Source organism: Pocillopora verrucosa, chromosome 8, assembly GCF_036669915.1.
Source record: "Pocillopora verrucosa isolate sample1 chromosome 8, ASM3666991v2, whole genome shotgun sequence".
In the NCBI taxonomy this organism is placed as follows: Eukaryota; Metazoa; Cnidaria; class Anthozoa; order Scleractinia; family Pocilloporidae; genus Pocillopora; species Pocillopora verrucosa.
The window spans coordinates 20,823,123-21,108,453 of record NC_089319.1 but is presented as its reverse complement, the minus strand read 5'-3'; the positions used below and the strand labels follow the sequence as shown (position 1 = coordinate 21,108,453).

Below are 285,331 nucleotides of genomic sequence, written 5' to 3'. Positions count from 1 at the left end.
ATGTTCTTGAGCTCTCTTCTCGAGCCTATCATCATTTTCTTCAGGCAGCTTAGCCGCGGGGTTATTACGATCATCCTGTTCGTCTTTCGCTTCTTTCATCTCCTTATGTCCTCCTCTTAGCTGAGATCCTTCACTCTCCAAAAATTTGAGGAGAAGCCATGCCACGATAACCCCGCTTATGGCACCGCATACTAAACAAATAAGAAGCTTTTTGAGGGACATTTTATCAAGTTCGTCAGATACCAAACTCAAGACTTTCACTACAATTCATCCAGTACCGGACTGAAAAGAAACTGTGTTGATGTAGTGAAGTCAATAAGACCGACAGCCAATAAAAACCGTCGAGTTGCTGTATTGATGTCATTAAGAAAACGGAGGCCAATGGCATTTGGCGAAAATACACCACATTCCATTGTTTTATGTACTTCTATTGATATTTTAGAGCCAAAGGAAGACAAAGGGAATTAATAAAGGAATTAATTAATAAATTGACCAAGGAATCATTGAAGAAGAACGCGCATAACTTGGAGCACACCAGTTCCAAGTTGTGCGCTCCATTTGGGACACTCCATTTCCAAGTTGTGCGCACAACTTGGAACAAGAGTGTTCCAGGTTTTTCTAAATTGGTCACGGTAAAGAGTTTCTAAAGTTAACTCGTCCCGTAGTCTTAATGTATTACCGACTTTGAAGCCATTGTATTTTTCTGCTGTAAGTTGATAATGTTAAATTTCTTCTCGAGCGTCAACCTTTAAACTCCCTGCAGTGATTAAAATGTTACTTCGAGGAAACCACATCACCATCTGTTGTATTAAGAGGGGATTCCCTTGTTGCATGTCATTAGAATAATTGTCTCTTGCTTTAAATGTCACGCTATTCTTGGCTTTGTCTTGAGTTTCCTTTCCAACTATCTGAATGTCTTTGATATACCCGCTTTAGATGTTCTATTTTGGTAAAGTGACCGAGATCGTCAGGATCAGAATTATATTTGAAGAATTCATTAGAAAATCATAGGAGTCCGTCACCATTTTCCCTTCCCTAAAACGTTAATTTATTTCGCCTGGTCAAGGAAAACGTACCGAGCGCGAGGAACATCATTCACTTTGCCTGATCAAGCAAACCAAATCAAACACGAACAATTAACGAGGCAAACAACGGAGGAGCAGAGCTTTCAGCCGCCATAAAAGTCGCACCAGCAACATCAGAGCCCATATGAAGCTTGTTGGTGATCTGTTCCAGCGAGGGAACGAAGTTATCGTCGCATATTGAGGCCAATGCTCCAAACATATAAATGGCCAGAAGAAAATGAATTACAACACCTCTTTGCTTCCGTCGCTGATACTGGGTCATATAATCGTTTGGAAAGTCATCCATGGAGGGTTTGACGCAATTTTGTGATGACGCCGAGGTTGTTTCTAATTGCACTCTTCGAGTTGTTTTGGTTGCATCAAATTCGACCGAGCGGAACCACGGTGATTTGAATTGATTTCTTCCGTTGTAAACGATGTTATTGACTTATAAAGTAGACGTGGGTACATGAAGCAAGCGAAAAGAACTAGAATTGCAAATCGAGTTAAGACTTTATTTCCTCGCTTCATTTCCTCGCTTCATTTCGACGCGTAAATCGCGTGTAGAGCGAACTGAAAATTTTACAAGTTTACTGATCGATGTTAGTGTGCAGTAACGTTCAACCAGTAAGAGGTGTAAAATTTAACAGGGTGGGAGTACAGATTGTCAGTCTCCAACCATACCATAATTTTTGTCACGCAGCTGTTATAGAGAAAGTTCGTTTTCGTTACTTACGTCACTTGCCGAATCTTTTACGTAAAATAAAAATCTGTGATTATCGTAAAGGATACAATGATTTAATGTATCCTACAATAATTATGCTCTATGAAACGAATACTACACATTAATTAATTTCGCAAATTTCGCTTGATAAAAAAAATTGCAAAAATAAGCTGACGTGAATGACAAGTGTCAAATGAAAATATGATTACTCGAAATTCTTGTTGAGGCTGTGTTTCATGCATTCCACAAAAGTGGAAATTGAACAATTCTCATTATTTTTCTAATTCCAATGATTTTCGCAATTTATTTTCTTTTGTTTTCTCGTGAACAGGAAAGTAATAAGTCACTTGCGGGTTTTCCTTGTGCAGGTCGGATTCCGTCCGTCCTTTATCCTGCTTTCCCTGCAAACCTTCCCTATTTGTCATTTCTCAACCACAATCTAAATCAATGATAAGACCCCCCTACCCCCTCCCCTCAAAGGTTCATGGAATCAAGTAACAAGGTCAAAATAGATAAAACTGAAGTAATAGGAGGTTGAAAAGGTCAGTGTGTTAACAACTTTTGTCGCCGATGGTAGGTTAATAGCACTCAATTTTCCATTTATTCACAAAAATTATTTATTAATTTTCCCATAACCGACAAATTTTGTTTTCATTTAACGCTTTTCTGGTAGGGAAAGGTTCATCTCCTAGGTTTTCAAGGAAAGCGAGACCTATTGTTAATGATATTATAATGTCAAAATATCTCCATTTCATTTTGTACTCTGTATTACATTGAGTACTTTATAATTATGTCATTACCTATACGGGTTTTTCCAACATGCATGTCTTGATAAAAGCACTGTTATAACTAAACGCACAATCCTGTCAAGTGTAGAGTTCTATCTTAACTTGACCTCAATATTAGATACCTATGGGCAAGATTTATCTTCGAAGTTGATTCGATACGAGTCGATTCGATACATGGGCTGCGTAGGGTACGTGACTGCTCTTACTAAAGTTATGTCGAAACGACTGTAAACCTACAGAAGACTTGATGTTTTCTATTCTTCATTCTTCAGTTTTAAGTAAACGGCATCTTACAAGGTTGATTCGAAGACTCCTTAAATCTTCCATGCACAATAATTAACAGAATTGTGCTAGTCCATAATGCTATGAGCACAGAAGTTGTAAGTGATATTAAAGTATGTCTTTTCCATCTTCTTTGCCAAACAGCCATAACAGCCATGTTCTGATAGTGAGTCTCGATCGCGAGGGATACGCTGGTGAAAAACCACTCAATCACCAACTGAAGACAAGTTGTTAGAGTAAAAGGCTCTAACACTTCTAATAAGGAGGTGTTTTGAAGGAAATTGAACTTATACAAATACAAACAGCCGTTGACGGAAACTATAGCAGTTGATTCAAACAGCATGCTCATAATAGTTATATCAGCCATTAGCCTCTCACCACGAGGAGTGCGAAAACTTCCCCAGGGAGCGGCTGTTCTTTTCCAAATCGAGTGGCAAATATGATCAATAAAGACCATTGCGCTTCTTTCGATTACTTCCACAATCCCGTGAATTATCCCTAGAATCGCGATGTATTGTAAACTGCCGAGATCCGCTTGTAAAACACGAAACATTATCGCCGAAGAGCCGAACAACGGCGCCAGTAAGACATATAAATATCCCGGATGAATGTAATCCCGGTGAAGCCGCTGAACACAAATTCGTGAGGTAACCTTTAGAACGACTCCAATTAGAGGCGCAAAGAGAGCGATTAATAGTTTGCCATTCATGGTTTGTTTATTAAAAGTTGGGTAGATGATCTCGGCCACCGGAATTGCAAGGATGACAAGGGATACAAGAACAACTGCCACTTGAAAGAAAAACGTAATCCTCTGCCTTGTTGATTGTCGTGATAGAAAATGATTCGTTACAAGATGTATTTGCCAAGAAAAACTTACAAAACTGAGAAAGAACAGTGGAAGCTTTTGTATCGTAGAAAGTTTAGAATGGGACATTCCGAGGGCTTGAAGAAACACGCGGTAAAGTGCATCCAATAGAAATCCACAGCAGCTCGCTGAAATAAGTTTTTTTCTTATTCCCTTGATCTGATAAGGTCGAAAGAGAAATAGGACCACCAAAAAAAAACTATTATATATGATGCTACAACACATTGTATCTGATATTGATCTTAGCCATTGAACTTTCACAGGAATGGATTTCTTTGGGTAAAATTCGCAGTTGTTTACAGTTTTGTACAGTAGAAATGAAATCAATATGTATAGTGAACCTATGACGGTAGCAGTTAGAAGTGAGATCGAGGCTCCAAAGTACATTGATTTCCAAGCAGTGTGGAGAGCGGATGGTCTTAATCGCTTCCACGCCATTGCTCTATCTTCATCATCTTGTGAATTGTTTTCGTGTGATTCTTCATCGTCGTCTGATGAGCATGCGTTTATGACTCTTACCTTAGGCCTGCAGGCCATAAAATAATCCAAGCTAGTTGCTTCTCTCTCGCTGTATTCCTGATAAATAACCTCCTCAACAGGTTGATAGTTCCATTCCAAACCAGTCCCCTGTAGAGGATCGTAACCAAAAGCCATTGATTCAGGTTCTTCTGGGTAGTAATGCTCTGTCACGCCTCTTGTAAAACTGAATACGATATGGCCAAACACCTCTATCAGCGTACTGCTACTCATGGTGTCTTTTGTAAACGTCAATTGTCTTAGTTTGGTCCCTGAAGCGAAGGATTTTATTGCTCTCCGCTTTTGTATTTGATGTTAACTTGCTCAGACGATATTTGATTGTTGTTGTTTCCTGTCAGTTAAGTGGCTCAAGGAACTCAGTGTTAGACATACATTCGTGTTTTTTACCTTTTAAATGACACTTTCCTCGCCTCATCTCTTCCTACATTCTTGACTCAAGACCAAACCGTGTGAACGGTCCGGCTGCTAGGGCAGCAGTACGTAAGCTAAAGTAAGTCTCTCCCAGGTTATCTTGACAAACAGCTGTTTGCTTGACTAATTTAGGGAAAGTCCCGTTGTTTATATGGAATGATTATTAGTTGTCGTGAACTTTATTACCGACAGGAAAGGAAGTTGATGTCGACGTTTCGAAACTTAACAGAGGACATAACTTCCACGATCTGATTAATTAACTCTCCCCTATAGCTGCCACACACTTACTTGTAAACTAGTGACGAGAATTTGGTGTTGGATCAAGATAACAACTACTGATACGTTTGTGTTTCTTATTACTTGTTTGTTGGATAATGTATGGATATTATAGGGAGAAGTAAGATGTTAATCACTTTTGAGAGTTAAAGGGTTAAACTGTAAATAAGAGACTTGATAACCTTTTTTTGTATCAAATGCAAACGTGGCCGATAGAAGTTATCTGATATCGTCCATCAAGGGACTCTGAGTAGTTTCTAACGAAGCTGCACTGAGTTTGTTTATTTTTATGGGCTGTCCGACGGCATGTTTGGTAACTAGGTTAAGGCTTAACCTAGTTACCAAACATGCTGCTAGAAAGTGATGATGAATCAATGTACCCTCGTCCATTGGAGTAATTATTAACACGTTGTGGCAAAAAACTAGTACGTTTATGATTCGTTCCCGAAATTCTCGCTGTTCATGTTGACCATATTGGCAACTTTATTTTTGATAATATTGATAATTTCAGAGTAACGAAAGTAATTGGTAATATTTTTGAAAATTAATTCATTTGCTGCATTTTACCTGTTTTGAGTTACTCTCGAAACTTTATACTTAACGTTTCCGGTCTCGGTCATATCAGCCGGTTGGCGACTCAAAATCAACTTCATTTGTTTTGAAGCGAGGCCCACCGACAACTGCCCCCAGGCCTTGCTCTGAACATGTGGTTTCGTAACTCAGGTGGTTGTGGCGCCCAATTAGTGTCTAAAGGAAGAGGTTCGAATCTCGTCGAGGCCTGAACTTTTTCAAGATTCTTTTCTGCAATTTCTTTCAATTACAGCTTACCGATGAGGATCATTTCCTTACATAAATTTCAACCGAAGGTAAAAAAAATTGCTATTTCATTTGATTGCGACTCCATTTGATTTTTTTGAGGAAGTTTTCAAAGATAAATTGAAACTATGATTCGTCACCTAAGGAAACTGTGGTGCTGCGTCGGTGAGAGAGTATGACAGATAATTTAGGGTTAACAACTGAGTTGAAAACGTAAATTGGCCACCGTAAAGAGGTTAAAAGCTGACATTTTGATCTTAGTCCTTCGTCAGAGCGATTGGCGAAGGGCCGACGCTCGAAACGTCAGCCTTTACACTATTTACGGTGGCCAATTTATGTTTTCAACTCAGTTGTTAACACCAAATTATCTGTTATTCGTAACATTGTGTTCATTTATAACGACATACATATTTGTTCGAGGTCATAGTCAGCGTCAGAGCAATTGCGTACCTACCCCTCCCTTAACCCGACATTAATCCTTGCTTGTTATCAGTTGACTGTTGTTGAGTTAGGGGAGGGGTAGGTGCGTAGTTGCTCAGATACTGACATTGTTCCCCGGTGTCTTTCACGAGAACTTTGCACCATTTATCTTTTCATTGTTTTTAGGGGCGCTTTATTTACAATTTTTATTTGATTTACGTGTTGTAAAAGCTCGCAAAAAACAATTTTTCTTTTCACCATCAAAGCTGTAACTTTCAGTAATTTTTTAAGCTGTACAATTTGAGGAATAAGACATTTCTTTACTTTTCCTTTTACTCTTTGGTTTTCATATCACATGCAATGTTTGTTGTGTGATCAGCAATACAGGGTTGTTAGTATTGTTTGATATCAGCAAGACAACACCATCAGAAGTATGCTTATGTATAATTTTAGGGAGTTTCGATTCTAAACACGAAACCTTTTCCAGGGGGAGAAGGTAATTTCAAGAAGATTTCGCATGGGGAAAGTGCGGCATCCTTCTCAAAACCGCCTTACCTTCCCTCCACAGACATGACCCTAAAAATCCAGAGCGTAGTCATGCCGGACACTCGACCCGACTTCTTGGTCTAGAACTCAGCTGTAACATCGACAGCGACGAATTTAAGTCACAGGATAACAAGTATAATGGCTGCTTTTAATTAGTGAGATGCGAACGTGTACCAATTTCAGAAGCAATGATTTCACAGCGGGTTGCATAATCAGTCACAATTTCTGTTCCTACATAATTTCTGCTCCTTTCTCTCCACACACCAATCAAGACACCGAGTTCAGGTGAAATGGAAAACCAAACCCAATTTTAGACCCAAACTGGTAAAACCGATACCCTGTTTGACAAATGAATTCTGTTAACAACCACACCTTAAAGAACTGTGCATGCCACCACTTAGCTAGAAGAACCTCAAGTCTTGGAGTGACGTTACTTACAAAAATAATTTTAAACCGCTGCAGGATGCCTTTTGGCTGACTAAAAGGCGTGCCAGTCATCATCACGGTTTCACAGACCGAACTCAAGATTTTATTTGCCCTCTTTCGTTATTTATTTTCACAAATGAAGCTTATTTCACTACCTGTCCGAAAGCATGCAGACGAGAATGAATAGAAAACTGACGAAAAACAAAACAAAATGCATCTACAAAGTATCCTATTTTGAGGAAGCAAAGGTGGTAATCATATGCCAACTTAACTAAACGGCATTTTACAAGTCTTATTTGACGAATCTTCAGCAAAGCGCTGATGGACAATCACTAAAAGGTTTGTACTGGTCCAATTTGCTACAGACACTGACGTAATAATCGCCAGAACTATATGTCTTTTCCATCTTCTTCGCCATATGGCCATGATAGGCATATTCTGATAGCGTGTAGCGATCATAATCGATAGGGTGATAAAGAAACACTCGATCACCAGTGGAACAGAAGTGAAAATGGCAAAATACTTGAGTAAATTTACAAAGGTTTCGTTTTGTAAGTATATCATTTGATACAAGTATAAAACGCCGTTTACAGACACTATAGCAATTGATTCATACAACATGCTCATGATAGCGATATCAGCCATTAGTCTCTCACGGCGAGGAGTGCGAAAACTTCCCCAAGGAGTTGATTCTCTTTTCAGAATCGCATGGCACAGATGATCAATTGCAACCATGGTGCTTCGTTCTATGACCTCTGCAGCGCCGTGAATAATCCCAATAATAGCGATGGACTTTAAGTTATCTAGTTCCGCTTGTAAAATGCGGAACATAACCGCCGAAGCGCAATACAACGGCGCCAGTAAGACATACGAATATCCCGGATGAGTAATGTTGCATAAGCGCTGAACAAAAATTCGTGAGATGACTTCGAGTACGACTCCAATGAGAGGAGCAAATAGAGCGATTAGTAATTTCCCTTCATTGTCTTGTTTAATGTAAGCTGGATAAATCAACGATGCCACTGGAATGGCTAGAAACAAACAAAAATAAGCAGGTACTATCAGTTGAAGGAACAAAATCAGCTGTCCTTTCTTCGTTGTAGGGCGGAAATGTTTAGTCAATAAATATGCCTGGACGCAATCGTTCGTGACGAACAAAATATTTATAGGAATCTTCTGCACTGAAGATAGATTGAAATGGGATATATTCAGGACTTAAAGACCCAAGCGATAAAGTGAATCCAAGAAGTACGTCACACAACAGACTAAAAATAGTTTTCTTTTCACTCCTTTTAACTGATACGGACGGAAAAGAAATAGCAAATACACCAAGAACCAAATGTAAAGGAAGGCACAGGCAATGATATCCGAGATCGATCTCATCCACTGTATTCTTATTGGAATAGACTCCTTTGGGTAGAATTGGCAGTTGTTTACAGTCTCGTAACATATGTACGATGTCAGTATGAACGCTGAACCTACAAAGGTAGCCGTTAAAAATGAAATCAGAGAGCCAATGTACATTGATTGACAACCTGAGAGGAGAACGGATGGTCTGAGTCGCTTCCAAGCCATTGCTTCATCTCCCTCTATTTGACTGTCTGGTACTTCTGGGTGCTCTACGGAAGAGGCGTCGATAAGCCTCGCACGGACATCGCTGGAAGGTAGATAGTCCTGAGCCGTGGCCTTTCTGTAGCTGTATTGTTGATAAATGACCTCGTCGACAGGATGGTGAAACCACTCGCGTCCATTGTTCAGTAAAGGATCAAAAACCCGCGCCGTTATCTCAGGTTCCTCTGGGTTGTAATACTCTGTTACACCTCGTGTAAAACTGTACACGATATGGCCAAAAGCCTCAGCTATGAGTGTAACGCTAGACATTTGAGATATGCTCAAAAAGGAGGTTTAAAATCCTTGTACTGCGATGGGTGACTGTTATATTGATATTAATATAAATTTGGAAACTGAAATATTATTCCAAGTTATATATCAGTTCCAGTTTCGTTAATCATGCATAGCGCTGTTATTTTAGTATTTATCATCGGGTTCCAGACGATCTGCTGTGGTATCAGGTTTGATACTGCTTTACGTCAGAAGGAAGTTACTGCGTATTAGGAGGATATTTATCCACAATTTTACGATACGTGAAGACCAGTTCAGAGTAAAGATCTCAAACATGTATGTTGTGCTTGGATGTTTGAGGGTTTTTAGGTTCGAAACCTTGCAGGAGGGTCATATTTTTTCTTTGTTCCACGCTCTTAATAAATGAATAACAGTCATTTACATGTTTCCACATCATTCAAATCAAACACCGGATGCCTTTCAGCTGACTATAAGGGCGTGTAGTCATTCTAAATCCTTTTACATGTTCCCACATTATCGCCATGTTTAGTCAGGTCGTTTCGGTCCGTTGTATTTCAAGGTTAATTTCCCTTTATCCACTGATAGTTGATAATCAAATTAGTGTTTCACTTGACCACCAATGGAGCCTAACAACTTGTTCTTCGTTATTATCTTGTTTGGTTTGACTCAGAACCTTGCTCTGACTCGAATGGATTCGAAACCGTAATATCCACAAAGAACGCAACAGGTTACGAAAGGAAAGGGACACCTAATTTAAGAGTAATAAAATTCCACCTTTCTGATTATTGTCTGTCGAACACTTTGAACAGCGCCATGAGCAGCAGGACACTGAATGAGGTCTTTGATCATAATATGTTCAGTTTTACGCGAGGCGCGACAGAGAATAACAACCCAAAATGAACTACATTTACGGCGTAGTCTTTTGGCTTCGATCCTCTACAAAGTACGGGTCGCGAATGGATCTAACAACCTTTTGATGAAAGTTATTTATCAAGAATGTAGCGTTACAAAAGTCAAAGTAGTGAGATAACCCAAAACGAACAGACGATAGCCCTAGACGAACAGTTATCCAAATTTGCTATGAAGACAACGGTACCATGAAACTTAGCTTACGCCCGTTAGATATTATCGAGGACCATGGCTGGAAGAACTGTGCCTCCTCCACAAGGAAGACCATGAACCAGAAGATACAAACGCAGGAATTCACTGAGGAAAAAAAGGTAATGAAAAAAACCAACAAAAGAAAAAAAAATGATAATTTCAATGTCGTATTTCAATTTATGTCATTTCATTTTATTTGGTTAGCAATTATTATTCAACTAGACCCTGTGAGCAGGGTAACTGGGATACCTGGATGGAACTGAATCCTTGACATCAAGGGTAGTGATACTAGGGGTGTTGGACTAATATACTGAAATAGTGAGCTCAAGTCTGGCCAAGGGCATACACCTATTTCAAAAAAGATTGTCACCAGGCGATAGGTGAGAAGTCATTCCAAGACGGAAAGGAATCATGGGTATACAACTCAGTAAATAGTTCTCGCTGAGTGTTGTACATTTGTTTTTTTTAACTGCATGGATCACAGTTTTTCTGTATAGTATTCTGTTACAAACAGAGCAAATATGATATGAACCTTCCCTAATCTTACTTTGAAAAGCTATGATCCTATGATCTAAATCATGTTGAACTGAGAAGTTTGAATTATGGTGACTGGACAGCTACGATGAGGTTCATAAAATGATAAATTAGCAATAATTCTCTTAATTAAAATAAGGAGAATTGTGTCAACACTTTACTCGAGAATTGATGGAGGCTGACATTGCAGCCCACAAGTCATTAAAAACTCTTGACACTAGTGTGTTCGGTTTCCTGTCTTTGCAATTTCTTTCTTTGTGTTTCTGGTCGAATACTGATGGTGTTTAGTAATGAGATCGTTAACTTCTGTTGCTCAAAGTTATCATAATTTTTCTGGTGCCTTGTGTCCATTTTGTAAAACATAATAACGGTATAACCATTGAAAATTTCTTATACTGCAGTTTTCCACTGAGGAGTCGAATATCCTCAGTTACTTTCGCGTGCGACACTTTTTATACTGCGTGGGTAGCTTGATAAATGATGGTTTCCCATCTTTCCTCAACGGAAGCTACAATCATTTTAGAGAGCAACTTCACGTAACTTATAAGTTTTACCTTTCATCTGCGCGCGTGCGTTTACAAAAGAAAATAGACCAAATTCCGAGAATACTGATATGGCCACCAAAGCTTATTTTTTACGTTATACAGTATAGCCGCCGTGAGTGATCTGTAAGTCAATTCTCGGAAACTTAACGCTGAAGTATCAAAGAGTATTTTTTCGTTTCAGAAACGACGATCTTTGTTGAAATCGAAATTTCTTGATACCTGCTGTCAAGCATCCTCCAAAATAGCTCAGCCGTGAAAAATTACTACAGGAAACGCACGTCCACGCAAGCAACAGGATGTCATTAAAGACGACCTATTCCGTTTATCCAACTAACCGAACCTACTAAGGGGGGGGGGCATTGGGATTTTCGGCAAGGTGGGGGAGGGGAGGGTATGGCTACACGTAGGGCAGGTTTTTTTATCAACGCCACCTCGAAGTTGGTGACCAAGTTGATTCAACATTCCAATTGAATCTACAAATTTCAGCTCTTAGTTCGTAAATGGAAATGTTAGATTAGGGATTTTCGATGAAACTTTCCTGAGCTATAGCTTTTTGCGACTGCAAAATTGCAATCCTATAAGGGACTTTTGTGCGAATTCCTTTAATTTAACTAGGCTCCATTACCAGCTGCTGGGTCCGCAGAGACCACGCTAGAGGTCCTGGGGAGAGCAACTGTTAATTTAAGCAGATACTAGAAGATACGAATGCCAAGTCCATGGCCTTTATAAATCCTGTAATGAAATTAGTGTAGTTTACTCTGTATGTTTCACTTGTCACCACTGTATCGGATCGATCAGGGTTTTAATAACTGGGATGTGAAAATGTCTCGGTTTTGACAGTTTTGCGTGCGGTTTTCGGTTTTGATCGCATTTTTTTTCGGTTTTTCGGTATTGGATGATTTTTTCTACGGTTGTGCGGTTTCTAATAGGCCCCAAAGCCCCCCTCTACTAACGGTTCAGCTCACCATCTTTAGTTCGAATTTTCTCCTTCGATTCTGTACCGCACAAGTGAGATTTGACGTCATTTACAGACTGGGGAATCCCCGAAACTTTTCACAAAATAATTTGCATAAGGAAATGTCAATTTTGAGTCACGCAATCTTTTGTTCACCGTTCGTTCTCAATCCTTAAGGGAATAGTTATGGTCATTTTCAGGTGACGCATCTTTGGGCAATCTCGCTAAAATCTTCAAAGTAACGACCGCTCCTATTTATTCCTCAAAATTGCCAAGGATCAGTCTTTTGGCCACAGATAAAGTTGTTCAGACTAAAACTAATAAGGACATCAGACCTACAAGTTTGTATATTAATTCAAAGCGACATGAACCGTAACTTTAAGTTCAAAATTCGTTTAAACGAAAGGAAATCAACTGTAAAACAAACCAAAAAAAATGAGATACAAAAAAAAAACTCCTAATAAAACAAATAATTTACAAGCATATACTCGCGACTGATACTTCATGTTCTATGTAAGTTAAACGTTACTGGTCATGATATAAACAATTCATTCTCACGACCACAAGTAATCAACGTAACCTAATACATTCGAGTTAAATCACAAATTAGTATAACAGTTTTTAACTTTATTTTCGTACATTAAAACAGCCTGTAGAAATGCCAGGAAATTTGATCTCAGCGCTCCCGGTATCTGTCGAATAAAGCAAAAAATATAAAATGACAAATTCTGTTCTTAATTCATAATTCATTATACGGCCGAATGTCGGAAAGCTCCGTGCTATGCAAGAGAAACTGGAGGGCTTAAACGGAAATGACGTCATGACGTGTAATGTTTCGACAAGCGAGAATTTTAGATTTTGAAGGTTCCTTCATTTTGCTCCCTAAGCATATAATTTTATGTAACGTCATAGTCTCAAAATTAGACAGAAATTCAACCAATTAACCTCTATGTGTAACTTCTCCCTAAAATATCCAAACATTATGCAGCAAACAGTTAATGAGAATACTTAAACTTATTAGATAAAGTTTGTTATCTTGATCTGACACCAAATTCTCAAAACCAAATTACAAGGAAATGTCCAGCAGCCTGAGGGGAGAATTAACAATCAGATTTTGTGAGTTCGGGGTGAAAGGAAATTCATAACCAAAACGAAATTATAATTTACTATCCAAACCACGCTTTTTGATTCTAAAATTATCATTTCTAAATCATTAAGTACCTGTGTGCACTTTCCACATCACTCAATATTTACTTGACGGCCTAAATGTTTAGAAACTAATTTTTCAGAGATAAATCTGTACTCACATTTGATCTAAAACTTCTCTTCGTGTTCTTGAGGCATCTTCGCGCATCTCTCGTCATTTTCTACGGGCTGCTTCTCAGGCGGGTTATTAAATCCACTCAGTCGTCTTCTTCCTCTCTCTGTTACTCTTTCTTTACTCTTCCACAGCTTCAAGTACAGGATTGTCACAATCCCACCAAGAAATGCACCAAAGAGTGCACTACATAAAAGTTCTTCCATCTCTGACAGGGTTATCGAATGAACCTCGAAAATGATTGAAGATTTTATCTACAGCGGCTCCACACACGCGCGTCGTTAACAGCCCAAGCAACTGGTAGACACCTCTGTGTTTGGATCAATATCAGTACCTGAGTTACTGCCCACCTACCCCTCCCCTAACCCAACAATAGTCAATTGATTGCAAGTAAGGGTTAATGTTGGGTTAGGGGAGGGGTAGATAAGGGAACTTTATCACGCTGAAATAGATGACAGGATTTTTCTGAGTTATTTGAATGTAGATCGTATGTGTACGAATCTACTTCCGTCTGCCCACGCAATCTTTTGTTTTATCTCTAAACTTAATCTCCTGTCATTATTGACATTCCATCCCATATGTATATACAAATAATAATTGATTATTGTACAGTTACGTGCATTAGATTTGATAAATTGGACGGTTCTAATCACGACATCTATTGTTAATGATATTATAATGTCAAAATATCTCCATTTCATTTTGTACTCTGTATTACATTGAATACTTTATAATTATGTCATTACCTATACGGGTTTTTCCAACATGCATGTCTTAATAAAAGCACTGTTATAACAAAACACATAATCCTGTCAAGTGCATAGTTCTATCTTAAACATTAAAATTCGAGACTTATGGGCAAGATTTATCTTTAAAGTTGATTCGATACAAGTCGATTTGATACATCAACAAAGTCGATTCGATTCATTGGCTGCGTAGGTTACATGACTACTCTCACTAAAGTTATATCGAAACGACTGTAAACCTACAGAAGACTTTGTGTTTTCTATGCTTCATTCTTCAGTTCTAAGTAAACGGCATCTTACAAGGTTGATTCGAAGACTCTTGAAATCTACCACGCACAATAATTAACAGAAGTGTGCTAGTCCATAATGCTATGAGCACTAAAGTTGTAAGTGCTACTGAAGTATGTCTTTTCCATCTTCTTCGCCAAACAGCCATAACAGCCATGTTCTGATAGTGAGTCTCGATCGCGAGGGATACGCTGGTGAAAAACCACTCAATCACCAACTGAAGACAAGTTGTTAGAGCAAAAGGCTCCAACACCTCTAATAAGGAGGTGTTTTGAAGGAAATTGAACTTATACAAATACAAGCAGCCGTTAACGGAAACTATAGCAGTTGATTCAAACAGCATGCTCATAATAGCAATATCAGCATTAGCCTCTCACGGCGAGGAGTGCGAAAACTTCCCCAAGGAGCGGCTGTTCTTTTCCAAATCGAGTGGCAAATATGATCAATAAAGACCATTGCGCTTCTTTCGATTACTTCCACAGTCCCGTGAGTTATCCCTAGAATCGCGATGGATTGTAAACTGCCGAGATCTGCTTGTAAAACGCGAAACATGATCGCCGAAGAGCCGAACAACGGCGCCAGTAAGACATATAAATATCCCGGATGAATGATATCCCGGTGAAGCCGCTGAACACAAATTCGAGAGGTAACCTTTAGAACGACTCCAATTAGAGGCGCAAAGAGAGCGATTAATAGTTTTCCATTCTTGCTTTGTTTATTAAAAGTTGGGTAGATGATCTCGGCCACCGGAATTGCAAGAATGATAATAGATACAGGAACAATTGCCACTTGAAAGAAAATCGTAATCCTCTGCCTTGTTGATTGTCGTGAAACGAGAAAAAAATGATTCGTTACGAGATGTATTTGCCAAGATATAATTACAACACCAAGAAAGTACGGTGGAAGCTTTTGTATCGTAGAAAGTTTAGAATGGGACATTCCGAGGGCTTGAAGAGACACGCGGTAAAGTGCATCCAATAGAAATCCACCGCAGCTCAATGAAATAAGTTTTTTTCTTATTCCCTTGATCTGATAAGGTCGAAAGAGAAATAGGACTACCAAAAATAAATTATTATACATGATGCTACAACACGTTACATCTGATATTGATCTTAACCATTGAACTTTCACAGGAATGGATTTCTTTGGGTAAAATTCGCAGTTGTTTACAGTTTTGTACAGTAGAAATGAAATCAATATGTATAGTGAACCTATGACGGTAGCAGTTAGAAGTGAGATCGAGGCTCCAAAGTACATTGATTTCCAAGCAGTGTGGAGAGCGGATGGTCTTAATCGCTTCCACGCCATTGCTCTATCTTCATCATCTTGTGAGTTGTTTTCGTGTGTTTCTTCATCGTCGTCTGATGAGAATGCGTTTATGACTCTTACCTTAGGACTGCAAGCCATTAAATAGTCCAAGCTAGTTGCTTCTCTCTCGCTGTATTCCTGATAAGTAACCTCCTCAACAGGTTGATAGTTCCATTCTAAACCAGTCTTCTGTAGAGGATCGTAGCCAAAAGCCATTAATCCAGGTTCTTCCGGGTTGTAATGCTCTGTCACGCCTCGTGTAAAACTGAATACGATATGGCCAAACACCTCTATCAGCGTATTGCTTCTCATGGTGCCTTGTCTAAACGTCAAATGTCTTAGTTTGGTGTCTGAAGCGAAGGATTTTATTGCTCTCCGCTTTTGTATTTGATGTTAACTTGCTCAGACGATATTTTATTGTTGTTGTTTTCTGTCAGTTAAGTGGCTCAAGGAAAGGCCAGTGACTCAGTGTTAAACATATATTCGTGTTTTTTACCTTTTAAATGACACTTTCCTCGCCTCATCTCCTCTTACTTTCTTGACTCAAGACCAAACCGTGTGAACGGTCCGGCTGCTTGGGCAGCAGCACGTAAGCTTAAGGAATTCTCTCCCAGGTTATCCTGACAAACAACTGTTAAAGTTATTTTTCAAAGGCGTCGAACAACTAGTTAGACTAATTTAGGGAAAGTCTCGTTGCTTTTATGAAATGATTATTAGTTGTCGTGAATTTTATAATTGAGAAGAAAGGAAGTTGATGTCGATGTTTCGAGACTTTGTAGCGGCACGTTTCGAAACTATACAGGGGACATAACTCTCAAGATCTGATTAACTAATTCTTCCTTTAGCTGCTATACATTTACTCGTAAATTATTGACGATCGCGAGAATTTGGTGTCAGATCAAGATAACAACTAACCCGAACTTTTTTAGGATTCTTTTCAGCAATTTCTTTAATTGCATCTTACCGATGAGGATCTTTTCCTCACATAAATTTCAACCAAAGGTGAAAAAAATTGGTTATTTTATTTGATTGCGACTCCATTTAATCTTTTTGAGGAAGTTTTCAAGGATGAATTGAAACTGGGATTCGTCACCTTATGTTCGTTGATAACAAGATACATATTTGTTCAAGGTCATAGCTAGAGTCCGAGCAACTGCGTACCTACCCCTCCCTTAACCCGATACTAATCCTTAGTTGCTATCAGTTGACTGCTGTTGGGTTAGGGGAGGGGTAGGTGCGCAAACGGTCAGATACTGACATTGTTTTCTGGTGTCTTTCACAAGAACTTTGCACCATTTATCTTTTCTATGTTTTCAGAGACGCTTTATTTGCAATTCTGTGCTATAGGCGACTTCTCAAGTGAGACATGGCGTCTTTATGGTAGGGGAATCCCCGAAACTTTTCACAAAATAATTTGCATAAGGAACTGTCAATTTGGAAGTCACGCAATCGTTTGCTCACCTTTCGTTCTCAATCGTAAAAGGGAACAGTTCAGGTAATTTTCAAGTGACGCATCTTTCGGTATTCTTCCCAAAATCTTCGGAGTAGAACTTCTGATAAATAACTCTCTGAAAACAAAGACCGCTCCTTTTCATTCCTCAAAATTGCCAAGCATCAGTCTTTCAGCTACAGGTAAAGTTGTTCAGACCGTGAAAATTAATACAAGACATACAGGTTTGTTTATTTATTTAAAGCGACACGAACTGTAAATTTAAGTTCACAATTCGTTTAAACGAAAGGAAGTCAATTGTAAATCAAACAAAAAAATTACAATGAAAATAAAGAAAAACTCCTAATAAAACAAACAATTCACAATCATATACGCGCGACTGATACTTCAAGTTCTATGTAAGTTAAACGTTACTGATAATGATAAAAACGATTCATTCATGCGACTACAAGAAATCAATCATAACCTGTGACATACGTGTTAAATCACACATTTACAGTTTTTACGCTGCTCTTTCTCGTACATTAAAACAGCATGTAGAAATGCCAGGAAATTTGATCTCAGCGCTCCCGGTTTCTGTCGAATAAAACAAAAAATATAAAATTACCAATTCTATTATAATTTGTTATTCATTACACTGCCGAATGTATTCCGAATTAATCTTTCAAGCACAAGCAGAAGCCTAGACGGAAATGACATCTATGCGGTTCAGAGCTACGGCAAGCGAAATTTCAGATTTTAAATTTTCCTTTCGGCTATTTTCGCTCTTTAAGCTTAAATTTGATGCGACGTTTCCATTCGACAGAATTTTAACCTATTAACCTATAAAATATCAGAAGCGATTGAAATGTAACTTCTCACTGTAATGTCCATACATTATCCAGCAAACAGGTAATGAGAAAACTTTAACTTATCAGATAGAGTTTGTGATCTCATCATCTTAATTATTTACAGGCTGGAAGTGCACTCTACTCAGTCACAAATAAATTGTAATCAGCGTTAGAGGGGTTCGGGGGTCATCAAAAATTTTAGCAATTTTAATAATTCGTCTAAAATGATCACTTTCATGTACCTGTAAGCACTTTCCACATCACCCAATATTTATTTGGCATCCTACAGTTTTAGAAACTAATTTTTCAGAGACAAATTTATACTCACATTTGATTTAAAACCTCTCTTCGTGTTCTTGAGGCATCTTGGCGGGTCTCTCGTCATTTTCTACAGGCTGCTTCTCAGGCGGGTTATTACATCCACTCGGTCGTCTTCTTCCTTTCTCTGTTACTCTTTCTTCAGTCTTCCACAGCTTCAAGAACAGGATTGTCACAATTACACCAAGAAATGCACCAAATAGTGCACTACATAAAAATTCTTCCATCTCTAGGGTTATTACATGGACCTTGAGAATGTTTGAAGATTATACTGTGACGTTTGCGTTCAAAGCGTAGGACGACCCCTATTTGGGGCGCGTGATGAATTACTTAATTATGTTTGGCTTACTTTTAAATTTAGCCAAACTTATGTAAACGATAAGTTCACGTTACGTTTCGCTTCAATTTCAGGCGTGAATTTGCATAACTTTCATGGACGAAATCTCTATGAATTTCAAAGATCCAAACCATTTTCTAAACTACATCTGCTTTATCTTTATCCACTTAGCAAACAAAGCTTTCCAAATTACGGTCAAAACACCAGACGTGGTTCGATTCGAATTGCTCGATCTATCCTAGATTCTCCGACCGCATCGAAACAGGTACACAGCATCCATCTAAGAATCCTAGTGGAACGTGACGTAAAATAAGTCACGCGTTACTAGGTGCTTATACATATGCACGAAACCGGTTCGAAGAATTACACTCTTTGTCAGGGTTGAAGTCGTCGATTAAAACCGGAATTCTTAATGAATTACACACTTTGTCCGTGTTGAGGTCGTAATAAGTAATTTGTTTCCAGTCGGATTTATATCTACTGTAGGATTTTACACCACTAGCTAACGGCGTAATTTCATTTAGTAATTCCATTTAGTCTCTATTTACATGCAGTAAGACTTTACGCCTGGCCCAGTAACTGACGGCGTAATTTCTTCAGTCGCGAAACCCGTTGTTTTCTTGAGACTACCAATCTCACTAAGAGATTACGATCTCAAATAAATTTCTTGAAAAAAAAAAAAAAAACGCAACAGAAGAGATTATCGAAAGCAGTCAATAATATTGGTGAAAAGATTTCTGCTTCTTACGGGTAAGCGCTGCTCTTTCAAGGAATAGCATATTGTGCTGCTACGATATAAAGCTTCCGGCTAGGTGTAGGGAAGGGGAGCTTAATCATGACGAAGTAAGATTCACACAATTATTTAAGGTTTCTCTCGTTTGATACTTGACGTATGGGGACTCAAACAGCGCCAATAACCATTGCAAATCTAGTAAGAAAAATGTGCCAGTCTTCAAATGTGGCAACGAAACGACCGAATTGGGTTCAAGAGACCGTATGCGACGTTATCATGTTAATCCGGTGAGGAACTAGCGTGATAAATGTGTTGAACTTATCCCTGTATTGAGTGGTCACCCATGGGAAATGGCGGGATGAACGTTTAATCGAGGATAACATTCTCCCTCTAGGAAGATGAAAAGAACCATCAAAAATAGCTCAATGCAAAGTAGAGAATTATTGATCCGTTTGAATTGGATCCAGCGCTGGAACGGGGATTCCCCTCTCTGATGTAATTGCATAATAATCTCTCGGTTTAAAAATAACCCAATGACCGGTTCTGTTTACAGTTTGTTCCCGAATTTTTCTTGACTTCCCGATTATGTCCCATTTAGATGTCTTATTCTTTGTAATGCAGCCAACAACTTCAATATCAGAATTATAAGCGAATAATTCACAAAATAATTGTGCGGAAGCTGTTAAATTTGTCTTTTTCCTAGGACAGAGCGATTATCTATTCCGCAAACAAATCACGCGCGAATAATACGATATTCTTTAAAGTTTACTCTGATTGACAACAGAACTTTAAGCGAGACTTAAGATACAAAAAGATTGAAAAAGCGGACCTTGAATGTAACTTTTCTTTTACACAAAATATTTCATGTGTTGATAGCCTATGAAAAAGGGTTGTCTACTCACAAATAAATAACTGTCACCGAAGAAGTTTGTTACTTTATGGACAAGTCATACCTCACAGTAAATCATAAAAAAACTATCAGCAGAGTGCTCCAAAAGCTTCAACAAAAACTTATGACTTGGGGCTAGGAAGTTGTTATGCATAGAGATATCAGCTCTAACAATTCTTCGCTCAATAAGTTCCCACACAGTAATGCATAGAGATATCAGCTCTTAGTAAAAATTCTTCGCTCAATAAGTTCCCACACAGTAAATGCTAGCTACGGTATACGTTCTTCTTTGGCAGCTCTTTATATCTGTTAAATTAAAGAAAAAATTGCATCACTAGGGTTTCAGTATCTTCCTCAGTTATGTGTAACTGGCCACCGATTCTTCGGACGCTGTCGTGTAACGCTACCCCGAAATCACAACACGTGACTTAAAGCCACGTTACGGTGACGTAACGAAAAGCAGTCTGCTGTTTTACTTTGTGAAAATGCTAATTATATAACGATTGATGGCGTTTATCAGAGGATAATGGGAGCATTTCAACTAAAATAATAGTTTGAACACCGACCTTAATAACGCATCTCCTCGTGTTCTTCTGCCCTCTTGTCAAGTCTTTCATCATTTTCTTGCGGCAACTTATCCGCAGGGTTGTTAAGATCATTGGGTTCGTCTTTCACTTCTCCGATCTCCTCTCGCGCCCCTTTCGGTCCACACCCCTTACCTCCCAAAAATTTGAAGACAAGCCATGCGGTGATAATGCCACTTATGGTGCCGCATACTACACTCCAAAGAACTTTGTTAGGGGACATTTCGTCAAGTTCGTCGGAAACCAAATCTATTTACCACGTCTCGCTTAACACTACACCCGCTAACTCGAAATCTACTGCCAAATTCGCCACCGTTTCCATAGCGTTTGAACATTTTATGACGTCATGCTATGCCATGCACGAATGGGCCTCAGCGTACCGGACTCCAAAATCCGTCCGAAGGAGGTCATCTCGGGTAGATTTCCGATTACGAAATCCGAGCTCCGCCGATGTTGTGCTCGTGATAAAGGCCCTATTTAGCATTTTTGACCCGCATAATAGAGTGGATACGAACATGTACTTCGTTTTTACTCATGTCTCTGTATTAGCGTTAAGATCTTTGCATTTTTTTTTTTTGTTGCTAACCTATATTACAGACTCCACGAAATCTGTCAAAAGGAGGATATTAAAACACCAGAGGTCATCTCGGGTAGATTTCTGATGGGCCTTCATCACGAAGACAACATCGGGCGAGCTCGGATTTTCGTAATCGGAAATCTACCCGAGATGACCTCTTTCTGACGAATTTTGGAGTCCGGTACGCTGAGGCCCATTCGTGCATGGCATAGCATAGTCGGCGCTTGAGTTGACATTCTTGATGTGAGTTTCGGCTGTTTGGCAGGCTGGCGTAGCTAGCTTAGCAAATTTTTTAAAAAAAATTAAATATTTATGTAGTATGATGACGGTTACGGCACCTGCCTTCGGAGAAAAAATAAAAAAATGGCATGCTACGTAAAGGCCTGTCTCGATTGCACTCGGCAAATTTTGAGTAGCTTTTGGCGTTTAAAGCAACTTTTTGCGATTCTTGTAAAGGCCTTAAAAAGTTTGGTATTTCTGAGCAATTTTTGCACAGAATATAGGTTTAGAGCACATGTTAAACATAAAAGAGTCAACGATATCCATTTATGCAAATTTTTTGTTTATCAACCTTCTTAACGCATATCCAGTTATTTGAACGTTTCGTTCGGTAAGACGCCAAATGAACCATGCGTGATAAATATGCTTAACTTAAAATATGATAGTAATACGACCAAATGCATGAGTGGAGACTCGGAGACAAAGCCAGAGTAGGTGCTTTTTAGGTCAAGTTTCGTAGAAAAGCAAAACACGGTAAACCCTTGATGACTCGTACAGTAAAAGATAAAGCATAATACAAAACACGCCTCACAGAAATGGTGATTGACGGATTTCAGTCAAACCTTTATTTAGCGGTCACCCACGGGAATTGGCGGAATGAACGCCAATAGGTTGACTGCTTAAAACAGAATCCACAGATTTGGGCTAATATGAAGAAACGTTGAAAAACGTCATTTTATATCACAACTGTCAACTAGATGTTCAAAGACTCGCACAGAAATACTACGAACATTGATTTCAAGATATGAATATGAATTGAATTTTACTTGAAAGATTATACTTAGCTTTATTGGAGTTCTCCCGCTTTCAGGCGCCGTTTTCATGGTCTCGGGTGCCCGAGACAACCTTCACCCCTGAGTTCCGTTCACTACTAGTGGGACACGATACAAACAGGCCATTGGTACTCACTTAAAGGTGACTCAGTAAAGACCGCTTAATAGAAAATGATAGTAACTAAGGGGTAGAAATTTCGGGACTTTGAAAACCGACCGCTAAATATTGGGTGATCGCTTAATACGGTGCCGTATTACGATTTCGGAATAATGCCACCTGACAAAACAGGAAAGAAAAGAAAAGAAAAGAAAAGAAATACTTTTTATCATTAAATAATCCACAGCCGCGGTGATTATGAATGTATATGTAGCCTCAGAAGTCGAGAAAGGTTAAGGACGATTGATTGTACAGGGAGAAAAAAAACCTCTTGATAAACAACAAAGGTTAATGAAGGATTCGACCGCAGAAAGCGATAAAACTCGAACGGAAATTGATGGTTAATAAGATTTAGTTCTGCTCCATACCCTTTTTCTGCTTTTGTCATGAAAGTAGTGTTCTTCTTCTGATAAATATCTCACTGAAAACAACGACCGCTACTTTTCATTCCTCAAAATTGCTGCGGAACGGTCTTTAGGCAACGAGTAGAGTTGCTTAGACTAATACGATTAATACAAGTCAAACAAGTCCGTTTATTATGGAATATGCAAAGTTGTACCTACTCCATGGTGAATTGTTAAGACGAAAATGGCGTCATTGCGGTTATTCGAGATTCTAAATTTCCTCTCGGCTGTTAACCTTTAAACTTTATGAAATGATTAAAATGTTACTTCTCCCTTTAATATCCACACATTATCCAGCAGATAGGTGATGGGAATACTTAAACTCGTCAGTTAGAAGTTGTAACCTTGATCTAACACCAAATTCTCGTAACTAATTTACAAGGAAATGCGTAGCAGACTATAGATGTTCTCGTTGCTTTCTTGTTCTCGGACCGGTGAGCAAAAAGTATATGGGAAGAAAAATTATTCTTTTCGCAGCGAGGTCATGAACCACATCGCCATTTGTTGTGCCAAGAGGGGATTCCTCTGTTGGATGTCGTTAGAATGATTGTCTCTTGGTTTAAATGTCACGCTATTCTTGGCTGTGTTTTCAGTTTCCTTTGCAACTGTCTGAATGTCTTTGACGGGCTCGCTTTAGATGTTCTATTTTGGTAAAGTGACCGAGATCGTCGGGATCAGAATTGTACGAGTACAACTCATTAAAAAAATCGTAGGAGTTCGTCACTTTTTTCTTTCCCTAAAACGTCGTTTTATTTCGCCTGGCCAAGGACACGTACCAAGCACGAGGAATATTATTCACTTTCCCCGATCAAGCAAACCAAATCAAGCACAAACAACTTTATTCACTTAGCTTAGTCTACGAAACAAATCACGCGCGAACAATGAAAAGTAATTCAATGTTTACGATCACTCAACTTGAACTAAAACTGAAGGTATAAAAATCTCCAAGAAAGGTGGCATCAAAGTAAGTTTTCCACTAAACAATAAAATATCAATAGCATGAAAATAGCATCGATCAAGTTGTTTGGCTTTCGATTGTTAACACTTTTGACATGATTTAGTGTACCATTTACTAAACGGTCAATTAAAAATTCCAAAACCTACAGAAAAAAAGTTTAACATATTACAAATAATTTGTATCACACATATACAGTTCTCAGTTCTAAATGTCTTAGGTTCCCACAGCAAATGCCAGCTACAGCATACATTCTTTCTCGATAGTTCTTTGTATCTGTTGACTGAAATAAATAAATAAAGGAATAAGCACGGGAATCCAAACGACCGGAAACGGCCTGACCCTTCTTGTAACGTCATGGATATGTTGACAATTTTATTAAATGCCGTCAACAACGAAAAAAATACGCCTGGTCAGGTGTTTTAAGCCAGACATGATATGCAAATTTAATGGCGCCTAAAGCAGAAACAAAACACTTGAATGTTATTAAACTAAAAAGCGCGAAATGTTCACGTTTCCATCTATAGGTTTGACATTTGAAATAAAATAATGCAATAAAAACTTACCTTATCAGAGCCTTTCTTCATGTTCTTGAGCTCTCTTCTCGGGCCTATCATCATTTTCTTCAGGCAACTTAGCCGCGGGATTATTACGATCGTCCCGTTCGTCTTTCACTTCTTTCATCTCCTTATGTCCTCCTCTTAGCTGAGATCCTTCACTCTCCAAAAATTTAAGGAAAAGCCATGCCACGATAACTCCGCTTATGGCACCGCATACTAAACTAATAAGAAGCTCCTTTGGGGACATTTTATCAAGTTCGTCGGATACCGATGCAAGTCGATTTAAACTCAAGACTTTCACTACAATTTATCCAGTACCAGACTGAAAAGAACCTGTGTTGCTCTAGTGAAGTCAACAAGACCGACAGCCAATAAAAACCGTCGATTTGTTGTATTAACGTCAGTAAGAAAACGAAACCAATGATATTGTGCGCACAACTTGGAACAAGAGTGTTCGAAGTAGTTCTTAATTAGTCACGGTAAAGAGTTTCTAAAGCTAGCTCGTCCTATATTCTTAATGTATTACCAACTTTGAAGCCAGTTTATTTTTCTGCTGGAAGTTGATAATGTTAGAGCTATGCTGCAATTTTAGAGCATACAGGTCTTAACTCAGATATTGATTTGATTCTCGTTCTATGAGTTATTTTGTTATTGTCTTCATCCTTTTCCTTTGAGAATAATATTCTCTCTCCTTATGTGATCGGTTAATATGCGTCGTTAATATGCTCTTCCAAAGTAGCGGTTTAGTTTTGCTCTCGGCGATAATACCATTTTTTCTATTTTTGACATGAAGATATTGGCAAAAGCCTCCGCCGTTGTATCTCGCTTCATTCCTCAAAATTAGTGCGGATCGGTCTTTTGACTACGAGTAGAGTTGCTTAGACCAAGATTAATACAAGTCAAACAGGTCTGTTAATTATAGTGACACGAACTGTAGCTTTTAGTTCAAAATGCATTTCAACGAAAGGAAGTCAATTGTAAATCAAACAATAAAAAAAAATTACAATGAGATTCTGGCGAGTATTACACTCCCTGCTGCAGGATGTGCAAAGTTGTGCTTATTTAGCAAAATGTCAAGACGAAAATGGCGTCATTACGGTTATTCGAGATTCTAAATTTCTCCTTGGGTGTCAACCTTTAAACTCTCTGCAGTGATTAAAATGTTACTTCCAGGAAACCACATCGCCATCTGTTGTACTAAGAGGGGATTCCCCCGTTGCATGTCGTTTGAATAATTGTCTATTGCTTTAAATGTCACGCTATTCTTGGGTTTGTCTTGAGTTTCCTTTACAACTATGTGAATGTCTTTTATATACCCGCTTTAGATGTTCTATTTTGGTAAAGTGACCGAGATCGTCAGGATCAGAATTATATTTGTAGAATTCATCAAAAAATCATAGGAGTCCGTCACCATTTTCCTTTCCCTAAAACGTTAATTTATTTCGCTTGGTCAAGGAAAATGTACCGAGCGTGAGGAATATCATTCACTTTGCCTGATCAAGCAAACCAAATCAAACACGAATAATTAACAAGGCAAACAACTGAGGGGCAGAGCTTCCAGCCGCCATAAAAGTCGCACCAGCAGAGCCCATGTGAAGCTTGTTCGTGATCTGTTCCAGCGAGGGAACGAAGTTATCGTCGCATATTGAGGCCAATGCTCCAAACGTATAAATGGCCAAAAGAAAATGAATTACAACACCTCTGCTTCGGTTGCATCAAATTCGACCGAGCGGAACCACGGTGATTTGAATTGATTTCTTCCGTTGTAAACGATGTTATTGACTTATAAAGTAGACGTGGGTACATGAAGTAAGCGAAAAGAACTAGAATTGCAAATCGAGTTAAGACTTTATTTCCTCGCTTCATTTCGACGCGTAAATCGCGTGTAGAGCGAACTGAAAATTTTACAAGTTTACTGATCGATGTTAGTGCCCAGTAACGTTCAACCAGTAAGAGGTGTAAAATTTAACAGGGTGGGGGTACGGATTGTCAGTCTCCAACCATACCATAATTTTTGTCACGCAGCTGTTATAGAGAAAGTTCGTTTTCGTTACTTACGTCACTTGCCGAATCTTTTACGTAAAATAAAACTCTGTGATTATCGTAAAGGATACAATGATTTAATGTATCCTACAATAATTATGCTCTATGAAACGAATACTACACATTAATTAATTTCGCAAATTTCGCTTGATAAAAAAAATTGCAAAAATAAGCTGACGTGAATGACAAGTGTCGTATGAAAATAGAATTACGTGAAATTCTTGGTTAGGCTGTGTTTCATGCATTCCACAAAAGTGGAAATTGAACAATTCACATTTTTTTTCTAATTCCAATGATTTTCTCAATCTATTTTCTTTTGTTTTCTCGTTAACAGGAAAGTAATAAGTCATTTGCGGGTTTTCCTTGTGCAGGTCGGATTCCGTCCGTCCTTTATCCTGCTTTCCCTGCAAACCTTTCCTATTTGTCATTTCTCAACCACTCTCTAAATCAATGATAAGACCCCCCATACCCCTCCCCCCAAAGGTTCATGGAATCAAGTAACAAGGGCAAAATAGATAAAACTGAAGTAATAGGAGGTTGAAAAGGTCAATTTGTCAACAACTTTTGTCGCCGATGGTAGGTTAATAGCACTCAATTTTCCATTTATTCACAAAAATTATTTATTAATTTTCCCATAACCGACAAATTTTGTTTTCATTGAACGCTTTTCTGGGAGGGAAAGGTTCATCTCCGAGGTTATCAAGGAAAGCGAGACCTATTGTTAATGATATTATAATGTCAAAATATCTCCATTTCATTTTGTATTCTGTATTACATTGAGTACTTTATAATTATGTCATTACCTATACGGGTTTTTCCAACATGCATGTCTTGATAAAAGCACTGTTATAACTAAACGCACAATCCTGTCAAGTGTAGAGTTCTATCTTAACTTGACCTCAATATTAGATACCTATAGGCAAGATTTATCTTCGAAGTTGATTCGATACGAGTCGATTCGATACATGGGCTGCGTAGGGTACGTGACTGCTCTTACTAAAGTTATATCGAAACGACTGTAAACCTACAGAAGACTTGGTGTTTTCTATGCTTCATTCTTCAGTTCTAAGTAAACGGCATCTTACAAGGTTGCTTCGAAGACTCTTGAAATCTACCACGCACAATAATTAACAGAAGTGTGCTAGTCCATAATGCTATGAGCACTAAAGTTGTAAGTGCTACTGAAGTATGTCTTTTCCATCTTCTTCGCCAAACAGCCATAACAGCCATGTTCTGATAGTGAGTCTCGATCGCGAGGGATACGCTGGTGAAAAACCACTCAATCACCAACTGAAGACAAGTTGTTAGAGCAAAAGGCTCCAACACCTCTAATAAGGAGGTGTTTTGAAGGAAATTGAACTTATACAATTACAAGCAGCCGTTAACGGAAACTATAGCAGTTGATTCAAACAGCATGCTCATAATAGCAATATCAGCCATTAGCCTCTCACGGCGAGGAGTGCGAAAACTTCCCCAAGGAGCGGCTGTTCTTTTCCAAATCGAGTGGCAAATATGATCAATAAAGACCATTGCGCTTCTTTCGATTACTTCCACAGTCCCGTGAGTTATCCCTAGAATCGCGATGGATTGTAAACTGCCGAGATCTGCTTGTAAAACGCGAAACATGATCGCCGAAGAGCCGAACAACGGCGCCAGTAAGACATATAAATATCCCGGATGAATGATATCCCGGTGAAGCCGCTGAACACAAATTCGAGAGGTAACCTTTAGAACGACTCCAATTAGAGGCGCAAAGAGAGCGATTAATAGTTTTCCATTCTTGGTTTGTTTATTAAAAGTTGGGTAGATGATCTCGGCCACCGGAATTGCAAGAATGATAATAGATACAGGAACAATTGCCACTTGAAAGAAAATCGTAATCCTCTGCCTTGTTGATTGTCGTGAAACGAGAAAAAAATGATTCGTTACGAGATGTATTTGCCAAGATATAATTACAACACCAAGAAAGTACGGTGGAAGCTTTTGTATCGTAGAAAGTTTAGAATGGGACATTCCGAGGGCTTGAAGAAACACGCGGTAAAGTGCATCCAATAGAAATCCACAGCAGCTCGCTGAAATAAGTTTTTTTCTTATTCCATTGATCTGATAAGGTCGAAAGAGAAATAGGACTACCAAAAATAAATTATTATACATGATGCTACAACATGTTACATCTGATATTGATCTTAACCATTGAACTTTCACAGGAATGGATTTCTTTGGGTAAAATTCGCAGTTGTTTACAGTTTTGTACAGTAGAAATGAAATCAATATGTACAGTGAACCTATGACGGTAGCAGTTAGAAGTGAGATCGAGGCTCCAAAGTACATTGATTTCCAAGCAGTGTGGAGAGCAGATGGTCTTAATCGCTTCCACGCCATTGCTCTATCTTCGTCATCTTGTGAGTTGTTTTCGTGTGTTTCCTCATCGTCGTCTGATGAGCATGCGTTTATGACTCTTACCTTAGGACTGCAAGCCATTAAATAGTCCAAGCTAGTTGCTTCTCTCTCGCTGTATTCCTGATAAGTAACCTCCTCAACAGGTTGATAGTTCCATTCTAAGCCAGTCTTCTGTAGAGGATCGTAGCCAAAAGCCATTAATCCAGGTTCTTCCGGGTTGTAATGCTCTGTCACGCCTCGTGTAAAACTGAATACGATATGGCCAAACACCTCTATCAGCGTATTGCTTCTCATGGTGCCTTGTCTAAACGTCAAATGTCTTAGTTTGGTGTCTGAAGCGAAGGATTTTATTGCTCTCCGCTTTTGTATTTGATGTTAACTTGCTCAGACGATATTTTATTGTTGTTGTTTTCTGTCAGTTAAGTGGCTCAAGGAAAGGCCAGTGACTCAGTGTTAAACATACATTCGTGTTTTTTACCTTTTAAATGACACTTTCCTCGCCTTATCTCCTCTTACATTCTTGACTCAAGACCAAACCGTGTGAACGGTCCGGCTGCTTGGGCAGCAGCACGTAAGCTTAAGGAATTCTCTCCCAGGTTATCTTGACAAACAACTGTTAAAGTTATTTTTCAAAGGCGTCGAACAACTAGTTAGACTAATTTAGGGAAAGTCTCGTTGCTTTTATGAAATGATTATTAGTTGTCGTGAATTTTATAATTGAGAAGAAAGGAAGTTGATGTCGATGTTTCGAGACTTTGTAGCGGCACGTTTCGAAACTATACAGGGGACATAACTCTCAAGATCTGATTAACTAATTCTCCCTTTAGCTGCTATACATTTACTTGTAAATTATTGACGATCGCGAGGATTTGGTGTCAGATCAAGATAACAACTAACCCGAACTTTTTTAGGATTCTTTTCAGCAATTTCTTTAATTGCATCTTACCGATGAGGATCATTTCCTCACATAAATTTCAACCAAAGATAAAAAAAATTGGTTATTTTATTTGATTGCGACTACATTTAATCTTTTTTAGGAAGTTTTCAAGGATGAATTGAAACTGGGATTCGTCACCTTATGTTCGTTGATAACAAGATACATATTTGTTCAAGGTCATAGCTAGAGTCCGAGCAACTGCGTACCTACCCCTCCCTTAACCCGATACTAATCCTTACTTGCTATCAGTTGACTGCTGTTGGGTTAGGGGAGGGGTAGGTGCGCAAACGGTCAGATACTGACATTGTTCTCTGGTGTCTTTCACAAGAACTTTGCACCATTTATCTTTTCAATGTTTTCAGAGACGCTTTATTTGCGTTATTTCAGTTGATTTGTGTGTGCTCGAAGAAAAAAATTTCTCTTTTCAGAATCAAGGCTGTAACTTTCAGTAATTTTTTTTAAGCTGCAAAATTTGAGGAATAAGACATTTTCCTTTTACTCTTTGGTTTTCATTTCACATGCAATGTTTGTCGTGTGATCAGCAACACTGGGTTGTTGGTATTGTTTGATATCAGCAAGACAATACCATCAGGAGTATGCTTATGTATAATTTTAGGGAGTTTCAATTCGTTTAAAACCAAATGACAGGTTCTAAACACGAAACTTTTTCCAAGGGGAGAAGGCAATTTCAAGAAGATTTCATCCACAATTTTACGATACGTGAAGACCAATTAAGAGTAAAGACCTCAAACATGTACGTTGCGCTTGGTTGGTTGAGGATATGGAGATTCGAAACCCCGTTTCACGCTCCTAATAAATGAATAACATTCATTTATATGTTCCCACATTATTCAAATCAAACACCGGATGTCTTTCAGCTGACTATAAGGGCGTGACAGTCATTTTAATTCCTTTTGCATGTTCCCACATTATCGCCATGTGTAGTCAGGTCGTTTCGGCTCGTTGTATTTCAAAGTTAATTTCCCTTTATCCGCTGATAACAGCCATTATTCACCACTTTGAAGGTTTATTTGGATCCAACATAATGACCAGCTCCCAGTTAATCTCTCTTTACCCACTTCTAGTTGATAATCAAATAGTGTGTCACTTGAGTTTCGAAACCTCGAAGGAGGGTCATATTCTTTCTTTGTTCCATGGTCTTAATAAATGGATAAAATCCATTTACAATGGCTGGAAACATATGAAAATCATTTTTCTGCTCTGCGGTTGAAGAAACAAATATAGGATCGATCCTTGCAGTTATGAACACTACTGAAGTAGCAGTAACTGCGAGGATCGATTCTATATTCGTTTCTTCAACCGCAGTGCGCACAAATGAATTTCATATGTTTATAGCCATTATTCGCCACTTCGAAGGTTTATTTGGATCCAACATAGTGACCAGCTCCCAGTTAATCTCTCTTTATTCATTTACAGTTAATAATCAAATTAGTGTTTCACTTGACCACCAACGCAGCATAACTTGTTCTTCATTATTATCTTGTTTGGTTTAACTCATAACCTTGCTCTACTTTGAATGGGTTCGAAACCGTAAAATCCACAAAGAACACAAAAGGTTACTAAAGGAAAGGCTCACCTAATTTAAGAGAAATAGAATTCCGCCTTTCTGATCATTGTCTGTCAAACACTTTGAACAGCGCCATGAGTAGCAGTACACTGACTGAGGTCTTTGGTCATAATGTGTTCAGTTTTACGCGAGGCGCGACAGAGCATAACAACCCAGAATAAACTACATTTACGGAAACCATCATCCAAAACATGGCACCTTTCTTTTCATGTTTACTGAATACTTTGCTACTCAGTGCCACGCAGCTCCAGGGTATCTTTCTTTTAGTCGTTTTTATAAACTCATTTATCCATTTATCTTTTATCTATCTAGTTTTCTTTTCTCAGAATAAAAATCTGATTATCACAGAGTTTGTTTTGAGTAATCAGGACGAAAAAACAAACATTTACAGCATTTTAACCGGTTTCGAGATTTAAACTTTGTAAAATCTTGCGGTTTCTCAAAATTTTCTGGAAATGCTGGGTGGTTGGAATACGGCAATGATCCAAACCGTACAATTTCGATGACTTCATTGTCTCTCTTCGATCATTTTCAAAGCTTTCAAGTGAAACACTAATTTGATTATTAACTGTAAATGAATAAAGAGAGATTAACTGGGAGCTGGTCACTATGTTGAGGAAAGGAAGGAAAGAAAGGAAAGTTAAAGGAAAGGCTCACCTAATTTAAGAGAAATAGAATTCCGCCTTTCTGATCATTGTCTGTCAAACACTTTGAACAGCGCCATGAGTAGCAGTACACTGACTGAGGTCTTTGGTCATAATGTGTTCAGTTTTACGCGAGGCGCGACAGAGCATAACAACCCAGAATAAACTACATTTACGGAAACCATCATCCAAAACATGGCACCTTTCTTTTCATGTTTACTGAATACTTTGCTACTCAGTGCCACGCAGCTCCAGGGTATCTTTCTTTTAGTCGTTTTTATAAACTCATTTATCCATTTATCTTTTATCTATCTAGTTTTCTTTTCTCAGAATAAAAATCTGATTATCACAGAGTTTGTTTTGAGTAATCAGGACGAAAAAACAAACATTTACAGCATTTTAACCGGTTTCGAGATTTAAACTTTGTAAAATCTTGCGGTTTCTCAAAATTTTCTGGAAATGCTGGGTGGTTGGAATACGGCAATGATCCAAACCGTACAATTTCGATGACTTCATTGTCTCTCTTCGATCATTTTCAAAGCTTTCAACCGTCATTTCACCTTCACCATGGAATGATCATGCCTTGTGAAGCAAACTTTATCGAAATATTTACATCAATATTTGATGTAAATAAAAATTATATTTTAACTTGTAGCTGTGCTGTCTCACCTGTCAATCGGGTCCATTTTCTCCAGTAAAAGCAACAGCCTTTCACCAACAAACTGTTTCACGTGTAACTCAAGACAGAGAAGCTGAACGTCATGATGAAGACCAACAAGTTCACGAAGCTCCTGTACGAAAGAAGAAGAGAAACAAAACGACTATGTAGTTTTTTTAACTGCAGCTTTAGCAATAGATCTTGATGATTAATTTTGGTGATATTTCAGAGCATTTGGTACTGATGTGCAAACTGAGGACCCACACACATTCACATACAGGATGACAGGAAAAAGAACAACAACTTGGCAAAAGATCTAATAAATCAGGCTATTTATAACATTAATGGGGTAGGTTTCTAAAGAGACTGTGGTGTTGCGTCGGTGGGAGAGTATAACAGGGTGATTTTGTTTTATCAACTGAGTTGATAACGTGAAATTGGCCATCGTAAGGAGTTCAGAGCTGACGTTCGAGCGTTATCCCTCGTCAGCTTTAAAACTCGTAGCGGTGGCCAATTCACGTTATCAACGCAGTTATTAAAACCAAATACCCTATCAATGAAATAACTGAGAAACTACGAGCGCCCTGATTGGTCAAATAACCTGTCGCTTGGACCCATAGAAAATTGAAATATATTGTGTTTTGTTTTAAGTTTATTATAAATACAATATATCCCACTTTCTATCGGTTTACCGGACGGGTGTAAATCACTCGCCTCACAAGAACGCGCTTCGTTCGTTTTTTACCTTAACAGAAGAGTAGGTGAAGTCCATTGTGTCAATCATTTTACACAGGACGAATGCTCTTATTTCAGTGTCTTTAAGCAAAACCTAAAGCATCCCTAAAGGTTGACTTAAGCTTTAGGCGTCTTTAATTCTAAACCGAAATATCCAAAAGCTAACCGCTACCTTTCATGAATCTTTAACATAAGGGGAACTTTAATAACGTAAATCTTTTAGCATCCTTTAAGTGGTCTCTTTCTTGGCACAAAAGAGGGTTTTTAATTAATATACATTTAATTTACCTTTGAGCAACTTTACGTCTTAATCAGTTTTACCTTTTATTTGCGCGCGTGCGTTTACAAAGGAAAATAGATAAATTTCCGAGAATACTGAATTAGCCATCAAAGTTTATTTGTTCAGGTAAATTAAACAATATAGCCGCCGTGATGTCAAAGAGTAAACACTGTGTTAGTTACATCATCTACTTCCCAAAAACTGGGGAACGTTCTATGCTTTGTTTTTAGTCGCTTGCAGTTTTATCACTAAGCGCAAAGTATTTGTGGAACCCAATCGGTAAGTAAATTTTCTGCGAATTGAAGCCAGAGATGAAAAAAAATTGAGAATAGCTCAGGTATGCACTTTTTTATGTTTGAAATTTTTTGATCAGGGCCGGTGAAAACTAAGACAAGAAAGTCATGCTCTCGCTTCGAAATAAAATGACAATCAACTTGATTTCGGCACGGCTTTCTGAATCTATTAATTTGATTCAGTCTTGAACGACTTCATTCGTTTAAAAAAAATTAAATTAAACAAAAACGAAAAAAAAACAAAACAAAACAGGAAGGAAGTCTTACTCCTAAGTCTAACCGTTTCGTTGGTGACTAGCTTGAGTTAATTTCATTCTTTCACGGATAAATAGGAACTCATCGTAAACAACTCCATCGTTGGGTCGCTTGGTTTCTACATTTTTTCGCTATAACTTCTGATAATTCCGTTCAAAATGTATTTCAACTCTAAGAAGGTGGTGCTCAAAAGAATATTCAGTAAACAAGGGGAAAAACGACGACGATTTCCAAATTATCCTTTGCAAAATTATGAAGAAAATCGAATAGTGCTGAAATCTAGTAGCACGAAAGGAAATGACAGCGACACAAATCATAGAAAAAAAGCTATTTCGTGGGCTTCAAAATTTAATAGATGATCAGCAGACTCGAGACTAAACTGAAATGGACTAATTTTAAAGTTTAATCGCCCATGTGGATTCATTCATATCAACAACTTACTTGCCGTATCTATAACTATCCTCTGTTTGCGCTTGTTATATAACTCTCAAAAAAGATAATTTCGTTGTCCTTAGAGTGGTCTATAAAACCGAAAATTCAAAGGTGATGGTGATCTTTAAAAAGCCGAAGTGATGATTCTCGTTGCAACGACTGCTACATCTTTCAACACAACGCGACGGCGTTCTCGACCCAGTTTCTTATCCTCTTGCTAAACCACTCTAATGTCTTTTTAATCCAAAGGGTAATTTAGTGTTAACAACTGAGTTGAAAACGTAAATTGGCCACAGTAAAGGGTAAAAAAAGCTGACATTTCGAGCGTTAGCCCTACTAACGGTCCAGCTCACCATCGAGTTCTCTGCAGCTTCGTGTCAGAGCATTCGATGGTTAAATTCGACGGTAGAGGGTTTGATATTTGTGGGGGTGAGACACGGAGTCTTTCTTTGTATCACGCTCGTGACAAAACGAGTATTTACTTTATTTCACTTCGAAACAGTTTAAGTTAGTGAAGTGAATGCGCCACCTAATAATTTTAAATGCTGTAACTACAGTTCAGAATACTCTGAGCCTCCAGGCAACCATACTTTAATTCTCAGTTCTTTGCAAAAAATCCGCTTTCCGGCATTAAAGAGAAGAAGCGAGCAGAGTGTAAGTACAGTATAAGCGACGAACAATTTCGTAATAAGCTTTATTTCTGTCGGTAATATCAAAAAGCTCGTTATCGTGTGTGAACAAGCAAGTTACTAATTAAAAAAAAGAATTCATCTCCTGAATGACATTTTCCTAACTCCTTTTAGCAATCCCATTCCTGTCATTAACACGTTTATAACACGTACACGGGATTAATTTCACACCAAGTCTAGGTTTTACTCTAGTTCAAATTTCCTCTTTTGATTCTGAGCTATAGGCGACTTCTCAAGTGAGACATGACGTCTTTCTGGTAGGGGAATCCCCGAAACTTTTCACAAAATAATTTGCATAAGGAACTGTCAATTTGGAAGTCACGCAATCGTTTGCTCACCTTTCGTTCTCAATCGTAAAAGGGAACAGTTCAGGTCATTTTCAAGTGACGCATCTTTCGGTATTCTTCCCAAAAGGCGTGAGTGGCCCAGTGATCAGAGCGCTGGACTCTGGGTCGGACGGCCCGGGTTCGAGTCCTGGATGGGGCACTACGTTGTGGCCTTAAGCAAGTCGCTTCACTCACCTTGCTTCGTCTTCTCGGATAAGACGTTAAGCCGGAGGTCCCGTCTCCTGCAGGGTTTGGGGTAGGAGACGTTAATTTCCCACGCACGAGATTACTGTGTGATGGTTGGGTTGGGTGGGTTTGTAACTTGTAAGGCGCATCTGATTATTCATATAGATATTTTCGCCGAATAAATTAAGGATGATGAAAATCTTAATAATTCGTCTAAAATGATCACTTTCATGTACCTGTAAGCACTTTCCACATCACCCAATATTTATTTGGCATCCTACAGTTTTAGAAACAAATTTTTCAGTGACAAATTTATACTCACATTTGATCTAAAACCTCTCTTCGTGTTCTTGAGGCATCTTCGCGGGTCTCTCGTCATTTTCTACAGGCTGCTTCTCAGGCGGGTTATTAAATCCACTCAGTCGTCTTCTTCCTCTCTCTGTCACTCTTTCGTTATTCTTCCACAGCTTCAAGTACAGGATTGTCACAATTACACCAAGAAATGCACCAAAGAGTGCACTACATAAAATTTCTTCCATCTCTGACAGGGTTATCGAATGAACCTCGAAAACGATTGAAGATTTTATCTACGGCGGCTCCACACACGCGCCTCACCGGCAGTGTAAACAACTAGTAACTTAACAATCTGAACGTCTCAACGTCTCAACGTCTCAACGTCTCAACGTCTCAACGTCTTAACATGATTTCTCGGTATGCAGCTGACGTCATACATTTATGCAAATTAAGCGTCCGCCATGTTGGTGCTCATCTCAGGTGTGAAATTTCAAGCAAATATATCGCCATCTCTACCGTGCCCTCTTTCAAATACTTTGTTTTATGGGTATTTCCGGTGAAAAAATCCAGAATCACAAGAGAATATTCTCCTTAGGATATCTGTGCTTTTGAACTAAGCGGAGGGCTTAGAAAGCCACGTTCGAGCGATATTTTAAGAAAATTTATGTGGTTGGTGTCGATCCAGTAACCATTCGAAGCGAGCACTGAATTCAACTCAGAATGTCTGTCCCTGATAGAAGTCTCGGACCTTCTTTCTAATTTAGTTCTGGAGACAAGTTATTGTGCAAATGAGCAATTGAAAGCATTCAAAAGTCTTGAGGCGTACAACCAAATGGTGTCTGGCTTGGTAACATCGGTCCAAGGAGCAGAGATTGTGAACAAGATTGTAGTTGTGGCGAAGGTGAGGCATTCGCAACGGATGAACGATCCTCTTGCAGACATTTGGATTGTCGCAAAAAGTGAGACACAAATGTACGTCAAGAAAAAGGAACGAATATAGTATGAGAGACATACAAAAAGTTCTTCAATCATAACGCACCGATCCCAACGAACTACCTCACGGAAATGCTCGGCTTAAACCTTAAAGAAAATTCGTTTTAATTCATTGAGGAGAGCTTCCTCCAAAAACGTAGAACTACTTTGGGTATGAAAATAGCAGTGTTATTTGCCAATATTTTCATGGCGGAAACTGAAAAGAGATTAATCCAACAAAGCGAAACCAAACCAAAAGGATGAAAACGTTACATTAATGACGTTTTCTCCCTTCGGGATTGCGACAGAAAAGAGGTAAATCGGTTCATTAAGCGGGCTAACTATTTCCACCCTACTATAAAATTTACGACTGAAATATCAGAGAATCAACCAAATCACGTTTCTCGATACCGCGGTGTTCAAAGGGGAAAGATTCGCAAAAAATTCCATCTGGGACATCAAAACTCATTAGAGGCAGACCGAGACTTTCCAAATGACGCACTTCGCCTCGTGTCAACTTTGCCTCTTGACAATCGGCCTATAAACATACGCAAAAGCCGAAAGGTCACGAACGTTTATTGCCTTTCGTCACAACGTACCACCCGGAAGTTAAAAATTTCAAACAAATATTGATGGAAAAATGGAGTCTGATACACAATCAGCCCTTGCTGAAAACAGATTTTACAAAACCTCCGATCGTTTTTGATAAAAAGGGAAAATCTCTTTAAGACATGCTTGTGAGAGCAAAAAATATAATTTGAAGGTAGTAATGCGACGCGACCACGAAAGCCACATGGGGAGTCCGTGCTAGTCTATCTTTACTTTTATTCTCACATCGTGTCGCTGCGACTTATCGCTTGTATCTACTTTCTTCTCTTCTCTGTTGGCAATTCTTCTTCGAAGGAAGACTTACTTTTAATAACTGATGGTATTCGATAAAATCCAATCCCTTTGTCCCGATCACTTCTGCTTCCACAGCCCAAAACTACACAAAGAACAATTTCTACTTTCTCACTCACACCTTACTACAAGCGCATTTGTAACTATTTGTTTGGGCACCAACATGGCGGATAGCAACCGTCGTCAAGGCAAAAGTCACGTGGGTGAAAACCAAGAAAGATTACAAGTTAGGGTTAATGTTGGGTTAGGGGAGGGGTAGGTAAGGGAACTTAATCGTGCTAAAAGAGGAAACCGAATTTTTCCAAAGTCATATGGCGGAGTTATGTAGCCTCATGTAACGAATCACGGCAAAAAAACATGCGTTCACTGTTTATTTTCCGAAATGGCGAATGACTGAGAAATTCAACATTAAACTGACGTTTTCCGATACCTGAAAACGTGCGGCAAATTCACTGCTCACCCTCAGTAAAACTCAGGAAAAACACGAAGTTCATCGCAAGTTATCCAGCACCAGGAAAATACCAATGGATAGCCTGTTCTCCTGAAAGTTTTTCTACAGTTTTTTGGCCACAGATAAAGTTGTTTAGACAAAAACTAATGAAGACATCAGACCTACAAGTTTGTTTATTAATTCAAAGCGACACGAACTGTAACTTTAAGTTCAAAATTCGTTTAAACGAAAGGAAATCAATTGTAAATCAAACCAAAAAAAAATGAGATACAAAAAAAACTTCTAATAAAACAAATAATTAACAAGCATATACTCGCGACTGATGCTTCATGTTCTATGTAAGTTAAACGTTACTGGTCATGATATAAACGATTCATTCTCACGACCACAAGAAATCAACGTAACCTAATACATTCGAGTTAAATCACCAATTAATACAACAGTTTATAACTTTATTTTCGTACATTAAAACAGCCTGAAGAAATGCCAGGAAATTTGATCTCAGCGCTCCCGGCATCTGTCGAATAAAGCAAAAAATATAAAATGACAAATTCTGTTCTTAATTCATACTTCATTTCACAGCCGGATGTCTAAAAACTGCGTGTTACGCAAGAGAAAGCTAGGACCGAAATGAGACCGCCGGTCGCCGGAAATGGACACCATTTCAAAAAATATGAAGATTTCTCGGATGTTTTGCTTTCTAAGCACATCATACGTCTCAAAATTAGACAGAAATTCAACCAATTAACCTCTATATGTAACTTCTCCCCAAAATATCCAAACATTATGCAGCAAACAGTTAATGAGAATACTTAAACTTATTAGATTAAGTTTGTTATCTTGATCTGCCACCAAATTCTCAAAACTAATTTACAAGGAAATGTCCAGCAGTCTGAGGGGAGAATTAACAATCAGATTTTGTGAGTTCGGGGTAAAAGGATATTCATAACCAAAACGAAATTATAGTATAATATAATAATATAATTTTCCAAGCCAAACCACGCTTTTTGATTCTAAAATTATCATTTCTAAATCATTAAGTAACTGTGTGCACTTTCCACATCACTCAATATTTACTTGGCGGCCTAAATGTTTAGAAACTAATTTTTCAGAGATAAATCTGTACTCACATTTGATCTAAAACCTCTCTTCGTGTTCTTGAGGCATCTTCGCGGGTCTCTCGTCATTTTCTACAGGCTGCTTCTCAGGCGGGTTATTACATCCACTCAGTCGTCTTCTTCCTCTCTCTTTCACTCTTTCTTTATTCTTCCACAGCTTCAAGTACAGGATTGTCACAATTACACCAAGAAATGCACCAAAGAGTGCACCATATAAAAATTTTTTCATCTCTGGCACGGTTATCGAATGAACCTCGAAAATGTTTGAAGATTTTATCTACTGCGGCTTTTAAACACACAAGCATCGTCAAACAACCCTCTAGTTTCCACCACATCCGCACAAGTTCAAAGGTCGACCAGACGAAAGAACTTTATTTTGTTCTTAAAATAGCATTCTTCTCATGTCACTCAAGCCAACACTCTTGAAGCTTATCAATTAGCACATGCTAATTTCCGTGTTTTGTTATCATAAATGACATAAAAGGGACCAGGGTAATATTTAGCATGATACCTATTTGTTTTCTTTTATTTACATGATAGAATACAGGTAGAAATTTTTTCATCTCTGACAGGGTTATCGAATTATCGTGACAGGGTTATCGAATTATCGTTATCGAATTAACCTCATTAACCTAATTAATGGAGTGTTAAGCTGTGTATGTGGCCCGAGATAGCAGCACTCACTGCGATTGGCTGGCGCGCTTAAAATTGCATAACCGGCCTGCTACATAACTGGGTGTAATTCGATCAAGAGGTGACAAACGAATTTACATCTTATTACAGTGTGTCTATTTTGTGCGCGTGACTCGTGCAAAGAGCAGATATCAATGTTGATATATGTTGATATGGTGTTGACAGCAGAAATAATGCAATTGGTTGGAAAAGTAAAAGGGCAATGAAACGGTAGCTCTGCTCAGCTAATGGAGTGATAAGCTGTGTGTGTGGCCCGAGATAGCAGCACTCACTGCGATTGGCTGGCGCGCTTAAAATTGCATAACCGGCCTGCTACATAACTGGGTGTAATTCGATCAAGAGGTGACAAACGAATTTACATCTTATTACAGTGTGTCTATTTTGTGCGCGTGACTCGTGCAAAGAGCAGATATCAATCAAAGTGCATGCAAGGACGCTTTTATCAAATCATTTACGACCAAGTTCAAAGCGGGCATAATTTTGAGCCGTGATGTCCATGTATCCATATCCAGCCAACTCGCCTGCCACAAACAACAACATGATCACGCCGATGTACGGAAATCAAGGCTACGAATTTTATCGGCCCACCGCGTCTCATTACTCGTCCGTTCATTTTCCTGTTTATCCCGCACACGGACAATATCAAGCGAGGCAAGATCGCCTCTATCCTCCTATTCCACGCACTCAACATGTGCCGCATCAAAGACACGAGATGGTAAAGCCGCCATACTCTTACATCGCGCTTATTGCTATGGCAATTCAGAGTGCACCAGAGAAGAAAATAACACTTAGTGGAATATATCAATTTATCATGGACAGATTTCCGTATTATAGAGAGAATAAACAAGGCTGGCAAAACTCTTCTTTTAACCTCGAAAATGTTTGAAGATTTTATCTACTGCGACTTTTAAACACACAAGCCTCGTCAAACAAACCCCTCTCTATGCTCGTTCATGACGTCACTTTTTCTCCAATAGGCCAGCCTTCGTCGCAACACATCCGGCACCAGTTCAAAGGACCAGACGAAAGAACTTTATTTTGTTCTTAAAATAGCGGTCTTCTCATGTCACTCACGCCAACACTCTTGAAGCTTATCAATTAGCACATGCTAATTTCCGTGTTTTGTTATCATAAATGACATAAAAGGGACCAGGGTAATATTTAGCATGATACCTATTTGTTTTCTTTTATTTACATGATAGAATACAAATAACTGACGTTTTAAATCCTCAGGATTGGCTTTGAATGCTTTTACCTCGCATATTAAGTTGTTTTGGTACGTAACAACGTACTCAAACCGAAAACGCCAAATCCGTTGTTTTCTTGAGACAACCAAGCGCGCTAAAAGATTACGATAAAGTTCTTGACAAAAAAAAAACGCAACAGAAGAGGTCCTATCGAGAACAGTTAGATCAGAGACTTCAAATATTATTAAAAAGATTTCTGCTCCTTACATTCTGGACAACGATGACAGATATAAAAATAATATGTAGCCATGAAATGGCAAGAGAGGCTGTAGCTTTGACAGTAAATGACACCCCATTACAAAGTTAATTTGATTTAATCCGAGTAAGTGCTGCTCTCTCAAGGAATAGCTTGTTGTGCTGCCTCGATATAAAGCCTCCAGCCAGGTGTAGAGCAAGGGGAGCTTGATCATGGTGAACTAGGAGTCACACAATTATTTAAGGTTTCTCTCGTGCAATACTCGACGTATGAGGACTCAAACCGTATATAACCATAGAAAATACTTTTGATCATTAAATCATCCACAGCCGCGGTGATTATGAATGTCTATGTAGCCTCAGACGTCGAGAAAGATTAAGGACGATTGATTATACAGGGAGAAAAAAAACCTCTTGATATACAACAAAGGTTAATGAAGGATTCGATGGAAATTGATGATTAATAAGATTTAGTTCTGCTATAGGTGATAATACCCTTTTTCTGCTTTTGTCATGAAAATAGTGGCAAAAGTTAAGCCTCGGCCGTTGTAGTGTTCTTCTTCTGATAAACATCTCACTGAGAACAACGACCCAAATCATATTTCCAATAAATTCATCACACAGTCGCTAAAAGAATCGGCTATGACATTAAAGACCGATGTACCCCACATGTTACGGGTATTCACTTCTGTCCAATGCAGTATTTCCAGATGGCTCCCTATTGTCCCATTTCGGGACAAACCTAACCAAACAAAAAACACCAGCGCACACTTAACCCAATTTGCGGTAACTACTCTCGCAAATTCTAGTCTGGAATGATTGCGCTTAGTTCGAAATAACACGCATGGTTTTACGCTTTGTGAAGTGCCCCGTTACAAGCAATTAGTACACTTCCCTTGTGGCGTGTCGCTCTTGCGCCAATGATTTCTGGCTACGCGTATCATAAGCTGAACAATTGCTACTTGTTGATATGGTGTTGACAGCAGAAATAATGCAATTGGGTGGAAAAGTAAAAGGGCAATGAAACGGTAGCTCTGCTCAGCTAATGGAGTGATAAGCTGTGTGTGTGGCCCGAGATAGCAGCACTCACTGCGATTGGCTGGCGCGCTTAAAATTGCATAACCGGCCTGCTACATAACTGGGTGTAATTCGATCAAGAGGTGACAAACGAATTTACATCTTATTACAGTGTGTCTATTTTGTGCGCGTGACTCGTGCAAAGAGCAGATATCAATCAAAGTGCATGCAAGGACGCTTTTATCAAATCATTTACGACCAAGTTCAAAGCGGGCATAGTTTTTGAGCCGTGATGTCCATGTATCCATATCCAGCCAACTCGCCTGCCACAAACAACAACATGATCACGCCGATGTACGGAAATCAAGGCTACGAATTTTATCGGCCCACCGCGTCTCATTACTCGTCCGTTCATTTCCCTGTTTATCCCGCACACGGACAATATCAAGCGAGGCAAGATCGCCTCTATCCTCCTATTCCACGCACTCAACATGTGCCGCATCAAAGACACGAGATGGTAAAGCCGCCATACTCTTACATCGCGCTTATTGCTATGGCAATTCAGAGTGCACCAGAGAAGAAAATAACACTTAGTGGAATATATCAATTTATCATGGACAGATTTCCGTATTATAGAGAGAATAAACAAGGCTGGCAAAACTCAATCCGACACAATCTTTCTTTAAACGAGTGCTTCGTCAAAGTGCCAAGGGATGATAAGAAACCGGGCAAAGGAAGTTTCTGGAGTTTGGATCCCGAGAGTTTGAACATGTTCGAGAATGGAAGCTACCTGCGAAGACGAAAACGCTTCAGAAAGAAGGATAAAACAACGTCAGAAAGCAGCAACAACACCGAGAATCAAGACAAAAAGGAGCATAGCACTTCCGCCGACACAAAGACAACAAGCTCTGAAAACTCAACAACAACTTCCGCTGCGCAAGAAAAGGCTAAAGAGCATGAGACGCTAACAAGTAGTACACAGATAGCTCGGGCAGAATCCTTAGAGTCTACCGCAAAATCAGAGAGTAAAGTAACGCCCGCCACAAAGGCCAGCCCACCATCCTGTAAGCGTGAGTGCATCCAGTACCGGACTGAAAAGAACCTGTGTTGCTGTAGTAAAGTCAATAACACCGACAGCCAATAAAAACCGTTGATTTGTTGTAATGACGTCAGTAAGGAAACAGAAGTCAATGCTATTTGGCAAAACCACATTCCATTGTTTTATGTACTTGTTTTGATATTTTAGAGACAAAGGAAGACAAAGGAAATTAATAAAGGAATAAATTAATAAATCAACCAAGAAATTATTAGAGAAGAACGCGCACAACTGGGAGCACTCCAGTTCCAAGTTGTACGCTCAACTTGGAACACTCCAGTTCCAAGTTGTGCGCATAACTTGGAACAAAAGTGTCCCAAGTTGCTCTAAATTGGTCACGGTAAAGAGTTTCTAAAGCTAACTCGTCCTATATTCTTAATGTATAACCAACTTTGAAGCTATAGTATTTTTCTGCTGTAAGTTAATAATGTCAGAGCTATGCTGCAATTTTAGAACATACAGGTCTTAACTCCGATATTGATTTGATTCTCGTTCCATGAGTCATTTTGTTGTTGTCTTCATCCTTTTCCTTTGAGAATAATATTCTCTCTCCTGTGATGTGATCGGTTACGCCTGTCTGTTAATAAGCGTCGTTAATATGCTCTTCCAAAGTAGCGGTTTAGTTTAGCTTTCGGCGATAATACCTTTTTTCTATTTTTGACATGAAGATATTGGTAAAAGCCTCAGCCGCTGTATCTCGCTTCATTCCTCAAAATTAGTGCGGATCAGTCTTTTGACTACGAGTAGAGTTGCTTAGACTAAGATTAACACAAGTCAAACAAGTCTGTTTATTATAGTGACACGTTTCAACAAAAGGAAGTCAATTGTAAATCAAACAATGAAAAAATTATAATGAGATTCTGGCAAGTATTACACTCCCTGCTGCAGGATGTGCAAAGTTGTGCTTCCTTAGTGAAATGTCAAGACGAAAATGGCGTCATTACGGTTATTCGAGATTCTAAATTTCTCCTTGAGTGTCAACCTTTAAACTCCCTGCAGTGATTAAAATGTTACTTCCAGGAAACCACATCGCCATCTGTTGTATCAAGAGGGGATTCCCCGTTGGATGTCGTTTGAATAATTGTCTATTGCTTTAAATGTCACGCTATTCTTGGCTTTGTCTTGAGTTTTCCTTTGCAACTATGTGGATGTCTTTTATAAGCCCGCTTTAGATGTTCTATTTTGGTAGACCGAGATCGTCAGGATCAGAATTACATTTGAAGAATTCATTAAAAAATCATAGGAGTCTGTCACCATTTTCCTTTCCCTAAAACGTTATTTTATTTCGCCTGGTCAAGGAAAATGTACCGAGCGTGAGGAATATCATTCACTTTGCCTGATCAAGCAAACCAAATCAAACACGAACAATTAACGAGGCAAACAACTGAGGGGCTCAGCTTCCAGCCGCCATGAAAGTCGCACCAGCAACATCAGAGCTCATGTGAAGCTTGTTCGTGATCTGTTCCAGGCAAGTGCTCCAAAAATATAAATGGCCGGTAGAAAATTAATTATAACACCTCCTTGCTTCTGTCGCTGATACTGGGTCATATTATCGTTTCGAAAGTCGTCTATGGAGGGTTTGACGCAATTTTGTGATGACGCCGAGGTTGTTTCTAATTGCACTCTTCGAGTTGTTTTGGTTGCATCAAATTCGATCGAGCGGAACCACGGGGATTTGAATTGATTTCTTCCGTTGTAAACGATGTTATTGACTTACAAGGTAGACTTGGGTACATGAAGGAAGGGAAAAGAACTAAAGACTTTTTTTCCCTCGGTTCATTTTGGACGCGTAAATCGAGTGCAGAGCGAACTGAAAATTTTACAAGTTTACTGATGTTAGTGCCCAGTAACGTTCAACTGTGAGAGATGTAAAATTTAACAGGGTGGGGGTACGGATTGTCAGTCTCCAACCATACCATAATTTTTGTCACGCAGCTGTTATAGAGAAAGTTCGTTTTCGTTACTTTCGTCACTTGCCGAATCTTTTACGTTACCTTTTTTACAATGATTTAATGTATCCTACAATAATCATGCTCTATGAAACGAATGTTACACATTAATTAATTTCGCAAATTTCGCTTGATAAAAAAAAATTGCAAAAATAAGCTGACGTGAATGACAAGTGTCATATGATAATATGATTACTCAAAATTCTTGGTTAGGCTGTGTTTCATGCATTCCACAAAAGTGTAAATTGAACAATTCTCATTATTTTTCTAATGATTTTCTCAATTTATTTTCTTTTGTTTTCTCGTGAAAAGGAAAGTAATAAGTCATTTGCGGGTTTTCCTTGTGCAGTTCGGATTCCGTCCGTCCATTATCCTGCTTTCCCTACAAAACTTTCCTATTTGTCATTTCTCAACCACTCTCTAAATCAATGATAAGCCCCCCCACCCCTCCCCCCAAAGGTTCATGGAATCAAGGAACAAGGGCAAAATAGATAAAACTGAAGTAATAGGAGGTTGAAAAGGTCAATGTGTTAACAACTTTTGTCGCCAATGGTAGGTTAATAGCACTCAATTTTCCATTTATTCACAAAAATTATTTATCAATTTTCCCATGATCGACAAATTTTGTTTTCACTTAACGCTTTTCTGGTAGGGAAAGGTTCATCTTCTAGGTTATCAAGGAAAGCGAGATCTATTGTTAATGATATTATAATGTAAAAATATCTCCATTTCATTTTGTATTCTGTATTACATTGAATACTTTATAATTATGTCATTACCTATACGGGTTTTTCCAACATGCATGTCTTGATAAAAGCACTGTTATAACTAAACGCACAATCCTGTCAAGTGTAGAGTTCTATCTTAACTTGACCTTAATATTAGATACCTATGGGCAAGATTTATCTTTGAAGTTGATTCGATGCGAGTCGATTCGATACATCGACAAAGTCGATTCCATATTGGGCTGCGTAGGTTACTGGACTGCTCTTACTGAAGTTATATCGAAACGATTGTAATCGTAAACCAAGAGAAGACTTGGTGCTTTGTATGCTTCATTCTTCAGTTCTAAGTAAACGGCATCTTACAAGGTTGATTCGAAGACTCGTTAAATCTTCCATGTACAATAATTAACAGAAGTGTGCTAGTCCATAATGCTATGAGCACTGAAGTTGTAAGTGCTACTGAAGTATGTCTTTTCCATCTTCTTCGCCAAACAGCCATGACAGCCATGTTCTGATGGTGAATCTCGATCGCGAGGGATACGCTGGTGAAAAACCACTCAATCACCAACTGAAGACAAGTTGTTAGAGCAAAAGGCTCCAACGCTTCTAATAGAGAGGTGTTTTGAAGGAAATTGAACTTATACAAACAGCCGTTGACGGAAACTATAGCAGTTGATTCAAACAGCATGCTCATAATAGTAATATCAGCCATTAGCCTCTCACGGCGAGGAGTGCGAAAACTTCCCCAAGGAGCGGCTGTTCTTTTCCAAATCGAGTGGCAAATATGATCAATGAAGACCATTGCGCTTCTTTCGATTACTTCCACAAACCCGTGAGTTATCCCTAGAATCGCGATGGATTGTAAACTGCCGAGATCTGCTTGTAAAACACGAAACATTATCGCCGAAGAGCCGACCAACGGTGCCAGTAAGACATATGAATATCCCGGATGAATGTAATCCCGGTGAAGCCGCTGAACACAAATTCGTGAGGTAACCTTTAGAACGACTCCAATTAGAGGCGCAAAGAGAGCGATTAATAGTTTGCCATTCATTGTTTGTTTATTAAAAGTTGGGTAGATGATCTCGGCCACCGGAATTGCAAGAATGATAATAGATACAGGAACAATTGCCACTTGAAAGAAAAACGTAATCCTCTGCCTTGTTGATTGTCGTGATAAAAAATGATTTGTTACAAGATGTATTTGCCAAGAAAAACTTAAAGCAACGAGAAAGTACAGTGGAAGCTTTTGTATCGTAGAAAGTTTAGAATGGGACATTCCGAGGGCTTGAAGAGACACGCGGTAAAGTGCATCCAATAGAAATCCACAGCAGCTCGCTAAAATAAGTTTTTTTCTTATTCCCTTGATCTGATAAGGTCGAAAGAGAAATAGGACTACCCCCAAAAAACTATTATACAAGATGTTACAACACATTATATCTGATACTGATCTTAACCATTGAACTTTCACAGGAATGGATTTCTTTGGGTAAAATTCGCAGTTGTTTACAGTTTTGTACAGTAGAAATGAAATCAATATGTATAGTGAACCTATGACAGTAGCAGTTAGAAGTGAGATCGAGGCTCCAAAGTACATTGATTTCCAAGCAGTGTGGAGAGCAGATGGTCTTAATCGCTTCCACGCCATTGCTTTATCTTCGTCATCTTGTGAGCTGTTTTCGTGTGTTTCTTCATTGTCGTCTGATGAGCATGCGTTTATGATTCTTACCTTAGGACTGCAGGCCATTAAATAGTCCAAGCTAGTTGCTTCTCTCTCGCTGTATTCCTGATAAGTAACCTCCTCAACAGGTTGATAGTTCCATTCCAAACCAGTCCCCTGTAGAGGATCGTAACCAAAAGCCATTGATTCAGGTTCTTCTGGGTTGTAATGCTCTGTCACGCCTCTTGTAAAACTGAATACGATCTGGCCAAACACCTCTATCAGCATATTGCTGCTCATGATGCCTTATGTAAACGTCAAATGTCTTAGGTTGTTGTCTGAAGCGAAGAATTTTATTGCTCTCCGCTTTTGTATTTGATGTTAACTTGCTCAGATGAGATTTGATTGTTGTTGTTTCCTGTCAGTTAAGTGGCTCAAGGAAAGGCCAGTGACTCAGTGTTAGACATACATTCGTGTTTTTTTACCTTTTAAATGACACTTTCCTCGCCTCATCTCTTCTTACATTCCTGACTCAAGACCAAACCGTGTGAACAGTCCGGCTGCTAGGGCAGCAGTACGTAAGCTAAAGTAAGTCTCTCCCAGGTTATCTTGACAAACAGTTGTTTGCTTGACTATTTTAGGGAAAGTCCTGTTGTTTGTATGGAATGATTATTAGTTGTCGTGAATTTTATTAATGACAGGAAAGGAAGTTGATGTCGATGTTTCGAAACCTAACAGAGGACATAACTTCCAAGATCTGATTAATTAACTCTCCCCTCTAGCTGCCACACATTTACTTGTAAACTAATGACGAGAATTTGGTGTTAGATCAAGATAACAACTACTGATACGTTTGTGTTTTCTTATCACTTGTTTGTTGGATAATGTATGGATATTATAGGGAGAAGTAAGATGTTAAACACTTTTGAGAGTTAAAGGGTTAAACTGTAAATAAGAGACTTGATAACCTTTTATTGTATCAAATGCAAACGTGGCCGATAGAAGTTATCTGATATCGTCCATCAAGGGACTCTGAGTAGTTTCTAACGAAGCTGCACTGAGTTTGTTTATTTTTATGGGCTGTCCGACAGCATGTTTGGTAACTAGGTTAAGGCTTAACCTAGTTACCAAACATGCTGCCAGGAAGTGATGATGAATCAATGTACCCTCGTCCATTGGAGTAATTATTAACACGTTGTGGCAAAAAACTAGTACGTTTATGATTCGTTCCCGAAATTCTCGCTGTTCATGTTGACCATATTGGCAACTTTATTTTTGATAATATTGATAATTTCAGGGTAACGAAAGTAATTGGTAATATTTTTGAAAATTAATTCATTTGCTGCATTTTACCTGTTTTGAGTTACTCTCGAAACTTTATACTTAATGTTTCCGGTCTCGGTCATATCAGCCGGTTGGCGACTCAAGATCAGCTTCATTTGTTTTGAAGCGAGGCCCACCGACAACTGCCCCCAGGCCTTGCTCTGAACATGTGGTTTCGTAACTCAGGTGGTTGTGGCGCCCAATTAGTGTCTAAAAGAAGAGGTTCGAATCTGGTCGAGGCCTGAACTTTTTCAAGATTCTTTTCTGCAATTTCTTTTAATTACAGCTTACCGATGAGGATCATTTCCTTACATTAATTTCAACCGAAGATAAAAAAAGTTGCTATTTCATTTGATTGCGACTCCATTTGATTTTTTTGAGGAAGTTTTCAAAGATAAATTGAAACTATGATTCGTCACCTAAGGAAACTGTGGTGCTGCGTCGGTGAGAGAGTATGACAGATAATTTAGGGTTAACAACTGAGTTGAAAACGTAAATTGGCCACCGTAAAGAGGTTAAAAGCTGACATTTTGATCTTAGTCCTTCGTCAGAGCGATTGGCGAAGGGCCGACGCTCGAAACGTCAGCCTTTACACTATTTACGGTGGCCAATTTATGTTTTCAACTCAGTTGTTAACACCAAATTATCTGTTATTCGTAACATTGTGTTAATTTATAACGACATACATATTTGTTCGAGGTCATAGCCAGAGTCAGAGCAATTGCGTACCTACCCCCCCCCCCCTTAACCCGACATTAACCCTTGCTTGTTATCAGTTGACTGTTGTTGAGTTAGGGAAGGGGTAGGTGCGTAGTTGCTCAGATACTGACATTGTTCCCCGGTGTCTTTCACGAGAACTTTGCACCATTTATCTTTTCATCGTTTTTAGGGGCGCTTTATTTACAATTTTTATTTGATTTACGTGTTGTAAAAGCTCGCAAAAAACAATTTTTCTTTTCATCATCAAGGCTGTAACTTTCAGTAATTTTTTAAGCTGTACAATTTGAGGAATAAGACATTTCTTTACTTTTCCTTTTACTCTTTGGTTTTCATTTCACATGCTATGTTTGTCGTGTGATCAGCAATACAGGGTTGTTAGTGTTGTTTGATATCAGCAAGACAACACCATTAGAAGTATGCTTATGTATAATTTTAAGGAGTTTCGATTCTAAACACGAAACCTTTTCCAGGGGGAGAAGGTAATTTCAAGAAGATTTGGCATGGGGAGAGTGCGGCATCCTTATCAAAACCGCCTTACCTTCCCTCCGCAGACATGACCCTAAAAATCCAGAGCGTAGTCATGCCGGACACTCGACCCGACTTCTTGGTCCAGAACTCAGCTGTAACATCGACAGCGACGAATTTAAGTCACAGGATAACAAGTATAATGGCTGCTTTTAATTAGTGAGATGCGAACGTGTACAAATTTCAGAAGCAATAATTTCACAGCGGGTTGCATAATCAGTCACAATTTCTGTTCCTGCATAATTTCTGCTCCTTTTTCTCCACGCACCATTCAAGACACCGAGTTCAGGTGAAATGGAAAACCAAACCCAATTTTAGATCCAAACTGGTAAAACCGATGCCCTGTTTGACAAATGAATTCTGTTAACAACCACACCTTAAAGAACTGTGCCTGCCACCATTTAGCTAGAAGAACCTCAAGTCTTGGCGTGACGTTACTTACAAAAATAATTTTAAACCGCTGCAGGATGCCTTTTGGCTGACTAAAAGGCGTGCCAGTCATCATCACGGTTTCACAGACCCAACTCAAGATTTTATTTGCCCTCTTTCGTTATTTATTTTCACAAATGAAGCTTATTTCACTACCTGTCCTAGAAGCATGCAGTCGAGAATAGAAAACTGACGAAAAACAAAACAAAATGCATCTACGAAGTATCCTATTTTGAGGAAGCAAAGGTGGTAATCATATGCCAACTTAACTAAACGGCATTTTACAAGGCTGATTTGGCGAGTCTTCAGCAAAGCGCTGATGGACAATCACCAAAAGGTTTGTACTGGTCCAATTTGCTACAGACACTGATGTAATAATTGCCAGAACTATAGGTCTTTTCCATCTTCTTCGCCATATGGCCATGATAGGCATATTCTGATAGCGTGTAGCGATCATAATCGATAGGGTGATAAAGAAACACTCGATCGCCAGTGGAACAGAAGTGAAAATGGCAAAATACTTGAGTAAATTTACAAAGGTTTCGTTTTGTATATCATTTGATACAAGTATAAAACGCCGTTTACAGACACTATAGCAATTGATTCATACAACATGCTCATGATGGCGATATCAGCCATTAGTCTCTCACGGCGAGGAGTGCGAAAACTTCCCCAAGGAGTTGATTCTCTTTTCAGAATCGCATGGCAGAGATGATCAATTGCAACCATGGTGCTTCGTTCTATCACCTCTGCAGCGCCGTGAATAATCCCAATAATAGCGATGGACTTTAAGCTATCTAGTTCCGCTTGTAAAATGCGGAACATAACCGCCGAAGCGCAATACAACGGCGCCAGTAAGACATACGAATATCCCGGATGGGTAATATTGCATAACCGCTGAACAAAAATTCGTGAGATGACTTTGAGAACGACTCCAATGAGAGGAGCAAATAGAGCAATTAGTAATTTCCCTTCATTGTCTTGTTTATTGTAAGCTGGATAAATCAACGATGCCACTGGAATGGCTAGAAACAAACAAAAATAAGCAGGTACTATCAGTTGAAGGAACAAAATCAGCTGTCCTTTCTTCGTTGTAGGGCGGAAATGTTTAGTCAATAAATATGCCTGGACGCAATTGTTCGTGACGAACAAAATATTTATAGGAGTCTTCTGCACTGAAGATAGATTAGAATAAGATATATTCAGGACTTGAAGACCCAAGCGATAAAGTGAATCCAAGCAGTACGTCACACAACAGACTAAAAATAGTTTTCTTTTCACTCCTTTTAACTGATACGGACAGAAAAGAAATAGCAAATACACCAAGAACCAAATGTAAAGGAAGGCACAGGCAATGATATCCGAGATCGATCTCATCCACTGTATTCTTATTGGAATAGACTCCTTTGGGTAGAATTGGCAGTTGTTTACAGTCTCGTAACATATGTACGATGTCAGTATGAACGCTGAACCTACAAAGGTAGACGTTAAAAATGAAATCAGAGAGCCAATGTACATTGATTGACAAGCTGAGAGGAGAACAGATGGTCTGAGTCGCTTCCAAGCCATTGCTTCATCTCCCTCTATTTGACTGTCTGGTACTTCTGGGTGCTCTACGGAAGAGGCGTCGATAAGCCTCGCACGGACATCGCTGGAAGGTAGATAGTCCTAAGCCGTGGCCTTTCTGTAGCTGTATTGTTGATAAATGACCTCGTCGACAGGATGGTGAAACCACTCGCGTCCATTCTTCAGTAAAGGATCAAAAACCCGTGCCGTTATCTCAGGTTCCTCTGGGTTGTAATACTCTGTTACACCTCGTGTAAAACTGTACACGATATGGCCAAAAGCCTCAGCTATGAGTGTAACGCTAGACATTTGAGATATGCTCAAAAAGGAGGTTTAAAATCCTTGTACTGCGATGGGTGACTGTTCTATTGACATTAGTATAAATTTGGAAACTGAAATATTCTTCCAAGTTATCTTTCAGTTCCAGTTTCGTTAATCATGCATATCGCCGTTATTATAGTATTTATCATCGGGTTCGAGACGATCTGCTGTTGTATCAGGTTTGATACTGCTTTACGTCAGAAGGAAGTTACTGCGTATTAGGCGGATATTTATCCACAATTTTACAATACGTGAAGACCAGTTCAGAATAAAGATCTCAAACATGTATGTTGTGCTTGGATGTTTGAGGGTTTTTAGGTTCGAAACCTTGCAGGAGGGTCATATTTTTTCTTTGTTCCACGCTCCTAATAAATGAATAACAGTCATTTACATGTTTCCACATTATTCAAATCAAACAATCGGATCTAACAACCTTTTGATGAAAGTTATTTATCAAGAATGTAGCGTTACAAAAGTCAAAGTAGTGAGATAACCCAAAACGAACAGACGATAGCCCTAGACGAACAGTTATCCGAATTTGCTAGGGAGACAACGGTACCATGAAACTTAGCTTACGCCTGTTAGATATTATCGAGGACCATGGCTGGAAAAACTTTGCCTCCTCCACAAAGAAGACCATGAACCAGAAGATACAAACGAAGGAATTCACTGAGGAAAAAAAGGGAATTAAAAAAAATTAACAAAAGGAAAAAAAAATGATAATTTCAATGTCGTATTTCAATGCATGTCATTTCATTTTATTTGGTTAACAATTATTATTCAACTAGACTCTGTGAGCAGGGTAACTGGGATACCTGGATGAAACTGGATCCTTGACATCAAGGGTAGTGATACTACGGGTGTTGGACTAGTATACTGAAATAGTGAGCTCAAGTCTGGCCAAGGGCATACACCTATTTCAAGGTATAAGTGAGAAGTCATTCCAAGACGGAAAGGAATCATGGGTATACAACTCAGTAAATAGTTCTTGCTGAGTGTTGTACATTTGTTTTTTTTAACTGCATGGATCACAGTTTTTCTGTATAGTATTCTGTTACAAACAGAGCAAATATGATATAAACCTTCCCTAATCTTACTTTTAAAAGCTTTGATCCAATGATCTAAATCATGTTGAACTGAGAAGCTTGAATTATGGTGGCTGGACAGCTACGATGAAAATTCATAAAATGATAAATTAGTAATTCTCTTAATTAAAATAAGGAGAATTGTGTCAACACTTTACTCGAGAATTGATGGAGGCTGACATCGCAGCCCACAAGTCATTAAAAACTCTTGACACTAGTGTGTTCGGTTTTCTGTCTTTGCAATTTCTTTCTTTGTGTTTCTGGTCGAATACTGATGGTGTTTAGTAATGAGATCGTTAACTTCTGTTGCTCAAAGTTATCATAATTTTTCTGGTGCCTTGGGTCCATTTTGTATTGAAAATTTCTTATACTACAGTTTTCCACTAAGGAGTCGAATATCCTCAGTTACTTTCGCGTGCGACACTTTTTATACTGCATGGGTAGCCTGATAAATGATGGTTTCCCATCTTTCCTCAACGGAAGCTACAATCATTTTAGAGAGCAACTTCACGTAACTTATAAGTTTTACCTTTCATCTGCACGCGTGCGTTTACAAAAGAAAATAGACCAAATTCCGAGAATACTGATATGGCCACCAAAGCTTATTTTTTACGTTATACAGTATAGTCGCCGTGATGTCAAAGAGAAACATTGCGTTAGTTGCATCATCTATTTCCCTTAAACTGGCGAATGTCATATGCTCGGCTCCTTGTCGCTTGGAGTTGTATCACTGAGCGCAAAGTACTTGTCGAACCCAATCTGTAAGTCAATGCTCGGAAACTTAACGCTGAAGTATCAAAGAGTATTTTTTCGTTTCAGAAACGACGATCTTTGTTGAAATCGAAATTTCTTGATACCTGCTGTCAAGCATCCTCCAAAATAGCTCAGCCGTGAAAAATTACTGCAGGAAACGCACGTCCACGCAAGCAACATGATGTCATTAAAGACGACCTTTGCCGTTTATCCAAAGGAACCTACTGAATTTTTCAAGAGCCATACGTCGGAGTTATGTAACTTAATGAAACGAATTGAATTGACTTCCGGTATTTCTGCCCACATAATCTTTTTTTTATCGTCTAAACTTTTTTCGTCTAAACTTAATCCCCTGGCAGCTGGCAAACAACTTAACATCAACAACAACTGGCAACAACTAAACATCATTTGTTCTCCCACCGACGCAGTGCCACAGTTTCTTTAGAATTTTACCCCCTTTAGATAATCACAGGAGTCCGTCACCTTTTTTTCTTTCCCTAAAACGCTAATTTATTTCTCCTGGTCAAGGAAAACGTGTCAAGCGCGAGGAATATTATTCACTTTGCCTGATCAAGTAAACCAAATCACGCACGAATAATGTTATTAACTTAGCTTTCAATTGGTCGCGGAAACAAATATTATTGAATATTGAAGATTATACTGTGACGTTTGCGTTCAAAACGTAGGAAGGCCCCTATTTGGGGCGCGTGATGAATTAGTTAATTATGTTTGGCTTACTTTTAAATTTAGCCAAACTTATGTAAACAATAAGTTCACATTACGTTTCGCTTCAATTTCAGGCGTGAATTTGCATAACTTTCATGGACGAAATCTCTATGAATTTCAAAGATCCAAACCATTTTCTAAACTACATCTGCTTTATCTTTATCCACTTAGCAAACAAAGCTTTCCAAATTACGGTCAAAACACCAAACGTGGTTCGATTCGAATTTCTCGATCTATCCTAGATTCTCCGACCGCATCGAAACAGGTACACAGCATCCATCTAAGAATCCTATTTCACACCACTAGCTGACGGCGTAATTTCTTCAGTCGTGTAAACACACTGCGTAATTTCATTTATTAAATCCATCCAGTCGCTATTTACATGCGGTAGGATTTTACGCTTGGCCCAGTAACTGACGGCGTAATTTCTTCAGTCGCGAAATCCGTTGTTTTCTTGAGACTACCAATCCCACTAAGAGATTACGATCTCAAATAAATTTCTTGAAAAAAAAAAAAAAAAAAAACGCAACAGAAGAGATTATCGAAAGCAGTCAGTAATATTGGTGAAAAGATTTCTGCTTCTTACGGGTAAGCGCTGCTCTTTCAAGGAATAGCATAATGTGCTGCTACGATATAAAGCTTCCGGCTAGGGGTAGGGAAGGGGAGCTTAATCATGACGAAGAAAGATTCACACAATTATTTAAGGTTTCTCTCGTTTGATACTTGACGTATGGGGACTCAAACTGCACCAATAACCACTGCAAATCTAGTAAGAAAAATGTGCCGGTCTTCAAATGTGGCAACGAAACGACCGAATTGGGTTCAAGAGACCGTATGCGACGTTATCATGTTAATCCGGTGAGGAACTAGCGTGATTAATGTGATGAACTTATCCCTGTATTGAGTGGTCACCCATGGGAAATGGCGGGATGAACGTTTAATCGAAGTTAACATTCTCCCTCTAGGAAGATGAAAAGAACCATCAAAAATAGCTCAATGCAAAGTAGAGAATTATTGATCCGTTTGAATTGGATCCAGCGCTGGAACGGGGATTTCCCTCTCTGATGTAATTGCATAATAATCTCTCGGTTTAAAAATAACCCAATGACCGGTTCTGTTTACAGTTTGTTCCCGAATTTTTCTTGACTTCTCGATGATGTCCCATTTAGATGTCTTATTCTTTGTAATGCAGCCAACAACTTCAATATCAGAATTATAAGCGAATAATTCACAAAATAATTGTGCGGAAGCTGTTAAATTTGTCTTTTTCCTAGGACAGAGCGATTATCTATTCCGCAAACAAATCACGCGCGAATAATACGATATTCTTTAAAGTTTACTCTGATTGACAACAGAACTTTGAGCGAGACTTAAGATACAAAAAGATTGAAAAAGCGGACCTTGAATGTAACTTTTCTTTTACACAAAATATTTCATGTGTTGATAGCCTATGAAAAAGGGTTGTCTACTCACAAATAAATAACTGTCACCGAAGAAGTTTGTTACTTTATGGACAAGTCATACCTCACAGTAAATCATAAAAAAAAACTATCAGCAGAGTGCTCCAAAAGCTTCAACAAAAACTTATGACTTGGGGCTAGGAAGTTGTTATGCATAGAGATATCAGCTCTAACAATTCTTCGCTCAATAAGTTCCCACACAGTAATGCATAGAGATATCAGCTCTTATGAAAAAAATTCTTCGCTCAATAAGTTCCCACACAGTAAATGTTAGCTACGGCATACGTTCTTCTTTGGCAGCTCTTTATATCTGTTGAATTAAAGAAAAAATTGCATCACTAGGGTTTCAGTATCTTCCTCAGTTATGTGTAACTGGCCACCGATTCTTCGGACGCTGTCGTGTAACGCTACCCCGAAATCACAACACGTGACTTAAAGCTTAAAGTCTGCCGTTTTACTTTGTGAAATGCTAATTATATAGAGATTGATGGCGTTTATCAGAGGATAATGGGAGCATTTCAACTAAAATAATAGTTTGAACACCGACCTTAATAACGCATCTCCTCGTGTTCTTCTGCCCTCTTGTCAAGTCTTTCATCATTTTCTTGCGGCAACTTATCCGCAGGGTTGTTAAGATCATTGGGTTCGTCTTTCACTTCTCCGATCTCCTCTCGCGCTCCTTTCGGTCCACATCCCTTACCTCCCAAAAATTTGAAGACAAGCCATGCGGTGATAATGCCACTTATGGTGCCGCATACTACACTCCAGAGAACTTTGTTAGGGGACATTTCGTCAAGTTCGTCGGAAACCAAATCTATTTACCACGTCTCGCTTAACACTTAAAGTCAGTGCCGCTCCACTACACCCGCTAACTCGAAAACTACTGCAAAATTCACTCCGTTTCCATAGCGTTTGAACATTTTATGACGTCATGCTATGCCATGCACGAATGGGTCTCAGCGTACCGGACTCCAAAATCCGTCAGAAGGAGGTCATCTCGGGTAGATTTTCGATTACGAAATCCGAGCTCCGCCGATGTTGTGCTCGTGATAAAGGCCCTATTTAGCATTTTTGACCCGCATAATAGAGTGGAAACGAACATGTACTTCGTTTTTACTCATGTCTTCGTATTAGCGTTAAGATATTTGCATTTTTTTCCGTTGCTTACCTATATTACAGACTCCAAAAAATTTTTGCGATGCCTCCTTTTCATGGATGGCCGATCACAACTACAACATAGTAACACCTCCACGAAATCTGTCAAAAGGAGGATATTAAAACACCAGAGGTCATCTCGGGTAGATTTCTGATGGGCCTTCATCACGAAGACAACATCGGGCGAACTCGGATTTTCGTAATCGGAAATCTACCCGAGATGACCTCTTTCTGACGAATTTTGGAGTCCGGTACGCTGAGGCCCATTCGTGCATGGCATAGCATAGTCGGCGCTTGAGTTGACATTCTTGATGTGTGCGAGTTTCGGCTGTTTGGCAGGCTGGCGTAGCTAGCTTAGTAAATTTTTTAAAAAAAATCAAATATTTATGTAGTATGATGACGGTTACGGCGCCTGCCTTCGGAGAAAAAATAAAAAAATGGCATGCTACGTAAAGGCCTGTCTCGATTGCACTCGGAAACTTTTGAGTAGCTTTTGGCGTTTAAAGCAACTTTTTGCGATTCTTGTAAAGGCCTTAAAAAGTTTGGTATTTCTGAGCAATTTTTGCACAGAATATAGGTTTAGAGCACATGTTAAACATAAAAGAGTCAACGATATCCATTTATGCAAATTTTTTGTTCATCAACCTTCTTAACGCATATCCTGTTATTTGTTATTATTAGTTATAATAGGTTGACTGCTTAAAACAGATTCCACAGATTTGGGCTAATATGAAGAAACGTTGAAAAACGTCATTTTATGTCTCAACTGTCAACTAGATGTTCAAAGACTCGCACAGAAATACTACGAACATTGATTTCAAGATATGAATATGAATTGAATTTTACTTGAAAGATTATACTTAGCTTATACTTGGAGTGCTCCCGCTTTCAGGCGCCGTTTTCATGGTCTCGGGTGCCCGAGACAACCTTCCCCCCTGAGTTCCGTTCACTACTAGTGGGACACGATACAAACAGGCCATTGGTACTCACTTAAAGGTGACTCAGTAAAGACCGCTTAATAGAAAATGATAGTAACTAAGGGGTAGAAATTTCGGGACTTTGAAAACCGACCGCTAAATATGGGGTGATCGCTTAATACGGTGCCGTATTACGGTTTCGGAATAATGCCACCTGACAAAACAGGAAAGAAAAGAAAAGAAAAGAAAAGAAAAGAAATACTTTTTATCATTAAATCATCCACAGCCGCGGTGATTATGAATGTATATGTAGCCTCAGAAGTCGAGAAAGGTTAAGGACGATTGATTGTACAGGGAGAAAAAAAACCTCTTGATAAACAACAAAGGTTAATGAAGGATTCGACCGCAGAAAGCGATAAAACTCGAACGGAAATTGATGGTTAATAAGATTTAGTTCTGCTCCAGGGGATTGATACCCTTTTTCTGCTTTTGTCATGAAAGTAGTGTTCTTCTTCTGATAAATATCTCACTGAAAACAACGACCGCTACTTTTCATTCCTCAAAATTGCTGCGGAACGGTCTTTAGGCTACGAGTAGAGTTGCTTAGACTAATACGATTAATACAAGTCAAACAAGTCCGTTTATTATGGAATGTGCAAAGTTGTACCTACTCCATGGTGAATTGTAAAGACGAAAATGGTGTCATTGCGGTTATTCGAGATTCTAAATTTCCTCTTGGCTGTTAACCTTTAAACTTTATGAAATGATTAAAATGTTACTTCTCCCTTTAATATCCACACATTATCCAGCAGATAGGTGATGGGAATACTTAAACTCGTCAGTTAGAAGTTGTAACCTTGATCTAACACCAAATTCTCGTAACTAATTTACAAGGAAATGCGTAGCAGACTATAGATGTTCTCGTTGCTTTCTTGTTCTCGGACCGGTGAGCAAAAAGTATATGGGAAGAAAAATTATTCTTTTCGCAGCGAGGTCATGAACCACATCGCCATTTGTTGTGCCAAGAGGGGATTCCTCTGTTGGATGTCGTTAGAATAATTGTCTCTTGTTTTTAAATGTCACGCTATTCTTGGCTGTGTTTTCAGTTTCCTTTGCAACTGTCTGAATGTCTTTGACGGGCTCGCTTTAGATGTTCTATTTTGGTAAAGTGACCGAGATCGTCAGGATCAGAATTGTACGAGTACAACTCATTAAAAAAATCGTAGGAGTTCGTCACTTTTTTCTTTCCCTAAAACGTCCTTTTATTTCGCCTGGCCAAGGAAACGTACCAAGCATGAGGAATATTATTCACTTTGCCTGATCAAGCAAACCAAATCAAGCACAAACAACTTTATTCACTTAGCTTAGTCTACGAAACAAATCACGCGCGAACAATGAAAAGTACTTCAATGTTTACGATCACTCAACTTGAACTAAAACTGAAAGTTTAAAAATCTCCAAGAAAGGTAGCATCAAATTAAGTAAACAATAAAATATCAATAGCATAAAAATAGCATCGATCAAGTTGTTTGGCTTTCGATTGTTAACACTTTTGACATGACTTAGTGTGCCATTTACTAAACGGTCAATTAAAAATTCCAAAACCTACAGAAAAAAAGTTTAACATATTACAAATAATTTGTATCACACATATACAGTTCTCAGTTCTAAATGTCTTAGGTTCCCACAGCAAATGCCAGCTACAGCATACATTCTTTCTTGATAGTTCTTTGTATCTGTTGACTGAAATAAATAAATAAATAAATAAATAAATAAATAAATAAATAAAGGAATAAGCACGGGAATCCAAACGACCGGAAATGGCCTGACCCTTCTTGCAACGTCATGGATATGTTGACAATTTTATTAAATGCCGTCAACAACGAAAAAAATACGCCTGGTCAGGTGTTTTAAGCCAGACATGATATGCAAATTTAATGGCGCCTAAAGCAGAAACAAAACACTAGAAAGTTATTAAACTAAAAAGCGCGAAATGTTCACGTTTCCATCTATAGGTTTGACATTTGAAATAAAATAATGCAATAAAAACTTACCTTATTAGAGCCTTTCTTCATGTTCTTGAGCTCTCTTCTCGGGCCTATCATCATTTTCTTCAGGCAACTTAGCCGCGGGGTTATTACGATCGTCCCGTTCGTCTTTCACTTCTTTCATCTCCTTATGTCCTCCTCTTAGCTGAGATCCTTCACTCTCCAAAAATTTAAGGAAAAGCCATGCCACGATAACTCCGCTTATGGCACCGCATACTAAACTAATAAGAAGCTCCTTTGGGGACATTTTATCAAGTTCGTCGGATACCGATGCAAGTCGATTTAAACTCAAGACTTTCACTACAATTTATCCAGTACCAGACTGAAAAGAACCTGTGTTGCTCTAGTGAAGTCAACAAGACCGACAGCCAATAAAAACCGCCGATTTGTCAGCAAGAAAACGAAACCAATGATATTTGGCGAAACCTCATTCCATTGTTTTATGTACTTGTTTTGATATTTTAGAGACAAAGGAAATTAATAAAGGAATAAATTAATAAATCAACCAAGGAATTATTAGAGAAGAACGCGCACAACTTGGAGCACTCCAGTTCCAAGTTGCGCGCACAACTTGGAGCACTCCAGTTCCAAGTTGTGCGCTCAACTTGGGACACTCCAGTTCCAAGTTGTGCGCACAACTTGGAACAAGAGTGTTCGAAGTTGTTCTTAATTGGTCACGGTAAAGAGTTTCTAAAGCTAGCTCGTCCTATATTCTTAATGTATTACCAACTTTGAAGCCAGTTTATTTTTCTGCTGGAAGTTGATAATGTTAGAGCTATGCTGCAATTTTAGAGCATACAGGTCTTAACTCAGATATTGATTTGATTCTCGTTCTATGAGTTATTTTGTTATTGTCTTCATCCTTTTCCTTTGAGAATAATATTCTCTCTCCTTATGTGATCGGTTACGCCTGTCCGTTAATATGCATCGTTGATATGCTCTTCCAAAGTAGCGGTTTAGTTTTGCTCTCGGCGATAATACCATTTTTTCTATTTTTGACATGAAGATATTGGCAAAAGCCTCCGCCGTTGTATCTCGCTTCATTCCTCAAAATTAGTGCGGATCGGTCTTTTGACTACGAGTAGAGTTGCTTAGACCAAGATTAATACAAGTCAAACAGGTCTGTTAATTATAGTGACACGAACTGTAGCTTTTAGTTCAAAATGCGTTTCAACGAAAGGAAGTCAATTGTAAATCAAACAATAAAAAAAAATTACAATGAGATTCTGGCAAGTATTACACTTCCTACTGCAGGATGTGCAAAGTTGTGCTTATTTAGCAAAATGTCAAGACGAAAATGGCGTCATTACGGTTATTCGAGATTCTAAATTTCTCCTTGGGTGTCAACCTTTTTAAAAACTCTCTGCAGTGATTAAAATGTTACTCTAGGAAACCACATCGCCATCTGTTGTATTAGGAGGGGATTCCCCCGTTGGATGTCGTTTGAATAATTGTCTATTGCTTTAAATGTCACGCTATTCTTGGCTTTGTCTCGAGTTTCCTTTACAACTATGTGAATGTCTTTTACATACCCGCTTTAGATGTTCTATTTTGGTAAAGTGACCGAGATCGTCAGGATCAGAATTATATTTGAAGAATTCATTAAAAAATCATAGGAGTCCGTCACCATTTTCCTTTCCCTAAAACGTTAATTTATTTCGCTTGGTCAAGGAAAATGTACCGAGCGTGAGGAATATCATTCACTTTGCCTGATCAAGCAAACCAAATCAAACACGAACAATTAACGAGGCAAACAACTGAGGGGCAGAGCTTCCAGCCGCCATAAAAGTCGCACCAGCAACATCAGAGCCCATGTGAAGCTTGTTCGTGATCTGTTCCAGCGAGGGAACGAAGTAATCGTCGCATACGTACTAGGGCCAGTGCTTCAAACTTATAAATGGCCAGTACAAAATTAATTACAACAACCCCTTGCTTCTGTCGCTGATACTGGGTCATATAATCGTCTGGAAAGTCGTCTAGGGAGGGTTTGACGCAATTTTGTGATGACGCCGAGGTTGTTTCTAATTGCACTCTTCGAGTTGTTTTGGTTGCATCAAATTCGACCGAGCGGGACCACGGTGATTTGAATTGATTTCTTCCGTTGTAAACGATGTTATTGACTTATAAAGTAGACTTGGGTACATGAAGCAAGCGAAAAGAACTAGAATTGCAAATCGATTTAAGACTTTATTTCCTCGCTTCATTTTGGACGCGTAAATCGAGTGCAGAGCGAACTGAAAATCTTACAAGTTTACTGATGTTAGTGCCCAGTAACGTTCAAACAGTAAGAGATGTAAAATTTAACAGGGTTGGAGTGCGGACTGTCAGTCTCCAGCCATACCATAATTTTTGTCACGCAGCTGTTATAGAGAAAGTTCGTTTTCGTCACTCACGTCACTTGCCGAATCTTTTACGTAAAATAAAACTCTGTGGTTATCGCAAAGGATACAATGATTTAATGTATCCAACAATAATTATGCTCTATGAAACGAATGTTACACATTAATTAATTCGCGAATTTCGCTTGATAAAAAAAATTGCAAAAATAAGCTGACGTGAATGACAAGTGTCATATGAAAATATGATTACTCGAAATTCTTGTTGAGGCTGTGTTTCATGCATTCCACAAAAGTGTAAATTAAACAATTCTCATTATTTTTCTAATTCCAATGATTTTCTCAGTTTATTTTCTTTCGTTTTCTCGTGAACAGGAAAGTAATAAGTCATTTGCGGGTTTTCCTTGTGCAGTTCGGATTCCGTTCGTCCTTTATCCTGCTTTCCCTGCAAACCTTTCCTATTTGTCATTTGTCAACCACTCTCTAAATCAATTATAAGACCCCACACCCCTCCCCCCAAAGGTTCATGGAATCAAGTAACTAGGGCAAAATAGATAAAACTGAAGTCATCAAGGAAAGCGAGACCTATTGTTAATGATATTATAATGCAAAAATATCTCCATTTCATTTTGTACTCTGTATTACATTGAATACTTTATAATTATGTCATTACCTATGCAAGTTTTTCCAACATGCATGTCTTGATAAAAGCAACATTATAACAAAACACACAATCCTGTCAAGCGTAGAGTTCTATCTTAAACCTTCAAATTAGATCGTGACCTATGAGCAAGATTTATATTTTAAAGTTTATTCGATACAAGTCGATTCGATACATCGACAAAGCCGATTCGATACATGGGCTGCTTAGGTTACGTGACTGCTCTTACTGAAGTTATATCGAAACGACTGTAAACCTATAGAAGACTTGGTGCTTTCTATGCTTCATTCTTCAGTTCTAAGTAAACGGCATCTTACAAGGTTGATTCGAAGACTCTTTAAATCTTCCATGCACAATAATTAACACAAGTGTGCTAGTCCATAATGCTATGAGCACTGAAGTTGTAATTGACATTAAAGTATGTCTTTTCCATCTTCTTTGCCAAACAGCCATAACAGCCATATTCTGATAGTGAGTCTCGATCTCGAGGGATACACTGGTGAAAAACCACTCAATCACCAGCTGAAGACAAGTTGTTAGAGCAAAAGGCTTCAACACTTCTAATAGAGAGGTGTTTTGAAGGAAATTGAAATTATACAAATACAAACAGCCGTTGACGGAAACTATAGCAGTTGATTCAAACAGCATGCTCATAATAGTTATATCAGCCATTAGCCTCTCACGACGAGGAGTGCGAAAACTTCCCCAAGGAGTTGTAAAAGCTCGCAATTTCTCTTCTCAGAATCAAGGCTGTAACTTTCAGTAATATTTTAAGCCGCAAAATTTGAGGAATGAGACATTTCTCTACTTTTCCTTTTACTCTTTTGTTTTCATTTCACATGCAATGTTTGTCGTGTGATCAGCTATACAGGGCTGTTTGTATTGTTTGATATCAGCAAGACAATACCACAGGAGTATGGTTATGTATAATTTTAGGGAGTTTCAATTCGTTTAAAACCAAATGACAGAGGTTCTAAACACGAAACCTATTCTTTGGGGAGAAGGTAACTTCAAGAAGATTTGGCATAGGGAGAGTGCGGCATCCTTTTCAAAACCGCCTTACCTTCCCTCCACAGACGTGATCCTAAAATCCAGAGCGTAATCATGCCGGACACTCCACTCGACTTCTTGGTTCAGAACTCAGCTGTAACATCGACAGCAACGAATCTTAAGCCACAGGATAACAAGTATAATGGCTGCTTTTAATTAGTGAGATGCGAACGTGTACAAATTTCAGAAGCAATAATTTCACAGCGGGTTGCATAATCAGTCACAATTTCTGTTCCTACATAATTTCTGCTCCTTTCTCTCCACACACCATTCAAGACACCGAGTTCAGGTGAAATTTTAGAACTAAACTGGTAAAATCGATACCCTGTTTGACAAAATAATTCTGTTAACAACCACACCTTAAAGAACTGTGCATGCCACCACTTAGCTAGAAGAACCTTAAATCTTGGAGTGACGTTACTTACAAAAATAATTTTAAACCGCTGCAGGGTGCCTTTTGGCTGACCAAAAGGCGTGCCAGTCAGTCATCAGCAAATAGAGCGATTAGTAATTTCCCTTCATTGTCTTGTTTATTGTAAGCTGGATAAATCAACGATGCCACTGGAATGGCTAGAAACAAACGAAAATAAGCAGGTACTATCAGTTGAAGGAACAAAATCAGCTGTCCTTTCTTCGTTGTAGGGCGGAAATGTTTAGTCAATAAATATGCCTGGACGCAATCGTTCGTCACCAATAAAATATTTATCGGAATCTTCTGCACTGAAGATAGATTGGAATGAGATATATTCAGGACTTGAAGACCCACGCGATAAAGTGAATCCAAGCAGTACGTCACACAACAAACTAAAAATAGTTTTCTTTTCACTCCTTTTAACTGATACGGACGGAAAAGAAATAGCAAATACACCAAGAACCAAATGTAAAGGAAGGCACAGGCAATGATATCCGAGATCGATCTCATCCACTGTATTCCTATTGGAATAGACTCCTTTGGGTAGAATTGGCAGTAGTTTACAGTCTCGTAACATATGTACGATGTCAGTATGAACACTGAACCTACAAAGGTAGCCGTTAAAAACGAAATCAAAGATCCAATGTAAATTGATTGACAAACTGAAAGGAGAACGGATGGTCTGAGTCGCTTCCAAGCCATTGCATCATCTTCCTCTGTTAGATTTTCTGGTACTTCTGGGTTCTCTACTGAAGAGGCGTCGATAAGCTTTGCACAAACATCGCTGGAAGGTAAATAGTCCTGAGCCGTGGCCTTTCTGTAGCTGTATTGTTGATAAATGACCTCGTCGACAGGATGGTGAAACCACTCGCGTCCATTGTTTAATAGAGGATCAAAAACCCGCGCCGTAATTTCAGGTTCCTCTGGGTTGCAATGCTCTGTTACACCGCGTGTAAAACTGTACACGATACGGCCAAAAGCCTCAGCTATGAGTGTAACGCTGGACATTTGAGATATGCTCAAAAGAGAGGTTTAAAATCCTTGTACTGCGAGGGTGACTGTAATGTTGACATTAGTATAACTTTGGAAACCGAAATATTCTTCAAAATTATCTTTCAGCTCGAATTTCGTTAATCATGTATAGCGCTGATAATATAATATTTATTATCGGGTTCGAAACGACTGGCTGTTGTATCAGCTTTGATACTGCTTTACGTCAGAAGGGAATTACTGCGCATTAGGCGGATATTCATCCACAATTTTTCGATACGTGAAGACCAATTCAGAATAAAGATCTCAAGCATGTACGTTATGCTTGGATGTTTGAGGGTAGTGAGATTCGAAACCCCGCAGAAGGGTCATTTTTTTTCTTTGTTCCACGCTCCTAATAAATGAATAACAGTCATTTACATGTTCCCACATTAAATAAAATCATCAAATCAAACACCGGATGCCTTTCAGCGGACTATAAGGGCTTTTGCATGTTCCCACATTATCGCCATGTTTAATCAGGTCGTTTCTGTTCGTTGTATTTCAAGGTTAATTTCCCTTTATCCACTTTTAGTTGATAATCAAATTAGTGTTTCACTTGACCACCAATGTAAGATAACAACTTGTTCTTCGTTATTATCTTGTTAAGTTTGACTCAGAACCTTTCTCTAGCTCGAATGGATTCGAAACCGTAACATCCTCAATGAACACTACAAGTTACGAAAGGAAAGGGACACCTAATTGATTTACGGCGAAGTCTTGGCTACGATCCTCTACAAAGTACAGGTCGCAAATGGATCTATCAAACTTTTGATATAAGTTATTTATCAAGAATATTTATCAAGAATATAGCGTCACAAAAGTCGCAGTAGTGAGATAACCCGATACGAACAGATGATAGCCCGAGAAGAACAGTTATCAGGATTTGCTATGGAGACAACGGTACCACGAAACTTAGCTTACGCCCGTTAGATATTATCGAGGACCATGGCTGGAAAAACTTTGCCTCCTCCACAAAGAAGACCACGAACCATGCGATACAAACGCAGGAATTCACTGAGGAAAAATAGGTAATGAAAAAAAAAAAAAAAATATGATTTCAATGTCGTATTTCAATGTATGTCATTTCATTTCATTTGGTTAACAATTATCATTCGACGAGCCTTTTTTTTTCACTGATGAAAGGTCGGGCCCAAAACTTTTGAAACCATCTTCCAAAACTTTTGAAACCATCTTCCAAAACATGGCACCTTTCTGTTCATGTTTACTAAACACTTTGCTAATTAGTGCCACGCAGCTCAAGGGTATCTTTCTTTAAGTCGTTTTCATGAATTCTTTTATTCATTCATATTTTATCTATCTAGTTTTCCTTTCTCAGAATAAAAATCTAATGATCACAGAGTTTGTTTTGAGTAATCAGGACGAAAAAGCAAACATTTACAGCATTTTAACTGGTTTCGAGATTTAAACTTTGCCTGCTGTAAAATCTTGCGGTTTCTCAAAATGTTCTGGAAAACGCTGGTTGGTTGGAATACGGTAATGATCCAAACCGCACAATTTCGATGATCTCGTTCTCTCTCTTCGATTATATATATTTTCAGAGCTTTCAACACTCATTTCATCTTAATTGTTAACTTTCAATGGAATGATCTTGCCTTGTGAAGCAAACTTTATCGAAATATTTACATCGATATTTTATGTAAATAAAAATGATATTTTAACTTGTAGCTTTGTTGTCTCACCTGTCAAATAGGTCCATTTTCTCCAGTAAAGGCAACAGCCTTTGACCAACAAACTGTTTCACGTGTAACTCAAGACAGAGAAGCTGAACGTCATGATGAAGACCAACAAGTTTACGAAGCTCCTGTTACGAAAGAAAAAGGGAAACAAAACGACTATGTAGTTCTTTTAACTGCAGCTTTAACACTGAAAAGTTCTTGATGTTTAATTTTGATGAGATTTCAGAGCATTTGAGGACCCACACACATTCACATACAGGATGACAAAAAAAAGAAGAACAATAACTCAACTAAAGATGCAATAAATCAGGCTATTTATAAAATAAAGGGGGTAAGTTTCCAACTCACGCTAACAACGCAGTTGATAAAACCAAATTACCCTATATATTAAACATCTGAGATGTTACGAGCGACCCGATTGGTCAAAAACCTGTCGTTTAGACCCATAGAAAATCAAAACATACTGCGTTTTGTTTTAAGTTTATTTTATAAATAAAATATACCCCACTTTCTATCGGTTTACTGGTGTAAATCACTCGCCTCCCGCTCGTGATTTACACACTTCTCTCTTGTTCTCCTAACAACCCGCGTGGCTTAAGACGCTGGTAACAGAGAGAACGTGCAGTCTCAGTATTGTTTAACCCTCGACTCCCTAACATCAGTATGAATATTCTCCATACTACTCCCTTGAAATTTCCTAAGGTTCTGACAAGTAGAATTTGTTGAACAATCAAGAGCTTCTTTAGTTGGTGATCATCTCCTTTATTCTCATGACTTTAATGTTTGATTCAGTGGTGATGTTGTAAGGAGAAGTTAGATGTTAGTCAGTCTTAGGGGTTAAAGGGTTAAATGGACAGCGGCAAAAATCATCCATCTATTGACTGACTAACGAGGATCTCAATGTACGAGATCCACATTTAAAACTCACTGCCTTGAATGCAATCCTTTCAGTTCACTTCTTAAGCATCTACCACGACCATTTTGAAACAACCTTTTTGATTTTGACAAGGACGTGCTTCGTTCGTTTTTTTACCTTAACAGAAGAATAGGTGAAGTCCATTGAGCCACACTGTTGGTCAAGCCCAGTGCATGATTTAGCGCTTGCGCAGTGGTGAATTTCTTTAGGTATCCAACGTGAAACAAGTACACACCCTTTGTTCCACTCTTCCGGGACAATCGAGGTTTCCCGCGGGCGGTCCCGATCAAACATACCACAGTTGCCGCAAGGACAGCATTCGTTTAGTTGCTCTTCAACTGAGAAATAATAATAATAATTTTTAAATCGTTTTAATTCCTTTCGATACTAAAATCTGAAACTCTGGTTCTGTGCCTCAGTCTGTTTCTGGTCGAATACTGATGGCGTTTAGTTATGAGACCGCAATCTTCTGTTGCTTAAAGTTATCATAGAATTTTCTGATGCCTTGCGTCTATTTTGCAAAACATAATAGTGTTATGACCATTGAAATTTTTTACACCACAGTTTCACCACTAAGGAGTCGAATATCCTCAGTTAGTCTCGCGTGCGACATTTACAAAAGAAAAATAGATTAAATTCCGAGAATACTGATATGGCCACCAAAGCTTATTTGTTTCAGTATACAATATAGCCGTCGTGATGTCAAAGAGGAACGTTCAATGCTCGGCTCCTAGTCTCTTGTAGTTGTATCACTGAGCGCAAAGTACATGTCGAACCCAATCGATAAGTCAATACTCGGAAACTTTATGCTTAAGTATCAGAGGGCATTTTTTCGTTTCAGAAACGACGGTCTTTGTTGAAATCGAAAATTACCACAGGAAACGCACGTCTAACAGAATATCATTAAAGACGACCTTTACCGTTTTATCCAAAGGAACCTACTAACGGTCCAGCTCATCATCGAGTTCTCTGCAGCTCCGTGTCAGAGCATTCGATGGTTAAATTCGACGGTACAGAGTTCGATTTTTCGTGGAGGTGAGACACGGAGTCTTTCTTTATATCACGCTCGTGACAAAACGAGTATTTACTTTATTTTACTTCAAAACAGTTTAAGTAAGTGAAGAGAATGCGCCACCTAATAATGTTAAAAATCTGTTACTACACTTCAGGATACTCTGAGCTTCCAGGCAACCATACTTTAATTCTTAGTTCTTTGCAAAAACCCGCTCACCAGCATTAAGGACAAGAAACGAGCAGAGTGTTAGTACAGGCATTCCGGTTTAAGCGACGAACAATTTCGTAGTAAGCTTTTTTTTTCTGCCGGTAATATCGAAAAGCTCCTTATCGTGTGTGAGCAAGCAAGTTACTACTAAAAAAAATAATTTATCTCCTGAAGGACATTTTTATTACTCCTCTCAGCAATTCCATTGCTGTCATTAACACGTAGATGACACGTATACGGGGTGAATTTTAAAACCAAGTCGCCGTTCTACTTTAGTTCAAATTTCCTCTTTTGGTTCTGTGCCGCTGGCGACTTTTCAAGTGAGACATGACGTCATTTACGGATAGGAGAATCCCCGAAACTTTTCACAAAATAATTTGCATAAGGAAATGTCAATTTACAAGTCACGCAATCGTTTGTTTACCGTTCGTTCTCAATCGTTAAGGGATCAGTAATGGTCGTTTTCAGGTGACGCATCTTTCGCTATTCTTGCCAAAAGCTTCAAAGTAGAACTTCTGATAAATAACCCATTGAAAACAACGAGCGCTCCTTTCCATTCCTCAAAATTGCTAAGGATCAGTCTTTTGACCACAGGTAAAGTTGTTCAGACTAAAATTAATACAAGACATACAAGTTTGTTAATTTATTTAAAGCGACACGAACTGTAACTTTAAGTTCACAATTCATTTAATCGAAAGGAAGTCAATTGTAAATCAAACTAAAAAAATTACAATGTGATACAAGAAAAACTCCTAATAAAACAAACAATTGACAATCATATACTCGCGGCTGATACTTCAAGTTCTATGTAAATTAAACGTTAACTGATTATGATATAAACGATTCATTCATGTAACCAAAAGGAATCAATCGCAACCTGTTACATATGAGTTAAATCACATAAAAACAGTTTATGGCTTCATTCCGGTACGTTAAAACAGCCCATAAAATTCCAGAAAATTTGATCACAGCGCTTCCAGTTTCTGTCGAATAAAACAAAAAATATAAAATTACCATTTCTATTCTTAATTCATTATTCATTACACTGCCAAAAGTCATAAAGTTGAGTTTTACAAACAAAAGCTTAGCGGAAATGACGTCATTACTTTGGCAAGCGAAATATAAATTTTAGGTTATTTGTAGTACAGAATTTGAACAGATGTGACGTCGTGTTTCGAAAACCTAGAAACCTAATTAAACCTAAAACTGAAAAATCTCAAAAGTGATTAAAATGTAACTTCTCGTTGTAATATTCATACATCAACCGGAAAACAGGTAATGAGAATACTTAAACTTGTTAGATAGAGTTTGTTATCTTGATCTGATACCAGACCATAAATAATTTATAAGACTAGGAACAATAATGTCGTTCGTTGATCTGCTGCCACGCATTCACCAGGAAACATCGGAAGGTGATCTGGTGCATAATGAAAAATTGTAAAACACACCTAAAGAAGTTCTAAAAATCGTATTTTTTGCAGAGAGAAGGGTATCTAAATAAAACTATGAAACACTGACGTGCAAAATCACAAACTAGCTAAAAATAAAACAAAAAATTCTTACGGCTCTTAAAGCATGTGATGGTGGCGTGTACTGATCAAAGGATAATGGAAGCATTTCATCCAAAATAACAATTTGAACACCAACCTTAATAATGCATTTCCTCGTGTTCTTCTGCCCTCTTGTGGAGTCTTTCATCATTTTCTTCAGGCAGCTTATCTGCAGGGTTGTCACGATCATACTGCTCGTCTCTCAATTCTCTGGTCTCCCCTCGCGCTCCTCTCGGTCCCGATCCCTTCTTTTCCAAAAATTTGAAGACAAGCCATGCGGCGATAATGCCACTTATGGTGCCGCATACTACACTCCAGACAACTTTGTTACGGGACATTTTATCAAGTTCGATGGAAACCAAATCTATTTACCACGTCTCGCCAACTCGTGAACTCACACTACGTCGCCTAAGTCGCTTCGCTTCAGCGCGCGCTCATGACAGGGAATGAAATGGGAAATTCGGTGACGTCACACGTCACACGCTAAACCCAATAAAGACTGTTTTCTTCTCCAAGCCCTTTATTGGTGGAAATGCCGTCTACAAATAAGCCTCCTATTGAGGATGAATTCCTGTGTTTAGCCATGGGGGCAAGCGCTTGAACAACTATAAACAATTGATGAAAATCGACGATCCAAAAATCAACCGAACAATCGAACAATCTATGGAAATCGATGATCTGAAAATTAATCAATCAATCGATACTATCGAAAAGCTTCTTACTATATGCAGTAAGTAACAAATAACAAGAAATTATTACCTGAAGAACATTTTCATAACTCCTTTTAGCAATTCCAATGCTGTCATTAATACAAGTATGACCCGTCCACGGGCTGAATATCATATCAGGTCGAGAATTAATTTTACTTACAATTTTTCTTTTGATTCTGTGCTGAAGGCGACTTGAAATTTGGACAGTTCAAGTGAGAAATTACACTAAAATTAACCACAAAATCATTTGCATAATAAAACATCGATTTGGAAGTCACGCAATCATCAGTTTACCGCCGTTCGTTCTCATTGGTTAAGGGAACAGCACAGGTTATTTTCTGGTGATGCATCTTCCGACATTCTTGCCAAAATCTTCGAGATAAAATGGACCTCAGACGACACTTTGCTTTTTTGAGAGCCTCAAAACATTCCTTAAATACTCACAAATGTTTGAAAGTCATCGACGGAGATTGTTACTTTAGCGACATTTTATAACTCTCGATAAATCATTACATACTATACATAGAGGATTCCAAAACCCAGCACTAATAGCTTGACAATAAGTTGTAACTGACCTATAGAGTATCAGCTCCAAAAATCTTGACTTGTGTAGTTCACACAGCAAACGCCAGTTAAGGTAAAAGTTCTTCCTCGACATCTCCTTATATCTATTGAATTAAAAACAAAAATCGCTCCACTAGGGTGTTTTTTACTTAACAATGATTTTTTAGGTGCCATACAATTCACTTATTCGGCGATAGATTTCACGTGTAGTGTTGCGTGACTTTCGATGTAAACAAACCGTTCGGACATAGGCTCAATCACGCACTGCACGTGTCCGAACTTTGGCCATAGCATTTTTCTTAAATAAATTCTCTCTTTCGTAAATAATTTCTACGCTCAAAATTGACTTCTTCGTTTTTATCACATGTTTGATTGTTTATCGAGTAAGCTGTTATTTCGCTACTGCTGAAGTAGATGCAAAGACTGTAACAGGACGCGTTGCGGCATGAAATAATCAAACCAATTCTGCGCACAGTGATGCATCTGATCAGGTATTTTCAGGGTGTTAAGTGTGTGGATTATCAAATAAACCCACGTCTGACAGGAAATTAGTGCCCGCCCGCGAATCGATACAAAGCGAGGGTAAGCTTAATCTAACGCCCAAAGATGAATTATGACACCGAAATCACAAGCGATCTCAGCTTACGGCTGAAACTGAACAAAAATTTAAAAATGCGTGAAATGTTGGCGTCTACGGCGGAATGGTGGTATTTCAAATAAAATAAAAATTTGATCACCTACCTTAATCATGTCTTTCCTCGTGTTCTTCATCTTTCCCCTCGAATCTTTCATCATTTTCTTCAGCAGTATATCCGCAGGGTTATCACGATCGTTCCGTACGTTTTCCACTTCTCTGATCTCCTCTCGTGCTCCTTTCGGTCCACATCCTTTACTCTCCAAAAATTTAGAGACAAGCTATGCTGCGATAACTCCGCTTCTGGTAGCGTAAAATATGCTCAAAACAAGTTTCTTTTGAGACATTTCATCAAGTTCGTCAAAAGCCAAATCTTTTTACCTCGGATTTTACTGCGCCACGCAACACATTTTAAGTCTACCAAGTAGAGTTGTTCAGACTAAAATTAGTACAAGACATACAAGTTTGTTTATTAATTTAAAGCGACACGAACTGTACACTAGGTTGACTGCTTAATACAGATTCCACAGATTAGTGCTAATATGAAGAAACGTTGAAAAAAGTCATTTTATGTCACAACTGTCAACTAGATGTTCAAAGAGTCGCACAGAAATACTACGAACATTGATTTTAAGATATGAATATGGATTGAATTTTACTTGAAAGATTATACTTAGTTTTATTTGAGTGCTCCAAATTCAGGCGCCGTTTTTATGGTCTCGGGTACCCGAGACAACCTTCCCTCCTGAGTTCTCATTGACCGTTCACTACAAGTGGAAGACGATATAAACAGGCTATTGGTACTCACTTAAAGTAAACTCAGTAAAGACCGCTTAATAGAAAATGATAGTAACTAAGGGGTAGAAATTTCGGAACTTTGAAAACCGACCGCTGAATATTGGGTGATCGCTTAATACGGTGCCGTTTAAGACAGGTTCGACTGTTACGGTTTCGGAATAATGCCACCTGACAAAACAGGAAAGAAAAGAAAAGAAAATACTTTTGATCATTAAATCATCCACAGCCACGGTGATTATGAATGTATATGTAGCCTCTGACGTCGAGAAAGGTTAAGGACGATTGATTATACAAGGAGAAAAAAAAACCTCTTGATAAACAACAAAGGTTAATGAAGGATTCGACCGCAGAAAGCGATAAAACTCGAACAGAAATTGATGATTAATAAGATTTAGTTCTGCTCTAGACGATAATACCCTTTTTCTGCTTTTGTCATGAAAATAGTGGCAAAAGTTAAGCCTCGGCCGTTGTAGTGTTCTTCTTCTGATAAATATCTCACTGAAAACAACGACCGCTACTTTTCATTCCTCAAAATTGCTGCGGAACGGTCTTTAGGCTACGAGTAGAGTTGCTTAGACTAATACGATTAATACAAGTCAAACAAGTCCGTTTATTATGAAGAGTGACACAAACTGTGATGACTTTTAGTTCACAATTCGTTTAAACGAAAGGTAGTCAATTGTAAATCAAACAAAAAAATTACAATGACACTCAGGCAAGTATTACACTCACTGCTGCTGAATGCGCAAAGTTGTGCCTACTTAGCGAAATGTAAAGACGAAAATGGCGTCATTGCGGTTATTCGAGATTCTAAATTTCCTCTTGGCTGTTAACCTTTAAACTTTATGAAATGATTAAAATGTTACTTCTCCCTTTAATATCCACACATTATCCAGCAGATAGATGATGGGAATACTTAAACTCGTCAGTTAGAAGTTGTAACCTTGATCTAACACCAAATTCTCGTAACTAATTTACAAGGAAATGTGGAGCAGCAAATTCTCGTAACTAATTTACAGGGAAATGTGTAGCGGCTTGAAGATGTTCCCGTTGCTTTCTTGTTCTCGGACCGGTGAGCAAAAAGTATATGGGAAGAAAAATAAGTTTTTTTCTCAGCGAGGTCATGAACCACATCGCCATCTGTTGTACCAAGAGGGGATTCCTCTGTTGGATGTCGTTAGAATAATTGTCTCTTGTTTTAAATGTCACGCTATTCTTGGCCGTGTTTTCAGCTTCCTTTGCAACTGTCTGAATGTCTTTGATATGCTCGCTTTAGATGTTCTATTTTGGTAAAGTGACCGAGATCGTCAGGATCAGAATTGTACGAGTACAATTCATTAAAAAATCGTAAGGGTTCGTCATCTTTTTTCTTTCCCTAAAACGTCGTTTCATTTCGCCTGGCCAAGGAAAACGTACCAAGCATGAGGAATATTATTCACTTTGCCTGATCAAGCAAACCAAATCAAGTACAAACAACTTTATTCACTTAGCTTGGTCAAAGTACTTCAATGTTTACGATCACTCAACTTGAACTGAAACTGAAGGTATAAAAATCTCCAAGTAAGTTGGCATCAAAGTAAGTTTTCCACTAAACAATAAAATATCAATTGCATGAAAATAGCATCGATCAAGTTGGTTGGTTTTTCGATTGTTAAAACTTTTGACATGACTTAGTGTGCCATTTACTAAACGATCAATTAAAAATTCCGAAACCCACGGTAAAAAAGTTTAACATATTACAAATAATTTGTATCACACATATACAGTTCTCAGTTCTAAATGTCTTAGGTTCCCACAGCAAATGCCAGCTACAGCATACATTCTTTCTTGATAGTTCTTTGTATCTGTTGACTGAAAGATAAAAATCGTTTTACTTGGGTTTTTATTCTCTCTTTATTCAGAGACCACGAGAATGCAAAAAAATGACCTTTACACAAATATGCTTATCGGCAAACGTGCCTCTCGCGCAACAGACCAATAAACGAGCGCTAATTGCAGACTGTCTGCACTGAGGACACCGCAAACATAATCTCACGTGTACAGATCTCCAACGAAAATAAACAATAAAAGAACAAGCACGGGAATCCAAACGACCGGAAATGGCCTGACCCTTTGACCACTGTAACGTCTTGGATATTTTTACAATTTCATGAAATGCTGTCAACAACGAAAAAATTACGCCTGGTCAGGTGTAAGGCCATATATGATATGATATTTAAATGAGCCTAGAGCAGAAACAAAACACCAAAAAGGTTAACTTTTGACAGGCCATACAGCGCGAAATGTTCACGTTTCCGTCTATAGGTTTGACATTGGAAATAAAATAATACAATAAAAACTTACCTTATTAGAGCCTTTCTTCATGTTCTTGAGCTCTCTTCTCGAGCCTATCATCATTTTCTTCAGGCAACTTAGCCGCGGGGTTATTACGATCATCCTGTTCGTCTTTCGCTTCTTTCATCTCCTTATGTCCTCCTCTTAGCTGAGATCCTTCACTCTCCAAAAATTTGAGGAGAAGCCATGCCACGATAACCCCGCTTATGGCACCGCATACTAAACAAATAAGAAGCTTTTTGAGGGACATTTTATCAAGTTCGTCAGATACCAAACTCAAGACTTTCACTACAATTCATCCAGTACCGGACTGAAAAGAAACTGTGTTGATGTAGTGAAGTCAATGAGACCGACAGCCAATAAAAACCGTCGAGTTGCTGTATTGATGTCATTAAGAAAACGGAGGCCAATGGCATTTGGCGAAAATACACCACATTCCATTGTTTTATGTACTTCTATTGATATTTTAGAGACAAAGGAAGACAAAGGGAATTAATAAAGGAATTAATTATTAATTAACCAAGGAATCATTGGAGAAGAACGCGCACAACTTGGAACACTCCAGTTCCAAGTTGCGCGCATAACTTGGAGCACACCAGTTCCAAGTTGTGCGCTCCATTTGGGTCACTCCATTTCCAAGTTGTGCGCACAACTTGGAACAAGAGTGTTCCAAGTTGTGCGCACAACTTGGAACAAGAGTGTTCCAAGTTGTTCTAAATTGGTCACGGTAAAGAGTTTCTAAAGTTAACTCGTCCCGTAGTCTTAATGTATTACCGACTTTGAAGCCATTGTATTTTTCTGCTGTAAGTTGATTATGTTAAATTTCTTCTCGAGCGTCAACCTTTAAATTCCCTGCAGTGATTAAAATGTTACTTCGAGGAAACCACATCACCATCTGTTGTATTAAGAGGGGATTCCCCTGTTGCATGTCATTAGAATAATTGTCTCTTGCTTTAAATGTCACGCTATTCTTGGCTTTGTCTTGAGTTTCCTTTCCAACTATCTGAATGTCTTTGATATGCCCGCTTTAGATGTTCTATTTTGGTAAAGTGACCGAGATCGTCAGGATCAGAATTATATTTGAAGAATTCATTAGAAAATCATAGGAGTCCGTCACCATTTTCCCTTCCCTAAAACGTTAATTTATTTCGCCTGGTCAAGGAAAACGTACCGAGCGTGAGGAGTATCATTCACTTTGCCTGATCAAGCAAACCAAATCAAACACGAACAATTAATGAGGCAAACAACTGAGGGACAGAGCTTCCAGCCGCCATTAAAGTCGCACCAGCAACATCAGAGCCCACGTGAAGCTTGTTCGTGATCTGTTCCAGCGAGGGAACGAAGTAATCGTCGCATATTGAGGCCAATGCTCCAAACATAGAAATGGCCAGAAGAAAATGAATTACAACACCTCTTTGCTTCTGTCGCTGATCCTGGGTCATATAATCGTTTGGAAAGTCGTCTATGGAGGGTTTGACGCAATTTTGTGATGACGCCGAGGTTGTTTCTAATTCCACGTTTTCGAGTTGTTTCGGTTGCATCAAATTCGACCGAGCGGAACCACGGTGATTTGACTTATAAGGTACACTTGGGTCATGAAGCAAGGGAAAAGAACTAGAATTGCAAATCGAGTTAAGACTTTTTTTCCTCGCTTCATTTTGGACGCGTAAATCGAGTGCAGAGCGAACTGAAATTTTACAAGTTTACTGATGTTAGTGCCCAGTAACGTTCAACTGTGAGAGATGTAAAATTTAATTTTTTCACGCAGCTATTATAGAGAAAGTTCGTTTTCGTTACTCACTTCACTTGCCGAATTTTTACGTAAAATAAAACTCTGTGATTATCGTAAAAGATACAATGATTTAGTGTATCCTACAATAATCATGTTCTATGAAACGAATGCTACACATTAATTGATTTCGCAAATTTCGCTTGATAAAAAAATTGCAAAAATAAGCTGACGTGAATGACAAGTGTCATATAAAAATATAATTACGCGAAATTCTTGGTTAGGCTGTGTTTCATGCATTCCACAAAAGTGTAAATTGAACAATTCTCATTATTTTTCTAATTCCAATGATTTTCTCAGTTTATTTTCTTTCGTTTTCTCGTGAACAGGAAAGTAATAAGTCATTTGCGGGTTTTCCTTGTGCAGTTCGGATTCCGTTCGTCCTTTATCCTGCTTTCCCTGCAAACCTCCCCTATTTGTCATTTGTCAACCACTCTCTAAATCAATGATAAGACCCCACACCCCTCCCCCCAAAGGTTCATGGAATCGAGTAACAAGGGCAAAATAGATAAAACTGAAGTCATCAAGGAAAGCGAGACCTATTGTTAATGATATTATAATGCAAAAATATCTCCATTTCATTTTGTACTCTGTATTACATTGAGTAATTTATAATTATGTCATAACCTATGCAAGTTTTTCCAACATGCATGTCTTGATAAAAGCAACATTATAACAAAACACACAATCCTGTCAAGCGTAGAGTTCTATCTTAAACCTTCAAATTAGATCGTGACCTATGAGCAAGATTTATATTTTAAAGTTTATTCGATACAAGTCGATTCGATACATCGACAAAGCCGATTCGATACATGGGCTGCGTAGGATACGTGACTGCTCTTACTAAAGTTATATCGAAACGACTGTAAACCTATAGAAGACTTGGTGCTTTCTATGCTTCATTCTTCAGTTCTAAGTAAACGGCATCTTACAAGGTTGATTCGAAGACTCTTTAAACCTTCCATGCACAATAATTAACAGAAGTGTGCTAGTCCATAATGCTATGAGCACTGAAGTTGTAAGTGACATTAAAGTATGTCTTTTCCATCTTCTTTGCCAAACAGCCATAACAGCCATATTCTGATAGTGAGTCTCGATCGCGAGGGATACGCTAGTGAAAAACCACTCAATCACCAACTGAAGACAAGTTGTTAGAGCAAAAGGCTTCAACACTTCTAATAGAGAGGTGTTTTGAAGGAAATTGAACTTATACAAATACAAACAGCCGTTGACGGAAACTATAGCAGTTGATTCAAACAGCATGCTCATAATAGTTATATCAGCCATTAGCCTCTCACGACGAGGAGTGCGAAAACTTCCCCAAGGAGTTGTAAAAGCTCGCAATTTCTCTTCTCAGAATCAAGGCTGTAACTTTCAGTAATTTTTTAAGCCGCAAAATTTGAGGAATGAGACATTTCTCTACTTTTCCTTTTACTCTTTTGTTTTCATTTCACATGCAATGTTTGTCGTGTGATCAGCTATACAGGGTTGTTTGTATTGTTTGATATCAGCAAGACAATACCACAGGAGTATGCTTATGTAAAATTTTAGGGAGTTTCAATTCGTTTAAAACCAAATGACAGAGGTTCTAAACACGAAACCTATTCTTTGGGGAGAAGGTAATTTCAAGAAGATTTGGCATAGGGAGAGTGCGGCATCCTTTTCAAAACCGCCTTACCTTCCCTCCACAGACGTGATCCTAAAATCCAGAGCGTAATCATGCCGGACACTCCACTCGACTTCTTGGTTCAGAACTCAGCTGTAACATCGACAGCAACGAATCTTAAGCCACAGGATAACAAGTATAATGGCTGCTTTTAATTAGTGAGATGCGAACGTGTACAAATTTCAGAAGCAATAATTTCACAGCGGGTTGCATAATCAGTCACAATTTCTGTTCCTACATAATTTCTGCTCCTTTCTCTCCACACACCATTCAAGACACCGAGTTCAGATGAAATTTTAGAACTAAACTGGTAAAATCGATACCCTGTTTGACAAAATAATTCTGTTAACAACCACACCTTAAAGAACTGTGCATGCCACCACTTAGCTAGAAGAACCTTAAATCTTGGAGTGACGTTACTTACAAAAATAATTTTAAACCGCTGCAGGGTGCCTTTTGGCTGACTAAAAGGCGTGCCAGTCATCATCACGGTTTCACAGACCCAACTCAAGATTTTATTCGCCCGCTTTCGTTATATATTTCACAAATGAAGCTTATTTCGCTACCTGTCCTAGAAGCATGCAGTCGAGAATAGAAAACTGACGAAAAACAAAACAAAATGCATCTACAAAGTATCCTATTTTGAGGAAGCAAAGGTGGTAATCATATACCAATTTAACTAAACAGCATTTTACAAGTCTTATTTGACGAATCTTCAGCAAAGCGCTGATGGACAATCGTTAAAAGGTTTGTACTGGTCCAATTTGCTATAGATATTGATGTAATAATCGCCAGAACTATATGTCTTTTCCATCGTCTTCGCCATATGGCCATGATAGGCATATTCTGATAGCGGGTAGCGATCATAATCGACAGGGTGATAAAGAAACACTCGATCGCCAGTGGAACAGAGGTGAAAATGGCAAAATACTTGAGTAAATTTACAAAGGTTTCGTTTTGTAAGTATATCATTTGATACAAGTATAAAACACCGTTTACAGACACTATAGCAATTGATTCATACAACATGCTCATGATGGCGATATCAGCCATTAGTCTCTCACGGCGAGGAGTGCGAAAACCTCCCCAAGGAGTTGATCCTCTTTTCAGGATCGCATGGCAGAGATGATCAATTGCAACCATGGTGCTTCGTTCTATGACCTCTGCAGCGCCGTGAATAATCCCAATAATAGCGATGGACTTTAAGTTATCTAGTTCCGCTTGTAAAATGCGGAACATAACCGCCGAAGCGCAATACAACGGCGCCAGTAAGACATACGAATATCCCGGATGAGTAATGTTGCATAAGCGCTGAACAAAAATTCGTGAGATGACTTCGAGTACGACTCCAATGAGAGGAGCAAATAGAGCGATTAGTAATTTCCCTTCATTGTCTTGTTTAATGTAAGCTGGATAAATCAACGATGCCACTGGAATGGCTAGAAACAAACAAAAATAAGCAGGTACTATCAGTTGAAGGAACAAAATCAGCTGCCCTTTCTTCGTTGTAGGGCGGAAATGTTTACCGTATTTACCCGTGTATAATGCGCACTTTTTACAATAAAAATAACCGTCAAAATCGCAGTGCGTATTATACACGGATTCTATTGTTTGTTAAGCACGTTCTAATTTGCATACGTTAAAAACACAACAAAAGTAAAAGTGCGCGGAGCGGTCGCCTTTGTTTACGACTCATTTGAAGCTCACGTGACAAATACTGTAAACGCGTCCTTCAAACGCGAGAACACTGATCTTGCTGTGATTCCTGGCGGGTTACCTTCCCTTCTCCAGCCACTCGATGTATCTTTGAACAAATCGTTTGAAGATGGAGTCTGAAAGCAGTGGATGACTGATGGAATTCACGAATTTACCGCCTCTGGACGACAAAAGAAGGCTTCGGAGGAACTGATCTGTTTGTGGATTTCGCAAGCGTGGAAAGCTATTCCGTCAGAAAAGATCGCTGCCTCTTTCCTGAAGTGCGGGATCACAATCAATACGGATGGATCACAAGATGAATTAGTTTACAATTCATCCGAGGTCACGGATGAACTTGATTCAGTCATCAAAAACCTATTTGAATCGGACTGCGATTCGGAATTTGAAGGTTTCGTTGTTTATAGACACTGAACATTTTACTTAAGTCGTACGCAATGCAGTGATGATATTCAAGCTACCAGCAGTGCTGTGAGTAGAAATAATGTTTATGAACTGCTGTTATGATAATAATTCAAGTTGTGAATTTAGGTATATTAATAAGGACTTAGAAGTTACAACATTTGTAAAAAGTTTGACCGTAATTGAATAGAAAAGTTTGTAAATAGGTGCTCGGAGCGTGCGATATTTGTAGTAGCAACTAGTTAAAAATTGTTGTAAACATATTATTAATGAATTCCCAGCTCTTGTTACTAAAATGGAAAAACGGAAGTTTTAATTCTTGGAGTTTGTCTCGAAATCTTTTTTTTTTGGAAAAAAAAGGTCAAAAATGAGGGTGCGTATTATACACGGGCGCGCATTATACACGGGTAATACGGTAGTCAATAAATATGCCTGGACGCAATCGTTCGTGACGAACAAAATATTTATAGGAATCTTCTGCACTGAAGATAGATTGGAATGGGATATATTTAGGACTTGAAGACCCGAGCGATAAAGTGAATCCAAGCAGTACGTCACACAACAGACTAAAAATAGTTTTCTTTTCACACCTTTTAACTGATACGGACGGAAAAGAAATAGCAAATACACCAAGAACCAAATGTAAAGGAAGGCACAGGCAATGATATCCGAGATCGATCTCATCCACTTTATACTTATTGGAATAGACTCCTTTGGGTAGAATTGGCAGTGGTTTACAGTCTCGTAACATATGTACGATGTCAGTATGAACACTGAACCTACAAAGGTAGCCGTTAAAAACGAAATCAAAGATCCAATGTACATTGATTGACAAACTGAAAGGACGACGGATGGTCTGAGTCGCTTCCAAGCCATTGCTTCATCTTCCTCTCTTTGATTTTCTGGTACTTCTGGGTTCTCTACTGAAGAGGCGTCGATAAGCCTCGCACAGACATCGCTGGAAGGTAGATAGTCCTGAGCCGTGGCTTTTCTGTAGCTGTATTGTTGATAAATGACCTCGTCGACAGGATGGTGAAACCACTCGCGTCCATTGTTTAATAGAGGATCAAAAACCCGCGCCGTAATTTCAGGTTCCTCTGGGTTGCAATGCTCTGTTACACCGCGTGTAAAACTGTACACGATACGGCCAAAAGCCTCAGCTATGAGTGTAACGCTGGACATTTGAGATATGCTCAAAAGAGAGGTTTAAAATCCTTGTACTGCGATAATTGACTGTGATATTGACATAAGTATAAATTTGGAAACCGAAATATTCTTCCAAATTATCTTTCAGCTCGAATTTCGTTAATCATGCATAGCGCTGATAGTTTAATATTTATCATTGGGTTCGAAACGACCGGCTGTTGTATCAGCTTTGATACTGCTTTACGTCAGAAGGGAATTACTGCGCATTAGGCGGATATTCATGCACAATTTTACGATACGTGAAGACCAAGTCAGAATAAAGATCTCAAGTATGTACGTTGTGCTTGGATGTTTGAGGGTAGTAAGATTCGAAACCCCGCAGAAGGGTCATATTTTTTCTTTGTTCCACGCTCCTAATAAATGAATAACATTCCCATGTACAATAACATTAACATGTTCCCACATTAAATAAAATCATCAAATCAAATAACGGATGCCTTTCAGCTGACTATAAGGGCGTGGCAGTCATTCTAAACCTTTTGCATGTTCCCACATTATCGCCATGTTTAGTCAGGTCGTTTCGGTCCGTTGTATTTCAAGGTTAATTTCCCTTTATCCACTTCTAGTTGATAATCAAATTAGTGGTTCACTTGACCACCAATGTAACATAACAACTCGTTCTTCGTTAATATCTTGTTTAGTTTGACTTAGAACCTTGCTTTAACTCGAATGGATTCGAAATCGTCATATCCACAATGAACACTTCAGGTTACGAAAGGAAAGGGACACCTAATTGATTTACGGCGAAGTATTGGCTACGATCCTCTACAAAGTACAGGTCGCGAATGGATCTATCAACCTTTTGATGAAAGTTATTTATCTGGAATATTTATCAAGAATATAGCGTCACAAAAGTCGCAGTAGTGAGATAACCCAAAACGAACAGATGATAGCCCGAGAAGAACAGTTATCAGGATTTGCTATGGAGACAACGGTACCATGAAACTTAGCTTACGCCTGTTAGATATTATCGAGGACCATGGCTGGAAAAACTTTGCCTCCTCCACAAAGAAGACCATGAACCACGCGATACAAACGCAGGAATCCACTAAGGAAAAATAAGTAATGAAAAAAAAATAATAATAAATAAAAAATTTTAAAAAAAAAGTTAAAAAAAAATTATTTCAATGTCGTGTTTTAATGTATGTCATATCGTTTCATTTGGTTAACAATTATTATTCAACAAGCCTTGAAAGGCCGGGCCCAGAACTTTTGAAACCATCATCCAAAACATGGCACCTTTCTGTTCATGTTTGCTGAACACTTTGCTACTCAGTGCCACGCAGCTCAAGGGTATCTTTCTTTAAGTCGTTTTTATGAATTCATTTATCCATTTATATTTTATCTATCTAGTTTTCTTTTCTCAGAATAAAAATCTAATGATCACAGAGTTTGTTTTGAGTAATCAGGACGAAAAAACAAACATTTGCAGCGTTTTAACCTGTTTCGAGATTTAAACTTTGCTGCCTGCTGTAAAAACTTGCGGTTTCTCGCATTGTTCTGGAAAATACTGGGTGTTTGGAATACGGTAATGATCCAAACCGTACTTCATTGTCTCTCTTCGATCATTTTCAAAGCTTTCAACCGTCATTTCGCCTTAACTATCAACTTTCAATTGAATGATCCTGCCTTGTGAAGCAAACTTTATCGAAATATTTATATCGATATTTTATGTAAATAAAAATGATATTTTAACTTGTAGCTTTGCTGTCTTACCTGTCAAATGGGTCCATTTTCTCCAGTAAAGGCAACAGCCTTTCACCAACAAACTGTTTCACGTGTAACTCAAGACAGAGAAGCTGAACGTCATGATGAAGACCAACAAGTTTACGGTGCTCCTGTACGAAAGAAAAAGAGAAACAAAACGACTATGTAGTTCTTTTAACTGCAGCTTTAACAATAGTTCTCGCCTCCCGCTCGTGATTTACACACCTCTCTCTGTTCTCCTAACATCCCGCGTGGCTTAAGACGCTGGTAACAGAGAGAACGTGCAGTCTCAGTATTGCTTAACCCTTGACTCCTTAACATCAGTATGAATATTCTCCATACTACTCCCTTGAAATTTCCTAAGGTTCTGACAAGGAGAATTTGTTGAACAATCAAGAGCTTCTCTAGTCGGTGATCATCTCCTTTATTCTCCTGACCTTAAAGTTTGATTCAGTGGTGATGTTGTAAGGAGAAGTTAGATGTTAGTCAGTCTTAGGGGTTAAAGGGTTAAATGGACAGCGGCAAAAATCATCCATCTATTGACTGACTAACGAGGATCTCAATATACGAGATCCACATTTAAAACTCATTGCCTTGAATGCAATCCTTTCAGTTCTCTTCTTAAGCATCTACCACGACCATTTTGAAGCAAGCTTTTTGATTTTCACAAGGACGTGCTTCGTTCATTTTTTACCTTAACAGAAGAGTAAGTAAAGTCCATTGAGCCACACTGTTGATCAAGCCCAGCGCATGATTTAGCGCTTGCGCAGTGGTGAATTTCTTTAGGTATCCAACGTGAAAGAAGTACACACCCTTTGTTCCACTCTTCCGGGACAATCGAGGTTTCCCGCGGGCGGTCCCGATCAAACATACCACAGTTGCCGCAAGGACAGCATTCGTTTAGTTGCTCTTCAACTGAGAAATAATAACAGTAATTTTTAAATTTTTTTAATTCCTTTCGATGCTAAAATCTGAAACTCTGGTTCTGTGCCTCAGTCTGTTTCTGGTCGAATACTGATGGCGTTTAGTTATGAGACTGCAATCTTCTGTTGCTTAAAGTTATCATAAAATTTTCTGATGCCTTGCGTCTATTTTGCAAAACATAATAGTGGTATAACCATTGAAATTTTTTTGCACCACAGTTTCACCACTAAGGAGTCGAATATCCTCAGTTAGTCTCGCGTGCGACATTTACAAAAGAAAAATAGATCAAATTCCGAGAATACTGATATGGCCACCAAAGCTTATTTGTTTCAGTATACAATATAGCCGCCGTGATGTCAAAGAGGAACGTTCAATGCTCGGCTCCTAGTCTCTTATAGTTGTATCACTGAGCGCAAAGTACATGTCGAACCCAATCGATAAGTCAATACTCGGAAACTTTATGCTTAAGTATCAGAGGGCATTTTTTCGTTTCAGAAACGACGGTCTTTGTTGAAATCGAAAATTCTTGATACCTGTTGTTATGCATCTTTCAAAATAGCTCCACCGTGAAAAATTACCACAGGAAACGCACGTCTAACAGAATTTCATTAAAGACGACCTTTGCCGTTTTATCCAAAGGAACCTACTAACGGTCCAGCTCATCACCGAGTTCTCTACAGCTCCGTGTCAGAGCATTCGATGGTTAAATTCGACGGTACAGAGTTCGATTTTTCGTGGAGGTGAGACACGGAGTCTCTCTTTGTATCTCGCTCGTGACAAAACGAGTATTTACTTTATTTCACTTCAAAACAGTTTAAGTAAGTGAAGTGAGTGCGCCACCTAATAATGTTAAAAATCTGTTACTACACTTCAGGATACTCCGAGCTTCCAGGCAACCATACTTTAATTCTCAGTTCTTTGCAAAAACCCGCTCACTAACATTAAGGACAAGAAACGAGCAGAGCGTTAGTACAGGCATTCCGGTTTAAGCGACGAACAATTTCGTAGTAAGCTTTTTTTCTTCCGGTAATATCGAAAAGCTCCTTATCGTGTGTGAGCAAGCAAGTTACTACTAAAAAAATAATTCACCTCCTGAAGGACATTTTCATTACTCCTCTCAGCAATTCCATTGCTGTCATTAACACGTGGATGACACGTATACGGGGTGAATTTCACATCAAGTCGCCGCTCTACTTAAGTTCAAATTTCCTCTTTTGATTCTGTGCCGCTAGCGACTTCTCAAGTGAGACATGACGTCATTTACGGATAGGGGAATCCCCGAGACTTTTCACAAAAGTTTTTTTTTTTGACTACAGGTTAAGTTGTTCAGACTAAAATTAATGCATGCATGCAAGTTTGTTTATTAATTTAAAGCGACACGAACTGTAACTTTAAGTTCACAATTCGTTTAAATGAAAGGAAGTCAATTGTAAATCAAACAGAAAAAAATTACAATGAGATACAAGGCAAACTCCTAATAAAACAAATAGTTCACGATGATATACTCGCGACTGATATTTCAAGTTCTATGTAATTTCTATGTTCTATGTTAAACGTTACTGATTGTGATATAAACGGTTCATTCATGCGACCGAAAGGAATCATTCGTAACCCGTTACATTCGGGTTAAATCACATATTTACAGTTTATAACTTTATTCCCGTACGTTAAAACAGCCAGTAAAACTCCACAAAATTCGATCACAGCATTCCCAGTTTCTGTCGAATAAAACAAAAAATATAAAATTACCAATTCTGTTCTTCACTCATTATCCATCATACTGCCTAATGTCAAAAAGCTGTGCTTTACGAGCAAAAGCCATCATTACGGTACAGAGCTTTGGAAAGCGAAATTTAAATTATAAATTTCTCCTTGGTTATTTGTGCTCCCAAACACATAATTGGAACGGATGTGACGTCATGCGCTACTACCTTACAAGGAAAAGTGGTCCCTCTGGTGTGCAAGGAAAGGTTAGTAAAATGGAATCCAGTGTGCGCTGAAGTATATCTAGAACCATCTGCTGCGTGATGAAAAATTGTAAAACACACTTAAAGAAGTCCTAAAAATCGTATTTTTCGCAGAGAGAAGCGTATCTAAATAAAACTAAGAAACACTGACGAGCAACATCATAAACTAGCTAAAACTAAAACAAAAATTCTTACGGTTCCAAAAGCGTGTGATGGTGGCGTATATCAAAGGACAATGGAAGCATTTCATCCAAAATAATAATTTGAACACCGACCTTAATAATGCATCTCCTCGTGTTCTTCTGCCCTCTTGTCGAGCCTTTCATCATTTTCTTCAGGCAGCTTATCTGCAGGGTCTGGATCTTCTCTGGTCTCCGCTCGCGTTCCTTTCGGTCCCGATCCTTTCTTTTCCAAAAATTTGAAGACAAGCCATGCGGCGATAATGCCGCTTGTGGTGCCGCATACTACACTCCAAAAAACTTTGTTAGGGGACATTTTATCAAGTTCGACGGAAACCAAATCTATTTACCACGTCTCGCCAACTCGTGAACACTGCGTCTGTCGCTTCAATTCAGTGCGCGTTCAGGACAGACAATGAAATGGGAAATTCGGTGACGTCACGTCCCACGCTAAACCCAACAGAAACCGTTTTCTTGTCCAAGCCGTTTGTTGGTGGAAATGGCGTCTATAAATAAGCCTCCTATTGAGGATTAATTCGTGTGTTTAGCCATAGGGGCAAGCGCTTGAACAACTTTACACAATTGATGAAAATCAACGATCCAAAAATCAATCGATCAATCGAACAATCTATGGAAATCGATGATCTGAAAATCAATCAATCAATCGATACTATCGAAAAGCTTCTTACTGAATAACCATATGCAGCAAGTAACAAATAACTAATTATTACCTGAAGAACATTTTCATAATTCCTTTTAGCAATTCCAATGGTGTCACTCAAAGTATTCATATTATTCAAATTATTAATTAGAACTGACCCTGGCTTTTTGACATCCGCATTGTAATGAACAGTGAATGTAGAATAGAATTGTTAATTTTATATCTTTTTTTTTTGTTCGACAGAAACCGGGGCGCTGAGATCAGATTTGCGGGCAATTCTACAGGATGTACGGAAAGAAAGCCATAAACTGTAAATGTGTGATTTAACTCGCATGCAACAAGTTACGATTGATTTCTTGAGTTATCGAATGAACCTGCGACTTAAAGATGCTCCGATCCTCGCGTCACTCCAAACCATCCGTATACACATGATGTCATGATAAAGACAATACGGGCTTAGTCTAATTCTGGATGATTGACAGATTTTGGTAAACATCATGTTTTTACTCTCAGTCGTCTCCATTCAGGCATACAAGTATTCGATTCGCTGATTTTTACAAACATTTTTGCTTTGGGCTGCACTGTTGTCTCCATTCAGACGTCCGAGTATTCGATCCGCAGATCTTTATAAACATTTTTGCTCTTGGCTGCACTGTTGTCTCCATTCGGGCATACAAGTATTCGATTCGCTGATTTTTGTAAATCTTTTTGCTGTGGTCACATACAGGCCCCACAAAACGCTTTTGTGTCAAACCCCACAATAATATATCGTGCGCCAACTCAAAGGATTGGACGATCGATAGGAATATATTTTGTTCAGTCTTAAAATAGCGACCTACTCATGTCACTTAAATTGAACTGGGTATGACACTCTTGAAGCTTAACGATTAGCACAGAATAATTCAAAATAACACAAATAACCATAGCAAATCTAGTACGAAAAATGCGCCAGTCTTCAAATATGGCAACGAAACGACCGAATCGGATACAAGAAGACCGATCATGTTAATCCAGTGAGGAACTAGCGTGATAAATATGCTTAACTTTAATATGACAGTAATACGACCACATGCATGAGTGGAGACTCGGAGACAAAGCCAGAGTAGGTGCTTTTCAGGTCAAGTTTCGTAGAAAAGCAAAACACGGTAAACCCTTTACAGTAAAAAGATAAAGCATAATACAAAACACGCCTCACAGAAATGGTGATTGAAGAATTTCAGTCAAACCTTTATTAAGCGATCACCCACGGGCATTGGCGGGATGAACGCCAATAGGTTGACTGCTTGATACAGATTCCACAGATTAAGGGCTATTATGAAGAAACGTTAAAAAACGTCATTTTATATCACAACTGTCAACTAGATGTTCAAAGACTCGCACAGAAATACTACGAACATTGATTTCAAGGTATGAATATGGATTGAATTTTACTTGAAAGATTATACATATATGTTATTTGCCGGCTGGGAGGTCCGTATGGTGAAAAACTGTGACCGAGGTCTTGAAAATACTGCCCGAGGCCGTAGGCCGAGGGCAGCATTTTCAAGACCGAGGTCACAGTTTTTCACCATACGGACCGACCCTTAGCCGGTAAATAACATATTTATTGTTTTTAAACTTGACGAAATTCTTTCCGAAAGAACCCGAATGATTTAGGGCTGTAAATACGGTAAGATCTTCCATAAACTGAACAATTTTTGAGTGAGTAAATGATAGTTAAAATATAGGTGATGCAAATTAAAGAGAGATGCCTCAGCGAAACATTTTCATTTCCGTAACGATAAAGGTGATTTAAAAGGCTTCCAAACAAACTTTGAAACATTATTTTTACAAGTATCTGTCACAATCTGACACCTGTCAATAGTCCTTTTTACAGTTCCCGGCGCCATATTAGATTAGTAGCCGCGCAAACACGATAGCGAGGCTGCCGGTGACCCGCGTATTACAAAAACAGTAAATACAGCTGATCGGAGAAGTCTTTCGTGGTTCAATCGCTTCTAAAATGGTGCTAGTTTGCAAGGATATGCAGATTACAACGCTAGAAGATATCCAGAAGTTAAAAGTGAAGGATTTAAGGGAAATTTTGCGTTCTAATTCGGAAGCGACGGGCGGAATAAAAGCAGATTTGGTTTTAAAAGTCTACGCGATACTCATGCGACACGTGCTACGACCGGGTGAGTATCAGCGGCAAAGTAGCGATAATACTGCTCAGGATCACCAGAATACAACGGAAAATAGTGGTGACTTCAAGTACGATGAAACTTTAAGACAAATCTCTGCTCTCGGATGGTCCACTGATTTACGTCAGCTTCCCGAACTAAATTTTATTCAGCTTTACGATTACCTGGTTGTGTCAACGCGCAAGTACCGCCACATTGTGCTCAAGGGAACAAATTACTGGCATGCACTGTGTAAAAATACATGTACAATTTCATTTTTAAATGAAATAAAGTGGGAATTTTTGGTTCCATGATAACTTACTATATGGAATCCCAATAGTTATTAATATGCATTGACATGCAAGTGGTATTATTTGGAATACAAAATTAATGGAACCCAAGGGGCTGATTACAGGAAGCAGGCTTAGACTGATAGCTGGGCTTCTGCCACAATTTTAAAATGCAAAAAAAGTAAACATTTCTACCTAATAATAAATAGACAGCAAAAACTAGAATCAAAGATTGGCCGGTGGTAGTAAAGGGGGTAAAAAGTTTGTCAGAAGGCCACAGACAGTTGAAATTTGTGTTGCATAGGGGCTCAATGTATTAGGTAAGGTACCATCTAAAATGTGGTAGGTCTTAATGCGGCCAATTGCACGCTCCACGTGAATGCGCACTGAAGCAATGCTCATAGTCTCTTCAGTTTCAGCTGCTGTCATTTGATCACGGCCAGCCAAAAATGGTGGCATGTTTACTGTAACGCCAGCAGGTACAATTGCAGAAATGTCAAATCCGCGATCAACCATGACATTATCACCCACTTGCAACAAATCTAATACACCACTCTCTCTTGTTATTTGCTTGTCAGACACACGCCCACCCCAGAGATCTGACAAAAAAGTGACCTGTCCATTTGGGGTTACCCCAACTAGCAACTTCCAAGTATTATGGTGTTTATAATCTGACCATGTCTCTGACTGAGCCAGCATAGCAGATGGTCGCTGAATGAATAGCTCAGTACAGTCTAAAATTATCCTGGTTGTGGCATACTGGGCAAACTCCTTAGGCATGTTTTTGCGAACAAGCTCCTGTGTGGGAAATGGAAACAGGTCCTTGAGCTCATGATAGAGCAAATTTATCCAGGTGATGCAGATCCTGGAAACCAGGCTGGCACTGATGCCAAATCTGTCGGCAAGGTCCTGTACAAATAGACCAGCTTTCAGTCTCATGAGCACCAGTAGGAACTCATCCAGAAAAGTAAGCTTCCTTGATGGTCCAGGTTTACTCTTGTTATCATCAAGTTGATAAGGCTGGCTTTCCTTTACTAGATTTTCACCCTTCCAGTACTGCATTTTGGAAAGCTTTGGCTCAATGTATTTGTAGAAGCTTATTAATGCCTCATAACTTGGGAATCCGGTGTAAAATAAAACAGCAGCATTGTCATCTTTAATTTTGTCAATGGAAAATTGACGTTCCAATAACACAGCATTTTCCTTTTCTGCTTCACTGAGTTTTTCCTGGCAGTCAGCTAGCTGAGTTTCAAGTAATTCAATTCTCCTTTGCAGTTCAAGGACACAATCAGGCTCTGTTTGAGGGGACTCACACTCCACTTCAGCTGCATTTTCATCACACTCTGAAAATGAATGAGCAGCATCAGTTGACGCATCAATAGAAGGAAATACTGAGCAGGATCCAAACTGCAATGCTGATGCTGCTACTCCAACAGTTGACTCATCCATCTTTCTTTCCTTTGGTGCCTTTCTTTGGTTTGATTGCTTTGTCCAGCTAAATATACATGGCTCTGCACCTTGTAAATAAATAAATAAATAAAACTTATTAAATGTGACAGTAATCATTTCAGATTTATTTATTATGAGTTAATCTGCAATTAAATTGATTGCTTTTGTGAAGTCCAGCAATATTAATAAGCATACATGAAATATTCTATCACTCAATGACAACAATCACAAGAAATGAAACACTTTAAATCATAAAGTTTACAATAAAACAACAATCGTCGAATAAAACAACCAAAATCTTTGATTTGGGAAAAATTAAACGAATCCTTGTTTCTAAAGATCAAAATATCTTTGAATTTTGAGTTTTTCATAGCTCAAATCACGAACGCACACAACAAAAGCTCGACAATATCACAAACCTGTCTTCAAATTCCAGCGACCAGAAAGTTTTTTCGAGATATCTTCTGCCCGAAAATGCTCATGACAGAGGACAGTGGCGGTGGAAACAACAAAGCCGTCCTGTCCGTGTCGTCGCTTGATAAGTGAACACCACCGATTCCTTCGCTGAGCGTCCTTGGGAAACTCGAAGAAATGATAACTTGTACGAGTACCGTTTACATTATAGGCGCTATTATTGCAGTCAAAGGCTGCACAATACTTTCCTCTTCTCTTTCGAGGGGCGGAGGATGTTTCCCCGACGCTTAAGCTTTCATTCATCCCACCAAAGACTCGACAAACCAACGAAACGCTTGAAAACACCAACAAACTCTTATGCGATGCCCGAATCGGGTCACCGGCAGCCTCGCTATCGTGTTTGCGCGGTTACTAATCCAGTATGGCGCCAGGAACTGTAAAAAGGACTATTAGAGAGCGCGTAAGAAAAAAAAAAAGCGTAGGAACATTTGAAAACCAACAGAACTAGTTTGGCAAGGACTGTCACGACAATGTTTTCTTCAAAATCAGTCAATAATCTAACGGAAAGTATCACTCTCATCGACCATTCATTCATGTACGAATATTTACCTCTGTTCATTAAGTAAACGGCAAGGAAAGTAATTGTGAGTAAATTCAATTTTTTTACTTTGAAGTTGTGAGAGTTTACTCGTTTGTTTGCTGCAATGGCGTGTGTGACTCTGGTCTTTCCTTCACAAAAACTAAATTCGAACGGCACACTCCAACGAGACACAAGGGAATTTAATGCGGCCTTTTCTCAAAAAATTCCTTCAATTTCTGTTGTGCAATTTACGGTACAAATGTCTCAATTGAACGGAATTGGAAAGACTCACCGGGAGCGTATATTTGTTGTAGAACTTAAATTAAAACTTCGCTCGCTCTTTCACTACGAACAAATTGCTCGAGAAAATTTAGATATCAAATGAATGAAAGTTCCATCGTTCAGTTTAACTGTAACCAAATACTTCACGTTTGAACTTTCCGGGTACTTTTTGTGAACGATTAAAATTAATTGCAGACGGTTTCTAGGCCGCTTGTCAACCAACGTACTGACACTATTGTTTGTTCAAATTCATTCTGAAACCAATATTTTTCTGTCAACCAAAGTGATTTGATAGAGAGAAAAGAGAGGATTCATAAGTTATTTATCGGCTTGAGATAGTGACCGACGTGTTTGCTTAAAAATACTGCCCAGCCGGAAAACGAGGTATATTTATGAAAAAATGACAACGAAAGTTGAGATGTACTCGGCGACTCACGAAAGCGTTACCGTGGCCCGTGGGCAGAGATAGGAAAATACTGACCGGGTAAAGAACCAATCAGATTGCAGGATTCGTTACCGTGCCCTCTAAAAAAACAATAATTAGTTTTATTTGAGTGCTCCCGCTTTCAGGCGCCATTTTTATGGTCTCGGGTACCCGTGACAACCTCCCCCCCTGAGTTCCATACACTACTAGTGGAAGACGATACAAACAGGCCATTGGTACTCATTTAAAGGTGACTCGTTATGACCGCTTTAAAGGAAATGATAGTAACTAAGGGGTAGAAATTTCGGGACTTTGAAAACCAACTGCTAAATATTGGGTGATCGCTTAATACGGTGCCGTTTAAGACAGGTTCGACTGTTACGGTTTCGGAATAATGCCACCTGACAAAACAGGAAAGAAAAGAAAAGAAAAGAAAATACTTTTGATCATTAAATCATCCACAGCCGCGGTGACTATGAATGTATATGCAGCCCCAGACGTTGAGAAAGGTTAAGGACGATTGATTATACAGGGAGAAAAAAACTAACAATAAAGGTTAATGAAGGATTCGACCGCAGAAAGCGATAATTGATGATCAATAAGATTTCGTTCTGCTCTAGGTGACAATACCCTTTTTCTGTTTTTGTCATGAAAATAGTGGCCAAATTTAAGCCTCGGCCGTTGTAGTGTTCTTCTTCTGATAAATATCTCAATGAAAACGACGACCACTACTTTTCATTCCTCAAAATTGCTGCGGAACGGTCTTTAGGCTTCGAGTAGAGTTACTTAGACTAATACGATTAATACAAGTCAAACAAGTCCGTTTATTATGGAGAGTGACACGAACTGTGATGACTTTTAGTTCACAATTCGTTTAAACGAAAGGTAGTCAATTATAACTCAAACAATAAAAAAATTACAATGACATTCAGGCAAGTATTACACTCACTGCTGCTGAATGTGCAAAGTTGCACCTACTTAGCGAATTGTAAAGACGAAAATGGCGTCATTACGGTTATTCGAGATTCTAAATTTTTTCTTGGCTGTCAACCTTTAAACTTTATGAAATGATTAAAATGCTATTTCTCCCTTTAATATCCACACATTATCCAGCAGACAGGTGATGGGAATACTTAAACTCGTCAGTTAGAAGTTGTAACGTTAACCTTGATCTAACGCTAAATTCTCGTAACTAATTTACAAGGAAATATGTAGCAGATTATAGATGTTCTCGTTGCTTTCTTGTTCTCGGACCGGTGAGCAAAAAGTATATGGGAAGAAAAATTGTTCTTTTCTCAGAGAGGTCAGATAAGAAACCACATCGCCATCTGTTGTACCAAGAGGGGATTCCCCTTTTGGATGCCGCTAGAATAATTGTATCTTGTTTTAAATATCACGCTATTCTTGGTTGTGTCTTGAGTTTCCTTTGCAACTGTCTGAATGTCTTTGATGTGCTCGCTTTAGATGTTCTATTTTGGTAAAGTGACCGAGATCGTCAGGATCAGAATTGTAAGATTACAATTCATTAAAAAATCGTAGGAGTTCGTCATCTTTTTTCTTTCCCTAAAACGTCGTTTCATTTCGCCTGGCCAAGGAAACGTACCAAGCATGAGGAATATTATTCACTTTGCCTGATCAAGCAAACCAAATCAAGTACAAACAACTTTATTCACTTAGCTTAGTCTACGAAACAAATCACGCGCGAACAATGAAAAATACTTCAATGTTTACGATCACTTAACTTGAACTAAAACTGAAGGTATAAAAATCTTCAAGAAAGGTAGCATCAAAGTAAGTTTTCCACTAAACCATAAAAAATCAATTGCATAAAAATAGAATCGATCAAGTTGGTTGCCTTTTAGATTGTTAAAACTTTTGACATGACTTAGTGTGCCATTTACTTAACGATCATATAAAAATTCCAAAACCTGCAGTAAAAAAGTTTAACATTTTACAAATAATTTGTATCACACATATACAGTTCTCAATTCTAAATGTCTTAGTTTCCCACAGCAAATGCCAGCTACAGCATACATTCTTTCTTGATAGTTCTTTTTATCTGTTGACTGAAAGATAAAAATCGTATTACTTGGGTTTTTATTCTCTCTTTATTTAGAGACCACGAGAATGCAATAAAATGACCTTTACACAAATATGCTTCTCGGCAAACGTGCCTCTCGCACAACAGACCAAAAGCGAGCGCTAATTGCAGACTGTCTGCACTGAGGCCACCGCAAACATAATCTCACATGTACAGATCTCCAACGAAAATAAACAATAAAAGAACAAGCACGGGAATCCAAACGACCGGAAATGGTCTGACCCTTTGACCACTGTAACGTCTTGTATATTTTTCCGATTTAATTAAATACCGTCACAACGAAAAAATACGCGTGGTCAGGTGTAAGGCTAGACATAATATACAAATTTAATTGAGCCTAGAGCAGAAACAAAACACTACAAAGTTGTTCAAACGAAAAGAAAATTCCTGACAGGGCATACAGCGCGAAATGTTCACGTTTCCATCTATAGATTTGACATTTGAAATAAAATAATACAATAAAAGCCCACCTTATTAGAGCCTTTCTTCATGTTCTTGAGCTCTCTTCTCGGGCCTATCATCATTTTCTTCAGGCAGCTTAGCCGCGGGGTTATTACGATCATCTCGTTCGTCTTTCAGTTCTTTCATCTCCTTATGTCCTCCTCTAAGCTGAGATCCTTCACTCTCCAAAAATTTGAGGACAAGCCATGCCACGATAACCCCGCTTATGGCACCGCATACTAAACTAATAAGAAGCTTTTTGGGGGACATTTTATCAAGTTCGTCGGATACCAATCCAAGTCGATTTAAACTCAAGACTTTCACTAAATTTCATCCAGTACTAGACTGAAAAGAACCTGTGTTGCTGTAGTAAAGTCAATAAGACCGACAGCCAATAAACCGTTGATTTGTTAAAATGACGTCAGTAAAACGGAAGTCAATGCTATTTGGCGAAACCACATTCCATTGTTTTATGTACTTGTTTTGATATTTTAGAGACAAAGGAAGACAAAGGAAATTAATAAAGGAATAAATTAATAAATCAACCAAGAAATTATTAGAGAAGAACGCGCACAACTTGGAGCACTCCAGTTCCAAGTTGCGCGCACAACTTGGAGCACTCCAGTTCCAAGTTGTACGCTCAACTTGGAACACTCCAGTTCCAAGTTGTGCGCATAACTTGGAACAAAAGTGTCCCAAGTTGCTCTAAATTGGTCACGGTAAAGAGTTTCTAAAGCTAACTCGTCCTATATTCTTAATGTATAACCAACTTTGAAGCTATAGTATTTTTCTGCTGTAAGTTGATAATGTCAGAGCTATGCTGCAATTTTAGAACATACAGGTCTTAACTCCGATATTGATTTGATTCTCGTTCCATGAGTCATTTTGTTGTTGTCTTCATCCTTTTCCTTTGAGAATAATATTCTCTCTCCTTATGTGATCGGTTACGCCTGTCTGTTAATAAGCGTTGTTAATATGCTCTTCCAAAGTAGCGGTTTAGTTTAGCTTTCGGCGATAATACCTTTTTTCTATTTTTGACATGAAGATATTGGTAAAAGCCTCAGCCGCTGTATCTCGCTTCATTCCTCAAAATTAGTGCGGGTCGGTCTTTTGACCACGAGTAGAGTTGCTTAGACTAAGATTAACACAAGTCAAACAAGTCTGTTTACTAGAGTGACACGTTTCAACAAAAGGAAGTCAATTGTAAATCAAACAATGAAAAAATTACAATGAGATTCTGGCAAATATTACACTCCCTGCTGCAGGATGTGCAAAGTTGTGCTTATTTAGCAAAATGTCAAGACGAAAATGGAGTCATTACGGTTATTCGAGATTCTAAATTTCTCCTTGGGTGTCAACCTTTAAACTCCCTGCAGTGATTAAAATGTTACTTCCAGGAAACCACATCGCCATCTGTTGTGTCAAGAGGGGATTCCTCCGTTGGATGTCGTTTGAATAATTGTCTATTGCTTTAAATGTCACGCTATTCTTGGCTTTGTCTTGAGTTTTCCTTTGCAACTATGTGGATGTCTTTTATAAGCCCGCTTTAGATGTTCTATTTTGGTAGAGTGAGATCGTCAGGATCAGAATTACATTTGAAGAATTCATTAAAAAATCATAGGAGTCCGCCACCATTTTCCTTTCCCTAAAACGTTAATTTATTTCGCCTGGTCAAGGAAAATCTACCGAGCGTGAGGAATATCATTCACTTTGCCTGATCAAGCAAACCAAATCAAACACGAACAATTAACGAGGCAAACAACTGAGGGGCAGAGCTTCCAGCCGCCATAAAAGTCGCACCAGCAACATCAGAGCCCATGTGAAGCTTGTTCGTGATCTGTTCCAGCGAGGGAACGAAGTAATCGTCGCATACGTACTGAGGCCAGTGCTTCAAACTTATAAATGGCCAGTACAAAATTAATTACAACAACCCCTTGCTTCTGTCGCTGATACTAGGTCATATAATCGTCTGGAAAGTCGTCTATGGAGGGTTTGACGCAATTTTGTGATGACGCCGAGGTTGTTTCTAATTGCACTCTTCGAGTTGTTTTGGTTGCATCAAATTCGACCGAGCGAAACCACGGTGATTTGAATTGATTTCTTCTGTTGTAAACGATGTTATTGACTTATAAAGTAGACTTGGGTACATGAAGCAAGCGAAAAGAACTAGAATTGCAAATCGATTTAAGACTTTATTTCCTCGCTTCATTTTGGACGCGTAAATCGAGTGCAGAGCGAACTGAAAATCTTACAAGTTTAGTGATGTTAGTGCCCAGTAACGTTCAACCAGTAAGAGATGTAAAATTTAGCAGGGTTGGAGTGCGGATTGTCAGTCTCCAGCCATACCATAATTTTTGTCACGCAGCTGTTATAGAGAAAGTTCGTTATCGTTACTCACGTCACTTGCCGAATCTTTTACGTAAAATAAAACTCTGTGGTTATCGCAAAGGATACAATGATTTAGTGTATCCTACAATAATTATGCTCTATGAAACGAATGTTACACATTAATTAATTCGCAAATTTCGCTTGATAAAAAAAATTGCAAAAATAAGCTGACGTGAATGACAAGTGTCATATGAAAATATGATTACACGAAATTCTTGTTGAGGCTGTGTTTCATGCATTCCACAAAAGTGTAAATTAAACAATTCTCACTATTTTTCTAATTCCAATGATTTTCTCAGTTTATTTTCTTTCGTTTTCTCGTGAACAGGAAAGTAATAAGTTATTTGTGGGTTTTCCTCGTGCAGTTCGGATTCCGTTCGTCCTTTATCCTGCTTTCCCTGCAAACCTTTCCTATTTGTCATTTGTCAACCACTCTCTAAATCAATTATAAGACCCCACACCCCTCCCCCCAAAGGTTCATGGAATCAAGTAACTAGGGCAAAATAGATAAAACTGAAGTCATCAAGGAAAGCGAGACCTATTGTTAATGATATTATAATGCAAAAATATCTCCATTTCATTTTGTACTCTGTATTACATTGAGTACTTTATAATTATGTCATTACCTATGCAAGTTTTTCCAACATGCATGTCTTGATAAAAGCAACATTATAACAAAACACACAATCCTGTCAAGCGTAGAGTTCTATCTTAAACCTTCAAATTAGATCGTGACCTATGAGCAAGATTTATATTTTAAAGTTTATTCGATACAAGTCGATTCGATACATCGACAAAGCCGATTCGATACATGGGCTGCTTAGGTTACGTGACTGCTCTTACTGAAGTTATATCGAAACGACTGTAAACCTATAGAAGACTTGGTGCTTTCTATGCTTCATTCTTCAGTTCTAAGTAAACGGCATCTTACAAGGTTGATTCGAAGACTCTTTAAATCTTCCATGCACAATAATTAACACAAGTGTGCTAGTCCATAATGCTATGAGCACTGAAGTTGTAAGTGATATTAAAGTATGTCTCCTCCATCTTCTTTGCCAAACAGCCATAACAGCCATATTCTGATAGTGAGTCTCGATCGCGAGGGATGCGCTGGTGAAAAACCACTCAATCACCAACTGAAGACAAGTTGTTAGAGCAAAAGGCTTCAACACTTCTAATAGAGAGGTGTTTTGAAGGAAATTGAACTTATACAAATACAAACAGCCGTTGACGGAAACTATAGCAGTTGATTCAAATAGCATGCTCATAATAGTAATATCAGCCATTAGCCTCTCGCCACGAGGAGTGCGAAAACTTCCCCAAGGAGTTGTAAAAGCTCGCAATTTCTCTTCTCAGAATCAAGGCTGTAACTTTCAGTAATTTTTTAAGCCGCAAAATTTGAGGAATGAGACATTTCTCTACTTTTCCTTTTACTCTTTTGTTTTCATTTCACATGCAATGTTTGTCGTGTGATCAGCTATACAGGGTTGTTTGTATTGTTTGATATCAGCAAGACAATACCACAGGAGTATGCTTATGTATAATTTTAGGGAGTTTCAATTCGTTTAAAACCAAATGACAGAGGTTCTAAACACGAAACCTATTCTTTGGGGAGAAGGTAATTTCAAGAAGATTTGGCATAGGGAGAGTGCGGCATCCTTTTCAAATCCGCCTTACCTTCCCTCCATAGACGTGATCCTAAAATCCAGAGCGTAATCATGCCGGACACTCCACTCGACTTCTTGGTTCAGAACTCAGCTGTAACATCGACAGCAACGAATCTTAAGCCACAGGATAACAAGTATAATGGCTGCTTTTAATTAGTGAGATGCGAACGTGTACAAATTTCAGAAGCAATAATTTCACAGCGGGTTGCATAATCAGTCACAATTTCTGTTCCTACATAATTTCTGCTCCTTTCTCTCCACACACCATTCAAGACACCGAGTTCAGGTGAAATTTTAGAACTAAACTGGTAAAATCGATACCCTGTTTGACAAAATAATTCTGTTAACAACCACACCTTAAAGAACTGTGCATGCCACCACTTAGCTAGAAGAACCTTAAATCTTGGAGTGACGTTACTTACAAAAATAATTTTAAACCGCTGCAGGGTGCCTTTTGGCTGACTAAAAGGCGTGCCAGTCATCATCACGGTTTCACAGACCCAACTCAAGATTTTATTCGCCCGCTTTCGTTATATATTTCACAAATGAAGCTTATTTCGCTACCTGTCCTAGAAGCATGCAGTCGAGAATAGAAAACTGACGAAAAACAAAACAAAATGCATCTACAAAGTATCCTATTTTGAGGAAGCAAAGGTGGTAATCATATACCAATTTAACTAAACAGCATTTTACAAGTCTTATTTGACGAATCTTCAGCAAAGCGCTGATGGACAATCGTTAAAAGGTTTGTACTGGTCCAATTTGCTATAGATATTGATGTAATAATCGCCAGAACTATATGTCTTTTCCATCGTCTTCGCCATATGGCCATGATAGGCATATTCTGATAGCGGGTAGCGATCATAATCGACAGGGTGATAAAGAAACACTCGATCGCCAGTGGAACAGAGGTGAAAATGGCAAAATACTTGAGTAAATTTACAAAGGTTTCGTTTTGTAAGTATATCATTTGATACAAGTATAAAACACCATTTACAGACACTATAGCAATTGATTCATACAACATACTCATGATGGCGATATCAGCCATTAGTCTCTCACGGCGAGGAGTGCGAAAACCTCCCCAAGGAGTTGATCCTCTTTTCAGGATCGCATGGCAGAGATGATCAATTGCAACCATGGTGCTTCGTTCTATGACCTCTGCAGCGCCGTGAATAATCCCAATAATAGCGATGGACTTTAAGTTATCTAGTTCCGCTTGTAAAATGCGGAACATAACCGCCGAAGCGCAATACAACGGCGCCAGTAAGACATACGAATATCCCGGATGAGTAATGTTGCATAAGCGCTGAACAAAAATTCGTGAGATGACTTCGAGTACGACTCCAATGAGAGGAGCAAATAGAGCGATTAGTAATTTCCCTTCATTGTCTTGTTTAATGTAAGCTGGATAAATCAACGATGCCACTGGAATGGCTAGAAACAAACAAAAATAAGCAGGTACTATCAGTTGAAGGAACAAAATCAGCTGTCCTTTCTTCGTTGTAGGGCGGAAATGTTTAGTCAATAAATATGCCTGGACGCAATCGTTCGTGACGAACAAAATATTTATAGGAATCTTCTGCACTGAAGATAGATTGGAATGGGATATATTTAGGACTTGAAGACCCAAGCGATAAAGTGAATCCAAGCAGTACGTCACACAACAGACTAAAAATAGTTTTCTTTTCACTCCTTTTAACTGATACGGACGGAAAAGAAATAGCAAATACACCAAGAACCAAATGTAAAGGAAGGCACAGGCAATGATATCCGAGATCGATCTCATCCACTGTATACTTATTGGAATAGACTCCTTTGGGTAGAATTGGCAGTGGTTTACAGTCTCGTAACATATGTACGATGTCAGTATGAACACTGAACCTACAAAGGTAGCCGTTAAAAACGAAATCAAAGATCCAATGTACATTGATTGACAAACTGAAAGGACAACGGATGGTCTGAGTCGCTTCCAAGCCATTGCTTCATCTTCCTCTCTTTGATTTTCTGGTACTTCTGGGTTCTCTACTGAAGAGGCGTCGATAAGCCTCGCACAGACATCGCTGGAAGGTAGATAGTCCTGAGCCGTGGCTTTTCTGTAGCTGTATTGTTGATAAATGACCTCGTCGACAGGATGGTGAAACCACTCGCGTCCATTGTTTAATAGAGGATCAAAAACCCGCGCCGTAATTTCAGGTTCCTCTGGGTTGCAATGCTCTGTTACACCGCGTGTAAAACTGTACACGATACGGCCAAAAGCCTCGGCTATGAGTGTAACGCTGGACATTTGAGATATGCTCAAAAGAGAGGTTTAAAATCCTTGTACTGCGATCGGTGACTGTTCTATTGACATAAGTATAAATTTGGAAACCGAAATATTCTTCCAAATTATCTTTCAGCTCGAATTTCGTTAATCATGCATAGCGCTGATAGTTTAATATTTATCATCGGGTTCGAAACGACCGGCTGTTGTATCAGCTTTGATACTGCTTTACGTCAGAAGGGAATTACTGCGCATTAGGCGGATATTCATGCACAATTTTACGATACGTGAAGACCAAGTAAGAATAAAGATCTCAAGTATGTACGTTGTGCTTGGATGTTTGAGGGTAGTAAGATTCGAAACCCCGCAGAAGGGTCATATTTTTTCTTTGTTCCACGCTCCTAATAAATGAATAACATTCCCATGTACAATAACATTAACATGTTCCCACATTAAATAAAATCATCAAATCAAATAACGGATGCCTTTCAGCTGACTATAAGGGCGTGGCAGTCATTCTAAATCCTTTTTCATGTTCCCACATTATCGCCATGTTTAGTCAGGTCGTTTCGGTCCGTTGTATTTCAAGGTTAATTTCCCTTTATCCACTGATAGTTGATAATCAAATTAGTGGTTCACTTGACCACCAATGTAACATAACAACTCGTTCTTCGTTAATATCTTGTTTAGTTTGACTCAGAACATTGCTTTAACTCGAATGGATTCGAAACCGTCATATCCACAATGAACACTACAGGTTACGAAAGGAAAGGGACACCTAATTGATTTACGGCGAAGTATTGGCTACGATCCTCTACAAAGTACAGGTCGCGAATGGATCTATCAACCTTTTGATGAAAGTTATTTATCTGGAATATTTATCAAGAATATAGCGTCACAAAAGTCGCAGTAGTGAGATAACCCAAAACGAACAGATGATAGCCCGAGAAGAACAGTTATCAGGATTTGCTATGGAGACAACGGTACCATGAAACTTAGCTTACGCCCGTTAGACATTATCGAGGACCATGGCTGGAAAAACTTTGCCTCCTCCACAAAGAAGACCATGAACCACGCGATACAAACGCAGGAATTCACTAAGGAAGAATAGGTAATGAAAAAAAAATAATAATAAATAAAAAATTTAAAAAAAAAGGTAAAAAAAAAAATGATTTCAATGTCGTGTTTTAATGTATGTCATTTCCTTTCATTTGGTTAACAATTATTATTCAACAAGCCTTGAAAGGCCGGGCCCAGAACTTTTGAAACCATCATCCAAAACATGGCACCTTTCTGTTCATGTTTGTCGAACACTTTGCTACTCAGTGCCACGCAGCTCAAGGGTATCTTTTTTTAAGTCGTTTTTATGAATTCATTTATCCATTTATATTTTATCTATCTAGTTTTCTTTTCTCAGAATAAAAATCTAATGATCACAGAGTTTGTTTTGAGTAATCAGGACGAAAAAACAAACATTTGCAGCGTTTTAACCTGTTTCGAGATTTAAACTTTGCCTTCTGTAAAAACTTGCGGTTTCTCGCATTGTTCTGGAAAATACTGGGTGTTTGGAATACGGTAATGATCCAAACCGTACTTCATTGTCTCTCTTCGATCATTTTCAAAGCTTTCAACAGTCATTTCGCCTTAACTATCAACTTTCAATTGAATGATCCTGCCTTGTGAAGCAAACTTTATCGAAATATTTATATCGATATTTTATGAAAATTAAAAATTATATTTTAACTTGTAGCTTTGCTGTCTTACCTGTCAAATGGGTCCATTTTCTCCAGTAAAGGCAACAGCCTTTCACCAACAAACTGTTTCACGTGTAACTCAAGACAGAGAAGCTGAACGTCATGATGAAGACCAACAAGTTTACGAAGCTCCTGTACGAAAGAAAAAGAGAAACAAAACGACTATGTAGTTCTTTTAACTGCAGCTTTAACAATAGTTCTCGCCTCCCGCTCGTGATTTACAGACTTCTCTCTTGTTCTCCTAACATCCCGCGTGGCTTAAGACGCTGGTAACAGAGAGAACGTGCAGTCTCAGTATTGCTTAACCCTTGACTCCTTAACATCAGAATGAATATTCTCCATACTACTCCCTTGAAATTTCCTAAGGTTCCGACAAGGAGAATTTGTTGAACAATCAAGAGCTTCTTTAGTTGGTGATCATCTCCTTTATTCTCATGACCTTAAAGTTTGATTCAGTGGTGATATTGTAAGGAGAAGTTAGATGTTAGTTAGTCTTAGGGGTTAAAGGGTTAAATGGACAGCGGCAAAAATCATCCATCTATTGACTGACTAACGAGGATCTCAATGTACGAGATCCACATTTAAAACTCATTGCCTTGAATGCAATTCTTTCAGTTCACTTCTTAAGCATCTACCATGACCATTTTGAAACAAGCTTTTTGATTTTGACAAGGACGTGCTTCGTTCGTTTTTTACCTTAACAGAAGAGTAGGTGAAGTCTATTGAGCCACACTGTTGGTCAAACCCAGCGCATGATTTAGCGCTTGCGCAGTCATGAATTTCTTTAGGTATCCAGCGTGAAAGAAGTACACACCCTTTGTTCCACTCTTCCCGGACAATCGAGGTGTCCCGCGGGCGGTCCCGATCAAACATACCACAGTTGCCGCAAGGACAGCGTTCGTTTAGTTGCTCTTCAACTGAGAAATAATAATAATTTTTAAATTGTTTTAATTCCTTTCGATACTAAAATTTGAAACTCTGGTTCTGTGCCTCAGTCGAGCCTGAATTATGGTGGCTGGACAGCTACGATGGGGTTCATAAAATGATAAATTAGCAATTCTCTTAATTACAATAAGGAGAATTGTGTCGACACTTTACTCGAGAAGTGATGGAGGCTGACATTGCAGCCCACAAGTCATTACAAACTCTTGACACAAGTGTGTTCGGTTTCCTGTCTTTTGCAATTTCTTTCTTCCTTGTCTTTCTGGTCGAATACTGATGGTGTTTAGTCATGAGATCGCTACCTTCTGTCGCTTAAAGTTATCATAAAATTTTCTGGTTCCTTGGGTCTATTTTGCAAAACATAAGAGAGGTAGAACCATCAAAAATTTCTTACACTACAGTTTCACCACTAAGGAGTCGAATATCCTCAGTTAGTCTCGAATGCAACACTTTTTATACTGCATGGGTAGCCTGATGAATAATGGTTTCCTCTCTTTCCTCCACGGGAGCTACAATCATTTTAGAGAGCAACTTAACGTCCTGATCAGTTTTACCTTTCATTTGCGCGCGTGCGTTTACAAAGGAAAATAGATAAAATTTCCCGAGAATTAAGAATTTGTTCATGCTTCGCGTGCGTATATCGTGTTATGGATGCACGCGGGAAGTTTGAAGAGCACCAAAAATGCGTAATAGTAGCTCGAGGCGCAGCCGAGAGCAACTCTAGCTTTTTGAGTGTTCTCCAAACTTCCCGCGTGCATGCATAACTCGATATACGCACAGCTAAAAGCATGAGCAAATTCTTTTATAACAGAGCGACAACAAGGATCTGCGCGAAGAAGCCTTTTACCTTTAAATGTTGTTAATGACCAATTGGTGACTTTTTTTTGTTCCCAGTGAATATCTTTCGGCCAAAATTTGCGGCAGCTGGTCTTCCGACAAATTTGCGAAACGTGCAACTTGCGAGCTGTTTTCGGCTTTATTTTTGTTGCTTGTTGGATCAGGACCTATAAGGTCGATGCCGATAAAAAAAATTGGGCAGTTCTTCGCTGGTTTCTTCCATATTTCAAAGAGAAGGAAAACCGCACTGCAGCTTAACAGGACGGAAACTCTGAAGCTAGGTTAAAAAAAATGCCCACGTTATCTTATTTACGTACGGGCGTGCGTAAATAAAGATTTTGTGCATAGCGGCTCAATAGGACTTATACAGGGCAAGCACGCGCGCTGTTATAATACTGAATTAGCCATCAAAGTATATTTGTTAAGGTAAACAACATAGCCGCCGTGATGTCAAAGAGTAAACATTGCGTTAGTTATATCATCTACTTCTCTAAAACTGGGGAACGTTCTATGCTCGGTTAGTAGTCGCTTGTAGTTTTATCACTGAGCGTAAAGTACTTGTGGAGCCCAATCGGAGAACAATTTTCGTTTCATAAACGACGATCTTTGTTGAGATCGATAATTCTTGTTACCTGCTGTCAAGCATCTTCCAAAATAGCTCAGCCATGAAAATTTACCACAGTAAACACACGTTCTCACAAGCAACAGAATGTCTCTAAAGAAGACCCTTGCTGTTTAATCCAAAGGAACGTACTAACGATCCAGCTCACCATCGAGTTCTCTGCAGCTTCGTGTCAGCATTCGATGGTTAAATTGGACGGTACAGAGTTAGATTTTTCGTGGGGGCGAGACACGGAGTTTTTTTTTGTCTCACGGTCGTGACAAAACGAGTATTTTCTTTATTTCACTTCGAAACAGTCTAAGTTAGTGACGTGAATGCGCCACCTAATACTTTTAAAAAGCTGTAACTACTCTTCAGGATACTCTGAGCTTCCAGGCAACCATACCTTAATGCTCAGTTCTTTGTAAAAACCCGTTCACCAGCATTAAAGACAAGAAACGAGCAGAGCGTTAGTACAGGCATTCTGGTATAAGCGACTAAAAATTTCGTAACAAGCTTCTTTTTTTTTCTGCTGGTAATATTGAAAAGCTCCCTACCGTGTGTGAGGCAAGCAAGTTGCTAACAAAACAAATTCATCTCTTGAAGGACATTTTCATTACTCCTTTCAGCAACTCCATTTGTGTCATGAACACGTGTATGACACGTACACGGGGTTAATTTCTCACCAAGTCACGGTTTTACTTTAGTTCAAATTACCTCTCTTGATTCTATGCCGCAGACGACTTCACAAGTGAGACATGACGTAATTTAGGGATAGGGGAATCCCCGACACTTTTCACAAAATAATTTGCATAAGGAAATGTCACTTTGGAAGTCACGCAATCGTGTGTTTACCGTTCGTACTCAATCGTTAAGGGAACAGAACAGGTCATTTTCAGGTAACGTATCTTTCGACATTATCGCCAAAATCTTCGAAGTAGACTTCTGATAAACAACTCTCTGAAAACAACGACCGCTCCTTTTCATTCCTCAAAATTGCCAAGGATAAGTCTTTTGTAAAGTTCTTCAGACTAAAATTAATACAAGACATACAAGTTTGTTTATTAATTTTAAGCGACACGAGTTCACAATTTGTTTAAGCGAAAGGAAGTCAATTGTAAATCAAACAATAAAAAATTATAATGAGATTCAAGAAAAAAACTCCTCGCGACTGATACTTCAAGTTCTACGTAAGTTAAACGTTACTGATTAAGATATATACGATTCATTCATGCGACCACAAGAAATCAATCGTCACCTTTTAGACACGAGTTAAATCACACATTAACAGTTTATAGCTGAATTCCCGCACACTGATTAGGACAGCTCGTAGAAATGCCAGAAAATTTGATCAAAGCGCTCCCGGTTTCTGTCGAATAAAACAAAAAATATGAAATTACAAATTCTGTTCTTAAATCATCATTTCCTTACACTGCCGAAAGTAAAAAAAACTGTGCTTTACAAGCAAAAGCCTATACGGAAATGACGTCATAACGGTTTGGAGCTTCAGCATGCCAAATTTCAGATTCCATATTTCTTCTTGAATATATTTGTGCTTTCTAAGCATAAATTTGATGTGACGTCATACGTCTAAAAATTCGGCCCCTTTTTTAACCTATTAACCTATAAAATCTCAGAGGCGATTTTGCTGTAATATAAATTTCTCGCTGTAATATCCATATATTATCCAGGAAACAAGTAGTGAGAATACTTAAACTGATCAGAAATAGTTTGTTACCTTGATCTAACACCAAATTCTCTTAAGTAATTTGCAAAGAAATGTGTATGACGTCACACCACGGTTTGCTTCAGGACAATAAACAATTACATGGAAAGTTTGAACTCCTCACGTCAAGTCTGAACTACTCACGGTTATAAACCTGTCTTCATGTGCAAAATGGCAAATTGTAAAACACACATAAAGAAGTCGTTAAAATTGTATTTTTCGCAAAGAGAAAAGCGCATCTAAATAAAACAAAGAAACACTGACGTGCACCAACACAAACTAGCTCAAACTAAAATACAAATACTCGCAGTTCTAAAAGCGTGTAATGATGGCGTCTATCAAAGGATGATGGAAGCATTTCAACTAAAATAATAATATGAACACCGACCTAGTGCATCTCCTCGTGTTCTTCAGCCTTCTTGTCGAATCTTTCGTCATTTTCTTCCGGCATTTTATCTGCAGGGTTGTCACGATCATTCTGCTCGTCTCTAACTTCCCTGATCTCCTCGTGCGTTTCTTTCGGTCCGCATCCTTTACTCTCCAAAACTTTCAAGACAAGCCATGCTGCGATAACTCCGCTTATAGTACCGTAAAATATGCTCAAAAGAAGTTTCTTTGGAGACATTTCATCAAGTTCGTCGAAAACCAAATCTATTTGATATTACCGCGCCACGCAGTAAAAGAAGTCTATCGTATTGCTATTCACCTGGAACAGCGCCAAGTCGAGCGTTAGTCGCGCCAAGTCGTGCACGAAGACCGTGGGAAAAATCGCCATGGAAACAGGAATGTTAAGCACGATTTACGTCCGCCTATTTCCGGTATTAAAATATAAATATCGGACGAAAACATCATTTTAGTGCTAACCACCCGGAACAGCGCCAAGTTGAGCGTAACGTTGGCGAAAGTCCAAGACAATTTCAGACCGTGGGAAAAAATCGCTATGGAAACAGGAATGTTAAGCACGATTTAAGTCCGTCTATTTCCGGTTTTAAAGTAAATTAGTGGACGAAAACATCACAAGTGACAAGGGTCATCACCTGATAGCCACAAGATGTAAAAAAATTGAACAAAGCGAGCGCTAAAGCGATTTTTCACGAAATATTCCCCAGATCGACAAGTCGTTTGATCAATTTACAATGACGTTTCGGCTTGAATAAAGGAATCACCTCGCTACTCCAAAAGATCGTTGTTAGTGTAAATTCTGTCCATAAATTGGGCCCCTAAAGAGGATTTATTTCCTCTTTTCAGTTTTGTACAAGAGATAATAATCTCTTGGTTTTAAGGCAAGCGATTGGATAACTTCACATGACTGGATGTACATGTGTTTGATAGGATGCCAGTGAAACGGCTTATGCGTTGGTTGAAAAGTCAAAGCCAGATTGTGTACAATCATTCCCCTAGTCTCACAGTCAAGCTTACTAACCAAAGCAACGAACAGGCTACTTTGTGTTTTGTATCCTGTGATGCACAGCATTAGCTATGCATCACAGGATACAAAACACAAAGTAGCCTGTCCGTGATGCATAACATTAGCTATGCATCATGGGTATGAATGTTTAAGCTGATGTCAAAATATCTGTAACGCTTCAAAGCAGGTTCTTCGTCCTGAGGCACAATCAACAATTAAAATGTTCCGTACCAATCTGCATGTAATTCACTAACTTGTTTGTAGAGTTAACGAACGATCAAAGTACAATCGATTCTTTTCCCCCATTTTTTTTCGCGAAAATACGGGAAGAAACGACTACGATAAAATAAAGAATTTGAGGGACACATTTTCCACACAAATGTTATCTATATTTGTACTCAAATCATAAGCATGAAGGCGAACCGTAAGCATGTTATTCTTAGAGTACATGTTACTAATTGCAGTCTGAGATTGCCTTGATGCATCATGTAATCCTTGACAAAAGGTCATTAAGTAGATTCCGAGACGATCAGTCTCATTGACGTTGCAGCACGAGTGGCGTAATGGAAGCAACCGTTGGTTCGGGGGGAGGGGGTGGGGTAGGGAGGCGTTGCATGACAACAGCTCAGCACGTGCATTTTAAAACTTTGTACATCTCTCAGCCGTTCTCTACAAAACAACAAAGTGAAATCACCGAAATTTGTGTCGTCTGCGAACGGAAACCGCGACGGCAAATTCTTTTAATTTCCATTTGGAACTCACCGCTGCTCTCATACATTATTCTTATGCTAACTTATGGCGCCGTAAGAGACGGTAACACATTCAGCCATTCGCACAAACTGTAACTAAAAATGTAAATTCATTTTCAATCGACATCTTCCTCGGCTTTGCCGTCCTGACTGCTTAAGCTCCCTAATGACTGGTGAAGGAGATGAGAAGCCCACGAGAGTTTAACGAGAGGTCTGGAGCGAAAAATGCCATACCCTTTATGGACCTCGCCGCTCGTGCTGCAGCGAAAATGAGAGCGTGGATGGAATTGAAGGGGGCATAAACTAAAATAATTTTGTATCGTAACCGTTAAAATTATGAATTTATAACTCACCTTCCAATAGCAGTTGTGTCCTTTTTTGCAGCTCGTTGAACTTACTGAGCACAATTTGCCAGTGTCTATAACATTTGTAAACTTCCTGCCACGAGGAATCATCCTTCAAATTATTACTTCGAGCAACCACAGCACTAGTGAGTAACGACAGTCTTTCATGTTCTTCAAGAAGTCCCTTTGATTTTTCCTTAATTTCTTTGTGAGTGGAGATGTACCCCATTTTAAACTCTCCTTCGAGACGTTCGACAAAATTATGCCAAGGCAGGGATGATTTACTGTCGTCTTTTTCGGCGATTTTTCTTACTTCAGAATACAGTCGAACGCTTGTTGCCTTCAACTTACGGTATTTACCAGGTAGTGCTAACTCGACACCTTCCACCAAAGGATCAAACGAATCCTCTTTCTTATCGTGTACGTCTATTTCTTCTGTATTAAACGAGTCACCCGGTTTAGGTAATCCTAAGGATTGACCTGGTATTCCTGTGACACTTTTCGGCTTTTCGCTCTTCTCGATCACTGATGCTCGCCCGAAATCTGCTAAATTTTCAGCAGATCTGTTGACACTATCAGCTTTTTCAAAAAGCTTACTTGAGACAACAGACTCTTCCCATGAAGGAGAAGAAATTTTTGACTCCTCCTGAAGTAATTCCTTGGAAATCTTTCTCGCGTTACTTCCTTGTTCTTTACCAGTATTGTCCGTGGTTGTTTTGGATGTCTGAATATTTCTTCCACCAGATCCAGGTCCAGGTCCAGTTCTTAATGTAACATTTCCTGGAAAAGCAAAGGGAAATAAGTATCTATATGGCATGTTTAGATTAAATAAGCGAAACAGTTGGCTTATTCGCGATCATTAGAAAACACAGGCGCTACCGATCATCCAGCGAACTTGAAAACTTCATAGAATGAGAGTCAAATCAAAATCCGACAAAGTTAAGACGTCCATGTTTTAAAATAGAAGCAAAGCTCCAACATTGCGTGGCAAATCCCGAACCCGCCCTCCGCCACCCAGCCTTCAAACAATGGCACTTGATATTACCTCCTTCCTTAAGATCAAGTTTTGAATGGGTTCCTCTCCTGTCATCTTTTTTCAGTACACTGTCCAGGTACTTGTTGGCAGAGCCTCGAGAACTCTTTGGTCTCTGAGGGGACTTCGCTGAGGGGAGCCTCCCAAACGCTGAGCTGTATGTGCTCTTCATGGCTGGTTTCCTGAGTCCAGGCTTTGTGACAGACGCAGGGCGTTTGGGTGGAGGTTTGGAGGCTTTTGAAAGATTTTGCTTTGTTATTTGTTGTACAGGCTTCTTCTGTGGAGGCTCTAAGATGTGATTAGTTAAACAAAAGGTCAGCTAAATCAGCATAAGATAAACATGAATACCCAACTAATAAATCTTGTAACAACTTCAACCTTAGAAGAATTATCCAGGGATTAAAACAAACTTACTTGAAGTTACTAAAAGTGGCTTTTTTGAAATCTTTCCCTCCTGCTTTGCTTTTGCTTCAGCCTCATCTAACTTTAAAACAAAAAAATATTTATATTGAGTTTTCTATGGCACTAAAAGGATTGGGAAATACATATAAACACCCCTAGATTTACTGGTCATTTTATCTTAAATTCTCCCAGAGCATTCTGCGTTACTTCATTTCTTTACAGTGAAGTGTAAAGCTGCAAGAAAATTTCAGGATCATTCTTGTTTATGTCAAAAAATATCATCCACAAAAATTCATCAACATTGAAGCAGTTAAAAAAAAATTGACCCAAAAATTGAGGGAAGTTTTCCCCACAAGACTGAGCAGTGCATACTGTGCAGGTTTAACCCATAAAGTCCCTTGAGTGACCAAGACAGAATTTCTCCTCACAATATCAATTCAATATCAATCAGAAAAGTGATGAGAATAAAGAAAAATATCAATTTGGGGATAATTAATTGATCCAATACTTAATTCTCTGAACTTACATCATAAGAACTGTATGGTTGACAGTAAGGAGAATTACAAATTTGATCAGGGAGTTAAAGGGTTAAAAGAAAGAGAAATTAGAAAGGTCTTCCATCTCTCCAATCCTCCTAAATTTTCTTAACAACATCCACATAAAACTCCAAAATGCAAACATGCTTTGCATAGTTAAACTTTTGAATAGTAACTTTCTGCTTTTTTTTTTGGTGAATTATTTTTCCCAGAGAGAGACAAATGACATTAATCCACTGAAATAAAACTAAAAGTGAAGTACCTTTGCCTGAACTTCCCTGGTCTTTTGAGCCTTTGCTAGTAGGTTTTCAAGTGCTGCCAACTCTTGGCTCTCAACTTCTTTAGCTAGGAAATATTTCATGGTTAACAAACTTTATGATTACGATTCATCAGTGATACATACTTAAATTAACAATTGGTTCATACTTCAGCATGCGTTCATCGAGATATAAAGCACGCGGGAAGTTTGGAGAGCACAAAAGATGCATAAGAGTTGCTCGAGGCATGGCTGAGAGCAACTCTAGCTTCTTGAGTGCTCTCCAAACTTCCCAAGTGCTTCATATATTGATGAACCCACAGCTGACGTATGAACCGATTGTTTTATAACATTTTTAACCTGATGGAAAATTTTTTCCTCAAGGGATTTGTTTGCTGATGTCATGAGCGTACACAATAGGAATATGAAGCACGCTAGCGCAATTGAATTTGAGTAGACAAATTTACTAGCTATGTTATAATAGAGTTTGTTGCTGTCATTTAAATGTAATTGAGTTTGAGAACTACTAGTAAACACATCAAATTACAGGTACCTCACACACACCATAATTTACATATTCAGCTGAAAACTTTCAGTGGCTTTATGAAAACCTGACTATCAAAGAAAAAAAACCTACAAAAGTATCAAGAGCCTGTCAACTGCCTGTCTGTTGCTTACCAGGAAACTATCACTAGCACCTTGGCAACCATTTCATAGCCCTACACTAAAGATCACTCTGTGAGAGAGGTATACCAAATATTTTCTAGCACAAAACAATCATAATAATATTATCAAAGTCACCTCAGGTGGTTCTCCCTCTTTTCTTTTGTAAGTTTTAAACCAGTGTTTATAATTACTATACAAGTATTTAACCCTTTAACTCCCATGAGTGACTAAGACAGAATTTCTCCTTACAATATCAATACAATACCAACCAGACAAGTGATGAGAATAAAGAAAACTATCAATTTGGGGATAATTAGTTGATCCAATACTAAATTCTCTGAACTAACATTATAAGAATTGTATGGTTGATGGTAAGGAGATTTACAAATTTGATCTGGGAGTTAAAGGGTTAAGGGAAGTTTGGGTAGGGATGTAATGCTGAGGCCTTAGTCACACTGATAATGCACAAGTTTTGGTATATCTACCTCATTCAGACCAATCAGACTATATACCTGGCATAAGATTTCAAAATGAAAAAAAATCAACAGTATTACACATGTAGACTGATCATTGCTAATTCTCACTTGCCATTGAAAACGTCTGGTTCAGAGGCACAGTCTGATGAAGAGGTTAAGAAGCCAGGAAGTGAAAAACCTTGTTTTAGACTCAGAACCCCAAAACAACATTCCCTGTTTGACAATGCATATCCTCTATGTTATCCCTCCAACCTTAATTGCCACAAGATAAAAGCATAAAAACATATTCATTCAGTCTTCACCTTTGCTTTCAACCTGTGTGCTTTCAGTATTTGTTTCCACATCCTGAGTAGTTTGTAACAGTTCGGAGCCTTGTCTGTTTCCTCCACTTTTTTCACCAGATTTTAGTGGCCTACAAATAAACAAAAACAAATAAGAGACTGAACATGAACTATGATATAAGGACTCCCCCCCCCCCTCTCCAAAACAAAATAATGTAATAGATATATCATACTACGCTAGTACCTACTATGAGATGCGAACGATCAAATGGTACTAATACATATACAAAGGACGTGACAGTATACATTAAATTAAAAATGCCAAAAGAAAAAAACTAAGCAACCAATAAAAAAGTAAAAAAAAAAACGCAGAAACAAAAAGGCCAAAGCAAATGGAACCACTGCAGTGAAACAACTTAAATCAGGTAAAAGTTTAATCGTGTGGCAAAAATGTGGTGTATGTGGTCTACTATAATTAATTTTGATAAACATATAACTTCGCGACTTAGCTAGACATGTACATCTTTCTAAGAGTAAAATGTACTCCACGTTTTGGAACACATGCGATTAAATACCTCCTTTTTCTGCAAATTCCATCATCCACGTTAAAAAATCGAGGCGTGACTTACCACGGCTTGAGAAGACCACGACATTGCTGAACATAACATTCAGTTTCCCGTCTTCGGCGCAAAGAGAGTTCGTACGATTTCGATATCTTTTCCTCAAGCCTGTTCGCGGAGAAACGACAAATTTTTAAGACGCATTCAACTTTTAAGGATTCACAACTTTACAAGTGGATTAACATGACTAAATTACATCTTAATAACTTGTCTAACATCGTCCATCGAATTTACCGCCTTGGCAGCCATTTTCTTTTCGTCGGATGAGCCGCTGACTAAATTGCAGTCTTAGCGCAACTCTTGGCCCCAGGCTACTAAACGCATCCGATCAACGTTCGAAATTTGTCCCTGTGTTCGTGTTCGCGTTGCTCGGAAATGGCTGAAAATTTTATACAGAGAAAACTTAATCTGGTTCTCCTAACTTATGATGAGTTTCCTTTTCTTTTTTTTTTTTAACCAAAGGCAGAATTTTTATCGATGACTGAGGATAAATCTCATGTCTCGACGCATTGACGTCTACTTCAGAAAAAAATTGCTGAGGAAAACTGGACAAAAAATGATGGCACTATTGCAGGTCAACTTCATAGGGACAGATCACAAAATAATCAAACTTGGGACAAAAATGGGCGCTGATATCACATTCAATTAAAGCAGTAAATAAGAGTGGGTACGGAAATATTTTTCCCTTTCCACAAAAGGTGTTTTCAATAAATGGTTTGAACCCGCGAACCCACCCAGGGGTAACATGTAATAGTGTGATCGTCCGGGTGAGTGTAGTCCTGACAAGGACTGTTGTCGGTAGTGGTGACTGACGTTTCGACAACCTGAGCGGAAGTCATCATCAGAGTCAAGTGAAAGGTTGTTATCAGTCGAATGTACTTAGTCCGGTTTGGGTACACTGATTGGTCAATTTTGCCGTGATGTTATTGGCTGTAAGACTCAAGTGGCGTAGGTCAGTCGTGATTGGTCGGTTTGGATCCGTTAGGGAAGTTAGGTCGTTCTGTTCGGTTCGTTTGTAATGTTAATGTCGTGGATGAGTCGTTTGTATGGTGCCGGTAGTGGTTGACACCTGTTGAGGGGAGTCTGTTCCAAGTTAGTAAGCCAGCTTTCCAGGGTCAGTCGTTGAAAGTAGTTGGTGCTGTAGGTTAGGCATTGCGCATAGTCCCAGTCAATGGTGTCAGGTTCGTAAGTCGGTGATGTTCAGCAATGTGATTGTTGACATCGCCTTTCCTCGTCGCTCGTTTGTGTTCAGTCGGTCTGGTTTCGAGGTTTCGCAAGGTGTTTTCGTTGGGATAGTTTCTTTTTATGTCACAAAGCTTGATAGAGAATTTTAAAATGTCTTGTTAGAGGGGTAAAAACTGCTTAGGGGTTTTCAAAAAACAAATTTCTCGAACGTTTTTAAAAAAAGTAAAAATCACTTGAGTCAGGTGCGTCATTTGCAATTGGATTCAACCTTCCCCATCCCCGGCCATCTTTGTTCCTTCTTTGTCTGTTATAGCCCTTTTGTGTTTTCAATCCTCATAAAATTTCCATTTTGCAGTTTCCTTTAACCCGTTGAGCTCTTGAAGTGACTAGCATACAATCTCTCCTTAAAATATCACCTCTAAATCAAACATTGAGATCGAAGCTCTTGATTGTTCGACAAATTCTTCTTGTAAGTACAATAGGAAATACATATAGATCATAATGGAGAATATGCATACTGATCAGGGTCTTAAGGGTTGACGCGTAGGTAATCTCGCATGAAACATAACTCGTAGAAATAGGGCCCTTTCCGTTTGAGTGTTAGATGAAATAAACAAAAGTAATCACATCAGCCAATCAGAATAAGGGTAAATACCAAAAAGAAACAGTGAGAACACAAAGTATTGACAAGCAAACTGCCTGACTGAAGCGCGGGAAAACGCGTACCCGCGAAGGCGTGGTTGATTGGTTCGTGCGGTGACGCAAACTTTTCAGACCAATCACAAAGTAAAGTAGAGAAAAACCAAACGATTCCGAAATTATTTTAGACACTCAATTGAAATTTTGTCTAAAACTAGTCAATAGAAGACGTAATTTTCAAGGAGTCGATGTTTTTAATCTCGAGTGTAATATTTGTAAGCTACTTTTGTGACAACAATCTAAGGCTCCTGTTACCAGTCCCACAGAAATAAGCCCCCTCCCCGTCGATCATAAGCCAAACGCAAAGGTATACCAGTCCAATGTTTATGGACGTGATTTTGCCATACAATAATTCAAGCGCTCTAAGTTTTAAATACAAATGATATAGCTATTACAGTCACCTGACAAAACTAAATCAAAGTTCAGCGATATGAAACCTATGGCTGCATTGGAACAATTACAAGGAAGTTTTAGCTCAATCACAAAGATTTAAGATATTCAGCTAAGGAGTTTTTAGCCCAAGTTACAAACTCTTCATACTCCAGCTGACCATCGTTATTTTTGTCAAACATGGCAATCAATTCTTCGGCTTCTTCATTACTGAGCACCTCCCCGAAAGAAGTCACCACATAACGTAACTCCTCTGCGGAAATGTAACCGTTGCCGTCACGGTCGAAAACCCTGTTGAAAAGAAAAAAAAGAAAAAAAGGCTTTTATTTTAGAAAGAGAAATACATTGGTAATTTTCACAAGATTTTTTTTTAGCAAAAACTTGCACTCTTACATAAGGAGGTTTGTTAATTCGTTTTGTAACACGGCATATGCATGACAATTCTCATGATTGGGGAGGGGAAAGAAGGCTTAAATTCCTGGGCTTGGATTCGCAGGCCCTCTCCCCACAAATTTGATAATATAAAAAATTCCCCCCCCCCCCCCCCCACCCAAACATCGCTCAATAAACTTCACAGTGAGAGGATCTGAAACGAGGGTACATAAACTGCTTTTACATATAACAACGAAGCTTAATCAACTGCTTTGGATGCTGACTGTTTAAACTGTAGGGGGGTAACACAAAAGGATTTGAAAATGATAGCTTTTTAAAAACTAAGTGATATGAATTGCACGATGACAGTTCTGTTAACGAGATCTACGTTGCGAGTTGCAGATATTACTTCTCTTTAGTAAAGCTGACAGATGATGACAAAAAAACGGAGAGTTCTAAACCCAAAATGGAAGATTTCTGATGTAATATCAAAATCCAATTACAAACACCTGACCCTCTAAGCCTTAAGGGTGGTCAGCATTCAATTTCTCTTCAAAAAAAAAAAACCCCTACTAACCGAGAAAAGGGTACGAGAATCAAGAAACTGATCACCAACGGATCATTTTGCTGACCTCTAACAAATTATCTTAGTTATAAGAAAAGTCTGCAGACTAATGAGGAGAATTTTAAAATATGCAGGGGTTAAAAAAAAAGAGTCGGTTACCAACGATTTACCGCTGTCTGTTGAGCTTGCGAGCAGGCCTTCGTGTTTAAGTTTCGCCGGTGCACAGTCGCCTATTAAACCATCGGTAGCCGTTTATGGGAAAGTTACTGAAAGCCCTGTTATTGAGCAGCTGTATGGAGGCGTCTTAGGAGAATCGAACTTTGTTATCTTTGACAATGAAGGCGAAAATGGTGGGATCATCGCGCAACAAAACTGTTCAATCTTGTATAGATAATGATTAACACTATTCTCCGGCTGAATGAATAGGACTTTTTCACATCTATGTAGAATTTAATGCTTTTCCACTGTTAATTATTTTTTCCCTTATTCAAGAGGCTCTTTACTACACCAACGTATTGTTCCTGAGAGTGTCTTCTATCCATAATTGATGCTTTCAATTTTTTTATTTCTAAACTTTGCCTTCTATTTTCATTTCGTGCGTTTAAATAATTACTTGACGGGTGCAACTTAAGTTAAAATTTCGTTCTCATATTACCGCATCTCAAATAATTTTAATGGCCAGTTTGTGGTGAAAACAGCAGTGTGAAAGTGTGAAAGCAGTGTGGCTTTTAATCTCGCCGAAGTTAAGAGAGCCAAAGAGAAAAAGATATTCAAGATAGTTTATGTTGCAAAATGCAAATTAAACCATAGCGTGAGTACGGCCCAGTTGGACATTGATGTCATAACGATTGGAAAGAAAAAAATCTTTCATTCGGCAAAAGTAATTCATCTTATTTTAGTCTGAATAGGAAGTTGTGTTTGTTGTGAATAAAAGAACTATACAGAAAATCATTCTCACGAAACACTTTTACGCAGGTGTTGCGGAAGTCGGACCTGAGGCAAATTTAAGACGATCCATCAATTTGAATACACTCTCTGTTTTTAGTTTCCATCAAAACAAGTTATCAAGACGAAATATGCTTGGCTACATGCAGGGTTTCCATAATTGACTTTTGATTCACAAGAAGAAGAGATGTATTTTTTTTTTTTTTTGAGGCATAGGGTCTCAGATGCTAACAATTCCTCATGCATATTTCCGTCATGTGTGTGCCGATTATTGATTGGTTTTTAAATGAGTACCAGCTTCGTTGAAAAAGAAAGCTGGCTATGTAAAATCTCATTGCAAGTGAAGTAAAATCTGCAATCTTAAAGGCTCGATTAGTTAAAAGTAAATCAACCTATCATAATGCAAATTATACACATAGGGGTGTTAAACATGCAAAATATTTCAAATTGCTTTTATGCCATTTAGTGACAGGTTGACTGTATTTGTTTTTCTCTGTTCCAAAGTATACTCGGCGAATTTTGCTGAGAATTTCTCAATATAGCAGGTGAATCATTCTTCAAAAGTGTCGATATCGTTTTCGCAACTTAACCAAAAGTGAACATCTTCCCAATTTATTTAATGAGACATCAGCGAGTGATTACCCAGACAACCGCAGCCAATATTTCGAATCCATTAAAGTGAATTGGCACCAGCTATTCACGTTTATTCATGCAGAATCTAGTTTAAGAAACAAACGTGAAACGATACAACATCAATAAAATGGACGCTTTCTCGATTTGATTATTACAACGGGCACAGAGATATTAAACATCCCTTCCATCTACTAAAAGAAAAAACCTACGAAGTACCTCAGAGATTTGATTTTTCGTTTTCAAGTTCGTGCAACTACATTGAGCTGTAAGCGGAAAATTTAAATTTATCGATATCCATTTACGATCACAACATGCTTTGACAAGAAGCCTACGATATGAGTAATGGAGTTACTTATCTATCACCTGAAAGCTTGTCGCAAGTTTTGTTCCATTTCGTCCTTTCCACATCCCTCAAAATGCTTGGCCATGCTGATAAACTCCTGAAAATCAATAACTCCGTCTTTGTTTTTATCAAATTTCTTCAGAATTTCATCTATTTCATGATTGCTGGCGTTGAAGCCGATTGCTCGAATCAAGCTGCCAAACTCTGCCTGGTCGATTTGGTCGTCTGCATTTCTGTCAAAAATGTTGAACGCTGTTCGCATAATGCGAAGTTCTTCGCTCGTGAGTTGGGTAATCTCCACCGTCATTTCTCTCACTCGAACATTGATAAAATCAACGATTTTCCTGGCAAGACACGAAATGTTTTTTTTTTTGTCGAAAAGAGGTGAGTTTAACACGCCGTCGACCGCCTTGAAGGTGCTAATTGAAAGCTGAAATAAAAAATTTAGTCTCTATCCATTCATAAAAGCTTAAAAAGTCCTTCCTTCTGAGGCTCTCGAGGAAAAAAATAGAAACAAAACTCTGCGCGGGTTGTTTTAAGGTTTCCGAAAGGCTCTCTACGCCAGATGAAAAGTAAAATTCGTAGTTCCCTAAAGGCGCAAGGTGTTGTTCGGAAATGTGTTACTTATTCGCGCCACTATAATCAATTGCGTTTCCATAACAACTGCTTGAAGTGGTTTGTCAAACAGATCACCCAACGATCGCCCGCCGGTTAACCTGAAAAATATTTGCGATCATCAGCGTCCAAAGGGCTGGGGCGTTTTGAAAGTCACATGGCAGGGGTCCATATAAACAACTTATCTATCATTGTAATGTTCAGACGGGTGATTGTCCGGTTGATGTATATCAAGATGGCAGGCTTTAACGGTGCAATTTATTAAAGGCATTGCCTAGGTGATAGTTGATGTTATCTCTGCGTAGCAGAAGATCTCCTGTTTAATTTCAAAATAGGATACGAAAAAACAATGGCCTGCGATCGTGTAGGCGGGTAGATGAAGAGATTTTAATCTCGATTCTAGAGAAACGCTTTCCCCGTGCGTATGTCAAATCTCATTTAAACGATATATCATCCTTGATGAAATAAAATTGATGTACTCGTAAGGGTGGAAAATGAATTTAACCGCCATATCCCCATAATAACTGAAAAGAAGCTCGCATGCTTAACGAGGGCGCCATTGTCTTCTGATCTCTCATTCAAGCTGATAACAAAAATTTAAAAGTAAAAAAGGGGGCGGATGAGACAAACACTGAATAAAAGAAAACCACCGAGCTTTGAAATCTAGTTTTTCTACGATTCCATTAGACGGAAATTGATTTTCGAACAGCTGAAGAAAAATATTTATGAAAGCATAAAAGCTTTACATTATGGTGAGCAACACTGATATTATCACTCACGTTCTTACTTTTTCTCCTCAGGTGGGGAGGGAGGGGAAAGAAAAGGCTCACCACCCAATCATACTTCAGCTTCAAAACGAGGTTGTAACCCTTCTGATTGAATTCGAGCAAAGATGGAGTAATTCCGTGTTCAACCAGCTTGTGGAGACGGGAATTGTCTCCCCAGCAATCTGCAAGAATGAGTTTTGGACTATGAGACTCGAACTACGTCGACATGAGGCTTTTACTATGCCCTCGTTCCCATGATCTCCCCTAGTTTCTCCTTATTGTCTGCCATAAAATTCTTATCGTGTTTGTTCGGAGAATTTGGTATGGGATCAGCTTAAAATCTCCTAATTGATATTTTTATTTATTCTCATCGATCATCGCTTGTCTGCTTGATACTGCACTTATATTGTAAGGAAAATTGTTGTCTTGGTCTCTCATGAGACTGAAAGGATTAACAAAAATGTCTATGGCTTTCCTCCGTTAAGAAACTTTTCCATCCCCTCTACTTTCTGCTATCCCACTCCAAATCAAGATGGCTCATTCATTCAGATTCAGTCCAACTAAACTGTGTAATCTGATAAAAATTTTATTCAGATTTGGATCAGTGCTCGAAGGATCCTTCGTTGCATTAATGAGATTGGGACACCTTTGGTTAAGTGAGGTCATGATGAGGTGATCATCCAATACTTTGGGATCGGTCATTAGTTATTACCTGAAAAGGGCGAACGGGGGGGAAAGGGAGGGAGGGGGAAAGGGGGAGGGGGAGGGGGAGGGGGAGGGAGGGGGAAACGGGGTGGCGAAGACTGATATTTGGTTGTGTGACGGTAAAATCTACCTGTTACACTCACAAGGCTCTGCGATATTCTTGTGATCCCCAACCCTCACTGGCAATCAATTTAATAAATTTATTCCGTCAATCTATTGTCACTCCTTTATACTCTGTTGGCGACGACTGATCCCACTTCGCTCCCCTTGAAAACCATGTGATCCTCAAAATCCTCCCCCCCCCCCCGGAAGATGAGGTCTCTTATAGCAAAAGTACTATTTCTCTTGCGCAATTTTGTTCTTCGCACATACAAGGGCATGCCTAGCGGTATAGACTTCTGACTACAATTTGCATTGTCAATAATCGTTCACAGCATATTTGAGTTTCTGCATAAAAACGTGACTTGGTGTAATTCACCTTGAAAGAAAACCACGGTATCTGATTGGCCACAGAGGTATAGGACTGACGTGTAAGCAACAGGGCTTGTCTCCTTGGAATATGACCTCCAACGCTTCCTCAGAGCCTGTCTTTTTATCGAGAAAAACCCCGTCATTGTCAGAACTGCTCCGGCAAATCAGTCATTTCATAAAGCAAATCCCCTGTGGACCCTTCTCATTTCCGTGAGGAAATAGCCCTTTTGAAGTGCACAAGAAAAGCAATTCAAATCCTCAGTAGGAAAATAAACATCTTTTATTTCCATTGTTTGCCCTTCAAGTTCGAACATTTGCATATCCCTGAAAAGGGTCTATTGTGAAAGAAAACACAATACGTTTTAAAAAGGACCGCTCGGTTCGTTCACTTCAGACTAAGAGCTAGACCGCCTTTTTCTGTAATAAAGTATATTTTTAGCATCAGTTTTGAAATCATTTTATTCATTATTACTCAGATGTTTCTACCAAAGATTTTTCCTAGGGATTTTAAAGTTTTCCACCGCAGTTGATAGTCGTAGCATCAATCACTCTCCAGATTCCAATCTATCTGATAATTGAAGCGATTTATCAAGAGCGCTTTTAATAAACGCAGGAAACTAAAACACTAATCTATAAAGGCACCAACTACCGCAATATCTCGTGTTATTACCCTAACAGCGATCTCCCTCTGGTATGCAATCTCTCTGCTGGACATATCAACGAAATTGTGAGAGTTCTCTCGTATCACATCGAAAACAATAATTGCAAATCATGTCAAAAAGGCTTCAACTATCGCAATATGCTGATGTATAAGAAATAACATGAAATTGAGAGCATTCTGGAAAAGATAAGAGCTAGCAAATTGTTCGAAGACCACCATTCCTTCAAAATTTTAACAGAGCCTTTTTTACACCAAACTGCGCGAGTAATAAATTTGCGACTGGTAAAAAATACATATCATGTTTCAACTTTCTGCACCTTTAGGTATTATTTGGCGGGCTCTCAGGCAATAATTATGTGTATATTTTTGCTAGTTTATTATCATGATTGGTTTAACTGATCTTTTGATTAAAAAGAGGTGCGCGTCCGATTGGTGGATGGCCACCGCGCGTATAGGTGATCATAGAGCTGAAGCACTAAATTTCAAACTGTCCGCCGCGCAAGTTGTTAATGTTTCTGAGGATGAAGAAAAAAAATGGATTGAAAGAAAATGCAGTTTCTATGATAATCAGCTTAGTAAGTATACTGACTGCTGACACACTTGTTCCCTGTAGGCTCGGAGGATATTTTCCGATGATTCCACCGACTACTTGTCGCAAATTGTCCGACAATTTGCGACAAGTGGTCATCGAATTATAAAATATATTTAGCAGGGTGCAAAAGTTTAAACTAAAAGTGATCACTATTGTTTCAATCCACCTATCCGAAATTTTTTTTTTTAAATTTTTCTTTTTCATCTCTTTTTCGGTGAACAATCACTTCGATCTTTATCTAATTTCAAAGTCCTTCCTCGTATCTCTTTGCCTCACACTTACAGTTGTCATGAAAAAAAAAAACGAATAAAACCCACACATTAATAAAATTCTAGTTCAGAAAAGTGGTGTGAAGAAACTAAAAGCTGAAAGACAAATTTCACACCGAGCCGTGAGTTCGTTCAGGAAAATGAAAAAAATTCCAACAAAAGAGTTTGCAAATTTAATCAAAATAGAGCTACCATGACTGCATATGTTAAAATCCCCGACGGAGGGAATATGGCAATATTAAAAAGCACTCTGTAAACCTGACAGACAAAATAAAGCTTGATTTATGGAAGTAGAATTTGGTCATCCTAACTTTGCTGCAAGGCAAATAGACGTAATTAATCGCTTGACACAAAAATAGAAATGTTTACTTAATACTTTTACACAAACCCTCCCTTTCAATGACAAAAGAAATCAGATAAGACAGGGGTTTTGAATGTATTCAACATCAAGTTCATTGTAATACGTGTTGATGAAGGAGGCGACTGAAAATTTTGAAATGAAAGACGTTGAAAAAATATTTTGCTGTACCAAACAAACCTCATTATGTTCGACTATTCCGAAAATATTATTCTTCCTTCGACAAATAACCTGATTATGATTTTTAAACAAAAGGCGAGAGCCATCCTTGTGAATTATTCACAGACAAAATAATGGTGAGATATTCGCTTAATAGAGCTCGAGTCTTAAGTGACAACATCGGCGCTTCAACGAGCGAGTTGTGCCTCTGTTTCGTTCTCAGGATTGACAGTTTATTGATCAACACTAACTTTATGATTCGCAAAACAGAAAGGAAACTTTGCAGGTTACTACCAAATTAGGTCACGGTTGTATAACTTCATTTAGCAAGTTTAGAACTGATTAATTTATTACAACCAGAATTCCGCTTAATTAAAAAGACACTATAGAACTGTAAATGAGGAAGTACTATTCGTTGCATAAACAAATAAAATCTCCTCCCCGCGTGAATAAATTTTTCTCCTATCAAAGTGTACCAAGTTCAAAAAAATATTTCTCATCGGACTGTCACAGCTGATCACGGCAATCAGTTTATTTTTCGCATTTCCTAGGAAGTATTTTCCGCTGATGCAAATGACCATTTGATCCAAGAAGCGATCGAACAAGAATGCCTTGTTGTCATTGCGCGTTTAACACTTGGCCCGCGTGCCTAGCTTGGCCAATCAGCGCGCCTCTGTATATTGGGAGGAAAATAATGGATTGCAAATGTTGTCAGATGAGGAGCAAAACTTAAGGATCACTGAACCAGCTGGTATAGTCGGTGTTTGATGTTTCGCTCAGGCAGTTGAGAGCTCCTCCTCTAGGGCGAGAAGTGTGGTAGGCAGCGCTTCGACTGAAAATGGCCACTGTTATTCCGGACGACGTGCAGTCTTTTAAAGCAGCGTTCGAAGTTTTCGACCATGACAAAACCGGAGAAATAAGTTACGTAGATTTTCCAAACGCAGTTCGAGCCATCGGCTTCAACCCGACGAACAACCAAGTGGTCGAGGTGCTCAAAGCTGCCAACAAGGGCGAAAAAGATAAAATTAATTTTGACGAATTTGTAGACATGTTAGGGAAGTTTAACGAATGCAGGAAGGAGGACGCCGAGGAATCACTCCGCGAAGCATTCAAGTTAGTAAGCAAAACTTTGTCCTCTGTTTTTTTTTTTTTTTCTTACAGTTTCAAAATGTTTTCCCTTAATTGTTGCTGTTATTTGCATGGAGATTTAGTCGTGTACAGAATATGCCCAAAACAACGGTGTTAATAGCGCGCCAAGTGGAATAGATTTCTTTTTCACGTCAGCTCAACATTTTACTACAGTTTTAAACTTTCGCTCGCTGTGTTTCAACTCAAAATCAAGCCGTGAGGAACATAAAACCACCTCGATTTTAAATATTTTAAATAAAAACCTACCAATTTACCAAGGTTCTGGAAAAATTATAACGAATAGCTCAGCTTCTGATCACTCAACACTGGATGTCAAAGAAGACTCGCATTTTGCATTTAACGTTTGGCGCCGATCGACTGATTGGACCAAAATTAGCTTGCACTAAAATTTGACAACTTAAAAGTTTGTATGACGAATGGAAGGTCTATAAAAAAATTCTCGACCAATGTAAGGCCTCTGATTATAAATTCACATTTAGCTCATTTGTGCTTTAAAACGGCGGGCGATACCGATTTTAACTATCAACACCCTAATAGAGATTTATTTTTCGCCAGCAAATTTAGACAGCCAGAATTTAGATTAAAATGTATAGATGACAGAGGAGTTGGTGTGCAACCATGGATAAAATAAATATTTTGCTCTCATACGTTTTCCAATTTTCCTTGGTTGTGTAACTAGGAAAAAAAAAATTGTCCTCATAGACTGTCCGCTTGGAAAGCGACATTTACGAGGTTATGACTACCGAAGAAGCGCATGAATTTAGCTACAAAATTTATAAATAGTAAAGTTTCACGTGCAAGTTGCATCTGATTACGTTAGTTTCGTTCTGAATCGTTAATTCGACAACCAGACGACAAAAATAGCTCAAACGCACGGAGATGGACGCAGAGGGCTTAAAAACCTGCTTAAAAATTTAATCGCTTATGCAACTCTGCCTCGAATATTTTTTTCTCTTCCTCGTCTGTTCTCAACCGAAAGCTAAGAGAAAAATGGAGAAAAACCAATAACATACAAACACGATTTCAAGTCGTCGTTACGCTACACCTGCCGAACGGACGCCAGATGCTTGTTTTTTTGCATGTTCTAAGCCCTTTTTCGACATAAAAACTAAATCAACGAACCGACAGCGACGCCACATATTTTATAACAAGTTCTCTGTTTTCATCGTAACATCAACAAATATATAAGAAACTAAAAAGTAAAAGATATATTTGGAACATTCCTCGTTATTTTCATGCGGTGTTTTGAAAAATTAATTTTTTTTTTTAGCTGAGCGAATATACATAACGGTTTTTTCGAAGCAATAGACTATATATAACAATCATGATCTTCCCCTAAATTCTCTGTTTTTCCATTCAAGAACCGCTACACGATGTAGATAAGAGAGCCTTTTGCTTACGGCAAGTTCGCCGCAAAAGCTCGATCTATATTTGTCAATGTTGTTTTGCCGTGGGTTTTTTGTTATTATCATAAATTTTGGAAGCTAAAAATAGCCTCACCACGGTACGCTTCGTTGATCTTTTTTTAGCTCGCTTCTTAAGATGTCCACGTCAGCTAGAGGTAAATAAATATATGTAAAGTTTAATATACCCCCTTTACGAAAAAATGAAAAATAAGAATAATCTTGATCCCAGGAGTTCGTAAAGTATCGTTTGCTTTCTTGCCACACTTGGCTGTGAATATTACACGTGTTAATTAAGCGGACCGTATATTGGCCAGAGTGTGAACGAAATTTCCAAAAATATACAACCCTCGATTCACACAGGAAAGATCTGTAATTATAATGGATTAGTGTCTTTGTTTGTGTTAAATGCGGAAATTTGAACTTGGATCCGATGGTCCGAAGTCCACACCAGAAGTCCAATCTATCATTGGGCAGAATGCCTATTGTTCTCGCGACATTTACTTGCAGTGGCGAAAATGCTATAGATCTGTAATATAAGCGGCGAAGCGTAAACAGGGAGGCTCTGGCTCTGGTCGCAGATTACGCGGCAGGATATTTGATTTCTACTACATCAAGTATCAACATCTTTTCCCGACTCGATATCATATAACAAAGTCTAAGAAAAAACATATTGCATCGTAAATCAACTTTCATTTAAGGGTATTCTCTGTTACAAGAGAAAACGGAAGGAAATAACTCACCCACACCGGACTTATTTTAAAATACTCTTCTCAATATTGAGAGCATTCACAGTCCATAGGCTCTGCATGTTAATGAAAAAGGCTAAAAGGCAAGAAAGAAAACCCTATGGTATTATTTTGCAAAACAGGATGCTTCTAAATACACTATTCAACATTTTCAATATTGAGCCTCGTTAATCAGTAGAGCGCAAAATGTTAGCCACAACTCCGGTCAACTTCGTGAAAAAAAAGCCTTTTAGATTGGACATGTTTATATCAATAATACAAAGTCTCCATGTAAACGTACAACCTCCCATTTTAGAAAGAATCGCCCCCGCAAAGAGACATCCTACAAACGTGATTTAGCGGATTCAACTACAACTGCCTCCCTTCCTGATTCATTTGACCTTATCTGATAAATTCTAAACAGGTACATCTTTGGAAATACCTTATTTGCATTTACTCTTGAACTTTTGTGGTCCATTGAGAAATTCTCCCTTCCAGCTGTTTATATTTCTTCGAAAATCAGAGGGGAGAATTTGATAATATACCAAGGTAATAAGTTTCATCTAATGGCGTTGTTCATCAGTCTGATCACTGTTTGCTAGACAACGAATTGAGAGCCATGAAACGCACTGCACAGGTTCGATCTATTAAAACTTCTACGTGACTTTTAATTTTAGATAACAATTTTTTATCCACTTGAACTAAATTATTGTTTTTCAACGACAGCACGTACGTTCGTTGCATTTTAAAGCTCTTGAGAGAAATTGACAATAAACATTTTAGCTTCTTTTTAAGTTTTTCTACTCTTGTAACAGTCATTATTGTCAATTTTTCAGTGTAAGCTGTGTGCAAGACGGAAAGTAGGTTTGTTTCTTTTTGTAATCAAACTTTGTTACAGATAAACACAGAAAACGAAAAATTTTCGCTACAGCCCCGAAAGATGTGACAACAGAAATTAATTACTTCGAGTTGTTATCGGATATGGAGCAAAATCGGCATATGTCGTCTTGGAAAAAGAGTGAAACGCGCAACTCTTGAGTGGTAGAACATTGATATGGAACGGTTAAGGCCTACAAACGCTAGGCTCGATCGCGCTACTTCGCAGAGTCAGATCGAATTTTGTCGATGCGTTCAGTTGCAAGAATTCCAATTCCAATTCCATTGAATTTGTAGAATTAACTCCAATGAGAAACGATTGTAGTAGAAACAAAATCTTTCACGAAAATGATTCCTAGCACACAAGACGAGTTGTAGCTGTGATAAGCTATCGCGACGTGTTTGGTAGACTTGTTGTAAAAGCTGTGCACAAGGAGCACCTTTGACGCAGAGAGCTGCATTTGATATAGATTTCAAAACACCTATTAAAAGGTAAAAAACACGCAGTTTAGTCTCAGATGACGGTATTTTGTTTCCATCGATCCTTAAAGAGGTAGCATTAAAACTTTCCTTAGTAATTGTTTACTCAGCAATCTTTCCGATTTCCCTATTGTCGAAGTGACGACCACTTCGCATGCGCAAATATTCTTGATCCCAGGTCTTCCATCAATTCTATAAGCCGACGTCTTCTTTCGCACTACAGGACTCTGGGAACAAAATTTTTGATATCATACATATTTGTCGTGTTGCAGGAAGTTCGACCGTGACGGTAACGGCTACATATCCCCGGATGAATTACTGTACGTTGTATGTAACAGCGGCGAGAAGCTGAGTAGAGAAGAGGCAGAGGAACTCATCGGTATGTTTGACAAAAACGATGACGGCCAGTTGTCTTGGGAAGAATTTGTGGAATTCTTTAAATGCGACAGAGAAGCTACAGAAGGTAACGTGACCATCCCGGAAGAATCTTCCCAAGAAGAACCACAGCTCATTTAGTGTTGTCAGATTTAAGGTTTTGTACCACAACAGTCACAGTTAGTCACACAACACTTGCGATCACGCTGGTCAACTTCGCAAAAAAGGATCAAGTAGTGACTGTTTCGAAATCACAGATATTTATTTCAGAATGACTCCGCAGATATCCTCATGACCGATGGTGAAATTTCAAATTATTTCAAGCTTTAACACAGTTATAATTTACGTGACAGATCTCATGCATGAATTGAAGTTCCTTCAATTCCTCAGTGGCTTCAAAACCTTATCACACCGAAAAGATTTCTCTTTTCAGGGAAGTTTTTTGATTTGTACATAGCTTGTAACATGACCCATTAGGTTGACCGCCTCCTGTTCATGTACGTATACTTTAAGAGCAACTTCACAATGAAAATCTGCACCTTTTTCAATTTGATATTATATAAAGAGTTGAGCTATCTATTTTCGGACAGACTTGAAAACTGCAGCAACTTGTCTGAGCGTTCCCAGCGATTTGTTATCCCAGTGTAAAATGAAAAGAAACAACAAGCTTTATCACATCTTTCTTGCATATCGTTCTTGCAAGTGATGAGAACTTTCCAACAATCCTTCCCAAATGGTCATGCAGTGAAGCGTTATTTGCCAAAATTTAGTTTATGGAGGTTGCATAACAATGGCTTCTGTCTCGCCACAATGAAACAAACCTCCAAGCCCTGAATTTCCAGCCATGTTTACTTAAACTACCCTTTACTTCACGCGAATAACTGCACGATTAACGCATACGGGGTTAACTTACTGCACGCTTGACGGCGCGCAAATAGCTGAACGTTAGCAAGTCCACACTTGACAGCACGCCAATAACCGCAGACCTTACTGTGCACATGACTGCGAGCACTACACGCTTAAGTGCCCTGGAGCTGCTTAGCTACTTACTAAACTGCACGCTGCAATGTCGCCCGCCTGTCACCGGTCATACAATTTAAATACAAACAAACTAAGTAAAAAACAAACTTCTAGGCTATGAAAGAGTACCTATGTAAGAGAAAATCCTAAACATCGATAGAAGACTTGCTGCTTAAATCCGATTTGAAAGGAATCAACACCGGTTCGACTTCTTCCTTAATAAATTTGGACACCTGCAGGGAAAATGGGATAAAGTGTAAGTTCGGCGCAATTGATTCTGGGTAATCAGGCTCAGCCATAAAGTTGATCAATGGGTTGTCAGTCGATTGGGAGTCCAAAGAATCAAAAATCATCTGAGCTCTGTGATTGGTCCCCAAAATGCCCCGTTAATTTACGATCATTTCCGTGTCGCTCTTAGTAAACCTTCATATCACACAGAAAATAATGTTAATGTCAAATCAAGGAATGACTTTCATGACTCGCTTTTAAAACGAGGCTGAGGGGAACCTAAGACATGAACGACAACTCAATCGATCGTTTGAAAGACTACACCAAATAGTGACCTATTAAATCATATTTTCCTTCGCCTAAGCCCAGCGCATTTGTAAGCAACAGCATCCAATCAGCTCAAATATGCTTGGATAATTGTAGCGGAAGTTTTCTGTTCAGAGAAGCAAACTGACAGCTTTCCAAGATTTTCGAGGGCAGACCGACAGTTTTGGCAACGTATATTGCCCAGCTGTATTCAAGGCATATTCCGTTACGTTCAGAACAATCGTGGTCGAACCATAACATTTGGAGAACTGTAACTCTTATAAGTCTACCCTATTGTTTACCTCGCCTTTATTGGCAACTATTCTATGACAATCAATTTGTAATAGCTTGATTTTTTAATCACAAAGGCATATATTTTCTTAACTTAAATTCTGTGCAAGGGCTGGGACTTTATAGGCATTTGAACTTCTCATTTCACATATCATCGCAAGGCATATCAAGAGTAGGAAAAAATAGAATGCAAAAAAAACGTGTATCGAATGACTTTCAGCAGGGTAGATTACTGTTTTCCCCTTTTTCCCCTTATAGCTTTTTACTTCTTAATTCCACTCCTTCAAAAACAAGGCTTTTCTAACCTGCTGGGGTGCACGCCCCACAAACGTACTAGCATCCAAGATGGCGTCCAGCTGATTGTGAATTGGAGCAAAGTATTCACATTTCCTGATCCTCTCAACCAAATCATTGTCACCACCTTGCTCCTTGACAACCGCCCCAGACTCCTGGGACAGAACGCGGATCTTCTCGTGACACTCCTGTCAGATGCAAAAGTAAAGAGAATCTTTATTTTAGATTGAAAGTAGGCTTCTTAAAAAAAGTTAGAATGGAAAAAAGTTATGCACGTTATGCACGTCATAAAATCTCTTGTGATAAGAGAATAAGTTTTTGTTTACAACAATAACTCGTCACAATAGAACTTTTCGTCAAAGCTTCTAGTTTGATGCAAAAGTAAAGAAAATCGCTCAAACGAATGTCGTCGGGTGATGTTTTAATAAAAAATGTCATTATCAACCAAGTTTCCATGAGTTTTTTTGGGCAGGAGAACAAATTGCGTTTAAAGTATAATCACTGTAGCAGCTTACTGAAAGATTAAGGTTGCAAGAGAATAAAAAGTTTTTTATGCATCAGCAGTCAATCGGAAGGTGGGGGGAGGGGTGAGCAACACTTCAAGAGGTCTTATTCTAACGTTGTACCGACTCTGAGAGAGATAACAAGGTGCTTTTTCCTGCCCCTACAGAGAGGGGGAGGGAAGTGGGGTCCAATGCAACTCAGAGCGCGCATCTTCCGGCACGTTACCTTGGTAACAGGCACGAACCTGTCTATTTCCCCCTGCTTTCACCATTGCCATTATGATATTTTCAGACGCCATGAAAGGTAACTCCTGTCGAATATGGCGATCAATAACCTACAACAACAACAACAACAAAACAAGGACGAAATGTTAAAACAATTCCAACTCCTCTGACTACTTGAGTTTAATTAGTTTTTCTCTTTTCTGGCTTCCCCATATTTCTTAGCAAAGAAGTTCATTATTTGGTGTTGTATCAAATAAAAATCTCTAGCCTGCCTCACTATTATCGCTTTGGCACGAGTGTTTCTTCGCCCGAGGAAAGTATGAGGCGCAGCCTTAAGCAACGCGAGTCGGCGAGAAGTCTGTCAGAGCACTGATAATGAGGCAAGGTACCAGACCCCTGGCAAACCTCTCCCCGACTCGTTTCAATTCTCCCCGCGGGCGGAAAAACGCGCATCTTGCGGCATTCGTAATGAAGGTCTACTCTCGAGCTTAAAACTCTCCAGTTGGCGAGTCTGTCAATTCGCAGCACTTGTTTGCTGGATAATGTTTTGACATTGTTAGGAGAAGTTAAAGTTTCATCTCCGCTGGTAGTTTAAGGGTTAAACAAAGTCAAACTAAACATCTTGTTAATATAAGCTTTAGTTTTTTTTTCAATTTCAGGCTAACGTAACAAAAAAATAATTTACAATCCGACAGTTTTGCTAAGAATATTTGTTCTTACCTTGGGATAAACCACCAAACCCTCTGAAACATTTTGCAATGTACTAAGCAAAATATCAGCCGTAAGGAATGCTTCGGCCAAACTTATTCTCCTGCGAGATTAAAAAATTACGGTCAACATTTTTTAGGTCATTTTTTTCTTTGTGTTTTTCGGGCGCGCTTGCCTAGTGCGAGAGACGCGCGCGCGATGAGACAGAAACGCGCGAGAGGCGAGACACACGCGAGAGGAGGAACGAAAAAGGGAACTTTTTTTAGCGCTCCTCCCTCGTGTATCCAGCTCTTTGAATTCGCCTCCACCCGCCTAAAAAAAGGTAAAAATTGACCCTCGTTCTACAAGCTAAATATCTTTTTCTCCAGCTTAGACTTTGTGATCACTTTAACTTTACCCTTCTCATACTCAATCGAAATGCGCGCTTATGAAGCGGCAATCATCATATCAGTGTAGTGACCTGTTAGCGCTATCGTCCAGTGTCCTCTCCAGCCATTGCGTGGCTGCTGTCTGCTGTGCATCTCCTACAAGCACCATTAAATGACGTGCAAGACTGCAGCATCTTTCACTACGCATTGGATTCCGTTTGTATGGCATAGCACTGGAACCTTGAACACACAACAAACATCACATGAAAATCTGAGCGGCAAAGTGATGCACCAGAACGCTAACTAGCTAAGTCTAACTAAGTCTATCTATTAAGAGGGTTACAGCGACCTAAAATAAATTTTCCATAAGACATCTATTGGGAATAAGGGATTTCAGGTCTGTTCAGATTTTCTAGCTAGCCAAAAATCAGTGCTACTTTTCATCATTTAATGTGTCAGAACCCTTAAAGTGTATACCTACCGATTTGATCTTTCTCAAATGGTTCCTCGATTTCTTTTTGATTTGCTAGAAGCCTGATGTCTGTACATATCTAAAACATAACAACAGTTTCAGTTTGTAAGTATAAGGTTTAAGGATTCACTGCACTGTTACATTAACGGATGCCTAAGTCACTTCATTGTGAATTGGCTTTCTGTAGTCACTTTTTTCGGGGGAAATTTTAAAACACAACTAAATGTTTGCTAAAATGCTAAGGTTTAACAGTGCAGCATTAATCAATCAATCAATGATTAAATCAATAATTTATTTAACCACGTTATCGTCAAAGAGTACAAGTGCTCGTTTAAAATACGAACATGCATTAAATCTACAATTACAATTATAATAAAATCGAGTATTGAAAGAAAAAATTTGATAGTACCTTGTGAACTGATGCTCCTAGGCTGCTCAGAGCTGATAGACAGTCCAAGTCTACTTTACGGCTGTATGTTTGCCCTGTAACAATGTAGTGACTTTTGAAACCAGCCATTTCTGTGACCAGTTGGTCAAGTTGTTCCACCTATGAAATTAAAAAAAGAATCATTGGAAATCCTCAACAAGATAATCTACTGGGAAGATCTTTCAGCCAGAAATCAAGAAGACCAAAAAACAGTTTGAAACCATGAAACTGAATCAAGAAAATCTAAAATTTATGTTACTCATCAACCCCTTTCACTGGCTAGATCAAAATATTAAATCTCCTTTCCTTCTGCCATAAATATTTTATGATGTTCTTTCTGAGAATTTGATGGCAGTGAAATACTCTCAAGTAGATATTATTTTTTTTTCTCAGAACCTATCTGCTTGATATCAATTTGAAATTGTAGGGAGAAATCAGACTTTGGTCTCTCCTTGGAAGGTAATAAAAAACTGGGCGCACAGGAGTGACTCAAAAGAACAAATCAAGAGAACATAATAGCTACCTTCTCATGATCACCATCAAACAGAGTAAGGAAGCTGGCCTGAGTACCAGTTGTTCCCTTCACTCCTCTGAATCTTAAATCATCACGAGCCCTAGTAAGATTCCTCAGGTCCATTAGGAGATCTGACAGCCAAAGACTTGCCCTCTTTCCAACAGTGGTGAGTTGAGCAGGTCTGAAGATAAAAAGATGAAACTACAACCTCACTTATCAATCACTTATCACCTTTGCTCGGATAAAGGCCTAACACTCAAAGCGTCAGCTTTAGAGACTCTTTTCAATGGCCAATGTACATTATCAACTCAGTTGATAAACCCAAAATTCACTTATGGAAAAGTCTGATAATAGCTGCCCAAGCTTTGAGTTAGAATGCAAAAAAATGGACTCCTGCAGGCTTTCAAAAGTCCTCACTCATGCAGAAATATGTCATTTTCTTTACAAAAAACCACTTAGTGGTAAACCTGGACCAATTTTTCCCACCATTTCCCAACAAAAGAAGATGTAGTAAAGAAAATTAATTTTTTACCATCATTCAGTCATAATGTTTTTTTCATTTCCTTCTTGTTAATTCTGAGAAATATAACAACTTTAAAATTAGTGCTTCTGCCAAATAAGTGCCCCCTGGCTGGAATAACCTCTGCATCTGAGTTGCAAAAAAGTTTGATGCATATTGCAGTCCTTACTATTAAGTTATTAAGCCAAATGCTTCTGGATGTAAATATTAGTTAGGAAAAAAAGGTGGTTGCTTTTGCTTTCCACAAATGTGCTTTTTCAAAAGCAGCTAAATACTGAACTTACTGAAAATGTGTATAACCAAGTGTAGGAATTGACTTGTTTTTCTCCGCAAAGTCTGATAGCCTCTCTATGCATCTGGCAAGCTTTAGATAAATGAACAAATAAATAAATATATATAGTAGCAAACACATGAACAGAATATGATTTACAAATGCAAACTTGATACGAGACTATATCCAAGTACTTCATAAGCTGAGAACTAGTGGATGAAAGTTTATTGTGGACATTATTAATGAATACTTGCTGCATCTCTCTAAATTAGTATTGTACCTGCAAGTCCCTTGTTATACATAAAAACTAATCAGTTTCTAAAGACACTCTTGTACAGTGCTGATGAGTAAGTGGCAAACTTGATTCATTATTAACGAGAATCTGTAGAATGCAGTGGCACATTTTGAAAAGGTGATTTTTTGAGCATTACCCCATTGCTCTGACCAGAGAGTGAATTCCTATTATATTACTGTGCATCAAACAAAGAGTACAGAGATTTATGCATGAATCTTACCTTTGGGAGTAAGATATTAAAAGCATCCCTTATAACAATTAAGTCCTAAAAGAGATTTAAGAAAGGTCTTTTATTGAATTGCTTAAGTTCATTCAGAACTATGACTATGGAGGAAAAGGAAAAAATGTGCCTAAGCATGAATACCTTTGACCTATATCAAGGTGTTTATGGTGAAAAAACTAAAATACCAGGGAAATCTAATCAAGGGCTTAGTGACCCACATCATTTAAGCAAATACTGCTCATGGCAAAGACTTCTGTAGCTCCATGCCCAAGAATTTGGCTAGTTTCCCAAACATTTTGCTGGTACCTTTTCTTAGTCCGATATGGAAAAAAAGTGCCAATCTTAAGTGACTTTGTATTCAAAGAGGAGGGGGAGGGGAGTGAGGGGTAAAGGAGAAGGGGGGTAGGGGAGGGGGAGGGGAGTGAGGTGTAAAGGAGAAGGGGGGTAGGGGAAAGAAGGGAAAGGCCTCTTAAAATATCAGTAGCTATGCACAATGTTTTAATTCCTTTACATCTTAAAACCCTCTTTATTTATCTTGCAAGTTATTTTATAGAAATGGAGAAAATAGATTCATTGTCTGCAAATATATGATTTGAAACCATAGCAATAGAATGCTTTAATGATGGGGACAAGGATAATTATACAAGATAAAGTATACAGAATATACATATACCACCCACCCTATAAGTCCCTCATGAGACATTCCAGAGGTTTGTCTGTAAAGGGTCTAACAAGGGTGTGTTTAACCCTTTACACGCTAACATCAGAATGCATATTCTTCATACTGTTCTCTAGAGGATTAATATCCTCCCATTCGTATTGAAAAAAGCATTCACATTATAGTAACGTAAAACACTCCACTGTGTTACTTCAGTCTGCCGCTCTCCTACTGAGGGTGGGGAAGGGTTTATACATGATGTGCGATTAAGCCCAAAACTGATATGTGATGTACTAATTTACAGAGAGGCAAGGTAGGGTGAGATTTGAAGATTTCCCTTTTAAATTCATGATGCATGAAACACTGTTTAAAGTGCATGTGATGCTTGAATTTTTCTAAAATTCAAGAGTGAAACAAGACCAGGATCCCCTCCATTGCCACCCTCTCTGCTATTATAGAAAAAGCCATCCTGTGTTGTGCTTGCAACACTACGTTTGCTACTGTTTCACCACACCAGCATTTACACAAATTATCTCTCTGGGAGGTTCAATAAATAAATTTATCCTTTCAAGGAGATGTCTCTCATTTTTAACTCACAGTGTTATCACCAACATAACAAGATGTTGCTCCCAAATGGATGATAGGAGCAGCCTTTGGACAGCATACACCAAATGTGTGGACATGTGCCATAACATCATGTCTACGTTTCTTCTCCTCAGCTGCAGCCAGACTGTAGTCTATATTTTTCAAGTTGGCTTCCATTTCCTGGATTTGCTCATCTGTGATTTCCAGCCCTAGAGTCTATGGAAAAATCAAGATCCTAGTTATGAGAGATTCCAAGTTATAGAGGCTACAATTAAAAGCCTCAACAGGATAAACCTTCAACAAAGTTGCTGCCCTTAAGGAGAAAAAAGCCTGAGACACCACAAAATAAAGACACTTTAATGCCTGGGACAGCAGGGAAAATATATCTTCCTTTTACTGGAGGGTTGGAATAAACAGAAGAATATAACTTTGCAAAAACTTGAGTGGAAGGAAGATTTCAAGCCATTAGGTAGAGCTAATCATCCAGGGAAGTCAATTTAAAAATTGATATGCATTATTTTTGGAGGGTTTAGCTGCTTTTTGAAAACTTTCATTTCACTTGAGGATCCACTTTAGATATTGACTATCCTGGCCAGTCAGTTCCTTCCAACAACAGAAATATCTGATTGAGTGAACAAGCCTGGCCAGCCTGTTCTAATCATGATTAGTGGTGTATTCACCAGCAAGGAACCTCCACGTGAGAGACACTATCAGGAATAGAGAAAGTGTCCCTTAAACAATTAAGAGAATAGACGTAAAGGGGGTATTTTCAGTCTGGACCGAAGATTATATCCACTGAAATAGAGGGGTACCTTGAAATAGAGGTGTCTTAATTACCTGTTTCTAATTTAGGGGGTGCTACAATTCTTAGATAAGCACTAAAAGTACTAAAATTGGGTTTACCTTCTCAGATTTTGCCAGAGAAAGCCATAACTTCCTCCACGTAGAGAACTTCTTGTCCTCAGAGAAATTAAACGCCATTTCAGGACTAGCATATCGACTTGTGAGGGGGCTTCGATACACCGCGTGAACTGAATCTCCCGCCATCTTGGATTCTAGAGACCGCGATTTCACTCCACACGCGTTCTGCAGCGGTTTCCCGCATAAATGTAATGGAGGACAGAGAAGGTGCAGTTCACTACACTTTTGCCGACAATTTAGCTCCGTATTTTTTGCTTGTATTCTCTCCGATCGTTGTTATTTTTTGCCTTTTTGGAATATCTTATACATATATAACTACAGAGGTGAGTTAATTGACGTTTCTTTTTCAGCAGAAGGTAGGAATGCTCGGCTTAAAAATGCATCCTTACAACCCACCTTCGCAGTTCTCAATGTTCATGTACATACAGAGATGTTTATATGGACATGGCGATGAAGCGTAAGCGTAAGCTCAGTGCTAGCTTTGATATTTTGCATGAAATACTAAGTTATACACCGGAACACCTGCACTTGTAGCTTCAGTGGACAAAAACATCCATCCCTGTTTGAATATCATACAAGACTGCAAGTCAGTGATGCTTGATTGACATTTTGAAGAGGGAGCTCTTCTAAACGTTGCCGTCAGGCTGACTTTTTTTTTCCATTTTGATGTTTTTGTCTTTGTGTTAACCCTTCACACCCTGACAATAGTATGCAAATGCAATATTCTCCACACTGATCTCTATGCATTTTCTAAGGTGCAGATTAGGAGAATTCGTTTAACAATCAAGAGTTTCTTTAGTTGGTGATCGTTTCTTTTATTCTCCTGACCTTAATGTTTGTTTCAGAGGTGATATTGTAAGGAGAAATTAGATGCGACTTACTCTTAGGGATAAAAGAGTCAAAACAAAAAGAGTTTGAGGCACTTGTGAACTTTATGCATGGTAGGGCTTACATTAACTTCCACTAGGTAAGGATACATTAACACCTAATGATGGCATATCTTGTTTTGTTTCAGGATTTTCCAGAGTCCTGTCTCAATCAGTACTCACCTTGCTACTTTGGTCTTCTGGTACCAACCTCTATACCAGTATTTGTGTTCTTCATGTATTTCAACTGGATGGGGCTAAAGTTTTTCACTCATAACTAAACCAACATAAATCTTCCATCATGGGGAAAGTTGCCTTAAAATACTAGCTTCAAGGATGAAAAATATGCTAAGGAAAGCATACCCTGTGTTGTTTGTTCAAGGAAGGGATCAGCCTACAACAAGAGCATGTTTTGTTACAACTATGTCTGACTTACAGGTAACTTTTAGGTGAACAAGCAATCAATGTTTAATGGTGAAAGAAATGGTCACCATTACTGAATCCAGTTAGGGAGAGAAGCATGGCTCTTTTAAAAAACTTCAGAGCTACAGATACTATCCCATCTAGCTTGCATTTAGCATGCTTGCATTGCACGTTAGAGAAGATGAGCAAAGAACATCACAAGCTGCAGGAATGACACAACGATGCGCCAAAGTGAATTAAAGCCCTCTTCCTCCTTTAAAAGTGACAATGAAATTCATTCTGGTGAGCAATCTTATAAATCTTATCCTGAGCTTTGGTTTGAATGTGTTAAAAATCTCCAAAATAGCTCTTTTCAATTACTTGTTTTTCTTCTGTTTTCTTCTAATACCAGAGATTACTTTCAGTTTTAATGTAATCAGTTACTACCTTCAAAAAGCTGAATATTAAATCAAGACCATGTGATAGGTCAATAAATATAGTCTATACCTGAACTGAGTCCTCCATCCAGTTGGAGCTTGTCCCAGTACCCATAGCATGAAGTAGGGGCAGATCTAAGGGAGGGGTGCTGGAGATGTGCACCCCTCTCCCCACCCCAAGATGACCTGTGACTTTCTGATATAACTTCACTGTTGTTCAAAATATGCTGTATTGTTTGCAGTGTTCTCAGCAGTTCACATTATGTTACAGCCTAGTCATAGGCCTTCTTCTTCATTATTCACTTTTAAAAATTTCCACTTCACTCATCAGTGCTGTCATTCCTTGGCAGTACACCCCCTCCTAACAAAAGTCCTGGATCCGCCATTGACAATTCGTTGGTACCTATTTATACTGGTGTATGGGGAGAAGCATGGGGAGACTAAAGTGTTTTGTCTAAGAGAACAACAAAGTGAATAGGCACAATATCAACAATGTAGTCAACTGTACGAATTGAGATCTTTGACTAATTTTATTGACAGTTGATGTTTTTCAATCTACTTTTGCATCCTTATCTCTGATCAAAAAAAATAAAAGCAACTATGAAAATTGGCATGTGGAAGGGTATTGTTTTTTTTGTAGTTTTACTATTCCATGAAACAAAATTTGGCGCCCCACCATAAAGACAGTGTGGCTAAAAAGCAAGTAACTGCCCTCTCGAGAGAGAGGATGGCCCCCCACCCACTATGATCGAGATTTTCTCTTGTTTGGTCTTCAGTCTAGACCAAACTTTACATTGAGGTCTCCTTAGTGGGGAAATGTGCCATCAGCTGATGTTTTTAATGTGCACTTATTAAGTTGTAGAAGACGTGCATCTAAGTTTTGATGGCCAGAACGGAGGCGTTTGAAAGCAAATGAGTTTATTTTTGTCACAGTCCGTTTTGAGACCACGGTCTCCTCTTCACACGGACCCGAGTCATCGTTTCGTTAATGAAATTAGTGAGAAAAGTAAGTTTCTTCAGGGTGATGACAAGAACAGAAAAAACTCTCCATTTTCAGGTCGAAAACGCTTCCTTCACATTTCTCTTCTCATTAGTTACCCAATTCCAAAAGCGCCCACTCTGCGTGAGTAATGCGTGGTATACAGTTGATGAATCATAATTACTAACATGTAATGTAAATCCAAACGTCTCGGGCAATTTGTTTTGGCATATTCACCTGACACTATTGTATGTTTTGGTTTAAATCGATATCAAGTTTTAGAAATGATTTCATATCAGCTGAGTTTACAGTTGAACATTGTAAAAGAAAAAACATCCCTTTCCCATTTTCCACTCCCCGTATCCGGAGAATTCGTTTTAAAGGGATCTTCTTTTAAAACAAGGAGACAAAACAGCACAAAGAAAAGAGTTGAAATTTTGTTTTAGAGCTGGGGATAAAGATATATCTAGTCTTCTAAGGATTTTAAATCACAATCTTCAAAAGAGTTTCAGAATATGACTTGAGGCCGAAAGAGAATTGACTTCTCTGGCCTCAACGACATTGATTGAAGCGAGCGACGTTGCACAGACGATATTTCACTAGCATTATGTCAAGATTTTTTCGACTCATAAATAAAATAGACTGATATGCATCGAGTTAATAAAAGCAAGCCAAACACAACATTTTTGTTCCATTTTTTATGCGCAGATCGCAGCCTTGTCATTTTACATAGCGGAATAAGACGTCTCCTGAGGAAACGGCTGTTGCTTTCTTCTTGTAGTATAGAGAGCAGTTCATATCGGGAAGAAGCGTTTTTTTGTGAGATGAAAATAGCTTTGCGTAGAGTTTTCCTGTAGCATACATGCTACACAAATTTTGATGATTATTTTTCTTTTTGCTTACAGACAAAATAAAGATAATTTATTCTTTTCTTTTTGGTTTAAGTCTGGCAGGTTGAAAATCAGCATACATATTTTAAAACCTGATTGCCTTTTCGCTAGGAAACGAAGAATTTGGAATGGTAATTTAGACTTGATCTACAACTGTTGCAAGATATCGAGATGTAATTAGTTTGCTGTTGCGAAATTAGACAAAAATATATCGATATCGTAAACGCAAATAACAGATCGAATCTTCTCGGTGACAAATTCGAGAATACGGCCACTAAAACATTTGATTGAAATATCACTTTTGTGATTAAAAAGCGCTGTATCATTTATTGACCTTGCTGGCGATAGAATCGATTAAACGTATCGATTTTCCGCGTTTAATTTCGTCGGCGCTGATCTCTGACAATGTTGTTACGTTAAGTTAAACAACCTGGCCGCGTAAATCTATAATCTCGTCTAAATTCAAATGAGCGTCGATCATTTGCGTGTTAAATTACTCGAAAAATTTGATACTGATCATTTTTTTTTTTATTTTGAGTAAATAAACCAGTAAACCTTTTAGAGTATTGTTGACCCAGGTGCGAAACGCGAAAAATTTCGAAGATGATGTTTCGGGCGAATTAGCAGCTACAGCAAACATGGAAAATGATCTGGTGAGTCGGATTGAATGAAACTTAACAAGACGCAAGGTTTAAATTTCTTTTATTGTGAATGAGACACATTTTGCATAAAGTTCAAGGATGTTACAACACACGAACGTAGAGGAACTTCATTCTCAGGCAAAAAAATTATTTAAAATTTTCCATCTTTGGTATGCCATTAAAACCAAACGCACCCCAACGTTTTTTCAATTCAGACAAAATAAAGAAATACACTTTGGGATGTTTGGGACAGCGATGAATTTTCCCACAAAGCTGAAAGTTAGTGTGCGAAAACAATTAAGAATTTGCCTTTAATTCGTTTCATTTACGCCGCACAAAATCCATTTTACAAGCTCCGCAGCAATGACTGATTCGATTTTCCAAATGCGATAATAATTATGAGAACGGAACATGTGTTGACGGTGCGAACATCCGTGCGTTTTACGACAGTTCTAGTCGGCGTGTTTTCCACTCCTTAGCTTAAGTTTGCGTATCAAATTTGACCTCCGATTTTTAAGAATGCCACAATAGGATTCCTGATGGTTCATTTGGTAGCAGTATTCAATCCCAGAAATAAAATTCCCACGAATAAATTAAGGGGCTAAATAATGGAAAGTAGTTTTTGTGTTCTGATACTCAATTGCCACTTCCGCAGCAGTTGTATGTATTCGGCGTTTAACAGATTAATAGTTCTTATCCGAGAGACAAGACCAAATGGGGAAATAATTAAATTCTACTCCGTTTGCTATATAATTTCAAACTATCTCCACCTGTGGAAATCACCTTTCCACCGACATTTTGAAATATTTCAACCTCAATTCTTTATCTTTCTTTGAAGAAAACAAATTAAATCACATTGAAAAATGTTCAGACTCAGTGAAGAAAAACTTAAGCCGCGAAACACATTTTCAATAGGCGAATATTCGACACAAAACCAAAACAAAACGGGCTCATTTCATCTGCCCAGGTTCTTTGCTATTCCAACTAATTTGACCTTTCAAGATTTCCGCAATTAAAAAATTATACTTTGCGGTCTTTTGAGTTTTATTGCTGCCGATATGCGTAGAAAATGAAAATTGAATTTCGATTTTTTGCAAAATACGGGAGTGGCAGAACTCAAGGATTTAGTGAAGTCGTGTAAATTGAATGGAAACATAGTTTCCTTTATCCTCTCTAATCTGCACAGCCTCGTGGCCCTTTAATGCTATTGCAAATGAAATTATTCCATTTCAAGAACGAAATGTGTGTTTATCCATCAGCTGTTGTGTAAAATCTTTGAAGAATACTTGAAAGACGCTAATTTACCTCAGAAAGCAATGTTGCGAATTTGCAGAATATAAAACCGCCGCCTGTATAAAAGTGAATCAAATTGCTGTCGTGAATACAGATAGCTTGTTTTATGAAAGACCACGGCGGAAGTCAATATATGCAACGATTTATTAACAGAAAAAGGCCAATTCGCGATCAGTGTTGCGAGAAGTAGGGCAGTAAAAGTCAATAAAGATAGGTCTTTTTGAGGTGTGTAAATGGTAACTGTTTGAAACGGTGCTTCGAGAACGCATCTTCTATCAAACAATTCTAGGTCAAAGTCGTTCGTTTTTCCGGCTGGCCTTGGACCGATGGGCAAAACTTGAGCCACAACTAAAAGCGATCAAACTAAAAAAAAAATGATGATAATATTTCCGTTTTGAATATCTGAATATTATTTTGTTTAGTCGGATGTTATCAGCAGTGCGCTCCCTAGAAATTCTGTTCAGGAGGAAACATTTCGAACTTGAATTAAAGAAAAAAAGGAAAGAATCGGAAACAAGGTCAAATAGAAAAAGGATATTTTAAAAGTATTTTTGCAGGATGTAGGCGTGTTACAACCATTTTCTCTCAAAAAAAAAAAAAATCAAAGGTTGTTACTTATGACTGTAACAAAGTTTTTTTCGGCCATAATTAATAATTTTAATTTTTTTTTTAGTTAAGATATAAATACGAATAGTGTAAGAGTGAAATTTTATGATCGTGAAAAACGTTTAATTTACATGACATAATCAGTTGCTTATAAACCGAGGTACATATGTATTCAGCGTACGTGACTCACTGAAATAGCCTCCAAGTATTGAAAACAGTTAAAGACACAAATTTGTTAAGCATTGAAACATTTCCATTCGGAATTGTCTTCCTTTGACAAGAACAATTTTAATGGACACTGAATTCAAAGACACGAATCAAAAGCTTCGAAGTGAAGTTGTAACTTTATTTTTTCAATGTTCGGTCTAAATGACCAAATTATACCAAAGTTTTAAACTTATATAATTTTCTGAATATTGACTGGCTCGTCTACGCTTTAAAATCTAGTCCAGATAAACATCTAGTGTTTACGATATTCGGATACCTAGAACAAAACAGTTATCTATTAAGATAATTATAATATATAATGTCCAGTCAGTAGATATCCGATACGGCGATCGATGACAAACTTCCAGTGATGATAAGTTAAACTATTTCTTTGTACTTTTAGGTCATTTTTTACACGAGACAAACCGTTTTTATTACATGTCCTCTTCGAAAAAACACTTTAGTACTTAGCATGGTTGAGAAGATTCTGTATGTAAACTCAGTTTTTTCCACCAGTATATCATTATTGACGTAAAACTGATTCAGCAATATTCTCCCATGTTCAAATCGTGGGTGTGGGATTTCTCATGTGTTTTTCGACGTTATTCGTCCATCACAAGAAATTGGGTTATTGAGATGAAATAATATTGGCTTAGTCACTCTGTCATCAAACAAAGAAACATGACATTTTGTACTGTTGCGCTTTTGGCAGAAACGTGGCAGTTTTGGTCCTTCTGCGGAACATTAGACATCTTCATTAATCAATATTTGGCTTCCTTACTCACTGCGGCTGTATTTTACAACTGAAGGCAATTCTCTAGAGATGACACACTTAAAATGCGCATCGGCAAGGCTATTTACACTGATAACATAGTTTACATTAGAAACGCCAACTCCGTCTCGTTAACAAAGACACAATTAGCCATGGTCTAGCCGCGTGGCTGAAGTTAATGTTGACGTGTTTTTGTTCGACTGATCACTGTAACTGGGCCTACTTTTCGACACTTAGTGATGATCCTGATTTTGCGAAGTGAGTAGCACTTCGTGTTCTTTAGCCTTGCGTCGTAGAGCGGCTATGCTCGATGTTCTCATCCTCTCAAAATACTCTATATCTCTGAAGCCTTGTTCTTTCTCGTAAACATGTCCATCGCGGCCCTGATGCCGCGCACACTGTAAAGCTAAGAATTCATCTTTGACAGGTTTCCGCCCTTGTCCTTGATAAAGGCTGTCTTCTGATTTCTCCGAGTCGCAAGTTATTTCCTTTTCTCCTTCCATGTTATCTTTTTCAATTTTAACGTTTGCATCGCTGTTTTCACAATCTTCTCCGTTCGATTTCCTCGTCGAATCTACGTCAGCTTCTTCGTTGTTGTCAGAATCCTTGTCGCCATCTTCGCCATCTTTAGCTTTCTCTCTTTTCCTCCATTTTGCTCGTCGATTTTGAAACCATACCTGAGAAAAAAAACCATGCGAAAAAAAAATTTAATGGTTTCTTTAAAAAGCATTGTTTTACTACCGCGCGCATGATTTAAGCTTTTGCAGCATGTGGTTCTATACAATAACTATGATTATTATTTACGATCATTACAAGTACGCATGAAAGAGCGATCAATTTATTGCGTGTATAAAGAATCATAGAGTCAATTCATGCAAATTTTGACAACAATAATCTTTGAAATTTCTCTTTTTACGGTGGTAGTGTGTAATTCCAAAACAAAATTTTCGACCTGTCATTTAACAAATAATTTGATACAACAAGTTAAAACAAAATCGACTCATTTAAGGAAAAGTTTTCATATGCTAAGAGGAGATAAATAAAATATTAGAGAGTAATTATTCCGTTCTCGTTAGTAAATTGTCGCTGTGGCTTTCAACAATGCGCTACTATACAAGAGAACAAGAGAATTTACATTTTTAACTCACTCGTTTTTGCCAGTTTTGTTTCTTTACCTATTTTTTTTGAAGATGGAAACCATCCATATTCATTGTAGAAAAAAAAAACAGCAACGAAAAAGTTTGTCAACACTTATTACTGCTTTTAAACAGCATTTTAATTCGCGTTTTACAAGACTTGACAACATCGTGGATGGGAGAGCGACATTTGGTGCTTTTATTTCAATTCCGTTGCTTGAAAATTTCAATCAAAAGAAAATAAAAGATATTAAAGTCAGCGTGATATGCATTGAATAATGAAACGGCGAAGAAAAGAACATACTGTGGCGTAAACACCCCGCGGAAAAAAATCACACTCGTTCTAGACAAAGATCACTTCCTTAACGGCAAGAAACAATGGCTTCTCTCCATAAAAATAAATAAAAATTTTTTAAAAAAATCAGGCCAACCAGTTGTTTATAACAAAACCTTTGCAGTGATAATGTGTCTTTTATTTTCGATTTCTTATTGTAAAATTTCTCCCGGAGTTGGGAAACCCTAGTTTATCATCAGATGAATCGCCGTCTCCCTTTTTTTTCCTTTACTCGGAAGCCGAGCGAATTACGCAGGTACAGAATTAATGTGCCCCGGTTCAAGCGAATTTCATTTGCTTTGGCCGGCGGGTCAGTCTCATTGACTGGCTGATCTCCTCCCATTTGTCAAATCATCAATGTAAGCGTAAAGGAAATTAAAGGATAACATATATAAATATCGGGACACCAAGTTAGCACTGTAACACAGATAAAGTGACACTGTGTCAAAATTAAGATACAAATGTGTGGTTACTTTTCTTCACCTTTGGACCGAAGGAATAGCTCTTCGTTCCACATTTTCTTTACTCGCTGTTGCGCGAATTTTACTCGACTCAAGAAAGAAAAGTGATTTCAGAGTGAAATTTCCTTCGAAATATTACTATAAACTGGATGAAAACTCTTTCAGTGAAGTTTTTTGAGGTCCGTTTACTCTGTGTGGTGGGAAATAGCGTCTTCCGTGCGTCTACAGTCTAAGGATGTTTCCAAACACGCAAAATACAAACAGTCAAAGCTTGAACAAATGTTTTTATTCCGGGGCGTTCGACTTAGCTGTAGTACGTAGGAGTGTATTGTTAACCAAACCTGATTAATTGTGAGTTTTACTGAGACATTTTCCTAAATTTTATACAAAATAAGTAAGAAAAAGACGTAACCACCCAAAATTAGATTTTTGTCCGAAGAAATAATAGAGTCATTTTGAAAAGCACTAAAACGTGAGCTGGACGTAACTTTGAATCCACTCTGTCTTTTTATTATAGGTGATACCCTTTTCTTCCCTTAATACGTCCAAGACAAAAATTAAAGATTTAACACCTGACAGGGTATGTTAAGACGTATAAAGAGTTATATAGCCTCAGCGACCTCTAGCTTTCATAAATAAGTTTCCTATCTCATTGCCATTGGCCGTGAGAGCAATTACCTGAACTCTGGCTTCTGTGAGGTCTAATCTCAAGGCAAGAGCTTCACGCATGAACACGTCAGGATAGTGTGTAGTCTCAAACGCTCTTTCAAGCTGTTCTAGCTGCCAAGGACTGAAGTTCGTCCGGACGCGCATCCTGCGTGGCTTATGTGGCCTTAAATGATCCAAGAACCTTTGCCCTGAGATAGAAATTAGAACAAGATTTATTTTAACAATGCCACGATCAGATCGTTTTTTTCGTCACTCTTTTTTTAAGACAATGTCTTTCATTAAGGGTGTGATTTTCCAGAGGGCCAGAACGTGGCAACGTGCAAATCATTTTTCTTTTACTTCTGATTTGCAGTATTAAGAAAATAAAACCCCTTACTTCACTGACTTCTTCATAACCTCTGATTTTTGTCATGATTTCTAGCTACAACTTGTAATTCGTGTTAAAAGCTAAGAGTCATTCCTCAAAAGTGCAGAATGAGAGGATGTCGCGGAAAAAAATTATTTTTATGGCGTTCTTAAAGCAATATATACACACAGGAAAGATGACGGGCAAAGAAAATCCTCTTTTACGAAACACCAGACCAGGGACCGAAATAAGTTGGGAATTCTAACTTTAAACCTGACGCGCATAATTTAAAAACTTATTTTACCAACTATGAATTCTTTTCACGCAATATAACACTTGTTTAAGCGATGTTAGCGATTTTCCAATTCTTCCCCTCAAAAACCTTTCTATTGGAAATCCTTTCCCTTTGTCCTTGGTTTCTAATTTTGGGACAACAATTTACGATTATTGCTTGTTTCTGTTTTGTTTTACCCATTATTTTGCGAGAGAAATATTTCTCCTGCCTACTCGTAACCAAGAGGCGCAACAAAATGAAAGCAAAATCTTGAAAACAAAGCCAATCGGTAGATTGTTACAGTTATCTTTCTCGCTGATCCCAAAATCTTAGTTATCGCATGAGATAATCCGCGAAAAATCACTGTTTATTTTTTGCTCACGTTTTTTAAATCTAATCACAGTTCACCCAGAATTTGCCGCCGTTTTATCGGTCCACAAAATGTCAAGGACAAATTAGTTAATACAATTTTTGGCTACACGAACAATTACTTAATGTTGCGACTAGGTTTAGACACAAAATGACTCACTCACAAAGCAAACTTAACAGTTTTAAAAAACCAGATGTACGCAAATTTAAGAATGATCACTTAACGATTGAAATTGGAAAAAAAAATGGTATAAATAATTCCTACCTTGAAAAGCAGCAAGTTGAAGTTGAGGGTCTACATATGAAGCCGGGTGATATATGCACGGGACGTCGTAAGGTCGACTGGCGAAGGAGTGATACGGTAGGTAACTGGGAACTGAACAGCAAGAGTCAGCCGCGGCATATGGCAAACTGCTAGCACTGGAGATGTTCTGAACTCGAGGTGAGACCATGGCGTAGAAAGGCGACTGGAAAAATGTACGAGTACCTTGTAAGTTATTTTCCATACTCACGAATTAAGGACCTAGTTACGACTAAAAGCGGCGCGATTTGATAAAATGGACGATGCTTGTGCTTGATGTGTTGTGGAGCGCGACCGATGACTGACTCTTTATATCAAACTATGGCGATATTTAAAGGCCGCCTATTATTTTTAGCTAATGGAATTATACAATGAATTCTGAAGTGTATTCTTTGCTCATCCTAAAGTTTGCAAATCAAATAACTATTCAATCAACCGGTCATAATATAATACAAAGACCCCTAAGAGTGGCTACCTCACTAGAGCTCGATTCTGATTGGTCAGACGCATTGGGCGGACACCAAATAGCGATTGGGCGTGAAAGCCTTGGACCGGGAAAATAATTTGCCTAATTAGCAAAGAAAATATAGAATTAAATCAATTCATATCGCGCAACTGGTAAACAAGCGCAATATTCGTAAAAATATGCCCATGAAAATCGCTACGATGTACTACGGTTAACAAGGACGAAATGTCATCGCTTGAACGTAGATTCGAACCGATTGCCATTTTAGCGCAAACACTCCATGTTGCTATTTGAATTGTGGGAAGTACAAAAAAATTCACCTGCTTCTCGTATGCACAGCTGGTATCAAGCTTAATGCTAATAGGATCACAAGTGATAGTTTAATGAATTATTCCCCATGTAATAAGAAGACTCCAAATTAGGGGGTGCAAAATACTCGTCAAATGCTTTTTCGAGCCTCTCGATCAACGAGGAATTTTTTGCCACCTTAACAAAGGCTCGCCGACCAAATGGTCACACTTTCTCAAGAAGCCGTCTCAAGTCGTCTCTAGCAGAATACAAAGAGACTGAAAAAAAAATAGAATTTAAAATTTGGTGAATGCAATTTCTGCGTTCGATATCGGCTTGTTGTCAACCTGTCATGTTGAGTCAAGTACGTTTGTCTTGATCGAAGAAGAAAACAAAAGCGCGAGTAATGATTAATTAATTTACAGCCTTTCATTTGGTGAGCTAGCTGCTACGCTAAGTAATTGTACTAAATTCATCATTTAAGGTAATCCTACACCTCGGCGCTGACAGACTCAAATTTAAATTCGACCAGTAATTTAAAAAAAGAGTAAAAAAAATCAACACCACCCGTGGTTTTCTTTTTGATCCTTATTTCTAAGACGAAGAATTATTTTCTCTTCATTTCATTTTTTCTCCTTTTTTTTGGTTCTCAATCTTAAAACTGTTTTTCTTTTTTCGCAGCGAGGCTCAGACACAAATTGTTAGTATCGCATTGTTGGTTCGGTTTCCCCTGCATCTGCCAAATGTCTTGTTTTTTTCCTTACATCAAACCTCATGCTCTAATATCCTAACAAACGGCAGGAATTGCGACATAACCATCATAACAATTGAAAGCTGCTTAACTTAGTATCAGGTCGCAGACAACAAAAAAGACAGAGGTGTTAATTTGAGCAACCATCAATACGTCGCAATTATTGAGGAAAATGGCAATTTCAACATGGAAATAAGTCAAAAAAAGATTTCATATGTTCATATTCGTTTGACATTCGTTTGACAGGAACGATCCATTTTTAGCATACCCCCAGATAAGTAAGCTCAAGTATCACTTCTTTGCCGAGTTTTTAAATGCACCTTTTATCTTTTCCGGCAATCAGTGCGCGCGGGTCGACGTACAATGGTTTACTATCGTTCCTGTTGGGTAAACGTCTTTTACGGTTTTACAAATATCAATGCGTAAATTTTTTTCATACCTGAGGTCGTATTAAACAGTTAACATAATTTCGGTAACAATAATGGACAAGATAAGAGATGCAGACACAGCATCTTGCAGCGACAACAATAAAGATCGAATTCTTAACTGACTAAACTAAATTAATCAAACAAATCTGAGAAATTCGAAACTTGCCTTCGACTCTTTTATCTTCAGAATTATTTCTTGAGACGAAAAATTAAATAGAGATTAAAAACACATCTTCGTCAGCTGAACAAGCTGACATTCAAAATGATTGGCTTAAACCAAATATTCCAGTTGCATTGTTCCAAGAACTGTGATCACGTGATCGGACGTGTAAATGTTTTCATGAAATCGTTTTTAAAAAACACTTCAGTGTGTGACAGTAAAGAAAAGGCTTTAATTTTAAGTAGTAACGAGGTTATTATCAATAGACAGCGATACAAACTGTAAAGCTACCTGGTGTTAATAGAGTAGAAAAAAAACCGTTTTTTTTAGACTGTCAGTCATCTAGATCGGAAAACGACAGTGAGCTCTCAAATGTCGATTGTAAACAGGAATTTGATACTGTATTCTGTTGCACCTGCTGGTACTTTCTGTGTCATTTAATTCGGCGCTGCCTTTTTCCAAGGTTAAGATACATCTGTCAACAGTTGCAAAGGATCCGAAATGAGCTCTTGTCATTTTTCACGGCAAGTTTGAAAAACAAAATGTGTAAGCTAAAAGAGTAATCTTTTTTTTTTAATTCTACTCTTTAGCAAAAAAGCTTAGCGAAAATAAAGGCTGTTATTTAAAACACTGATCATGATTCATGCGCTGGCGATCTCCAAGGAGCTAAAATAATAGCGCAAATACTTGAGCGACAGCTGAACGAAAATCTTATTTTTGTTATGAAAAAGGTTAATTACTCGGTGTTATTATAAATTGTTTCGAAGTTAATGATCTTCAAATTGGAAACTTGCCGAAGGACCAAATATAACGGCGTTTGAAAAGAAATTAAAGTGTTTGTTTTGTTTGCTCTTTTCTGGAGGCAAATGAAAATTGAAAGCACTCTTCAAATAATACGCCAGCAAAACTCGTAAGGTTTTTGAAGATTGCAGCTAATTCACTCAAAAGCTTGGATTCTTGCGAGGTAGAACTTCTCTCCCCTCTTTTGTTCCATCGTTCACAAAGTTAAATCAAAAGATCGTTTTTAACCTTGCGTATGAGACGGCCGTAGGCTATGAAGGCGAAAACAAGTCCGCAGTTATTTTTAAAAATACAGATGCAATCACGTATTATTCGCTTGTCCGTATCGAATTTTTTTTCTTTTAATAACTTAGACTCGTTTACACTCACCACATTAGCAAAAAAATTGCGCAGAACATCACAAATCTTAGCACATACAATTAGTTATAGTTTCCAGCATACTGAAAGGAGAAAAGGAGAATGCATAAATTTTCTTTAACTTCCATGTTCTTGTAGTTAGAAAAAAATTATCCAACAGGTCCCAGCGTAACAGATGAAACCTCCTTTGTTGAATGACATTTTATATATTTCAAACTTTCTTTACGAAAACTGAAGCAATAAAGAGTGATAAAAACTATGATTTTTGTTATTTTGTTCTCTATCACATCCACTCCTCACCTATTTACTGGTGTGATCCATCTCTTAGTTACAGAATAAAAACGCTCCTTAATGACCTTAACAGATATTAATTAGATATGTTTGCAACCCGCTTTCCTTTGTAATTTTCGGCCAAATAAAAGGACTTGAGCCACAGTAGCAGGTAGAATACACAATACTCTAATCCTTTTCTTCTTTACTCGTATCTCTTGGGAACAATTGTGTTTTGTTTTAGCAGTTTTGCTACGCGGTTTGTCTTTTTTTGTGAAATGTTTGTTGGATCGTTACGCCAACAGAAAAATCTAACATTGACTAACTGGCTTTCTAATCACTCGATGGCTTATTTCACTTCTTTTCATACATATCAGATGACTTTGCATGCACTGGGTTAAAGGAAAATTACGTGGGTGTAAAAACGTGCTCGCATTTATAATACAGCCAGCTCAATATGACAACAAAACCGAAGTGTTCAATAATAATTTCTTTTGTAATTCAACTTTTCATCACCATTTCTGTTCATATGAAAATTATTTAATTTCGAACAACGAGAACTTTAAAATCTGCTCTTGACAATACGTGCATATTTTTGGAGCGCTTCGGCATCCCTGTACAACAAAAACAAGTATAATTAGTTTTTTGTGCGACACACGCCATGAAGCCAGTGAATATAACACAAAACAGCAATGGTAAAAGACTGGTGTTTGATGCATAATGTGTTACTAATCAACGCGAGATGAAATTGTTTCAAGTTAACTGTACTGTTAAATTCTGCCAAAAGGTGAAAGAGCTAGTGATTTGAGCTTATTTCGACCTTTTTCCGTCCAATTTTCATCAGTGGTATTACAAAGTTTTAAGAGTTAGGCTTCTGTGTTGTTACCACCCTAATCAAAGCACTACGGCTCAGTCGACATTGAAATATCTAAATTTGATTTTTGCTGAATGCAAGGAACAAACGAAAACTAATAATTATCAATTACAAAGTCAGTATCGCCGTATCAATAAAAACGTTCAGAAGGGTTGTTACACATAATAATAGAAGCCACAGAAAATCAAAATCTAGTTATGTTTTTGTTTATTTTATATGTTGTTCTCTTTAAGGATCGTTTTGGATCATGGACCAGGAGGTTTTGAGTTACCTTAACCAACATATAAAGCTTTCTCACATGTCGTTAAAAACTCTATTGTTTTTACGCGCACGATTTGCCTCCAAAGGAAAAATAGAGCTGTTCGTATCTTCTTGTTAATGAGAAACTTTCTCCTTAACATGAGTTATAAGTATAATTTTTTTCATTAAGTGATAACGGCTGGTACATGCTTTGCAGTCTAGGCAACGAAAATAACGGGCAAATTAGGATGGGATGGAAGCCTCATGGTGTTCATTGAAATAATGAAACAGAGGGGTTTCTGACTGTGATCACCGGTGGCATATTCATTGTAGAGCTCTGTAACAAATTTATTTCGTAATAGTTATGTTCTTACCTGTTCTCAGTAAAATGGAAAGGATGAAAAGAAGGCAACAATAACACCAGCTAACCGAAAAAAAAAACTGCTGTCGTTTATTTTAGTCAGAGTGACTAAGGAAGTTTTTAGCGGGTATGCAATACCAACTGAGCACGATTTAATTCAATTAGAAAAAGACCTACCCCTTTGGCATCGGCTTTTTATTTACAGGGGAAGATCTGGTAGATATTTTTAAAAACATAGAGATACAAAGTGAACACTAACCCCGAAAGGTGATATGATAAGAGAGCAACTAATTTCCTCGTCACTGACGCTGTGTTTCTATCATCTTTTTGTCCCTCAAAGAACAGATTGATTGTGCCGATAACGAAGAGTAAACCAGAACACGAGGGTTAAGGGAAAAATATTATGAATATTTACCACGGAACAGGTCTCGGCGCGTAAAGCAATTTTTCAAAAAAGCACTTACAAAGTTTTGCTTCAATTTGATGGTACATCTAGAATGCGCGGTACCCCATTCCGGATAAACGAAAATTATTTAGCAAACTACAGGACTGTATCATTTAAAAATACATGGTGTTATTCATTATGCTTGTGGCATGATTCTTTGTTCAGCATTTTTTGGTGTTTACTGGGACAAAAGTTCAATTAAGTGAGCAGGCACTTTTGTATCAAACTCTGAGGAGTGTGTAATAACTTAGTGCACAACCAAACAAACGCATCTTTAGGGTAAAATGGACGAAAAATTGCTCCAAAGTTTGAAGCTCGAGAAAATTTTATGTATTAATGAGATTTCTTGTAACTATAGCCAGGATAAAGTCACCTCTTAAAAACTGATAGTTAATGCTAAACACGAAAAAAGTGTCATGATATCAAATTGCAAACGCACGCCATTTTTCTTATTTAAGAGAAACATTTCATTCCCCTTACGAGTATGAACGTTACCTGATTCCTTTACCAACACATTGGCCAATGTTTCGTTTGTACAAATTTAGTTCCAGATCTGTTTTATTCTCGTTCTATTGAAGCAAATCATGATTGTTTGTTTTTATGTTAGTGAGTGAGTTTGTTTCCCACGGGAAGCTTACTCGGGTAAATAAGTTCAATTTGTACCTGCTATCAATAGAATGTGGTTCATTGCTCCTTTATAGACAAATTTGAATATGGCTGGTGGTCAATACGAATATATCCACCAGTTAATAAGGTTTGCTGGTGGAACGAATAATGAGTCCACGGCGTTTATATAAACTGAAGCTGAGGGTTTAGATCGATGGAGCGCTCGACCGTAGTTCTTTCTATCTAAGGCCACAAGAACGCTTTCCGGCCCGAACTCTGTCTTGACTGCGGATTAGTGTGTATCTGTTCAAGTTTTCATGGAATGAAATGCGGAAAAATGGCCACTCCCACAGAAAACACTCCCTTCGCAAGGCTGTTCGGTTTTCTTTCATCCCGTTTCTGTCTAATCATTGTCATTTGCTATGGATGGAAATAATTTCATTTCTTCAAGGGATGAAGACATTGATCGGTCAAACATTCCCCAATTAAGTCCGGTTTACAGCTGGTTCCAATGCATTTTCCCTCGAAACATTTGATTTCACCGCAATGCCATTAACGAAAGAGACAATTTCGTTTTTCTAATTACAAGAACGGGAATGATGGACTTTTTAATCGTAATTTTAAAATTCGTGAGGTGAGACTTTCCATCATGGAGTGTGTGTATTTTTTCGTCAACCTGAAGCAATAGCAGGTGAATTACAACAATATTTATAACTTTTAATGACTTTAAGAAATGAACGCCAAACCTATTTAACTAAAGTTATAATCAAAATAATTATTGCTGGATTTAATTGGTCAGGATACAGTTCTTAAAGTTCATCAAAATGTGAACTAGCCCCTCCCATTTTCTCTAGAGAGTCTTTTGAGAATAATTTTAGAGCTTCACTCTACGTGCTTCGTTGATCAAAAAGTTTATCTAAGATTGGATTTTTCGCATACAATGGCTTAAGTTTTTAGTCTCCTCTCAGATAAAATAAGTTGTTAAGAGCACCAAGTCCGTAAGTTATGAAATGTAGCAAGTTGTAGCATTTTAAGATCTGTCTCGGTTATTTGGGCCTTAGTCCTGAAAAAGACTCTCAAATTGACGAGCTTCACACACAAGCGCTGCACAATTGGCGATCGAAGTTAGCCTTGCGCTCAGCCATTAACAAAAGTTGGAAAAGGCGACGAAAATAGAACAACCCTCGCAAAAAATCGCTTCGTCTGCTGAATTACTAAGTTCATTTCTGAAGTACTTTGCCCTCGTTGAATGAAAATAAAAAAAACGTGTCTGGTCTTTTCCTAATCACATCAGATACCGCTGAAACTGCTTCAGAAACCGAAAGTTTGTGTCTATCGAGTCTCAATTAAGGGGTGTATCCAATAAACAATTTCAGTAAATTAGTATTGTTATTATGGCACAAAAAGATCGTTTACAGAATCAGTGAAATAAAAAGTGAGAAGAATTTGAACGGATAGAAAAAACACATCGGACGATAAAGGAGAATGAATATCATTTCAAACCTACACATAACAAACGCAAGTAGGGATACTTCGGTTTACCATCACTCCGCCTTTTAACATAAAAGTTTCAGAGCGACATAATCGGCTGAACTTGTGAAATTCAAACTACTTAAAAAACGGGCCACTGAGTACCTCAGAATAACATTCACATTACCTGAGTAAGGTTTTTCCTGCCATGGTTAAAGTACTGCGCCATAGTTTGCAAGATTAATTTTACGGGGGTAGGAGATATATTGGGAATGGCTGGGGTATTTTCCTTTAAGTAATAAATGCCGTATTACCTTTAATTGCTATGGAGTGCCTTATATAATAACAGGCATGTTTGTACATCTGTCGCTAAGACGGGCCGCATTGAGACAAAAGTTGGCGGTCTCTCTTAGTTTGGACTTTACACATTAAATCCTTTTAACAACCGATGCATGTTGCACTGGTGCAAGGTAAATCAAGATGATATGAAAAAAATTAATGAAGAATAAAGTACGTGTACGTTGGCTACAACAACATTGCATCATCGCTTTATTGGGTAAGGTCTGTAGCGCAAACGAGCAGCGTCGTGTGGGTTTTACTGAATGTTTTCTCAACTCGCAAACACTGCGGAATTATCGAAAAACAGCGAAATGTTTTAGTAATGAAGAAAAGTGTTGTAATAAGTCGAAATGCAGCTGAAAAGATCGGTAGCTGCGCTTTATTTATTTATTAATTGGCGTTAAATCCGTTTTAAGTGGTATACAAGCTCAATAAATGCAAAGGCAAATACTAATAAACACAAAGCGTTCGAAGGGACCTCACTTTTACGAACCTGGTTAAACTTAGGGCGTTTGTAAAAATTAATTGAATCAAGACTGAAAAAGAAGGATCATTTTAAAATTAAAAGGCGACAAAACCCTTTTAAAGAGTTAATCCGAAGTTTCCAAAAGCTTTAATTGTAAGAGAACGAAAACAAGTGATTGGGCGTGGAAAATAATTTGTGTAAGACCACAGAAGTTGAATTTATTTTTAAAAACTACACCGCAAACTCCATTCACACGAATGACTTCAAAGACTTTTAAACGTTTCTGCCAGGAAACAAATCATAAAGGTTACAGCGTTATCCAAAAAAGATTAGGTTATGTGAAAAAAAAATGTTGGGGAAAGACTTATGATATTCAAGGGAGCTAGGACAATCTAAGATAAGAATTGGAAAAGATTGCAAGAAAGCATTAGAAATGAAGAATCCTTCGTCAAAAAACACAGCATTTATTTTCTAAATTTGACATTGCGATTTCAGAGCAAGATGTTACTGAAATGATGAAGGATAAAAACGAAACAATTGACAAAGATTGAATTTTTCGCACGGGCGAATGATTGATCAGGTTCAGTCTGATTACACAAAGTGTCAAGGCAATTAGGGTTTGTTTCTCACGTTAGATTGATGTTTTATGGCGTCATTTTATTAATGTTTATTGCCTGTAAGTTTGCAGCCTGGTAAGAGTATGAAAGGTTTAATTTTCGGTAATTTCTTCACTTTACTCAGTTGCCTTGATTCGGAACAAAAGGAAAATTGGACTGTTTGACCATTAACTTAAACTTACCCACGTCTTCCTATGATACCATGTTTGTCACCACAAGACTCTATTTAATAACCAGCGTTGGAGTGAGACTGGAAAGCTGCGTTTATCTTTAATCTAAAACGTGTGGAGATGAAATTAAGTTTGTCATTTTCATGATAGTTTTCGAAATAGACCAACTAGTCAATTATTGAAAAATTAGCACGTCTATGCCTCACGCCTCCGATTTTTAAGAAAGTTCCCTTCCAGGTTAACTTTATAGAAATTATGACGAGTGTATGTCCGCAATCGATCACAAAACATGTCCCATTTCTATTAATTTGTCATTTCGAGTTTGAAAGAAACTGATTTTGCCCATAGACATTATAGATGTGTTTGAACCTAATGTTGGGCGTTTACTGCTAAAAAAATATGACCAAGCAGGTCAACTATGTTGCTTACTCCATGATCAAAACTTGAAAACTTAATTTTAAAAAACTCTACTGACTCAATAGCTCAGGAGCTATTACTGATACATACAAAGTTGTGAATTTTCATGTCAAAGGGGCCTCGGAGATTATCAAGAAAGTTATGTTATATTTCCTATGTATTAAATTTTGCATTTAGTAAGATATCGATCAGATATTTAATGTGTATCAAAGCCATACAGATATTTATTAAATAGACTCAGACAATACAACCCTTAAGAGTCCAAGAAACTTTCCTCTTATCGTTGAATGCACTGTCTCGCAGCGAGGTAATTGGAATGAAGAAAATTATTAACCTCGGCATATGTGTTTGAATTTCACCGGATTCTTGGAGCTAGCTACCAAGAAATGGATATCGTTACTAGAAAATATCACCTTTCCGATCTTGGGAGTACAGTAAGAGTGAAGAATGTGATTATGTCCCAGTATAGGGAAAGGCAACACTCTGTGCAGGGGCCAGCCACTGATTAATTATCAAAACTTTTACGTTCATGTCTTGTTCTCTTGGATTTTTGACACACCTCACATAAATCAGAATGAACAGAAAAAGTCCAGATGAACTTCAGACGTCCTGACACATGGGCATCTTGCTAAAAAAAAACCTCCGCGGATAGGAACTTTCTTAAATAGTCAAAACGTTTGTCATATCCCGTGCAAAGATGGTATAAAACCAAAAAGCTATAATTTAGGAAGCTAGGGTGTCTTTCAAAGGAATGGTGTTATTAATCTTTAATTTTGCTGGGCACTTTCAGCAGTACTCTTCGTTTCAATAAACTATTCACATTTTTCATCAGGTCCAATTTGGTTACCAACTGTTCTAAGCGCGAGTCAATTTTTTATCCATGTTCGACCATAAACATTTGACGACCACTTTATATCTGAAGCCTCTTCAGTGAAAGCACATGGCGATTACTATAACAAACTCAAAACATAGCAGTTTATATTTAATCTCTAAAAACTGTAAGTATTATGTCATTGTACAAAATCATAAAAATGGTACAGTCTTTCTTAAGTGAAAGGTTCTTCTCTTCATGTACGAAACGAAATGACGAAAAAGACTAAAGCTCAAGTGATCAAGGAGAAGCAAAAGAGTCCCCCACCCTTAAAACGATACATCTCCTTTATAATTGCACATCAATACATTGAAAAAATATTCCGTGTTTTAAACCCATTTTCGTACTGAACGAGATGCTATACAAATCAGTTTCAAAATATATTTAATCAAAGAGCAATCGGCAAAAGGCCACAACAACCGAATGAACATGTGTTCCGAAATTGAGCCCACCACCAAGAAGTAAGTTTCTTTAAATCTACGTGAATTATGCTTTTCGTTCTAAAATATTCAAAAAGGTATCAGTATTATTCTATGAAAAACTTGCTGTCAGATCAATTGACGGCTTAATAGTTTCCTGTCTTTAATGTAAATCTGTTTAAACAAAGTCAAAAAGTTTACTATGTTTAAACAAGAGGGCCAGTTTCCAAGCTTAATCAGCTGGAAAGTGTCTGCTAAACTAAAGTCAGTTCGAGGGTTTCTTTACAATACTCAACAAAGTAAAAGGAAACTCTCCGTTTCCTTCTTCATTTATTCTGAGAGTTCTTACGGTTACTCTTTGAATTTCAAGAAAGATTAAAAGCATCATGTGTTCCTTTTCCGCTCGCAACACCTTTTAGAATAAAATATTTACGATTCGTGATCCCGAGACCAAAGCTTCATGAATGGACACAATAAACTGCTACAGACAATGTATCATTAAAAAGACAAAATCCCCCTGGGTATGAAAAAGATTTTGAGTCTCTAAATAAATAAAAAAAAAATTAAGAAAAAAAAAAGTAAAAACACATGCAACGTGCTTTTAAAAGCAGGACGCAAATTTCAGCTATTTACAAAACACTTACGCTCAGAAGCAATATAGCAGGTTTTAAGTAAGAACAAACATCATGAATAAGTTGCACTTTTCGCTTTACTTTCCAAGTTATGACACTACATAACTTATAAAAACCCTTCCCAAAAATCTTTTCTATAAGATACACAAAAAATGTTTGTGTAATTAATGCGAACAAATGACAGAGTAAATACCTCCCCGCGCTATTTACGCTTGGCGTTCTTCACGTGGATTGTCTTAGTCATTCTGATAGATTTAGGATACATTTACCAAAAATTTCGTCAGTAAAATTCATCTCGGATTTCTCTCTTTTTTTTTCATCCACAACACATCCAACACAGAAAATCTGTCTCCTATTCTTAACAAATAGAAGCACTGTCACATTATTGCCACAACAGCCGTCGAGCAGACAGTAAAAGTTGCCACTTTACCGTTCGCGTAAACAAAGCTCGAAGTTTCTCCATTATCACAATAATCTGTTTGAGTAAGCACAACTTTGAATTGACTTTAGGAAGTGTAAACACCCTTAAGATGGCGCGGTCCTTAAACACTTCGGCGCCCATTCCGGCTGTTCCTGTACATGCCAAATTATCGTATCTTCCCCTAAAGAGCAGCCATATATATAAATTTTGTTGAATGTAAGTGAACATTTTGCACTTTCTTCGACATGCTTGGTGAAAGAACCTTTGGTAAAATCGTTTTGACTATAACTGGGGAGATACTTCTAAAAACTATAATGATGCTGATCGATATGTAAGCACTCGCTAAGTAGATTCTTGCTTGTTCAGCAGTTACCTGGTTAAACTCGGTGCACTTAACAGATCTTTCAAAAGTATATGCACGTTAACAAGAAATATTCACGATGTGCCATTACCTTGATTTGAATCATGATAAACTATTAGTTTTTGGCTTTGGTCAGGATTGTTGTGATTAAAATTGAAACGCAAAGCCATGGATCTTCAGACAGGAAAAACTGGATTGGGGTGAAGCCATTCAACACTTGCAGCGGATCTTTTTTCATTCAACGATCATGCTTTAAATCTATAATCGTCTGCCTCCTTTAGTTAAAACAATCACGTGTCTAGAGGTCCTCTTTGCCAAAGTGAACAATGTGTAATGTCGATTTAGGATGGCTAATGATGCTAAGACAAGGTGCTTAAATTCAAAGATAATGAATAAAACTAGAGTAGACATTTTAAAATCATCACATTTTCAATTACAAATCACTCACGGAACGTGCTTGAGACAAGGAGTGACTTTCCAAACTGTAACATGAGGACAATGTCCTTCTCAAGAAAACGGTTTAAGTAATGCATTAGTACTATGCTTGTAGCTGATCAGCTGTGCACATGCAAATATTTTCGAGTAAATATGATAAAAGCTCTACCAAGGCTTTCAATAATTCTCCTTCATTAAACATGTATTCAATGCATTTTTTTTAATCACTGCTTTGCTCAAAGAATTCCCCGCTTCATTAACCTTATAGAAGACCATAATAACTCCTTAGGATTATTGAGAATCGGGAGGGAGCGATTGACAATTTTCATCTTTTCTTGACAAAAAACTGACCGCATGATGTTAGAACAATATCTAACACTCCCTGTGCAGTTGATACTTTCATTATTCGTTTTCTTATAACTTTACATTACTTATTACCTTAAGGTCTAGCTCTGCTAGAAATAAGAAATTATTTACAAGCTTATATTATTTTTATTGAATGACCTACGACGATATATTATTTTCATTCATTTTCCCAACACCAGGATAAGTTGAACTCATATAGTTTCTAAATAAGATATGGGTTAATTTTATCATTTAACAATGAAACACTTGCTATCATTTTAGTTAGATTTTGTCCGAATGACTCATGCTCTCGCTGTATTAGCTGTATGGGCGTTTTATTGCCATATGCAATTAATCTTACTATCATTTCGATTTTCCCCAGTTAAGTTTTTCATATCAAAGGAAGGGAGTCTCAATAACTATAGTTTATTTCTTGTCCCGACTTAAACGTGCATCAGAGCGTCTGCAAATAAAGGAAAAACAATGTTTGGCTTAATAGTAGAGACAGTTGGCTATTCATGTAATTATTTCAACTTGTCAGTTTTTGTTGAGAATGTATCTATAGAAGGTTATTTCTTCAAGCGACCAACAATACAAGGAAATGGTTTCTTCAAAACTCATAACAGCGACAGTTAATTCTGCGACGTTGATCAAAAAGCGTGTGAGCTAGCCGAGACGGTCGCATAATCATACTTTTATTCATGATCAGTTTAGTTTAACTGTTCGTGGTTCTTCTCCGCAAGTTTTGCCCTACGTCCGGATCAAAAACCTATCGGACGCGCGCCAGCACCAAACACTGAATCTGGATCAGCGTTCACCGCCTATCAAACCACACTTATTTTTTCCACTTGTTTGTTGATTTGACTTCCAGGTGAAATAATCCTAGAACATTCTTTGTTAGGGGGGAGGAGAGGGGAGAGTAGGAAATAGCCGAAGGGGGGTGGGGTGATAGAGAGAAGTAATATAAAAAAATAGCCAAGGAAGATGGGATATTCACAAATCAAGGACAGATTTCTGGCCCAGGGAAAGCAAGGGGCAATTCTAAGATAAAAGTATCATGTTGTCTGTAAAATTTAATCAAAATAGGAAAATCACGCGTGAATTTAATGATATATGACCCGCTCTCGGAGGTAGCGTTTGAAGTTCTAGAAAGGTGGCCGAATAGAAAGCGATGGGTTTGTCAAATTTCCTCTGAAAGGGTCATAAGTCAATGAACTCAAGATGTTACATTATTTTTTTATCACATGGAACAGTATAAATCCAAACAGAAATTTTCTTAAGACACAACATTTACTAAACATCGGAAGTAGCAAGTCTCTTTTCTAAACATTAACGACATCTTCTGCGCCCTTTGGATTCTCATTGAGCCGTGTTTGAAAATATTTACTAAGCTATCCGTCTGACTTCCGGACAGATATGCTTTCTGTGAATACCAACTCGATGTTTGTAGTTAGTTCTATCAACAAAGTCTAGGCAGTCTTTGAACTAGTTTAAAATGACATCAGTGTAAATGTACATTAGTGCATCAAATTTTCTATTGGAAATTATGGATCATAAAAAAAGTTGAGGTCGAAGGGAAGGAGAGTTTGCGAGTTACAGCAATGAGCTATATATTTTTTTTTATTATTTATTTATTTTTTGTTTTGATTTGTTCTGTTTTTTCCATAAATATTCTTTGGACGAAATAATCTGCACAAACCTCCTGTCCCTTCGAAAAAACCGTTGATCGCCGGCTGTGGATCGTTCTCACCAAGTTTTCATCACTGTTCACTTCGGCTTTTCACTTACCCGGTAAATATTCCAACCGAGAACCCATTGAAGGTGAATAATGAGAGACCGATGTTAGTGGTTTCTGTCTCCGACACACATTGTCAGTGTTTCAATTGCAAACGGCTTATGAACATCTGTTTCGCCCGATATTGGTAGCGTAGACGAGGATTTCCTGTATTGAGTTTTTTTTTGGATGTGGACTTAAAATCAATTGAGCGAAATGCAAGTAGACAAGACCTACACATCGTTTTCTTTTTGAGCAAATTTTCGATTCTAAGAACACGTTTTCTCCTTTGCACAATTTTTTCAAACGAATGTAAAATTCAGCAACGTATTCAGTTTTTCGAGCTCAACACTTTTTATTACCCAAGTAGATTGAGGATCGATCCAATTCATCGACCTAACCACTTAAAGCAAATCTAGCGTTCCCTAAATGCTTGGACTTCTTCAACTGTCAAATTAGTCGTGGTTAATAGGGGAAGGAAACAACAGAACACATTGTCGGTGTTTCAAACTGATGATAGCCGCGGGATCTTTACTTTGGCAAGAGTTGAGGTGTGGCATGCAAAAAAGCCACGATGTAACCCAATTTACAGAAGAATATCCCTTTGTTAAAGATTCCTGGTTCAGAGTTTCCCTATTACTCTTACTATTACTAAATGGTTTTAGATGGTTTGGAAACGTTATGTATCTCTTGCATCACTCGTAATATTAATTTACTTCACCTGAAGTCCGTTTAGGAGACTAATCGCGACTTGTAAATCTGTTAATCTAAGGATCTGGAAGCAAGCCAAGATATATCATCGAAGCAGGCTATTGAGGGAATAAGGTGTATTATGACCTTTTTTCTCTCGGTGAATAAAAGACTAGATTTGCGGTTTTCTGAGAACTTATTCAATTCAATGCGGTATGTTATATGCATCTAAAAAAGAGGTATCTTAGTCTATACGATAAAAAAATATCGTTGTGGTTTGCGTAACGAATCTTTCAATATCTTTCAACATATTTTTAATAAGTACCGAGAAAAATCTCAGCTCTATATAGATACGTTTTCCCTTGCGTGCAATGCACGAATTACGTTGTATGAAAAGATCGCTATTTGCTTAAAGTTACAAAGGAAACACTTTGAGGAGTGAAACTCTTTCCTGATTAGCTGAGATAATCAGCATAATGAAAATAAATAACTGAAACATTGAAGAGCAACAAATCAAAGGTGATTTTTACACCCGACTTCTTGAAAATCTCAAAACGCTTTAGACATTGTTTCTAGTTTGTTAAATGTAAACAAAGTCCTCTGAAATTTGCTTCTTCACTTTCTTTACGAAATGAGAGTTATCGCGTTTGAGGTAAAACAGAAGGTCTGACACTACAAGTTTAGCATCCTAACAATGTGTTATCATCTATCAGTATTTAGCAGTCCCTAACGAGACAGTTATTGACAAGTTCTAAGTCACGAAAGAAGATAATTTATCACTAGCAGTTATCAAATGTCAGGAAAATTCCATCTGTGTAGGTGAGATACGAGCTGAGGAGAAAATGAGCAAACGGTATGAGGCACAATTCGATTAAAATAAACAACTTGACTATATATCAATCCTAAACGGTCAATAGGATCATTTCGGTATGGATTATACTGACATAAAGTAGAACAAAATGACACAAGAGACCTGCTATTTATAATAAGGGAATTCTTTGGGTTGGGTAATCCACACTAAACTGTTACACTTATCCGCAGTCTGTTACAAGAATTCATGAAGAGGCACACACTTTCTTGAGAGGAAAATATATTTTTATTTTTAAATAGCGCTCATACTTGAAAGAAAAAAGAACAACTTATACGCGGAACGAATGGAAGCTGGTTCATGACCGTAGAGTCACACGTCAATTACATTAAATTATAAGGCATCGAGGGTTTGAAGAACGTGTTGTTTTTTCCTTTTTTTCCTCAAGTTCGTCAACCAACTTAAGAAACTTGCAGTTGCTTCAAATGCTCCTCCGCTCTTGTCCTCAGTCGCATAATACTTGAACTACGAAAGTTCTCAAACACCTCTTCGTTGTTCAGAGGCAAAGTCTCGGGGTGCGTGTATTTTCCGGGGGCTACGCTCTGAAAACTTGAGGCGCAATGTCTTGGAGTAGGAACGTAAAATGGTGCCAACAGAGTGTCCTTTTCAGATGAAATATTAGCGTTGCGTTCGTGTTTCGTAGAGTCTTCTCTTTCAGATCTGATAGTTATACTTGAAGTAGTATTTGATAAAGTAGCTTTGACACTGAAGGGCTCCACTGAACGAATAGCTGACCTGTTCGCGTTACCTTTCAATCTATCCTGTAAGTCTTTGGTGGCGTCGATGAGCTGTGCAATTTGAAAACTTGAACTTTTACTCTGGGAGACTATGGTGTGCTTTTCAAGTTGTGTGGGAGGATCTTTCCGCGAGAGAATGCTTTCGATACTGAAAGAGGATGATGAGGGTGATGACTGGGTATTGTTATCCACACTCGAAGGTGTTGGGGGCTGATCAGTTTCCTCTGAGCTGTTCTCTGGAGTTAAGTCCCTGTCGAAAACTTCGAGGATTTTCAAAGCTACAGCTGTTTTTTCGACCTCACTTTTCTCCCTTCTGCCAGGTCTCGCCTTGGTTTTTTCTTCCCTTCGCAGTTTAGCTCTCCTATTCTGAAACCAAACCTAATTGAATTTCAAAAGAAAATTTATTTCAGTCCGATCCAAAACACAGCTATAATATTACATGGTTGCAAAAATTTGAAACCATCAAGGTAGTAGATCAACTGGATCCGGCAATTGGCACTAATTATTCAAAATCTTAAATATGACAACTTCACTACAATTTATCATGGCGAAGAATTTGATTTATGGTCTTTGACTCGATTCAATTAGCCCCACCAAAAGCCCTAGAACAACAACCAAATGTAAACAAAAGCCAACCTTTTCATCGCTTAAATATGTTAAGAAATTCAGTGGATTAAAGATGGAGTTTTGATCTCCAAATAAGAAAACTGTTAGACACTCGTTTAAACGCCATGCAACTGTTCAACTAAAGAGATCGCTCGTGTAAAGAGTTATCACTAAGAACAAGAGAGGTGACGGTTTCTCCTTTCTTCAGGACATTAATCACTCGTGACCCTTCTCAGAGTAATTTGTTATTCTCTGACAAGCCAAATGTTTGAAGGTTAAACTGAGGAAGTAGTTCCCATCAAAGGCGCTTTTGGTAAAGGAAATATTTTTCTCTATGGTCATTAAAAAAAATAGTTCTACTTCTCTCTTTCGTGGGTCACGGTTTGAGTAATGAATACTGCATGTTGTTCAAGAATGACTTGTTGGACTCCTAGTGTCCTTTGCATTCATTTTGAAGGGAAAAAACATCGACATTCAGCAATAGCAATCATTGTGACTTCCTAGTTAATTAGAGCTTTTAATATGATTGCTTTAAAATCAACGTTTGATCGCCGTTAAAGGACATTAGGGAGAGATGAACGAAATGCCTGCCAACAAACACTCTCCACAAACATTCCTTCGCACCCAAAAAGCACTCAACAAAAGCCAACATCAGAAAAATTAACACAAATTAAACTGAAACATCCGTCAGAGAAAATTGATTTATGTAGCGATTAACAGCAGGCAAGCATGGTGGGAACTGGTTTAAAATCACATCCATTTAGACAGAATTAGCTGATGAATCTCACACCCTCAGTACAAACAAACTAAACAGCGTCTTCAGTGTTGCTTGGATTCGAGTGCTTGCCGATTTCATATTTGCTTCGCCCTCTTTCGGCAACAGTTTCACATGTCAATGTTTAGAAAATGTGAAAAAAACGAGACAAAATCTCTGCACGAATCCATGTCTAGGAGTCTCAAAGCGGAAACTGTTGGCGACTCACAGTCGCCTTTAAAATTTTCGCTATTACAAGCCTTATAGATAACAGAAAACATTATCACAAAATGGCCGCCACTGCTTATTTTAAAACTGTAAACTGCAACCAACGGAAATGTAAGAAGTAATTGTGGTAGAACAGTGTCTTAAGTTGGAAAAATGGAGGAATTATTTAATCGCCTATTGACAAAAAGTGGTCCGAACAACTCGCAAAATTTAATTAGGTGTGTAAATCAAGGAACACGACATGAACCTGCGCAGCTGGGTGTCCACTGCGCCAAGAACCAGAGAGCAACCTTCTGTTCAAAAACTTTCATTTTCTTGACTTTCTTAAGTCCAAATAAGAAGAAATCAATAAAAGACAGTCAAGATTTCGAATAAGTGAGTTTTTCATGAGAACTGCACAATTTTAGAGTGGCTGCTAATAGATTTTCTGCTCATAATGAAAGAGTCTGTTCATCGTTCGGTTGACTAGTGTGAAAACTAAGTTAGGTAGCCGGCGAAACGTGTTAAGAAAATTGACGCCCGAGCGAGCATCTGTTATAGATGGTGTTGTGCGAGGTTTGCTCACTATTTAAAAGTTTAATAATAGCTTCTACAATAGAAAAGATTTAGTCTGAAGAAGTGAAAAAGAATTTAAGATCAACAACGGGAGCAAGAGTTAAAAAATTCTGAGGGTACTGATAGTTCCTGTTTCACAGCCGCAGATTAAAACACCAGGCATGACAACAATACAAGAATTATGTACGCAAAGGTGTGATAAATTCCCCTTTGCTATTTCTGAGACACAGTTTTCTCACCTGAACCCTTGATTCGAGTAAGTCAAGTTTAAGAGCAAGCGCTTCTCTGGTGAAAACGTCCGGATACTGTGTTCTCCTGAAAACCTTCTCGAGCTCCCCCAGCTGCCAAGCATCAAAGTTCGTCCTGCTTCTCCGCTTCTTGGGTAAGATAGGGATTTCTATAAAACGGCATCGCATCGGAGACAAAGAAAACAAATTTCTTTCACTATGGTACAAACAAGGTCAGGTAGCTGTACACAATGGGTTCTCATAGCGCACAGTGCGTTTTCACAGCGTACAGTACGCAAGACCAAAGTACAAATAAAGGAGTGCGAAGAGGAAATTTGCATACCTATGGCCTCGATTATTTCGACTTCGGAGTCCGAACTCAAATCAGCCAAACTACCAAGAGTTACAGGGTAATGGAATAAATTTGCATCTGATCCGGCATTTGTCGCACACGAATAGCGCACATTCACCCCAGCTGCGTGCGCACAGGATTCGGCCTCACTCAACATGAGATTAAAAGTTGAAGGATGAAAATTCATAATCCTCTGTCGCTCTGGTCGAAGCCAGCGCCAAAGTAAGTGTGATGGCGCTCCCAAAGTGCGCTTTAAGAAAACGCGTGTACTTCCGTCAGAAGGAAGGATTGATTACGCGCCGAAGCTTTAGGCGCCTTGTTAGGAAGGCAGTGAACATTGTTAACAGAAACTTGAGACTATAGCCACTGGCAGGGTAAGCAGGCAAGCAGAGATGACTAACAAGCCATCAAGTCAGCTGTCTAATTATCTAATTATGTCTAAAGTAATTAGAGCTGATAAGCCTAGTCCCGACGCCATAACTATCACTCGACACCAAGGCGACCGGAGCCGCGCTGTTGCGCGATTGTCTACTTCGCGCACTAATTGGTGATTGTTTGTGATTCGGGTTGTTTATTCTACGCGTTTAGCTGTTAGGTAAACATTTTGGCAGTGTGCGATTACTACTGAGCAGAATCAAATTGTGAGATCAGTAACCGAACTCTCGAGTTAAAGATTAGTAAGTTATCGAACCATTGTACAAATACAGTGGGCACATTTGATAAAATGACAATAGAGAGATTTGCGCTTTTCATTACGCTGGTTATTGCTTACTAAATCAAAGCGTAAAAGCTATAAATCACAGCGTTATCCCCTTTTCATCTGCGATGATAGAATAACACGAAGTACATGCTCTTTTTTTCAAGAGCCATATTTTAACTGTGGTCAGTGGCATATCTTAGGGAAATCAACCCGCGCATCTGGATTTAACGAACTCTTTTTACAATTAAATTAGTGGAATGTTTTCCATATCGCTTCTGGGATCTGAAAGATTTAAAGCCTCGAGACCACACACGCCCCACTGTCGCTAATGCCAATGACACAACTGATTAAATTTACACTTGCTCTAAATCCGATTGACAAGTAAATCTCGCTAGCTCTGTTAACCTTTTTATTGTGTCTTTGAGAGCGTTTACTTAGAGGATGGACGTACTTGGCCCGTTGCGGGCGCATGGCAAACGGAATTCATTGCAGTGGTTAGGATTTCTTTGTCGTGTGTACCGGTTTATTATTGTCAGCGAGAATAAGGGAAGATCATCCAGTTTGATGCCAGGAAATTCAATTATGACAGATCGTCTGACGCGAGGCTCTCGACACGTGAAAGGAGTCTTTCCTGAGGCTATGCTGCCTGAAATAAACAACCTTTCGGATTCCTTCCCCAATCTTATCACTATTAAGAGCCGGTGCAGGTGCTTCCCACCTAACGATCAACCGGAGGAACAAATTTTGAAGAGACATATTTTCGAGGCAAAGGACAATGATAATGGACTTGTTCAGAGGCTTGTACTGTATAAACAATCAACACTTGAACAATATGCTATAATAAACAAACGCAAAACAGATTGTAAATTTTTTCATAGAAGCCATTTATGTGTCTTACCGTCGTTTTGTCGGTCAGTTGTTGGTTGAGTTAAGCATGTCGGCTGTGTGTCCATCCCAGTGTGTTTTATCGGCCTTTCAACATTGCTTCCTTACAGTTGTAGTCTAAAAGGGAAAAAATATGTTTTACATAATCGACCGGTAGAATTCCGAAAACATATGCTTCTAAGCCACGCCCTACAAATTGCAGTAACTGCTTAAGTCTTATCAGAGACTCATGGCTGACGAGAAACTTTGTTGTATTCTTGAAGATGAAATGTTGTATTTATTCCTTAAACAAATAAAACCCAAGACCTTTCAGACTCAAAAACACCTACATCTACAATAAGGGGCAAAACTCTTGGCACACTCTATTACTTTTTGAATTATTTCTATAACTTTCATCTATCTCCCTCTCTCTCCCCCATTTCAATGTTGCCTGGTGTTGACAAAACGGTCACTAATTTCAGGCAACATTGTTTGGCGGAAAAGCGGGGGCTTTCAAGTAACTTATTAGAGATGAATTACAATATTTCTGTTTATCATGTTGAGAAGAGGGTTGTCGATCACCCAGTAGGGGGAGGCGTGCCAACTACTTTTTCTTACTCGTTGTAATTCAGTAAAAATATTATGGCTGCCCTGATTATCATTTCCGAATCAGAAAGTTACAATGTCCGTCATCAGCGGCTAAGGAATACATTCAAATATATATAACTATATATACAGCCTAATCTTTTTTTTTTTCAGTGATGTAGGTTGGGTGCATAATGGAACTAGACACCTTGATAATAAGAAGATCCACTCTAGTGCTTGTTATAGAAATTGATTTTCAACACATTTGCAATTATATTCCTCTTATTTGAAACGTTGGTATGGATAATACTTAATCGAGCATTTTAACACCGATAGCATTGACCTGATTGCACGAATGACCCATTCATGTTTATTTATTGACTTATGAGTTCTAAACTGTTCGGTTAAACATGCGTCCTATTTAACGGTGACACTTCATCAGACACAGACCAAAGTCTGCTACTGGACTACTGTCATTAGTCTGAGGTAACTCTGTTTCCTGTTAGCGTTTTCGTTGGTCAGGAAATGAGAAAAAAACCATAGCACGAAATCATTGACAGAATGAATTATCACTTTCAAGCCAATAACACAAACGGCTTATGGCAAACTGCCACATCGAACCCAGAAGATTATACAGTAATATTGTTGATTGAACTGCACCAAGGGAAAACTGGCTCTAACAGCACAAAACCGTCAGCCATATTCTCAGTTAAAGTTAGGGATAGTAGGTTGGCTCCATTTCAATACCATAGAGGACTTACTCGATTGGTTACCCTGAAAATAAGATAGTTTCAGAGATGATACATCCGTGTCCAAGTTATGATCCATCTATGGATTTTACGAAAGGACATATGATTTAAACTAAATGATGAAATCTGGTTTGGGGAGTTCACGCGATAGCAGGCCTGTGACAAAATCAAGGCAATAGGAAAATATACACGACAGATTAAAAACTGACTCATTTGTTCGTCGATATGACGCTCTGAATTTGATTTTCTGGTGATCATCTTCGATTCAGGGTATGGCTTTCTTAGACTCTCAAAACACTGCAGCCATAATGAACATAGGTTAGCGCCATTCTTTTCTGCCCCTGAGGTAAATTGTATGCTTAACCCTCGAACTTACAGATAAGTCACTAGCAGATTTTACCTTAAGTCAAACTATGAAAGTTCAGGAATATGTAGATAGACAGTACCTCAGGTGGAACCACGTTTCATTTCAAGGTCAACTCCAAAGGTTGCTCGAGGACGTTCAGAATAGATGTAATCTGTTTCTTTGTCTGAAAACAAATACTTTTGTGAATTAACAGCAGTACAAATTATGCTTGCTAGGTGGGACGTACTGGGAATCTGAAAATGACCAGCTATAGCAAAATAAATTTTGTAATAACTGAGATAGAGCGAACTTAAAAAGCAGGTTGCTCTTGTCGACGGCGGTCTTTTGAGGCAAAGAACACATATATCACATTAGTGAGTGTATCATTTATCCAGACTTTGAACCTTCATTTGTGAGATCAAGCCCTCATAAGCTTTAAATTAAGAGTGGTTGACATAATTGTAAACAGGATTACTGGCTAATAGTTTTGTTTTTATAGAAAATGAACAGATACTGGCGCAACAATGTTTCATCTAGTCCCGTATAAATATCATAGAACTACCCTTTGCAACTGATACCACTCTTCCTGCTGATTAAAACAAGACAACCCTTCCCTAACTGACCTTAGAAGTAGTTGAATTTAGAGCAAAACAAAGATAACATGGAGCCGCATAGCTAATTAGCAAGTAAGGTACTTATGAATGTAAAACTGTTTCAACAATTGGCCGCAGCAAAATTAGAAGTGGTCGCCAAACTTAAAACATCACAAGGTGGGGCTCTGCTGCAATTCAATATGGAAATGTATATCATCAGGCATTGCTGAACGAAGAAAGGTTTCTATTTTGGAAATGATCTATGATTTAGGTACGTTTCTTCGCCTCCGCCTCCTACTCAGTGAATTTGAAGACTAGGGGGTCTCAAGATCATTGCAGGCCTTCAAGGCGGAAAAACTGGAGTAAGAAGAAATAGCGAGCATTTCATAAGACTAAAAGTATAGCAAGGGCAAAATTGGTATTTCTGATATTTCAGCTTTACCCGTTATACAAGAAAAGCAAAATGAACAACATAACTGGAGAACTGGCTTCAGAAAAACCATGAGAAAATAATTTCTCTTGGAATAACTTAATATGACTAGAAAAAATGAACTTGAGAAAAACGTCGTCGAGTGGTCGCAAATCTCAAATCTTCTTGACTCTTTTGAACACAAATTGATTCAAGTAACTCCCTGTTCAATCAATTCCGGTTTTAAAGTGTGCCAAAAGAAAAGTAACGCATCTCTACTCAGATTAAAATAAAATAAAACGGATTTATAGCGATTTTCCCGGTGTGCCAATGTCCTCACTTATAGCCGAGTTATTTTTTGAGCATATTTCTATGCATATTTTGTGTTCAAGTGTTAAGAACCCATTGATTGCCTACTCAATGACGTCAAAGGCCTCTTGAATGAAAATTTCCCCTCAAGCAAGCTAGCCTGCTTTGGTGTGTAACAAGGTCACCGAATCTCCTCAACACTCATCGTAAGAGTACATTGAGCAATGCGAGTTTTCGACGCAACTTCACCTAAATGATCGCCATGTCAGCGTCAAGTATTATAATAAAAAAGAATCGAAAGTGGAGATCAACAAGTATAAAAGTCACGAAGGAGTGAGCATAAAAAATGAACTGGTGAAACTTGGGAACTGACGAGGCCTGTCTGAACTGATTAGCGGGAATTTGGGGTCGACAGTAACCTGTCAGCAATACTTCCTGATCAATTGGAAGCTAATAACGGGATTAATTTCCACACATGTCAACTAGAATCGTGCGACAACCAGATTAAAGACATCCGTGAAATAAACATACTTTCCTCAGCTGTTTCATAAAGTTATAAATCCATTTTTATTTTGTTAAATTCTTAATCCTATCAGTTGAGAAAAAACAATCTAATTCAATAGACAAAAAAATGATGGTAAATAGCTTTCTGTTCGTCGAGACAAACATGACTGCTCGGGTCTAATTTTGTAAATCTCGAGTTATTCGGGTATATTTTGCTTTCTAAAGTTCTGTAAGAGATACCGAAGGGAATTCTACCCTCAATTTGCCAAGACTTAACATTCCCACTGCGGCCAGTTTGTAGGTTTTATTTGGATACAAAAAACTAATTGGCTTAGTCAGTGGACATTTAACAATAGATCTCCAAGAGATTGGACATTGAAATCTTTACAACATGAACGACATTTTGACATTTTAAAACGTCCTCAAGTAAGCACTGTAAGATTTACTCCCAGTTTCTTGTCTAAAGCGATACATAGCGGTGTTTAAATGTTCTGATCGTGCACATCAGCGGAAACTTCGAGAAATAAAAGAGTTTTCGAGCTTTAAATTTACCGTGAAAATACCAGAAAGGTTTGACGTATAGAATTTTAAAGCATACTAAATCAAATACCATAGAGCCTTGAGCAAAGCTATTAGCAAGATTATCAGAACCCGCCACGCTTCAAAGGACACTTGTACCCTCGCAGAAGTAATTTTTTACTTCTTTTCTGGTGTAAAGCTTCAACGTACATGTTACTAGGTTATGGTTTCAAGTAGAACCATCCCAACAACTCCGGCTAGAGGTCAGGTAGGTGAAAATATGACGAGTTAATTAATCGGCTGGTGAGCAAGCTCGAGAGAGTGTGGCGGAAAGTTATATTAGATCATGGATTAAATGCCTCTTTTATCGAACCCTCTTAAGTCTTTGATACTACACAAGAGCGATGACTTGAGTCTATGGAGTGTGTTCCACAAACAATACCCTAATGATGCAGTGGAATTCGCTGTGTTGAAGATACCGAGATTCGCTAGTTTGAGCGACCCCATTTTGACCTTTACTGGGGAACATAAAGCTCATAATTAAATGGATTCAGTAGCATTGTCCAGCTGAGGACACCATTAATTGGTTTAAGTTTTCAACGACTTAATATGAGAAGAATGGAATTAATCCCGTCTATTAACTCAATGGCCACATGCCGGATCCACAAACACTGAATTCCATAGGCATTTTCAAGTATAAACTTAAATGTGAACCAGCCTGAAATCATGTCATTGCTTGAGTTTGCATTCAATTATAGAGAAAAGCTATGATATTGGTAGTGCTCAAAAGAGGGCTTACGGTGCTGTCCGAATGGTACAAAATGGGCAGATCGAGTTCGTGTTTTGAGGCTTTCCGAAATACCTACTCGTTCAGTTCCTTTCCTGATTCCTCCTGGAATCCTTATATCTTGTGCATATCCAGCTGACAGATTTCAAACTACTTTAAATCAGCCGTCATTCGTTTGAGCCCTCCCCTCGCAGAATAAAAGCATGTGCTGATATAAATAGAAACAAATGTTGACACTGACTAAAAAAGATAAATTTTTCTCATCTTCGTGGTGTCAAAGAAATGAAGATGTTAGGTAATTGCACTTCCTGCCGAAAATATGATTTTTGAGATGAACGAAGTTCACAGAGTATGACAGAATTTCCAAAAAAATTTTCTCTTTTCATCTTCCCGGTAAATCATCGTCAAATTCACGGTACTTAACAAATTAGCTTGCTGGTGTCACTCTATTATTTTTATAATATATTGCGGCCTAACCTTCCCGAAGAAAAAGTAAAAAAAAGTTAAAAAAAAAGCCTAATTCTTGCACTCCTTACATTTTCTATTTTACTCTGCACCCTCCTAACTTATCCGCCGTTTTCGGCTGCCGTGCGCTTCCTGTCGGATTATCCGTTCTGGGTGCATGACGGATGATCTCCGAGGAAGAGAGACATGCTGTTCGGTACAAGGGAAAGGAAGTTCCTTGATGGGAGGCATAATAAAATTTTACAAATGTCAAAAGAATTGAACAGGGCATAAATTGTTTGACCCTCATCCATCACCATCTAACATTTCTTCGAGTTTTCAATACTTCTACAGTAAAACGCAATTCTTGCCTAGGCAAACACCATGCACACCTCAGATCGAGCGAATGAAGAAGAAATTTAACTTAGTGTCGACATTCCAGGTCTTTTAACACAACCACTCAAAAATCTTTTTAGCGTTTAGATGAGACTTGTGGGCCCAAACAAACGGATAGCGGTGTAATTCGCTTGAAAAAAGAGCAGATATATTTCTTTTCGATTATTCACATGTGAATTATTAACACTGAAATGATAAATCAATTAAGTCAGGAGGCCATTAATGGCTTCGTGATTTAGCAGAATTTCTAAATGATATCTGAATTATTATAAGCAGACATAAACTGGTTTATACTGCAGGAGTCTTTCTAAACCGACTAAGTTATCCTAGATAATGCACAGACCCCAAGTCTATTTGATGATGTTTTGTCCTGCGCGAATTTAGTTTTGGTTGCGGAATTCTCCTTGTGGGGCACAAAGTACGTGGTGGAACAGTACGGGTCAGACCTAAACCGACAAATATTTACGTTTCGCAACAACATCAAAGACATCGGTTCGTCAGAGGGGCAAAGGCATGGTCAAATTCAGGAGATGTATGATTTATTGTGTACTATTTTTGCGCTGGTAACAAGATATTCAAAATCCAAACTTGCAAAATGTGCGCCAGCGGAATGCAAGCCAGTTTAACTATCTAGATCAATCGCATCTGTGACCGGCACGCAGGAAAAGTTACTATGGTTACTTATTTACGTGGCCTCCTTATGCCGAAAAGTTCAATATCCTGAGACTTTAACCATCGTCCAAACGATCGTTGTTCTGTGGTGATGCACTTTACATGAGGGGGAAGGCAGTAAACTTCACAAATTTTGAAGAGACTGAAATAAAGTTTTGCAAAATTGGATATAGCTCCTTGTACATGTTTGTAGCAAGCTAAGCAAACGCTTTGAGAGATGCATGGTTCACCTTTTTAAGTCTTGAATTTCAGCATGTATTCTATGGGATACGCTGAACAAATGTTTTGCACTAGATATAGTCTTAAATAATGATTTGAGCTGAATCATGAACATTTTGCGTCCCTTTCAGATCACTATTTTACATTATTTCTAAAACACGATGAATGTTCAACTCTTTTGACCGGCTTCCACTCTCGAGATCTCAAAAGTGATTTTCGTTGTTTTCCGCCACACATTTGTCATCATATTGAAGAATTTGGTATTTAATCAGGTATCCCTGTGTCCTCGTCACCTTTCAGTTTGATAGTGTATCGATATCGTGAGTAGAAATTACTAATTGGTCACGCCTGAGTATGCATAATTTCGTGTTCAAAAACGAAACAGAACAAAACAGCAATGATGAAAAATATAGCCAAACTGGCATAACTGTTAAAATTCATACTCATCATGACGGTGTCAGAACGACCGCGATCATGCTGAGGTCCAACGCGGACAGCTCATCATGGCGATCTCCGGTCATCGCTGTAAAGTAAGCCTCAGAAAATTACATCGGACGCCCTTTCCGATGCGTTGAGTGGAAGGCCACATCATTCACTGCAGCCGAGTTTTACGGTGCTGTCATCCTGAGCAATTTTCATATTCCGGTAAACTCGGCTATCCTTCATTCATAAAACGCACGCTTGAACAGTTTGGTTTTTAATTATCATGTGAAAAAACTTGCGTGTTTTCATGAGCCACAATTCGGCCGGATTTCACTGAACATTTCACTTTCAGATTCTGTATTAGAGAAAGAAAAACTTCAAGCAAAAGTGTTAAATTCGACCTGCCGAACTATTAAGTTTGTAAACTCACGCAGAATGTGAACTTTGATGGTTTGACGTTTTTGACAGCTTTAGTCTTGTACAGCCAATTAGATTATTTGAACCATTTTAACAGGAATTCTGATTGGTTTATTGCAGCGTGCTTTATGAGAGTATAGAGCATGCTGACGTTACTGTTTTTCGCTTTGGAAATAATTTTTTTTTTGAAAATTGAAAGTTATGCGTGGGGAATTTAACGGATTCTTTATTATAAGTAGGGAGAAGTGAGGAGAAATACTCGACTACGTCTCGTGTTTCCCTCAACACTTCTTTCGTGCTCTAACTGACCACTTCCCACGTGCTTTACAACAGAACGGAGCACAGACAAGGCTTCTCTATTTGTTAGGTAACGTATACTGAACACTGTAATGGATGAACAAGGTACCTTCGCTTCAAACATAAAACTGCTTAATCTTATGATGCATGATCATCCTCGGAGTAAGTTCCAGTCCTTCCGCAGCGAATCACGCTGAACTAAAGGTGAGAAAAATCAGTGGCCAGAAAATTGTAATTGCTTTGTTATTCAAGTTATTATTACCTAAGGTCAGGGCCACACTCGCCTCGAACAGCCAACAAAAAAATCTGTTGTAGAGGGGAAAGGCAAAGAAATCCGACAGACTCTTTGTTGTATGATTTTTCTTGGGCTTTTTCGACCTAGCCGTTCGCAACGGTCAATGCATTTCAATCATTTTGAGCTGACTGCTCAATGGTTACTTACCATTACTTTATTCAGTTGCAATATGCGAATACAAAAACAAAAGATTCTTTAAGGTCGGGGAGCTGACAACATTAACTGCAGTAACTTTGATTTTTTCATTTATCTTCACTTCTTTCAATGCCTCTATTCACTTTCCTCGTATGTATCCTTTTCATCATTCTTATTATTCAGAGAAACAGTACTCCAGAGTTACCTGTTCCTTGTACTGCATTCACGGCTTATCAGAAGAACGTATTTTTGAAAAGTACCCTGACAAGACCTGGTGGAAAACGGCGAAAGGCAGCAAATTCTCGATAAACTTAACGCGTTTGATATAGTTTTTTTTTTCTTTTTGTTCTTCGTCGCTTTCATGTACAAAAGGAAATAGGAAATAATAAAATTTCAGTTCGCACATGAGACGAGAGCCGGTATAGCAACAGGGAAAATTTACGTTGCTGTGAACAGCCTAGTTTTGCGAGCAGATGATTACATTATCGCTAAAACTGTTGCATTTCTTTGTCCTTCAAAGCTATTAAGGTCCTACCTAATGTTACGATACCAACAGTTCGGTGTAACATACTGTATTGTGGTAAAACAGGGAATCTTGGCGAACTTTCACTGAACCGATTCACGATGCCACTTACAGCTACCGCTCGCCATGTTGGTTTTGTTATGGATTAAAAGGAAAGTGATTCATTTCAAATTTCTATTCACTTACCTCCATTTCTTACGGACTTTCCATTATGTCTTCTCGGATAATTATGAGAAAAGGCCTCAAGTTTATGTTGATAGAAACAGTTTTTAGCTCGGCCATTGTAGTTACGACAAAAACGACGACTAAAATGACAGCACGCGCGCGGCGTGGCAGCCACGGTTTTGGCGGGAAATTATTAATTAGGATACAGCAAATGTCAGGCGGATTGCCGCGCAAAATATAAAGGAAACATAAGAAAAAATAAACTAGAGAAAATTGAAAAGTCCACAGAAATCTGTAAAGGAAACAAAGGTGGGAAGAGGAACATTCAAGACTTTTCTTACCCAAAGCTTATTCAGTTGATTTGCAATCCTGTTTTGAGCTTTAACAAACAAGTTATACACTTTTAAAACACTGTGAGTTACTGGTTTGTATATATGTTATTTGCAACTGGTATGATACAACTTGGTTCTAACAGCCTGAAAGAACGCCACCGAGTGATTAGAACGTTTGCACAAGTGCATCGTTTGCCCACTGTGTTCATTTTTGGCGGTATTAGGGATGCTTGAAATTACCTCTTAAGATAGTCTCACATCCTAGCAGCTGTCAGAAGTACAGTACAAGACTTCTGAGAAACATCGGAAAGTGGTTGAATAATTTTTAGCTTTATCCACTTACCAAGCAGCCTAATTTGAGTTCAATCTTTTTTTATAGGTAGACAGAGACCAAGAGAGAATATCTGGGAAAAAAGTGCTATTTTAACACGTCATTTAAAAATAATTACTGTCGATAGGTTTGAAAATGATTGGAGTTCTGGTCGAAAGGTCTCATGAAATATACTTGAGTTGTGGTCGGCTCTTAACCCTTTAACTCCCAAGATCTGATTGCTAACTCTCCTCTCTATCTGCTACACATTCCCTACACATTAGTTATGAGAATTTGGTGCTAGATAAGGATAACGTTTACCTGATAAGCCTGAGTATTCACATTACCTGTTTGCAGAATAATGTATGGATATCATAGGGGGAAGTTATATGCTAATCACTTCTGGAATTTAAAGAGTTAACACTGACGACATAAAATTGTGTGGTAAACTTGGTTGGGACTCCGACGATTTCACAGACACATTTCCGCTGAGAGAGAATAGGACATCAAGAAAACAATAAACTTTAACTTTACGATGGTTTTCTATTTACATCATATATACATTTATTGACTTATCTCTTTACGATGGCCATATTATTCTTGGCAATAGATATTCAATAAAATTCAACATAAGCTTTTTCAGGTCATCTTAGCTCTATAAACATCGTATCACATCAACACGCAGCATATTTGGTCTTTTCTTAAGCTAATTAAATGCTTTAAGCATATATATCTATGGGCCAAGCTGGTTGGCCAAGGGTCAAGAAATTGTGCATTCGCAGTGGTGTTTGTTTTAAATCTTTCAAGATGGTTTCCTTATCCCTCCATTATCGTTGCCTTAAATTGAGGTTGGCGTGATTAAAGATGAAGGTTTTGTTATTCTGGTTTGAATATTGTTGTGAGATCACTGTCAAAAACGAGCCCAATGATATTGGATAAAAATTAAAGCAAATAGACTTCGCTTTAGTCGACGTCTACATCAAGTTCTTTGTTTTCCTCGACGTCAGTTTGATTTTCCGCCTCTAAAGATCTTTCCTCCTCTGTAATTTCCACTTCTGTATCATTTAGACACTCAGACGAGCCGTGCCTTTCTCGTTTTGCCTTCGCGCGACGATTTTGGAACCAGACCTGAGGAGAGAATGAGGTATGACAAATTTCTTTTTAATACTTTAAATCGTAGCATCTCACTTCTCCTTACAAAATCACCCCTGCATCACACATCAAGGTCGCAAGAATATAGGCAATGATCACCACCTAAATAAGCTCTTGATTGTTAAACAAATTCTTCTTGTCAGCACCTTAGGAAATGTATGAAGAACAATGTGAAAATATGTACACTGATTTTGGGGTGTGAAGAGTTACTAAATTATGATAATTGTCCTTAAAGGAAGAGCATATGGCCAGCACAGGGTGCACCTTGAACTTTGAAATTCGCACATGAAAACACGAGAGTATTGTTACCTGAACTCGCGAGTCTCTCAGTCCCAGTCTTAAAGCGAGGGACTTTTTGAACACACTGGTTGGATAGGGATTCAGAGCGAATGCTCTCTCAAGTTCCTCGATTTGCCATCTCTTGTAAGTGGTTCTGTTTCTCCTACCTCCTGTTTTATCGTGACAAAAGTCTTCTGCGGAAATTAAATAAATGATGAGCACTAGTTCATTGAGAAGTTGACTCAATTCAACTGTTTGGAGCCCTTGTACTTCAATGCGTTTAGTGAGTAGCTAAAAAGCCGACCCCCTCCCCTCCCCCACCCCCTTCAAGTTCTCTCTTGAACCAATGGCCGCATGATGTAAATATAAAATCAATCGCCTCTTTTTATCGCACTTTAGGCCGGAGGCATGTCCTTTCTTTATTTTTTCTTATGCCCTCGAGATATTTATCCCTTCTTTTGTTCGGCTAGTTTAATAATGCTTTATCGAAAAGTGCATTGATTTTTAGAGTCTGACAAAGCTTTGAGTTGCTAGCTACTAGGATACTGTTTAGCTCCGCTGATAATGAGTACAACTATGTGCCTATTCATCAGGAAATTGTTCTGAGCTTCAATCGTGAACTCTTTTTACTTAGATGCTTTAACTAGAAACTCTAATTTTTTTTCTAGCAGAAACGCAGTTTCACTGGATCTTAACCGCAGTACTGAAACTGTTCAATCTCAAATTATCTAAGATTGAGTGATATGTGACACATCCGGGACCTTTATGCGGTATGCAAAACAAAGAAGCCAGCGAAGAGCCCCTCCCAGAGGTTGACGTGCGTATAGGAGTTATTTACTTGTTTGGACACATCTAGTTCGCAGATATCAACAGAATAGCGATATTCACCAGCACCTGTGCATATGTATTAACACTGTATTCAGGTGCAACAACACAGTCCCTGAAGGCAGTGTCATGAAAGAATCATAACATTAAACAAATCATAGTGAAAACAATCAGAGAGCGCACTGTCTCCTTTGTTCATTTATTGAGGTTGAAACAGGGAAAGATCACCAATTATTAGAAATAGATTTAGGTCTATTTTGGATTAATTAGTCGATTTAAAATGATTAGTGAATTGGATTTGAAATCGAATGAGAACTCCGTTCGACATATATTTTCTCTCTGATTTTACAGCTCTCAGTTGGAGTCTCTAATTCAAGTTTGCCAAAGAGAACTACTCGATTTACATGAAAAGTCACGTTTTTCGCATTTCCTAAATACCTTTGAAAAGCGGGTTCAAGATAATCGAAACATCATTCTTCATATCAAAACATAAAGAAAAACAGAGAAAGAAAGAAAGGGGAGTTTAACAGTTATTCTGAGTGAAAACAATTCGAAAATGAGTAAGATTGGGTATGTGGACGAGAATGCAGTAAATGTTAACCGTTCCTCTTGATTTATTTCAAAGCGACTTCCTATTAGGATTATAATCGATTTCCGCTTCTCGATCCAACAAAAATTGATTCTTAGATCTACAGCTCCGGTAGAGCACGCTTATAAAAGCTCATTAAAAATAGGGCACGAAACCATGCGGAAATCGCCATCTTTTTACCGTTACGAAACTATTCTTATTAGAAATACTTGATCACTATTACCTCGCCATCAATGGTTAATTTGTGTCGGAGGCAATTTGTCAGAAAACAAATCAGTGCCGCGACAGCCCACTGCACGAGTTTACAGAGATAATGAGGCGATAAAAAAAATACTTAGATGGTGAGAATTTTTGAATCGCAGTTTGTATAAAGCATTGGTTTTGTGTATACTTCAATTCAAGAATGATCGATAAGCGCCGGTTCTCTGTTTTCACAAGCTGGCAGCTGGGCAAAGATGGGCCAACCAAGGTATCGCGTAGAAGTTAATTATGTTGAATTTTATGTCGAAATCGATTTGCGAATGAGTGACATTAGGAAACATTGATATCAAATAAAGGACTTTTGATATCTTACAACGAATCGATCGGACATTTTCTCTGTAAGATAAATTCGAGTAAAGGTTTAGAACTCAGACTTACCTTGGTTAAATTGTTGTGAAAAAAAATTTACATTGCATGTATAGATTTCAGTCGAACTTTGTTGGGTAACACACTAAAGCAGACAAAGTAGATGGAATTTCATTTTGCCATCGAAACAAAGCAACTACTTAAAGACTGAAGTTTTTATGGGAAAAGCGTAGGTGAAATCAAACCACATACAAATGTTAATGTAAGTGCCTAGAAATGTTACATTTATTCTGGTTCTTAAAGATTTTACAAGCGCTAATAAGGATTCATTAGTATGACAATATTTTATTAGTAAAAAAACAGCAGTAGCTAATAAAAGGTCTTAGCGCACCCGTACTTTCTGCGTTTAAAACCTAGCAGAGGTTGTTTTACTATTGGAAATAACGAAGGTGTATTTTATTTTACCTCTAAAACTTCAAAAACCAATATCCGATTTTCAATTTTAGCGTCGGTGCTAAATGAATAAAATAGTCATTTGTAACAAAAAAAAGCACATTATATTGCGTTGGATAACTCTCTGTAAAGGAGACGATGAATCCAGTCTTCTAGAATTAGTGGTGGACATATAGAGGATCATTTTCTTTTAAATTTGTCTGAAATTAGCCACTTACAGGCCGAAAAAAAACAACAACACAAAAGTACTCATCTAGAGCCGAACCGAACTCTGAGTTCATTACATTATCTTTACCATTGTAGTCAAAAAAGCGCAACATTTCCGAAACAAAGCCCTGCCAAGAAGGATAAACTTCTGCATTAGAAACAGCTGTTCCCTGGTTTTAGAAATAATTGATACTTAGATTTTGTACTGAGAGAATAGGTTATCGATTTCATGGAGCAATGAATGAGGCCCAATGATGTGTTCTCTGTACGAGTTTCTTCACGTCTGCACAATATCGTGCCTTGAGTAAGATTGTCTTGAAGCTATTAATCTGAATAAAAAGTTTTAATCGCCTCAAGGATTCACTCGAGGGGACAGATATTTTGGTTTAAAGCTCACGGGATACTACAATTTTGAAACAGTTTTTCTTGGCAAGTTGAATCAAGCCTAACTGTAGTTTTCTCTTCCGACAGTTTCTTTTTGATCGCGACTCACTGACGTTTCTTTGAACGTCCGCACTCACCAACTACAATATTATCAGGAAGTTAAAAAAGATGATATTGGACGGTAGAAAAGCTAATACATACAGAAATCAGCTCGTTAATCGCGTAAAAATTTGTATTTTTGATAAACTGGACGTGTGAAAAGTTCAAAATGCACTTAAAAAACTCGTAGAGCGAGAGTATTTCACTCGCAGTGCTCCGACAATGGAATTCCCCCGCGGCATGAACAACTTACCATTCTTCAGATCATCGAAATCTCTGGCTCTTCCTTCCCTGTCGGTGTCTGGTGCATTTCGAGATTCACCCTCAGCAAACTGCACTCGACTCCTCTCACAGTAACACTCGCAGGTGCAACGAGGTATAGACACAACTTGATAAGGTGATACGGCCCCGTATCGCATTCCTGCCAGGCGATACGGATGGTGATGCGAGTACAGATAACGATGGCGTAGGAGATCCATAATGTATGTGGTCGATCCTCGAGGCTCGCTTCGTAGAAACTAAATTAACAGGCAAACTCGCTACAAATATAGAGGACGAGTTTACAAAGCTGTCCAATTGTGTGTTGAATGCCCGCAACCCTTAATTGAAGCTGGTGTGAAAGACGCCTGCCAGCCAATACCAAGAGAGCGTGTCAAAAGCTTCATTTCTCGCTTTGTTAAGCGACACAAAAAATCATCTCCAAGCGAGCGCTCTACTACGCATCATCATGTTGCCATGGAGGTTACAGTCAGGAGGAAACTGTCCCATTTCATTGATCGGCCGTCAACTTTGATTTCACTGTCTTAAACAACCACTTAACAGAGTTTTTAGTCCATCCAAATAGTTTTTTCACCTGATTAGGAAAATCTAACCCACACTCAGGTTTTACCCACAACTTAACAAAATATCTTCTATTTCACACCTCAACAGCATTTGAAAGTGTGACATTGTTTCGCCGCCCGCCGAATCATCTCAGTCAAAATAGAACACACGGGTTTCAAATGAGTTGGCCGGGTCATTTATCGACAAAACGAATTAAAGCATTCTTACTTTAAGCCTTTAGCTTACACATGTTTGTAGATAAAGAGCATTCGTTGTAGGAACACCAAATGATAAAAATTCCTTCTCATTTTGAAACCCGACACTATATCCTGAAGGATAACTCTTAAAGTTAACCTAGATCAGTAAAAAGTATTCGTGTCAAACGCTCTTATTTTCCGCATTAAGACTTCACTAGTAACTTAAAGTTCAACGAGTAAAGACTTTTCATGACAGTCTGACTGACAAATGCAAAACAACCATTTATATTATTAACACTTCCATGAGCAAAAAGTGAAGAAGAATTGGCCTTCAAGTTCTGTTCTTCGTCAAACCAAATCTCCACGTGACTCGCAAATGAACTTGAATGATATTATTTAGCAGGACAGGAACAAATTTCCTTCAAGTTGGTTTTTCATGCATGCAATTAATCAAAGTTTACCTCGCGACGAAGACTCTTTAAGCCAACACCTTTTTAAATGGAGTCCTCTTTGTCTCTTTAAATGACCTTTTTCAGATAAATTTTCACTGTAACTTGAACTAACACAAGAAAACTGATGTTCTCTTAACTTAAAGAAACGCTTCTTGCTGAACTTGAAGGCGACTGAACAACTATGCTGACACCGCGCGAAAAAGCTGCATGGCATTTAGACGACACTCAAATATAGATTTTTAATATGTTATTCCTCGTGTGTTTGTAGAGTAATCGGAACAAACAAATGAAAAAGTTGTATGAGAAGAACTCAACCATTTGACTAAGACAGCTACATGGATTGCAAACCGCTATTTTAAAACAAAAAATCTGGTCTTCTACTCACTCACTTTGCCGAAATAATTGCTGTGCAAAACTGTTTGATTTGCTGATAACAAGTTTTTTCTTACTTTTGCGAGTTATCAGTTAAGGAAAACAAAAGAACAGGTTGCAATGAACACATAATTCAAAATGCTTTTCAAATTAATCCGCACTCGTCGCCGATATCTTTGAATCACTTGAGATTAATTCTGTAGAACAACAAATCCCCTTTTCTGAAACTCTGAAGTGCTTTCAACCGCTCATCTCGTTAACAAGAGCAATCTGGTAACTGATAGCGCATATGAGCTTGAGCCCTATTATAAAAGATTTTCATTGCTTCTGTAAACAACTAACAAAGCTATAATCATTACCCCATTTAAATCAGTGATCAGAGTTTGATTTCAGAAATATTAACATACTAAACAAAGCTCGATATCTCTTAAACTCAACCTACGCAACACTAATTACCACTTTTATTCGGCGCAACAAAAGTTCATTTGTTTTTATCGTTTTCATTTGAGCTTATTTGTTGATACGAGGGCTGCATTTTCTCCTTGTGATGTAAATACACGATGCAATTGGCTTTTAAACCGTTAAAAAGATGTGTTATATGGATTGATCGAGTTGAAAATTTACAAAATCGCGAGGGATAAAATCACCTTCACACCAGCTTTGTCCGTTGATTCGAGAGAAGCTTATATTTTTGATAGCACGGACGAAAACTTTTTTTAATATTTATCGATCATATCCCGATTTGCTCATGTAAAATTAATTGTATTAACAAACCATTCTTTTCCCGCTTTAAATGTAACTCTATCAAATATCTTTGGAAAAATGAAATATTCATAAATTGACTTAACAAAAAGAAGCTTTGCAATTTGAGATACGAGAAACTAAACTTGGATTTGAGCAGACTTTTTTCGACGTGTCCGGGGTACAATTTTTTGTCTTACACGGGCAACTACCACTTTCAGCCTGAAAATTTTATATTTTCGGGTATTATAGGGCCTTGCAGCTTTTTCGCAGAAAGTTGTGCGCAATTTTCAATTAATGAAGATTTTAACTCGCTGAAATGAATGGTGAAACACAACGGGGCAAATTACGCGAAACATTAGTGAACAATGCGGGGTAATTTACGTAAAAAGGCGTCGGTCAGCTGTGCATACAGTGTGTGGCTGGCAGCATATTAACTTCAGAGGATGTTAGATGAAAAAGGCACCCTGAATAAACGTTATGGTGGTCGCGCGCAGTCCAGTTTTTATTACGAAACGTAAATGAGTGAAGCTCAATTGCGCGTGATAGTCTCGTAATTAATGATGAGTCGACAACATACGTGACTGTTTGCATTGATATTAGAAACTGATTTATACCGTCTCCAGGCGATCATGAGAAACGATAACGACGTCGCAAACCACTGGCAAAACCCACCTTGTGACACTTAAGCGGTTAAGGGTGTACCGTATTTAAAAAAAAGAAAAAATTAGCTAGTCGTCAAAGTAAAATTTAATTATTCCTTAGAACTTAATCGGCTTGTACTTCATATAACTCTCTCTTTTTCAATCAAATGATCATCCGATGTTGTTTTTCATGTCCTTTATCTATTTCCCTTGTTCAAAACGTTCCAGCCGTGATATAACCAACGTCCATCATCATTAGTGCGAACTACAAACGAAACTTTGCCTTATACGTACTCAGAGACCCCGCATAAACACGTGACGTTTGAAGGCAGTGAAATGGCCGCGTCGATGGAGAGAACTGGGGACGAGCGACAACTTCATAATCGTCTTCAACAGATGGCGATTATGTTTTTTGCTTCTTAAAATTTACCGAGAAGCTGTTTTATGAGCTTTCATAATAATCATTTACACCATTAAGGCTATTCCAAAAAGTTAGATTTCCTAATGCGTTCTTCCGTCCATTTTTCCGAAGATTGCCCGAAAACCAGGCGAAAGCGTCCTTCGTCTGATCTGGTAGTTGAAATTTTCTGAATGCGTATTTCCTAACGACCGTGAAAATGTGATGAAAAGTAAGGCTATGTAAGGAGCAATCTCTTGGTACCTACCTGAAAGGTGTTATTTAATTATTTGCTAACATTGTTACGCTTCTTTCGAGATCAAAGGGAGAATTTGTTAAAAGATCTGCTCAGATGATGACTTTTTCGCTTAGGCGATTTAGCACAGGAAGCCCAAGTTCAATGTACAGCTACACCTGTCAAATGCTGTGAGGACAAGCTAAAAAGGTTACAAGGATCTCAATGAGAAAAACGGTTGTACGTAGGATCCTAAAATGTTGGTGATTCAAAATTTAAAAAAAACAGAGACAAAAACAAAGGAAATGGCACACCTCACCTCTTGCGAGTGCTTCCATACAGCTCAGAATTGGTTCAAAGTTATTAGGGTGATTTGAAGTTTCTTCTCTTAGAGAAAAGCATGGGAACTAAAACTCACCCAACTCTCAAAGTAGTTAAATTTAAGTGATGGGGTGGGTGTGGAAATGATCTGAAATGAAACATCCCAGATTGTCAGAAGTTGGCCAATTGAACAATCTGAATTACCTAAGCCTGAATACTTTTTTTTGAAGCAGAATGCACGCCTCAACCCTTGACATTTGACGGTATTTTTTAGTCCAAATCAATAAATACATCACCAAGCTGCACTCCTGCATGAAAGAAACTGCATTTTTATTGATGTATAAATTAAGGTTTATGAACCACACTCATGGCACATGTGTACCAATCAAATGCAAAGCAAAGTAGAAAAACAACAACAAAAAAATAGAATAAGTTGCATGCATAAGCTTTTTCTCTTCCAAGTACATTGGGACCATTCTCACTTTGACACATTCACATAATGCCCCCTTGGATTAAATTTCTGCATCATCTTAGCCATGACCAAACAAGTGAAATGTCACGAAAGAAAAAACCCTGCTGTCTATGAAAACATTCAGTTTAAAACACAAATGCTGATAGCATTTTTTTATTGTGCTGAGGAAAACACAAAAATTGTAATCATAGGACACTTCTCTCAATTTAAATACAACTCTTTCCTTCAGTAATATCATATTATGTAGCTATTTACTTAATTCATCAATACTATTATACTATTCATTAATCTAGTCATTGTAATTGTTATTTTCTGTATGCTATCTATTCTCTAAATAGATAGCATGGACTTATCTCAAAGAACATTTTTGGATTAACATTTATATAAACTGTAGCTTTTGCAAAGTAACAAAAACAATGTCATAGTGGTTTGCTAATAGACCAAAATTATCAATAATTTATTAACATCATAAAAAATTATATATCAAATTATTAAACAGACTAAGTTTTGAGATTGCAAAGAGTGACCTTGCCTTTCTGAAATTGTCTTCAAATGTGCTAAAAATCTGACTGAGAGGAGGGGGCTTATTACAAAATTGAAGTTCTGCATGGGGGTGAGGAGGGAGTTATTGAAGTGTTTTTTGTTAACACTCAGGAAGACTGCAAACAAAGTTGATTTTGTGAATCAGGTTGTGTTCATGTATGTCATACTGTGTTATTTAACCCTTTCATTCCCAAGATTTATGATTCTCCTTACTGTCTGCCATAAAATTCTTACAATCTTACTATAAAAAATTTGACATTGAATCAAATAATAATTCTCAATTGATATACATATATATATATATATATATATAGGGAGTCTGCAAGTCGATTTTTCGCGTGGAACAGTGCTCAATATGTTGAAGCAGAGCTGAATAAATATTTTAAGAGGAAAAAAGGACGCAACTACATTTCCCCGACAAGCCTGTTTCATGAATCGCTTCACTCTTCAGGGGTTTAAGAGTGAAGCGATTCACGAAACAGGCTTGTCTGGGAAATGTAGTTGTGTCCATTTTTCCTCTTAAAATATTTATCTATATATATATACTAAACCAATGAAAAATGAAAGTCTTCTTTTAACATTTACTTTGCTTTTGTGCTATGTGTTTCACTGCGGTTGCGGCTCTTCAGGCACAGCAAAGTGTGTTTATTGACTTGTTACGTCACTGATCTAATTGTAATTACAATAATAATGGCTATTGTAATTCAAAGTGCGTGCGAGCAATTAGTGTGATTTCAAGCCATTAAGAATGGGTTTATATTTCGAAATAAGAGAGGTTTTTTTATTTTTATTTCTATGCCTGAAGAGCTGCAACAGCGGTGAAACGTGTAGCGCAAAAGCAAAGTAAAAGTTAAAAGAATACTTTTGTTTTTCATTGGTTTTAGTATCTTCATTCAACACAGAAGTTTACAGTTTCTTTATATATATATATATTTTAAATCTTGTCACTCCTCTGCTTGATATTGCATTACTATTTTTAAAATCCACACAAACACAAACACATGCTGGTTCTAGAACCCCAATTGTCTCTGTATGCTTAGTTAGATACCCCCCAAAAATATGGTAATCCAGTAACACCAACTCTAATTCTTATCCATCTTTTATCAACATCTTTTAGTAAATGCAGTCTGACTTCTCTTTGGTACAACCTGATGGAACTCCTAAGAGTGACTCATATCTAATTTATCCCTACAGTATCACACCTGTATCAACATCAACCCTTTTAGCTCCAGTAGTGACCAGCATCTAATTTCTCTGAACAATATCACTACCTGATCAAATGTGCAGATCACAAGAATGAAATGATTACCAAAGATGAAATGTCTTGATGTTTGAACAAATTCTCTCAATCCGTAAACTATGAAACATATGGAGAACAGTGATGAGAATATACATGTTGATATTGCGGCTTAAAGGGTTAAGAGTATGACCATGAAAAAAATGGTTAGCAATGATAGAAGCAGCTTGAATGTTAAGAAAATTCTCCTTTTCAGTAACATAAGAAATTTATGGAGAGCAGTATAGAGAATATGCTCAATCGATGTTAAGGTGTAAAGAGTCAATTTATTTATGGTTATAAATAATTGCTCCAAAATACTTTTTTGCTAAAAAATTTGCATGAATGTAAGGTTGTAATAAGTTTGGAACAGGTCATTTGGTTGAAATTATCTCATCTGGAGATCTTGTTGTCATAATGACTGATCTACCAAGAAGGAAAATTCAGTTGAAATTGTTTTAAAAATGTTATACCTAGGATTAAGACTCCTTTTTTAGAGATTTCTGACTTGACTTTTACTTTAGCAAATAAAGCAAAAGATCAGAGCAGAAATCTTTAACAAATGCCCTCCTTGATTGAGATAATATCCATAAAACAAAAATAAAAAAAAAACAGTCAAAATAATATTCCAGCATAAATATCTTAAATTTTCTGAGCATTCCAAATTAAAGAAACATTTCCTTTGTTTTTTCAAATGGTAGACAAAAATAAAAGCAATGCAGAAGTTATGACTAATAAATTATATCTATGTTGAAGATGAGGGCTCATTTGATTATCTGAAAATCATTATTAATTCACTCATGCTAGACATGAATAGTTTGCCTGACATCTCTCGCACAAACACATTTTGCCACTTAAAATTGACAACACAGAAATATTTCCATTTGATGGAAAATTTTTGAAGCTCTCAAAAAATTAATATCCACGATTTTTTAAAACAGGAACGCAGAAATCTTTAGAAATCCTGAATATAATAGAAGGTACAAGAAGTCATTACATATGCAAAACACGTCTAGTGTACGGTTGGGGATTCGAAAGGTGAAAATTCAAACATTCAAAATCAAACAATTTCCTTAAAATAAAACTGAGAAAATATTTGAATTTTAGGAAAGAGTAGCATTCTATTTTTTAAAAATTTATCCTTCATAAAGGAAAGATTCGAGTAAACCGTATAAACTCTATTACTGAACTGTGAAACAACACGTAAACAATTGTTCCGTAAGGAAACCGACTTAGCGCTCGCAGGGTGTGTCGACGATAAGAATTAAAATTGTAAAAAATATTTTGAAGTATATCTGATGGCTTAATATTTACCTAAAATTTCTTACGACAAGTTTTCATAGGCCTTAACTGAAAAGATGGGCTTATGGCGTCCTTAAGAGAAGCAGTCCTAGAACGAAAACTAAATTTCTATTCACCAATACTTGCCTCAGAACGTTTTAGCGCCAATAAATGACCCGACGCTAAGATGATACGCGTAAAACCTTCGACAAAATCTGGTATATTATCTCTCGAAACGCATTCTATTTCTACTAAATGAATGAAAAAAACTCTTGATTTTAATTTCATAGTTCAAAAAATTAATGAAAAGTAGCAGTACTCTCACAAATGAATTTCATCTGTTGTCGCTGACTGACCCTTTGAAAGTAGATATTGTGTTCATCGAAGGTGCGTTGTCTTCGAATATACGTTGCACCGCTAAAATGGCAAAATTAGCCCCCTAATGGACAGATCTGTTGATAGAAAACAAGAATAAAATCCTCCTGTAAAATTAAAATTGAAATAAGTCAAACAAACTTGCTCTTAAGTCTAGAAAAAGACAACGATCTTTGCATCGTAACGATAACTGTAATGGACAAGATGGCGGTGCGGCGGTTGTTCGGAACGTGACTTATGAAATTCTCAACAATCTCCCTTAACAGAAACGAAATACAGAAATAAAATCTTCCCTTTCAAGAGGAGAGTGATTCCCAATTTTTTCTGTGATGAAAAGCTTCATTAACCCATTTTCAAGTGAAATATTAGCGATTGTAATTCAAAGGTAAAGAAGAAGGAAGACAATCGAGCAGCTCGAACCACAACTAGACACAAATCTGTTTCTGTTGGTATACTCTTAGTTTACGTCGAATTTTCCTCTTTACAACACGAAAAATTTACCTCTTACACACAAAGGATTGGAATAAAGTCATATAAGGCAAATAACACTTACCCTGGGATAATTTTAGGCTGAATTAATGTCAAAATTACTGAAAGTTGCCAAGTTGAATAGATTTTACGGATCAAACAAGACAAATCGCCCCAACGGCTTCAACCAAATACTACATTCTAGTGAACTTTTGAGGCCTAAATTAACCAGTTAACCACTAAAATCTATGCCAAATGAGTATTACTGACTTTCAAGCTCGATTCTAGCTAAAAAACTTACAAAAACGAGAAATATTGGGATTTTAGGGAAAATGTTTACGAGGAAAGCAATTACGACAGAGTCGCAGCCACTTGTCGAGATGTGTTTGTTGCTTGCATTTAACAAGGTTTTAAACTCACTTTCACGTCTTCCCCAGCTCTCATTGTAAGTTAGATGCAAAGATAGATGGTTGGACTTTTATAAAATAACTAAAAAGTTCAAACTTCTTCCAGATTGCAAAAGCTGCAAGAGTTTCTTTACAAAATGTCAAACTAAACTAAAATGGAGTTTCGCGTTAAAAGTTAAACTGCAAATAAGTGGTTGGATAAATTTACCGAAACTTACCACCTCTAGGAGCTCACACTAAGTAACTTTCGTTAACGACCATTACTTTTGAAATCGCTCCAAAAGATTATCCAATATAGGACGAAACATTGGGACAAGAAGCACAACTAGGCCAATGGCCGTCTGAAATGGCAACAGTTCGTGTGTGTTTCCTCAGTGGTCCGCACACGATGTATGAATAAGATGCGCGTTCGTAGCTGCGTCACTTCTCCCCAAGCGACTCCGAGTGAAAGTTCGTGAGTTTGATTGTTTCGCGATCGATTTATTCCGTGGAACCTCGTTACTACATTAATATAATCAGTCACCATGGGCGATGCACCGGCAGCCGCAGCTAAGGCACCCAAGAAAAAGGCACCGAAAAAGCCCGCCGAGCACCCGAAGTACGAAGAAATGATTATCGCAGCGATTAAAGAGTTGAAGGAGCGAACGGGATCTTCACGCCAGAAGATCACGAAATATATATCGGAACATTACAAAGTAGGAGATAATGTTGCCGTACAAGTGAAACTCAATCTCAAGAGACTTGTGGCTGCTGGCAAGCTAATTCAGGCCAAAGGAGTAGGAGCATCTGGTTCTTTCAAGGTCAACAAAGCCGCTGAGCCGAAGCCTAAACCTAAACCGAAGAAGAAGCCTGCAGCCAAGAAACCGGCAGCCAAACCCAAAAAGAAGCCGGCAGCCAAGAAACCAGCCGCCAAAAAAGCAGCAGCTAAAAAGAAGCCTTCTGCCAAAAAGAAGACTGCGAAAAAACCAGCTGCGAAAAAACCGGCCGCTAAAAAATCCCCGAAGAAACCAGCCGCTAAGAAACCTGCTGCGAAGAAAGCTGCAAGGAAAGCAAAGACCCCAACGAAGAAGACACCCAAGAAGAAGGCCGCCAAGAAATAAGCAGAGTGATGATTAATTGAGGACTATCTCATCCTACTGTTCATATTAGAGACTGCGGTTTCCGTTGACTTAGTAAGTTAAGAAAAAAAAAAAAACAAACCTTTGCTATAGCGGAGGGTGCCGAGCGTAGTCTAGAAAACAGAGATAGTAAGAATTCAGAATTCTATTAGTAGATGTGTATTTCCGTTCAGTAACAGGTTTCTTTTTTTGATAGACATTTATTTATGTAAAATACCGGTAACAGAGTCATGAGTTGCGCGAAGGTTTTGTAAATAAATCGAGGAAGGAAACGAATTTTTTTCAAACAATTAATGTCTGTCGTATTTGTAGCCTTGTAATGGGGTTTGGGCTTTGTCCTAAATTAGATCCTGTTTCCAACCCTTCCCTCTGTCCTCCATAGAGTTCCAAGTGAATCACAAGTATACTCATAGTGATCAAAATTCCCGACTAGGGACTACACCCTAAGCTCAGTTCCGCATGATTTTGGCAACGACGAGAGAATGCATAGGGAATGGAACGAGGACACAGCCCCTCCAGACATAACTTAAGGGGTCTCTAAACAATTGGATCTCGAAACGGGGCTTTAGTATGGTTCATAACAGGCTTGAACATACTCTAATAAAGCCTGAGAACATGTCACTTCGTGATAGTTGCCCTTTTCCGTAGACGTCATTACCCTGTGGTTTGTTTTCAGTGAGTCGCCGCCTTCCGTTCCTCGGCACGACCCATCTTTCGAAGACTACCGAAGATACTTAACAAATTGCCATTTGGGGCAAGGCAGAAACCTTCGATTCACGGACCGTCATCTTTTCAAGGAGAGTAGCTATGAATTTAAGAGATCCTCGCAGCTAAGAACACTACTGAACAAGTAGTTAAAAATAGGAGATGGAAAAAAATTCAGGCCCGTCGGGATTTGAACCCATGACCTCTACGATACCGGTGCAACGCTCTACCATCGGAGCTAACAAGCCAACTGGGAGCTGATCAATATATATGATATATTAGATATATTTTTTTAAACCTAGATGAGCTCTCAAAGCTGGGCAAAAATCAAGGAAGTTTTGGGACGCAAAAAATGCCACACCATTATGCTTCAATTTTTTAATGAACGGAATTGTTAGAGCTAGCATTCATATTTACAATTATAAACAAGCCAGTGTTCATAAAACAGACGAGGTCGTACGAAGCTGTCAAGATCAGCTGCGTCAATCCCTTGAAACTAACCCAACGTAGACACAGCCGGTAAAAAAAATGCACGAGTCAAGCGCTTCATACAAAATGTACGTTTTGATTTCTCTCATTTCCACGTTCTGTTTGCTAGCACTAGGCCCATGTGCCTTGTGCTCTTCATGGACCCTTTGTTGCTCGTGCTCTCGGGTGAACTTTGTTAGTGTCCCGCGATTTAGACCATGCCTGGTTATTAACCGTTCCTAAGTACTTCTAAGGGAGTTCTTTGTCTTCCAAGTATCTATACTCAAAAGTAAAGCCTTCTTTTTTCCTTTGACCCCATTTTTCGTAGTCAAAATAGATGTAGGTGCCCTGAAAGAACAAGTGCAAGAGTTAGTTTTGCCATACGCGCGAGTCCACGCCCGTGAACGAAAAATAAAGCTGCCACGCACGGAAACCCTAGAGTCACCTCATGAAACAATTGACAAATGTTTGTAGTCATTCCCAAGATGACCCTCTAGGCTAGCACAACTTTCGATGAAGTGTCGAAAGTAATCTGGGAATGAACTAATTTTTTCCCGCTCTATGCCGCTCTTTTTCCCGCTCTAAAAAACCCCGGTGCAAACTTCTAAAAATAACCAATCTCTCACAGTTTCCCACACTTAAAGCCAACTACTCAGGCTTATTTTGAATGCTCGCTAAGCTTCTTGTTATAATTCCCTTTGCTGTTATGATTTTGCCACTCTCTACGCCCGACCATGCCTTTCTGTTGATTAGTTATTCGATCCGTAGGCCGGCAGAAAGGAACAGAAACTAAGCTGGTTTTTCTCTTTGGATTAAAGGACCGCTGGTCACATATACTTACTTGTTCATATTCATCCGTGATTGCCTTAGGTTCTTCGTGTCTCTGAAACCACATCATGTACTTGGTGTGAAATCTCCATGACTGCTTCTTCAAAGCCTTTGCTGCTAAGTACTGTGCTCTCGTTCCCTAGAATTCCATCAACAAATTCTCATCAGACTCACCACATTTTCTTGCAATTTTCAGAATCGAAAAACTGTTAAACCCTCAGTCAACTTCCGGGTGTGATAACCACATTAATTCACACACAGGAAATGTATAGAGAACCTGCCGATGGTGTAAAAGGGAGCTGTGCCGAGAAGCCAAACCCAAACAAAGGAGCCAGCTGGCAGCCTAAACAGACGGTGGTGAGAGGACTTATAGGCCGGCGATAAACCAGCGGTAACCGGCTTTAATCAAAACACCAGAGAACAGTAAGGGATATACTGACGTTGGAAGATAAAAGATCAAGATATAACAAGCCCATCTCCACTTATTTAGAGAGGAATGTATAAATGACTGTAAGAGAGTATTAGAGAGTATTACCAATCCGACCGCGGGAGCCTCACGTTCGAGTATTAACTGAATGTGACAATAATAAAATAATTCACACACGTGTAACGCTGTTGAAATTCAGAGGCTCACCTCTTGGTAGTAAAAAATAAAGAAGAGCGTCTCCGTGGACAATCTTTGGAAGAATTCTATCGAGTCTACATGTTGTGGGGGATGTTGATGATGATGCGCTGGTGTTGGGTAAGGGCTGCGCTGTAAATAAGGTCTGTTGACAGAAGAAAATCAAATTGACTCTCAAATAATTTGCCTACAGAAGAAAAAAAACAACGTGACGTACAAGGATAAGTTGAAATATTATCATTTATAGGGTTAATTTTCACACAGAGACGGTCTACATCAGTAACACAGAAGAACTAGTAGTATCACTGATCCTTCTCCTACCCCTGGGTGGGTGATAAAACATTACAAGTAGCCACAAATAATTTGTCAGTTTGCCTTCTAACTCTTCCATGAGGAGAGAAGGAAGGGTTAGGCAAATGGGTAACTCTCTCAATGAAACGATGCACTGATTGATACAGAAAGAATCCTTACTGTAGAGTTTGATTAAATTTAACAGATAAGTGCTGCCTTCCTAATTTTATAAATGAAAGCAGCATACATGTTGTGGTAGAATGTTACCCTTCTACATAATAAATTTTCCTCTTTTAAATTAAATTGCAATTGAAACCAAGTACAAAATTGATCAACTCCTCACATGTCAAATGAAACTCCATAGGTGAATTATTGAATTTGAATGCAAGCTTGCATACAAATTGGAAGGAGACGCACAGTTAATTTGAGTTGAAAGAGTGACTGTGGTTTTCAATTTAACCTCTTGCACTGGCACACAAGTTCAGTAAAAGATATACTGTACCTGACTTTCTCCGAATCAGCTGGAAGAGGTAGGTGGTGATATGCAGTTTCCAACATAGCCAGCTGATAACACCTCTCCTTGTTTAGGGGCACAGGACCTAATGGAGCCACACCCAGTAATGGCTGGAGATGCGCAGTATTTGTCTCTTGCGATGCTTTGGTCTTATCTGTTGTTTGACTACTGCTTGAGTCAAACAGACCTGACATACAGTAAAAATATAATAATAATAAAAATAATGGTAATATAACATTATAAACAAGAATATGGTAAGCATCAGAAGCAAAACCATTTGCCTGCCAATGTAGTCACTTTCAATGTGAATGGCCACTATTTTTTTTTGGTCTTCGTGAATACTGCAAGACTTTATTATGCAGTCAAAACATCATAATCCACATCAAAACTGACCACAGATCAGGAGACAAACTATTTTATTTCTTTTACAAGTGCATTCACCAGAATGACTAACTGCAACCCTTTTAACAGTGCACACGATTGGCATTTGGTAATTATGCCACGGTTTTCATTTTGCATGTGATAAAAAAGAGTGATCAAAAAGAAACAGAAGATCTGTGAACAGACTACCATAACAAGTGCCAACAACAAACCCAATCCTCCCACAGTCACCTCTACTTTCTGTGCTGTAGTCCGTTGGCGTTGAGATAGAATTGTTCAATCCAGCTGTCGCCACTGCTTGAGCAGCCATGGACTTCAATGATGAGAATGAATTAGATGTTGAAGGCTGCTACAAATTGAAGAGGAAAATAGCGATCATGTTAAACAGCGCTCTTCTCTTTCAATTTAACAAATGCAGTAACAGTTTTAACATCACATCCACACTGTTACCTGGTGAGAATGTAAGAAACTGTTACTGTCAGTTACTGATGGCATTGGTGTTGTCACTTAGGATTCATGTTGTTTCAGTCAGTGGTGAAGCATCACAAGTATTTTTCTCATTTCTAATTGATCTATTTTCATTGTATAATTTGATACTTGTGTGAAAAACTTATTGGCCCCTACATTTTAGCTTGTGCCATAGGTGTTATGGTTTATCAGCAGCCATGGTAAAGTTAAAAAAACAAAATTAAAGAGAATGTAAAATGTCATGAACTTTCAGTACCTGAGTTGGTCCTGAGTTTGACATGAGATGAGAACCGCTTAAAATTGATGCTGGTGGATTAGCAGATGATACTAAGGGTTCACTTCCCATTGACACTGTAGAGTTAGGTAAGACTGGGCCAGAATTTGATGAAAGGGGTGCAGTCATTGACAAGTTAAACCCACTTAAATCTGACCCTTGAGCAGAAACCGGTACTGAAGTTGGAGGAAGAGATGAGGTCATACTTGTGGACACTGGTTGTACCGGGACCTGTGTTGCAGATGTTGATGGCTTCATCCCCAGGACAGAATTAAGACTAGGTGATGATGGAGGTAAGGAGTTGGATTGTGAAGGTGGTACTGCTGTTGATATCGTTGGGGGAGAGGTAATGGACAATGATGCAATTGATGACACAAAATCAGCCACACTCGATGCAACACTTTCTGACTCTAAGACATAAAGGAGAGTAAAATTAGTTCATTCCAAAGAACACACAGTAGCTGCATAAGCCAAATTAGAGAACTATTGATTCTGAGAATAATGATACTTGTTACAGTTTTCTATCCTAACATTTCAGTGTTATGTCTTTCAAAGCTACAAGTGTTTCAAGCCTGGATTAAGACTCCTGTGTACATAAAAAGTCAAGATGTCTTTCTCTAAGTAGACAAAGAATAAAACCAACCACATATTTCAAAATTAAAGAAATTAAAGAAAAAAGAAATAAATCAGATTATGAAATTCTAAAATAAAAATTAATAAACAAAAAAACAATATATAATCCATATATGCATGAAAGAGTGAAGGAAAAATGAAGTCAATAAAGGAAAAAAAGCAATTAAGCAAGATGGGCAGAGGGGAGGTCAGCCTGAGCTAACGGAAGGGAATTGGAAGACAAGCTTCCTCTTTAGTTTTCTCTCCTTGTACCTAAAAGGCCTTTTAGCAGACTATCATTAAGATAATACCAGAGAAGTTAATCAAGACATAGAAATGTGCCTTAAAAAGGCATATCAAAACCTCTTTCACCTGTGCATTCTAACGTACTGTTGAAATTACCAGGAAAGTGGTTAGTATGTGTGGAGAGATCAGTGCCATTTCCAGGCGCTGAACTAGTCCATGATAAACTACTTGGTACTGTCGTTGATGCCGATGAAATATGATTCACTGGTCTTGTTGGTACTACTGAAACTGCAGGTGATGTAGGTGCACTTTCAACATGGTTCTGTTGTGCGCCTGCAGCCACAGCATATCCTGACACAGGTGGAGGAGGTGTGTTAGGTTGTGATGACTTTTGAACAGGCTCCTCACCATTACTGGCCTCATGATTTTCAACTGCATTTGTGTGGATTGTTGAACTAGAACAAAGATACAACATATCAATTTAACATTATTATCAAGTTGGTCATGTCATGAGAGTGCAAGAAAAGTGTGTGGGGGGGGGAAACAAATTTTGAAAAGTTCTGACATCACAATGACTCTATGTAAATAGATGAATAAATTATCATTTTCTAATCCCCAATGGAGTTTTTGCCACAAAAATCATGGCCAAAAATTTTCACATATTTTCTCTCTCTCATTTGTCATACATCGCAAGTGCACAATGAATCGGCACAAGGAAATCTGCATTAAATTGTAAAACCTGACTACTCCAAATAAAGTATTTCACTGAAGAAAATATTTGCATTAAGGCACATGGTAGTAACAAAACCACTTACTTAACAACTTTTGCTGGTGTATTACCTGATGGAAAACAATAAAAAGTAAACCAAGGATTTACATTTAAAGCAATTTTGAACTGGTAGTGATACAGAGTCAGATGATGAAGATGATTAAGCAATAAATATGGGTAGAGTTTACACATCAGAGCCCAGGAACACTTTTATGTCAACAAGAAAAGTTAAACAGTATCAAGTAAAACCCTGTAAACTTGCGCAGCCAAGGCTTGGGTAAAATAGATTATGATACTTGGAAATCTGGGTAATCTGACAGTGAAAGACTTTGTAATGTAATTAGAAGAAATTACTTTGAGTTTCCAGTTAATGAGAAGTTTGATTTAAATAAAATTAAGTCCAAGAGGTTCAACCACAACTGCACAACATTGGTAGCAAAATCATACTTGATGAATCTAGCACAGGGCAAAGACTGACAATCTAATAACAAACACAAACACAAACACAACCACCCAGCACACGAGCAAATTTAGTAGAACTGCACTAACTTGAACAATCATAGAAGGCAAAAAAAAAAAAAAAAACATTTTAAGTGAGCTGACACACAATGACTATAAAAGCTTTTCAAGGGAAATAGCTTTTAGTCTGGGTAGTAGTGGAAGTAGTAGCAGTAGACCTAATTTTACAAATGTAAGCAATATTTAACAGTAATTAAACTGATAAACTTTTGTCGATTAAGTTCTACTATCATAATGTTAATTTCACAAGTTTTATCATGTCTTCCTTAGTAAAGTGATTCACAGATAATTGTTTTGCAGAATGTTATAAACTCTGCAAGTTCAAATATTGGTAGATTAAAACTTACTAGCTTTTATAATTGTTGGACCAGTAGTGGTTGCTGATGTTGTCTGTGTAACTACAGGCTGACTTGAATTGTTCATCTTGAAGGCTGATGTCCGAGGGGGTGAGTTGTTTGGCAAACTATTTGCTTGTGAAGTATCATTCTTTGAGTTTTTCCTTGGTGAGCTCTGTTGGAAACAATAAATTCATTTACATCATCAACTCTCCTTGTTATTACCAGAGCTGTGCTTCATCCAGCACAGGTGCTTGTGTCAACAAAAGCTTGTAAGAAAACAGGGCACCTTCCTTGGTCAAGAGTCTAGAGGCACCCCATTATCTTCCAGGGAGCACAGCTTTGATTAGCAAAATAATACTTGTAAACAGGTACTATGAACATAACTGTGTTAAGCAAACATACAGGTATTTTGGAAAACACCAGCACAGTGTTTAGGCACAAATTTATACTTGGCAGTGTTTTTCAAAATTCCTGTCTGCCAATGTAATTGCATCATACTATGGGGAAGTTTAACTGTTTTCTTTGACAGAATCCCATGATAACCACATGCTCAGGAATGATGCAAGCTAAGAAGAATCATAATTATTTTTAACTAAATGGTCCTCTTCTTAATTTTTTTTAATTTACAAAAATCCTATTATTTGAACCCAGCTCTCCATGGAGAAAAAAAAAGAAGACATCTGTTGCAACTCCTTTCCAAACTTAAGAAATATCATTTTCATTTGATATGACCATGAGGATAAAACTGCTACAATCACACAAGTACGTACAGTTCACTTATATGACCACGATAATAGAACAAAACTGTAACTAAGAAACAATTATGCACAGTGTACATATCAGTTTTTAAATAAAGTTAGTTTTATTCACAACTGTAAGCTGACAAAAGACTCAGCCATTGCTTGATTTTCCAATATTAAGTAATGTACATGAATAAGCTTAATGAAAAAACCATCATAGAAGATAAGAAAAACTTAAAATTCAAATCCAATTAATGTGCTTTTTAATTGAGCAAGAGGGAATCCTCTTTTAAATTTTCAAAGCAAAGTTTTGTTTAGAGTTACCAGATTTATCTTGGTCCCTGTGCCTGAGTTTGGTCCAGTTGTGGTTGGTGTGCCTGGGGTGCCTGGAGTGCCTGGGGTGCCAGGAGAGTTTGGAGGTATTGTAGAACTTGGAGACATTGGAACATGATTGTGATTGACGATTATGTCATCATCTTCAGTAGGGGAAGTTGCCAAAGTGTTTACTATGAAGGAAAATTCAATAATAAATACTAACTTAGTTGAGGTATAAAAATATTCCTGTTATTACAACAGTGATCACCAAAATTTGATACATGATAGTACAAAATTGGTTAAATATAAATATTTTCCCATCTGGCCCTCACCCAGTCAATATGTACATACTGCTAATACTTCAAAAAATTGATTCATAACTGATTGAAACTAGGAGAAACACTTACAGGCTGCAATGTTTTCTTCAAGGTCAAAGTCATCATACATGAATTCATTTTCTTGGAAGTCAGGTTCCTTCAAAACAGATTACATGCTCACAAAGATGCCAAAGCCCCCAAAACGAAACAAACCACAAAATTTGAGTAAACCACAAAATTAATCATGAAATAAGACAAGCTGAATACCTTGTAGCAGTCTAGATAATAATCCATGTCTTCTTGTAACTTCTTAATCTATAACAATGGAGACAAATACCAAAACAAAAGTTAATGCAAGTTTTTTCAACAAAGTGATAAATATGTTACACATAAGTAAATTAGTTAACTGAGTCATAAAAACCCAGGAAAAAGCAAACAAAATAAAAGACATACATCATCTGGTTGTATTGTACAGTTGTCCAACATTCTAAGGATTGTCTGCAAAAAGATTACACACAAGCAAGAATTATTATCAGCAATGACCCAGCAATGACATCTGAAGTAAATAAGAAGTCAAGAAACAAACTGACATTGCAATGTGAAAAAAGCAAAGTGCTTTGATAGCAAAGTCAAAAATTGTTCCATTGACCATGTCCCATAACTATCAAGTGCACAACAGAGTGTCAGCTACTGATGACAAGCAGTTCAAACCTGTGTTTAATTAAACTATCTATAGTACATGCTAACAAGGAATGTCAAAACAACAAGTAATTGAATTTCCCAGTCACAATATGACTCAATGAATGAATGAATGAACGAATGAATGGTTTTCTTTTCCATCAAACATGCTTCTATTTATTTTTTATTTTTTAACCAATATAATCACCAACACCAAAGGCAACTCATATTCTAATCACACCTCCCATTGTTGGTTGTGGTGCCGATGTCTACCAGCCCATTCTTGCAATTCATCCACCTTATCTTGTCTCTGTGTAATAGGAAAAACAAGCCAATTTATTAGGGTTTGTACACTTTCAAGAGACAATTTTCCAGGACTTTTTCAGGACTTCAAATATACATAGCAGTCCTTAACTTTCAGGGGCAACCAAGTTTCTTCTTACGAATTAAAGATGGCAAAGATGCCTATAAAGAAATACCAACAGTTTCAATTGATACTGGATTCCAAATTGCAAAGACTTTCCAATACCAGAAGTCCTCATCCCGAACTTTCCAGTCTAGGAAAATTATTTACCAAATTCCAGGCCTGTCTTATTTTTAGGACCTGTGCAAATCCTGTTTATGGGTTTATTTACTAAACTACACCAGCCAAAAGCTACCCAACACAAAAAGAACAAACATCATTTCCCTATTTAGCATTTAGTTTCTTCAACAAATTTGATAAATTTTTAGTTTACTATCATCATTGCTCAACTAGTATGTAAGTGTTTACATGTGAACACAACTCTTACATCTCTATCAAGTTTCTTCTTGCGTGATCCTGCATACACTTGTTCAATTTCTGACTCAATTTGATCCACCTGGAATAAAAAGAAAAAAAAAATGACCAATCTCTAAGAAGACCTATTTAAAATCTTCTACATTCAATTCATACATTCAAAAGAAGGTACATATTTGTGAACCACAACCTAAACCAATGTAAACATGAGGCCATGCATCAACCATTACAGACATTTCATTTCTTTTAATGTGCTTGGGTAAACTCACCTCTATTTGTAGCCTTTCCAGGACTTCCTGCAATGAGAAAAGCAATCAGGGAACTTTAGTATTTCCCTTTTGCTCCAAAATAGAAATAACACTGGCTTACTTTGCTGATTCATGTGGTCAGCTTTCTGGGATAATCTTAGAAGTAGCAATATTCAAATAACATGGCTTGTGACAGGCAAATTCACCATTAACTCAAAAAAGAGACAATCATTCAAATTTCTGATTACACATAGTTATTGGGCAAACTTCCCAGACAGATCACAAGAAAGAATGGTTTCACTTCTGGCTTATCAGAAATGCAATCTGAGGATACAGTAGTCATCAAAACTCTTGTTAGATTTGGTTAAATCCTCAGCCTATGGTGATTCTAGAAACTATACTTACTGTAATCCAAATACTGGCCTCCTCTCTCTCTTTGGTTGCAGGGTCTATCTTTGCAGCAAGTCCAAGTCCTGTTAACACCAAAATTATTACTTAGATTAAAGTATTCCCTTGATTAAGTGTCCAAATGCTTATTTAAAATTTCAGCATGTTCAATGGTGGTTATTCAAGGGAGATGCTTATTATTCTCCTCTACTGATTCAACTGTGGTTAGCTTAAAAAGTTATAAATAAAGTGGCCCTAGAAATAGGTTTTCCTTGTATTCCTAATATTAAGGAAGTGAGGAAGGAAAAGGGGGTGCTTATTTGGGAGGGGCACTTGATTAACAATATTGCCCAGGAGGTGGGCGTTATTTGAGGAAGGATGCTTATTAGAGCGTGGGTGCTTTTTCAAGGAGACAAAGTATATAATTAGGTTCTGCACAAAACCCCTTCCTGAAGGACATTTGAAAATAATTCTCTTTTACAATATAATGCTCTGGTGACAAAACATACTTCAATTTGATAAAATACATACCTTCTTTAGAATAGGCCTTGGTTTTAGTCTCTCTCTCAACAACCTTGAATCTTTCCATTTGCTAAGAGAAAGAGACAATGTTTAATAACAAATTACTTCAACCTTTAAGTTCTCAAGAATCCCTCGAGAAAGGTTGTAAGTTAATTATAAGATAACTAATCAATGTTTGGAAAACACTAAGTTAATTGCCGCCAATGTATAGCAGTCTTAATGTAACTATACCATAATTAAAAATGGCGCTACTCTTGGACGCCATTTTGAAGAAAACAAACTCTATACATTACCGTCTCGATAAGTTTTCTGTTTTCCTGGAGAGTTCTCTTGTCTTTGATATCATTAGACGCCATCCAGGTCTTAATCTGGTCTCGCAACCGCTGCAAAATATTCAACAAACTTTAAATTTCAAACTGGCGGCAAACTGAACTGGGAATGATGCGAGGGTTGTACGGTGTAATGACAAACGACAAAACGAACATAAATGAACTCTTTGCCAAACCTGTAGTTTCTTGATCTCCTTCTTGAGGTCTGCTTCATATTTTTCTTTTTGATTCGCGTTTGACGCACTGTGAACCTAAAAGAATACGTCACCTATTATTATCATCCAAACTGTCCAAGTGTGAGCCTAACGTGCTGAGAATAGCATCTCAATCATGGCCTGTTCGAACTTCACGGTTTGACTTATAACTCTTCCAATTACCTTTTGCCAGATATCTTCAAATGTCTCTACACCTTCTTGTACTTTCTTTAGGCAACGGTCAATTTCACCTAGGATTAAACAGGCAAAATGAAAAAAGGAAGTGGGACGAAATCTTTGCAAGTCAAAAAAACATCAAGGGAAAGCCATGAACTCGTCCTACCTTGTAGCTTCCGTTTATCCGCCATTACCTCGCTGCGTCGCTCTTAAGAAGCATAATTTCGTAGCTGGAATAACTACTGGGATATTCAGCGTTAAAATTCCGCAATGATTGAGAAAAGTGGGGGAAATTAATTCACGAACTGTAAGGGATAACTTGGCAAAATGATGCTTTTCACCTCGCCATAAAAAGTACTATGGGATAATTCTTGACAAAGCGCATGAGCACACCACCTACATGTCATGCGCTAACGTGTGTTTTCCATTCCGAGAAAACGAAGTTGAGAAAAACACGACATCGCGCCTAGCGGAAATAGCACTATTTTCTTCAAAAACTCCATTCTAAAGTGAGTATTAAATACGGGTATATTTACTCTTTCGTCGCTTTTTAATTATTTTATTTTCGACGTACTCGACAAGAATGAGCTCGTTACTCTATAGCTTGTTCCCAGGCTACCAATCCGCGGCTGTAAAACGCCTGTCAGTTTTTCCCTAAACACACACTAATCACGCCACAAGAAGTCACTCTGGGAGGTAACACCTGCGTTACTGTAAGACACTGAAATTTGGCAATAGTTCAAAAAAGCAGATGAAAATAAAAACCAACGCTTCTTCTACCAGCCTAAGACCACCTCTACCAATTCCTCACTTTCATCCATCTAGAAAATACAAATAAATTATCAGTACTTTATGCCAACCTCCCCCCTGTTCCGCCCACGCGACTCTAAATCTACAAGAATCAAACGTCAATTTAGGTAGGATTCAATTTAGGAGCGAAAACCAGTGCAACCCGGTAAAAAACCTCGCCGATATCCTTCCGGCTAATCATTCGTTCGTCTCCTTTTACTGATATCCTAACCGGCGCAGACTGTGGTTTCAATAGTTTATGAAGCAATTAGCTGGGGGTATTTTTGCTTCCATCATTTTCCTAGCTTCCTGCATAGGCATATTCCGTTTCTTTTAAGCTGGCGGGTCAAGGGGTTGAGCTGGAGTCACAGAAAACATGGCAGCTTAATTTCTTGCTTCAGTTTTCTGTTCAGCTGAAGGTACGAATATGACAGACCGTTTGTCCTTTCCTTTTGTTCAACTAAAAATGCCGCCTACGGTTTGAATAACCCGAGTGAAAATTGAACGAATGGTAACGCTAATGTATGAAAAATTATTCGAATAAGAGCGAACGGCATTGATTATAGAACAAACAAAAAAGACAATAGCTTTCATCTTCATACCACGGGTGTAACAAAAAACCCATGAGAGTAAAGGGATGACATTTCACGGCCTCTTTACCAGAATAACATTATCTCAATGTCAAGAACAACGAATCTAAATTGTTGCACACATGTCGAATTTCACATACGGTGTTTTTGGAAAAATCATAAAGAGGCTTTTCCATGATAAGCGGACCTAGACCTAAATTAGAGCCCAGTAAATATTAGAATTGAAAATAATCTTAATTCGTGACGCAGTAGTTTCTCCTCGACTCAACGAAATAGTTTCAAACTTAGCATAATGGCAAAAACATATTGAAAATGTGTCCAACGAAAAATAAAGATTATTTGTCGGATATAACTTAATTTAGAGCTCATTCCGTAGACATTATCATGTCTGTAAACTTAGTGGTATCATAATTTCAAAACGGCTCGATTTAATTTGTTGAAAATTAATATGGTGCGAAAAGAGAAAATCCTGAAATTGTAAGAAAATCTATCGAGGAACCTTCGAGACCGTCCCTTAAAAACTGTTTGATGGGTTTCCCCATGGTATTAGTATAAAAATAGCGATCGTCATGCCATGTCCACCACTTCAAGCTTCGATCCTTTGGTAAACAAATGTGTGAAATTCGTTCGACTACGAAAGTTGATTTTGGGGCGCTTTTGACATAGCCGGTAGGCGTCTTGGAAAACTATCTCTGACCACTTTGAAAAAAGAAGGCGGCTACATTGGCTGCTGCTTTCCAATGTATGAATTACCCCTACATTGAGGGGTTTCCTCCCTCTCCTCCCCCATGGCTTTTAGTCAGGTTTCCCGACAGTTTTCACTGCGAGAGTAATTTTAAAGTCTTGTAGTCTAGTACCTAGACCTGCCACGGCAAAGCGGTTGTAGCAGTACGCGGTAGAATTTGGGTATGAGAGAGTGACCCAGAGGGATCGAACCCAGGCCTTTCGATCTACCTTTCAGCGCACTCAAAAAGTACAGAATAGCTTTAATAACATCTAATAATTGACTCTGAAAGACAAATGGAGACCATAAAAGATTTGGTTGACTGTTTCCACAAACACTTCTGGATTCACTAGGCGGTTATTCTACGAGTGAAAAAATCCAACATTTTGGCGTTAAAACTTATCATGCAGTACTACAATAATGATATGCTCCTTTAAAAATCCGTTTACGCTACAAAGGTTTCTTTTCTTCAAATATCCTGTGATCAGCAGAATGCCACCTTAACGCATAACGTTATGCTTTTAACCACCATTTACACCATTTAACCAACAAGAAGTCGTGTTTCCGCGCTTCTTCTCGCGTGTGATTTACCCTTCGCGTGCGCCTCGCACCTGCCCACGCTCGACCAAAAACACAAAACTTTTCGCTAGTCCTGCGGTCCAAGCCTATCTCTTCGAAAATGGTGTTTAGTTGTAAGGAAAGTTGATAAGCTCCGACGTTATTGAACGAGAACTGTAACACGGTGGGAACCACACTGCAACACTTATTTAGAGAGAATCTTTTCTAGTTCCTCGACAGAGTTCACGGGAAGCGAGCAAGTGTAATTCTCGCACACGTAAGCTGTGGCTTTGCCATCCTTCCGTTCCAATGTCTTGAACACAGAGAGCTTGGATGCCAGGAACCCGTCTTGTTTACCATCACATAGCATGAGGACTTTGTTTGGCATGTAATGGGAGTGGACGCACTTTAGGAGATCCTTAGTGTCTTGTGAGTCTCGATCGCCCGCAATAATAATCTGAAAAAAAAATTTACTTTGAGATGTGGCAACAAGTCATGTAACTGAACTAGTCATTGGAGCAATTTTCATCTGAGTGTATATCGTGATCCGAGACGGCTTTGGTTTTACTTAACTTTGCCCTGTGATTGGTTTAGAAAACTCATACCATTGTCTCAACCAATCAGATGCAAAACCAAAAACAACCGCGACCTGGTCACTTGCGTTTTCCCACGCTTCAAGTCATTTGCTTGTTTTCCCTAAGGGGCTGCGGGACACACAAAAACTTAACTAAAATGTTTACCTGTTTTCTAGGTTGAAGATACATGATGTAATTTGACACTAGTTCAGGGAGAGCGAGAGGAATCTTGGAAAGGAGGGTTACGGACGCCTTTATGATTTCCTCTGCCCTGGTTATGTAGGACTTCTGATCTGCAAAGCTGGACAATCGAATCAAGTTACCAACAGACGTGGAATTAGCACTGGGCTCCGCGCCATCTTGAGCTGAAAAAGTAAAGGGATATTTGAGTTGAGGAGTAAAAGAAACATCGTTCTACACAACATATCCCTCGAATCCAGGAACCTCCTCTTAGTTTCCAACAACTCATCTCTCTTCTTTGCTAAAGTTCTAGTGAAGATGAGCATATCAGATGACGGGCTAACAAAGGCCTGGTTATTACGATCTGGGAGCTTGTGACCAGGATGTTGGTAACAAGGCTGGAAAATATCCCATGTAAAAATTTTGTTCCGATCTGGAATTGCTCACTCGATCAGATTACAAAATTCGTCCCCTAAACAGGACTAGCCTGGATCCCGGGCTCCGATGAAGAGGCCTGTAGACACTAGTAACTTCCGATACCCCTACCACTCGCCCTAACAAACACGAAAAAAAACTTTAGTCACTTCGTCATACAAAAATATGACTCGGTGTTTCCTTGTTTCTGGGATTGAAGAACACAATTGGAAGGAGGCAGAGGCTACCAAATACGTTTGAAAATAAACTTTGTCACACTACATTTTCTTTAGTCCACAACTCCCACGAGTGACCGAGACAGAATTTCTCCTCACAATGTTAATACAAATAGTAAGCAGACAAGTGAGGAAAATACCGAAAAACTTCAATTAGCAGATTATAAGTTGATCCAATAGCAAGTTCTCCGAACTAATATTACAAGAATTGTACAGCAGATTGAAAGAAGAATTACTAATGAGATCCTTCAAACCTTCCTTCATCCTAACAAGAATAGAAGGATCATCAGAGGTCGCCATGTAGTACCCAGCTCCTGCACTGTCCCAAAACAGTTCGTCTAATTTGGCTTGTAACGCAACGGCCCATTCCAACCACTGCTCGTCCAAAGAAGCCTCATACAAGTCTAATAATCCGCGAATCATGAACACATAGTCGTCTGCAAACCCGTCAATTGGTGTATCTCTAAAAAGAGGAATAACAAGATTGAATTATCCTCTAAATGCACAGCCTACCAGCATTGTTTCCTTTTAAGCGAAGTCCGTCGCGCGAGTAAAAAAAAATTGATTTCAGCGCGCTGCGGAGAAAGGGGCATGCAAAAAACTCCGCGTGGCGCACAACGTAAATTTTTTTTTGCCGTTTTTTTTTTCTGTTTCTTGACTCGTGCGACGGACTTCGTCGAAGATGAGGGACTGCTCGTAGTCTGCCAATTACGTAGGGAACGTCGTTACTTACATCTGCATAACCTCGCCGCCCTCGCCTCGATAGCAACTCCGTAAGAGCTTCCCGGATTTCTTATCGAACAAATGTTTCTTCACGAACTCCGCTGCTTTTGCTGCTCTTTTCTCGTACACATCTTCACCCAGAACTTGGGCCGCACGCGCCAAACCGGAGATCATTAAGCCTAGAAACGAGCATGAACATTGTCAAATTGTTATTTTAAGATTTTTTTCCCACTTGTGAAGGATAACGCTAATAGTGAACAACGAAGCCTATAAACTACATTTAAAATTTGCTTCCATAAACTTAGTAGGCCATGAGAGCATAGAGTTGTCTCTCTTTTCAAAGTTAATCATTCTTTTCTTTTCCACAAAACATTAAAAACCAGGAAGGTTGATCATTATTCTACCATTGAAAAGACGATAGCTTTACTATTGCGTAACATCCAATCGAAAACGTGAAACCAGAAAAAGCGCGGTAAAAAAACACGTGAACCATATTCCACACGATTTGGATTTGCACTTGATTGGCTAAGACGACTGAACACTATAATTCTCGTACATAAATTCACCGTCATCCCTTCTCGCGCTGTTTTGATGAGTTTGCACTTGATTGGCTGAGACGATTGAACACCTTATTTCCCGTGTGTACTTTCACCGCTGAAAACTAGTCCTAAAGCTTAGAAAATTCAATTACTGAGAGTTACCGTTCCAAGCAGTGATCATTTTAGTGTCCAAGTGAGGAGGTGGTCTGTTCCGTCGTTCCTCGAAGAGAATTTCTCGAGCTCTGGCAAGCTGCTCTTTTGCCTCCGCTTCGTCAACGTCACATATTCGAGCGCTCTCTTCCAAACTGCCCCGCACAATAAGAACATTCTTGCCTCGAAGTTCTTTATGAGGATCCTGCAAGAAATAGGAAGGATAAACTCAGGTACATCAGTCAGTCAATTAGTCCGCTAATCAGTCAGTCAGTCAGTTAGTCAGTCACTAAAGGGAGTAAGTAAAGAAATTGTGATGCTGCGTCGGTGGGAGAGTATAACAGGGTAATAAGTATTATCAACTGAGTTGATAACGTAAATTGGCCACCGTAAAGAGTTTTAATGCTAATAACTCTTTACTGCGGTCAATTTGCGCTATCAGCTCAGTTGATAACACTAAATTACCCAGTCGGTTGGTCGGTTTGTCAGTCAGTCATGTTAATCAGTCGATTGGCCAGCCAGCCAGTCAGTCAATCAGTCAATCAGCCAGCCTCTAATTAAAAATTTTTATCGAGCCGGCCAAGAAAAGTTCACATTGCGATTGGTATATTTCCACTTCAACTTGGAGTACATACACTAAACTCGTCTGCCGGAGGCAAATCATTAACTCTGCATTTATCTCTAACAGACATTATGAAATTCCCACAAGATACTAGATATAGGGATTACGAATCATTAGTACATATAACAGAAAACAAAGTTGTCAAACCTGGTGAGGTTTGACATTTCCCTCACTCTCCACACCATAGTGTTTTAAGAACATGAAGGACACAGGAACCTTCTCGCCAGATTTGGTTGTAACCCGTTCCTCTAATAACAAGTCTCTGATCTCTTTTTCCTCCCAAACACAAAAGGCTCCTTCTTGCTTGTGAGTGTCACTTTGACTTGGTAAGGAATCAGCATCTTCAGCAGAGAAGAAACCACCTGCCTAGTAAGTGGAATAAGGTGAAAAAATTAAATCTCATTGTCCCTTCCCACCTAAGAGTACATATGGTTCAAACAAACAGACCTGTCTAGAGTGAATAACTTCACACCTAGTCACTAAATGCTTCCAAAAACAAGATAGGCCTCAGCAGTAACCCTTTCATTTCTGGTCTCATTCATAATTCTCTTTACTGTCTGCCAAACAATTCTTATGATGTTAGTTTTAGGAGAATTTGGTATTGGATCAACTAATAATACCCTAATTGGTATTTTTCTCTATTCTCTTCACTTGTCTACTTGATATTGTACTGAGACTGTAAGGAGATATTCTGTCTTGGTCACTCATGGGAGTTAAAGGGTTCAGGTCTTTGCCATTAAAAAATGTCAGTAGCTGTGGAGATTCTTTTTAAATTGTGCATAAGACAAAGTTTCACTTCCACATTCTTAAAATATTGTAGGAAGTTCTTACAGCTGTATTACTTTCTTTTTGTCACTTTTTTTGTCCTCAGGTAATAGAAGGCAAAATTTAATTCTTAGGGCCTAAAGGCCCATGATTGATCTCAGTTTGCATGCACTTACCACTAAATATGATTAGAGGTAATACTGCAATCTCATACCTTGTGGCTTAAGTCACGCATAACATACAACGAGATGTCTCTTGTAGTTTCTGCAAACTTGTCATTTTTGCTGGCCTAAGGGAAAGATCACAAAAGTTATGAGATCATCATAATTATGCATAAAGGCAACCAAGCATTTGTCTCAATCACTTCTCAGTCAATCTCAATTACTTTGTAAAGAGGGGAAAACAGCACTTGATCATTGCAGGTTGTGTGTGGTTTAGCTCCATCTTTCTGTTTACAAACTACACAACCCACAAACAACAGCTCCACAAACTCTCTAAGGTGGCCAATTTACATAGTCAACTCATTTAATAAAAACCAAATCATCTTAATTAAAGTAGATATGTTTACAATAAACAATACCCTGAGTGTGTTATACTACCTGGAATCCATCAGCATACAGAGCAGCCAGCTGTGCCTGATCATACAGCATCTTCTCAAAATGAGGAACATGCCAGAAACGATCTGTTGAGTATCTGTGAAAACCCTGAAAAAAAAAACATATTTATTTCATTTAAAGTACATAAATGCTGGACTCTTTTCAACCCTTTACACCTGAAAATCATCATGCATATTCTCCTTTCTGTTCCCTATAAGTTTCCTAAGGTGTTGACAAGGAGAATTTGTTAACAATCAAGAGCTTCTTTAGTTGGTGATCACCTCCTTAATTCTCATGTCCTTATTGTTTTATTCACTAGTGATAATGTAAGGAGAAAATAGATGCTAGTCATTCCTTGGGGTTACAGAGTTAAAGAGGTTTAAATACACTTACAGTTAGCAGAGTATGCAAATTTGAGATGGTAAAAGGTCCTAGTTTTAAAGTATTGACAAATTAGGGCTCAAAATGAGACCATTCAATTCTGTGGGGCAAGATTATCTGTACAAGAAAATTTTATGGCTCAGATTCCCACTACACAAAGTCTCCAGCATGCAAATTTTAATTGAACATTTAGGTATCAGCTAGATGTTCAGTTTGTCCTCAAGTAGGAATGTAGGGAGAAGTTACCAAGGGGAGGGGGGTACCTGGAAAATATGGATCAATGTCAGTATCTGAACAACTGTGCACCTACCCCTCCCCTATTCCAACATTAACCCTACCTTGATATCAGTTGACTGTATTGGGTAAGGAATGGTAGGTGTGCAGTTTCTCAGATTCTGACAATTTTATACAAAAAAAAATCTTAGGCATTAATTTTGAAACATGTTAAGTTTATTAATCCCATGTATTGTTTTTTCACAACAAAAATTGGGAGTTCCATTGACCATACACCTCACCCTCAGGGTATTCCCCTTGCTACAGGGTCACTTGCTAGTAATTAGCCTTAAAAGCTAACCTGTCCAACATGATCATGTATTCCACCCTTATCCATGAATTCCAGAGTCTTCAAGACCATACCACGGGCCTTCTTTCCATCTTCAGACCCAGTCTTATAGGAGGATATCTTAGGAGAAAGTTGAAATTGGCCTGCAGAAAACAGAGACATTACAAATTAGATCAGTCACTATTTTTATGAAAGCTTTTGAAGCTCCAACTTGTGTACTGTAGAGAGGAGTAACAACAACCTTTGAAAATGTATTGGATAAGACACTACAGCCATTTAGAAAGTAATAAAAGATGTTTCTAAGAAAGCTAAAAGTCAAATTTTTACTCACAGGCTTGAGGAAACTTTTGGTGCCCCTCCATATCCACCATATTCTTCATCAAAACTTGTGCTCATGTCATTTAGCAGTTTGTCAATGCAGTCTGTACTTGGCAAACCCTCTGTCTCACTACCTTTGTGCACTGCTCCTGTATGTTGGTGGATAGCAGATAAAATTTAATTGCTTGTTGTGTTAGCTTCTCCCTGTTTTGCTCACACTGAAAAAAAAAACAGAATTACTTTGAGAGCTTGTAACAAGGAATGAAACCAAGAAGGAAAGGATTAACCTTTACTCCAAACATCAGTCATGCATATTCTCCATACTGTTCATTTATGACATGTTCTTAAGGTTGCTGACAAGGAGAATTTGTTTTGAAACAAATTAAGAGAGTTCTATAGGTTTTGGTGAATCATTTTCCGTATATTTCCTTATGACCAATCCATTCATGTGGGGTGGAATTTCAGGGGAGGTTTTACTGGCAAGGAGAAATTAGACAGTAGTCACTCTTTAGGGGGTGAAAAGGATTCAGAAATTCCCTACCTGTCATTACACCAACTTAAACTTGGATCACAGACACAAGCCCAAGAAAATTGAGCCAGAACTTAAATAAAGCCCATATCAGTGTTAAAATACGTTAGGTACAAAAAAAGAGAACTCCAAAAACAATAAAAAAGTGCCTTTAACAGGTCCTATGAATTTTGAGGGCTTGTTTTTCATTTTTTTTTTCTGGGGTTTTTCCCTTTTTTTTTTTTTGATAAGTTCCTTCCGGTATTTTTTTTTTTTTGCCTGTGGTATCAATGAAGACTCAAAAACAGAAAGTTCATGATTTTGTGTATGATTTGTTTTGCTAAATTTTTTTTCTGGGAGGGCTTTACTACAAATATATTCAAAAAAAAAAAAAGCAGTGGTAATAATCAGACTTTAAAAAAATCAAGTCACACAAGGAAGAATAAGAATTTTTTTTCCTCAATTTTCCTCTCCCACTTTTTTAGTCCTTGTTTGGGGAAAGCTTGCCATTTAGCCTCAAAATTCATTAATGCTATAAAAATTGCCCCCAGTCTTTGGCCCAATCATACCTTAGATGGAAGGTACTAATCTGTTTGTTTGAAAACAAACCTGCTTAGAAAGTGGTTTAAGAATTGTCCTAAATCCTGGGCCTGCCCGCCAACCTGGTTTCCTTCAGGAAAGGAAAATATGTTTTCACCCACAAATGTTTTTTTTTTCAAGTCCTGGAGTTAGCCAAAACCACTCATTGGCCAGCCCTCCACCACCAGTCCTAGCCCTGTACAAAGTAAAGAAGAGTTGATCATTTTTTGCCTTTTTAAATTTCCTCTATACTGTCCTTTTAAGACAAAGTTTTCAATAAGATTTAAGTTAATGAGAAATTCAAAAAACAAATTAATTTTAAAAGAGATATTGGGGGGGTTTTAGATTAAGAACATCAAATTTTCTTGGGCCTGAACTTAACGAGAAAGAACTATACCTAATAGCAATTAGCAATATAAACCCACAAACAACCCCACAATTCCTCTATTTGCTTTGAAGAAGGGCTAGCGCCTCCCCCTAAAAATGTCAAGCCTTTAAACTCTTTTAACAATGGCCAAAATTGTTATGTTTTTTTCAACTCAGTTTTTTTAATAACACAAAATTACCCCCTGTTATAGCTCTCCTACCATTCACAGCACCACCACAAAGTTTTTTCTTTTAGAAACGTAAAACCACTTGTTTTAATACTACCATCAGTCGGGAGGGGGAATCATCTTTTCAGATCCAAGGAAAAGAGAGGATTTGTAAGTATCCTGATATCTTCTACATAGACCTGCACAATTTTTCCATTTGAAGCCACTGATGGTTTCCAAAAAAGCTTTTTGAAAATACACACCATCAGCAATGTAGGTAAAAATTTAGATTGGGTGCAAAAGATCAAGAGAAGTCAATCAGTAATCAGTAACTTATATGCCAAACTTTTGGCCCAATTATACTTTTAAAAAATTTGCAGTCTGTTTGCTTCTTGATTTTATACCTGGAATAATAAGTCCATATTAAAACTGGATTGGTCCCCACATCAGGGCCCCTTTCTTCCCCACGATCCACTTTAACTGAAACAAATTTGTCATTTGAGGAATCCTGCCGCGTCCTCCGTTCAAAACTTCTCCAAAGATTCTCTTTTCCATCACATGGCACCAGTGACAGGTGGAATAGCCCACTGTATTAGAAGTAAAAAATTAAAGTTAATATCATTGGTATTTACCACTGGTTTCATTATTATCACACACCTTTCTGACACGTATGACATCTAAAACAATGATCCAGCTTCTGACAAACTCTCTTGAAATGATTTTTCCACAACATGTTTTTCTACTGGTAATTAAGCAATGACAATCATTCCTTCTTCCGAAAATTTGCAAAAGTCACTCATCAAAAAATGGACATATTTCAACTGTTGTGGTGGAAAAGGTTTTCAGTCTGGTGAATGTTTCTTAAAAAGTTTTTTGTTCTGAAGTACAATGAATTACAATGCTGTCTCACTTACCAGATAGAAAAATAGGTTTGTTTTCACTTTTGCTTGTCAAATGCTTCATCTCCCCAGGGAAACCTGATAAATAATTTTAATTTTGAAACCTGGTGATGAAATTTGATAGGAACCTCCATTGATAGAGAGGGGAGGACTGGTGCAAATGTGGGGGGAAGGGTCATTACATTTTATGCAACCAAAAATACAGCAGGGACAGCTTCAAGACCACTTTGTACATGATATAAGTTTATAAATTTTCCTAACACCAAGTTTAACCCAAGAAATTTCTTTTAAGAGTGACACGTTGTTGGTCATTTTCTAAGCCCTAGTTACCACCCTTACACCCTCTGTTTGTAAATTTGTTAACAAATCGCTATCAGATTCTGAGCATCCATCCTAAACCACATATACAAATGGGTTTGAGTACCGTAACACTTTAAGAGTGTAATTTCAGGGGCTTTAGAAAAACTTTTACAGTATCTTTTATAACTTTCCCATGAAAAAAGTCAGGCAACGGGAGACAAAACATTTCATACGAGTTGCTTGTATGTTCATTCATGTTATATGGAAATCGAACACCCTTTTCAACCGTCAAAGACAACGCCTGTTTATATAAACATGTATAAAATTATTACGTACAAAAGTGAAATGTCTAGTTTGTCCACACGCATGAAAGACTTTTATGATCAAAGTAACGTCAGATTTTCAAGAACGAATCTCAGATCAGAAACTTACCAGTCAACAGGGTTGTGCTTGTGCTGCAGTAGGTAAGGTGATTTAGAGTGCTGCAAACGGTTTGTATGTTTGGGTTTCCCATCTCCCCCTTCGCCACTTGCCGATGCCATTGTCCGATGTAGAGTTAGTAAGTATCTGTGGATGTACCTGGAGAGACCGGTATTCCTTACTGTTTTTTTTGCGTTTGTCGAGATCAAGGGTGCGAAAAAGCAGCGAGGAAGTACTGACATGGGGGTACGACTTTAAAGAAGACCCGCTTGCTTTTACGGGAGCTGGGAATGAGTGTAAAAATGCAGCCTCGACTTTATTCATTAGTTAGTATGTGGTGTAAACTGACATCAAAGCGGTTTTGGGCAGTCCCGGACTTTTCTTCCTGTAGTGTTTTCAGGGCCTATGGCAAGGGCTCTTAGAAGTTTTTTAAAAAAAGCAACATAAAGGCTGAGAAACTCTCCTATCCTTGTCGTTTGAAAAAGTGTAACCCTAGCCTTAATTTTTTCCCAAGTACCACTCTAAACTAGTTTACCTTCGCAGTGACAATCTTCAAATCTCACAAAACTTTCCCTCACTCTCACTACAAACAAATTACAAACATGCTGATGTCAATGAGTCGACTTACACGTACAAATTCGCAATTTTATTGATTGTAAGAACAAAACAAACCTTCCCTTTTGTCTGCTTTCCAGTTGTCAATGCAATAAAGAACAAAAATCCTCCCAGATTTTAACCGTGGTCTGCCTGGGCAGTAATTGATAACCGTTGTAGGTAAGACAAACACATCCACACACTTTAAGTCACAGACTGTGACGTTATTGAATTATTAATGAATTTGCCCCACAAGACAAAGACTGGTGGAGCGATGATTTATAGCTGTGTGTGGATGACATGGCCGAGGCTAAGAGAAAACCATATGCCAAGAAGAAGCAGGTCTCACGAGACAACTCAGTCTCAGACAACGATACATCTTCTACAGTGAGGTGAGACTGGACGATATTTAATAGAACTTTTATTTTACACAGCTAAGACACTTTTGAGGAGATGAAATTATCTTGGCAGACAAGTTTTTGGCAGCTCGTAAAGCGGCTGCGAATAGAAAATATTAAAAGTTATTATGAATATTTTTCTTAGGTTCGTTTTCGCAGCTATACTTTGAGTGACGAAATATTACTGCGAGAATCATTTTATTATCATACCTAGTTTCCGCAGTTAATAAGACTTAAGTAAAATCTATAATGTTTATGCCTGTGATAACAGTCTTAATCTTTAAATACAGATCGACCAATTTGCCTTCTCAGCAGCAACTTGTGCGAAAAGTTAAGTTCGTAACTTAAAAATGCCGACTTCACTCGTTTGGAATTATGAAAAACAATTTTGAAAAGTTAAAATAATGTTATCTGTATAAGAAAAATTACTCAGTTTTTCTCACATAGTCTCGCGGGAGAATTTTTTTCAGGGAGATATTCTAACTTCCTCATTTATGAAGTTTAAATCTGTCGGTTAAAATACCTGTTGTTGTATATACATGGATATAATTCGAAGATGAGCCAACTCAGCATCAAGTAGAAAATATTACGAGAAATAGAATTAGATGGAATAACCTCATTAACAAGGAAATTCCCAGCGCTAAATTGCGATTTAATTTTTCTCAAGAAGTATGCAGTGTTTTTAAGCTTGAGTGGTATACATAAATTAACTTTATGCTAACTCATAATAACATGCAATATGGAAAACTGGACGATAAAGCTGTCAAGTGAATGTCATGACTGACAAGTAGTTCTTGTCATTATGTAAGTTCTTTCATGTGGTATTAATTTTTCTTTTAGTTTTCAAAACACTCACCAGCCCTTCAAAAGTTTGAGTAATAATTGTTAATCTCAAAAACCTCTGACGAAAAGTCAAATGAAATGTAGAAAGAAAAATTGTGACAGTATTACAAACCCATTTGGCGATAAAAAGATAGGGAAATGAGTTTGTTTATTTAAATATTTGTTCTTGGAATTCTAATTTTAAACATCTTAGCTACAAGTTATCACCTATTTTGAAGGAAACTACAAGGATATTTTAGCACTTTTTTTCATCGCTAAAACCTCGACAAGCATTGAATTTGCACAAAGATTGTCAACTTAGTTTTGACATGGGCATTGTTTCCATTTGCGCAACAATATTGCAACATTTCAATAATGCTCGCCTATTCAATTCATATTTCGTTTGAGTTTGCTTATCGATCAAAAAGCGTCCTGGTTGCTATGGAGGTGCCAGGGCCAACACTGTGTTGGAAACACCTGCGCATTTACATAGCCAAAAAGACGCAACGTAGTAATTTACCGTTGTCATTTACAGTGTTTGTGAAAAAGTTAGCTTTGACAAGAAGCAATTCGCTTATGACTCATCTCGTCCTAAAGAGGGCAGTTCTCGAGAGTATTTTCGTGTTAACGAGAGCTAAAATCGGATGAAGCAGTACAAAGTATGGCGAATCCTCCGTGGAACAAAGGACCAGTACAATCAACCTCCACAGCGATTTCATATGCTCGAAAAAGGTATTTTGTTTATGTGATACGTTTTTGTGTTGATTCTAATGCAAGGTTCGTGCGCACGTTTTCTTTGTTTACCGCGATCGAAGTTTTCAAGGTGACAGAAACAATTACTATACTAAAAGTGGAATCGATTCTTTTTCCTCGTGAAATAAAATTCAGCTCGGAATCTTTTCGACTTAAAAATATCATTCAACCAGTTAGCACAGGAGGGCTTTAACTTCCTAATGCCGCTCATTTAATTTATCTAAAGGAAGACTCATAAAATTAAATTGAGATATGTTGACTTAGTTCAAATGAAAAATATCCTTTCTAAGAAAATGAGATGAAAAAATATTATTCTATCGCGTTATTCTATCTTAGCGTTTTAATCCAAACGAATTTCTTTTTTTTAACTGATGAAGAAGTTCGAACATGTCAGCTTTTACCAAAGATCGAGTGGTGTCAGAAAATCTCCTTTAAATCAAGATCTCAGCTTCATGAACGTCGTTGTAACTTGAGAAATTAAGATACCTTTGTACTGAGGAAATATATCGTGCGTTTCTCTAACTATAGAACTTGTCATTCAAAGTCAATCTAAACCCCCCAAAAATTAAAACGATATATTCTTGATGTTCTCAAATTTTAAGCCGCGAGATTTGCCAAATAGTGCTGTTATTTCAGTCTCAGACTACTTTTAATGATTTTACTTTTGCAACCCATTGTAAGATAGGCTCGGATACAAATCCCAATTTGTTTCAATGACCTTGATTCGCTGCTGGTAGTGGACAACTTCAACTTGTCATAAGCTGTCCAAATAATCTGCTTTGAAAAGCAAATCCCTGTCGGATGAATGTCACAACAAAAATATACTGATTAAACTGAGCGAATTTATTTCAAAAAAAGTAATTGGAGGAGTCGGTAGATGTTATTGAATTGAACAGTTAGGAAAATCTTTTGATGAGGAATATGTGTGACGCCATGAGGAAATTCATGCTGAAGAATCCCGCACTTGACTAATCGATAACATTAGGCAGGCTTACTTAAGAGCCAGTAATTGAACGAGCCATATTTCACGTAGAATATAAATGGCACAAGATGTGCCGGCTTCAGTTTTGATCAGAAAAGCGGGTTCTTGGAATCGAGACCCACGGCATTTTGTAGTTGAAGAACACTAAACCTTTTAATAATTGGCTGATTGTCGATTTTTTGTTCCGCTGCGGGTGCAAGTTTTTGCAGTTTGAGATGAATGAAATTGCCACGGAGAATTAATTTAGATCGTAATTTTATGTCAAACTTCAAAACCTCACGGCGTTAACAGGGATGCAAACAGAAATTCTTAACCTTTTATTACTACAGTGAGCTACAGCACATTAAACTTATTGGTTACATTTCACTTAATTATGTTAAATCTCAAAAACCTAATAAACTACCGCCTGAAGAAGCTGACACAACAACATAATCAGACAAATAGTGTAGTACCCCTATACCCCCTGTCTAAGTTCCTGGGGTCTATATATTTTCGTGTAGAAGATTATTTTTTTTCGGCGTCATATTTTATGATTTTTTTTATTTTGTATTTTTCGTTAGGAATATGTTTCTGCGGTTTTAAGGTCAATTTGCAAAACCGGCTGAAATTTAAACACACAAAATTCTTTTCCATTATTGTGTCGCATTTTCATGCTACACAATGCCTCCGCGTAGGAAGCTGTACAACGACATTGTCAAAGCTTCCGCCTTTCGTTTGGGCAGACGTTTTATTGTTGCGTGGCCAGATGTTGAGTTTTGAGGTGATAATTTCGATTGAGGTTTTTGTCTCGGTTTAAAACACTTTTTTCTCGAATTGGTTTTAAAATAACAAAAAGTATCTTGGTTGAAGCAAGAGAGAAAGAAAGAAAGAAAAAGGAAGACAATTTCCGTCAGTGTAGACTATCGACGGATCGTGTATGTGAATCCACTTTTTCGCGCATAGATTTTTGTGGTAAAAAAAAAAATGTTTTGATAAAATAGGAAAAAAGAAAATAGATTCCCGGCGGTGTAGGGTTTTAAGTCATCTAAGTGAACCCACGGGGAATCTATAGCGCTGCACATCGATAGAAAAAAGCTCATAATAAGATAATTTTGCAATAACATTATGGACCATTCTCATTATCAGATCGCTGGACCGAAGAAACATCAAGTTATACAATCTGGCTTATCCTGACTGCTTCTTACAGGCAACTGAATTTTAGCTATGAATTAAAGTCGTCCTAATCAGGTTGTCTCATTTTTTCCCTCCATGTTTCAAGTCTGCATGCAAGTTTTCGAGTAATCCGTCCATTTCAAACAGCCTTAGAAATGAAAAAAATTGAATCTGGAAATACTATTGATTTTATAAAAATACAACCTATTAAAACTGTCTGACACTTTGGCTGGTTTCAACTGTAAATGCCAATTTTTCTGATAGAATTAACCATTAAATTTACGGAGATCTATTGGTCAACACCTCCTCCTACTTGTGGGATGATAAATTTAGTGGGAGTATAATCAGAATATCTTAGAAGAGTCACGAGAGGGTAAGGTCCTCTGAAAACTAATAATAAAAAGGAACCGATAGCAATTTGAGAATTTGGACGTCGTTCCAAATCGAAGAACTTCTGCTGAATGTGACACCTGAAAACTTGCCCACTCCTTGTATTTGTCTTAGTGATAGTACGGATGTAAGAAATTGGACACCAAGAGCGCATCATGTAATTTTCTCATAGTTGTGGACACAGGGGTTCGGAAGGCAAACTGCAGAGACGAACATAGACTAACACGAGACATGTTTTCACTGCAGCGTACAATATCCTCTCTTAGAAATATCCCTCTGATATATATATATCTGATATATATATATCTCCATAATACCATCGGCTGTTCCTCGGTCAGCGAAGACTATCGCGGCGTAAGAAAGAAAGCGAGCGAAAAACTCTGGAGGCTCTGCAAGCTTTTTTTCTGACTTTTTTTCGAGTACAGGCTCACCACACCTGCGACTGATCCATCTCCGATCCATCTTGAAATTTTTTTTTGCCAAGGAAAATAACCGCTAAGCTCACTTTTGGTCAATACCACGCGACGTGAAATCCTTAAATAATAGAACACTCTAAAAGTTCAAAATTATCACCTGTCATTAAAGGTAGAAAAAAAGCCTCTTATTTTGAACGCATCCCTACAAAATGTGTAACAAGTAATTAGTATGAAATCAATGAATGGTTGCCAACGTCAAGACATATATTTTGCATGAATTTCATCTGAGTGATCCGCTCAGCCGAACTTTCGAGTATTTCTCAGAAAGAAAGGTTTCAGACGTGAATTCTTGATATAATTCAATTTGTGTCCCACTTGTTAATAATTAATGAGATATTCGACTTCATTTAAAATATTCATTGAACGGATGCATAGGTTTTTAATCAAATTCGGGCCAAAAAAACCCCTAATTTCTTTTTGTTAATGTGACAGTTTTAATCGGAAAATCTTTAAGGTGCATTAAAATAGCTCCTATAGGCAAACTCGATATTTATAACCGAGATTTTTTAAAATTTTTTGGTGGGTACCTTTTCTTCGCCGCCAAACAAATCTTGGTCTCGAGGGTAACCGACCTCGGGAGCCAATCAGCAAACGTTATGTATATGCAAACAAACATGGCGGCGTATTGGATGTGCAACACACTAAAGAGCTTCATTACCTTCTAATATCGTAAAATTAATGGTTATGTTTAACGAAGAGTTACGGAAAGCTATTTAGCTTCAGAGAGATGGATTTGAGGTAATTTTCCTTTTTCTTGCCTTGTGTTAAATACGGTAATAACTTTCTCATAAATACCGATCTCTCTTAATTGAGAGTTAAGCTCTTGCTCGATCGCACTGGACATCGTAGATTTATTTGTCTTGTTGTTTATGAAAATAATTTTCTGTTTAATTTAGTTTTGAAGCTTTTATGTGAAATTCAAAGAGCAATAGAGATCTCTTGAATTAGGTGCCATTAAGGATGATAAAACTCCTTAGAAGTTGCCCAGTTGATATGCGTAATCGTGAGCACGGCAGAATTAGAAGCTTCTTTTGTCATAACAGTCGAAATAAAAATACTTTTGACCAAATGAAGTGATTTTTTTATTTATCGTGGAAGCATTAGATGGAAGAAGTTTATCGTTATCACAAGCTCTAATGCTGGAAAATCCTCCAAGCTTATGAATTTAAGCAGATCAAAATAGTCATGATGTTAATTTGTTTTATGTAGAAAGTCCTTAGGAAGAAAAACCGTGATCTCAGACTAGTTCATTTCACCGTTGACAAAGTCAACAAGGAAAAGCTTATAATTGTGATAATCTTCCGACATATACCTTGATCTGTGAACTTCAAACCTGAACGCTTTCATCATTGATAATATATCTTGAGCAACATGCAAATATATGTTTTTCTGAGGCAATTCTATGAAGTGCTGGACTCAAAAACTCAAGCACGAGTACAGTCAAACCTTGATTGTCCAGACCTCGATTATCTTTACTTGCTTCTCTGGTTCCATTTTTTTGGTGAATATTAAGTAGTTGCATTTGAGATCTGCAACAACTTTTTTCCAACGTGGAAAGACAAAACAGTGTTGATGCTTTTCCACTAATGCAGCTTCAGAGGCTGATAGAATTAGAATTTATATCAGCATCTTAGGTTTATGTAAAACATTGTTGGTTAACTTAAATAATTTTTTTGTGAATTATTTTGGCAAACATTAACAATTATGCAGAGTGAGTTGAGAATGTGCCTTATAATCCAGTTTTACTTTAAGCTTAATGATATTCATATTTTTGATTATCCAGACTCTTGACTATCCAGAAAATTCAGCCCAGAGTTTCGACTGTATCAAACTACAAAATTTGTTTGTTGGTCATTACTACAGAATATGTGTTGGTTCCAAAGGGGCAGTTTAAATTGTTGTTTTTTTTATATATATACAATCATGTAAAAAGGTTGAGCTCTTGACACTTTCCTTTACAAATATTCTCTAATTTATACTTTTTACAGACCAACTGTTGGTGCCCACAGTCATCCCTTACCAGCTATAACAGATGCTTCAGAAAAGGGAGTGCGTAGGAATAACAGTCCGGCACATGAGGGCGGCCGTCTAAGACATCTTGAAGGACGACTGAATGTGACTGATCAGTCAAATAAGGCATTATTAGAGGAACTTGTTCGTTTACAAGGAGAACTGAAAGGAAGTATACGGCGTAATGAAGACACTTTGAGGGAGGAAAGGGAAGAGAGGCTTGTTCTGTCGGAAAAAATTAGATCAGCAAATAATTTGTACACTCAAATGATGATGAGGGTTGCACGTGCTGAAGAAAAACTTGAATCAGAGCACAACACAGTTGGGACTCTTGTTAATCACACCAAGCAGATGGAACAAGCTTTATTAGGAAATCAACAGCAGTTACTGAGTCGACGAGAACAGCTTCATGTTCATGTGGAACGAGTCAAAGATGACATGGAAGACGTGAGAGAAAGCCAAGAACAATTGCAGAAAAATATGAGAGCTCTAATTGATGACGTGAGAACAATGAAGAGCAAACATGAAGTGCAGACAGTACAGTTTGGTACTCTAGTACAAGAAATAAGGCAAAGGATGAAAAAAATTGAGGGAGACACAAACAGTGCAGTAAGTGCTTTCATTTGATACAATTTTATAGAATGGACAAGGGGTGACAATCTCACTCAGCCCTCCCCCTCTCTTTCCTCCCACTCTCCTTCCCTCCCCCCCCTTCCCAAACACCATTTAATTGAGAAACACTATAGGTCAATGATTAACCAATTTTGACTCTTTTCCAATCACTTTCCTTTCCTTTCCTGTCTCCTCCACCCCTCCTGGTCCTGTCTCCTGCCCTCTTAACCCCTTCACAATTACATAATTATATGTCAATGCACATACTTTTGTTAAACCTTGTAAGATGAGTGTCTTACAAAAGAGCTTTGATTTATTGTCTCTACATGTGAGGTCTTAATATTTTCTTTTTTGTACAATATATATTCACAGTCACAAATTATTTAGTTATTACTGCAAATATTATTTCCAGTAATGCCTTAAATTCTTTTTTGGAAAGTTCTCCTAGGTAATTCAACCTTTGATATGTTAAAGCAACATATCAGATCAAGAAAACTTCAAAATTAGTTATCATTCAGTCAGTACTGGTGACTACCTTTCCTTCCATTTATTTAATAACCATTTCACTCTCAAGATCAAAATTCCAATTCTTTGCACTTTCCTTCATCCATTTTTGATGAATTTTCGTTTGAGATTTTGGTGCTTAATCAAACAATATCCTTCAATTTATATCTTTTTTTTCTTCTCATCACCCCTTTGTTCAAAAATGTATTTTTTTTAATACTTTAAGCCATTAGGATAAAATCTTCTTTGGTCATTCTTGAGAGGAAAAGGGGTAAAGTTAAAGCAATTTTGTGGCCCTATCCTCATGTTACATTACTTTAATTCGTAAACTATAATAGTGGTAGTCTAGTAAAAAATGCAGTTGATAAGATTGTCACTGTACTGCTTGGAACATAAATGAATGTAGATCAGAATGCCTGCTTTTTTCCTTATTGTGTTTGGTGTCTCAAAGTCTCTTCCTTCAACAGATGTCTTCTTTGAAGAAACAACATGATGATCAGAACACTAAAGAAGCCAATTCACTTCAGTTCAAGAGTATCGTGGAAGCAAGGTATTGTAAATCTTGATCAGATTTTCACTCTGATGCCTACAAATTTCAAATGTTAAATTATTATTGATGTTAATTATTAACTGGTTGACTTAGCTCACAATCAGGGTGTGCATGTGATTTATAGTCATGTTTGAGATTAAATTTTTGTTGAAGTTATTAATGGTACATTAAATAATAACTTGAATAGTGAACAGCTATTTTTACTGCAGCAGTGGTGACTCAAATGAATCATTTCCATTCTGTGGTATAGATTAGCTGACATAAAAGAGATAACCAGTGAATTGAGGAGACGCATTGAAGCTGAGGAAGGGGAGAGAAGGGCAGCTAGTCAGCAGAACCAGCTCAGGTAGGGATCACAAGTTTCTTGACTGACAAATTTGTAAAACTGTTTTTGATAAAGAACTATGTGACATATGATTATATGGCTTTCATTTTATTTCCTCTCAGCACAAAACAGCTGAGGAATCAAGCAGTGTACATCTATCCAAGATCAGTTTTAATTGTTTCAGTTTCAAATAATGCTATAAATTATGTTTTTATTTTAAATTTTAGTATAGAGCAGTTGAGAGCTGTTGTGCAGGAAAGTCATCATCAGAGAGAACAAGAGTTATATGCACAGTCCATGAATTCCAAGGAGAAGGAGGACCTTCTTGAGAGTGAAAGAAGCATGATTGCCAGTAAACTTGCAGAACTTTCAGATGAGCAAAGCAAAAAGATGTTACAGAAAGAAATAAGACTAAGAGAAGATGCTCAGTCAAAGTTTACTTTGTTAGAAAAGGTAAGCAATGTAAGAGTTTTACATTGTTTAAAACACTTTAACTTTGATGAGTGACCAAGAGAGAATTTCTCCTCACAATATAAATACCATATCAAGTGGACAATTAATTTAAGTTATGGGAGTAAAGGAAAATATAAATTATGGGATTATGACTTGATCCAAATCTAAATTCTGCAGAATAACTTCTGAAGAATTGTCAGGCAAATAGTAAGGAGAATTAATAAGGAGATCTTGAGAGCAAAAATGTTTACTATTTTAACTAAAAATCTCATCATAAGGCTTCCAAAGAGTTTGTATTAGACATCATTACAGTTATCTACATCACACTTATGTCCAAAAATGCATGCCAGTAACAAAAATGGCAGATTTGAAAATTTTTCATCAAACCAAGTGAAATTTAAGGATTTGACAGTTTTGGCAAATTTTTACTCAAATTCGTCAATGCGCAATCAGCTTGGCAGAATTGATGATTTTGACAAATTTTCTCCATTTTTATTAGTTGTGGATGTATCTCCAAACTCTTAACTCATCAAACTGAAATCTCTTACTTTGCATTTTCAAGAAATTACGCGAGGAACAAGCTGCCAGACTTGTGTTTGAGAAGACACAGCGAGAGGAGATGGAGAGACGTTGGCAGTCACTCAAAGCTTACATTGACGAAGAAGCACAATCGTCTAGACAGGCTCAGCAGGTAACTGCTTCCTCATTTAAAGTTCTTAACCTTGGCACAGTTTTTAGCTCTCACACCAAATCAAAACTTTTCACTAAAATAATGAAGTTGTCTTGTTCAAGTTGAACATGAACCTTTTAAGTGTGAAAGGAAATGAGGAAGATGTATTGATTTAATTTAACTTTTTATGATAGATATGTTAATATTACAATATTATAAAATGTTATGGATATCAGACAACTGCTTTTAATTATCCCCTTAACAAAGGTTAAAAAAACATAGCTTACTATTTACTTTTTGTAATTGTACGATAAAAGCAAGACACTATTTGTGTATGGGATTTATATTTTAAAGTAACCCAATGTTTTCTACTCAGGTTGCACAAGCAAGGACTGACCAGAGTCTTGTGCGACTTAATGAGTCTATAACGTTACTTGAAAGACAAATGGAGGAAGGAAGGAAGGCAATAGAACAAGTGTTACATGCTGAAATCACATCAAGGTCAATATGTGCTGAATAATTAGTAATGTATTTTTTTTTTTATATATTATCCTTCAGGGATGGGATAATGAAATGTCTTTGAAGGGGAGGAGGGGAATGTTGGGCAGTAAAATTATTGAAGAAAATCCGGTAAAACAAAATGGTAGAAATACAATGGTGCATAGTGAGTAACTGCATAAAATCCTTTAGTAGGCTAATTTTATTTATAACTATAATTGTAATTTTTGGTCCTTACCCATCATTAGTTACCATATTGACAACTTTTTGATGAGAATTCTGTCAGCAAATTTACTTTGCTTTGCATAATATAGATACTATTTCAAAGTGGTTTTTAAGATAAGATGATGTTAAGCTCAAGTCTGATTTGTATTTATTTTCCTGTTCAGGGTTTTAGTACTATGCTGGGTACAAAGAAAAAGATGAAAACCATCGAGTTAAAATTGATTTCAACTTGAAATTTATTTTTTTAACCACAGAACTTTCATAATTATAAATTTGTTTAATCTCAGATTTAACACAGCACTTGCCTTAGTTGGTTTTGCTATAAAGTATATTAGATTGTCTTTTCCATAGTTAAGCATTAACCTCTAACTCCCATGAGTGACCAAGACAGAATTTCTCCTTACAATATCAAAACAGTATCAAGCAGACAAGTTATGAGAATAAAGAAAAATATCAGTTTAGGGATTATAAGATGATCCAATACTAAATCCTCCAAACTAACATCGCAAGAACTGTGTGGGAGATAGTAAGGAGAATTACTAATGAGATCTTGGGAGTTAAAGGGTTAACAATAATCTGTTGGTTCATTTCTGATTTATGTTCCTTTCATTAATTTACAGGCAATCACAAAGTGAGAAACTATCCATCAGATGCAATCAGCTGCAGGACAAACTAAACATGGCCATCAGCACTTTACAACAAGCAGTGGGTGGAGTTAACTCACAGGTCTCAGACAGTGTTTCTAAGGTGAGTATTTAACTCTCCTTAACCCTTTCGCTTCCAAGATCTCTAATTTATAACCAGTAGTAATTCTCCTTATGGTCTGCAACACAATTCTTATGATATTAGTTTGGAGAATTTGGTATTGAATCAACTGATAATCACCTAATTGATATTTTTCTTTATTCTCACCACTTGTGACTGCTTGATAATGTATTGATATTGTAAAGAGAAATTCTGTCTCGGTTGTTCATAGGAGTTTAAGTGTTTAAAGATCAGTTTTGTGTTTGCCTCACTAAATGTACATGCTAGTGACAATTAAGTCCTTTATTTTTGGAGCACTTTGATCTGATACGTGACTTTCTGTTGTTTTCCAGGCAAAAGAAGAATTGATCAGCATGATGGACAAGAACAGCAACACAGGGATTAAGGGATTAGCAGACATGGACACAAGACTTGCCAAGTTGAACAAGCGAGTAGGAGAGATGGAAGATGTTCTCAGCAAACTGGAAAAGGTGAGAGGATTTTTTTTCATTTCCAAACCCAACAAGCTATTGAATATAATAATTCTCTTTTAAAATTATTAGTATCAATAACCCTTAACTGTCGACAGATGGCAATGTTGATGGTTTTGTAATTAATTTGATGTCAACCTCTATGGAGTGGTATTGATATTAAGTGATAAAAGTGATTTTAACTGTTAAGGTGGACAGACAAAAGTCAATTGGTCTATAGATAACTAACTTTTATGGGTAGAAAGAGATATAAACTTAACTTAAAGTTTATAGAATGACTTTTTTCTTTTAATAGGAAGTCAAAATTTATGATTATTATTGTTAGATATTTTAAAATATTTTGTTATTGTACATTAAAGAGTTTTTTTATCCACCATGCATAATTTGTCTTAAATAGAAGTGTAAAGTTTTTAAAAATTTTACTCAATCTTTTGTACCAACTAACTTTGAACTTGTTTGTATCGAATGCATTGTTGTTACAGCGGATTAAAAAGGTGGATTCTCAAAAAAAAGAGGTGAACATAATCTGTTGTAAAGTTTTACTTGTAACCACAAGATAATCAACCTGTTTAAACAATACCAAGTTTTGTTAAATTTTTAAACTCCAAAATCAATATTAAATACCTAGTGGTGTTTTGATTGGTTCACTCATCTCCCATTATCACTTCTCATACTCTGAGTCACCTTACATGGAAACACATTACACCAATGGTTGCATTGCTGACAAAAGCTCCAAATATCCAAATGTTCAGGATTCATGCTTGTTGGATACAAGACTGGTTTAATAGCCAGCTCTATGTTATGCACCTGGTTGGCTATTTACCATCTTATATCCAGCCCATGCTCATGAAATATTTGTCAATTATACTAAGATTAAAACTTAAGTTGACATGATGGATGAAGTTAATGTAATATAAAATTTAATCTGATTAAAAACAAAGCAAAACAAAACAAAGTGATATAACTGCTGTGTGATGCAAAGCTATAAATTAAGAAATGTAAATTGCTGTAAGTTGTTAAATTTCTTAATGACTAACTCCTAATAAATGATTAAATCCTAAACACACTGACCTCTAAATTTTTCAAAATCATGGAACTATTATATCTTAAAGCAAGAAATGAGTAGATACCTATTAGTAAGTGATTGTCTTGGTAAATTTATTTCCTTTGTGCTGCAATCAAGAACACTGTAGTAGTGAAACCATTGAACTTTCAAAGATCTACAGACTGAAAAACTTGGAAGCATGTTGATTTATTTTCTGAAATTTATAGGTTGAGTTTAAAGATCTTTTTTCTCTGAGACATAAAACAGTATAATAATTTTTAAGGTCATCAAGGGTCACATGGCTCTTGTGTACACTTGTATTGAGAGTACCATCATTGTTATAAGTTTTATATCGCCTTTTATGAGTATTCATGTTAATAAATCAAACAAGCTTTGTTGTTTGAAGGTCTTTTAGTAAGCAGCTATCATTTGAAAAAATAAAACTGCAAAAACTTAAATTTTATTGTGGACTGGTTTCCTCTAACCTATATTTGTCTGACATTTTTTTTTCTACTTGTAGCATGGTAAATTAGACAAGGATGATCGAGACAGAAGCATAAGTCAGATGGCCAGTTGGCGCCAGGACACTGATGAGCAGTTTAGAGAATTACAAAACAAGCTTAGGCCACTTCCTGATGAGGTATAATCAATAATTACTAAATATAATTAATATTAATCAGCTCCTTTTAGTTTTTGAAAATAATTCAGGAATGTTGACCTACATATATATGCTTAGCTCTTCTTGGTTTCTCTGGCCAATCATAGTATGAGTTGTTATGCCATGCTTCTAACTATTAAAAAACTTTGTAAATGTCAATGAGGTTTCACACAGTTCAAGTGAAGAAATAAACTATGGAATAATGATTGAAGTCTACTCTGGAGGAGATTAAAACAAAAGCACACCTCTCACAATTCTCTGCCTTCTGTAACAAAAAACAACCATGAACACATTTCTTGCTTTCAACCTTGAAAGGTTAACAGGTATACCATTATCACTTGATACAGATGGAATCTCCTGGGATTTTCTAATTGTGTTGATATTGATGTCTTTGCTTTAAATAACAAAAAAATTGTAGCGTATTGACTCAGTAAGGATATCCATTTTGTGATGTAGAAGTTCTCCTTTGTTCACAATACATGACCCATATATTGCTCTTTTATACTATTAATTGACTAGAATTGGGCAACATTTTTATGTTATGTTTCAGATTGCTCTCCTCCAAAGACAGATTGCAGGACTGAAAGCTGATCTGGAGGCCAAGGAGGAAGAAGAGAGGAGAAAGGCAGCAGAGTAAGATATATTAAAACCTTGTAACTCAGGACAGTCACCCCAACATCAGTATACATTTTCTTCATACTGTTTTCTGTACGGAGGTGGTGGTGGGAGGTGGTGGTGAGAGGTGGTGGGTAACCTGTGGTGAACCAGGTGTCTCTCAATGGAAGGATGGTAACCTGTGGTGCACTAGTATCGTATCCAGGCAGATTCAGTCTCGTCATCACGAATTTGGAAGCTAGGAGAGTTCCGGTTATGTGGACTGCGAGGGTTTCGTTTTTGACTGTCAGAGTGAAAAGGAAAGACCTCATGAGACCACAGTGCAGATTATACCGCAATATAGTATTCAATGAACGTTCTTGAATTTTTATCCTTGTGACACAAATGTTTTTTATTAGGAGAAGAAATAGGACTTCTGTTTTATCCAACACTGTTGTTATAGTTTCACAGCAAAGTTTTTAAAACACTCTGTTTTTCCCTTTTTTTGTCATGTAATATTTTTTTCATGTTCATACCACTCTTTTTCTTCAGGCAACCGCCTCCTCCATTTGTTAGGGAGACGGAACCTGAGCCGGAGCCGGAGCGGACACCAACGCCGACGCCGTCGCCGCGGGCGGCGGCAGAGGAGCCTGAGGACACCGCAGACTTGCGAAATAAGGTGCAGAAACTGGAGGAAGAAGTGCAACAGGTGAGGTGCCACTAGAAGATGTCATGGGATATACGGCTTTCTCCAGTCACACTTATGTTGGCCTGAGAGCTGGCTTTCAATAGCACCGTGATACAAACCTCATTGTTAATGTCAGACCCCTCGCAGGCTCTTGATAGCGCTGCGATATGAGCCTCAATTATTAATGCCAGACCCTTCGCAACCCTCTCGACGGCTTGCTTTACTCAAGGCCTCGGACTCTCTCGCAGGCGAGGAGATGCACGTGCTGTAGCCCTAGTAATGAGGGCCAGTTCGCTGGATACACTTCTGTGGGCACAGAGAGAAACTCGCAAATGAGATTCTCTTCATTTCCCTTTCGCTTCTCTTCGTTTAACCACCAGGACTAGTTATTCTCCCTTCTGAGAGGAGAATCGGTGTTATATTTAGATAGCACCCTCCAGCTGATAAGCTTGCGAATTCTCATGACCTCTTTGTGAGACAGTGCGTTGAAATCGCGAGGAGAAATTAAATGTTGATCACTTCGGGGTAATTTCGGAGTTAAAGGGTGAAAATATCTTAAAAAGATCGAAAGAGACTCAGTTCAAGCTTTTTGTCTTTTCTTTTCAGACTTCTTCTCAAGTAGCCAAACTGGAAAATACAGTTGAGACCTTACGTACAGTCTTGACTCAAAAAATACAATCAGAGGCTCAAACGGTGAGTTCAGTTGTAAACTGGAGTGTTTGGGTGATTTTGGGAATGTCTATAGCTCATGAGTATTCCCTGATAGTATGACCCTGTAGCTGGTAAACTCCGAGGATTCTTGAGGTGAGGCCCTGGAAAAGGTTTTGCTCTTGCAGTGCAATGGAGGAATCGGTGTTTTTTCTGCTTCCTAATTAAAAACCGACGAGCACCGATATCAGTCGGAAATAACACGAGTACCATCGATAGTTTTCACGTCAATATGTTGCTATCACGGAGTGTTGTCTACCCTGTGGAATGACATGTTGAGATTTGCGAGATGTGTTATGTTGAGAATGAGTGAGAGTAAAAGTGGTACCGGCTAGCGAGTTTCGTACGCTGTGAGATCAGGTTTGGAGGCAGATATTGAATCAGATTTTCACCATGGACAAAATGGTTCGCACTGCGATAGTTAAAATGGTACAACGATGAAATGTCTTTGGAAACGGAGGCAAGTTGCCAGTAAAAAGCGCGGGAAATTCTATTGCTCATATGCTACGCACGGTAGTTCCAGTTAAAAGCTGATTGGTTGAGGACAAAACGTCACTTTAAAGTCAATTGATTTTGATTGGTGATTCGTCATTTTCGATTGTTAATGAGATTTTGTTCGTAGAAAATGATTAGACCACTTGCAACTAAATGTCTCCTTTTTCAACTATGCTGGGTTTATTTTCTGGTAGAGAACTCAGTTGAAAATTAGAACTTAGCCTTAAAATTTATTAACTTTTTTTATCAGCTGGTTAATTAGTCGTAACGTCGCTTTGCATGGCAACAATTGCTATTATAACAGGTTGTACTCTGTGCAGTTGTTTCTCTTAGCACTTGAACAGGGAGCTTCCCAGCACGATAGAGCTGGGAAGCGGGTTTCATCTGCATTAAGAAAGATTTAATTTCTTGTCTGTCAGTGTCTCTGATGAAGAAGTTACAGTGTTGGTAGTCACGCGTGCCTTTTCAGGGTTCGAAATAGTTATTAATTAGCAGCTTAGCAGCTTTTGATTTTATTTGTAGGCGTGGCTGCGTGACAAGATAATGTTGTACAATGTTAGTCAGGAAAACTTCAGTCAAGCAAAAACCTACACCTACTGAAAATTGTCCCAGAGTCAACAAAAATATTTAAATGGATCCATGCTGTTTTCTATAATTTGTTTCAGTTCGCATCGTTGTTTCACTTGATCAATACAATTCCCGATTACTTTCAACATGTCTTTATTCGTAGAAGTTATTTTCGTCTCTGTGATAGTGACCAGATTTTCCCACTGAAAGTTTGCGTCTCTGCCAACGTGAAATTCAGTTTCACGTTACTCTCCAAAATCTCATATATACGTACAGTAATGTTTGTGTTTATACTAACTGAGGTTTGAAATCTGCAGCGAGGTGATTCTATTGAGGAACTCAAGGAGCAGTTACAGCAGATCAATTCCAGTATGTCGCCACGTAGTCAATGCAAATTTGTACATTTTTGTTTTCAGTCTATCTTCTTTTCAAGTTTTCTCTACATTGAAACCAAAAAAAATTAAGCTGACGTTCTTTTTAACGTGATCAGAATTTTAATAACTCGAGAGTTCTGCGTTTAAGGCGATAAAATGAATAATCCAGCTAAAAAATATTGATTACCATAAAATGTGGCATAAAAGGAATAGAAACTGTAGCGCACTAGTATCTACAGTTTAAAAAGAAACATTTCTGCATGCTGTTTATTAAAACGAAGTTTAACGGTCAAGTTTCTAAATGGCGACTTTTTTTTTGGTTTGATTAGCTAGCCAAAATTTTTGTTGCGAATTGAGCTTCATATTTTTTATCTCATTTTAATCCGAAAATGACTTAATGTAACTGATTCGTCTAAACTTCGGTGTTTTCGTTATAATATCGCTTGACCTTCCTCGGTGCTTAAAACTTAGAAAGAGATTAATCATAAGCAGCACCGGCTGAAGCAACTTCAGGGCCGCAATTGAGAAGCCAACTTGTAGCCGTACCCTCCCTCTAAGCAGAAACGGAAGGTTTCCCCCCAGCGGTGGAGGGTATGGCTACACGTAGGCTATGATTTAGTATAGATGATATTTGGCATAAAGTATTAATTGACGTCCAGTGCAAGACAGGCTGTCATAATTTGTAAACTTGTGGAATTAATCAGCTGAAAGTTTATCTTTTAATTTCAAGCGAGAAATACTGATCTTTCCATCAGTTTCCTATAAAACTAGAAAGAATCTTGAAAGTTTTCAGTCATGTTTGTCTGTAAAAGTATCGGTAATGCAATGAACTTTGGATCGGTTAAATAATATCTTAAGGAGTTAATAAATGTGAAGGAAAATCGAAACGAACGCAATTACATCTTCAAAACAAGTTTAAACATTGAAGTGGGGCTGAACGAACCATTCATGTGGAGAGTACTTGGCTAGTCATAAATTTAAAATATATCAGATATATATATATTAAGAATGTGACTTTCAATCAATAAAAATGTGTTTTAGAACTGTTTTCAAGACATTTTGAACTAATAAGGTTATCAACGAGTTTGTTGTTAAAAAACAAGAATTGAGAACTTTTCAAGTAAGTAAATTTCACCTTAAGATTTTTTCCGAAGCATAAGTCTCATCCAAACAGTTCAATGTTAGATTTTCTGAAGTGAGAAAAAATTTTTAGTCTTTTACTAATCGCACAGGAGCGTCAAGAGGTCAGATGTAAGATATACACATTAACACTAAACCTTTTATTTCATTTATTTGTACTTGCAACATTGATAACTATAACAATTGTCATGACGGCTTGCCATTTCCGCAAGTAACCCAGGATTGTTAAGTGATCAGTAAATTTATATGATTATCAAGTAACATTGTTAAATTTATTGTGTTAATACTGATGACTTCATCCATATCGTCATTATTAACTGTGGTGATTTAAGTTTCAGGAAATAAATTGATAATGTATTATAATGTATTAGTAATGAATAGTAAACAGTAACAGTAATCCCAATCACGTCCTGTAGTAAAAGGGTTGAATGTTACTAAGTTTATGGAAGAAACCTTAAATTTTGAAGGATTTTTAAACGCTTCCTTTTTAAACTAGTATGGACATTGAACTGCAATCATTTTTTAAAAATTTACAGAGTGAAGTAAATGTTACCATTTCTAAGCCTTTTTAATTCTTAAACGTTTGAAAATATTTCCTTATCTTTCTTCATCCATCCAATTAGCCTTAATTATCTATCCTAATCCTCTTTCAGTTTTTATCGATGATACTCTGTTCAGGTTATTTCTTCCAAAAGGAGGAGGGAAAGGATTAGGAAAACAAGGGAGGAATTTCTCATTCATCGTGGCATATTTCCATGTTTCCCCACTTCCTTTCCAGCACTTTTAGCACTCGTCCCAGCCGTCGGGAAGATTGCCCGAAATGCTTGAGGAACATTTACGTGACAATGTGAGAACGTAACAAAATGCTTGAAAAGCGTGACTTGACGGTTAAAGTTATGGCTATGATGAACCCAAATTCTCTCCTCCTTTTTCGTCTTTGTGTTTTTACCCAATTTCTAAAAGACTGTTATGCCTGTAGGAAACATGAATGCTTGTTTCAGATTAATTTGAACTTTTTTCATTACAATTTTCATTTCTATTTTTCTCTCCAGCGGAATGAAGAACAGGATGCCATTGAACAAGACGTAAACAAAGTTATACGGTATTACCTTCAAGATCATCGACGTGTGTTCGTTAAACACAGACACCCCAACGTTTGCATACCTCAATATGTGGAAGGAGTTGGAAGAATGCGATTCGCCCTGTTGGAAGTCAACAAGTGGGGAATCTACCAGTCATGGAAGATGCTGGCCATCAAAAAGGCGTGGTATCGCCTTTTGGAGAAGAAAGAACAACGAGAGAGCGAAGAAAAAGCCAGCGCTTCGACTTCTTCACGAACGGAAAATAAGGCGCCTAGTAAGAGGACTGAAGATAGCGAAGATGACGATGACGATGACGATAATGATGACGATGATGACGACGACGATGATGATGATGATGACGACGATGACGACGATGATGACGATGATGATGACGATGACGATGATGATGATGATGACGATGACGACTCAAGGCGCGGCGGTAAAAGCAAGAAAGGAAAAAATAATAAAGGAAAAAAGGGCAAAAAGTGAGGAAGTAGAGGTAAAAATTGAGAAAAATCAATTACCGCAAAAAAACCGGATACGAAAAAAAGGTTGCTAAGATATTGCTTCAAATTATAGACCATGCGTATTCCCCCTTTTTCAGCGAAGTCTTTTGCGCTAGCAAAATAGTCTTTGCCGGAAAGGAGGGACTGCTCGTGGGTCTACGTTAACTATGACTTACGTTTGTCGCTGGTGTTGATCTTCGTTAACCCTTTAACTCCCATGAGTGACCAAGACAGAATTTCTCCTCACAATATCAATTCAATATCAAGCAGACAAGTGATGAGAATAACGAAAAACAGTAATTAGGGGATTATTAGTTGATCCAATAATAGATTCTCCAAACTAACATCACAAGAACTATATGGCAGACAGTAAGGAGAATTACTAATGAGATCTTGAGAGTTTAAGGGTTAATTTCCATTTTTATCACGGATTCGCTAGTTCATAACGAGGATCCATAAAATCTTCAGGCGTCGTTTTCCACTCTCAATAAAGAAGGTACTGTGGTTGTCTCCGAACGAGAGTGCGCTCGGCGAGTTACGGCAGATTTTGTCTCGTAAATATTTTCATTTGTATATGTCACAGATAGCCACGTTTTCATTTGCTCTGACGCTTTACACAGGGCTCTAAAATATATTTCCGGTTGAAAATATATAATCAATTTCGCTGGTTTGATTTGTTTTGCCCATCATAGTATATGACATCACGTGCATTTACAAAGATCTCCCTTTTTATAGTATAATATAAAATTTATATGACATAATATATACTTCTGCAAAGAGTGTGTGTCGCTTAAAACAAAACTTTTCAATTGCAGTAGCTCACCAGGTGAGCGCGTATATGAATATGTATAGATCTGGTTAGCTGGGCTGGACCTTAGCTATAGCAGATTCGTAGTTTCATAGTATTATTTTTGGGTTTCAACACCCGTAGTCGTTCGTATCGGGAAAATAATTGTACCGTAATTTTGGATTTTTAGTTAAACATTGTCGTATAAACTGAACTTTTAAAGGGGCGAGCGGCATGCTAACTGTACATGTGCACGTCAGTATAAAACGTTCAAGCAAAAGCAGAGAGTCGATTTATGACTGCGATCGGTCTTATGTCCATAGGTAAAATCCTTTAGGAAAGCATAGTACCTTAGTAACGCATCTACTGAGTGAAAAGTGGCTAAGTTTCTTGGTATGAACTGATATTATACTAAAGAGAGTGGGATTGTCATTGTGACTGTGTGTTCGGTGACTTTCCAGTACTTATCAAGGTTGTAATTGTAAGAACTGTGTTATATATATTTATTAAAATTCAGATGCTTTAAATCATTATATTTTTTGAAAAAAGAAACTGTTCAGTTTAATGACACTTTAATAGATCCATGGCACGGTCAATACTGACCCACCCTTCCTGCCCCTATCGATAAGTGTTATCTCGGTTCCGCTGACATTTCTTTGTTGTGTTCGTCGGCTCTTATTATTCATTTATTGAGGATATTTCATTCATTCAACTGTGTTTCCGATCGCTTGCTTAGAGGCAGCGCACAAACATTCGAGAGCGTTCTAAAACAATATCAGAAGTTCTCCGAAAATTAAAGTGACGATTTTGAGGTCGCTTTGCCGTACTTGACACGAGTTTAGAAACTACGCCAGAGTGTGAGACTTTTTTAATCATTTACTACGCCCCAAGTGGGAAGACTTAAAATTCAGCTCGAACTTGGCTCGCACGAGTCGATTAGCACTCTTCATTATGAGAATAACGCTTTGACAGATTTATTGACCTTACGTGCGTCTGCTATTTAATAGTATAAACATTCGTCAGAGAACATTGTGCGTATCACATGGCCTAGTTGACAGCGAAGCCCGACAATGGTAGATTCCAAGTTCCTGATCGTGACCACGCTATGCTATGTGGGAATCTTCGGCGTGATTTTTATCGTCTGTTGCTGTGCTTGGACTAGACATTTAAGAAGAGAAGGGCGTGGATATTCGCCGAGGATTCGAAATAACTCGAGCAGGAGGGTTCATCGACCACAACCGCCAGAATACCCGATGGCACCTACTACACCATTGTACGCTCATCGAGGTCATGGATTTGCGGAAGTTAATTTTCCAGATGGAAACACTTACTATCCAGCCCCACAGCGAACGCAAAACCTCGCTCAAAGAAATAATTTATACCCAATGGTACGTCATCATCCTACTTCATTTGGATACCTACAAGCGCATTTTTTTCCAACTAGCGTGACGACAAATGTCGATATCTCACTTGACGTACACGGAATGAACTACGGAGATACTAGCCAGGGTGGTTTGTCAGGCGATGAATTCAGCGACGCCACGAGTTCAAGATTTGACGGCGTTGCTAGTGCCGCAGCGGAAAATGTAGAAACAAAGGAAGGCAATCAAACCCCAAGAACTATCTCGCCTTCTCACGCCTCAGAAGATGATGGCAAAGAATCCGAGTAATAATCTAGTGGCGAGATCCACCAAATCAAAGAAGTAACGTTGTAAAGGATCAACAGAAGCATTGAAAAATTTAATTCGGTCAATGTTGATAAGAAAATTGATCTTTGTCTATGCAACACAATATACAAAAGATTCAAGAAATTCACAAGTCAAGCAAGCTGTTTTTTCAAGGGCAATTATCTTTTCATGTTTGACAGGCCTCCTACTGGTAAGATTTTATTTCCGTTTGGACAAAGAACGCCTTTAAATTTTAGCAATTCAAACCTGTCATTTTCTCGGATTTGGATTTTCAAAGCTGATACGGCGTGAATATAGAAATGCTTTTTCCTGTCATTACATAACAGTATTTGGTTTGCATGAGCTGTCTTGAGAATTATTGGCAAATCTTCTAATCGTCGAGTTATTATTCAAAGCGTTTTAGCGCTTCTCTCATAAAAATACTTTACACACGTTTTAATTTGACTGGAAGGTATGATTACAATTCAGATAGATTAAACTGTACCGATAAATGACCGCTGCTTGTCCAAAGTTGCGCATCAATGGTTTCAGATTTGCCTCAAATTGTTTACAAAATTTTCCAAAACCATTTCCCTTAGAATCATTTTGATTCCCAATATTTACAATTATTCACCTTTCTAATGAGTGACTCGCTTTACAATTTACAATGCAACAGTGTAAACACCTGCTAATAATAGGTCAACCCGAAAAATAGAAGAAAAAACTCCTTGAGTGTTAGTTAATAATACAAATCAGGCAAGACTGACAGACAGAAAGAAAATCATGAGAATAAGTTAAGATTAGGAATTAATTGCCAAAAGCAAAAAGAAGCAGTCAGACCAAAGGATTATGTTTCACTTGTTACTAAAAAATAAGAAACATTTTGTTTTTCATCTGAACTCATTTTCTTTTCTTCTTAGGAAAATTTGACTTAAATTTTAATTGCTTTCCCTTACACCTAAATCCATACAAACTAGTTGATCACACAGTGAAAGTAGTTATGCCTGGTGAGAAATTTCCTTATTATCCTATTTCATCCTACAGTCTTTTACTTTTTCAGTGCTGTCTCACAAGCAAATAGTTTTTCATTGACTCATAGTCATGTGAATCCTTACATACTCAATAAAATCCTAGCCCATTCCAAGTGTTCAGTAAATAAAACAAAGGGTGCAGTTGTTTATTACACTCCGTTTTACAGAAAGAACATCTGGAACTGGCCACCTATCATCTTGGGTGGCCAGACCACTAAAGTGTGATGTGTTCCTAGTTTTGTGATGTGTGTCACATGTTTATGATGTAATGCGTATTGTCATTTCTAACATCTGAGATGACTGGAAAACAGCAAAATTCACTTTACTGTTTGCTTCTATTCACTAGAAACATATGCCATTATAAATTATCCAGTTGTTGGCTTCTGTTCATGCACACTTGAGTATGTATGCTCTAAAAAGGAAAAAAGTAAACTCTATGCAGAAGGATCACACTTGTCCTGTTCAATTTTGTTGGTTGAAAAATCTTTCTTCTGCTCCTCCAGACAGAAAATCCTTGCAGTAAAAAAATGGAGAGTGCCCCTTTTCCTTTTCTCAAGACTGACAATCATTAACTCTTCTCCTGTCTTTCCTTTTGATTTTCTTGCACAACCTCATCGTTGTCATTATCTTGCTGCTTGGTGGTATTGTGTTTTTCACTCCACAAAACATGGTTAGGTCTACAGAGATACCTTTTGACGGTCTGACATTCCAGGCATGTAACCACAATGTGTCTCTCTCTTCTCCCTGAAGAAAAGAACACCAAGACTTAATACCTACAAGTCCAGAAATATGGAGTCTTGTCAAATCAAACTCTGGATATGGCACACTAAAGCTTATCTCATTTTTTTGAACAACATGTATCACAGTAGAAATCTCCATGTAACTATAACTTTTATCTGCCACAACACTACACCTGCTTCTTTGGAAAATAACACTTCAAGCATCCATGGTTATTTTTTGCGTAAAAAAGGACAGGGTAAACATATTCTACATTCCATGTAGAAACTCAAGATGTTAGTCCAACTTACGTCTGACTCTGACTCTTGCTGTAATTCCTGGTATGAGAAGAGCATGACAGTGCTTGCAAATAGTCCTTTTGATGCTTGGATCCCTGATAGAAGAAACAGTTTGGTTACACACACCAAATATATTCAAATAAAGTGATTGTTACTTTGAGTAAGAGGTTGATAAAATAAGGTAACAGGGCTGTTCTCTCTGCTAAAGTTCAAAGAAAAAAAATTAACTGTCATGTGACATTTTGTGGCCATCTCCCACACTAAACTAATTTCATTCGATAGAAGCAAAAAATAATTCAGTGGAGTAGAAAAACAATACAACTATTTATTCTTCCTGGATGAGATGTTTGTACATGGCAGTTTACTTCCTGCTTATGCCAAGAATTTTGTAAGGTTTCCCTGATAGTTCACAATCTTTAAACTCCTTGTTGGAAATAGTCAGTCAGGTCTTGCTAAAGGACACAACAGTATGACACTGACAGGGGTAGAACCCAAACCTTTCAATATAGAATCCAGCATTGAAAACATTACATGACTGTTTCACCCAGTTTTGACCTTAGGTTTCTTGATCAGTTAACCCTTTAACTCCCAAGAGCTGATTGTTAATTCTTCCCCTCCAAATACAACACATTTCCTTGTAAATTAGCTATGGGAATTTAGTGTTAAGATCACAATAACAACCTCTATCTGACTAGTGAGTAGTCTTATTATTTGTTTGCTGGAAAATGCAGCCCCCAATTCAACATTCCACATAAATTAAATAGCGTTGATCCAACACAAATGATAATCCTATAGGTTTTCCATACCATCCTACCATATTCTTATATCAATAAAGTGCTGATTTAAAACACATACAATTTAAACACAAGTTTTTGAGCTGTTGATTTCATTGTGCTTGCATAAAATCTTGACATTTCCACATTTTCTGGGTTGATGGCCAGCACTACATGGGAAGCCTGTAGAATAATGAACAAATATTTGTTTTTATGAGAAAATAGTGGTTAAATCAAAATTAAAGTGTATTTGTTTAGCAGTTAGATATTAAACCATCAGCTTTGGACAGCATTTGAGCTAGGTACAAATAATCTTAAAAAATTTACTTACCTGATGCAAGAAATTTAGCTTATGACATGACTCTTGATTCTGAGGAGACACACCACTTTTGTTCTTTCTACCCATGGTAACTTTACTAAAGTAAGCCTGAAGGTTCTGACGCCATTTTATCAACAGACTTCATGGTGATGAAAAGATTGCATTGGAAACTGGTCGAGGAGACTGGGGCTATTACAAACAACCGCTGATGTCTTGCCGTTTCTGACATGAAACGTGCGATTAAACATGGCGGCCAGTATTAGCCGCAAAATGACCAAGTTATGATGAACTCTCGTCTTCTGTTGTGTCGTAAGTGGCAATTTTATTGTAGTAATAAGCAAGCTGAAGAGGGCGTTTAACTAGTGTTTTATTTTTAGGTGCCTGTTCGCTGCATCGAGCCGTGGTCTTCTACCGGCATGTCTCTAATTCCAACAAGCCCAGTCTCCGTTGGTTGCATCAATATAAAGCACGATTCTCGAGAGTCAAGCCTAAAGAACGTCTTCTGAGTGATTCGTATGGCCAGCCCAAAAGTACTAGTGCTTGTCAAAGCAAGGTGGGTCTAGCATGTTCTTAGGCTTTTTTTTGTAATCATATTTCGGGGGAGGTAAAGGTAAACTTTAACGTGGACAAGTTAAGAAAATTTACTACGCTTTGTAATTAAGGTGATCTCCGATCTCTAGCCCTAAGCGTGTAACCTGTGTTTTTCAAAGGTGGTTCAGTTAATTGCGAGACTGTAAAGATCCAAACGACAGATGCTGAGGTCCTGTCGCCATGTTACCGAGATTACATAATATTAATATATGTTAATGAAGTCGAGACCATCTTACACGAAATTAAAGATCACCGTATTTTTGTGAATATTTCCAAATTTTCTTAATCTTTGCTAACAGTGATAGATCTAAGTGGCAAATAATTAATTGATACACGATTCAGGAGAATTAATTTTTTTCAGAGAATGTTTAGCACCTGGAAAGAAGAATTTTTGCTTAATAGAGTGCTGTACAGCTCTGTACAGCTTTGCACAGTTTTACTGAAAGTTTAAGTTATCAGAGTAAACTTGAGCAAAGGGAAGAAAAAAAAATTAGATAGTTGGAGTTACTTGGGTTCAAGTTAACAGATAGTAAATGACTCGAAAAATAGAGTAAAATCCAAGGGATCAAGGATTTTGTTTGAGCAGGCAGGGGGTGCAAGTTAATGCAGTGAGCAGGTTCTACTGTATTTGCTGACATTATGTACCCTTTCTTTTCAGCCAAAGTCAACTTCAGTGGCACTGATTGGAAAGACATCATGTGGTGTAGAGGCCCAGGAAGGTCTCTCTCATGTAGAGGGGAAGAGTGATAACACAGAGGAGGAGTGGGTGGAACAAAAAATTGATTTGAAAAAATTGCCAAGACAGTACATGCAACTGTCGAAGATCAGATTAACAGGTTTGTATTCTTAATTTAGTTGTGGGACCTTTTGCAACCTTCAGTGCAAGATTATTACAACTACAAATTCAACTTAGAATTTTGTTTGATTTGGGCCTAGAAGATGGGAAGTAACAGTAGGAGGTATAAGGAAAGAGGTTTGTGTTACTATTTAGTACTCCTATAGTTCACTTTTTATCAGGCTAGAATGGGTACAAGAGGGGGAGGGGATGGGGAAAAAAAGCTTGTCTTTCTATTTACTTCTCCAATACATGTACCGGTAGTTCACATAGTATTGTGAGTGTTTTTTAGTCAGATGCAGTAAGTATTATTTCCATTTTTGCTGTAGGTCTTGTGGTAATCACAGAAATGGCAGGATATGCCATTGCACCAGGGGCCATGAATCTTAGTACTTTTCTTTGGGCTGGACTAGGAACAGGCCTCTGTTCATCTTCGGCAAATGCATTTAACCAGGTATGCATATTTGATTGCAAATGCTTGGAAAAAAAAAATTTTTTTTTTTCAAGTGTGCAAGTTGTGGTGGTCCTGTGTCATCCAATTTTGATTTTTTTATTCTCTTACATTGACTCAAAATCAGATGAAATTTGTTTGATTGTTTTTTAAAGTGGCTAGAAGTTCCTTTTGACTCACAAATGAGCCGCACACAAAACCGTGTTCTTGTCAGGGCCCGTTTGAGGTAAGCATTGTAACATTCAAACAACACAAGATTCATCCCATGACGAGGGGTCCCTCATGTGTTCTTTATTTTGAGATCAGTTACGTCATTGGTCACTTATACATGTTATTTCATAGCCCTCTTCATGTGGTGCTGTTTGCCATGGCAACTGGTGTAATGGGTGTTTCTGTATTAACCAGTCAAGTCAATGGATTAACTGCTGCCCTGGGTTAGTACTACACTTAACTAAATGCGACTTCACTTTACATGGAGGTTTGACTTTATTGAGCATGTTGAAGGCATGTTAGTGACTCTAAGTAAAATTATGATGTTGTATTATTTTGTTCTCTGACAGGGGCAGCCACCCTGATACTCTACACATCTGTCTACACCCCTATGAAGCGTCTGAGTATTGTGAATACTTGGGTGGGGTCAGTAGTGGGAGCATTGCCCCCCCTGATGGGTTGGGCTGCTTGTACTGGAGGAATAGATGCTGGTGGATTAGTGTTGGCAGGAATTTTGTACTCTTGGCAGTTTCCACATTTTAATGCTTTGAGCTGGAATCTCAGAGCTGATTATTCAAGAGGTAATGGATGATCATGTTATTTCTCCACTATTTTTAGAACCCAAATTTACTTTCATTGGAGATTCTCAACCCTCAAACTCAAATGAGTGACCAATACAGAATCTCTCCTTAAAATATTAATTCAAAATCAAGCAGACAAGTTAAGGGGACTATTAGTTGATCAAATAACAAGTTCTCCTTACTTGCATCATGAGAGTTATATGGCATAGAGTAAGGAGAATTACTCATTGGATCTTGTAAGTGAAAGGGTCTATAAGAGAATCTAAGCAATACAGTGCTCAGGGGTCCAAAGTTATTTCTGAATATGAAAAAAGAATAGGTGAACATGTCATATACATTTACTCATTTGCTGCTTTATTATTCTTTCCTGCTAAGACTGGGTAACTTGATCCTTTTTCTTTTGATGTAGAAAACTTTTGATAATCAATATTAGTTTACTTTATAACAGTGATTAAGCCAAAGAGAACCCAAAACTTATCTGTGCATACAGCATCTCTTTGTCCTTCTGCAGATCATAGTAAGCTTCCTGTGCCATCAGCAAATTTCCTATCCTAATTTTGTTTTGTTTTTCTTGTCTTACCATAGCTGGTTATCGCATGATGTGTGTAACAAATGCACCCCTGTGCAGACGGGTGACATTGAGACACTGTTTAGCATTGGTTGGTCTTACAACACTTCTACCAGCATGTGGAGTCACAACATGGTGGCTGGCTTTAGACTCTTTACCACTTAACTTTTGGAATACTTATTTAGGATATCAGTTTTATAAAGACTCAGATTCAAGGTCTGCAAGGAAACTTTTTCGGTTTAGTCTGATTTACCTCCCAATCCTCATGCTTCTGATTCTGTTTCACAAGAAGCCAAGGACAACACAGGATGAGGGAATTGTTCAAGTGACATAGCCAGCTTCTTTCCCTCCGTGAAGTTTTTATCATACAAATGTCAAGTCTTGAGGTCCAGAGAGGAAAATGAGGGTAACCTTGTTTGCCAACTTTGTTTTGGGTCTTCATCACTGATGAAGTTGTTCTGACCTCTTGTGGTATGTTTGTGGTAAGAAAGAGGTCTGTGTTGAAGGGGCTTCCGCCAATTGGTGTGGCTGATGAAGCAGTTTTAGAATGTTAATTTGTCAAAAAGATGTTCTAGACATAAATTACATTTATTTAAGACAAGATTGACTTCTTTAAAACAATTTCATGGCCTCCCTGCAAGATAGTGTTTGGCATGCAATATTCATGTTTTTACAGAGAACCACAACTAGTGGCAGTGTTGGGCTTGCATAATGCATACAGAATTCATTTTTTCCCTCAGAGGATCTGAGAACTCATTTTCCTTGCTCTCTATAGCCTTTCCCAGGCATTCAGTTGATCACAACAGCTGCAAAACAGTGCCAGTAGACCAAGATGATAGCAAGGAACAAGAAGGAGATTGGGTTAAACAATTTTACCTTATCCCTTCTTCTTTTTGTTTGTACCCTTCTGCTGGTTCTGTTCTATAACTGTTGGTCTAAGTGAATTTGGACTTTTGTTTAATCTCATGACCATATATTTCTCTGTTGACTACTTCTGAAAATTTGGTGCCATATCACAGGCTTCCCATCAAGAAAGGTACAGTTAACTGGTACTACGGCAGGGGAGTAGTGTTGAGTAACTGAAGGACATTCTCAACATCTGAATGAAAAATTGCTCACAGGCTATTGAGCCCAGGAATTTTGCTAAATTAGCATAGAGTTTGTTTTCAATGCATGAGGAACACCCTGATATACTACAGTAAAATCCATCAGTTGATACTGTAATCTTGATATTCTGTTTACCTTCCTGCCCAATATTGCATTAAATTTGAGATACTTATCACTTTGAAGAGTCAAAGTATTTAAAATATCCTACATCTTCAACATAATGTTGTCAACTAATATATTTTGTGTTCAATTAATTCATTACTTCTGATTTGGTGACAATACTGAAGTTAAATGTTTTTCCTGTCAAAGTTGCCTTTTATTCAACTACTATTAATATTGTTTTACTGTATATAAAAATGGGAAAGTTTGAATTTTAAGAACAGCAATTTGTAATGTTGTAAATCTTGTACAATTTTACTTGAAATAAATAATTACTACCTTCATTTGATGAAATTTTTTCTTTACTTTTACTACAAACAAGCAAATTTGTCTAATCAAATTCAATTGCGTGAGTGTGCTTCATATTCCTATTGTGCATGCTCATGATGTCAGCAAACAAATCCCTTGAGAAAAAAAATTTTCTCCACGATTTTTTACTGTGGGATTTTACTACTAAAAAACTGGTCAAGACTTTAAGGCAGCAATTTAAGCTAAACATGGAAACAAGATCGTTTACTGCATAGCAAAATGTTTTCCTGAAGGATATAAACCCTTTTACAACATTTAAACCATTGGGTTGAAAATGTTATAAAACAATTGATTCATATGTCAGCTGTACATTCATCAAGATATGAAGCACTTGGGAAGTTTGGAGAGCACTCAAGAAGCTAAAAGCTGCTAAAGGCATAGCCTCGAGCAACTTTTATGCATCTTTTGTGCTCTTCAAACTTCCTGTGTGCTTCATATCTCAATGAATGCATGCCAATGTATGAGCCAATTGTTAAATACAACATAATAACAATATTCGAAAAATTTCCACTTCCAATAATTGTAATTCACTTACATTTACATTTGTTTTACTAACATCTACACCACAGAAAAGAGAAAATAGAGGAAAGCATATTTCATAACTTTTATTCTTAAATTTGTTTCACTAAATTAATTTCATACTTTTTTGGATATGTCCTCCTTCCTCTTAGAAATTGCTGTTTTTTCAAAACCAATAGAGTTCCATTCCCATTCCTGCAATTTTGATAAAAAATTTTGTTCCATTTCATGCCAAGATCCCAACTATTCTACCGTTTCATTGACAGAGTGACATTTCCCTGTCCAAAAAGGGAGGTCAGCCCACATCTTGTTTACTAGATAATCTATTTTGAGTGACCATTTTACCCTGAGACAGCCACTATGTGTTTGTTGCCTGCAGTACTACTGTTTTTCTTCATGCTAGTCCAGGAAGAAGATGTTGTGAAATTGTGTGATGCCCAATCTTTTAACTTCCTCTGCAAAGTAATTGAAATTGCAGCATTATTAAAGGAAATCCCTAAACCTCTATTATTGTTTACACTTTGCACTAATTCATCTTTGGCATATCATAAGTGTGATGAAAAATTTAGTTCAAACCACTCACCATCAATCTCTATGAGGTTTGCACTCTTTTGATTTAAGATCACAAATAATTCTCGTTGGTCAGATTTTCTTCCCACAATCCAGCAATCTGACATTGTTTTCACAAATGTTTCACCATCCTCCTGAAAACTAAAGATAGAGCAAAACCATTAATTTTATAATTGTTTATTAGTTCATGAAATTACTCTGGGAAGAGCCAACATTTATGACAGAAGTATTATATTTCAGTATGCTGATGTGAAAATTACTGTATGGTATGTTTATTAAGAATGGTGAGAAGATAATTTTTATACTTTTAGCTAAATAGTTTCAATGTACACAACCACTTTCTAGTTAGAATGATTCAAGACTGTTAAACTTTACCTTGCAAAGTCAGCACTTATGTCACCCATAAGCCTCATTATCTCAGGTGCAACACATGGAAGTGATGACTTTTTGGAGTGAACAGATGACTTCTGAGCCAAGTTCATGTGGTTGAAGTACAGATAGCGATATTGTTGGTCTGAGCTATACATGATCAAGAAAACATTACAACAGCTAAACTGACAAGTCTCACAAGAGGATAGTGATGAAAATTAACAAAATGAGAGTTCATAAATTAAGTAGATAATTATTGGAATAGTATATAAAATACCTTTGCTGTTTCTTGGCACTTTGCTCACCAATAATATTGGCCAGTGTGGTAAGTTGAGGGCCAATAAAGTTGTCAATCTTCCTAAAAAAGTCTAGAGTTGGGTATGAACCTGAAAGAGAAAAATATCACATTTAATTAACATAATGGTAATTGTTGAGAAAGTAGTTAATTTAAAAATCTGATCAATAAACAATTTATATTTATTTAGAAGCCTGCTAATCAGCACCATCGTATCAGCATTTGACATACCAGAGATCATCAGGCATATTGTTGCTTCAAGTGCCTGGTCAGGAAAGAAAAGAATTCAAAACCAATTAACTCTTTAACTCCCACAAGTGATTAACTAGTAACTTCTCCCTATAATATCCTTACATTATCCAGCCACTAGGTGATGAGAATATTCAAACTTATCAGGAAGAAGTTGTTACCAAATTCTCATAACTTATTTACAAGGAATTATGTGCCAGTTAGATGGGAGAATTAACAATCAGATCTTGGGGTTAAAAACATATTTTTTTTGGTAACAATAAAAATATTATCATTTGAGAAAAATAACAAAACTCTCCCAATGGAAAATTTTTACTAACTCTATTTTAAAAGCAATAAAAATTATTGTATTCTTGAAAAAATTCACAAGTGCTTATTTATTCTGAATTAATTGCACATAAGTTTACCAAAGTTTGATCTTTTGAACTGGGGGCCCAGTTCACAAGCCATTAACTAATAGATAGCAAGTCTCTCAAATTAGTAATTTGTTCTCCACTCCATTTTGACATCACCCCATACTCTGTACCTTGTACACCACTAATATAAGTTCTTCTTGTTCAGAATCTGTGTTAACAAATATCTTTGGTGGTGGTCTTGGTATTGGAACGTCATCCAATTCAGTGGGACCTGTTATGAACCTGAAAATAGAGAAAAACTCTTGACATCCTAATTCAGAATTTAATGTCTTAGTTTTCTTTTGTGAGTGAACATATTGACTTTGTGCATGGAAGAATCCCATCAATCAAGTCTGAACATATTTCATTTTTAATTCTGATTCTTTCATCCTGCAGGCAGTCTCTGCAAGAGTCTCTTGCATAGTCATCAAGAAGAAAGTCATCACCTCTCCATCCCTAACTCCTGCTTGATTTTCATCAACTTATGCCATAAGCTAGTAAGGGATGAATCATTTTAATAAAGTTGAAGTATGGTCAGTTTTTGATGTAGTGTTACCTTCCATGGTGAGGCTTGGGTTGAACTATAACATATCCTTGAGATCTTGGATTTTCCATACTCTAAAGGGAAAAGAACCACAGATAAAAAAATTTGATAATTTTAAAATATTTTTTACACCTACGTATCAGGACTGCTCAGAGAAATAACTAGTTTGAGGATTGCTCTTGACTAATTAACAATAATTCTGTAGAGCAAATAACAAACAAAGAAAAAGAGAAAAAATCAGAGTAACAACTGTACAATCTTTCACTCCCATGAGTGACCAACACAGAATTTCTCCTTACAATATCAATACAATATCAACCAGATAAGTTGTGAGAATAGAGAAAAATATAAATTTGGGAATTAGTTGATCCAATACTAAATTCTCTGAACTAACATAATAAGAATTGTACAGTTGACAGTAAAGAGAATTACACATTCAATCTTGGAGGTAAAGGGTTAAGTTAAAATATGCAGAGAGAGCATATTAAGTACCTCTAAGTCTATTGTGGAAGGAAATAAACTTGTCACCAAGTACTTGTAAAGGATACGCATGTCTTCTTGCTCAAGACCACTCCTGTGAGTGTAATGAGAAGCAACAAATTTTTTAAACAGTTAACAGTTTAGCAACCAAATATGGTGAATATTAAGATGAAACAATATTGTTAGCCAGTTGAGTTTAGTCACTGGTCAGCATAAACCTATCAGAATTAAAAAAATTTTTGGGTCAGCAGTTTATATTACTCCACCTTGATAACAACAAGAATAAAATTATTATCCACAGTGGTAAACATTAAATTATAATAAAAAAATAAAATTATTATTCTTGTAGATCATTCATCACTCACCAGACCAGTTTTTCAGAATAAAGGAAGGATGTATATCTTACTTGGCTGAAAAAGAGATCAGTTTTATTAACATTTTCAATGGTAAGATAACAATTAAGTAGAGGCATACACCAAATATATTTTAAAAAGAAAAAGTAAGTCACAAAGAGCAAGGTTTTCATTTTGTCGCAAAATACAATGGATCATAAGACATAGCCAAAAAGATATTCAACTGATATTAGGTAATAATCAGTACAAGAGTTGAACTGAGAAATTCAACTGTTTGAAGTTTGAATGATCAGGAACAGGAAAACCAGAGGATACATTTAATTTTCCTATTTTGTTCACAAGAATTAACACTTTTCAGAGAGGGTTATCAAATACATTGCTCTAAAATATTAGACAAAATTACAGTAGAGAAAAAAAACCAGCCAAAATTTTAGCAGTTGCATTTAGTGATTGTGAGGGTTATCAAATACATTGCTCTAAAATATTAGACAAAATTACAGGAGAGAAAAAAAACTGACCAAAATTTTGGCAGTTGCATTTAGTGATTGTGAATTTACAAATTGTCTGTGAAAACAATTTTTCCTTACAAATGTACACCCAAAGAAACAACTTCTCTTCACTAATAATTACTTTAAAAAAATTACCTGAATGTATGTTCAATCACATTGATAAAAGATTGTATCCTTAAAAAGGTGTTTTTATCTAATGGTAGAAAATTGATCCCTTAAAAAAAAAAAGGTTAAAAAAATTAGCAAATCCTTTTGATTATTCAACATTTGTCTGCAAATGGCAAAGTAAATATTGTTGAAAATACAAAAGAAGAAGTTGACAAAGACAATATTAACTACACAGAGTGAGAAAAGAAATTTTTTTGCATATAGTTAAACATATAAATTAAATGTTTTTCAACTTTCTGTAAATATGATCAGATACACTATCTTCAAAAGTCTTCATGAGGAAGTAAATTTTTACCTTTTCCCTTTAAAAATACTTAATTTAATGAATTAATTTATCATGATTTGTCTTGACTGACTCACCAGAAAAGACATCCAAAAGGTTAAACTGAGAGAAGTTGAGGGTCTGTAAATACTTAAAATGATTGCAAAATTATTTCAGCAGCAACTTTCAACTTCTAAAAAAATTAGCAATACCAAACACAACTGAAATTGTAAGCAAAAAGGTTTCAAGATGACATGACAAGGATTAAAGTAAGATTTAATGAATACAGTAGGTAAGAACCATAATTAAATCAACTATTAACAATATATTGTATATATTGTGACAATATGTTTAACAATATATAATAATATGTTATAAAATATATTGTTAATAGTTGATCTAATTATGGTTCTTATGACTAATCATTATTAACACTGTCTACTACAATGATAGAAAATTTAAATCTACCAAATTAAACATCTAGAGAACAGGAAAGTGTGTTTACTTACAGAGGTATAAAAATGCTCCAATCTCTTACATAGAGCTTCAATGTTGTAGGTCTTCAAAATGTAGGAGAATGTGCCATTGAAAAGCTGAGAAACACCCATCAATTATTAATTTAGAAATCAATGATAATAATTAATTGAAAGTGGGTTTGTAATTGTTTATATTCTATTAAGACATGAACATGAAAGCAATCCTAACAGTAATGAACGCTACTTGAGCAGTAGTGAAAATAAGGCCTTAAAAAATCAGGCATGTACAGGACTTAAACCCATGACCTCTGTGATACTGGTGCAGCACTCCACCAACCAAGCTAACAAGCCAACTAAGAGCTGGTCATTATGTTGGTTCCAAATAAACCAATATTTCTCCAGGCCTTATTCTCACTACATTTCAAGTAGCATTCATTACTGCGAAGATCGATTTCATATTCATGTCTTTATCTGCATTTCAAATATATGACTTTCATATATTCACAGTCATTAATTTCATTAACAATCAGAGAAAACAGCCAATTACTATAACAGATTTATTTCACCTTGTTAAATGCCAAAAAAAGTTATTCACTCATAGTAACCTACAGCTGTAACCTGAATAGTAATTGGAGAGAGCTGCTGGTAAGACTCTCAGTCTACATCCTCCTCCCTCTCCTCCCCTAATACAAACACATTCGTCCACCCCTCCCTCTCCCAATACGCACACTTTTCTCTTACCTTAAACATTTTGTATGCCTGTTTTAAAACACCATCTAGCACAGAATCCTGAGTGGGGAATAAAGAATCAATAACTAAGAAAATATGTTTAAGCCATCATTTACAGAAGGAAACAAGTATTGGTACTCACCAAAACATCTTCATCATGATATTCAACAAACATCTTGCCATCCTTAGTCATCTTCTCACTGAAGGGAATGCTCACTGTCTGCAAAATTAATTTCAAGTTACCTAAGTGTTAACCCTTTAACTCCCATGAGTGACCAAGGTAGAATTTCTCCTTATAATATCAATGCAATATCAAACTGATAAGTGATGAGAATTGAGAAAAATTTCAATTTGGGGATAATTAGTTGATCCAATACTAAATTCTCTGAACTAACATTATATGAATTCCATGGTTGACATTAAGGAGAATTTCAAATTTGATCTGGGAGTTAAAGGGTTAAAAAATACTGTTGTACCTGTTGGTTAGCTCAAGGCAAGATATCCATGATTGTGATTTCATAGAAATTAAATGCTACCTTTTCAAATGCTGATTTATGAAACTATTGCATATCTCACAAACCAAAAAACACCTACCATGATCATCCAGAATTCTGGTTCTGCTTCAAAGAAGACCTGTCTTGTTTTCTGTGTGTGCAAAGAGTTGCATGGTTTTTCTGGTGAGAATGTCCTAAAGTATGCAAGTTGAAAAAATGTGTATCAAATAAAAAATGAAATTTTCTTGTACACGGTAGACCTGTTGGCCTCCCACTTGTTAGGGTTTTTAACCATGATTTGTTTCACTTGACTTCTGTTTTTGTTTTTTATTTACAGATGTATATTAGGAGTGGTGATTGGAATCTATTGCTAGATTAGCACCATGCAAGTGCTGAACATTTTTGCGAACCCTGGATTGCTAATGAGCTCGCATACAAATATATAAAATTATAATATTTTTCTGACACTGCGTAAACGTCTCTAACAAGTACAAGACAGCTTCAAGGAGATTTCATCTTACTCAGTGAACTTAACCAATGCTTCACAAAGGCCAATGTTTTTTATTTTCTTGTCTAGTTCTTCACCAGTCGGGATGTAGAGAATTATCTTTTCCTTTTCCTGTTGTTTGAAAAAAAAAACAAACTCACAAACAAAGTATTATTAAAATCACCTAATCTCAGGTTTCCTCGATCCAGCTACTAATAAAGGGACCTTCTGAGTAGCATTCAGGGCTAGGATGGTCGTTCAATGGATACCCTTTCAAAAATACGACCTATTTAAATCCTAAAAAAGTTCAGAAATTCACAAAACTGGATATAACTAGCACACGACTGTTGGAGGAACTCATGATCACAGGAACTCTGGAAAGGTTGAATGAAGTTTAATTTGCTTTCCACGAACGATGAACGCCATTATGTAAATATCGGTATGGAAGAAAACGAAAAACAGAACATACCATTCCTTCCTTAGGTCCAAAAGTGGAATTGTAAATAAAGAAATTGACCAGACTTGGAGATGTTTTCATAGATGCCATTTTGGATTTCTCTGAGAGACTTCATGCTCAATACACACTCTACTTTACGTTCATATAGTTATGCCGCTGGTAATTTTCGACTGCAATCAAAACATCGGAGAAGATTCGCAGCAAAGGAGCCGTTAACTTTTTGGCAACCAAACGTTGAAAAATAAGTTTCTCATCGAAAAAAAAAATGAACTTCGATCGAAAACCAGTAGGATAGTAGCTCGATTTGCTGTGGATAACGATGGATGACATTTCTCTGAGGAAACGACAGCTGGACGACAAACTAGCTCAGGTATTTCCCTGGGGTAATTTCCTCTCCTGGTGGCTGGCAGGAAATTAAACCCAACATAAGTATTTCTGTGCGTCTAACTCGACTTTCTGAACATTTATTCGTTTCTCTACACCTAAGTTAATTTTCATGGCGTAAAATAAAAGAAGGAGATATCGCCCATGTAAAATTCGCTCTATTCAGTATGTTGTCGGTTAGTCCAGCCCCACGTTTATCGATTAAAATTCTTTCATTGGTAATTCGCAAAATGATTTGCTGGTAAGTAATGATCATCTTAATCTTTTTTCACTTTTGTATTTTGAAGAGTACTGAGAACCATCTTGCATTTATGGCACATGATTTTTCAATATTACTTTTCCATAAACAACAATCTGTCTCTAATTCTTCATAAGCCGCAGGTTATTCCTGTACGTTTGCTTGTGCAGGGTTAGCATGATGATACCATTTTAGCTATTAAATTCTAGGAGTAAAGAGTACCAAAAGCTTTGGAGAGATAGGTTATATGAACAAGGAAAGAAGGTATCGAGTCTCTTTTACAAATTTTCTTTCATTTCAGGAGAAAAACATCTTAGCTTTTCTCAAAGACAGCTTGGAAAAGACTGATCAAATTACAGGGAACATGGTGAGTACAATTCCACTTTTGATTCCATGTTGCTAACTTTTCTTATCCAGACAATTGACAATGATAATGAGTCAACTTATAAAAAAACAAAAACATGACTGTCCCACAGAGGTTGTTTGCCTCAGAGCTCAACACACTGACTGTTCATGCTTATGACTTCTATCAAGAGTCTTATTCATGATTCTGGCCAGTGGTTTGGGGGATACCCGTCGTAGTATATGTAATACTCACCCTGGGGAGGATGATACAAAAAATGTTATGTGATGTTATAAATTAAACAATTATTGTCCTGGTATCCGGTGAGAGATCCTCTTAATGTTAAGTGCTGATATTTTCATCAGTATTCAAGGGCATGCAGTGAAAAACAGTGCTTACTCAAAGGATATTTTATGCACACCTAGTTGGGATCTTTTTCCTGTCATGAGGGTGAAAATCTATTACCGTTTTACTTGTTTGTATTTATAGCTTGATATCTTGTCCAAGTTTGAGGTGCGCATACATAAACTGGAAGACACCATTGTTCCTGTTCATCGGGAAACTGATGACTTGCAAAGAAGACAAGCTAGTATCCTTAAAAAGCATAAAACCACTCATTAGACAAATAAAACTAAGAATAATATCTCGAGTCATTTTATGCCATGTTCTGAAATAAATGTTAAAGTAGTATTTTGAGTGAGTGCTTGTACATTGAAAGTGATCAGTTATGGCATAAAATGATGCTTTTTATGATACACCCATTCTGTAAAACCTGTAGTTAGTGATCAATTTTATTTAGCAGTCACCCTACCATTCCTTGTGGGTGATCACTTAGTGCAGGTTCAGCTGTACTTTTAATTATGAACTTACTCAATAGGCATTTTCAGCCTCTCCTTCAGACATTTCTAAGAAATCAAGATACGGAGAAATTCCTCTCTGGGAGAGAGGCTAGCGATTTTAAGGCATCAACAGGTTTTTGAACATTTTTAGTGTGCAGATGTGTTTCATTAAATTTGTTTATTAATTTTAATTGTAATGAAACAGGAAAGCACACCAAAAAGATATTATGGTATACTATGTACAAGTAAACAATGAACAAACTTTAACTGGAAGTCCATCCAACAGAAGGAGGCTTACTTTGAAAGGCACATACTGTTTTAAGCAGACTTAGAGCAAAGCTCGGTTTCATTAAATTATTATGTAACATTAAACTTCTTAACCATTCCCAGATATTGATAAATGTTTGTCGGCATTGGATCATGTGATTAGTTATCACCATGTCTCTGCTAGTGTGGAACATGTCATCAGAGATTCGTAAGTATTAATGATACAAGTGCACATTTTCAAACAGGGCAAACGTAGGAGATTTCCTTAGGCCTTTAACTTCTGTGAATGACCAAGAGAAGATTTCTCCCCACAATATCAAGACAATATCAAGCAGATATTTAATGATGTGAATGAAGAAAAATATCAATTAGGTGATATAAGTTGATTCAATACCAAATTCTCAGAACTAACATTATAAGAAATGTGTAGCAGAAAGTAAGAAGAATTACTAATTAATAAGAGTTGTCTTGGGAGTGAAATGATCGGTTAAAACAGTTATAATTGCTGTAACACTTATTATTGTAATGCTGTTTTTCCTCCAGCCCCACTGGTCAACTTGAAGCTTACATTAAAAATCTTGAAAGAGTGCTAGATGCAATTGAGTTCTTTAATCACAACAATCCTAATTGCATGGAACTCTCTAGCCTGGTATGTATACTGAGTTGTTTTTGCAAAACTGTACCTTGCTATGAGCTCAACGATTTCCAAAGTGGCCATATAAAAGGTGACCAAAAAGGATAAGGTGGTGGCTAAAAGTAAAATTAAAGTAGTCTCATAATGTATGAAAGAATTTGTTCTAGTCACTGTTGGTAAAGTGAGTCATTTCTTTGCAGACTGCTCTGCGTGATTATGGACGCGACTCACTAGAGAAAGAATTCCGCCTGATGTTAAACAGGCACAGTAAACCTGTTCCTGTGGAGATGATTGTGGAACTGGTGGAGAGTGAGACAGGTTGCTTTTCAGTTATAATTTTTACCATTTAGTTGTCCCTGTGTAAACCGGATATACTTGTTGTAGTTTATCACAAGTATTGGCTCAAAATGATTTCAATTAAATTTAATTCAACTTGGTCTTTGGTTTTTAGGTTTTTACTGCAACCCCAAAGGAGAAACAAATCAGACTTGTTTGAAATCATTCTAAGATGAAATATTTTTTTAAACATGAACAACACACTGGACAAAAATAGAATACTTTAAGTCTTGTCAAAATGTATCAGCTTAGCAAAATAGAGATTGAAAGCTTAGAGAACTTCACACTTTAATAGTAATATATCACTTTCTGTTATATTGGCATCCCCTCCTTTTCAATTAATTATTTTTTACTCACAGAGTGTTATTGATGAATTGGGCTTTCTTTTTAGCCATCTTAATCTTAACATTTTTTTTTCCATTTTTCTTTAAAGAAAACTCAAAGGAAAATGTCAAGCTAGAGCATTTATCAGGTTTGTAACCAAGAACCTAAACTATTATTTTAATTATAATTATTATTATTATTATTATTATTATTGTTATTTAAGTTCAAATGAATATGACAGACTGGAAGCTGTAGAGGTCTACAGTAACTTCAGGTAGCAAGCACAGAGTACATGTCAACTGTGTTGACTTAGGTCACAACTGAAGTCATGTTAGGGTTATTTAATATTATCAACAGTATTATCACTGTTAAGAGTTTCAGAGTTGACGTTTCAAGAATCAGCCCATTTGCATTCACTCCAACAAAGGACTAACACTCAAAATGTCAGCTTTGAAACTCTTCACGGTGGCCAATTTATATTATCAACTCGGTTGATAATACCAAATAACCTTGTTACATTACCCTCCCACCAACACAGCATGACAGTTTTTGTAGAAACCTATCCCCTCTATTCATGAAGCCATCTTACCTTATCAGTGGTCAGATCTGTGTTAATGTTCTGTCTCTTCTTTTACAGAGAAAGTTTTGGAAGACTTATGTACCATAACCCACTGGCTGAATGGACCAGGATATGATGAAACTGTGGGTAAGAAAACAGAATTTACTCTGTGGAGCTTTATCCTTCACTGTTATTTTCCAGAAATTTGTTTGTTTAAATACTTTTAATATATTTTTTGTTTTTTTCTGTAATAACATGCAAACTTTTGAGTTGTGAATTAACCTTCTAAACCCTCAGAGTGACCAGAATCTAATTTCTCCCAACAGTGATACTTCTGTATCATTCACTAAGGTCATAAGAATAAAAGGAAGTGATCACCAATCTAAGTTGCTCTGATTGTTAATTGAATTCTCCTTGTCAGTACTGAAGAAAATGTAGAGAGAAGAGTATGGAGAATATGGATATTGATATCAAGTGTTAAGGGCTAAGATATGTCTTTGGCATGTGTGTTCTAGACTGCCATCAATTATGTGGTGGACCTTTTGATAAACAATTGCTTCAGAGAGTTCAAAAGGTCATTTTCTTGTGATATGATAATATATAGATTTAGCCAAGCCTAAAAGCAGAGCTCACATATTTTTTTTCCTGTACGTTTCAATGCCTTGCCCCGGCCAGGACTAAAACCCGGGTCGTCTGACTCAAAGCCCAGTGCACTGACCACTGGACTACTGGACAAAGCCGTGGCATTGGTGTGCCCGCAGTACAATTGACCACTCATGCTAAAAGTAGCACCTTGTACAGTTGTACAGTTGTATGGTCGTACATCCAAATTTTTTTGACTTGATGGGTTACTACTATTTTGTATAATTATGAGGCTACGCAGCTCCACTATTATGAATTTTAAAACCACTTCCCCAATAGAACTTAACATTTTGTTTGTCCTTCAGATTTTATGAGTGTCTATGCCCAAATCAGATCGAATTCCCTTGTGCGATCTCTACAGGGGTAAGTCATTCTAGTTGCAAAGAAAAGTTTGTCACATGTTTGAGCTGTATTTAGAAATCTTCCTTTCAACCCTTTAAGCCCTTAGAGTGACTAGCATCTAATTTCTCCTTACAATATCACCCCTGAATCAAACATTAAGGTCAGGAGAATAAAGGAAATGATCATTAACTAAAAGAGCTCATGATTGTCAAACAAATTCTCCTTGTCAGCTCCTTAGGAAATTTATAGAAAACAGTATGGAGAATATGCATACTGATGTTAGGGTGGAAAGAGATAAAGATTTGTATGTCAACTGGCATTTTTTTTTTGTTCCTTTTCAGGTTAAAAGATGTAAGTACAGTTTCTTTCATTTAAAAGAGAAGAATGTGAAGTTAACTGCATATTAAGTCATGGTGATCTGCATTAAAAACATGTATTTTACTCAGAGAAAGTATTGTAACTATTTATTTTTCATTTGCATTCAAACTAAGGAGACCTTTCCTTCCTAAAACTCAGTTAGTCTTCCTTTTCTATTTTTTATCACCAACAGAATGCCAATCATTTGTTTGTGTGATACCTGTACTTAAAAATGTAAAGTTGTTCATGACTTTTAATTGTTTTCTTTTTGAAAAGTAAACAATGCTTTGTATTTGGTCTCTTTGATTTTATGTAGTGTTATGGTAGCAAGATGAAGTCTGCTCCAGGTTGGTATCAGTCAGTTTTATTGTACAAATTGTATACTTATCCTCTCCACCCAGGAATATAGGTGAACCCCAGTAAACTTTTAGGGAAACTTGACTTAGAATTGTGGGGTAAGCTGCCATTGACCTTCCCTCCTCCCCTCCCCTCTTCATAGGGGTAGCCACAGTCCAAGTCACTTGATAATACAGAGAAAAGAATAAGTTCCCTGACCTATCTTCAGTAGTCCCATGTGCAGGCACTACCTCACCTTCCATAGAGCAAGGTAGCCTGCGTGTAGCTGTACCCCCCTCTCCCCCCCCCCCCTTCTGATGCTCATTGGGGGAGAGGGTACAGCTACACACAGGCTACAGCAAGAAGGAGATTCAGAACTGTACTGAAGGACAGTTCTGGTCTTTTCTTTTATTTTCCCCAAAACACTAAATACTAGAGAGTCTTTGTTACAAGCAATGCCTTTGTTGGTTTATTGTTGTTACTTGTATGGTTGTAAGGGATTTGTTATTTTTTCAAACAATATGTGACTCAATGAATTAACTGTACAACTCTGAATTTGTTTCTTTTATCATTGACAGGTGGTATAACCACACCCACCAGAAAAGGAACTGCTAAAAGAAGAGAGTATGCTGATATTAGTTAATTCTCACTTCTGATAACTTAACTTTCAATTATATTGGTCTCCAGCTTGGATTTTTACGAAGTAACTTGAATTACCAAAACAGTACATGCAAATTCAATGATCTAATGGTTCCATAGTATGTATGCTCAAAATGATGGAAACTTCACAATTTCATCAAAAATGGTTCGGCCTCTTATTAATTAAGACCTACCCATTTATTTGCCCACAAACAAATTCACCCAACTATACTCACTGTTACTAATCTTCATTCAAAATGGCAAAATAAAATAGTTCTTGCTTTAAATAAAAAGAAAGATAGAAAGAATTAGAAAGATTTAGATCCCATCTCCTCATTCTGGTTCATCTGAGGGTTAAATTGTTGTTGGAAAAAGATAGGACTGAGGAGAGTACAATTCAGGAAGTTACCGGGGGAGTAATTTTAGACTGCTTCAGTCCATGTGCCTTGTCTTGAATTACAAGGTAAAATCTGTTCTCTAGTTCCTGACAGAAAGTTATTTTAATTTTTTTTTTCAGAGGCTTGCGTCGTGTTCCGTCAAAGTCAGAACATCATGGTAAACGTTTTCATGATTATTTTCCACGATTTTCTTTGAAGGAGGTGTTTTTCCATTGAAAGAAATATTTGATAGCTTGTCATTAAGGAACTTAGCTTGCTTTTGAGCAATGAGAAGGATATCAGTTGATGTGCTTCTATTGTATGATTTAAGGTGACTTTTATTTTCGTTCAAATTCTGTCAGGTCTTCCTCGTCGTACCTCAGCCATCCCAACAGAGGTTGGAGCTTCCAAAGAAGAAGAAGAGTAAGTTTTAATTTAACCTTTGAAGTATCAATTATCAATGGTGAAAGACACGCCCGTTTGAAACTCCTGCCGTATCACTGCAAAACTTATTCTGATATCCCCGACAGTAAGCTAATTTATTTTATTGTTTCACTTCTTTAAGGGAAATTGATGCTGCAAACTACATTGTGTTTTGTAAATCTTTGCTGAGACTCATACAGGTCAGTAGTTAATTAGAAATTGAAAAAAGTGCGGTGTGGTCTGAAGTAAGATAAAAGGGTCGTCAAGTATCCATGGCAAAACAGGAGAAGATTTGTTGGGTTCGATTCTTAATCCCACTAAGGATTTTACAGTTATTGGGACTCTTTTAAGAAGAAATGGTATAATTTGGTCCATATTGCAAGTCAACACAAACTCTAGAAATTTTGAGGGTATCTTGTACCCGTAAAAGAAACGTTGTCTAGTCTGTTTGTGCAGCAAGAGATGTTATCTCTAATGTTAGTGTTTTTGTTTTTTGTTGTTTCCATACTGTCTTGTTAGAGTGAACGAGAGCTAATGAAGAGCATCATTCCCGAGCAGAGTCAAAGCACCACTTTTGATACACTTATTCAGGCTGCTATGGAGGATTTCATTGCCGAAGGGGAGGTAAGTGATCCCCATGTTATCACGCGACAGTTTTTAATATTCTTTTGCAATTCCTCTTCGTGTAGTAACATTTAAACACAACGAATCTTGGTCTTAATTATTAAAAATCATTCGAAACGCGCATTCCTCTCGTATTTGGTACCGATTTTATCTTTAAATTAGCGCTTGGAGTCAGTGGCGTTTTTTCCTTCGCAGCCATAGGCATGTTTTCCCGCACTTGGATTCGCTTGCATGTTTTCTGGCGCTTAGATACGATTGCATTTTTTCCCGCGTTTGGAGCCAGTTGCATGTTTCTTAGAACTTGGAGCTAATTACATGTTTTCAAAGACAAACATGTCCGTCATGTCATTGATGAACGCGCAACAAAGCTTTTTAGACATTAATTTTTTTTTTCTCTTTCAGTCCATCATAAGTATCCTGAAGCGACATTTTGGCAAGCACAACTACTCCGCCATTCAGCAGGTGTTTCCAATACTTAAGGAATTCAATGCTATTCAACCTGATTTCTACGTCACACTGCAGGTACGATGATATTTATTTCAATGTACTGTTGATGTTGTTTTCGTTTGTTTTCCTGTGGAGATAAAACAGATAAAAGGACAAGTCCTAGCCACTCGGCTCTCTCTAGAGACACGACAGAATCTTTCAAAAGAGATCTTGTTTTCTTGTTTTACAAGAGCTGGATTCTTTTTCCTTGCAGGAGACATTTCACAGAACTCAAAAACAGTTCCCAACTCTAATTCATGAATTGGAGTCCTTGGTAAGTCATCCTAGCGAATAAAGTAATGAGTCCATTCATTCTAAGCTTCAACATCCTCCCTTGGCAATTCCCCCTGGGCATTTGAACTTTTGAAGATTGTTCTGTTCAAATTCCTGCCCCACGGGAAAACATTTTGATCAATTGCCCCACCGCAAAAGGAAACACCAGCGACCATGACTTTCTACACATTGACCAAGCTTTAAAACCTAGACCTTGTAGACCTTTCTTGTAAGCCATTCTCTTGCGAAAGTCAACTATTTACGTTAAAGACATATAAAACTTGTATTCCGCTGGAAAGACCCGAAACTTCTGGTTCAAATTGCCCACCCCAGCCAGGCGGGGTTCGAATTCCCTATCCCCCGGGCTCAGACGACGGTCAAATGCCCCTGGGTTTCTGGGGGAGGAGGGGGGGGATGTTGAAACTTCAAACTGATTGATGAGCAGACAGGTTTACCTCATAAGACACTTCGCCAAAAAAGAAAGGGAACCAAAATACAAACCACTTAAGATATACTTATTATGAAACTTCATTTACTTATTGTTAGCATTGTTGGGTAATCTTGGACGGTTTCATCGAAAAACAACTTTATATTGACATGAAATTAAAGCTGCTGCACATATTTATAAGATAACCCATTGTTTTTTTGTTTTGTTTCATAGTCTGCCAAGGCCTTGGACGATTTTAAGGAGGGCATTAAGGTGAAAATGAAGTTATCTTTAACGTAATTTTGGGCTTGTAAGAATTTTGTTATTGTCTCGTTTATCTGCCTTGGCAACGATGTGTGTTGTTCTTGAAGAAATTACAGTTTCCGCTCATAAAAGATGGGCATAACCTTTCTCCTAGAACACCTTAAGACTTAAACTTAGACTTAAATCGTATGTTTTATTCATAAAATTATCTTGAATTTTTATTTATCTTGAATTTTCATTTCAGCAAAATCCTGACAAACATTCTAACATGCCAAGCGATGGAACAGTTCATGAACTCACTAGAAACGTATGTTTTATTATGTTATGAACCTTTCTTTTAGTTAGGCAGTAATGCCGTATAAGACAAGAAAGTGATTAAGCTATCGGAGTGCTGGTCTCACGTATTACAGTTCCATGATGTCCAGCAGTTATGGATTGTTCCAATATTCTTATCAGCACTACTCCTGAACAGCACGACGAAGTCAAATCAGGGCACTTGACATACTTTGCGCTTTCCTCTGTTTCACCGTTTCGTTTGTTTTTAGACACTTATTTTCATGGAACAGCTCCTACCCTACACTGAAACAGTAGGAAGCATGTTGGTAACTATGCAAGGTAAGAGTTAGCTAACGTGACAGGCGCGATATCGCGCGGTAAACGCGCGAAGATGGTCATACATGCGCGCGTGATGCCTCGCTCATTGGCGCCTGGTTAAATCGTGCACCTGCGATGCGGAAAGAGTTCCATCCACTCGTTCCATCAATTATTTTAAATTGATACGTATGTTCCTGCCGTACTGTTAGCACATTTACAAATGCAGACTTATGGAAATCGCAAAGTACTGCGGCAAAGATCAAAAATGCATGTATGGTCTGACCGCACTAAAACGCTGCCTTCTCTAGGTTCCTCTGTTGATTACGTTTTATATTGCAGAGGACCAGAGCGGAAATTTCTTCACAAGAGAAAGAGAACTCTTCGTAAAGGTTGTCTCTGAATACATTCGTGAGTATCAAGTTGTCTTCACTTCGTGTATTTTTTACAAAATTTTACACTTCTGTTTTCAAGTGATTTAGGAACTCGCTTCATCACTTACTCAATTAGAAGCAAATACGAAACTTACACAAAAGTGAAAAAAAATATTTGTAGAGGAAAAGTGTTGTTCAGTAGATACAGTTCGAATAACCTGTATGAATACAAATTGTAATACACAAAGTAATCTCTTCATACCTATCTGTCTTATGTAGAACGTGTACTTGGGGCACTGGGTCTGAATCTTGAGCTCAAGGCAACAGTGTACGAGGCACCAACGCTTAGTTCTCTCTTCCTGCTGAACAATTACAATTACATAGTAAAAGCCTTACAAAGGTAAGAGGGGCGAGTATATTGAGACAATTCTTAGGGTAAAATAGCTTAGTGGCATCAATGGTTTGATTCATGACGGGGTTTGTTCTCTTAACCATTCGCGACCCTTGAAAATCAGCATTGGAAGTCGTATGCAGAGTTATAAGCTTAAGGGAATCACCACATGCGCCCGCTATGGTAGACGAAACCAGAATATCGTTTTTTTTTTTGTCAAGACAGCTATGCGTCTGAAGCCTTGTTGATTGAAGGCAACGTAAAATTATTCTGCGCATGCTTAGTCAGTACTTATTTTTTGCCTTTGGAGTGAATGAAACAGGATTGTCTGAGCCACAAACAGAGGCGGCGAAATAAACCTTTCAAAGTTCTAGTGGCCTTACGAGACGGGGCTTCGAATGTAAGCACTGCGATCGTTTTATTACTGAGCTCCTGAAAATCCTGACAGCTGTTAAATTTATGACAATTCTGAGAATCAGAACTCCTGTTCATGACATGGGTTAGCTAATAAAAACGCGGGTTTTCTGAGCGAATTACCATAGATTACTACAAAACTGTTTTTTTAATTTTCAAATTTCTCTCTGTGTTGTAAAATTGAGAGTCATTGTCGCCAAAACTTTCATCTTGTCGCTTGTAGGTCAGGTCTCCTCACTCTTCTTCAGGAAGGTGGAATTACAGGGGTTGAAGATCAATACCAGCAGTTGATCGCTGAGCATAAAGAAACCTATCAGAAGTGGTATTACATTAAATATATCCGAGTCACGATTGGTTGTTTGATTTGGCTATCTAACGGACAATGAAAATACTGACCGATTGCCGGACTGGCTAATTGACTGACTGACTGACCAAATCACTGCCTAACTCACTGCCTAACTGTCGAAAGGATTGACTGATTGATTGACTAGCAAACTAGATGACTAACTGATGGATTGACGGGATGGACCGAGTGAATGACTGATGACTGTCTGACTGACTGACGGAGGGACCGACTGACTAATTGTCTGACTGACGGACTGATAACTTACTAACTGACAGAAGGACTGGCCAACGGACTGCTTGACTGATTGACTCCTTGACTGACTAACTGACTGAAAAACTCGATGACTGACTTAATTTTAAATTGATGACTGTCTGACTGATATACAACTGACTGACTGACTGAATTCACTGACTGTCTGACTGACAGACTAGCTCTAAGCCGTTGTGTGCTTGATATTAAGATTGATTCAAATGTTTGTTATTCTCTAGCTGGAATAAAGTTCTTACTGTTTTAATGGAAGTGGAGAAACCAATGTCAGGTCATAAAGGAAATGATCCACAGGCCAAGGTAAGTTTAAAAGAACCAGGACATTTAAGGATATTTATTTTGTCGTAACTGCGGCGAGAAAGGATTTTGTGGGTTGCCGCACTGTTGACTCCCGCTACTTGCAAGACATTTTTGTTTCACCTCGTTTGGTTTGTTCATTTGTTTTTTCATAACTTTACCCTGAAAACTCGGTCCTCTTTTATCAGAGTTTTACTAGTCAAACTGCTGTCTACAATATTTGTTGTTTTATTCCTTGTAAAACACGTCTTAAAAAATTACCCACGTGATTTTATTCTCTGAGGCCTTCACGTAAACATGAACTTGTTACTTTCATATTTCATACGCAACCTTACCTTTATTCTCTCTTCCTGTGTAGCTGAAAGATAAACAGCGACAAATGATAAAGGATAAGTTTAAGGTAAACATTGAATTGATAAAAGTGAGTTTATGAAAGCATGTTCTTCCCTTCCCACCCCTCCCCCCTTCCCCTAACTCTTTCCTCCCAAGACGAGTATTGCCTTTGTATTGGTGACTTTATAATAGTCGACTACATTCTTTTTTTGTTTTGTTTTGCTTTGTTTGTATGTTTGGTTGGTTTTTTTTTTGAGGGGGAGGGGAGGGGGGGGTAGTGGTAAGAACGACTGGGTTATTCACATCGCGTTTTTAGTTCTAATCCTTGCCGATGGTGGGGGTTGGCAAGCACTCAAATAGGGTCTACAAATGTCATTACCAAGAAAATGCCCGTTTTTGTTCTTCTAGGGTTTTAATACAGAATTTGAAGAGCTTTATCAGATACAGAAAACCTATGCAGTCCCTGATACACAGCTTCGAGATCAACTGCGGGGTGAAAATGTGAACCTTATTCTACCCCTCTACTCTTCATTTCGACAAAAGTAAGTGGTGACTTGAAATCAGTATTTCTTAGCTTTTTCAGACTCTAGCTTTGAAAATGCAAAACATATCTGTGGTTTCTGAATCAATGTTAGACCCACCTGTTGAAGATTCTTGGATGTGCCCTTGGTGATTAGGGTGCTTCAGTTCTACGAAGAAATTCTCTCATATGTACTACTTAGGGGAAAGTGACTCAGTTATCTGTTGAAGGAAGTCCTAGGAATGAAGTCTTTAACGATAGGGCGTCGCACAATTTTGTTCGATTGTTTTAATAGCTTAGATAGTAACTGAGTTGCTCCCTTCCCAAGAAACCTCACCAGTAAATCTCGCTGGTCATAAGGGGGTTATAAGAAGTGCATGGTTACTTGCACTAGTTCGCAGGCCTTCATTATCGGTGCTGCAGGACCCGCGTTTCTCCGCCCGCGGAAAGATTTAAATACGAGTCGGGAGGGGTTTGCCAGGGGTCTGGCCCTAATAATGCTGGAACCCCTAGCAGAAATCTCGCCGGCGTTGCCGAAGGTCACATACTTTCCTGCAGGCGAAGAAACGCTCATCCTGAAGCACCAATGCTAAGGGCTTACTCACAGGCTACACTTTATTTCTAATGCCATGTTGATTCGGTTGAATCTGATTCTTTTCCTTCTGTAGATTTGCTAATTTACCCTTTACAAAGAATCCTGAAAAGTACATCAAATACTCTGTGGAGGCTGTAGAAGTCATGATGAAAAAGTTCTTTGATGTCTCGGCATAACTATCGTCATGTTGCTATACGTATTCAATACCAAATATTGATGGTGTTCTGTTTTTTTTATTCTTTTAATTCAAGTTAATGGCATTTATCGTTGCTAAAGTACATTTAAAAGACAAACTTTGTTGTTCATAACATTTTGGAAAGTCATTTTTCCAGCTGTCGTGCGAAAACTAACCCAAAAATCCGTCCTTAATGCCCTCAAAAAACAGAGGAAAATATATCACTTTGTGAAATGAATACTAATGAATACTGATATAAACATTGAAAGTAGGTTCTATAATAAATCATAATTAACAGGTTATTCAGGCTGCCTTTCCCACTTCACTGAATTTCATTAGCCCTGTAACCCTCAAGATCTGATTATTAATTCTTCCCTTTAGCTGCTACGCATTTTAGTTTCGGGAGTTTGGTAGTAGATCAAGATAACATCTTCCTAATACGTTCGAGTATTCTCATCACTTGTTTGCAGAAGACCGATCACATCTGAGAGATAAAGGGTTTACATCAAACGAGAGAATTAAAGTGTTGCAGTACATTAAAAATAGACCTGTTAGCTTTAAGTCAACTTTTGAGTCAGGATGAATTTCATGCTCAAAGAAAGATATCGTCCTCGCGTTCAAACATGCTGAAGAAGTTCCTGCCGCCTTCACATTCGCTACTCTCTAAAAACCTGAAAGAAAATCAACATTAGGATTCGAACGCATGCCATCTAAATCCTTTACACATAAATATCTGTAACTTTAAGCTTTAATCTTTTAACAGGTATAACTTGATGTAATCCTGATTGTCGATGAAATGATGTGTCAAAAATCGTGACGAAACAAGTAATCTGACATGAAGTACTACCGTGCTTAATCTTTGTCTTTCGCTCCCGCTATCTTCTCGGCCAGCGGTGCAGCACGCATGAAATACACACGCTTCCGTAGAGCTGGCATCTAGTGCACGACAAATTACGGTTAGAAATTTACTACTTGCAGTCGGGAAAGTGATCTTACCTTGATTCATGTTTATTTTTTTCCCCATTTCTTACTTTTTTCTTCTTTTTCCCGTCGGCTCGCCATTTGAACATTCCAGAAACCGTGTTGTTGCTCTAAAAATGAGGTAACTTGACTTAGATAACTCGAATCGAAAAACGTGACGTTTGAAATGGCCTCCTATGGTAAAACATTACCCTAGGAAATGACATTGGCAGAATAATTACCCAACAGCAAACTGGATTGATTTATCATTTTGGAAAAAAAAAGATTCCCCCCTCTCTCCCTTCCCCAACGGAGAGGCAGTGCTTTTAAACATCAACTAGGTTTTGGACGTGAAATATTGGTGATAGTAAAATATCCTCGATCTTTCGTGCTCTTGGTTGTGTTCTCATCCTCGAAGGGAATAGTCACCGTCAGTGTCTAGTAGGAAAAAGTTGCTCCCGAATGTTTGCTTATTTTGAGGGAGGGGGTGGCTGCATCAGATGATATTAATTAAAAGAGGACTTCTGAAGAGAACAGAAACAGTAATGAAAAGGATTGGCGCAGCGCTTTCCCGCCGACATTTAAGCTGTCACGCAACGATTCCTTCAAAGCCTCGTGTCACGAGGCAGTAACTTCCCTCTCCCAGCGTACCTTTTCGGATGTCCCTTCTTCTGTAAGCTTCTTTAGCCACTCTTTGCGATCAAAACTGCCACTAGCACTCGATAAGAGCTCAATATTGCTGATATCAACTGGTTCGATCAACAACGTTTCTGCGTTTATCTCCTCAAATAGATCGATGAACTCGTTTTGTTTTCGTTTTGTGAGTAGTGTGTTGTCAGTCATTTTCAAACTCCTAGAAGCTCTGCGCAGTGGGGATATGTCATCCTCTTCATTTGCTGTTGCGATAATTTTCCTTTTAGCACGGTCATCTCGAAGATAACGCTGTTTGACTGAATATTTATTAATGGGTGAACGCTCAGGTTTCTTCTCCGCGACATCTTCCTCTCTTTTCTTTGGCGGGCCACTCTCGGCTTAAAATCAACAGTTCTTTAATTCCCAACGTGACATTTATAACATAAAACATGCATTTATCCCTCAGCAGTCAGCAGTCTTTCAATTGGTTTGGAGAGGACTAATGCTGCTGTTTTTGTTCGTACCAAAGTTAGTAATATTTTTCTAATGGCAGCTGAAAAACTTTTTCACGTGTCTCAAATTGTAGCTAACAGTAACCTTCACAGGTTTCAGCCTTATTTATGCAATATAGAGACAAAATCTTTCTCCATTGTTGAATAGTGTTTTAAAATCGGAGAGGATAATTTACTATTCTGTTTTTGCCCTAGAATAATTCACCATGATCTGTGAAGGAAATCAAACCATCAAGTTTTTGTTTCTATCTTTTTTTGCTCTCAACGGACTGTAAAACTTGCTTCACAAATTGTAAACCGGAAAGACTTTCCATTCTTCCAAGTTTTTAAGCTGTCATTAGTTAAAAAGCAAGTAACGTTTGGCTTCTCCCAATGGACTGTCTAATTAATATGATAATCGTGAACAAATTTAGAACGAGGGCATTCAAAACTTCGTTAATTTTACATCTAGCTTCCTCGTTATTTTACCTCATTGAAAGACAAAAACTTAAACAACCTCACCTCCATTAGCGACAATTTCATTCACACATTTTAGTTTCTGGATCCCTCCTTTGTTCGTCGTGGTTTCGGGACTGAACTTAAACTTCCTCCATGACTGAAAAAGTTTTGTCTTGATCTGTCGTTCTTTCAAGAATGGGAATCTGCTCGCAAACCGCGAATAATTATTTGCTGAAAATAATTTGAAAGATATTTTGGACTTGCTTCTTTTGGAGGGCATTTAGCAGAGAATAAAGCAATTCTATAATAACTGAAAGTACATCTCAAAACTTTAAAACATAAACGGTTTAATACAATTGACTTCCAGTCCTTCTCGGTAGTAAGCGGTTCACACGGGTGTGGACGGCAACTTATATTAGCCTGTCCCTCCCCTACAGGAATATAATATAAACAAAGAGGCTTCCGGAAAGGAGTTCTAAGCTATTTTAGTGCACCCTAGTTTACTTTGCATTCTCCTCCCCCTTATTTTTTTTGTTTTCGGCAAGTTGATTATTTCAATTCAGAGATTTCTATATGGAAGCGGCAGGAACGAAAACACACGTCAAGAGTTGTAAGCCAAGCTATTTTCCGTGTGTTTGTATAAGATTTGAGAAGTGTTCCTAAGCTTAAATACAAATAGTTTAAAAAGATAAAATATTTCGAAGGGCTGTTTAGGTCACACTTGACTGGATGAGTTTAGGCTTAGCACGCACGGAAAGTTTACACAGTAACCCAATCCCATATGCAAATAAAAATCTGACCGCAAAGCTTAAAGCGCAAAACCCAGAGGGCGGGAAGAACTCTTTCCGTTTGGTCGAACACGATTCAAAAATTTGCATGATGCTATCGATACAAGCCTGCTTTGTTACTGACCACACACGATGCCAAGTTCAATCGTGAGGAATATATTTAAATATTTCCGCCAAACTTTATCAACAACCACAACAATGCCTCAAAAGCAAGTTTGAATTTTCTGTTTAATTTTCCCACACTGAGCTTGGAGTTATCCATTGTGAGAAAGAAGTCTTGTGGTCATAATTCCGAGAAAGACAATTATGTAAAAGTGAAATGTGACAAAATCAACCAAATATTACAAAGGAATTTCCGTTTTTTCGCTTTGCGTCACTTCTCCCTTTGTTATCTCTTTTTCAGTTTTCAATTGATCAAGCTAATTTATGAAGGAACAACAGTGATCCAAGCAGAGTGACTACATGTGCGGATCTTTCAGTTTCCTTATCGCGTGATTTAACCATCTGAAATGTACTTTACACGTGTACTTACGTAACACGACAAACAAACTGACAGCGGAGATCTACTTCGACCAGACTAGAGACAGATAAAAACCTTACGCAAAGTTGATTGCTGGAGATTGCTGGCAGGAAGTTTTTCAGTGAAAGTAAATTTCACAGAATATAGCGGATAAAAGTATTGTTTTGATTGACATCCACTTGGATGCGAGCCACTTCTGGTTTGAACTTTTTGCTCTTTCCCCTTACGTTTCCATAACAATGTCACATCAGACCATCTTTCTAAAATTATCAACCAATCAATTCGTTTGTTTTGTAGTGACGTCATGTTATGACACGTGATCATTTAGCAAAAACACACTTGGTGTGTTCGGCCTTTCGCCTCGCCGACAGTGAAAGCGGGTGCAAGTGTTTAGGATTTTCGGTCCGTTTTTTGCCGAGATGGACGCATTAAAAGAGCAAGCCATGATAAATCAGTTTGTTATGGTTGCTGGGTGCGCCAGAGAGCAGGCAAAACAACTTCTACAGGCCGCACATTGGCAGTTTGAGGTAATAGAGCGATTGTTTTGATTTCGACGTAATGTCGAATCGGCTTGGCACACCGTATTTACTGATGTGTACTTTCGATTTAATCGTCTAAAATGTTTGACTACATCCTTTCCTTTTTCTCTCTAGACTGCTTTAAGTTTGTTTTTTCAAGAAGTCGCGATTCCGTCGCATAATCAACACAATCCGGTAAGTGTCCTTCGTATCACTCTCGTTGGCAATTCATGTCGTTGATGACCTTAATTCAAGAATTTTTACTTCTCTCCTTCTAGCTTGTAACGCCGGCAAATACGCCGGCCACACCTCCAAACTTTCCTGATGCTTTGGCAGCTTTCGCAAAACTTCAAGCCTCCGATACAAGCCCCAAGACACAAACTTTAAACGCAAATCATCAACCAGTGAGATGATTTCGTAGCAGCGTGTTGTTGTCAGTTTGCACTATCCATTTCTATTTGTATAATTCCGCCGTATCTTTCTTCAACGCAGCATTACTGGTACCTTTTTTGTAATAGTACGTTAAAGGAACAGAACTAGAAGATATACTACGTACAGTAAGCTACTAGCCAAGATATGAGGAAAGACGAGGGAAAATGTGTGTGGAAAGCGCGTGGACAGTGAAGGTTACCCGGCGTTATATTGGAGAAAACTGTTTAAATGGAAATATTTTGTTGATGTTCATAAGCAAATCGGTGAGACTCTTGAGAAAGTCGTCTCCAAGCTAAAAATACTGTGGTTCTCGAAGAACTTAGCGAAAGACTTGAACTTCGAATAATTTGGGGATGTTGACAATCACCATGTTGATGAACGAAAGCGTAGTGGAATAGTATTATAGACAGGTCGCCTTGCGAAACTGGCGTGCATTCTTTTGAGCCAATGTATAATTTATGAGATGTCGAAAGCGAAATACTAAACTGTTATTACTGCAAACTTTCTTCGATTTTCAAATGAGTTTTGAAAATTTGTGTTACAAATTTGACGAGGTTCTGATCAAGATCAAATGTTAAAGACTGATATTAAAAATTTTTGTGGGCAGTGTCTAAATGAGGTGTCTTTGTTTCCTTACAGAAATTGCTCGTGGCGTTTGATCATAGCTTGTATATTTGAACGCGGTTGCTTTGTTTCGATAAAGCGTTTTTTGTTTTATGTTTTTTGTTTTTATCTGACTTCATTAGGGTTATTTAAAATACAAGAGATCGCTGATAAACTAATCACTTTTTCTAGAAGTTCCAAGCTGCCCGTTCGCGCTCGTGAATTGCATGGGACAATATTCAATTTCTCATTGTTTCGTGAGAAGTACGCTGTCGATTTCCGGACTTTGGAATGCAATCTCCTGTTAGCCTTGCCACACAATATATAGTGTGCGTTAAAAAAATGGTGTCAATTTTAGGCTCTGTAGGTCAAGCCTGCCAAGATTAGCGAGAAATTATGAATTACAGACTAGCAAAACATTGGATGGTGTTTAATCACATGTACACATCAAATTTGTGCTTTTATTAAATATCCCCAAGTGGCCAAAGTCAAGGTCAGACTTCCTGTCCACTGTCTTAGCGTCTCGTATATCAGTCTCTCAGTCAAGGGGAAAACATTGAAATAATGTAAACAGTTTGATCAATTTGCCACCTCACCTCCTAGTCTACACTAATTTTTTTTTTTTTTAGTGGGGTTAGGGGGGAAGGCTGCATCAAGGTAAGGTCCAAATCAAAATATTTAATTCTCCTCACTTAATCTTAAAAGTCAAAGCCTCAAATGAAATAACTGTTACACCGGAAACCATTACTGCGCATGATGCGGCATTTATTTATTGGATGGACTATTGCTCAGTCCATTTTATTTTCAATTTCTATTATTTGTTACAAGAATTCTTGTTCAGGGGAATTATTGTGCAAGATTTTATCATATTCAAATTAATGATGCAATCCCTAGTTCTCTAACTTATGCTTCTGATAGTACACATTCATTCAGTAATGAGACAAATGACACACTGATCACTCTGGTGAACCATGAAATGACATTTGCGTCATAATTCTGAGCAAGAAATGTACACAGAGTGAGTGAAGTTTGTCAGTTATTGAGGTGCCGGTCCTAGCCAGCTTCACTATCCTTACTTGACAAATACATAGAACTAATCCTTGTTAGCGAATGCTAATTTTCTGTTGAGGCTCCATCCCACTCCAGAACATTCTGTATATGGATGGACTAATCGAAGCATGAATTTTTAGAAAAGTGGATGCTACAAATATATTTAATGAAGAAAAGACTGCATAAATTTATCTGCTGAATAGCAATATTTTCAAGGAGATTGCTTTTCCTGAAACTTTTTTATTATACTACATTATGCTCCCAATTCTTGGTTAAAGTTTGTTGTATGAGTGGTAAAATAATTGCTTTATGATCCTCTTATTTTTCTTTGATTAAGATGGTTAAACCCAACTAGCAATGTATTTAAGTTTTACCTTCTTTTATCGTTCATATCTTTATTTTTCAAGTGTGTACAGGGCAAATGTTTGTTGGTAAATGTTATGACTCTTTTATCCCCTTTCCCCCCTCCCCCTCCTCCCCAAATTTTTTAAAAAAGGAATTTTTAAGATTCTTTCAGCTTGAAGAAACAAGATAATTGTGACCATTCTGTTTATATTGCTCATCTTTAAGAAACGTGCATAGCATGTGAATGAGGAATTGTTTTGTTTACCTTTATATAATAAGCTCAGTTATGCATACATTCTGATTGGTTCTCACTTATGATCTATTGGAGGACAGACGTATATATGACGTCATCATTAAAACTTTTGTTAACTCTTTATTATATAAAACAAATAGATTCCAAGTTGCTGTGTGTCTGTTCAGTTATAGATCACAGAGGACGTCAAAATGTGGTAAGAACATCAGTGACACACTCGGCTGCACCTTGTGTGCCACTTTTTTGTTCTTACCACATTTTGATGTCATCTGTGATCTATTACTGAACAGACGCATGGCAACTTGGAATCTATTTGTTAAGTAGACTACTTTGATCATGTAAGTTGTCTTTATCTTTTAAATTCTCATATCTTATTCCTAATTTCAATTTTAGACAGATCAATTTCTAAAGAATCTTGAATAAATATCAAAAGATCATGGTTTTTAGAGTGAGTATTCCCCTCACTTCCTGATGGAAATTTTACCATAAAAATGGCACCCAAACTTAACCTTGAGGAAACACTCCTCATAAATAATTTTTTTCTTTAGTGAGTCAAATGAAAAACATTTTTTAGTGAGATAGCAGGTGCATGTTAACTATTTCATCCATCATGTGATATCATTTTTTGAAATGATAATCCCAAGCTTAACGATAGTGTTTACATCTTTTAAAAGGACTTTATTTACTTCCACTCCAAACTTGTCCCTCTCTCTATCATGCTTGTAATTTTTTCTGCTCCATAAATGAACAAGCACTTTATGTCATTGTTAAGGTATCGAACCCTTCAACTCTCAAGATCTCTTTAGTAATTCTCCTTACTGTCTGCTATACAGTTCTTGTGATGTTAGTCTGCAGAATTTGGTATTGGATCAACTTGTAATCCCTTAACTGATATTTTTCTTTATTCTCATCACTTTTCTGCTCAATATTGTATTGATATTGTAAGGAGAAATTCTGTCTTGGTCACTCATGGGAATTACAGGGTTATTAGGGGATCACACAGGAGCAACAATTATCATAGTTAGAGGGATAGAAAGATTGCCATAGTAACCTAGCTCAATATGATTTGATGGTTGTATGTCATTCGATCTGATAGTGGATCAGAGTTCACCACATAGTATTAACCCTTAAACCCCTAAGAGTGACTAGCATCTAATTTCTCCTTACAATATCACCCCTGAATCAAACATTAAGGTCACAAGAATAAACAAAATGATCACCAACTAAAGAAGCTCTTGATTGTTAAACAAATTCTTCTTGTTAGCACCTTAAGAAATTTATGGAGAACAGATGGAGAATATGGATTATGATGTTCTGGTGTAAAGGATTAACTTGTGTAGGAAATTACGCAGAGCATAGTGCCACAGCATGTGATTGTGGAGGCCCCATACCATTCATTCTTTCCTGAAAGAAGTTTTCCTCTTCAAACTTTATGTATTTTCTTGGCAGATCCCACAAAGGAAATCAGTTGTCAAAGTTACAATTATTATACTGATAATGTTGATGATAAAAATCATCATTTTTTTATTATCATGATCAATATAATTGTTGAAATTATCATGATTTTTATCATCAATGTTGTTGTTATGATCATTATTCATAATTTGTAGAGAGGGAAAAAGAAGATTTTCCAAGAAGATTTGCCATGGTGATTTTTCCATTTTTTTCTAATTATTATTGCAGCAGCCCAATTGAAAGATTGGCAGAAATTATTAACTCTTCAAAAGATTAAGCTAAAGAAATTAGCCTATTGTTGATAGATATCATAACAAGATTTTTTTTTTTTTGCATTGACAAACTACTCAAATCTGATTGGCTGAACTGTTTGAAGTGACTTGTTCTGCTTACAAACTAGTTACAACTGGACCCATCCGAATGGAAATTCAACAGTCAAAAAAAGTTAACAGCAAACGTCTCTACCCAATAAGATTTAACTATCCAAACAATGGCATTAGTGAGATCTCTTCTTTAGAATAGAGAATGCTGACTAAACATTGTTAACATTCATATATCCTATGTATCTGGAGAATTATACCAGGCAAGATAACCTCTCCTCCCTCAATGTATTGGTGATTAGGGAGTTCACGATCGAGCTGAGATTTGTTCCGTTTTTGGAGTCCGATCTATTTTGCTTTAGGTTTCCGATGTAGGTTTTTGAACACCGGCAAAGTTTTCATTCCAAATATATACTATGAACCAACAGAAAGTTGACATGGAGTAATCTACGAAAATAACCATTTTGATTCATGTGAAGACTTTTGCCTGCTCAATCTTAAAATACATTATGATCTGTAGGTTTGCATATGCGCACGTGTTTATACGGTCACCTGATCACCCCGCCTCTTATAACCTCTCTCCACTTCCAGCGTGATATTATCGGTAATAGTGCACTTAAAAATATTACGCGCTTCTGATTGGCTGAAAACGAGTGCATTCTCATGTGACACGAGTGCAAAGTTGTAAAGCGAGTGCAAAGTTGTAACACGAGTGCAAAGTTGTAACACGAGTGCAAAGTTGAAACACGAACAAATTATAAACAGCGTGCTTTCAAAATTTCGTCTGTCTTTCAAAGACTACAAATTGCACTCGCCCTGCGGGCTCGTGCACTTTTTGTCTTTGAAAAATATGCTCGTGCTTATTTACACCGAATTCCATTCGAAATCATCTTATTACCTATACTTACTGCATCCTTGATCTGACTGTTTTGGATGAATTAATCCTCTGTAGTGAACTAATGACTGCTCCTCCTAATCACCCCTCCTCCCTCCCCCCACCACCTTCCTCCCCCAACCTCCTCCCTCTCCCACCCCCTTCCTCTCCCACCCCCTCCCTCCCCCTACCCCCTCCCTCCCCTTCTAAAAGAGTACTGCTCGTCAGCTCTTAATATTTCATGATCAAAGCGAAATTCAAAAGCAATGTGAAAAAAAAAGTCCATGGAGGAGAGAGATGAGCTTAGACGGTCGACATCAAGAGGGAAGGGAAACCATGTCTTAAAGTAGTCACGATGTTTCATTCAGATTTTAATCTATCAAAATAGGCGACAGTCCGAGTTAGGCGGTACAGACGATACACGCTACCACTAGGTCACTGAAATGGTTAGTAAACTGAAGAGCGATGAAAGCCTATCGTGAGAACGGACTGTAGGCTTAGAAAAACGCCATGTGGTTTGTTAGTCTTGGCAGATGGAAATATGAAATGAAAAATTCATTTCATAAAGTAATCTTTGTTCCCAGTCTCTTAGGTTGAAAGGTGACAAACTGTTCGTGATCTGTCCAACCTTGTCTCAACCAGTTGTCAGGCTGAAACTCTAACGTGAAGTTATTTACTAGCCAGGAATAAGAAGTGTTGGAACTGTGAGTTCTTTCCAGCCAAAATAAACACCATGTCAATGAGAAATACGTGATTCTGTCACATAATTTCTTAGAACTGCGATAAGAAATCTCGTACGGTGCAAAAAATATTTTCATTTACCCAACATTCAGTTTATAAAACATAGCAAGTTTGCTGAGCACTGGTCCTAAAGAAGATTATCTTTTGGCTTAACCAGTCAAAGAGAAAAATGCAAAATAAAATAACGATTTAAAAAGTTTCTTAATGAACAGACTAACCGTGTCTATTCATCCTAATAAAAAAAAAATGTTTATAATCATTCATTTTACGTTTTATTGCCATGAATTTTCGCGGTCCTTTTTGCTGAAATTATTCCATATCTGAGCAATTTTAAAAATGCTGATCTGATTGTAAATTTCTTCCATCATTTTGCCCGGATCCTCTAAGTTTTTTCCAGAGCGGAGTACGATGATTGCTGAGGCTCTGGAATCACTCTCCATTGCATGATAATTTTCGTCCCTCGAAAGTGGTTACGCATTACGCACTCTTGTTTTCGCGTCAAATGCAACAGAACCATTTCTAGAATTTACGTTTCTTGTACCTGTTGACAGGTTGAGGGATCAAATTGTGCGTTTCCTTGAGGGAAATAAAAAGTATTGAAGACGAAAACCAGCCCTTCATGGCACTGTTGATATGTTAAGGCTCCATCCCACTCCGGAACATTCTGTATATGGATGGACTAATCGTTCTGTTATCGCAGAAATTACCTTCAATAATTGTAATCAGTACAATTTAAAGTGTTTAGTGTTCATTGTTTTGCAGGGTATCTTATCTGTATCGTGTGAAAAAGCTCTTAAAGGGTCTCGAATGTGAGAGCCTCGTGACCTGAAAACTATTCAAGCAATGAATGTAACGCTCAAAAACAAGGATCAGTGTCGTTTTCAAAGGGTTTATTTCCGACAAGTGAATTTTCAAAAAGAGAAAATAGCGATACATAAAATTATTTTCACTTTTCTTACATTTCTGTTAACCAGTTGAACTTGCTTTGATCATGTCTAGAACAGAAATCGCAACAAAAGCATAATATTCCACTAAAAAAATAAAACCTTGTCGCAGAAAAATAAGATTACGCAACAAAAACATTACAACAGCGCGAAATCGTTCGCACTCTTCAATCAGCCAACTTGTTTTGACCTCTTGGGATCAACCAATCAGGTGCTCTCGACGTGACACGTTTTGACGACAAAAGAGTGTTTTGATTAGCTGTGAAGAAAAGCAATTTACATTTCTTTCGTCGTTTGAATATATTTCGTGGGCGATTCTTGTTTTGAATGCACTCGGCTAGTGCATTTTGAAACTCGGTCCGAGGTGCCGAGTCAAACCACTACAAAATCGTCGTGAATCAATTCGTCTTTTTTACCCTCATAACAGCGTTTCGCGAGTTTGGATCGTACGATCAGAGCCTCTATCAACGAGATTCTCGACTGGTATTTATTTTTGACAAGATTACAAGGGGTGAGTACAGCGTTTAGCAGTCCTGAAATTACAGAGTCGTCGACGACGATATATTTCTCTGAGTAGTTCTTTTTCTCTTGACAGATCATAAGGAAATTCTCGTATTTCAGTCTTTCGCAATTGCTATATTCCCGCCTCACAAACCGTTCAATTTAATTTTTGATTAAGAATATTTAAAATCGGACTGTTCCAGGAGTTTTATGTTCCCTAAATCGGGGTCAACTACTTCGGAACTGTTGCATGTACACAGTCTTATTTTTTCAGGAATGTGAGATTCAAAATTGAAACGATAATCGAACATTAGAAGTTTGCAGGTTGTAAATATACCAAAGTCTTATTCGGCTCCCGTCTAGCTTTACACGCTTTCTTCCAGAAGACAAAAGATCTCTAGCGTGTTCTACGAGCGTCGCCGAGACCACTCGATTTAGCGACGGTCGATATAATACCATTGCGTTTCTCGAATTTTTAACCTCTTACAAGAGTTCAAAGGAATATAATACTGCGACGGCATAAGGTTATTGTCGACGTAAAGTAATTTGGACAGATTCAGTTGACGTTGACGTTTAGTGTCTAAATGACAATGTGGGTTTGGTTTTTTGCTTTTATAAAAAGTGTGCAGATTATTTGTAGAACAGAATAAATAGTGTCTGTGAATTGATCTTAAAATGGTTTTCATCAAGGGTATGGAATTTCTTATCTTGTTCCAGTGTCCTTAATATCGTTGGTTAGGAGAAAAGTATAATTTTTACGCAGACACCATACAGAATTAGCCTTTAAAATATATTAATACGTTGCTCGAGGCTTTACTTAATTGCTAAAGTCATCGATGGAAAATTCGGGTAATGATCGAGTTCTACAAGACTGCGCAACAAAAGAGCGCTCCCTAACAAGATTTTGCATTTAACTTCCAGCCATTATTTTCATATTGTGGTTGTTGTTACCATAAAAGTCAGGTTTCGTTGTATTTTGTTGTATTAGCTTTACATTCGCTAGTCTCAACACGTTTAAATGACCCATGCATTTGCGTTCTTCACAAGATTAATTAATGCCCACTTTGCTTCTGAGGTTTAAAAAACGTCCTGCTTAATGCAAGATTTGCTCATGCGTTTTACTCGATCTGTAATATCACATCCACTTCTTCGCTTTGTTGAGGACCTTAATAATCGAATGAAATAGAATCTTAAAGTTGAAAATGAGTTGGTGGATAAAATATTCCTTTTTCCAATCGATGCAATTTGCATATGAAACAAAAAACAACAGATGTCTCAATTAATTTTTTCTCTGAAGTTCCTGTCGAACTCAAGAACCCGAGGTACAATCCTTTTGTATACCCTCAGTGCACAAGGTGCGTGCTGTGAC

The 285,331-nt window shown here is 37.8% G+C and overlaps 25 protein-coding genes, 1 long non-coding RNA gene and 5 pseudogenes across 37 annotated transcripts in view; 10 read left to right on the top strand and 21 right to left on the bottom strand.

Annotated features, from left to right (window-relative positions):
* Positions 1–2,850: 2,850 nt before the first annotated feature.
* LOC131774174 (uncharacterized) lies at positions 2,851–4,473 on the bottom strand. Its single transcript, XM_059090193.2, has one exon. It carries the CDS (start codon positions 4,471–4,473, stop codon positions 2,851–2,853), a length of 1,623 nt encoding a protein of 540 aa, XP_058946176.2.
* A 2,883-nt stretch (positions 4,474–7,356) lies between these two features.
* On the bottom strand, positions 7,357–9,197 carry LOC136283108 (uncharacterized; annotated as a pseudogene).
* A 5,086-nt stretch (positions 9,198–14,283) lies between these two features.
* On the bottom strand, positions 14,284–16,240 carry LOC131774180 (uncharacterized; annotated as a pseudogene).
* Positions 16,241–27,571: 11,331 nt separating this feature from the next.
* On the bottom strand, positions 27,572–29,728 carry LOC136283115 (uncharacterized). Its single transcript, XM_066171395.1, has one exon. The coding sequence runs from the start codon at positions 29,394–29,396 to the stop codon at positions 28,071–28,073; it is 1,326 nt and encodes a 441-aa protein (XP_066027492.1). The 5' UTR covers positions 29,397–29,728; the 3' UTR covers positions 27,572–28,070.
* A 13,463-nt stretch (positions 29,729–43,191) lies between these two features.
* LOC136283055 (forkhead box protein C2-like) lies at positions 43,192–44,156 on the top strand. The gene has a single exon (XM_066171222.1). It carries the CDS (start codon positions 43,305–43,307, stop codon positions 44,154–44,156), a length of 852 nt encoding a protein of 283 aa, XP_066027319.1. The 5' UTR covers positions 43,192–43,304.
* Positions 44,157–47,125: 2,969 nt separating this feature from the next.
* Positions 47,126–48,742, bottom strand: LOC136283191 (uncharacterized). The gene has a single exon (XM_066171622.1). The coding sequence runs from the start codon at positions 48,740–48,742 to the stop codon at positions 47,126–47,128; it is 1,617 nt and encodes a 538-aa protein (XP_066027719.1).
* A 2,962-nt stretch (positions 48,743–51,704) lies between these two features.
* Positions 51,705–53,475, bottom strand: LOC131774177 (uncharacterized; annotated as a pseudogene).
* A 12,523-nt stretch (positions 53,476–65,998) lies between these two features.
* LOC131774175 (uncharacterized) lies at positions 65,999–70,848 on the bottom strand (annotated as a pseudogene).
* Positions 70,849–80,859: 10,011 nt separating this feature from the next.
* LOC131780039 (uncharacterized) lies at positions 80,860–84,299 on the bottom strand (annotated as a pseudogene).
* A 7,588-nt stretch (positions 84,300–91,887) lies between these two features.
* LOC131788743 (uncharacterized) lies at positions 91,888–94,282 on the bottom strand. Its single transcript, XM_059105827.2, has 2 exons — positions 93,918–94,282; positions 91,888–93,566 (listed from the first exon to the last, which is right to left on the bottom strand). Exons 1-2 carry the CDS (start codon positions 94,213–94,215, stop codon positions 92,275–92,277), a joined length of 1,590 nt encoding a protein of 529 aa, XP_058961810.2. The 5' UTR covers positions 94,216–94,282; the 3' UTR covers positions 91,888–92,274.
* A 6,486-nt stretch (positions 94,283–100,768) lies between these two features.
* Positions 100,769–104,091, bottom strand: LOC131782992 (uncharacterized). The gene is made up of 2 exons (XM_066171517.1): positions 102,694–104,091; positions 100,769–101,264 (listed from the first exon to the last, which is right to left on the bottom strand). The coding sequence occupies exons 1-2, from the start codon at positions 104,080–104,082 to the stop codon at positions 101,040–101,042; spliced, it is 1,614 nt and encodes a 537-aa protein (XP_066027614.1). The 5' UTR covers positions 104,083–104,091; the 3' UTR covers positions 100,769–101,039.
* Positions 104,092–104,179: 88 nt separating this feature from the next.
* Positions 104,180–116,938, bottom strand: LOC131782988 (neurofilament medium polypeptide). Of its 2 annotated transcripts, XM_059099725.2 has the most exons (10): positions 116,886–116,938; positions 116,699–116,797; positions 116,091–116,200; positions 114,653–114,735; positions 113,867–113,936; positions 113,465–113,740; positions 112,429–113,199; positions 106,509–106,729; positions 105,823–105,944; positions 104,180–105,155 (listed from the first exon to the last, which is right to left on the bottom strand). In XM_059099725.2, exons 1-10 carry the CDS (start codon positions 116,936–116,938, stop codon positions 105,068–105,070), a joined length of 1,893 nt encoding a protein of 630 aa, XP_058955708.2. In that variant the 3' UTR covers positions 104,180–105,067. The 2 variants fall into 2 exon arrangements, with proteins under 2 accessions (XP_058955708.2, XP_066027613.1); XM_066171516.1 differs by lacking the exons at positions 104,180–105,155; positions 105,823–105,944; positions 106,509–106,729 and adding an exon at positions 110,630–110,727.
* Positions 116,939–118,738: 1,800 nt separating this feature from the next.
* On the bottom strand, positions 118,739–122,562 carry LOC131782985 (calmodulin). Its single transcript, XM_059099720.2, has 2 exons — positions 121,842–122,562; positions 118,739–119,254 (listed from the first exon to the last, which is right to left on the bottom strand). Exons 1-2 carry the CDS (start codon positions 122,126–122,128, stop codon positions 119,053–119,055), a joined length of 489 nt encoding a protein of 162 aa, XP_058955703.1. The 5' UTR covers positions 122,129–122,562; the 3' UTR covers positions 118,739–119,052.
* Positions 122,563–126,121: 3,559 nt separating this feature from the next.
* Positions 126,122–140,392, bottom strand: LOC131782972 (adenylosuccinate lyase-like). The gene is made up of 13 exons (XM_059099705.2): positions 140,241–140,392; positions 139,350–139,553; positions 138,092–138,136; positions 137,590–137,669; positions 136,795–136,966; positions 136,254–136,391; positions 135,854–135,923; positions 135,465–135,612; positions 135,017–135,107; positions 134,317–134,406; positions 133,580–133,756; positions 132,579–132,682; positions 126,122–127,416 (listed from the first exon to the last, which is right to left on the bottom strand). Exons 1-12 carry the CDS (start codon positions 140,382–140,384, stop codon positions 132,596–132,598), a joined length of 1,446 nt encoding a protein of 481 aa, XP_058955688.2. The 5' UTR covers positions 140,385–140,392; the 3' UTR covers positions 126,122–127,416; positions 132,579–132,595.
* LOC131782973 (uncharacterized) lies at positions 127,135–133,614 on the top strand. The gene is made up of 2 exons (XM_059099706.2): positions 127,135–127,531; positions 131,327–133,614. The coding sequence occupies exons 1-2, from the start codon at positions 127,257–127,259 to the stop codon at positions 131,568–131,570; spliced, it is 519 nt and encodes a 172-aa protein (XP_058955689.1). The 5' UTR covers positions 127,135–127,256; the 3' UTR covers positions 131,571–133,614.
* A 57-nt stretch (positions 140,393–140,449) lies between the features above and the next one.
* On the top strand, positions 140,450–142,573 carry LOC136283069 (uncharacterized). The gene is made up of 2 exons (XR_010718537.1): positions 140,450–140,581; positions 141,274–142,573. It is a non-coding gene; the product is annotated as an uncharacterized lncRNA (long non-coding RNA).
* Positions 142,574–146,769: 4,196 nt separating this feature from the next.
* Positions 146,770–151,532, bottom strand: LOC131782991 (ALX homeobox protein 1). The gene is made up of 3 exons (XM_059099733.2): positions 151,206–151,532; positions 149,961–150,139; positions 146,770–148,028 (listed from the first exon to the last, which is right to left on the bottom strand). The coding sequence occupies exons 1-3, from the start codon at positions 151,444–151,446 to the stop codon at positions 147,585–147,587; spliced, it is 864 nt and encodes a 287-aa protein (XP_058955716.2). The 5' UTR covers positions 151,447–151,532; the 3' UTR covers positions 146,770–147,584.
* Positions 151,533–167,794: 16,262 nt separating this feature from the next.
* Positions 167,795–181,429, bottom strand: LOC131782990 (homeobox protein unc-4). Of its 3 annotated transcripts, XM_066171232.1 has the most exons (5): positions 181,415–181,429; positions 174,387–174,470; positions 172,641–172,744; positions 170,703–170,860; positions 167,795–168,698 (listed from the first exon to the last, which is right to left on the bottom strand). In XM_066171232.1, exons 3-5 carry the CDS (start codon positions 172,693–172,695, stop codon positions 167,985–167,987), a joined length of 927 nt encoding a protein of 308 aa, XP_066027329.1. In that variant the 5' UTR covers positions 172,696–172,744; positions 174,387–174,470; positions 181,415–181,429; the 3' UTR covers positions 167,795–167,984. The 3 variants fall into 3 exon arrangements, with proteins under 3 accessions (XP_066027329.1, XP_066027328.1, XP_058955715.2); XM_066171231.1 differs by lacking the exon at positions 181,415–181,429 and having other exon boundaries at positions 174,387–174,645; XM_059099732.2 differs by lacking the exons at positions 172,641–172,744; positions 174,387–174,470; positions 181,415–181,429 and adding an exon at positions 171,034–171,397.
* Positions 181,430–182,644: 1,215 nt separating this feature from the next.
* On the bottom strand, positions 182,645–187,079 carry LOC131782967 (homeobox protein Hox-C8-like). The gene is made up of 3 exons (XM_059099703.2): positions 186,844–187,079; positions 183,497–183,660; positions 182,645–183,163 (listed from the first exon to the last, which is right to left on the bottom strand). The coding sequence occupies exons 1-3, from the start codon at positions 187,067–187,069 to the stop codon at positions 182,999–183,001; spliced, it is 555 nt and encodes a 184-aa protein (XP_058955686.1). The 5' UTR covers positions 187,070–187,079; the 3' UTR covers positions 182,645–182,998.
* Positions 187,080–196,021: 8,942 nt separating this feature from the next.
* Positions 196,022–197,001, top strand: LOC131782975 (histone H1-delta-like). Its single transcript, XM_059099708.2, has one exon. It carries the CDS (start codon positions 196,118–196,120, stop codon positions 196,691–196,693), a length of 576 nt encoding a protein of 191 aa, XP_058955691.2. The 5' UTR covers positions 196,022–196,117; the 3' UTR covers positions 196,694–197,001.
* Positions 197,002–197,779: 778 nt separating this feature from the next.
* Positions 197,780–208,796, bottom strand: LOC131782986 (CCR4-NOT transcription complex subunit 3-like). 4 transcript variants are annotated; one of them, XM_059099722.2, is made up of 22 exons: positions 208,598–208,796; positions 208,438–208,505; positions 208,237–208,311; positions 208,025–208,114; positions 207,741–207,801; positions 207,228–207,295; positions 206,844–206,870; positions 206,588–206,656; positions 206,038–206,106; positions 205,572–205,616; positions 205,386–205,433; positions 205,209–205,275; positions 204,811–204,992; positions 203,756–203,918; positions 202,936–202,960; positions 202,238–202,575; positions 201,245–201,672; positions 200,752–200,866; positions 200,128–200,326; positions 199,347–199,479; positions 198,726–198,851; positions 197,780–198,232 (listed from the first exon to the last, which is right to left on the bottom strand). In XM_059099722.2, exons 1-22 carry the CDS (start codon positions 208,620–208,622, stop codon positions 198,134–198,136), a joined length of 2,520 nt encoding a protein of 839 aa, XP_058955705.2. In that variant the 5' UTR covers positions 208,623–208,796; the 3' UTR covers positions 197,780–198,133. The 4 variants fall into 4 exon arrangements, with proteins under 4 accessions (XP_058955705.2, XP_058955704.2, XP_058955706.2 ...); XM_059099721.2 differs by having other exon boundaries at positions 200,752–200,869; positions 208,598–208,795; XM_059099723.2 differs by having other exon boundaries at positions 200,752–200,869; positions 202,247–202,575; positions 208,598–208,795.
* Positions 208,797–210,779: 1,983 nt separating this feature from the next.
* On the bottom strand, positions 210,780–220,669 carry LOC131782974 (spermatogenesis-associated protein 20-like). Its single transcript, XM_066171446.1, is given in 20 exon segments — positions 210,780–211,549; positions 211,833–212,032; positions 212,752–212,960; positions 213,231–213,399; positions 213,922–214,114; positions 214,679–214,897; positions 215,511–215,585; positions 215,896–216,000; positions 216,848–216,951; positions 216,954–216,978; positions 217,163–217,338; positions 217,341–217,371; positions 218,271–218,309; positions 218,312–218,377; positions 218,379–218,471; positions 219,219–219,317; positions 219,320–219,360; positions 219,688–219,719; positions 219,721–219,750; positions 220,405–220,669. Coding segments are annotated over 20 exon segments (2,388 nt in total). The 5' UTR covers positions 220,635–220,669; the 3' UTR covers positions 210,780–211,297.
* A 593-nt stretch (positions 220,670–221,262) lies between these two features.
* On the top strand, positions 221,263–242,212 carry LOC131782989 (coiled-coil domain-containing protein 154). 6 transcript variants are annotated; one of them, XM_059099731.2, is made up of 16 exons: positions 221,263–221,378; positions 227,948–228,578; positions 229,553–229,635; positions 229,886–229,981; positions 230,188–230,413; positions 230,976–231,104; positions 231,460–231,584; positions 232,427–232,553; positions 232,904–233,041; positions 233,524–233,556; positions 234,607–234,726; positions 235,295–235,377; positions 235,891–236,047; positions 236,633–236,719; positions 238,114–238,165; positions 240,363–240,503. In XM_059099731.2, the coding sequence occupies exons 1-16, from the start codon at positions 221,287–221,289 to the stop codon at positions 240,368–240,370; spliced, it is 2,187 nt and encodes a 728-aa protein (XP_058955714.2). In that variant the 5' UTR covers positions 221,263–221,286; the 3' UTR covers positions 240,371–240,503. The 6 variants fall into 6 exon arrangements, with proteins under 6 accessions (XP_058955714.2, XP_058955709.2, XP_058955711.2 ...); XM_059099727.2 differs by lacking the exon at positions 238,114–238,165 and adding an exon at positions 222,742–222,938 and having other exon boundaries at positions 221,308–221,378; positions 240,363–242,212; XM_059099726.2 differs by lacking the exon at positions 238,114–238,165 and having other exon boundaries at positions 240,363–242,212.
* A 180-nt stretch (positions 242,213–242,392) lies between these two features.
* Positions 242,393–243,868, top strand: LOC131782981 (uncharacterized). The gene has a single exon (XM_059099715.2). The coding sequence runs from the start codon at positions 242,756–242,758 to the stop codon at positions 243,353–243,355; it is 600 nt and encodes a 199-aa protein (XP_058955698.2). The 5' UTR covers positions 242,393–242,755; the 3' UTR covers positions 243,356–243,868.
* LOC131782982 (ribonuclease P protein subunit p21) lies at positions 243,504–246,647 on the bottom strand. Its single transcript, XM_059099717.2, has 4 exons — positions 246,504–246,647; positions 246,255–246,355; positions 245,412–245,494; positions 243,504–245,127 (listed from the first exon to the last, which is right to left on the bottom strand). The coding sequence occupies exons 1-4, from the start codon at positions 246,576–246,578 to the stop codon at positions 244,952–244,954; spliced, it is 435 nt and encodes a 144-aa protein (XP_058955700.1). The 5' UTR covers positions 246,579–246,647; the 3' UTR covers positions 243,504–244,951.
* A 37-nt stretch (positions 246,648–246,684) lies between these two features.
* LOC131782979 (protoheme IX farnesyltransferase, mitochondrial-like) lies at positions 246,685–251,134 on the top strand. The gene is made up of 8 exons (XM_059099713.2): positions 246,685–246,800; positions 246,869–247,044; positions 247,741–247,918; positions 248,247–248,371; positions 248,524–248,594; positions 248,711–248,802; positions 248,929–249,159; positions 249,745–251,134. Exons 1-8 carry the CDS (start codon positions 246,773–246,775, stop codon positions 250,059–250,061), a joined length of 1,218 nt encoding a protein of 405 aa, XP_058955696.2. The 5' UTR covers positions 246,685–246,772; the 3' UTR covers positions 250,062–251,134.
* A 48-nt stretch (positions 251,135–251,182) lies between these two features.
* LOC131782977 (vacuolar fusion protein CCZ1 homolog) lies at positions 251,183–258,865 on the bottom strand. Its single transcript, XM_059099711.2, has 17 exons — positions 258,671–258,865; positions 258,236–258,333; positions 257,815–257,908; positions 257,363–257,440; positions 257,233–257,280; positions 256,525–256,608; positions 256,114–256,165; positions 255,721–255,799; positions 255,089–255,133; positions 254,736–254,817; positions 254,256–254,317; positions 253,831–253,942; positions 253,287–253,320; positions 253,038–253,146; positions 252,767–252,910; positions 252,405–252,532; positions 251,183–252,276 (listed from the first exon to the last, which is right to left on the bottom strand). Exons 1-17 carry the CDS (start codon positions 258,746–258,748, stop codon positions 252,221–252,223), a joined length of 1,383 nt encoding a protein of 460 aa, XP_058955694.2. The 5' UTR covers positions 258,749–258,865; the 3' UTR covers positions 251,183–252,220.
* On the top strand, positions 258,832–272,374 carry LOC131782984 (exocyst complex component 7). Its single transcript, XM_059099719.2, has 28 exons — positions 258,832–259,028; positions 259,582–259,647; positions 260,113–260,212; positions 260,853–260,937; positions 261,273–261,378; positions 261,564–261,681; positions 262,133–262,171; positions 262,661–262,729; positions 263,530–263,587; positions 263,908–263,917; positions 264,240–264,270; positions 264,838–264,883; positions 265,416–265,453; positions 265,638–265,698; positions 265,841–265,898; positions 266,218–266,322; positions 266,725–266,844; positions 267,023–267,082; positions 267,743–267,781; positions 268,017–268,079; positions 268,318–268,387; positions 268,706–268,774; positions 269,017–269,137; positions 269,766–269,864; positions 270,377–270,455; positions 270,811–270,852; positions 271,194–271,327; positions 271,974–272,374. The coding sequence occupies exons 1-28, from the start codon at positions 258,978–258,980 to the stop codon at positions 272,074–272,076; spliced, it is 2,040 nt and encodes a 679-aa protein (XP_058955702.2). The 5' UTR covers positions 258,832–258,977; the 3' UTR covers positions 272,077–272,374.
* A 135-nt stretch (positions 272,375–272,509) lies between these two features.
* Positions 272,510–274,929, bottom strand: LOC131782980 (uncharacterized). Its single transcript, XM_059099714.2, has 4 exons — positions 274,682–274,929; positions 273,687–274,066; positions 273,072–273,166; positions 272,510–272,746 (listed from the first exon to the last, which is right to left on the bottom strand). Exons 1-4 carry the CDS (start codon positions 274,896–274,898, stop codon positions 272,668–272,670), a joined length of 771 nt encoding a protein of 256 aa, XP_058955697.2. The 5' UTR covers positions 274,899–274,929; the 3' UTR covers positions 272,510–272,667.
* Positions 274,930–276,260: 1,331 nt separating this feature from the next.
* LOC131782983 (UBA-like domain-containing protein 2) lies at positions 276,261–277,491 on the top strand. Its single transcript, XM_059099718.2, has 3 exons — positions 276,261–276,453; positions 276,580–276,639; positions 276,723–277,491. Exons 1-3 carry the CDS (start codon positions 276,346–276,348, stop codon positions 276,855–276,857), a joined length of 303 nt encoding a protein of 100 aa, XP_058955701.1. The 5' UTR covers positions 276,261–276,345; the 3' UTR covers positions 276,858–277,491.
* Positions 277,492–283,748: 6,257 nt separating this feature from the next.
* The window catches only part of LOC131782976 (uncharacterized), a 6,591-nt gene continuing 5,008 nt past the window's right edge, over positions 283,749–285,331 (top strand). The window contains exon 1 of the mRNA XM_059099710.2: positions 283,749–283,972. The gene's annotated coding sequence lies outside the window, so the exon portion shown is untranslated. The remainder of the gene's footprint in view (positions 283,973–285,331) is intronic.

Coding starts and splice junctions, on each gene's coding strand:
- LOC131782988 (XM_059099725.2), bottom strand. CDS start 116,938: ATGGCTGCCAAGGCGGTAAATTCGATGGACGATGTTAGACAAGTTATT. Junction 116,798..116,885: donor GTTAGACAAGTTATTAAGAT/GTAATTTAGTCA, acceptor CTCCGCGAACAG/GCTTGAGGAAAAGATATCGA. Junction 106,730..112,428: donor GACACAACTGCTATTGGAAG/GTGAGTTATAAA, acceptor ATTATTTCTCAG/TTGAAGAGCAACTAAACGAA.
- LOC131782983 (XM_059099718.2), top strand. CDS start 276,346: ATGGACGCATTAAAAGAGCAAGCCATGATAAATCAGTTTGTTATGGTT. Junction 276,454..276,579: donor CCGCACATTGGCAGTTTGAG/GTAATAGAGCGA, acceptor TTTTCTCTCTAG/ACTGCTTTAAGTTTGTTTTT. Junction 276,640..276,722: donor CGCATAATCAACACAATCCG/GTAAGTGTCCTT, acceptor CTCTCCTTCTAG/CTTGTAACGCCGGCAAATAC.
- LOC131782989 (XM_059099726.2), top strand. CDS start 221,287: ATGGCCGAGGCTAAGAGAAAACCATATGCCAAGAAGAAGCAGGTCTCA. Junction 232,554..232,903: donor TCTCAGACAGTGTTTCTAAG/GTGAGTATTTAA, acceptor GTTGTTTTCCAG/GCAAAAGAAGAATTGATCAG. Junction 234,727..235,294: donor TTAGGCCACTTCCTGATGAG/GTATAATCAATA, acceptor GTTATGTTTCAG/ATTGCTCTCCTCCAAAGACA.
- LOC131782992 (XM_066171517.1), bottom strand. CDS start 104,082: ATGTCCAGCGTTACACTCATAGCCGAGGCTTTTGGCCGTATCGTGTAC. Junction 101,265..102,693: donor TTTTCACCTCTGTTCCACTG/GCGATCGAGTGT, acceptor ACTTGTCTTCAG/TTGGTGATTGAGTGGTTTTT.
- LOC131782991 (XM_059099733.2), bottom strand. CDS start 151,446: ATGGAAAATAACTTACAAGGTACTCGTACATTTTTCCAGTCGCCTTTC. Junction 150,140..151,205: donor TCAACTTGCTGCTTTTCAAG/GTAGGAATTATT, acceptor TTTCTATCTCAG/GGCAAAGGTTCTTGGATCAT. Junction 148,029..149,960: donor TCACAGAAGCCAGAGTTCAG/GTAATTGCTCTC, acceptor TTTTTTTCTCAG/GTATGGTTTCAAAATCGACG.
- LOC131782975 (XM_059099708.2), top strand. CDS start 196,118: ATGGGCGATGCACCGGCAGCCGCAGCTAAGGCACCCAAGAAAAAGGCA.
- LOC131782967 (XM_059099703.2), bottom strand. CDS start 187,069: ATGGATCTCCTACGCCATCGTTATCTGTACTCGCATCACCATCCGTAT. Junction 183,661..186,843: donor TTTCGATGATCTGAAGAATG/GTAAGTTGTTCA, acceptor TAATTTCCGCAG/AAGACTTTTGTCACGATAAA. Junction 183,164..183,496: donor TGAGAGACTCGCGAGTTCAG/GTAACAATACTC, acceptor TTCTCTCCTCAG/GTCTGGTTCCAAAATCGTCG.
- LOC136283055 (XM_066171222.1), top strand. CDS start 43,305: ATGTCCATGTATCCATATCCAGCCAACTCGCCTGCCACAAACAACAAC.
- LOC131782985 (XM_059099720.2), bottom strand. CDS start 122,128: ATGACGGTGGAGATTACCCAACTCACGAGCGAAGAACTTCGCATTATG. Junction 119,255..121,841: donor AACTTGCGACAAGCTTTCAG/GTGATAGATAAG, acceptor TCTTTTCAACAG/GGTTTTCGACCGTGACGGCA.
- LOC131782986 (XM_059099721.2), bottom strand. CDS start 208,622: ATGGCGGATAAACGGAAGCTACAAG. Junction 207,802..208,024: donor ACAGAAAACTTATCGAGACG/GTAATGTATAGA, acceptor TCTTTCTCTTAG/CAAATGGAAAGATTCAAGGT. Junction 205,434..205,571: donor GTACAATACAACCAGATGAT/GTATGTCTTTTA, acceptor CCATTGTTATAG/ATTAAGAAGTTACAAGAAGA.
- LOC131782984 (XM_059099719.2), top strand. CDS start 258,978: ATGGATGACATTTCTCTGAGGAAACGACAGCTGGACGACAAACTAGCT. Junction 260,938..261,272: donor GAACATGTCATCAGAGATTC/GTAAGTATTAAT, acceptor TTTTTCCTCCAG/CCCCACTGGTCAACTTGAAG. Junction 265,454..265,637: donor GTCAAAGTCAGAACATCATG/GTAAACGTTTTC, acceptor AAATTCTGTCAG/GTCTTCCTCGTCGTACCTCA.
- LOC131774174 (XM_059090193.2), bottom strand. CDS start 4,473: ATGAGTAGCAGTACGCTGATAGAGGTGTTTGGCCATATCGTATTCAGT.
- LOC136283191 (XM_066171622.1), bottom strand. CDS start 48,742: ATGAGCAGCAATATGCTGATAGAGGTGTTTGGCCAGATCGTATTCAGT.
- LOC136283115 (XM_066171395.1), bottom strand. CDS start 29,396: ATGAGAAGCAATACGCTGATAGAGGTGTTTGGCCATATCGTATTCAGT.
- LOC131782973 (XM_059099706.2), top strand. CDS start 127,257: ATGGCCACTGTTATTCCGGACGACGTGCAGTCTTTTAAAGCAGCGTTC. Junction 127,532..131,326: donor TCACTCCGCGAAGCATTCAA/GTTAGTAAGCAA, acceptor GTCGTGTTGCAG/GAAGTTCGACCGTGACGGTA.
- LOC131782990 (XM_059099732.2), bottom strand. CDS start 171,229: ATGAATTTTCATCCTTCAACTTTTAATCTCATGTTGAGTGAGGCCGAA. Junction 170,861..171,033: donor CGAAATAATCGAGGCCATAG/GTATGCAAATTT, acceptor GCCGTTTTATAG/AAATCCCTATCTTACCCAAG. Junction 168,699..170,702: donor TACTCGAATCAAGGGTTCAG/GTGAGAAAACTG, acceptor AAATTCAATTAG/GTTTGGTTTCAGAATAGGAG.
- LOC131782980 (XM_059099714.2), bottom strand. CDS start 274,898: ATGCCCTCCAAAAGAAGCAAGTCCAAAATATCTTTCAAATTATTTTCA. Junction 274,067..274,681: donor TGAAATTGTCGCTAATGGAG/GTGAGGTTGTTT, acceptor GTTGATTTTAAG/CCGAGAGTGGCCCGCCAAAG. Junction 273,167..273,686: donor AAGAAGGGACATCCGAAAAG/GTACGCTGGGAG, acceptor CCTCATTTTTAG/AGCAACAACACGGTTTCTGG.
- LOC131782981 (XM_059099715.2), top strand. CDS start 242,756: ATGGTAGATTCCAAGTTCCTGATCGTGACCACGCTATGCTATGTGGGA.
- LOC131782977 (XM_059099711.2), bottom strand. CDS start 258,748: ATGGCATCTATGAAAACATCTCCAAGTCTGGTCAATTTCTTTATTTAC. Junction 256,609..257,232: donor AGGCATACAAAATGTTTAAG/GTAAGAGAAAAG, acceptor GGTGTTTCTCAG/CTTTTCAATGGCACATTCTC. Junction 255,800..256,113: donor CCTTTTGGATGTCTTTTCTG/GTGAGTCAGTCA, acceptor TTTTTTTTTAAG/GGATCAATTTTCTACCATTA.
- LOC131782982 (XM_059099717.2), bottom strand. CDS start 246,578: ATGGGTAGAAAGAACAAAAGTGGTGTGTCTCCTCAGAATCAAGAGTCA. Junction 246,356..246,503: donor AGCTAAATTTCTTGCATCAG/GTAAGTAAATTT, acceptor ATTATTCTACAG/GCTTCCCATGTAGTGCTGGC. Junction 245,495..246,254: donor CAAAAACTTGTGTTTAAATT/GTATGTGTTTTA, acceptor TTCTTCTATCAG/GGATCCAAGCATCAAAAGGA.
- LOC131782979 (XM_059099713.2), top strand. CDS start 246,773: ATGATGAACTCTCGTCTTCTGTTGTGTC. Junction 247,045..247,740: donor CTAGTGCTTGTCAAAGCAAG/GTGGGTCTAGCA, acceptor CTTTCTTTTCAG/CCAAAGTCAACTTCAGTGGC. Junction 248,595..248,710: donor CTTGTCAGGGCCCGTTTGAG/GTAAGCATTGTA, acceptor GTTATTTCATAG/CCCTCTTCATGTGGTGCTGT.
- LOC131782972 (XM_059099705.2), bottom strand. CDS start 140,384: ATGGCGGGAGATTCAGTTCACGCGGTGTATCGAAGCCCCCTCACAAGT. Junction 139,554..140,240: donor CTCTGGCAAAATCTGAGAAG/GTAAACCCAATT, acceptor ATTTTTCCATAG/ACTCTAGGGCTGGAAATCAC. Junction 137,670..138,091: donor TTAATATCTTACTCCCAAAG/GTAAGATTCATG, acceptor ATTTATCTAAAG/CTTGCCAGATGCATAGAGAG.
- LOC131788743 (XM_059105827.2), bottom strand. CDS start 94,215: ATGAATGAAAGCTTAAGCGTCGGGGAAACATCCTCCGCCCCTCGAAAG. Junction 93,567..93,917: donor TCGCTGGAATTTGAAGACAG/GTTTGTGATATT, acceptor TTTATTTACAAG/GTGCAGAGCCATGTATATTT.